The 243,793-nt window shown below is 38.7% G+C and overlaps 12 protein-coding genes and 1 long non-coding RNA gene across 25 annotated transcripts; 7 read left to right on the top strand and 6 right to left on the bottom strand.

The window, feature by feature from the left end:
- Positions 1–1,765: 1,765 nt before the first annotated feature.
- bcl9 (BCL9 transcription coactivator) lies at positions 1,766–84,131 on the bottom strand. 3 transcript variants are annotated; one of them, XM_056772334.1, is made up of 11 exons: positions 83,978–84,131; positions 36,961–37,122; positions 18,622–18,699; positions 13,511–13,911; positions 11,496–11,830; positions 8,558–8,668; positions 8,010–8,169; positions 7,248–7,347; positions 4,881–7,161; positions 4,369–4,650; positions 1,766–4,284 (listed from the first exon to the last, which is right to left on the bottom strand). In XM_056772334.1, the coding sequence occupies exons 4-11, from the start codon at positions 13,852–13,854 to the stop codon at positions 3,167–3,169; spliced, it is 4,731 nt and encodes a 1,576-aa protein (XP_056628312.1). In that variant the 5' UTR covers positions 13,855–13,911; positions 18,622–18,699; positions 36,961–37,122; positions 83,978–84,131; the 3' UTR covers positions 1,766–3,166. The 3 variants fall into 3 exon arrangements, with proteins under 3 accessions (XP_056628312.1, XP_056628305.1, XP_056628323.1); XM_056772327.1 differs by lacking the exon at positions 83,978–84,131 and adding an exon at positions 39,070–40,041; XM_056772345.1 differs by lacking the exon at positions 83,978–84,131 and adding an exon at positions 39,070–40,041 and having other exon boundaries at positions 11,496–11,827.
- Positions 40,223–90,073, top strand: LOC130439802 (uncharacterized). Of its 3 annotated transcripts, XR_008909496.1 has the most exons (5): positions 40,223–40,327; positions 41,527–41,709; positions 76,945–77,284; positions 77,372–77,806; positions 84,122–84,258. It is a non-coding gene; the product is annotated as an uncharacterized LOC130439802 (long non-coding RNA). The 3 variants fall into 3 exon arrangements; XR_008909495.1 differs by lacking the exon at positions 84,122–84,258 and adding an exon at positions 89,673–90,073 and having other exon boundaries at positions 76,945–77,806; XR_008909494.1 differs by having other exon boundaries at positions 76,945–77,806.
- Positions 90,074–91,576: 1,503 nt separating this feature from the next.
- LOC130435132 (cystatin-1-like) lies at positions 91,577–95,000 on the bottom strand. Its single transcript, XM_056765474.1, has 3 exons — positions 94,728–95,000; positions 93,505–93,618; positions 91,577–91,772 (listed from the first exon to the last, which is right to left on the bottom strand). Exons 1-3 carry the CDS (start codon positions 94,929–94,931, stop codon positions 91,695–91,697), a joined length of 396 nt encoding a protein of 131 aa, XP_056621452.1. The 5' UTR covers positions 94,932–95,000; the 3' UTR covers positions 91,577–91,694.
- Positions 95,001–96,091: 1,091 nt separating this feature from the next.
- Positions 96,092–99,023, bottom strand: morc3b (MORC family CW-type zinc finger 3b). The gene is given in 8 exon segments (XM_056767113.1): positions 96,092–96,304; positions 97,627–97,715; positions 97,718–97,749; positions 97,889–98,020; positions 98,148–98,410; positions 98,469–98,563; positions 98,656–98,723; positions 99,001–99,023. Coding segments are annotated over 8 exon segments (915 nt in total).
- Positions 99,024–99,540: 517 nt separating this feature from the next.
- Positions 99,541–101,562, bottom strand: cbr1 (carbonyl reductase 1). Of its 2 annotated transcripts, none has more exons than XM_056765455.1 (4): positions 101,410–101,562; positions 101,027–101,326; positions 100,828–100,935; positions 99,541–100,746 (listed from the first exon to the last, which is right to left on the bottom strand). In XM_056765455.1, exons 2-4 carry the CDS (start codon positions 101,310–101,312, stop codon positions 100,310–100,312), a joined length of 831 nt encoding a protein of 276 aa, XP_056621433.1. In that variant the 5' UTR covers positions 101,313–101,326; positions 101,410–101,562; the 3' UTR covers positions 99,541–100,309. The 2 variants fall into 2 exon arrangements, with proteins under 2 accessions (XP_056621433.1, XP_056621440.1); XM_056765462.1 differs by having other exon boundaries at positions 101,027–101,353; positions 101,410–101,526.
- A 43-nt stretch (positions 101,563–101,605) lies between these two features.
- On the top strand, positions 101,606–105,333 carry setd4 (SET domain containing 4). Its single transcript, XM_056765437.1, has 10 exons — positions 101,606–102,588; positions 102,678–102,773; positions 102,897–102,934; positions 103,049–103,137; positions 103,230–103,659; positions 103,753–103,927; positions 104,542–104,623; positions 104,732–104,812; positions 104,972–105,095; positions 105,182–105,333. The coding sequence occupies exons 1-10, from the start codon at positions 102,513–102,515 to the stop codon at positions 105,323–105,325; spliced, it is 1,335 nt and encodes a 444-aa protein (XP_056621415.1). The 5' UTR covers positions 101,606–102,512; the 3' UTR covers positions 105,326–105,333.
- A 109-nt stretch (positions 105,334–105,442) lies between these two features.
- On the bottom strand, positions 105,443–110,131 carry cryzl1 (crystallin, zeta (quinone reductase)-like 1). 2 transcript variants are annotated; one of them, XM_056765442.1, is made up of 14 exons: positions 109,972–110,131; positions 109,735–109,813; positions 109,514–109,591; positions 109,304–109,376; positions 109,190–109,234; positions 109,049–109,117; positions 108,107–108,240; positions 107,872–107,983; positions 107,145–107,165; positions 106,805–106,903; positions 106,600–106,712; positions 106,394–106,499; positions 105,912–105,957; positions 105,443–105,799 (listed from the first exon to the last, which is right to left on the bottom strand). In XM_056765442.1, exons 2-14 carry the CDS (start codon positions 109,795–109,797, stop codon positions 105,700–105,702), a joined length of 1,059 nt encoding a protein of 352 aa, XP_056621420.1. In that variant the 5' UTR covers positions 109,798–109,813; positions 109,972–110,131; the 3' UTR covers positions 105,443–105,699. The 2 variants fall into 2 exon arrangements, with proteins under 2 accessions (XP_056621420.1, XP_056621421.1); XM_056765443.1 differs by lacking the exon at positions 107,145–107,165.
- A 505-nt stretch (positions 110,132–110,636) lies between these two features.
- itsn1 (intersectin 1 (SH3 domain protein)) lies at positions 110,637–153,619 on the top strand. Of its 2 annotated transcripts, XM_056765434.1 has the most exons (40): positions 110,637–110,934; positions 122,088–122,151; positions 123,951–124,046; positions 126,302–126,365; positions 126,601–126,761; positions 126,957–127,145; positions 127,233–127,311; positions 127,395–127,498; positions 127,900–127,963; positions 128,146–128,283; positions 128,453–128,562; positions 128,720–128,982; positions 129,106–129,255; positions 129,531–129,671; positions 129,968–130,055; positions 131,102–131,241; positions 136,329–136,441; positions 136,520–136,734; positions 136,824–136,945; positions 137,144–137,158; positions 137,828–138,144; positions 138,225–138,387; positions 138,505–138,710; positions 138,869–138,951; positions 139,090–139,256; positions 139,562–139,607; positions 139,819–139,940; positions 141,414–141,534; positions 141,659–141,850; positions 145,481–145,602; positions 146,130–146,236; positions 146,526–146,709; positions 148,693–148,791; positions 148,880–149,047; positions 149,142–149,354; positions 149,434–149,555; positions 149,710–149,792; positions 149,890–149,973; positions 150,878–151,051; positions 151,251–153,619. In XM_056765434.1, the coding sequence occupies exons 2-40, from the start codon at positions 122,124–122,126 to the stop codon at positions 151,397–151,399; spliced, it is 5,202 nt and encodes a 1,733-aa protein (XP_056621412.1). In that variant the 5' UTR covers positions 110,637–110,934; positions 122,088–122,123; the 3' UTR covers positions 151,400–153,619. The 2 variants fall into 2 exon arrangements, with proteins under 2 accessions (XP_056621412.1, XP_056621413.1); XM_056765435.1 differs by lacking the exon at positions 137,144–137,158 and having other exon boundaries at positions 110,641–110,934.
- Positions 153,620–156,350: 2,731 nt separating this feature from the next.
- pknox1.2 (pbx/knotted 1 homeobox 1.2) lies at positions 156,351–165,273 on the top strand. Of its 3 annotated transcripts, none has more exons than XM_056765439.1 (11): positions 156,351–156,374; positions 158,386–158,498; positions 160,293–160,411; positions 160,588–160,759; positions 161,449–161,619; positions 161,707–161,818; positions 161,901–161,998; positions 162,816–162,944; positions 163,347–163,423; positions 163,510–163,673; positions 163,935–165,273. In XM_056765439.1, exons 2-11 carry the CDS (start codon positions 158,448–158,450, stop codon positions 164,138–164,140), a joined length of 1,299 nt encoding a protein of 432 aa, XP_056621417.1. In that variant the 5' UTR covers positions 156,351–156,374; positions 158,386–158,447; the 3' UTR covers positions 164,141–165,273. The 3 variants fall into 3 exon arrangements, with proteins under 3 accessions (XP_056621417.1, XP_056621418.1, XP_056621416.1); XM_056765440.1 differs by lacking the exon at positions 156,351–156,374 and adding an exon at positions 156,401–157,060 and having other exon boundaries at positions 158,391–158,498; XM_056765438.1 differs by lacking the exon at positions 156,351–156,374 and adding an exon at positions 156,401–157,060.
- A 709-nt stretch (positions 165,274–165,982) lies between these two features.
- On the bottom strand, positions 165,983–176,556 carry LOC130435017 (transmembrane protease serine 3). The gene is made up of 13 exons (XM_056765436.1): positions 174,938–176,556; positions 174,526–174,808; positions 172,549–172,671; positions 171,206–171,319; positions 170,998–171,121; positions 169,231–169,359; positions 169,087–169,133; positions 168,832–168,997; positions 168,112–168,275; positions 167,925–168,020; positions 167,490–167,617; positions 167,249–167,398; positions 165,983–166,544 (listed from the first exon to the last, which is right to left on the bottom strand). The coding sequence occupies exons 1-13, from the start codon at positions 174,995–174,997 to the stop codon at positions 166,527–166,529; spliced, it is 1,602 nt and encodes a 533-aa protein (XP_056621414.1). The 5' UTR covers positions 174,998–176,556; the 3' UTR covers positions 165,983–166,526.
- Positions 176,557–177,754: 1,198 nt separating this feature from the next.
- pdxkb (pyridoxal (pyridoxine, vitamin B6) kinase b) lies at positions 177,755–195,601 on the top strand. The gene is made up of 11 exons (XM_056765444.1): positions 177,755–178,033; positions 179,553–179,607; positions 184,941–185,045; positions 188,556–188,639; positions 189,236–189,270; positions 189,376–189,461; positions 189,659–189,704; positions 189,951–190,062; positions 190,301–190,437; positions 190,547–190,613; positions 190,856–195,601. The coding sequence occupies exons 1-11, from the start codon at positions 177,953–177,955 to the stop codon at positions 190,966–190,968; spliced, it is 921 nt and encodes a 306-aa protein (XP_056621422.1). The 5' UTR covers positions 177,755–177,952; the 3' UTR covers positions 190,969–195,601.
- A 1,070-nt stretch (positions 195,602–196,671) lies between these two features.
- Positions 196,672–212,029, top strand: agpat3 (1-acylglycerol-3-phosphate O-acyltransferase 3). Of its 4 annotated transcripts, none has more exons than XM_056771861.1 (10): positions 196,672–196,888; positions 204,583–204,641; positions 206,830–207,064; positions 207,287–207,456; positions 207,537–207,698; positions 207,882–208,035; positions 209,428–209,530; positions 209,801–209,876; positions 209,955–210,153; positions 211,167–212,029. In XM_056771861.1, the coding sequence occupies exons 3-10, from the start codon at positions 206,887–206,889 to the stop codon at positions 211,256–211,258; spliced, it is 1,134 nt and encodes a 377-aa protein (XP_056627839.1). In that variant the 5' UTR covers positions 196,672–196,888; positions 204,583–204,641; positions 206,830–206,886; the 3' UTR covers positions 211,259–212,029. The 4 variants fall into 4 exon arrangements, with proteins under 4 accessions (XP_056627839.1, XP_056627831.1, XP_056627844.1 ...); XM_056771853.1 differs by having other exon boundaries at positions 196,673–196,888; positions 206,833–207,064; XM_056771866.1 differs by lacking the exon at positions 196,672–196,888 and adding an exon at positions 203,225–203,501 and having other exon boundaries at positions 206,833–207,064.
- A 542-nt stretch (positions 212,030–212,571) lies between these two features.
- dleu7 (deleted in lymphocytic leukemia 7) lies at positions 212,572–217,546 on the top strand. Its single transcript, XM_056771886.1, has 2 exons — positions 212,572–216,343; positions 216,927–217,546. Exons 1-2 carry the CDS (start codon positions 216,065–216,067, stop codon positions 217,131–217,133), a joined length of 486 nt encoding a protein of 161 aa, XP_056627864.1. The 5' UTR covers positions 212,572–216,064; the 3' UTR covers positions 217,134–217,546.
- Positions 217,547–243,793: the final 26,247 nt, after the last annotated feature.

Here is a 243,793-nt window from a genome sequence, read left to right as displayed (position 1 = left end):
GCAAAACATTTCCGTTTACACTGAGGGTCGGTTTTAATGTTATAACTCAAATTTACACTTATACACAATGTATAAGTGAACTTGCCCCTTCAAGAATTCCAATCTATAGGGCCTATAGGGCTTTCTCAATCTTCAGCGGCCTTGTGTCCTCGTGTTCTCGCTCTACACCATCACAGTCAGGTTCCAATACTCAAGAATACAAGAACAGAGAATTCATGAAATTAACTGGATGTGTTCTCGATATCAAGGATGCATCGAATGCAGCCTTGAGCACCTACAGAATCCGCTTGAAGTCCCAGAAGTCCCTGCGGCGCGTTACTTAGGGTTCTTCGCAAGACCGGTCTCCACAAGAACACAAGTCCATTCTTTGTCGACGAGTCTGTACCCTCATAGCAAACTACATCTGGCTTATGTCTATTTGACATCTGCATTTACATCTGCATTACATACTTTCTAATGTGCAGTACATACTTTCTAATGTGCAATACGTGTAAAGATCTGGAAAAGATCTACTGTGTTAAAACATCTGCTAAACTCTTTAAAAGAGCAGTTTTACATCCATCTTTTTGATGTCTATATGACGTATGAGAGGAGATGTCTAGCAAAGTATGTATTGCAGATGTAAATGCAGACGTCAAATAGGGTGTCCCATTTGTCTTTTTTGCGCTCAGAGGTGCCCTCGATGGAGTCTTTGGCAAAGCCTGCATTGAAACAAACTCTGCTGAGTTTCCCAAGAATCCTTGCGATCGACCAATCAGAGAATGGGGGGCGTATTCTCTCTTAAGGTAATAAGCTGCTTGTGATCATTTGTTGTAGATGTATATATTAAGTCTCTGGGCTCTGTAATGCAGAACAACACAGCTTCTGTATTAAATACATAAATAACACCATATGTGTATATTAGGAACACACTATGCAGTAATTGTAAAGCACTGCTTCCTCTTTCTGGCATGACAACCGCAAGCCTGTCCCAAAAATGCTCGCCCAGTGCCCTATAGGTCTACACTTCTTGATGTCACAAGACCGAAGTGTGGTCTACAAGATCTGGTGCGTTTGGTTTTAATGTAGAAATCGATTTGATGTAATTTCATATTCATATACATCTGTATTAATATTCTATTGCAAATTAATTAAAATTAAATTTGAACTATATAACACCCAGATAGCACACGTACATCTGTAAGATATTGAGATCTCAAAATGATCTGCCGTGTAAAAACATCTTAGAAAGAACTGTTGTACATCGATTCTAAATCACACACATCTTACAGACATATTCTAGAGGTCTATATGACATCTTACGTCTCCTAGATGCAGGGCAGATGAGCAAACAGCATCTGCCAGATGGACGTGTGCTATCATGGACGGCTATTGATTCTTTGTGGAGGTATACTGGAAGACATGTTTGGGCCACATAATGTTTATGTTGTTGCTGCTGCTTAAATCGTCTATAAACCGCCTACAATCCGTGAAAAAGGAACTTCTGTCACTGAAAAACGTTATAGCAAGTCCCTTGCTTCTTACATTTATTTAATATTTTAATGCATGTACTTTCCTGCCCAATTTTAAAATTCAATGCATTATAGCACAAAACAATTAAATAAATGCATACAGGTAATTGTTATTGTGTTGACTTGTTGCTCTATGCAGCCGCCAGGAAAAAAATGTTACTTTACCTTAAGAGGTGACAAAGCATAAAGCTAAACTGCCAGCAGGGGGCATAACAACACCATAAAACCCACAGGACAAACACAAGGAGAGACCATTTATACCAAACAATATACTTTATTTGTTGTCCAACACCACAGCCCAGCCTTAGGAAGTGGTTCAGTACCAAATTCAATGGAGTTACACATGACGATCATAAACACAGGAGGGGCAGGGACAAGATGACATCCTATTAGCTTTTTTCTGTTTTAATAGTCATTTCTTTTCTACAAAAAAAAAGAAAAAAGACCACCCTCCAGTAGCTCAGATGTTGTCAGCGCTGCACTGTATATCTGTACACAGCCACACGCAACTAAAACAAAATATTTTCAACGTATTCCTCAGTGGTGGCAAAGAGCGAAAGCCTGACTGCAGTCCTCGTCAGATAGACACAGACGGTAGCCCGAGCACCACTGCAGAATTGAGTGCTGGTTACAGGGACCTAAAATGTCCCCACCCCTCACAGTCACCCAGACCAGTTTACAGAAGTTTTTCAAATGGGAACGGGAGACCACACTGCATACATCTGATTACTGCTCCTACTGACTGTCAAAGTGTTTTCCTCTACAATAAAAAAAGGAGAAAAGAAAAACACTTTATTCTTTACAGTTAATTCTTGTTTGTGCTTTTTTAATAATACTATGATCTGTATGAGGTCTTAGTTTGGTTTTATCATACACTGGAGTAGCAAAGAAAATTAAATTGAAAATATTCTGTACGCCCCACAGTACACAGTATTTCGCGGTGGTGTCATGTCACGCATTGGGCACGGACGACCACCTCAATCCCCCCTTTACAAATAAAGATGAAAAAACTATAGAAACCACTGGTAGAATCCCTTTAACAACACAAGTACAGTACACACATACAAAGAGCATTTCCTGTCTGGAGGGAAGTGATGCAATGAGATGTAAACATATAGCCAAGACGTTGCACCTTGTTACAAAATGTTCCTTGACTTCAGTTTTTACGTTTGTTCTTTTAGTTCATTTTTTCAACAGTCTTTCTCAGTTTCCGCCCATGTATAAAAGTACAGGAACACTTCTAGACTTTCATACTTGGTTTGCTGTGGGCTTTATATGTGGCGACGTATTCACAATATCAAGTGAATATCCTTGACATTACTTAGTCTTGTAAATTCCATATACATTCCCAAGCTTCCAAAAAGCCTATTCCAAGTCCAATGCTGAGGTAAGCAAACTTGGCCTCTCTCACACTTCCACCTGTTAAAGGACATTAACCACTGGAAAGATTCCCTGTGAACACATCCATGAGTATGTGACAGCTGTCTGTCAGTGTGTGAGCAATAAACCTTGTTGTACCCAGGTCTCAGGGTGTGTTTGTGCACTGAAAATGTCCAGGTTTCCACCCATCTCTCTATACGTTCCTTGGATTTCTTTATGAAGGTGTTTTTATTTCACAGGTAACAGTTTTGATTGTTCGTAACTATAGTGGAGGCTCAAAACATTATATTCCCAGGGTTTCCAGGGCCAGGATTAAATCCCATGCCCATATCAGCTGCCATTCCTCGAGGCCTCATCTGAGAAGGCATCATCATAGTCTGCTGAGGCCCACTCATCCCTTGTAGTGACATCATCATATTGGGAGAGCCCACAGGGCCAGGGTGGTTGTACATTGGCCTTTCCTTTCCCTGCATCATTCCAGGGCCTCCCATCATTCCTGGCTGCTGCCCAGGAGACAACATCCTGTGCTGCGGCCCCATCATACCCTGACTCATGAAACTGGGGGGCCTCATGAGGTTATGGCCTGGATTACCCATGGGCATGTCCTGTGGTCCCATGTGTCCCGGGCCTGGTGGACCCCCCATTCCCTGCATGGGGTGGCCCATCCTTGGGTTGCCCTCACCCATTATCCCCTGCATTTGAGGAAAGCCAGGTGGGCCGGACGGGTGGGGTGGCTTCCCAACGGGGCCATCCCCACCGCGAGGGAAGTAGGACAAAGTCTGGCTGGGCTTCTCAGAAGGAATAATTCGAGAAAGATCAAACTCTGGGATACCGGACGCACCTGGTCGCATCACCTCGTGTAGATCTGAATCATTATAGACACCAGTCATGTTATTAAACTCCTGCCCTCCTGGAGTGTTAGGTTTGCACATAACCGGCTCTCCACCAGGCCCGTGAGGCATACCGCCCATCCTGCCAAGTGGGCCTCCATCTCCCTGGAAACCCATCCCGTGAGGGAAGCCGCTCTGGGGCCCAGGACCGTTGTGAGGGAAGGGGATCTGCTGCGGCGGCGACTGCCCTGGGGGAAAGCCCTGCCCTCGATGAGGAAGACCCATGCGTCCCTGTGACATCATCTGGTTGTTGCCCATGCCAGGATCTTGGGAGATAGGGTTCATCATCATACCGTGAGGCATCATGCCTGGGCCCATAGGTCCACCATGAGGTGTCATATTTGGGCCCATGGGGTTAGGCGAGGGCATCTGGTTTGGCATACCATGTGAAAGTGGCTGGGAGCCCATAGTGTTCATTCCCATTGGGCTGAGGGAAGTCATGGGGCCAGAAGAGTTGGGCGTCATCATTCGAGGATGTCCTGGGTGATGGTTTGCAACCATTCCTGCAAATGGATCATAAAAAATATTGTGATTTGCACCAAATGATCTGGGAAATTACATTTTTTATTCCTATGCAGGTCTCTTACCAGACATGCTGTTGTTCATAGATGGCAGGTTGGGAGATCGAGCAGGCGGCGAGTCATCATCGGAGCTGGCCACAGTTTTGATTGCATCATGGTAGAGGGGTGTAGAGCTTGGCATGGCAAACTTGGACATGCGGGACATCATGATGGAAAGTGGATTTTGGGATAGCGTTGGCTCTGGGGGCATGTTGTAGGGACTACTGGATGGAAGACTTCCTGGAACGTTGATTGAACCTGGCTGATTGGACGAATTACTGGATGGAGGAGCTGAAGAAGGATTACCACCTGGGAGGGAAAGAACAAGAAAGAAGACATGGGAAAGGAGGAGAAGAGGGAAGACCAGCAATTACCAATGACCTTAGATGGACAAGGGCTGCACAAACACACTAATAATTGCAGAAATAATTGTAACCAAATAAAAAGCAACTGCCAATAGCTTATAGTTTTAGGTCACTAAAAGACTGCATCCACATCTATGTGAACTAAAAAATACAGAGATTGTTTTTTGGTTTTACCTTGATCTACACCGCCCATCATATTTGGTGATGTCATACTAAGGGGAGGCTTGTTCTGAGGAATTCCTGGGCTTTGCATGGGTGGTTTGGGTGATGACGTCCAGCCTGGGGAGGGAGCAGGAAGCGAAGGAGACTTCATATGGACGGGTGATGCCCCTGCTGACCCCATCATGGGAGGAGACTTAATGGCTGCAGCTGCTGCTGCAGCTGATGGTCCACTAAGCATGCCAGCTAGCTGGGATGGTGTCTGGGGAGACTTGAGGTTACCTGATGGTGAGCCCAGCATGGGTGACTGGACCTGCCGCAGTGTTGGCGACTTTAGCGGGTTGATATTCGGCGAGTTAGCGGGGCCAGACTGGACACTTAGGTCAGAGGGTTTACGACCTATATTTCTATGGCCAGGTGGAGGCCCTGAGCTGTTGGGACCCTGATTGGGTTGTAAAGGAGGCATGTGACTGAGACGACCATTTCCCCCAACATGACCTCTTTGGTCAGGGCCAAAGGGGGGCTCGCCTCTGGGGCCCCTTTGATTACCAGGGCCTTGAGGACCCATGCCATGAAACTGTCTATTGGGTCCCATGTTGAGGTCACCTGTGTGGGGATGGTCAGGGAAAGGTGGCCCTTGCATCATTCTTTGCGGAGGTACCACATTCTCAGGCATTGGTAAACCACCTTGCCTCATCTTCATAATTTCCTCTGGACTAAGATTCATTTGTGGATCTCTCATTTTAGGAGGCATCATCTGAGGATTAGGCCCCATGTTCACATTGAGATTAACAGGTCCCATGCCAAATTCACCCATGTCACGGCCGAGACCCTTTACAAACTCCATTCTTGAGGAGGGGCTCATAGGACCATCACTAGGCATTCTTGGAAACATCATGCCACCCCCGTTTCCAGGCTCCATGGGTCTTTGGTTGCCCATCATTCGGTTCATCTCCATCATCATACCAGGTGGAAGCCCCATGCCTTGTTTATCACCCATACCTTGATGAAACATAGCCTCCTGTACAGATTGAGGATTGGGAAATCTTTCCACCCGTCCACCTGGACCTCCAAACATTCCCTGGCCTGGTGGAAATCCCCTCCCATCCCCCATTTTGGGCATATCGTCAGGCCAGTTCATTCCTGGTCTTGGCACAGCATTAGGCCCTCCCTCCATTTCAGGGTTCATCATTCCTGGGAAGCCAGGCATCCTCTGCATGTGTGGATGCATGCCTCTGGGGCCCATGCTCATCTGGTCAGGGAATGGTTCAGGGCCACCAGGGCCCCACACCTCTCCAGGATTCATCTGGTAGGGTGGCGGTGGGCCTCGCATCATACCTCTAGGTCCACCCTGGTGAAGCATCATTTCTCCCATTGGTCTATGCTGCATGTGTTCCTGTTTGCGCTTTTTCTCCTCATAGAACTCCTGCTGGAGTTTAAGCCAGGCTATCTGCTCTGGTGTCATGTGGTCTCCATGCTCTCCACCGGGGCCTGGATGCGAGTTCATAGGTCCTGGACCCTGAGGAGCAGGTCCAAGGTCATCTGGGGAAAAGGGCATGTCTCTAGGACCTGGCGGACCAAAGGGGGGTCCATCAGAACGAGGCCCTCCTGGTCCACCAGGTTTTCCAAGACTTTGTGACTGGGCCATCATCGCTTGAAGAGGCCCTTGTTCTAGTTTCTTGGACATTCCTTCAATCATTGCAGCATTGGGTGGAGGTCCACCCATGTTTCCTTGACCCATGGAAGCCATGTCTTTGTCATCTGGGAAGAGCATGCGCTGTATATCACGCAGAGTCTGTAAGGAACGCTCCCGATGCTCTAGTTGCTCTTGAGAAAGACCCTCAGAGTTGTCCCCCATGCTAGACATGATCTCATGAGCCAGCTGCTGGTGGTGTTGAGCTGTAAGCTTAGCATCTGCTCCCTTGGGCAGATCTAGGGATGGGAAGCTCTGTTGAGGGCCTGCGTTGGGAGGCTGGTTAGAGGCCTGACTACCAGGTGTACCAGCAGAATTGCTACCATCCTGGGATCCGGCACCATCTTGCGGGCTACTGCTAGGGAGGCTCTTAGAGTCCATACCCCCTGAAGGCGCGCTGTCTGAAGGAAGGCTAGATGGTTTGGCCCCCTGATTTGGCTGCTGAGGTTGGGTGGGTTGCGCTTGAGGTTGTTGCTGCTGGCCTGACTGCGCTACTTTAGAGGCTGCTTGGTGGTTCTGGTCACTTGAGTGAGATGAGGGCTGTTGCTGGGAGGATACTCCCTGCTGTTTTGTGTCGTTTCTTAAGGAGCCAATCTGATTGTTCTGAAACAAAATAAAAATAGGTTACTTTTATGCAAATTGACATTCAGGTGCACTCACCAAATGTATTGTTTTCTTTATTTTCTTACCAGGGGTGGCTGGGGCTTTCCACCCTTGCCGTTAGAGATATTATTCATGTGATAATTAATGATGTTGTCTACATGCCCTGTTATGACTGCATCTGCTGCCCTGAAATAGAAAAAAAACAATGAGTAAAATTTTGCATAATTGCTATTGATGAAGAACATGGTCATATATTAAAACTGATTTATCCCCCCCAACACTTTGAATGTGTCATAGCAGATCATTGCTATGAAAAGATGAACAAATACTAGACTCAAGACTCTGTTCCATCTAGTGTGGCAGATGAGCAGCAATGGCACCACTGTGGGAGACTCTCCTTATGGCCACAGCGTGTCAAAAAACCCTGTCAGTCACTATTATTTGGCATCCCACAGTCTGCCATATGAAGGTCTCTCTAGTTTAGGCAAACATGTTGCTTTCAGTGCTCAAACACTTTGTCTTTAACCGCTTCTACATTTTTTCTTTGCAAAGACAAAAATATGGCACTATGGTTAAACAACCAAACATCTCCATTTCAGCAGTGCATCTTCATGTTGACATTAAACTTAACATAAATGTTTTGGTTTTATACTGAACAAGTGCATGTCGTATGCGATGGCCACTTATCATCATCCAATTATTTCTGGATGAATTAAACCCAGTCTTGCACTACATTGTTTTCATCCCTAAACTCATTCATTTTTTTATGTTTTATAACATTACAAATCATTTCCTAACAATTCTAATATAATAACAAGCACAGCTGATAAATAAAGTGAAATATGTACTTGTTGGCCATCTCTGTGGTGAAGACGTAAACAACCTTTGACCCAGGCTTCTGCCCACTCCCCAGTTCAGACGCTGCACTCTGTCCTCCAACTGTATTGTGGGTAGGCGTGGAGGCAGAAAGAGAGCCTGGATCTGGCTTGATATCTGTAGAGTTACAATCTGTGTAAGAGAACATAAAATATGACAGATTTAATCATAACAGACCAGTGGTTAAAACGCAATGCATATTACCATTCCTGTTGTTTCCTATTGTTTCGTGTAGTACATTTCAATCCTTTTTGACTGACCGTAGCATGAAGCAAACTGTTTTTTCTGCAAGAAGATTTCTTAATATTGTTTGCAAATGGCCTTATTCGTATTAAGGTGCTTTTGCCTTTTAAATACTCTAAAACACTGTACATTCTAGATACATAATTTGGATCATGCATATTGAATTTGTGCAGCTATGGTACTATATCATTAGGATTTTCATACATTACGATCACACAAAGAATCTTGCTCTTTAGATGCAATGCAGTTTGTTTTGTAAAAACGAAGCAAAACGTACTGAAGAATCCTGTGTCATCGTCATCACTCTCTCCTCCTGAACACCAATCTGCTCCACTGTAAGGCAACCGTCGCTCTCCGACACATAACCTTTTCGCTCTACTGCCTAGTTCTTCAGAAATACACAAGAGAGAGGAAAAGATTAATGACATTCATGAGATAGTCACAAGATGCATTAACAGGTGGCATTATAAATGAACATATCGTTTACAGTACAAAGTCGTTTCATCACACAATTTAAGTTGTACTGACTCAAGTATTTAAAGAGAAAGAATTCCCTGGCAGAATAGAACTATGTTTCATTTCAACATCACTTTGCCAGTGTGATTAGATTTTTTTAAAACCACAAACAACACTAGCTCACCTAAGAGCACACATACATCTGGGAGACGTCTATATGACGTCTTCATTAACATCTGAAAGACGTATTTGTTTAATTGTTTGCTCATCCGCAATACATCTCTGTGACGTTTCCTGTCGATGTCATACGGATATTTATAAGATGTCCCTATAAATGATAAACATCTTAATGCATGCAAAAATGCTTTTTCTAAGACGTTTATCAAATGGGACGTTTTCCAGATCTGTAGCAGACATCTTACAGACGTACCTGTGCTATCTGGGTCACTACAAACAAAACACCTGCTTTGTAAACTCTGCCGATAAAACTGCAGTCAGTTTAAGCAGGCCAATAGAAAGATGCACACCGCCGATGTTAATGTCTATAACTGTTGTTAGTTCCCAGACCACAAAGTGAAGGCACAGTTGGGTCAAAAGGGATAACAAGACTTCCTGTGTAAAGACAACACTCAAACAAACCGCAAACTCTAAACAGCTTGAACAAACACACACAAACAAACAAAAAGTTGTCTCTTTGTGAGCATAAAAGCATGTTGGTACCTAAGAGGAAACAAACGGGTTTGTGGTCCTCAGATACGCACATAGAAAATAAGGAAATAAACTGGATGAGCTTTGTATACAAACAACAAGCATTGCATTAACGTTGCCACTACAAACGGGTCAAGTTTTCTTAAAATGTAAATCATAAGTTTTTCAGAAGCGGTAAGAACTAACAACAAAAGTGTTGTTACATTTTCTCTGATAACATGTAAGCAAAGTGGTTTGGTGTGGTGTTTCCTATCAGATGTTTGGAATCAGACCTAGTGATGTGAATGAAGCATTCGAGCCGGTTTTCTAAGAATTAGGGAAAAAATGTGTCTGAATCAAGAGTGCTTTCTCAACCATAGGAAACTCAAGAGAACAAACAGTGTGCTGAATGAAGCAAAACATTTACCCTTCAAATCAATTCAAACCAAACATGCAAATGCATCATATCAATTGGTTTTTAAGTCTAACACCTGCTCATGAATGACTCTGTAGTTAACGTGAAGACATTTTCCAGGCAAAACACTAAGAGAACATATAAACACTTGAGGTTCCAAGCAAAATAATATCAAAACGGTACACAGAAGCACTTAAGGGATAGTTTATCCGGCATTAATTAAAAATGATGTTATTTTCAGAAATGTCTGGTTTTGAGTTCATAGAATGGAAGTCAATGGGTTGATGTTTAACAACATGCCAACAACCAAACCCGGGTCCCCGTGAGCCAACAGCTAATGCCCATGTGTCTGGGCTAACGCTCTGACAGAGAAAGACTTTTAAACGTTACAAATTACAATGGATTTGTCTCAAACAAATGCAAAGCCATAAAGAAACCAGCAGGGGTCAACCAGCCTGTCAAACACAAACAGAGGGTTCCCCCTTTCCGCAGGCCAGATGGTACGTTCCCAAACCAGGTTTTTAAAGTCCCACTAGGAGACGTGCAGTGGTGTGGATGTCTTTATGCGCCACTTCAGCCTTTAGTGCAACTCTGAAGTGGGGTGTGAACACGGATAAACACGCGCACATGACAGAAAGAGTGAAAATGTATGACCCTTGGGATATGTTGTGTTCTTGAATACTGGGTCATTAGAGGGCATTCCAAAAACCAGGCCTGATGTATAAACATTGTGCATGTGCGACACATGTGCACACGCAACTTTCCATTCACATTGCAGGTTAAAAAAATGTGTGCGCCTCCCACAGACACTTGTGGCTTTGACGCTTTACCTGCCAGAATCTTTTTAAAATATAACATTCTTGCATAATTTACTGTATACATTTCTTTGTTCTGTTGAACACAAAATTCAACTTTTTGAAGAATTTAGGAAAACAAACACCATTTACTACAGTAGTCTAAAATTGCTAACGTTCTTCCAAATATCTTTCTCTGTGTTCATCAGAATATAATTTTCACATAACAATGAGCGCTTTTCCACCATCGCGCCGAACCGTTCTAAGCACAGTCGGAAACGGTTACAGTTGCATTGGTATTCTTTCCATACATCAGAAGTGAATATGTTTGATTACCAACTTTCTTTAAAATATCTTTCATGTTCTACGGATGTAAGAAAGTCATACAGGTTTAAAATGCCGAGAGGGCGAGTACAATTCGGAATTTTTATTTTTGGGTGAACTATTACTTTAATCTGTGTTCTTGAGATGACTAAAAGGTCTTCGGGTTGTGGAATGACACAAGGGTAATTCATGACAGAATTCTTCCGTGATTGATCCCCTTCAAGATTATGGTGGTATGTTTCTTGAAGGCTCAACAGTAACCTATTCAAACGAAACATTTATTCACTGCTAGAGCAAATGGATAACAGACTTCTCTGCCACAAGATGAACACAATCTTCTATCGCAAATAGCTTCACATCAAGACACCGCTCAATATAATTACCTGACCGAGACACTGGAGATGATTAAAACCACCCTATCCAAGAGGTCATCTAATAGCACTTTATTAAGTCCTTTTTTCAATGAACAAGACATAGATAACCAGAGCCCAGATTCGACCTTACTAGATCAAACAGCATTTTCACGAATTGTTTTTTACCTTTCTGGTCCCCTTCATTGCTGGGTGTTCCAGTATCCCTCTGTTCGAATGACTCTACAGAAGTGCTTCTCTCTCTTTTAATCTTGCCTTTTGCTCCATTGCCTGAACTCAGGCCTTGTCCATTTTTGAGTCCCATACTTCCTATAGGGCCCTGGGGAACTTTGGGGGTGTGGCTTCCGCTCTGCGACTTTGGGTCACAAGGAGAGGGCTGAGATTGGCTGCCTGCACCCCCCTGCTTTCCCTGGTTGGGCAGTTTGGAGTCCATCTGTGCAGCGCTGGAGGGGGACATCACGGGTGGCGACCTCACCATGGCCTCCTGCTTGGATTTCGGACTGCTGTGAAACAGAAAGATACAGTCAACATCTGAATCCAGCTAGAAGCTACTATAAAAAGAGACTGAGGCTGTGTGTCTTGGAAGCACGCCAGGTTTTAATCGAGATATCTTGACAGATCTTGATGGGTCATTCATTCACTTTTTTATTCATTCAGAACTTGCATATGATTATTTTGTCTTTGAAACACATCCTTTAAGGTACCATTTGCTTTTGCACAGCCTTAAAACAAAACGCTTTGACTTTTTGGCGTTTCAACTGCTTTTCCACCGATCATCAACTCGCTGTAGAATAAGAACACGCCAAAACATGCAGACCAGACTGAAAAAATCTAGACAGCAGAGTCATATTTGCGCCGTTTGCAGCTGACGGAGCAATTGTGGCAACCACACCCTGAAACCATGCCATCGAATAATAGGAGGGAAATCTTGACGCGTATCGTTGACGTAATTACAGCACTTTCGGCGACCTAATGTCCTTGCCCTGCTCTCTGTTGACAAAGTGCCAAGTTAATATTTAATCAAAACTTGTCAAACCAGATCTCCTGCACGCTAGCCCTGATCCATAACCAAAGCCGTGAGTCTGCGGAGACCGGTTACCTAGAAACAATTCAGCGGCAATGGGATGAGGGCTGGAAGGTTGGAGGTCACATGTGAACGCTGCTTATATTCCGTACCCAATGACAACATACTGATCAAATCCAAATGAGGAATTGCATTCGCGTTCAAGCTCCTAACAACCCTGCTTAGAAAAACTGCTTCAAACATCCATGAGTCGTCATTAGGATATATGCCATTGTGATTCCTGAAGGACTCCTAGCAGAGCCCCAACACCGTTTCATTAACCAACTCTGGGAGTCAACGACGGCAGCCATTTTTGATCTGATGTCCAGCAGGGAGGGTGGGTTGCATTAGCTGCAGCTGAGCTGAAGTGGGTCAGTTTCTCATATGGTCAATGAGGTTCTGGAAGCTCTCCAGGTTCATTCTGCCTTCAGGGCACAGCTCCCCCGCTACTTTAGCATGCGCTGGCTTCCTGACCGCAAGAGACTGCAAGCGTAGGAATTGCGAGTAAATGGACAGCAAATGATTTGCTGATGTGGTGGATCTTTTTTAAAGAGATATTACAACAAGTCCTCATGCACTTTTAATGGTTTAATATAAGAGGTCTTAATGTTCATAATTAATCCGCAACCCCAGTGAGGGCTGCAACTAACAATTTGGTACTCAATTAATCTGTTGTTTATTTCTTAAATTTATTGTCTGACGAAGACTATCATTTCTTAATAACTGGTTATCATTACGACACGTAACGTTTTCCATTTAAAAACCGTGATTATCAACATTGTCTTAATTTTACACATGCCTTGTATGACATCATGACTCTTCGACATGTTTATAATGCAGCATTCAAGTTTCCCAATTGTAAATATGACTTGTACTTCGAAACCTGTAACTACAGTATAATATTCTGACTGGAAGGAAGCATTAATTCACATGCTGTCCTTGCAACAATGTGCAAACTGCAGTTACCAAAAGAGGTTTGCTGACTCTGAATCCGTAATTTGATCAATTAGCTGCAGCAACCCTAAAGTAAACGTTGTGTATTTCTAAGCAAATGACACTAAATATCATAAACATGGCTCTTATGGGACAGTTCATACAGAAACGCACACGTTTTCCTCACCTCTGAGTGTTAGCCGATGGAGAGTTCCTCACTTTGGGATTGCTGGAATGCATTGACGTCAGTCCCGTGGCGACAGAAGCAGGAGCAGTAGAGTGCTGGTGTGGACTGGGGGTATGTCTGTGGGAGTGCGTATGAGTGGTGGTGGGCGCAGTTTTGGCCCGGGCGCTCCGGGGCCCGGCGTTGGGGGTTGCGACAGGGCTGCTGCAGTCGCGGCCCTCCTCTTGTCGTTCTTTGGCCCTCTCCTTCCTGCCCGAAGCGTTCCCTGCGGTTCCAGTAGCTGCGGTGGTTGCTGAGGCCGTCACGGTGGCTGCTGCTGTTGGTCTCTCCTCCTGCACCTCCAGCATTCTCTGTGTGGGCTTGCCTGGAGTCTCCCCGAGGAGCCCTCACAGCCCCTGGCCACACTACGCACAAAAACAAAGATGGTTTCGTTTAGAACAACGAGAGACGGCGTAGTATACATTTGATTTTAATAAAAGTATAAGAGACAAGTTAAAGGGAGAGTACGCCCAAAAAGAAACTTTATTCACCATCATTTCATACAAAACCTCTGTGAGACTCTTTATAAGACATTCTGAAAATGGTTTTGTGCCCATACATTTGAGGTCAATGGGGACCAGTGATGTTTGGATACTGACATTCTTCGAAATACCTTTTTTTATTCTGCCAAAGAAAGTAATGCACGTTTAAAATGACACAAGAGTAAATATATGGAAGAATTTTCTTTCTGGGCTATCAGGAAAAACATTAAAAAGATAAACAACATCAAAAGGAAAGATCTGTTGTAACAGTCACAATATTAGAAATGTTCACACACACACAAAAAAGCTTAGAGATTCGAGTCACATATTTACTTTTTGTGTGTTTTATAAGAGCTATGAATAAACAAAGACCAACCAAAACAAAACCAAGACAAGGTTCCTAAAAATACCAGTCAGAAGGCGAACATTAAATCTGCACAACACTTCACAACATTGTGAAGTTCACCATAAGAACATGTGAAAATGTAAAACTGTGAATCTGCCAAGCAGTGGCCATCCTCCAAAACTGATTGGAAACTCATTCTTAAGACGGAAACTAAAAGGCCAATTTGTTAAAAAAATATATATCTTTCATGGAGGCGTGTGATAGACTTAACAGATTGCTGGATGATTCTGTAGTCATCACCAGAACATCATATGGAGAGGACCATTCACATGGATCTGTACGACACTCAAAATATATATGCAAAAACAGAACAAGGAATGGAGAATGATTCTTAGTGAAACACATCTTGAGGCTAGAAAAGACCGCTGGTGATCAATTAAGGTCCAAGCTTTGATGGGTTTTTAAAGCAATAAGCCCCGGGAAGCAGTGGGTCGGGTTGTGCCACAACGCCCTTAGCGGTTATAAAATGCACTGTAACCCACTGCTTTGCGGGGCTTATTGCTTTTATAAAACGGTTATTCCATATGCGTAGCAAGGTTTCATAAAATAAAGTAAATAGATATTTAGGCTACATAATGCTGTCAGGCGTTATAAATCGGGGTATTTTATAACGGCTTAGAACTCCGCTCAACCAATCAGAAATCAAGCACCAGACTGACATTGAAACCATTATGAACAAGACTGGCCAGATTGTATAACACTTTATTGTGTCAAATTGTTGACATGCTGTTTCACTCTAGTCTAGTCTACTAAAGGACAGGGTGTGTGGAAAAAGTAATGTGCAGTACAACAGGTCTTTCGAATACTTTCGAATAATAAATGTTTCTGATTGGTCAGTTCTATAAATCTGCAGTCAAAATAGTACAGTTAATCATTATTGTAATCTCTATTCGAGATGAACCATTAATTGTTAATATTCATGTGTTAGTAGCAACCAAGCACAACACGGCATCATAATAAGGTCAGATATTGCTCATTTTGGGGCGGGAGTTTAAAGATGATAGGATGCTTTGAAATACGGTGTCAAAGAAGCTCAAGAGCGCCAGAGTATACCTGGCTGTAAAGTGTAATATGCTTTATTTTAATAAAGTACAAAACTGACAGAATAATCGAAACTAATTGCGATTACAATTGAGCAAAATAACAATAAATAAATATATACTCCACCATGTAATGAGCACTAACCTGATGGATTTCTAGTCATATGCATCACACTCCTCTCACGAGTAAAACAAATCTACATTTTCAATGGTAACATACTAAAACCACAAAACCGAAGTAGGTCACTTAAAATAGTGCTATTTCGTTAACATATAAACGAGAGGGTTTCATTCCGCCATTCTTAAAAGTTCAGGCACTTCTCTCCTTACGCAAGTGTGAGCTTTAGCATATGCAAGCTCTTTCCCTCCAGTCAAGATGTGAGCACCCTCTCAAATAGCTGCCGCGTCAGACTACGTTGTCATCCCGAAAATATTTAGGACGGCTTCCAAAATACCCAAATGATGTAAGCATCTCCCGTATTCCCTTTAGGCTAACAGCAAGCACTTAACAGAAGAAACTCCAGCGCTTACTCGACCCCTAGACTCCATTTTGGGGCCCTAAATGTAATATTAGACTATCAAACAGACTAAACGTTTGTGTTTATTAAGTATTTCAGCATTTTCAGTTCTGGAATCGACAACCTTCAAATTTAAACATCTGTTCTTAAATCTGTAATAGTAACTGTTTCAAATGTATTGTATCAACATAATCCATTTACATGAAAATGTGCAAACACAAAGAAAATAGATTAGGAAATAAAAGAATAAAAACAGCAAAAAAGTTGCATTGATTAAAAAAAAAAGAAACGAAACAATGACTGAAAGTGTAGTTGCGGCAGCCATTTCCCTTCCAATTTTTGGTCACCTTAAGCATGGCTTCCTCACACAGCTCACTCTCCTCCTGAAGCCACAGTCGCATTCTGACATTCTCAGATTTCACTATGTGCGGCGTGAGGGGCCGGTGTGCTGCTACGGTACTGCGCTCTAATGGCGTTCAGTGGCAGCGGCATGGCCGCAAAGTCTCTTCCAGCCCGCCAGAGACATTTCTCTTCATGCACGCACACCCACCGACACCGTTGCCAAGGCAACCCCCGACCGACAGGCCCTGGATCTACAACAGTCTTAAAAAACACACCAGCATCCACCCGTCAACTAAGCGAGTGCCGTTAGCATGAATCTTCTCTACAGATATGTACACGCACATTTTACACGCACAATTTATATATTCCACATGACAAAACTGAGGCTTTGAAGAGCAAAGTAGGCTGGAATTGTTACAGTTACTCGACTTTATGAAACCTCTATGCAGAAATGTTAAACAAAATGTGCAATACTCTGAATGGAGTTTAAAGGAGTAGTTGTTCTTTACTTATCCTTCTAAACTTAACGCCATGCCAAACGGTGGTGGTGGAGGAAAAACGAACATCCAAACTTCCCACTACCTGCACAGATATCGACAAAACTTCCAGAACACACACTTCCTGTCTATCAAATCAAATGTGGAATGAAGAGAGAACACAAATGACCAAATTAAATATTTCAAGGATTAGAGCGGACAGGAAATATTCAAAAACCAACATGCAAATCACAGCTTCAACATAAATCCTATTGTCAAAAGGATAGGGAAAGATATCTGGACACAAAATTGTTGTACTGCACACATCAGCGCTAAAGCCCCAAGAAACACAATGCTGACGAAACGTTGCATTGGATAAAAGCGTCTGCCAAACGTATAAATGTAAACTTCCACAAACCATTAGCTCAAAACGAGCGCAGAAGCATAGTCGCTACTTGGCTCACGCTTTGTGCATCGACGGTCAACGATACAGCTACAGGGAACCATCAGGAAGGCAAACAGAGGAAAACAGGAGGCGCGCGAACGGTAGAACCGGGCCCACAGAGCCGTGAGTCTTAAACAACTATATGAACCGTGTTTACGACAGAGGTCTCGCCACCTTTATTCAGTTAAAAGTGAGGCTTCCTCAACTCGATTTCCATTTTGCATGGCTTAAGGGCTGAACGCTCCCACTTACAGAACACAACAACAGCGCACGCATGTGTAAGAGATGTGAGGCCACAAACGCACACATACAACATCACCGTGAAAAGCATTTTTCCTCCCATACAGAAGAAGAGCTGCTTAAACCTTGAAAGCCATTGCCTTTGGGTGAAAAAAATAAAATAAATACTAGCACGCACTTAAGTCGAAGCTTAATGCTAAGTGTGGTATCCTGTACACAAATGCTAGTCTTTTCCCTGATGGCACAAACATCTTAGAGACGTCTATTTGGTGTTTGCGTTTACATCTACAGACGTATTTTTATGACTGTTTGCACGTCATACTTTAAAACCAAACTTCTCAACAACAGTTCACAAATCCATCCCATTTGTCAGCTGTTGGTGGATTTAGTAGCTCAACCTGTATCCAAACTCTTCCAGTGGTTCTGATCTGGCGACCAACAGGGCCACCTCAAAGTTCTCAACTAAGAGTTGTCTACACCATGTTAGCATGCACCACCCTGCCCAAAATACTACCTAGGAGAACTATTGAATAGGGACTGGAGAGATATACCTTAAACAAGGCAAAAACAAATCAACAAAGTAGCAGCGATGAGTTGTTGGACTCCTGTAGATGCACACACTCCTGATGGGTCCAAACGACTGGAACCATGACTTCACTGATCACGCAGTCTTCCTCGAATCGTCTGATCTCTAAAGATGCTCCAGTGCCAGCACACGCAGGCATTGAGACTCAGTAGAACTTGGGTGTTGGCTTCCGAAACCAACATGCAAATTGGATATTGCACAATCTTAAAGCTGGCATCACAGTCTGTTCTGATGGCAGGTTGTTTAACTTTGGTGAATTGGAACAGCACCACCAGATCATAAGACTGTTCAATTTTCAGGGCCGAGAATAAATGTATTCATGGAATACTCCCAATACTGAGAACCCTACTTGACCCTACTATGTGAGATATGTAGACAAAATGCAACTCCGATGCTTCACCTCTAAAGCTATCTGCATTCAGCAGTCTGTATAAATGTATCGCTGTGAGACACAAACACATCAGCGCTGTTTATTTGTATGCAGATCCCTGCTAAAGGAATGTTGTTCGACATGTACGTGTGCAGGCAGTCAGGACTCACCATGTCCCTCTATGTCACGATATAGCTGTGGCCATGACTGCTCGTACTGCAACAGAACGCCACCAACTGCACAACAATCTGAAAGAGAGAGAGACAAACAGATAGACAGACATTTATTATACAGGCTTGAAGGGCGGAAGCTAGTGACAAAAATGGTTTAAAATATTTTGTAAATAGCTTGTATTTGAAAAGTGCAATATTGGTGATGTAACCATATCAAAATCTCACTGTATTTATTGCATTATTTAAAATGACGGATGATGAATTGGAAACGTGCCAGAAGCATCCTCTTTTCTTTATCCTCAAAACATTAAAACCGTTGCTGAGAGGTATGAGTTATAGTATGAGATGGGTTAAATGACCTTTTATAAAAGAAAATAATTGCACAAGATGTATATTGCCATAGGTAACTTTTTTGTTCAACATTCTCTATGCTAGGCCCAGAAGACCTTTCATTTCATACAGTCATGTGACCACGATAATATTGAGACAATTTCGCTATTGCGATAAAACGGTGTTGATTATATTGTTTCATCCCTATGCATTATTATTCCTTACTAGGGATGAGTCACGAATTTCGATTATTCGAATAGTGTGTGCGATCTTTAAAAAAATCGCCGTGTTTTCACACGTAACGTGCTCATGTAACCAAAGGGTGGTGCTGCCAATACCGACTCACCTCAAACCTAAATGCTGTCAATCAAGAGACAATAGAGGAAAACATTTTCTCACAACAATTGTTAACGAAGTTACGCACACTGTAGACCCGCATGGCATAACGGACACTATAAATTGAGACTTGTCAAAAATGAGTTCTGTGTGGGGTCCTTTAATAAAATGAATGAGAATAAAGTGCAGTGCAAACTCAGCAATGCAAAGCTGGCTTATCATGGATCAACAACTACGCACAGTCATTTGAGGGTGAAGCACCCAGCAGGTCCATCCACAGGTCAGCAATCATTTGCTAGTTTTATGGTCACATCAACCAATGTGGATGCCAGACGGGCGGAGCAAATAACTGCTTTAATTACTAAGATAATTACTAAGGATATGCTTCCGATCGGCTTTGTCGGAGAGAGGGCTTTAAAAATCTTATGGAGTTTGTACATCCCGAGTTTACCGTTAGTCTAGAAAAACGATCACTGCCAGACTGTAGAAACTTTTTCATGATAATAGAAATGGAAGCATTTTGAGCTATTTATTCATGAAATTGTTCCGGACTGTTAATAAATGCCGTCATTTGGTTAATATGTTTTAACATCTGGTCTAAAATCTTTATGGCTTTGTTATATTTTCCTTGATTAACCACACTGCTGTTTTTTAGTTGGTATAAATTAGGGATGCACCGAATATTCGGCCACCGAAAATTTTCGGCCGAAAATGGCCCAAAAGTGCATTTTCGGCCGAAAGACTTTTATCACCGAAACAATACGGCCGAAATGTTGTGATGACACAAACAGATACCGCTCCTTTGATGCATCTGTAGCGGACGTTATTCCTTTAATCGCAGCACTAAAGCATAAGTCTCCTAAATTGCATGCACCCTCAGGGCTCTAGAGTGCGACCAATATTCCTTTACGTGTGTGAACCAGAGGTCGCGTAATCCCAAAAATTCTTTGTTGTCATTGACAGGTTTTTTTTACCAGTGAGGCCCTCATTCTGGCAGATTACAATGAGGGCAATTTGTAAACACCCGTTTCCCTTCAGCGTGATATGGTCGCGAAGCGATTTGCGTGTCGTTGTCATCTGACTGACTAGACATGTGATGCGATTTGGGAAAACCCGTCGGATGTCGCGCTGGGACGCGGGAAAGACAGTTCACCTATCAAACCACATAACATGAAGAATGAAGAAGTATTAATGCACATTTTCCGCCAGTCCTGTGTAAACTATGGCATGCAAAGTCTTTTTATACAATGTTTTCGTGAGATGACAGAGCTCCGCGTCTACAGCACCAGGAGTTATGCCCGCTCCACTGCTCACGCGAGCCGGACCGCGATCGCAAAACATACAAGAGATGATCAAAAGTCCAGACACTATGCGCATGATAAACAACTTAAAACTTGCTTCACTGCTTATTAGTTGATGTCCATAATGTTTGTCACTTTCCTTGTGTAGTGATAATGGCAGAGCTCTCGTTCTTTAAATGTGCGCTGCACCATTTTCCTTACTTTAGTTTTATTCCAACGGTTTTTTACAGTATTTTTATAGACTTCAACACTAGGAAATGTTTTTTTTACTAAATTGTTATTAGAGTAAGTCTCTTACCACTGTAAAGTGATTTTTACTTGTGATATTGGACTGTTGGGCTTTTATTTTCATAACTTAACTTTAAACACGTTTTTCTCCAAATTCCGTTCCTGAACATCATAGCGCTTCAGACGACAGAATAAGTTGGTTATTCTATTCTTACGCTACTTATTATCAACTTTGCACATCTGCAATTCTTGGTGCATTTGTTGTTGTTAAAGTTCTACAGTTAACACATGGGCTATGAGAGTCTTTGTTTTGATACACTATTATGATTTTGAAGGCCTACAGAGAAAATATTGTTGTATCTTCAAGCAGTTGCACTTGTTCTGAATAGACTTTCTTGTAGTAGTCCTACAGAGAAAAATGTAAAATGCACTTGACCTAAATGCACTATGTTTTCATGAGAGAACATTAAATTGTACAACTTTTCAGCAGGCCAGTACCCTGTACATTATTATTTAATATACACAGGAGTGGGGTCAAGTTAAACATCTTAGTTGAATTTTATTTTATACTGAGCATTGTTGCAATGTGCTAAATAAATATTTGCATAATTTGTAATTGATTTATTCTTTGAAACATTAATTATGCAATTGCAATGCCTTGATTTTAGTAAAGTTAGTACACAGTCATAGCCATAAATGCAAGGGTACTAATAATTGGCCAAATTTCTTTCGGTGTTTCGGTTTTCGGCCAAGAATTTTCCTTTCGGTGCATCCCTAGTATAAATGTGCATGCTCATATTATACAAGGAAATGTCGTAGCATTATGAGCGGTGGATGTTAATCGACGTACTGTTAATAAGTGCCGTCATTCGGTTGTCAATATATTAATGTTTCAGCGCGTTATCTTAATTAATGGCTTTATTTAAGATTGCCTACTCCATTATAAATAAAGCAGCGTGTCGTCACGGATTTGAAGCTTAAATGGGGGGGAGGTGTGCGAATTTTGAATAATCTTCGAATAGTTCTCATCGATCTTCGAATATTATTTTGCTTTAAATGCCCATCCTATTCCTTACAAAACAAAATATGTTTGCTTCACCCATACATTAATTCTTAATGGATGAGCGTTCAAAGTAGTGGTGGGCATAGATTAATTTTTTTAATCTAGATTAATCTAGATTAATCCCTAGATTAATCTAGATTAATCTAGATTAAAATGGCTCATTTGAATTCTGCCGAAGGCATTCAGAATGTGTGCTACCCAAATAATGACTAAAAGTAAGTCTTTGAGAACGGGTGTCTAAAGCCAGGTGGCGCATTAGACCAGGGGCTCATCTCCTGTTTCCAAAATGCATCACAAACTGCTTGAGAAAGCTGTTCTACTATGATAATTGGTGATGAAAATTAAATTATGTTCAATAAGATGAACTTGTGACTCCTGAGATAGGCGCATGCTCCCCGTGACCCGAGGTAGTTCGGATAAGCGGTAGAAAATGGATGGATGGAAAATGAACTTGTGTTTACTTCCGCATTAGCTAAGGGATTCTTTGCGTTTAGGTGGTACTTGAGACTGGAAGAGCTCCTACAGTACATTTACATTAAGTCATTTAGCAGACGCTTTTATCCAAAGCGACTTACAAAGAGTGAGGGAGCAACAAGCGATATGTCATACAGGAGCCATAATACATTAGATCTCAATACAAAGTTACTGATTTTAACTAAAGCTAGACCACTACCTGTTGAGAGAAAGGTTTTTTTTTTAAACCAATTCCGCATTGCACAAGGTGCAAACAACCTTAGTCTTGTCGATGTTTCCATTGGGAAGCTTTTTTAAAATTAATATTCCCTGAAGCAAACCCGGCGGCTTCATAGCTGCATCCATGTTAGCACGTCACGTTTGATGCGGTAATTTCACAGTAACGTTATGTTGTGTTCAGACCAAACGCGAATGGCGTGTCAAGCGCGAGTGATTTATATGTTAATGCAAAGAGCCAATAGACCTACTTGCTGCGCGAATCGCGCGAATGAAGCCCTGATTAAGAGATGATGAGGCGGCTTCTGCTTCCGCGAATGACGCGAATCACGCGAGTTGAAAAATCTCGTTCTCGCCCCGTACAGTGCAGTTAAACTGGTATACATCCGCGCTAAAATATCAAGGTGAAAGTCATCATAGCTTGCGTAGTATAGACCCAACCCAACTTTGAGAATAGATTAACGGCGACAATTTTTTTAACGCGCGATAATAGTCTCACTGCGTTAACGCCGTTAACGGCCCACCACTAGTTCAAAGTCATTGTAAAATGATTACAAAATGCACACCTGTGACCATACAGTCTATATTGGTGCGTATAGTTTCTCAGCTGACAATAATAGGTTAAAAAAAAATGTAAATAATTTTTCACAAATTACTGATTTGACAAATTACATTTACTGATCATTAAAGTTCATATTCAAAATGCACGGCAATGCAGTAGTTTGAGAGCTACAGATTTAAAGTCAAAGGCAACTTTTTTCATTTGGTGAAAAGTTTCATTAAAACCCAACAAACCAAAACTCTCTAAAGAAAAAAGAGAAACAGACACAGAGGTGCAGTGACAAGATAAGTGATTCTTAAACTGGGTTTTATAGTAATTTATGTAATCTAGAAATGTATGATAAATTGTGCAATCAAACAATCGATGTTCCAGCATTGTATAAATAAATATGATCTTAAACATAGGATTTAAATTCAACCAAAAACATGAGTCTTTCTTTGGGGGCTCAAAGCGAAACACCCTACACAAGGGGGCCTTAAAACAAAAAGTTTGAGAACCAGACTCTTAAGCAAGTGTTTCAGTGAGTTTGTCATGCTTTTCATAAGAACTCCAAAATCACTACAAATAATATAAAAATCAAACGTCATACCCTATGACCAAACAACAGATTTTTTTTATACATGTAACAGCCTCCAACCTCTTCACAAATTTCATACATACAGTGGGATTTTCCTCATCCATGGTTTAAAAATATAAAAAGATGTCCTCAACTAGGGAACCCGAGTGAATCGCAGTCATTTTACAGCAGGTCATAAACCAACTGATGCCTTGGTTTGTTTTTAAGGTGACGCTCAGAAGATTCCTAATCCAATGAGGTCACTTCCTCTCAAAACAACCAGCTTCTTCTCACAAAGTTATAAATGAATCCGCTCAATTTCAAGTTCAAGTCCAGTGAAGCGACTTCAAAATGCACAACAGAATATATCCTATAGAAAAATACAACAATAAAATAGTGAACAGATTAAGACATGTCCACACAAAAATTATGTCAATAGATGTGCGCCAAGCCACATCCTGGATGTGAAGATTTTTTATAAATGTGTTCAAAAAGCAAAGGGCAAACAGTCGTCTCAGCTGAATATTACACCATATCAAACAGGAGTCGGTTATAAAATTGCCACATGAAAACCATTTCTTTGTTGTTTCCATTGCAACAGTGAAATTATTTCTCCCGATGTGACACCAATAGGGCATATCTCAGGAAGTCACATTCACTTCACATTCTAGTGAGAGAGCGCCACATTCCTACTTGCAAGCTAAGAAACCGTAATTATTACACAATGTCTATTCAAGTTATTCTGGTATGAACGAAAAGGACGAATCGGACAATTTCATTTATTTCACATAGCTAAAAAAGCAAGCTTTTTAAGTATTTATTGGAACCGTGCTTTCCATCATACTTCGAACTATGCCAGACAGTCATGTAACAAATTGTAATAAGGAAAGGGTGCAAATGAAGTGTAACTGGGCATTGGCCGGTATATAAATTTGACGGTATGATAACCTTTAGCAAAAGCGTCACGGTTTCACGGTATTGCTATTACAACACTAAAATGTGACTGAGTATACTAACAACAACTTTTCAACTGGACACAAATACATTTTATTTTTAAACAACATTAATAGAACATATAGGTGACTCGGAGAACAATGTTTATTGCGATTTTTACATAATCTGAAAACTGAACAAATAAAATTGTATTGATGTATGATTTTTTTTAAAATAGGACAATATCTGGCTGAGATACAACCATTTAAAACTCTGGATTATATCTGAGATAGGGGTGGGCAATATGGACAAAAAATAATATCTAGATATTTTCGGCGATTTAGGGTTAACGATAATTAGACGATATCCATTAAAAATGTGATTTTAAAAGTCTGAGTTACTCATTCACCGTTGATAAAAATGGGCAAAATGTTGAATGAAAACAGTGCTTATTTATTTTCTTTAACATGTAAGTATTCAAGCAAAAAACAAAAGACATACAAAATACTAATTGAACTAGTGTAAGAACATCGCACTCGGAGTAAACATTCAGTTGTACACCTCTGCTGTAATGTAAATTGTGCAGCATACAAGCAAGATGAAATAATAATAATAATGAACAAATAGCATCTGTAAATAAAGTACCCTGATCTGTAACATATTGCACACAACCATGTGTCTTTACGGCCTTATTGCCTTACAACCTATGGCCTTATTGAACAAATACCTAACTTCAAGTACACAGATTTCGGCACAGCAGGTGCTGTTGAACAGGCTAACCATGCCTGTGAGAGAGATGACGACGTGTATGTGCAGAACAGCAATCATGTGACGCCCTGCTGCAGCCTCTGAATGTGTGGCGTTTTAATGCGTGTTTTTTCGAGTAATTTAAATACTCGATAATGAGAATTTGCAAATCGTTAACACAACAATTACGATATTATCGCAGACGATATATATCGCCCACCCCTAATCTGAGAGTGCAAAAAAAATCTAAATATTGAGAAAATTGTCTTTGAAGTTGTTAATCAGAGGCACTGTGGCAGGTCATCCACTCACAAAAATAAAGTTCTGATATATTTAAGGTAGGAAATTTACAAAATTTCTTCATGGAACATTATCTTTACTTGACATCCTAATGTTTTTTGTTATAAAAGAAAAATCGATAATTTTGTCCCATGCAATGTATGTTTGTCTTTTACTAAAAAATGTTAATGTGCTACTTAAGACTGGTTTTGTGATCCAGGGTCACATATGTCAAGGAAAAAATATCATTATTATTATTATAATTATAATTCTCTTTCAAAATTTTATTTTTGTCATAGCCCATATATTAGGCCTAAACATCAAACATTGCATTACATGACTGCATTATGCATTTTTGTGTAAACACAGCTCATACCTTGGAAACTGTTTCGCAGAAAATTGTAGTGGTTTTCAAACCTTGACTCATTCAAACCTCTGCATACCTTGAAACCGGTATTTGGGCCCATGCCTAAGTGTTACTAGGGCTTTGTTTTTTATCATTCTGTAGCTCCCATGCAGAATGATGAGGAATACAGGTCGTCACGTCACATTATGCAAATGACAAAAAGATAAATAAGAACATTCACAATTAGGTCAAATACCACATTAAGCCCCATGATTCTTCAATTGTAATTCCCACACCTCTTCAAGTTGGTTATTACAACATTGAAGAGGCATTCATGTGAGCTCATCTCATAAACACAAGATTACAACAACAACCATAGACATTAAAGAAAAATAAATTCTGATGGTAAGACTAGTGGTTGAAAGATAAGTGTTGACTACCTCATTACATCAAGCCCCGCCCCTTCACAAACATGTGGTTTTATTTTAGCATAAAAATCATTCAGTATTTAACACAAAATCTCTTACTGAAATATTTCTCGTAAGCACAAGAACGTGAAACTATTTTAACTTTCCAGACCACAAAGACAATCACGCGTAGGTAAAAGACAAATTATTATAGATTTTTTTATTGTTTGCTTTCCTCGACCCCACCCATACATCCGCCCATGCTTGTTTTACAGCCATGATTACAATACAGTTTTATAGCTAACAGTGTACTAATTAAAGGCGTAAAAACATGTATATCTATTTAAAAGAGTGACTGCGGCAAGCACACACAAAAGAAAAAAATGCATGACATAAATGATACGTCGACAGGTGTCGTCAAGATTGCCGTTTCAAATTACAGGTTCTTTTGTTTACCTTTACACTTAGTCGCCTATCTGAAGACGGTGACGTCGACAGACATGTAAGAAGCATGCACCAAAAGGTTGAGTTCTGCCAATAGCATTCCGTACATGCTCAAACAAACCAGTTTATCTGTGAGGAGAGTGACTGGTGCTAAGAGTGGGAAAAGACCAATTGCGATCTGTACGATTCCATCCTTAGAAACAAAAAACGTAATCTGTGCATCAAATAAAAGTAAGGAGATGTGGATAGATTCAAAAGTTCACAAGTCAATCTTTCTGCTGTTGAAAACATAAGATATTTTGAGAAATGTCTCAGTGGGCTCGTTTACATACAGTGGAAGTTAATGGGGGCAATTTTGCTTAGTTACCAACGTTTTTTTTTTTACATATTTTCTTTCGTGTTCTGTAGAGGAAAATAAAGTCAAGCAGGTTTGTGATGACATAAAGGTGAATAAATAAAGACGTTACATCTTTTGGTAAACTGTCCCTTTAACTCAAGGCAACCCTGTTAAAGCTGGAATCTGTAAGAAAACATTTTTTTATGAACCTCCACAGTAATTGATGTATTGAACTAAAATGTTACAGATTGCAGCTTTTAACTAAAATTCACACTATGTGTAGCCAAGATTTTTGCATCTGCCATCTCATGAGCTTCACAGTAATGTTCATAAAGAAGAAATTGTATTCTTTTTTTAAGTACAATAATAATAATCTATACAACGAATGCAAAATTTCCCGTTAATCTGCAATGAATTTAAGATAGTATGTATTTTTCGTTTTGTAAATATCAAATTTGACAAATGAATCAAGCTGAAAAATGGTGATACCGTACCAACCATTTCTAGTATTGCTGCCTTTTCAGTTCTTCTACACTGCAATACTGTCCTTCTAAACCAAAGAATAAATTTTGTTCTTGCAGACAAGCAGCAATACCGTACCATACCATGGCCCTCACAAACACTCTTATCATCAGAGGAAATAGAACAACCATTCCAGGAACTCATTCAGTCCACAATCGACGGTCCAGAAAGTATAAATGTAACCGTTCTTACTGTAGAGAACCTAAAAGGTAACAAGCTCTGGCATTTAACTTGCTTTCCGCCATACTGGGGGACAACGGAACAGATTACAAGACGTATTTATATAACTGATATGGGATCAGTTTTGAGGATCAGAGTGAAAAACAGGAAATAACAGATTCAGGGTCAGACTGTTTCCAAACACAGAGGACATGAGATGCATGGCGTTGGCGTCACCTGTACACAAGAGGAAAAGTTGGCACTCAACTGTTACACACAAAAATTACACACAATATTCACAGTTTAATTAATTAAAAATGGTTTAAAAATACAAACAAAATGTGCACTTTAAATTTGGGAGAGAGAGAGTGAGTTTCTCCAATATTCTCATTTTTAACATTCTCCTAAAGCTTGCATTTCTACAGTCCGTTAATGTCCAAATGCCCATTTCTATCAAGCCTCAAGCCGTTTCGTCTACCAAAACACATAAGCTGGCAGGCCGTATCTGAACCCTACGAACTTAAACACAGACAAATGATCTGGGCCTAAATGCAGAGCTCCAGTCTTGGCCATGTATGTTTCTTTGTTCATTGGAGTGTCTGTGTAGTGGAGTGAGCTCTCCTGATCTGAGACCAGCGCTGGCATGCATCACACGCTTTCCTCTGTGCGTGTATGTGTGTGTGGCAGTCCTACGCTCTCTGCTTGGCTTCCAGATTTGGAGTGCCGTTCGCTCTCCCTAAATGCAAAACTAAACCCCTGCTTCTGTGTGTGTGTGTGCGCGCTGTTGGCATGGCGCTGCAGGCTTCTACAGGCCGCCAAAGGCCTGGCGCCATGGTGACATGATGTCAGACGACCAGCTGGTGAGAGGGGTGATATGCACTGGCATGTAAGTGTGTGCACGTGCGTGCATCCATTGACACACAAGAAGGAGAGAATGCTCACGCGCTACTTCTCTGTATGCACGCAGAATCATAGTTGCGTGTATTAAAGGAACGGTTTATTCAAGCATAAGGTATTGTTCTTTTATCATCCTCATGTCATTTCTTTAAATGCAAAGGAGACGAAACTTTTAAAATAACTTTATAATAGGGGTTGACCGATTATCGACGGCAATATTAAGCAATTTTGCTTGTTCGAGTAGTATCAGTTGACGGAATAGGCATTTGCACATTATTTTAAGTCATGTCAATTCTCAAATACAAACCATTTTAAAGCATCAAGTACTTGCATGGTCTCAAAGGACGATCTTCATTCAGCGTATTTAGGCAAAGCAAGTGCACGCGGGAGGCAGCCGCCACTCAAACTGCTCGCAACAAGTGTCCGATTTAGTTATTTTCGCAATTTACTACGCATAAATGTTCTGACACACATGTTATAATGCCCGTCTTGGCGAGTATATACGTCAGAACAGTCGGTTGTCTTCAGATCTATGTAATAATTGGTTTCCTTAATGTCTTAACGCGCCACCAGCCTCTTTAAAAAAAAAGTTGCCAGCCTACGCCAGCGTTTTTAAAATTTTCACCCAACTTTAACGGCTCACAGTAAATTTTCTGTAAAGAATATATGGACAAACAATATGTCACATGAAAGTAACCGTATTCTTCTATCTTCATTTGTTCGTTTTACATCACTCCCTAGATGTGGGTAGGTTTCTTAAAAAATGCATCACTCTGATCAAACAGCTGAGATAATTAACGTTTTTCGTCAAAGATTCCGCCCAGATTCCACTCAGAACAATCATTAAAAACCGCTAAAACATATACGTTCTACGTTCTGGGATTCTGTACTTTTCCCCCAAAGGTGTGTAATAGTGCCACCTGCTGTAAAACAGTACAAACACTGATTGCCGAAAAATCACGTCTTTGGCAGAAGCCGTTTTTTTTAAATGACGAGTTAACTCGCCATTGGCGGTGAAAGAGTTAAAACAGATTAAATTCTCAGTAATTTTTCATCACAGAAACGAAAAGCATATGTCTAAAGAAAGCTTGAAGTGTGTAAATTATCCAATTAATATTAATACTCTCGGATTATATACTATGTATGAAAGTAAAACAAAAGGTACAGTTTCTCCCGCATCAGCTTGTCAGAGTTCTTGTTATTCTTAATTTTGAACATATTTTTTTATTTTTACACCAGACGTATATCGGTTCAAAGTATAGGTTATCGGTCTACTTAACCTGTAATAATCGATATCAGCCCTGAAAAACACATATCGGTCAACCTCTACTTCATAAGCGCTCAATGAGAATGGAGCAGGAAAAGAAAAAAGCAATAACTTGTTAAAAAAACCCAACTTTGACATTACAAATATATAAAGATATGTTTGATTTCAAATGTTGTGTAAAACCTTTATACTAATGCAATTGTGACAACTAAAGAAAAAGAGATAAACAGTTTTCTTTACCTTTAGTTTCTTGCCGCTGGTTAATTGCTAGTTTCATAACTAACAAAGTTAGCTAGCATACCCTATGCAATGTTGCGTTCAAAAGTTAACGCAACGTGAAAAATAACCTTGTTCCCCAGTTTCTGATTAGGGCATACGTGAGATTAAGGATGCTCCGATTTCTATATTGAATTAAATTGAATGAGCCGATCAAATCTGACAAAATGTGCAAGTTAGACCGTAGGTGTGTTCATTGTTCAACTGCCGCGCTGTGCAGACTGAGCAAAGGAAAGAGATCTGGACCGTTCAGCTCAGTCACTCACTTAGCTGTCGGTTGCCTGTCACTACTTTTTGTTGCACTCTGAAGTAAACTGATACACATACACACTGCAGATAAATTTGGTTTACCAGAGTGATAACTGCATTATACTATAAAATTAACCCCCAAAAAAATGCAGATAGTGAAAACAGCATTTAGCAAAACTATACGCAGTGTACAGACCCAAACTCAATAACAATTGTTCATGAAGTATCTAAATAACCATCAGGTGTTTTCGTCCGTATGTGAGGTACTAGAAAACAGAAGTGAAAGAAGATTTTCTTTTCTAACGTTTCAAGAGCCCGTCGCTAAAGTGACAGTGTTGCCAGATCTTCATAGCAAAAAACAGCAAATCAAGACAAGCCCAAAATCAACCTTAAAAATACAAATAATTTAAAAATTTTGAGACGCAAAAAAAAATTCTATTCGCAATTGACTATTTTTAACAACTAAAGTGTCGAGCTTCGTAATCTAAGACCAAACAACAAACATAAAATTGGACAAGAATAAATGAACATGGCAACACTGCAAAAAGAGCGCTGCTATTATTTATGTTTACTTTCTAAAAAGAGAGAGGAATTTGTTGTTTGCAAGTTGTTAATTTATGATTTCTTTTCATCTGGGGTGATGGGGCCCTAAATATCCTGATCATTCTCAAATCATAATCCACAGTAGTTTTTTCATTTTAAATGTTATGAAGTGAAACACAGGCATTTTTGACGATTGTTCCTGTTCAGTCCGTTCGTTTTGTTGTGCTTAACTTAAGTTTTTGTTTGGCAATGGTAGCAGGTTTTTGTAAAAAAATCTATTTGGAGACTGTTTTCTGTCGATTGTGGCACTAAACAACACAACAAGATGATATTTGAAACTCCTTATGTAGCTGTATCTGTGCTGGTTTGTATTGAGCGTCTCCAGTTTTCCCTTTGTTTTGCCCTCAGCTAATGCCGTGACCTAAGCGTGACGTCTGCCCAAAGGGGTCTATAAGACGTATTAACATGGGACTGGCATGTCAGACACGACTAGACACATGGATGTTCTCATAGTTAATAAACCACTAACCAAACCAGAAAAGTGTGACAGAGCGAAAGAATATGCGTGCGCCTGGGAGAACGGGATCTTGGAAGCCACAGTGGTGTATTCATTTCTGTTTTGTATAAATTACAGATGCACTTTTCCACCTTCCAGGACACACAAACACACACAGAAGTCCAACAAAATGACACTGTTCAATTCGAGTCCATTTAGCAGGCTGGCGCACAGACCAAGCGCGCACACACACTTATGAACTGGCAGTGCAGATGCTCTGGCACACTGTTCCTGGCCTGGTGGGTGCAGGTTGGCACAGCTGTACCTCTACATATCCCACAGAAGCTGAAAATGTGAACACACACACTCCAAAGCCAGAGTAATGACACAGCTTTGGGGCAGCGATGCCCTGCACCAGCACCACATGCTGGATAAAATATAGAGAATGTGGGATTATTTCCCATTAAGACAATGAGGAACTCTTTCACGCTTCTTCTCCCTCACTAGACTTAAGTATGCCGAGTAATTTTATTGTAAACAAAAAGCCTTGTGATAGCACTGACACAGCCGTTAGGCAGTGTTTTTAACTTCTTAGCCGTGGTGCTCATGTGGGTGATACAGGTTTGAGTCCGGCTCACTGAAACAATAACAATGTCAAATTCCTTTGGATTACACAAAACCACCGTGACATTTCTCAAAATTGAAACGTCATAGACTGGTTTAGATCGACACAGGTGTAAGAGAGAATTTTTATTTGGGGTTCAGCATTATGAGGCTTTTTGGTTAAAGCTGTTCTGGCTGACAGATATAGGACATGGCAGATGGCTCACTGGCCCGTAGAGGAGAAGCCAGCGAAAAAGTGTCAGAAAAGGGTTACTTGGTCACCAGTGAGAATCTGCTAGACCAAAAGGCTTATTGCCGCACCATAGCACCCATAACGCTAGCATACTGAGAGCATCACTCTGTAAGATCAAATACAAACACCGTTATGACTACTGTTATCCAATGACAAAGAGAGAAAAATATAATCATTTTGTTGTTCAGAATAGCCGCTATAATAATGTCGGAGAACTAATAGGTGTAGCCATACTAATACAATTGCCGTTATTACTCCAGTTGGCAAACAAGAAACAAAACGAACGATTTGAGTCACTTTAATCCCCACTTTGTATTGATATAAATGGGCCACAGTTATACGTTCAAGATTAGACGCCGCGTGCACTGTACTACTCCGTATGTGGTTAATAGAAGTCGAGCCGTTGCGCTTTTCATTTGCTCCAGGCCATAATTTGGCTAACAGAGTTGGCGAGGGTCGATTTAACGCTGTCTGAGAAAAGACAATGATTACGCTAACACAATACTCAAACTTGTAATCTGGACATTTCAACTACAAATTGAATTCCCGGCCGTTTTCTGCACAGTTTTAGTACATCTACCCGCACTTCATGAGAGATTCGGGAAGAACATTAACGGTTTAAGAAATGGCTCACAAACCAGTACTGTGACCATGATCCAGCGATGGCATCATCAGATGATAACAACAAGGTACTAAAATGATGACTACAGTCACATACCAGTATTTTATTCGTATGTTTCTTCACTGGGCTTCAGGAGTCTTGCATTTTGTTTGCTTTCACTTAAAGTGCAGCCAAAATCCTGATTTATTAACGCAACACCATCGGACAAAATCACAATACAGTATATCTACATAATAGAGCGACAATTTGCTGTTTGCCCTTTCTCAACAATCTGTTGCTGTATAAGAAAGGCTTCTCTGATTTTAAATGCAAGTGACGGTTAAAAACACTACAAGGAGCTAACTACACGCGCGGACGAGAGGCCTGGGCCTGCACACACATGGAGATCATCTGAAAGAGAGTGCATGTGAATACAGAAGAGGAGGACGCACCTCTCACACCAAACAAGTCAGGAAAGAGAGTAGACACGACACAAGCACTGTTTATCCACTAGTTAAAAAGGGAAAGTTCATGTCACGAATTCTGTCAACTTTATTTCATACCAGTATAAATTGCTTTGTTCCGATGAACACAAAATAAGATATTTGGAAGAATGTTAGTCCTTTTCAGTTCCAGGACATCATTGACTACCATAGTAGGAAGAACTGAATGGTATGCAAAGTAGGGTTGTCACGGTTCCATAAACATGTATTACGATACTATACCAGCTGAAGTATCTCAATATTCAATAGTATCAAGATGCTGTGTCATGTTCATAATTCAAATCTATACAAAAAACACAGATTTAGATTAAAAATTTTGTATTTACTATAGTAAACTGTATTATACTTTGCACTCAAATATGTTGTTGTATTAACTGTAGTAATTGGATAAATTGTAGCAAATACTGTAGTATATTTAAATATTTACTATCGTAAGACTCAAAAACACTAGTGTCTATCAGTTTTAGTAGTTTAATGTAGTAAATACTAAAGTACACAAGACCATTTTTCACGTGGGAAATAATTCAAATATAGGAATAATTTCATTGATACAGCAGCCTTTATAGAGGGAAATTTAAGGCTTAATTTAAATGCAGAACTAAAACGGCCAGTAGGTGGCGTACATTTTTACAGAGTTAGTGAATCATTTAACCAACTTGTTCAAAACGCTTTTTAGAATCATTATCTCGTCCGAGTCATTCAAAACACACATTCATTTAGGAGATAAACACCGCAAAAAGCCAGATGTAAGTTTTCAAATGAATATTAATGTGCATTTGCAACATAATCGACGGTACTAGTTAAAAAAAACTAAAGGGCTTCGCGGGTATTTTGAAGCTTTATCATCGCGATGATACCGTAGTACCGGTACACCGTGCAACCCTAAGGCAAAGGTTCCGGAGAACTCTTTGTTTTCCTTAATTCTTCCAAATATCTCATTTTGTGTTCAACAGAACATAAAATACAATATTTTTTTCTACTACGGTAGTGGATGATGTCCCAGAACTGAAAATTGCTAATATTCTTCGGAATATCTTTGTCTGTTCATCAGAACAAATAATTTTTTCCGGTTTGAAACAACCTGAGGGTGAGTAAATGATGACAGATTTTTCATTTTTGGATGGACTATCCCTTTAATCGGTCACGGATGGATAAAAAATACAAATCGTGATGCCAAATATCCTGGGCATTAAAATACCTAGGCGGAACGCCCAAGTAAATGCATTGTATAGAAAGCTGTATATACATAGACACATGTACTAAACAATCTCCGAAATGCACAGATGTAAACAAATTTCCTCATTGTGTTCCCTGAAAGAGCTTTGCATTAGCAACACATAGATTGTAGTTCTTACAGAACACACAACCTGATTTTTTTTATAGATTAAATGCATTGTAAATTGCATGTTGTTCATTGAACGAAAACATTGCTTCAACTGTGCTATATGGGCGGAGAGACTGGATATTTCAAGACTGGATCATGCTTCACTATTAGAACAAACTACACACTCGCATGCTTCATAAATCACTTCAGAAGCAAACTAGGCTAAATGACTGAAGATCACCCACAAACCAACTGTCAATTTTTTCCCACCACAAACCCTGCCACTGCTGAACCGGGTTGTTCAACATTTCCATGTGCCTCAGAGAAACATTCAATAAGCATTACACCAAAAACCAGGCTGCCAAGGGGCGGCAAAGCAGGTGTTAAAAACATTTGCATGGGAAATAATTCTCTGTAATTGAATGTAAGAGGATCTATCGATGACCCCCTATAAACGCAACTACACCGTACCATAAACAAGCAATTTTTAATGACTTTAAATATTCTCAAAGGCAATAAAGTAAATCCCCCAGTTTAGCTCATTCGGAAAAGCCTTGAGAAAACTGAGGCAAGCAATCTGCTTGTTTACTTCCATGTTATGCAAACAAGAGTCTGGGTTTTAGGTCAAAACTTTTCATAAAGCTTTAAAAAAATAGGCTTTGAATTGTCACTGATGAATGAAACTCGCTGGTCAATGCATATCCTTGGCAAGAAGATATTCCATAAAGAAAACTGGGGCTACATATAGGCTAAACCTTTGATTATGAACTGCAAAGGATATGCAAACCACAAACCAATGCACAAACAACTGAATACATTTGGGAAATAATGATGTCTGCAATTAATCTAGACATCATAGGACACTGCCAAATCAAACTAAATAGTCACAGAAACAGATCTATAGAGAAATAAGCATTCACCATTTCCCATATGCGGGTCACAGGTGTAAAGTGTTGCAATTCTGATGATTCAGACACCTGTGATCTATATCAAATGATGTTCCATGCACTTCTACTCTGCAGCGACGACTCAAATGATGCATTGCGTGACATGTGTTGAGCAACTGTATGGGGTGGTTTTCCGGACAGGGGTAAGTTTAAGCCAGTATTAGGACTTAGTTAAGTTAGGATATTTATGCCATTTTTTAAAACATACTTAAAAAAACATTACTAGTGTGCATCTTGAGGCGAAAAAAAAACAATTGCAATCATATATTTTAAGATTCTATCTACCTATCTATCCATCCATACATCTTAAATGTAAATTAGCTTAAACCCTGTCCGGAAAACTGTCCCTAAATGTATATGCTTTTATATACAAATCCTTTAAGATGCGACTAGACTGTATGTATAATGATGCATAAATCTTAAAATTATACATCTATGACATCCCTTAAATGTATTTTTTACTAGCCACTTAAACACAACCAAACTAAAAGGTGTAACTGTAATTTAGTGAAACATTCCTGCTGGGGTTTAATTTTAAAACATTTAACATCGTACAAAGAAAAACAAAGCGATAAATGATACAGCAACTTGCACGTTTAACTGGCTACAAACTTGCAAACTTGATGGATGGATGTGCTTTTGCAGCCACGTTCAGTTGGCCCAGACGCAAGTACATTTTTCTTACACAAATATTAGAAAAGATAGCAATAAAACACTCAAGAGAAAGGCAAACATCACAACACAAGCTTAACTCAAATACACGTTCGCTTAATTTTAAATACAGCAAGTCAAGTTCAATTCAAAGCATTGGAACATCTAAACAAATAAAATTTAACAAAAATTAGTAGACAGTCAACTTCAATATACCCATATGTTGTTGCATGTCTGTGAAACATAGAAGTGCAAACCAATAAAAGCGTTATTAACTTAATGTTCAACCTATCTAGTAAACTCTGTCGATGTTGTCACATCATCAAACGGAAACATCTGACATTAAATATCACGTTAAAAAAATATATATGTAATGCCTTCACTCTAGTTTAAACTAATCATTAATCAAACACTTTCATGTGCATACCTGTTGTTTATATTAGTGCGAAACGTGACGGTGCATGTCCATTGTGCACGTTTTCTTACCTTGAACACCTCCCTCAGGTTTCACAATGTCCCGTTCTCCCTCATCTGAAGAGCGTGCAAATAATTTCCACCGTAAATCTGTATGTGCACGTTAATGTGCGCTCCTCTTCTTCCGTCAATTAAATTAGTGAGCTCCAGAGACCACAGCTTCTATCCAAACACCTGTGGGAACAGAAAAATAGTTTTAGACTGCAAGCCCACACATGGCCATGTATTATTTGAAGATAGTGGTGCACATTGTGAAACACATTACTGTGTACTTTCAAGGTAAATTGGGCTTCTAATTATTTTCCTAAAACACTGAGCTCTGACCACTGAACAGTATTTAGGAATGAAAAAACCTTCCGAATAAAATCTAGGTACCAACAAAGCCCTTACCCTTTCCAACCATTACAATGAAGTTTACCACATGCTAATTCATGACAAAATCGAATTTACAGCATCAATTACATAACTCAGTTTGTTGATGGGTACAACAAGGAATCCATTCTCTAAACACACACTTAATAGTTAGCAAAATACACTATTTTCTTGAATCTGTTATGAGGCATCTAGCAGAATCATTCATGATTCATAAAAGCATCTTCAGCAGTGGAGAAAAACATTGGAAGAGTGCAGTTGGTCAACACACACACATATATATATATATATTATATAAATATATCATATATTAAATAACCTTTATGTGCATTCAGCATAGTAGGGCATTTCAAATACAAATGGCTATGCATTAATAAACCAGTACTAAATCTTCTGCAATTATACCGTAAAATGAATTCAATAAAATGTATTTACATCTTAAAGGTCATTCCTGACTTTAGAAGAGTAATTTGTTAGTCTCAACAAAATATTGCAGGAGTGCAATGTAAACTTTTTGGAGCAAATCTGTGCCTGTTATTCCCGCCCTATGATTGGTCAAATGTGAATCTGTCCTTAACAACAAGAGTTTGGAACTCTTAACTATGCAGATTTTACAACTTTTTGTTAACCGAGGTTTACACAATATGCACGGTGAGTCCAAAGAGTTGATCTTTAATGTTCACAACTTCTTCCATAAGTAAAAAGGTTCAAAGCAGGGAGACCTGAGGTTGCAATGTCTAGAAAGTGTTTTGAGGTTATACCTCCATGCTTTGCAAACCACACCCAGCAAGCATGGGCTTTCTTTTGGAAAAATATCAATGTTCCATAGAAGCTGTTGAACTGTTTCAAGAACCTCATCTCAAGCCAAACTAAGACATGGGGTAGTCTATATTCTTTAAAGATACATTCTGGCAGCCTCCTGAATAAGATATAGTGTAAAAAAAACTATTGCATTTTGTTTTTGCACATTTGTGATACACCCTGCTGTGCAGGCCTGGGCAGCGTTAACTACCACCAACACGCACGCACAACTGGCCTTTCTCAAGTGAGCCAACCGAGATACCTGCCCACAGAGAACGATTAGAAACAAAACAACGTTTAATTTCGCAGTCGAGCGATTGAGCTGGTTTATACGACTCCAAAACTAGGCTTCCAGCAACAGTGTAACAGGAGCAAATGGTATTTGGTGTAACAATAGAGAAGAGTAACAACATGCAGCGGCGGCCTCACGAACTTCCTTGTAACCTGGTAGATTCTCCAACGAGACCAAATAAGCGAAGGAAAGTAAGGGAAGCGATGGGGCTTGTAAAGTGTTTTAGAAGTGTGTTGATGCCGAAATACTTGATTTTAATAAACTGTTTGATGTATTCGTGTTTGTACAAGCTCTACGTTAAAGGAAAAAAGAAGGGAAAACGGCGGTGTGGGAAACGACAAGTTTCCTTTAGCATCTCCAGCCATAATGGCATTTGCAAACAAACTTCTACGTGCCTTACCATGAATGCGTGTTTAACGTAAGAACGTAACGCGATCCTGCCAGCTTGCATACAATTTAATCGAGATGGGTTTATTGAAATGTGATCTTTAACTAACGATGTATCTAAATCCGGGTAAGAAGATATTATTGGGGGTTTCCTAAATATATGGCCGAGTTCAATGGGAGCGAGGCCAAACGTGTTTACTGCCGGCCATCGAGCATGCACGAAAAGTACAGATGGGAATCAAAAGGAGCGAAAGCAAAACAAATCTTACCCATCGCAAACGCGACAACGGCGAACATTCCCAACAAATCGCATCTCCAAACCGTAAGTAAATCAGGTCCTGGAAACCCGGACCTCCGCGGATTCCATTCTCGGTAGAAAAAAAGTGAAGTAATTCCACAAGCGAGCGACTTTCCCCGGTTATAATCCTAGAGGTATCCCATTTTCCAAAAGAGCCCGGACCGGCAACAAAGGGCTCCGACGTAACTTATGATCAAAAAAATCGGAGTGAAACAAATCTCAGCTCCGGACTAGAAATGGCCAAGCGAAGTACATGGCTGATCCAAGACGTCCCAAACTTATGCAGCCCTTTTTTCTCCCTCTCGATCGCTCTCTCTCAAAGAAGTTGTTCCTGTTTCGCCAAAGCTGGGGGGAGGGGAGCTTTTTTTATCAAGCTCCTGGCCAAAGCGAGGAAGGGAGCTTAAAATCCTGCAGGCTAGAGAACGGAGATCCGCCACAATAAACGCGTCTCGCAAAGGTTTTGAGCTCCGCTGTGTGTTCGTAGAGCTAGCAATAGGGTGTCCGAGACCGCTTAGATCATGATGTTAAAAATAGCGAAGGATGAAATAATAACCGCCTCTGGCTGCAACATTATTGCACCGTCCGGTGACGGACAAAAATGGTGTCTGATACGAACCAACGTCAGTTCTGAAAGACAATATAAGCTATTGAACCACTTGTAGGGCTTTGCTTTTGTTAATCGACATTATATGACCGACGTGTCTCGCTGTGCTTTGAGGAGCTATCGCGCGTTTCACATGCATTAAAAAAAGGATACTGCTTGAAATTCCTAGAGAATTTCCTTCATCCTTTGGATTGCCTCCCTTTACAGTGGTTTGGGAAAAGCCGCTATATTTTCATGGTGAAAGTGCGGTTCGATTGTTCAACGCCAAATAACACGCAGGGGTGTCCGATTCCGCGTGACTTGGCTTCGCAAACGACTCGCTCTCCCCCGAACGTAAAAATCACAGCTTTTACTCGCGAAACGTGTCCGACGTTGAGAAATGTAACAGGAGTGATTGAAATAGCTCACGGCACTAACATGGCTCCCTCTATCAGAAATGAACAAGAACCGCTGATGTGCGACCGCCTCCCCCGCTTTGATCCTACGGGATGGTTCAGTCCATATTTTAAGTAGCAATTCTAGGTCAGCTTGACGTGCCGTGTCCTCGTCGAGTATCGACTGTTGGGGATCAATGGATGGGGACGGTGGTCTGAAACAACCGCAATGATTTATTGTTCAGTTGCAGGTAATGACCAATAAAAGGTTTATTTAGCACGTTACTGTTGTAGGAAAGACATGCTGCTGTTGGATGCGCTTATATTTTGTTTTTAGTCAGACGTGAGAGGTATGAGAGATGGTGTGAAGTAACAGTTCAAGTAATCCCAAGGTGACATAAGTACAGATGTCACACATTTCCCCCCTTTCTTCACAACACACATTAAAGGCGTTCACCTAAATATGCCAGGGTTAAATTTAACCACGACTTAAATGTAAACATTTAATTGTATACCATAACTGTTGCAAGGGACGGGATTTTAATAGTCAATCACTCAATATTTTGAATAATACAACGTGGTGATTTACTTCGTAGTTTGCCGATTTCATTATTGTAAATATTGTTTTTGTGCAATTAAATCATCTTAAATAAGACAGCGACGTGATATCGTTCATTTTAACGGGAGCCTCGCGACTTCCGGTTGCAAGAGCAACTATTTACGTTGGCGACATGATGTGGCCGTGTCCTCGAGTTCTTGTCATATTCTGGTAAAGAGGCCCTCTTTACATTTCTAGAGTATCATGGTCATGTATTAAATTGGCCTAGAATAAATTAAAACTTTAGTGTGATTCTTTTGTTGTTGTTTTCAAATTTATTTATTGGATAAACCCCTTGAGATGCACCTACTCTTTTTCAAGGGGTTCGTGAAGATCTTCCGTGTCATAAAAGATCAAAAGTGTGCTGAAAAGACTTCGAGACTTGCCAAAGAAATTCTTACACATGACCAGATTTAACAAAATTGTTTATGCCATTCGCAGTATTCAATTTTGGGGGTTCAATCCAGGTGTTTATTTTAAGGCCACACTTGCTCATCTCACCACAATTTCACAAGTCTTTTATCCCGAAATTGTTTACAATGTCCTGTCCAAATCTGTCTTTTGGAATCACATAATGCTTATTTCTCTGTCGTCCTCCGGGATGATTTAACAACAAGAACTCTTAAAGAGGAAAAACTAGAGAGCGATAGAATGCAAAAGCATTTCATAAGTAAAAGCCCAACAGAGCAGAGCGCAACGGCAGTAATACATTTACTCATTTAAACAACCAGAAATTGCAATTTATTCCAGCCTAAAATAGTGTGGGACAAAAATGCACTTGTTCTTAATTTTCATAACAGCAAAACAATAACCAGCGTTTATTTGTGTGTCTGTTTGTGTGAGCGTGCTCAGAGGGGACAGTATCTTCTGTTCACACTGCAGCATATTAAATGCTGAAGAAAAGAAGAGGTGAGACACCAGGGACTAAAAGCATTTGCTGGCAATCTAATCCTGAGCCGTCACAACCACCAACAAACCCAAGTGATTCCACCACCTTGGTTTTGGGGATAGAATGGAACAGCTAAAAACAACAACGTAAGATTCTCTGTCCTTCCCGCGGTGTACTCAATTCCCCATGATGTAAGCAATTGCTTTTTACTCACTGCTGAGTTTCAAACGGGGTTCCCCCAGGTTACAAAGTAGAGAAAAACAGACAATCCTTTCCTTTTTTCCTTGGTGATATGTACAAACAGTGCCTCCCTGGTGATGAACTCAAAATATATGAACTCTTTTCCAGGTGAGAAAAGCATGACAGTGTTTTGGTAGAGTATGAAGTTTTTTTTCCACAATACTCTTTGGTCAGAAAATACTCTATACAAAGTAGATGCGCAGCCAACGCTTTGAAAGCACAACCCATTTCACTTCAAACAAATAATATTTTTGATTATTCACTCGTCTTCATGTCATTTTAAACCTTGACAATATTGGACCCCATTGAGTTCCACCATATGGTCACAAAATAGGGCTGTCAAAGGATTAATTGGGATTAATCACATCCCAAATAAAAGTTTGTGTTTACATAATATTTGTCTGTGTATTTGTGCCTAATAATTTTGTATTTATAAACTTATCCTCATGCATATATTTAAGAAAAATATAAAACAACAAAATTCTAAACGTTTATTCATCATTTAAATTATTGGTTAATACAAATAAATAAATGTAAATATTTCCTCACTTTATATTTGTGTATGTGTACGAGTATGTGTTTATAAATACAAAATAAGTGTGCACAGCATACAGACGAATAGTATGTAAACACAAAAACTTTTACTCTGGATTTGATTAATCGCGATGAATTACTGGACAGCCCTATCACGAAACCACTTCAACGTTTCTCAAAATATCTTCTATAATGTTTTACAGAAGGAGTCAGAGACAGCTTTTTAAAGACACAAGGGTGAAAAAAACAAAGAGTTACCTTTAAATGTCTGTGTTATTAAACCAGATGTGTTATTGTTCAGTGTATTGTTTTGCCTTCTCACTATTTTTCAGCAGTATTATTAGGCCAAATATCAACTACAACTGCTTCACTGAAATGACATCAATTAGCATGTCATCAATATGGCATTTAGTACCAAACAATTTAATCAAGTACCATAATGTATTTAGCAATAGAAGCACATCAAAGCTATTCATAGAAAAAGCGTTGTTTACAAAATGAATAGAAGATATGGATTTTTTGGCTTGAAATAGGGGCAAATGTGAATCGTATATATTTGTTCTCCCAGCGCAAGAGAGCCGTCGTTCATCTCTCGTCAACTTTTGGCTGGAGTTTGGTGGAAAGATTTTTTGGCCACATTCGAATTTTTCTTGTCAAGACAGACGTTGCTGCATGATCGTCCCTGCAAAACAAACTTATTCTCTCTTTCTCGCTCTCTCTCTCGCTCTCTCTCTGTTTATGTTTATGTCGTTCTTGCTGCTCCACCCTGCTTTTTTTCATCTTATTCTTCTCTGCATTGCACACTTTGTCAGTGTAATAGAAAACAGTTGCCTCTATCCACGGCAAACGCATTCAGTTTGCTCCAGGAGACCCAAGAGCAACACTAGAGCGCTAAGTAAACACCTCATTTTTCTGTATACTGTCTAGCAATGCCTATGATTAGAACTGTATAAATGTGGCTATGGCATCAAGTTCCCATACGAGGCTGGAGCCGTGGTGAAGCTGCTAGTGACATAAACCTTTGCTTATTTGAGTGACATAGGTTTGAGCCTGGCCTGCAACTTGATTTATTCTCCCCATCTCTAATGTTTTACAGTTTGTGGCTCATGGTACAACATTTTGTCCAATTTTTAAAAAAAAGCATTTAAGAACTTTTCATAGCCATAACGTTTCATAGCTATGTAAATACATGTCTTACTAAAAATCTTGTTTTTGGTAGCATAGCCGTAATTGTTGTAAATAAGCTTTGGCAGATATCCAAATAGGCGTAGCATTCCAACACCTACACAAGTCTCTCTTGGCCTTTGCCTAAGCCGTGAGATGTTATCTCACTATCAGAAATGGATGTGCACATCCGCACTAGGAGGTGAGGACTGGACCACCAAAGTTGTGTTGATGGGGGCTTAATAGATGTCATCTGTTCAGACAGGTATCCAGTCATTATGTGGTTATGCTGGTGGATTTTAGTGCACGTCAGCCCCTATGTCACAGTTAAGACGCAGGTGTCCCTGTGTTCTGATGTCGGCCTTTATACAACACCTCAGAAAGCTTCCAACAAGTTTCCATGAACGTTGGTAAACACCTGTTTTCTTTGCATCTTTTTGTTCCCTTCTCACGTGAACTATTGTGTTCGGTCGTGTTTAAGTATGTGAGTCTCTGTGGGTGTTTGATGAAATATTGCAGTGGTTTGTGGTTGTCATGGTGGCTGAGGAGGCCAATGTGGTGTTTGCTAAACAGACTTGAGGTTTTCTTCCTTCAGCAACGTATTTATATTTTTCTCATTCAGAAACATGTGACATGCTAAAAGACGTTCAGCATCTTTATTGTTGTCCTTTTAAGTGCCCAAGGATATATATATAAATATATACAAAAAACATACTGGAAGTAAACTTCGGGCCATGCCCATGCAACCGATGAAACTGTCTGTTTTCAATGTACTGTATACAGAAGATTTGATATGACTAGTAACGCTAAACGTCATTGGTTCTACGAGAACTGACCAAAAATATTGATAAATCATATATGAATGAAAAATGTATTCAATAACTTCAAAATATTTTGCTCAAGATATGTCACCGCAGGAGAGAAAAGTGCACTCGTCAGAGCATTTCACACAGGATCTTGAAAGCATGCTTAGAAAACGGTTGAATCAGTGAAACGCAAATGTACATCAATACACGTCAGAATAAGCGCCTCCCTGCAGATCTGGTACCAGCTCTCGAGAGCCTCTCCTCTTCAGACCGACTACAGGCTGCGTGACTCAGCACGTCCTGGCAAATGGGCCAGTCAGCACGGCTGCCAGTCAGTCACTAGGTCATCAGGCCAGCCAGCCAACCAGTAGGACGTCTAAAATGCTGCACAGACCGAAAGCGTCAAAGCTGATAAATAATTGAGGAGTGCAGTCATTAGCCTAGATTATTTTGCTTAAATGCTGGCTACCGTCCACTACAATCAGACGTTGTTACCTCACATAAAATCTAAGCCAACACCTGCCAGTCATACAGTGAGCAACAGATTGCGCATGATTCCATTGGATGCCAATAAAAAAACGTGCATTTCATTTATGTTGAAATCTGTTCGATTTAAGAAGGCTGGTAGGACACCAAGAAAGAAAGATTTTTCCCAGGCACTCCGCAACAGCCCGCGCTATGCTGGGCCCCTTTGAGTCGCTTGGAGCGTCGCCAGAACACATACACATTATCAAACCCACAGCCATAACCAAAGACACTCAAATGCTTATGTGCCCAAGCTTATTTCATCATAGAAATGCAAAGCATATCAGTATACACACATTTGCATACACAACGTATGCAAATAGCATATGTAGTGTAGTGTAGTTACCACAGCATTTTTCGAAGCTCCATATTTAGTTTGAGGCTAGTGGCAAAGGGAAAGTACAGTTTTTTATTATACAGGTTCCCTGTCAAGGGACAAACATGAAAGTAACTGTAAATAAGTTCATTTTTGTTGTAATGTTCACACTTTCTACTGTAATTCTGAGTGAATTGACATGAAGAGATGTTGTTTTGTAGGGAGGGAAAGTCGAGGTTGTTTTTCTTTGCAACGCTAGCCTGTAGCCGCTATAGCTGTTAGCCGTATCTTTATACCGTAGCTTAAATCTGTTCATCATAGCTATTGTAATTGTTGGTTCGAAGATATGTATTATTTCATATAAATAATATTGATTGTTTTTATTGTTTTATGTCTGTCACAGGTTGAATGACACAAGATTTTATTTAAAAATATGTTTCGTATTCTGTGTTAAAAGTATAAACATACAAATTCGGAAAGGCATGTGATAAGTAGGCTAAATAATTAGTGGCTATTAGTTCCTGTAAAGGGAAAGTATGTTAAACCAGCCTGATCTCACGAGAATGTGTTACTATTCTACGAGGTGGCTAATTTTGCATAAATTTGACAATGTGAATCTTACAAAAATGAACGATTATTAGAAAATAGCAGTATAAAGCATCTCACCTAACGCTACATCTAAGCGTAACAATCACTGGCACGAAACCAAATTGGAATGAAAGACACTAAAAAATTCATACGAATTAGCCATTAGTTACAAATTCCGTTGACATTGTGTGGGATAACACGCAGATAAAACTGTCAGAGAAGTTATTAAAAAAAAATACAATTTAGAGCAAGAAACCTTATAAAATAATAGTACAAATTTGTTTATAAAAAATCTAGACAAACCCAAGTTTTGAATAATGTCAAAGCTTTTTTGAATACTGCTGCTTTCTTCCTTGCGCTTGTGTCCATTTCTTTGTCTTTGGCAGGTCTCAGACCCCATGATAAACGGTGGTTGAATATCAATGAGGTTTCTTCTCTCTCTGGTCTGCAGCAGCTGTTATAGAGTAATAGCTGTTGCACTGCTATTTGAAGGGGATATATATAATTAGAAAATCAATACCATCCGTCGAAACCCTTTCACCTATACACAGCCATTTTGACCTTGTATATGTATGTCCCGGTTCGCTTATATACTTAAAGATAAATAACAACAGCTGGCATAACATTTAAATAGTTATGCCCATGCGTTCAAGCAGGGTGTCCGCCGGGTCTTAAAAAGTATCAAAAGTTGATCAAATTTTTTAGAGAAGGACCTATAAAGTATTAAAAGTCTTAAATGCCATGTTACGAGGTATTAAAATTTTTTTTATCATTTTTTTATATTTGTCCAAAGAGGTCATATGGAAAAGTTTGCCTGAATTGAAACATTCCGTAGGCAAATAGTGGGAGGTCCATTTACACCCGGTTGTTAATCAACATTGATTATTACAACATTCCATTAATAAGGAGATATCACTAACTAAGACCGTTTAGTTGTGCTATCTTACAATCAGTATATAGTACATATAAGTTAAAGTGTTGCCAATGTAACCGATTGAAACAAAAACAAGTGGCGATGAGGTTTTAAAATGTTTTGAAAAATTATTACATTTAGCTCCATGAGTCCTGTATATACCCTGTCAAGGCTATACCTCATTATTGCCGTAACTTTAACATTGTACGTCTTATATTTTCTAACCAATTAGTTTTTCTGGCACCCGATGCAGTTCTGTTGAACACAGCTAACAATGAGAAAACAGCTTTCAGCAAATATGTACGTCTTGTGTGTTTGAGATATACAGAGTGAACGGCACCCCTGCAGTTATCTCTGGCACTTGAAGCTCGGACGCAATCGTCTGTTGTGACAGTGGCGAGAGACTAAGAGATTTCTGTATGCAAATAAGACGTAAACAGACCATCAGGGAGCCATCTGTGGGGCTGGAACTCTCTGTGGGGGCGGGGCTTCTGTAACCAGGGAGACAAAAGTTACAGTTCGCAGCATCGGGTTGAGGTCAGTGGTCCATAGACCTCTGTGAATGTAAATAGAAGTGTTATTACCTTCGGCCGTCAGTGCATTAAAGGGATACGCTGATATAGCTATGGATTAATGTTCATTTGGTGCTTACAAATGAGTTGACTGTCTAACCATGCCCCTCGCAAAGACAATGGGGGTATATTGGCCAGGCTCTTGTAATTAACTATTCAAAACGTGGAAGGGGAAATGAGGTTGAAGGTTAATTCTTACAAGCTTTGAGCAGCCTTGTGTGGATACAACATGCTGTTTCATCAGTGGTGATAAAGGTTTATTCGGACCTATGTTAAGGGGCATGTCTACATGGTGGCCAGGGGTGGCACCGGCCCCCACTAAAAGTTTTTAGTGAAACTTCGGACATCTTTTGGATTTGTTAGTGTTTCAGACCAAGGTGGAGTCTGGCAAAATGAAGTGCAGTCTGAAACTAGATTTTTAACTGAAAGTAAAAGGTAAATGTTGTTGCTGTTCTTCTGAAACTAAAAATGTGCTGTTTTTCAGGAGATGGAAATAACGCTGTACTTTTTACATGATTAAATACAGTGTAACTTTTTAATACTCTTTATTGTTTTGATGTTTGCAAAACCAAGTAACAAACAGAAAGGGTGACTTATTTAAAAAAAGAATTTTAGAAGTAATATTTAAGTAACCTACAGTGTAATGTTTCAAACAGAAAAGGCGACGTAGAGGAAAAAGTTACGATGAAATTACCAGACTGATTTCACAACGCCGCCATGTTAAAATCGAAACTGAGGCAGCGGTGGGAAGAAAACCGGAAGGACAGATAGACTGCAATGGTTTCGGAAAACCAACCTTGAGTTTTTAAAAACGATTTATGATCTTAAATGTGAAGATATAAGCATAGGAATTGTCACACAAGCTGTTTTACTTTATCAAATAAGCTGTACCATCACATATTAGTGACATAAGCAGGTTTCATCCGTGCACACACAGCAAATCTAACGTTGTTTTTAAACGCATAATTAGTTTTTATGTCACACACACCCGATGGTAGTCCACCATTGCAGTCTATCTGTCCTTCCAGATTTCTTCCCACCCTTTCCTCATTTTCGATTTCAACATGGCAACGGAGTGAAATCAGTCTATATAATGTGTAATTTAACTTGTGGTTCATTTCTGGGTAAATCCACAAAGACTTTATGCAACAGGGTTTAATTAGATCATGAAAAGTAGAGCATGATATTACTGGTTTGTTATTTTTCCCTGTTGCGTGGCCCTGGTTTCATCAGCAAAAAACAAATCCAGAAAAATACACGCCAATTAATAACTTAAGAAAATTAAAAAGGCATTGTTGTTTTCATGCTGTTATTAAATGTAAGCTTGGGTAATATTTTGTTAGTCATTAACCGGAGTCACTGAAAATCGCCAGAACCCACAGCACAATATTTCTAGGTATATGCTTGTTGTACACTGAGAATCTCTTACCCAACCTTTATGTGCCATTTATATGTCATTGGTCTTTTCAGGAAATCTCTTTGCGTGCGTGCGCTCCATGGAAGTTGAATCACAGGAGTTTGTTTCCGAATCGCACAAGCATTGTGTTCCAGCATAGCCTCTCGGCGAGGGAACACACTATAAATATCACACACACTTACAAGAAAAGCAAAGCACTCCGCTCTCTCTCTTTCACACACACACATGCTTCTGGAGTTCCTTGGCCCATTTCACCTATTTAGTGTTACCACAAATAACATCAAAACCACAGATGCGTAGGCCTACCATTATTTATCAACAACACAGTTTTTCCCTCCCTGTTTGAGTTCAGCCCAGCACCTTCATTTAACCTTGCCCAAGGGTCTCTACCACACCAGACCAGCAGATGTACAGAGTTCTCCAGCAATACGTTTACAATATTTAGCTTACATGCTATCAGGCTAAACGACTTTGATCAATTGGCTTAATTTAACTTCATTCAAGAGAGGGTTTTGTTTGAAGAATTGGTGTCAAACTTGTTGCAACTCAACTATACTTCTTCGAAACTAAAAGATTTTAAATGGTTTATTTTCTGTTTTATTTTTATATACCTCTCTGAAACGGTCCATATGTTATACTCTTAAGTACATTTTTAAGTATCTGTACTTTTTACTTTGTAAAAAAAATACTTTATGAAGTACAACGTTATGAAGCATGTTACTCCACTACATTTCTTTAACGCATGTTGTTTTTTACTTTAATGTACTTAAAAAAAAATTACTTTCTAATTGGATCATTTTTACTCTAAAATTTTGGAAGAAATGTACATGTAATGTAGGGGGCTCTAGTATTAATTGTAAAAACTCAAAAAATGTAGTGCTTTGATAACAATGATAAAGAACAAACACTTTAATAACATACTTGAGTAAATATACTGAAGGACTGTCCACCTCTGCTCCAGAATACAGATTTGTAAACTAGTTGTCGACTAGGTTACACTAAAAAAGTACACTATACTTAGTTTTATAAACTGAAAGAGGGCCAATTTAGTCCCAAGTAGTATTGAATAGTCTAGTCCACTTAGAAGTAGACTCCCACTAGTACTTACTGCATACAGTAAAGTACCCGAAAAACAATACCCAAACTTCACTTAAGTGTACTTAATAAATGAATTTAAAGGATACTTGTTTTTGGAAAGGGCTTTTTGAATGACCACGGTTTGCGAGCTGTGGAAAAGGGATTGAAGATATTTTGTGAATGAGTTCCTAGTATTTGCACTGCATTGCTACTGATAAAATGTATACATAAACATGCACACAAAGATGTGAAGCCTTATGAAGTCGTATGAACTTCTTCTGTGGTACTTTCATGTGGCTTTGGCGTCTTTTTGGAGCCTGGCCCGTTTCCCATCATACGGAAAACAGCAGCTCTGCTAAACAACTCCCACAAAAGAAATGAAAACGTACATCAAGCGTACACCAAAATGAGGGTTAGTCAACAAAGACCAAGTGTTTTCATCTCAGGATAGATGAATATAGATGAAATATTTATGTTTTTGATTCTGTGATAGCTAAGGATCTGAGCTGTGGGCACAGAAGTTGTGTGTTTCAGCTAAAGAAGTGTTGACCAAGGAACTGAGAATCATTACCTGATTTTAGTCCTGTTCTGTCCTCATTGTTCCCTTGAGCGTGACACCTTCTCATGTTCTGCCTCGGGTTGTTCTGGAGGGTTTACTTTAAATGAGATAGTATCTGCTCCAACGGCAAGTATCTAAACACATCATCTGTATAAAATCCTGACAGACCTTACAGTCCGAATATCATATCATTGTAATTATGCTTCTCCTGTTTTCTGGTTTGTATCTATACAGAGTGCCATTGTGAGAATAATGTAAAAAGCCTAAATGTGCCTCTCTGTCGCCATCTCTGTTTGAAACATAACATTGCAGGTCATCAATAACCGTCAAAGTCGGTTCCAATACTCAAAAACACAAGAACATAACGCATTAAAGAACCCGAATGTGTTCTTTATATCAAGGATGCATTGAATGCGGCCTTGAGCACCAACGGAACCCAATTGTAATCCCAGAAGTCACTGCAAATTGCCATCCAAGTCTGTTTTTCCGAGGCTGCCTCGCAAGACCGGTTTCCAGAAGAACACAAGTCCGTTCTTTGCGTTTTTGGAATTGAGAAACATCAAACTCACTTTTTGTGTGAAATCTTACCCAACATCTGAAATTGTAAAGCGTCATTTAAATCATCTTAAACTCACCGTAAGGTAAACAGTTTTGAACTGCAGTGTTGGGTAAGTTACTATGAACAATAATTAATTACTAGTTACCTTATTTTCAATAGTGTAGTTCAATACTCAATACTGTACAAACTACTCTCTCAAAAAAGTATTTAATTACTTATTACGAATTATTTTCTATGTTTATACTATATCAACCTTGATTTGTTAAGTAAATCATGGATAGAAATGAAACGGCTCTTTCGAGTCTCCAAAATGTATAATAAACAACATAAAGTATTCTTTTTAACTTACCAAAGTATTACAAATGTAAGAAGGATACATTAAAGCATGCATTTAAATGTTAGATTTAGAATTTTAATGTCAGTTTCACTATTGTATATATTAAACCGTATTTAGTTTAATTACATCAGAAGTAACTGTAATTAAATTACAGGAAAAATCGGTCACACTTCAGCAAAGGTGGCAATTTTCACTAATAACAAACCATTAACTATGACTTTTCCCCCAATAAACTCTTAATTTGGGGCTTATTAATAGTTAGTATGGTAGTTATTAAGTTTAGGGATTGGGTAGGATCAGGGATGTAGAGTATGGTCATGCAGAATATGTGCTTTATAATTAATAATAAACAGCCAATATGCCAATAATAGGCATCTAATAACAACTATAGTTAATAGTGAGAAATGCCCCTACTGAAGTGTTACTGAAAAATCTGAATAGTCCCTTACTTAAATTACAGTAACTGATTACCTAGTAACCAGTTACACCTAACACTGCTTAAATGTAAACCATATGTTTACTCGGCGAGCAATATTTGTCAAACCCATGACTTTGGTATGTTCATGCGTTGACATGTAAGCTATATCTCTGATAATTCCTGGATGCGGGTTAAAAATCTGGTCTCGGATCAGTGCTATACAAATGTTGTTTAAGTGGGGCTGGTACTTTTCCATGCATGATAAAATCACCTCATTGGCCCAGTGCTGTCATCAGAGACGGGGAGCTGCTCCTTACAGCTGGCCTACCTAAAGAGACCCCTTTTCTCAAAATACACACACAGAGGACATAAAGCTAACTTACAACACACTGGAACCCATTACACTGTGCGTACACATTCAAATACACAGATACAGACACACACATAAACATTGTTTACATCCAGACTATACCCCCACCCCTTGAGACTCATTCCACATTCCTTAACCAGACTCCCTGCATTCTTGTTCTGTTGGAAAGGGGGGTCTGACCGACTTTACTCCTCCTCTCTCTTTCTCTCTAGCTCTCCTTTATTTCTCCTTTTTCTGTCCTGCTTGCCATTCCTTTGTCCTGTACTCTTCTGCCATCTCCTTTTTGTAGCTCTCCGTGAGTAATAATGAGCATGTGTATGACAAACTAAAGTAGGCCTATCTGATTTTGTTCAAATAAATGTGTGCGATAAACAATGCAATGACTGTAAACAGGACAACACAAACAGACTCTGAGGCAGAGCTCTGTCTTCTATAGCCACTGTATCATTTTTGACACGATTTTGCTATCTGCGACGTGTTTCGGGGATCGTAAAAAATATATTTAAATCGCTCTCGACTCTTGGATTGCTGGCAAGTAATTGGCAAGGTCAGACATTTGTGAACATGCGACAATTAATCAACTAGGTGTGTGTGTCTGAGAGAGAACGTGAGAGAGCAACAGAGAAATCATTTTAATGTGAATAATGTTGATGCTAGGTTCTTGTTAAAAATCTTGTTAATTAGCGCTCCCGGTTCTTACAAGTTTGCACTGAAGAATCTGTAGTCCATGACGTTTTTTGACAAGCTTAGAGACGATTTTTTCCCTTTTCCAGACACAACGTTTGTAACAGGGAGCTGACATGAAACAAGCATATAACTGCAAAGCACAAACACATATTTGATATAAAAATTCTCTATTTTATAATAAATGAAACTACTTTTGTCAGTATTTTAAGTACTGCTGCTCGACGCCATCTTGGATTTTGTTTGCCATTGAGCTCCCCCATTGCATTATGGGATTGTCTTTTCCACGAAGGACACACACAGGAGTGGCATACATTTCATCCAAATTTTTTTGTGCTTCTCCAGCTTCCAGCTTTCACAACTGAAGCCTGCCTACGATGTCTTAACAAATGCCGCCTATGTAGGCAGCTCATTTTGCTTTGGAACAGAGCGACAGAATCAAACACACATGCTCGGTAAGAAAGAGAACAAGTGCCCGTGGCATTATGATCACCGGTGTTTTTAGCCTGTTTTTCTCATGAAGCTGAAGTTAATTTCACTGAAGTGTCCCTCTCTGTGACGCAGCGGTATATTCTGTCCGCACAAACTCCCTGCTGTTCACCGAGTTGAGCAGCTTGATTGTGTGCTCAGCTCACTGAATCTTTTCTAGACACAGACCTGCTGTGTGTGTGTGTGTGTGTGTGTGTGTGCGTGCGCGTCCTTGTTTTTATATCCCGGTAGGGACCTAAATCTGAATGCTCTCCAACACATGGGGACTCGTGTCACCGTGGGGACCAAAATGTGTGTGTGAGTGTTTGTGAGTGAGTGGGTTTACAGCCATGAATCCGTCACTCAACATAAAACTGTCTTTAGGTGAAATGATAACTAAACACACGCACATACATCTTTGTTAACTGTATTGCACATTGCATTTACTTCTCTAGTGTACACTTTCTTTATGAATTTACTACTTATGTGAACTAGTCTCATTCTGTTATCTCATATAATGTACACTTCTATATTACATTTACTAGTGTGGAGTAGACTTCCGTGTTGTATTTACTTTAGTTACTAGATTTGGTCATTCTTTGCTAGTCTAGTCTTTCATTCCTTTTTTGTGTAAGGTACACTTCTGTATAATGTATTACATTATAGTCTGCACTTTTGTAGTCTATTTAATAGCGCACATTTCTATAACCTATTAAATTTACAAGTGTGGAGTACACTTTAATTTAGTACTTGCTAGATATTTGTGTATTGAACTTGTATTATTCTTTTCATATGTTAATGTTTATAAACCAAAAGACACTTTCAAGTTAACAGGACTTTTATTTTGACAGGTCACCGCAAAGGGTGTTTGACAGTAGCTTCAATGCAGTCAAAAGCATAAAAGCGCCACACGAGCATTACATGTGCAATACACACAACCAAACCACTTTTAAGTAACGCAAAACAAGCACCTGAATCATTCTAACTTTATTTATAGCTCAATTTGCATTGTGTTAGCTGTGCAGCGTTGTACTTTCTGGTTAAGAAATATATGTTTTGCAGATACCATGCCATTCCGTGTTATACCGCAAATTCCTTTTTATATGTCTGGACTGCACGATTCCGTCCGCTTTTTACACATCGCGGAAATCGTAGGGCCCTACTAGGGAAACCCATATCTGGATACCTATCGCATCATGGCCTTGTATCGGGTTGTTGGCGATACACAGTCCTAGGGCCTAGTATAGTTAAGTGAACTTGTCTCAATCTATTTATTAGTGTAGTGTAGTCTTGTATTGCATTTAATAGTGTAGTGTAATTTAATTTTCTAGTGATGTCAACATATTCTTATTTTATTTACTAGTGTAGTGTACATTCCTGTATTAATAATCAAGTTGATTTTGTATACTACTTTATTGCACACTATCAATTTCCTATTTTTAGGAAATTGTACTGTACTTTTCCATGTAAAGTTTTCTTTCTTTAATCTACACTTTACTTTCTAGTGTAGTTAATAGTTTACATGTAAACTGCATTATATTTACTAGAGTTTGCTGTGTTTTGTTACACATCGCCTCAGTCCGGCAGGGTCCTGTGTTGGTATGGTAACAGGAATATCAAAAGGGGAGGGAGGGGAGAAAAAGAGAGATGAAGACGGGTAAACATGGAGATTTGAGTTCTTGGGGTCTCAATCTGTAACATATCTCTTTATCACCCATGCCCACCTCACATCCAACCATACACAGCAGTCGCCTCCTTCTTTCTCATCTTGTTTTTTCTTATACATACAGTGTTTTCATTCTCCAGCGTTTCTCGTTGTCTTGATCACTGTTCGAATTCTATTTGTATTTATGTTTCGTCTACACCAGACAGTGTGTGTGTGGCTTACTGAAATGTCTCCACAGTGCACTATTTCTGTCATCACATCCCCTACTGCTGCAGTAATAAGGAGCCGAGCGGTGAACTGTGATTCTGAGCTCCCAGCGAACCTCTAATCCTATAACAATATTTATGCACACATGTAAATTGAATGCCACCTCTTAATAGGTTTAAATTTGATTTTATGTAAAACGGTGTTCCTCAACAGGGATAACAAACACTTTTTCATTTTTTCAAAAGACACTGGGCTCTTAATAAGACAATACCAGCCTTACACAAACGAACAAATTGGCCAAACAGCAATAAAGATCTTATATATGTATCCACTTACGACTGATCAAGCACTTTTCGTTCGTTTCTTCTTTTCGTTTTATATACAAACGTACCTGAACTCAGTCATGCTCACGAGCGGCGTTATAATTCATTCAGGGGTGTATCATTAGACTGTCCTTTGACTGGTTCAGTAACAGCAGCAGTTGCATTTTCCCCCCACAGCGCTGACTGATAAGTCGAGCCACCAGCACACAGCGCTGTCAATCAGAGCCATAATGGCTCAGGCGAAGGAAGCCATTTTGAAAATTTCACTAAACTCTGTGACTTTCACTGGCACCAGCATCCTACTGGGAGGTGTCTGTTTACGCATTGAGACATTTCATATAATTCCCTTCTTTTCAGCTCTCGACAAAGACAGAACAGACGCTAGTGAAGCAAAGCTAAAGCTAACAACGATAAAGAGTCAAAGACAATTGGAGATTTTGTTTGGATGTCAATGGTTTATCATTTATCAGCTGGAATGAAATCGCTCTAAAGGTGATCCTAGCAATTTTGTTCCTCTGTATTGTTATGTGGTGTGGACGCTGCTAATCTCTAGCATTTACTCTTCATTTTTCATTAGACTTGGTGTAAATGGGCCTTTACAGACAATCCAGATGTGACCTATAAATATATGTTCGTAAGTAAATATGTTAATCCAAGCTAAAACGTTACATTCCCACAAGGCATTTCAAGGTTAGGATAACGCTCTTACAATTGTATTCATGGGATGTTCTTATAACATTATTGTCTGATTTGCATCACATGTTAAGATACAAGTTATTTATTCTTGTTGAAGGTTCTTGTAATGTTAAAGGAAAACATTATTAGAACAACTTTCTCAAACATCATTTAACATGACTTGAAAGCAGCACTGTGTGCTACACTTGTGTGTATAGAACATATAGCGAAGGATGTAAACCATTCTGAAAAGGGTTAACCGTGTTCATTTTGCAATAATCAGGAAAGCAATCTACTCTCATTTAACTCCAAAATGGGCTCATGACCTTTGGTAGAGAGGCCAAATATATGCAAATATGAATCAAATCGTCTGCAATCGTCTTTTGTTTAATAGACACGTTGAGGACATGTAGGGGATGCACATGTTTGAAACTTGAAAAATATGTGCGAGACTCTCTTTTAACCAAATTTAGATTACACGAAACTGTATTAAACAGAGACTACGCAGCTACTTTCAATAACAACAACAGCAGCAGCTCATAAGCTTTAATAAGGGAACAGTTGACCTGCATGTAACCGCAATCCATCATTCTTTAGTTAGAGAATCAATGCGCTGTCACCGTTAGAACAAGTAGTGAAATATGACCGCAGGATTGTCAGCGTTGATGCCGGTATAGCAATCATAAGACAGTTAGAATATACAGCTGACAATTTCAACTGGTGCATTCCATAATACTGGCATTTTTGTACACTTTTATGTGACTTAATTTTGCTGTTTAGTGCGGTTCTGTTGGGGTGCCAATGCAAAATAAGAGTCCTCGACATTAGTGAAGGGCGAGAGATAAAGAGGCAATATAAATTGTACGTAAACTTGCATGTTTAAATTAAAAATATATATATTTTAAGGATCTTTTTTTATTGTTAAGAGTATTGATGACAAATAGCAACAGGAGATAGTTTTTTTAATCTTTCTGGCTACTGTAAAACATGCCAGAAACTTAACCAGGAAGAAACTGTCGTTTTTCTAAAACCGCTTATAAAATATTCCTTTAAATAGTTTTGGCACCAGATAAGATTCCTCAAATTCCAGAGCGTCTGGAGCTCGTTTATCTAACTGAGGAGATGGGTTCTAGAGGAAAAGAAAAAAAACGGAACACTCACTTTACTCCGCTCGTTCCTGCCCTTTCCTTCACTTAAGAGTCACATGTCCTGACAATACAGCCTCTGTTTTAATAGGAAGATCTCAGACCTGCACAAAAACGAAATCATCTACCAAAAACGCCAATGACTTCTTCACCTGAAAGCTTTGTGTGAAGGAATGTAACATCACATAAAAGCCACATTATCTGATTAAAATGATATTCTTATGTCATTCGACATGTCGGATACAGCGAGGTCTAAAAGTGTTAGTAAAAATAATTAATTTTGATCATCACCATTCAAAAGTGCCAAATATCTTTCAACAACATCCAAACCAAAAATGTTTGCTTTTATCTCACCTCACACATGAAATCAATTAGGTCGCCAACAAGATGAAACTCCCTCCAAATTCTCGCCGTGCCACATTGTCAAATGTATGTTTTTAGCCTTCGTAAAGTCCACCAAATATCCCAGCCAATAGTTGCTTCTCTCAACCAACTTTTAAAGTAGCGGCTCTAGGAAAAGATGCCATACTTTAATGAAACATATCCGCTACGCCAATCTGAAATCAATACTGTAGCTTGTCATAAAATAATGTTACGCTTTTGGATGAGGAAGGTGTTTTCGACCTGGTGTAGCTAATGTGAACAGTTAGTTAGTTGATTCTACGGTCTGTTCCTGACAGCAGATGGGGGATGGGAGAAGCCAGAGAACTGTGAATAAGACAAAAATAAGGGGAGACGAGGGTTGTTTCAGAGACTCTGGTGAGTAATGTATGTGAGAGAGAGAGGGCATGAAGGAGGCGTCAGGAGGAGGAGTGTTTATGTATGTTGCTCAGTTTACTCCAGCATGTTTTTTATATGGCTGGAACATGTGTGTGTGAGAGAGAGCGCGTGTATATGTGAGTGTGTGTTGAGGCCCATTGGTCTGTCTGAACCTGATACTGGCCCCCCATATGCAGCTGCCCCCTTAGTCTCTCTCTCTCAGCCCTATAGAATGACTGGGGTTCAAATCTCTAGTAGTTAGTTTAAGGCTCCAGTGTGAATCTCATGATATCACAGGTCTGGGTCATATTTCATCCGCACCCAATTTTTTATTTTAAAGGCTGTTCATTACATTTACATTCATGCATTTGGCAGATGCTTTTATCCAAAGCGACATACATTGCTTTAACCCATACACTTATACTTAGGTATATGCAATCCCCTTGGATCGAACCCACAACCTTGCGTTGTTAACGCAATGCTCTTACCACTGAGCTATAGGAAAGTATTCATACTTTTATAACAATTATTTTCTCCTCAAATTTTCATAACTCTTGTGCATCTGGACGTTTTACGTTTGAGTTTACCATAATTTATTTAAATGATCATTTCTGTATTATGGAAAAAAACTATAATGCCATGTTTTTTTAAATTTTGGGAAATGTGCTTTGTCTGTATCACAAGCATCACCAAGAATGATTAATTGCAAAAACAACTAATGTTTTCAAAACCGTTTCTCTAAACCCTTAATCCGTTTACCATTGGACAGACTAAAAATCACCTTAATCACACCTTAATCGCCTTAAAATCACACTATTGGTTGAGCGTGTGTTGTTTTGTAGGATTAGTTGGAATGCACTTTAATCTTACAGACATTTGTCTTCTTTCAGTTACAGTAATTCTTATCGTATCGCTTATATACATTAAACTTCATAGAACTTTGAATATAATTTGATAAACCTACAGTTAGTCAATGTACATCTTATTGAAAATTTTGCAATAAAATTTTTCTGTATATTTCCTTATTTGTTGTTTTTCTCTACTTGTGTTGCAATTCTATGTTTAAGTGTGTATTTACCCTAAAGGTGCTTTGCACTATACCACTATAGAAATGAATTCAACTTGAGGTTTAAATCAGAATGAATTAAAGGTCCAGTGTATGCACTGTAGTGGTTAGGTTGCGAATTGCAACCAACGGCTCACTACACCCCTCCCTTTTGAAGCTCTACGGTGGCACAGGACTAAGATGAGGTCATGTTTTTGCTTCTTTGCGGAAGGAGATAACATATCTACAAAACGCGCTTTGTAGAGCAGTTTGTCCGTTTATGGCTTTTGTTGAAACAACTTGGCAGGGGAGAAATAGCTCATTCTAAAGTAATAAAAACATAACGCTTCATAATGTAAGGTCTTGTTACACCACTGAAGACATAGTTATGTATATCATATTGCATTTCCGTCAGAATAGATCCTCCAAAAACATTGCACATTGGACCTTTAAAGACATGGCTGATGAGTAAATTCAGTTCAGATCATATATTGGGTTTGTTACTGCGTTACAGTAATGAGAATTTCAGATGGGAAAACTCCACATCATAAAATAATGTTGAGCTTCAAAACAGTTATGAATATAAATAGAGCCTGTTGTTCTTTTTATGCAAAATATAATTATATTTTTAATCAAGGTGAAGCGCGACGCGGCTATGCGTTATATCTGTCTTGTGCCATTCTCCCACCTACAGAGCGAGAATGTAAAATGCGCACTTAAGGCAGACAAACAGAAGGAGACGGAGATAAAGAGCGAGAAAAACAGAAGCCACTTGTTAACAACCATATTACAAACAATCTCTTCACTCATGTGCAAAGGAATAAACAGGCCGTATCAGCGGAAAGCTCGCCCTCTCTCAATAAGAGCTCATTCAGCGTATGACGTACAGATGTGCTCGGCGAGAGTAAGCGATCACAAAAGAGGAAGACTGTTGACAAGGTGTTGCACAAGGAAGGAGTGGCGGACAAGAGGAAAAGTGGGAGCAATGGGTGAGAGAGAGAGAGGCACATCCAAGTTGGCAGAATGAATGGAGAGTGCAGAAGGAGGGTGTGGGAGGTTGATAAACTGTGTGCGTTTTCAAGTGTGTGGGTGTTTGTTTTGTGTGTGTGCTTGTGTCTTGTGGGGGAGTGCACACATGATATTCTTTCTCTATATGTGTGTGTGTGTGTGTGTGTGTAGCCTCAGGCTAGAACACAGACACATCGCTTCAGCTAGTCTAGCAGTAGAGACTGAGAGGAAATGATTTCGCCTCTTCACACTGGAAGAAGCTTTTGGACACACTCCCAGTAAACTTGCTTGACTGGTTGCCAAAGTGTTCATGTGTGTGTGAGCGACAGAGTGCGTTTGCGTGGTATGTGATGTGACAGCATGAACCTTCCCTCACACACACAAACACATACAGACGTTTTACCTAGACTACAGCTGAGCTCCACCCAAATGCTGTAACTGTCCTAAAAGAACTTGAAATATCATTGGCACGACTGTACAGCCAAACCGTTTCATCATAAGTGAAGCGTACACACATCAGTCACACTGATTTACTTTAAATACCTTTATGAGAAGTGATGCAAAATGGGAAATTACCCTTCAATGCGAACATAAGTATTTTGATAGCTACAATGCAAAACGAATTCGTAAATATCTGACGTATTTAATTGCCGGTGCTCGCATTTCACATTAGAAACTTGAACAAGCACACAAAATAGTAACTTTAAAGTCACCATGAAATCAAAACTCACTTTTAGTTTTTTATTGATTATTGTGGTGTTTATAATATTTATAATAATAAGTCCCTACATTCTTCTCATTCCAGATGCCGTTTTACTTTAATATACAACACGGTACAAAAACAAAACAATCGCAACATCCATTTCATGCTGATTTTATTGTTGATCCAGTGAAGTCAGCATGCAACTGATGTTGAGACATGCAACATGTAAACGCTGGACCAGGACTTATTTTTAATTAAATTAAATTAATTTTTCAATCTTATGTAAATAAGTATTCAACATTTTGATTCACTTTAAACATTATTTAAACATTTGTGTAGTGTTAGAAACTGAAACAGTTCTTCGCTATTACTTATTAAAAGCAACAACCTAGCAACTAGCAACCACCCAACACACCCTAGCATACACAAACCCAACAAAATCTGATTCCCTAACAACTACTCTGACCACCATGGCACTCCATGACATATCTGCAAGATTTTAGAGATTTGGTGTCTCTACCCCACTCTAGCTACCCCTTGGAACGCTACTATAAACTCTCAAAACACTAGGCAACCGCACAAAATTGGCAATACCAATATAAAACAAATTATTTATTAATACACATCCAAGACTATTAGATTTATGATTTTTAAAAGGGTTTCATTATAATTCTTCATTGATAGTAAGGATGCAATCATTTGCATTCGTGCAAATTATTTTATTCATTCTTTTTGTGTTTGTTTCGTGGGATTCAAACCCACAACCTTTGCACATCTCAACCAAGATAGAGTAACACATTTCTATTTCGCAAACTATTTCTAAGCTTTGTGTTTGTTTTAAAAGCCCCCTGGGTGTTTGTCAGCTATAAAGTGAGACTGATGGAAAGGCGAAGGCTGTCCATCATCAGCATGACAACAAACAGACACACAGGTTGTTTGATTCAGTTTGCAGGATAAGCAGCTTTCTGTGACACGTCTTTTCAGAAGCCTTTCTAAATTCGCATGCGAACGGTTGAACATGTTTTTCACACTTGCACAGCTGCAGGGATGCTGCCTGTGTGTGTGTGTGTGGCTGTAATCCTTCATTATCCCCCTAACACACACTATACCTGCAGTGTGTACATGTTCCTGCGCCCTGACAGCATCAACACACCTCTGTGAAATCAGCCACAGCTGCGAGAGCCAATCACACAAATCTGTCATTAATTCAGATGGAGTCGCCGTGTGTGTGCGCAGCGTGTCAGCGACCACCACAGTGGGAGTCACACACAACCGCTGACCCCAATAAACTGGACAAATGAATGCGTGGTCTCTGAGACTTTAATCGCCATTTGGTTAAAAACAGTAGTGGCTAAAAGTGATGGAAAATCTGTATTATCTTTTTATTCAAATATATTATTAAAGATGCATTGAGAATGTTGTATGCATGTTTCGTAGTTGTGCTTTAAGTGTTAAACGAAGGTCTGTTTTGTAGAGAATTTCCAGAGGCTGCCAAAAAATTACATGAGAATGGCAAGTATCCTGTAACTATTAATTTAACAAATATTAATAAGAGATGAAATTGTTGTCAATGTATTGTTTTATTACACAATCTCTGGGGAATTTGTAACTTTTTTACTATGTGGCTAATTAGAATGAAGTTGTACGATCTTATTTGTATGTTTTGGTATGATTGGCTGTCATACCAGTGACGGTTTTAGGGGTGGGATATTAAGCTTACGTTTGTTTACAATTTCCACCGTACAAATTCATAAGAATTAGCCAGCTCGTAAAATAGTTACAAATTACAAAAAATAATACCTTAAAATTTGTTTTGTATCATACACCCCATATTTGGACGGTATAATTTTACCTAAAAGAAAATATTTTACGAATATGTAAATTTATAAATGTAAGTGATTGTTAGAAGTAAATTGGTTGATAATTGTCCTATTTCTAGACTGTAAACCCAAATATTCACAATAACCAAACAGATTAAGTAATGTAAACTTAATTTTATAAAAAACAAGTTCTACTTACTTATATATTTTAAGTTCCTGAAAAACTTTTTTACTTTTGAGGTGATTATTTTTGATTAAATAAACTCAAAAAATGGATTTACGCCTTGTTCAATTCACTTAATTTGAACAAGTTAATTCAACACAATTGTTCAAGAAGGATTTCCAATTCCCAGCATGCTTTGCGTCAGTAAATTTAACATTTGCAGTATACATGTGAATGCTGTGCAATGTATGCAAATTTTAGGTATGAATAGTCTGACCATATGTAACATTTGCCAAAAATGTGCAGTAAACCACAGAGCACACTGCTTGAAGTTCTGTATCCCACAATGCAATGTGCTCTTTGCATTTCCAGTGTCAAGAATTAACCTAATGCAGCTGCTATTACTTTTAACCAATGGTTTAATTGGAATAATTTTGATGAAAAAATATTATTCTAAAAACAAAAATGCCTTTTACTGAATTAAATATGCACTTTTTTGTTATGTTTATTATAATAGGGTATGTAAAACACCACATGACTAAACACGAAAACAGGTCTCATTACATCTGACGGGCGAAGAAATTTGAAAACGAGAAAGCATTATTAACTAACGCTTTTGAGGTTAACAGCTAACATACCTAGTTGTTTTCCTTTCGGCCGTTTTATTCGATTTTTAATATTCAAACGCTATAAAAAGAAGATTTGCTTGGCTATATAAAGACTTTTATATATCAATCTGTATATATGATTGACACTGATTATGTTCAACTTTGTTGTAGTTTTTGTTTCTATGACTATTATAAAAATAGTACACACACACACTGTCCAGTACTCGGTATAACAAGATAGAATTCGATTCTGAATATAGCTTTAATTATCTTATTTTCATTTTAAATATTTTAATGTAGCGTTATGACATCTCATGGCAGTCCTAAACCTTTTGATGCATCTATAAAGGCGTCTTCATACAAAATCAGTTTATGGTCAAGTCGGTTTCATACCTAGCAGTGATTCTGTATTGAAGTCTATACTCCAGTGTTGGCATGAAATCTTCCCAGCACTCTATTTTAAAGTGTATCCAAACCGGAGTCTCTTAGATTGAGATTAAACACTTCCCACCATTAATAAAAAATCATATAACAGTCTAAGTTAAGCAGATCCTGTGCAGGAAAAATCATTTTCTTTCTGTTAATCTCCTGTCTCCCTCTCTGGCTGTCTGTCTTTCTCGCCTGGCCGTGCTCTGGCTGGGTTGCTATGGGAACAGCAGCAGACAGCTTCTCACATCCCCTCCTTCGGATTCCTCCTAGCTCACTCACAATTTATATTCATGCACAGCAGCACAATAAACACACACACACATAAATACACACACAGTAAAACACACTTTAAGCAAACACGACATCGCTTATCATCCACACAGACACACACCCCAGAGACACGCACGGGTCCAAACACACATACCTATAAACACGCTCGTAAATACACAAACACAACACACACTCCAAGTATTGATTCTCTCCTGGGGAGATGTTTGTGTATGGAAGAAACATTAACCCACACCGGCATTGCCATTTTCTGACACACAATAAATAGCATCAGCTCGTTGCCAATGTGCTTGTCATTTGCGTTTTCAGGCGTAATCGCAACTAATGACCTCAGAAACCCGCCGTTCTGTTTTTCTCGATTCGGCGTTGAGGCGCGTGATTATTAGCAATAATGAAACACACCTGACTGCAAAAGAGGCACCAGCGACGGCGGTCTCAGGATATTCAAAATGAATTCCCGCCAATACATTTAACACATTAACCAGCTAGCTCATGACATCGGCGAGATGGATGTATACCGCCTTTTGTTTGTCTGTTTTTAAAATTAGGAGTTTTAGAATGGAGTGGGAATGCATGTGTGTGAGAGAGATAAGAGTTTTTCTTGAACTCATTTAGAAGGATAAGCATCGATGAAGAGAGAGAGAGAGAGAGAGAGAGAGAGAGAGAGAGAAAGAAAGAAAAAGGGATCTTTTTTCCTCTGAATGGAGGGAGGGGGATTGATATGCTCAATAATATTGCCATCTCTGTCTAACGCGTGTCTAAAATGCCAATGCGCAATGCAACAAAACTAAAACGCTCTATCGGAAACAACAATGCTGCACACTTGTGACATTGTTTTGGTGCAGATGGAGCCACATTGAGATCCACATATCTATGTGATTGTACAACACAGGTGCTTAACATTTTTCAATTAGAGTTAGACGTCTACAAATAACCAACTTTTAAAAGGATATGAAGATGTCTTTAATAGTTCTTGAGTAACAGGCATCCAAACTTTGGAAAAAGTAAACAAAAAGGGCCTTTTCCACAAGTTAGCATTTAATGCAACAAGGATTGCTCGAGTCAACAGATTCTACAAGTAGACGGACCAATCTTTGAAAAAGTCTCCATCTTTGTAAAGTCATGTTTATCTTTCTGTAATTTGGCTTCGAATTTTAAATGAAACTTACATTTTGACTCGCCTCTACAATTGAATTACTAAATTATTCATTATATTGAATATTCATCCGTAACATATATTATTTTGGGTTTGTGCATTATTTTAGCCTTTCTTAGTCTCGAAAAATAATTATTTAGCCAAGGATGTCTGACTGAGATCACATGGAGTATGGTTGGGCACAGCTCTAACTAGTTCACTTTAGAAACTTTAAAGTAATTCCATTGATTGAAAAATCTTTTGAAATGTATTTATATTTTTTTGTTAGCTTACAATTTACAAGCTTCTGCGTTCTGTAAGCTACCTCAGCACACTGCTAGCTTATGAGCCTGCTAGCTTACCGTATACAGTACTGTTCCCCATGCAAGTTATGTTTACATTTACAGAATTTTTTTAACTGCGTGATATAACCTCCCGCATTTTAACCCATGCTAATGCGACCGCTAATGTCTGTTGGTCCGTTGATTTTTTTTATTGTTGATAAATGTTTATATGCTCTCCTACTTGTAAGTCGCTTTGGATAAAAGTGTCTGCAAAATGATTAAATGTAAATGTACATAAATGTAATGTGTATTCCAGTTTGTCGCATAGCTCGATCTTAGCATGGATGGGGGTTATTCCTTCTCACACTGTCCTTCCTACTTTCTTCGTCACGTTCTTTCCCTTCCTCCATTAGTATGTTGATATTGTTCTAAGAATACTTAGCCATTGAACGGCTGTAATGGACAGCCAATCCTTGACTCTGTGATTGAGAGAGAGAGAGAGAGAGAGAGAGACGGATTTGAGGTAAATGAGGCTGATTCGTTGCTGAAGGTTGAGCAGTATATTATTCCGTCTGTGTGTTTCAGCCTGTTACATCATGCAGGTTTTCTACCTGCACAAAAGCACCAGCATATGCCATATTGTGCACACACCATTAAGTAACTAACAACAGGATTTGTAAATACAAAAATCAGCAGTTGGATTTGATGGACAGCCAAGTATGCGTTACTTTCTCAAAATGTCTCAGTCTTATTTGCATTCCTTTTCAGTGTTTGTAAAGATCTTATTGTTTTCCTGTATTTCCTTTTTTAGAATTAGATTCCGGCCCATTGCAGAAAATGGACTTCTAGTCTACACGCTATATGAAGATACAATATAATCTTCATTATAAAGGGATAGTTTTAGTTCATGTTGTTTAAAACGTTATACGACGTCACTTGAAACACACAAGCAGATATTATTAAAAATGACTCAGAGGTTTTGTGTCCATACAATGGAATTGATTGAGGGCCAATGTTGTTTGGTTGCCAACATTCTTAAAAATATCTTCTTTTGTGTCACACATGCTTGGAATGACATGAGGATGTGTATGTGTAAATGATGAAAGACTTTCCCTTAAAACTCAAAGCATGCAAACATGTGTGTTTGTACTATATACATACGCACAGACTCTCATTCTATCACAAATTCTTTCCCTTGTTTTCACGCAGTTTGTTTGAATAAACAAACTACCAAACAAACACAGAAGTCAACCCCCTCCCCTTTTCGTTTATCTTCTCCTCTCCTCGTTTTTGTGTCTGCAACATGGAGCCCATCTGGGATGGGCAGCCATGGTTGTCATGGTGATGCTTTCCGCCAGGGCATCCGATTGGCCGATGGGCACGAAGCAGTCTGGTTTGGACACAGCCGTTGGAATCCTCGGGGAGCACGGTGGGGACGGCATCTCATGCAATGCAAATATGATACCTTTGAACTGACTGGGTGTTATTATATCGACTCGTTTAAAATATGAAAATGGCGAGTTTTGTGGGCAGCGTAAACATCGCAGCAACACACAAACACACAGAACTCAAGTCATATTGGGTGTAAATGAGGTATACTTTAGCCTATTTGAGAGACTTTCAAGATTCATGCAAGCTTTTAGAAAATACGTGTTTAATTTTAAGCCTAAACAAAACGTGTTTTCCATGTAATGTAAAAAATACTTTAAGCCTTGTGCCTCACAAGGTTAATAGAAAAATGTTGCAAAAACCACATAATACATTTACATGCATTACAGAACAAAGACAAAAGGGATTTACTTAAAGTGATAGTATACCCAAAAATTAAAATTCTGTAATTTATCTGCTCTCTTGTTATTTCAAACCTGTATGACTTTCTTTCTTCTGCAGGCCATAAAAGAAGATATTTTGAAGAATGTTAATAACCTAAAGACGGCAGTACCCATTGACTTGCATTGGTTTTGTGTCCACTCAATAGAAGTGAATGGGTACCGCTGTTTTTGGGTTACTAACATTCTTCAAAATATCTATTTTGTGTTCTGCAGAAGAAAGAAAGTCTTACAGGTTTAAAATGAAAAGAGCGGCTACATTTACGACTTTACGATTTACGAATAGCGACTCTTACATTTACATTTATGCATTTGGCAGACACTTTTTTTCCAAAGCGACTTGCATTATCCTATACATTTTACATAGGTATGTGCAATCCACTGGGATCAAACCCACAACTTGCAACGCTCTTACCACTGAGCTTCAGGAAAGCATTTGACCATATTTGGAACATCAGATTCCAAAGCAATTGTACTGACACGAACGACCACCTTGCTTGCGTTTATATTTGGGAAGTCTTAGTCAAATCATCATACAAAGAAATGATGTAGATTTGTGGGGGTGTGGTTACACGAGGCGTTTCAGGGCGGACTGGGTGAACATTCGCTTTTAGAAAGAATGCATCTTTTGTTCCGGCAATTATACATGTCTAATGCATGCATTGGCAATTTATAACACACCAAAGACACAGAAAAACACATATGACCACATATTCAAGCCATATGACCACTTAAACCCTTGTGAGACACAAGGCGTCAAACATTTTGATCAGACTCCGAAACTAATGTCATGAAGAGCTGTTTCACATAAAAATGTCATTTTACCTCATGATTTACATTTTGTATGAGAAACATGGGTGGACGAGTAAATAATAGCACAATTTGTAAGTGCACCTTTGAGTATTTCACACAGCTCAGTGAAGACCTTTGTACACCGACTCAAGCAGATTGGCTGGCTTTTAATCTGGTGGGGCCGATTATGGGCCGTGGTTTATTGGCCAGATTAGCACGATCAGCACACGCCTGCTGTTTTTCATTATCCAGACAGCACAAATCAATACTTAACAAGAAGATCCGTCTCTATTAATGATGTTTGCATGATTAATCGCTGAGTGTGATTCTACTCATTACTGTATAACAGGGAAGAAATACCCGTCACACAGCTTGATTGGGCATCGCTCAGGTTTAAGGGATAGTTCACCTAAATATTAATATTCTGTCAACATTGATTCATGTAATTTCAAACCGGTTTGAATTTCTTTCTTTTTCAAAAACACAAAAGAAGTTACCAAACAACTGGGCACCATTTAACATTGTATGGACACATTTTTCTAAATATCCTCTTGTTTTAAACAACACGTGGGTGAATGAATTATAATGTAGTTAATTTCAGATGCTAGCCTTAAATCACTTGGGCACACACAGCCATACGTCTGTCATTGAACTTGTCCGACTTGAAGATATTGAAGAATAATGATGAAGAATGTTGAAATGAACAACTCCAATATTTCTAAGAGGAGACGTCGCTCTGGGAGAGCTATTGTCTCTGTTAGCATAGAGGGAGACGGCAAGCAAAACTACAGCCTGCGGAGTTTAACAACTTCTGACGAAAAATTATTTACTTTTCCATCTTCGTGTGAGAGCGAGAAAGCCGGAAAGAGAGGGAGAAGGGAATAAACCGGCATCGTCCTTTGATGTCGAGTGCTGATTCTCCAATACAGAAGGAGACAACTGAGAGCTTTTTAGCTACTGTGGAAGCAGTATTGATTGTTCTGCCATATTGCACTGAGCTGCTCTCAAAAATGCTTTGTCTTCCTTTATTTATCCAAGCCAAGGTGTGTGTGTGTTTTTTCGTGCATGCGTGCGCGCGTGCGTGGGTGTGAGGTGCAGGTGGGAGGAGGACAAAAAAAGAGTGTGTGTGGTGGGTGAAGACAGACAGTGTGCGTATGTGCATGTGTACTAGCATGGATGCGTGCAAACATGCATGTTAGGACAGAGACTTTTCAGAGAAGTACGTGTGTGGCGAGGAATACGAGACAAGTGTCAGGCAGGAACAAACCAGGCGTGATAGCTTGTTTAAACCCTAAATATGATTATCAACGGCACGGAGAGATTGGTCCCTTCAGATGGTCTATGACATGCATTTGGAATGTCTGTAAATATCTTTAAAACAATGTCTTGTTTATTAAAGCTACAACCCATAACGTTTGCTTCGTATCACCCTCTCTGTTGAAAACATAAGATTGCAGGTTACTTTATGTAATTTTCTTTGTCGGTTGAAGTCAGTCAGACGGTTTGTTTCATTCTTTGACATTTACATTTACATTTAGGCATTTTGGCAGACGCTTTTATCCAAAGCGACTTACATTGCTTTATCCTATACATTTTACATAGATATTTGCAATCCCCTGAGATCGAACCCACAACCTTGCGTTGTTAACGCAATGCTCTTACCACTGAGCTACAGGAAAGCTACCAAAGCTTCCTCTCAACTGTTTCTCAGTTGAGAAACTGAGAAACATATTTCTCCCAAATTTCAAATAAATGCATGTTTCTGCATTTATTTTCAGAAAATGAAAAAGTGGAGAAACAGGTCAAAATAACAGAAAGGATGCTCTGTATTTTTTGAGACCTCAAAAACTGCAAAGAAAATACGTTTTTAGTCACCTTTAAGCAATATAACAGGTATATTTCTACATATATTCAGGAAGCTTGAAAAAAAGTTTTTTATGTGATGACCTCAAATTTGTCTTGGTACACTTCCAGTCTTTCACATTGCTGACTTTATTTCACTCAAGAGGTTTAAGTTTGTTGAAATTCAACATACACTGGACTGGAATGACCACAATACATCTAGAAAAGCTGATTAAATTAATATTTTCAATGGTGTTATGGCTATATAATTAGCCTCTTAAACACAAACACACAGACATATATAAACATATAATAAAACGACATTAACACTAGTTCAATCTGCAGGACCAATGTTCTTCTTTCTGCCAAAATCAACACACACTTCACTAAGGTATAATGTACTGTCAGCCATTCATAATGTACAGTCAGCTTTACCTCACGGCTCTGATCCCCCTGCCAGAGTTTATTTTGCAATAATGACCGGCTGACTGTTCATTATCTTGCCTTTTACACAGCTACTTAGAGAATAAGTAAATAAATGCACACATCGATTCAAGTTGAAATATGTAGTATGTGAGAGGAAAATAGAAGTTGTGTACTTATATGACATAAAACAAGTATTAAAGGTTACCATGGACATTTTCGTTATAAATAAACTTTGTTATTCAGAAACATATTACTGAAAGAATGCAGAATAATTGACCAATCAAAATGGAGTATTTATCTGCCACTGCGAGTCTCCTAAGTCTTTCACATTCACACAAAATTGCACAATTTCTTCTCAACATTTGCACAAATTGTGTTGTGTACTGTTCAAACTGTATATTTTATCCTCAACCCCTAAACCTAAAGATCATAGAACTTTTTTACATTTTTAAATTTTCATAAATTATCGTTCCATACAATTTATAAGCTTTTGTGCCCGTGGGGACCGCAATTTTGGGCCCCATAGTGACACCAGTACCCATGAGTTGGTGTGCATTTAGGTCCCCACTAACATATCAAAACCAAGTCCACACACACAGGCATATTAGTGAAATAATCTCCATCTGATAAAACTAAGATAGCCTTATGGTGCTAGCTGAGTCCTGTAGTGAAATGCCATTCAATGACCTTTAGTGTGTCTCTATCTGTCTCTCTCTTTTTCTGTCGCTAAAGCCCCATAGCTGTTTGTCTTTAGAGGACCGTCAGGGTTATGATTCTTTATATCCAATTATACGTGTGCACATCCTATGAGTTCTCTGCTGCCCTGTTGTTCTGTTCCAACATCTAGTGAGATGCCTACAGAGCCGTTATTTTAAGACACCATAGACACACTCCTGACATGAAAGCTGTATCAAAAGTAAGCCAAGTTTATCATTTTGCCTCATATGACCTCTAATGCTAGCCCAATTTAAGGCAGGACCAGATGTATCTTTTTCACAGAGAAGGCAATCCCATAATGCTTTGCAACATGATAAGCAATCAAATAATTGCAAAATGGCAGATAAATGTCAATTATCAATGTAAGTTTACATTTATGATATGTGGGATTACAACCTACATCAGTGGGAGGCAGCGAGGTGGAGGACTAGGTTGTAGAACAGAGCCGGTCTGTGATTGTGTGTCACAGTTGTATGTTTTCGGTGTTGTCTCTGAGGTGCGGTCACCAGTACAGCCGCACAGATGCCGGTGTGACGTTCTAGACTGAGCATAAGCACTTCTGCCATGCATCACGGCACACATGCACACACCATAGTGCTCTTTTAGTGTAAACCTGCGAGTATTCACGCTTAACAGCTGCTAATGAATTGGCAAGGTGCATTTGTAAATCACAAACAGAATGACGTTTTTATCAGTGGTTGATGTAAACTGTTCATATACACACGTGTATCGAAAAATAGTGATTGGTGTAATATAGAAACACACAACTGGCCAAAAGGGTACAGCTGATCGGTTTTCTGAAAAAGACCCTGTGAATGGCATTTCTAAAGACCTGGTCTTCACACTGCCCGAGTATAAAAGCCAAGCCGGTCTGCCTCGCACAAACACACAAATACACACACACATGCACAGCAGATAATACCACTGTTGCCATGGGAGACAAGTCTTATAGGTATTTGTCTGCAAACGCTATATTGAGAAGTGTTGCAGAAATCCATTCTCTTTGACTGTCCGTCTGAATATCCGTCAAGATGAAGGCCAGACGTGGATGGGGTTTTGCTCTGGATGTACAGGCTTGTATTAGGGCAAATCAGATCCTTGATCAGAATGTCTTCCTTATGATGTCACAATGCATGCCGTTTCTGATAAATGTAAATACTTTCATCATTTAATCGGCCTCATGTTATTCTAAACTTGTATGACTTTCTTTCTTCTGCAGAACACAAAAGAAGATATTTTGAAGAACACCGGTAGCCAAAGAACATTGGCCCCCATTGACTTCTATTAAATGTACAGAAAACCACCGAGGGGTTTCTCAATATATCTTCTTTTGAGTTCCAGACTAAAAAGTCATATTTCGACATTTCGTGACAGAATTTCTATTTTTGGGTGAACTGTCCCTGTGGATCTGATCATTAATGAAAAGTGCCAGTTGAACACAGGTGTGAAAAAGCTTTCAAAATTGTCCACTTTCAACCCCATCCAAATGTGGTCTTATCATATTCTCCTAAAAAGGTCACCTGAGGTTGTTATCACGTGAAGGTTGGAATATGATGACGTCAATTTTGGGTGTACTGTCCCTTTAAATATCCATCCAGAAGATTTGCTGCTGCTTATTTACAGTATTTGGTTGCATAGCTCCCTGATCAGAAGTGTGTTTACAGCACCGGAGTGTTAAAATCAAGGGGGTTGGGTTGCAATCATGACAGACACGCACACGCGGTGCCTCTCATTCACAGTAGAAGTGCCATTAGCATCTTTCCTGAAGCTTCCCTGGGCCAATAAACGGCAGCAGTCAAGCAAGACCGCTCAGAATACATCACTCTCTCGCATTCTCTCTCTCCTCCCCATCCTCCTTTTTTTCTTCCCCTCTGTCTGTAAATGTGAGCAGCGTCGTGCCCCCCGATGAGTCACCTCTGTCATAAGAGGACCGCAAAGAGAGAGAGAGAGACAAACATAGAGAGACAGACAGCATCTCTTTCTCTTCACCCCATACTCAACCTTCACCACACACGCAAATGTAACAGAAATCACCAGACTTAAAGAGACAGTTCACCAAAAAAAAAATCTTGTTTCATTGGAGATGTGTGAGACTTTTCCCGTGCATCACATAGGGTTACAAAAGATCTTTCTTAAGAATATTGTAGCCACTCTTTTTGCGATGAAGGGGAAGCATGTTTACCGATAATCTTTTCCTATCCAATGGGTTTTGACCGGATCATTTTTTTCAGTCCCTTTTTGTAAATACATATGGTAAGAATTAATTGGGATATTCATAAAAATTCACTTTGAATAAAAAGCCTGAATATTGTGAGGTTGGTTAAATAATGACAGAATGTTTACTTTTAGTTTAGGGTGGACTATTCCTTCAAATATAAGATTTTTTTTTAATATTTTATTTACTTTTTTATATTTATGTTCTTTCATTTCACCCTTATCCGGTCTCTCTCACTTTCTCTCAGAATCAAATTTCTAAGATGCAAAGCGTATCGAATGTGCAGCATTTCTTTGTGCGCTGTGGAGTAGTGATGCTGTCTGAAATACCACAGGAAGTGCTATCCTCCCCCAGCAGAGCGGCAAAATTATGGAAATAGATAAATAAATAATAATACAGCAGGCAGTATCGCTTCCATGCTGCTGTGACTAATCAGAGACTGTGTGTGTGTTTGTGTGTATTTGTGTTGCTTCTGCAAAACACACACACAGTGCTGCGGCAACATCGTCGAAATAACTTTCTGTGCAATTAATAACATATTAGGCTAAACAATTCAGTGGCTTTAAAATCCCCAAAATCTTATCCAGAAATATAAAATAGTGTATACAAATCTAGAAATATTAGGTAGTGATGGAATCAAACGACATATCAAAGCGTCTTTTCGACCCAGCATTTGGGTCGAAAGGGACCCGGTTTATTAAATGCTGCCTTTTCGAGATCTCAGAAATTCGTTAATTCCCACTTTAACCCGGAAGTAACGTATGGATTTAGTAAATTTTGAAAGTATTTAGTAACATTGTGTTCGTCAGTTTTTGATCCAACATTTTTAGAGTCTAAATTTGACAATTGTTTCCTATCCAGCCACTAAAATCTACAGGACAGAACAGTTTTTTGACATTTTTCTTTTGTTGTTTTGATTGGTAAAATCAATAGCAGATCAATGAAACATGTTGGGATGTTGGGACTCAAATTGGGAGTTGGGACTCAACCTCATTCAGTTCTGAATCTGAATTTAATGTGAAACAAACTATATACAAACAGATCCAATTTTAATGCAAGACTATGCATACGTAGTACATCTTTTATGGCAGTTATCTAGAAAAATCTTAACCCTAGAAACAGTTAGAGGAGGAAGGCGTGTGGAAATGGAGACCACCTCTCGTGGTTTTCTGATCGCTCTCTTCAGCCGGAGGGATTCTTTCCTAGGGACATGCTGAAATTGGATTTCTGTCACCACTGGAGAACCACGGTGGCTGAACACAGCAAGTAAAAATGGTGTTTTGGGTAAGGCGACCGAGAGCAAATCAAATTCATAAGAACTTTTTTCCTCTCTTTTCCTCTTTGACAGAAACTAGTTGCAATGTTAGATGTTCATTTATTTGATTACTTTACTCTGATTGGTCAATTGCAGCGTTCTGTGGTCAAACACATTTAAAGTTGTCCCTGCAAACCAGCTAGTTTAAAGGAGTAGTTCACCTTCAAAATGACAATTCTGTCATTGTTTATTCACCCTCTTGTCATTTCAAACCTGTACGACTTTCTTTCTTCCTAAGAATGCAAAAGCAGATATTTTAAAGAACGTTGTTAACAGCCCCCCATTCACGTGTATTTGTTACAATAGAAGTGATGGGGGGCTGTGCTGTTGTGTTACCAACATTTTTCGAAATATCTTCTTTTGTTTTCTGCATAAGAAAGAAAGCCATACAGTTTTGAAATGAAAGAGAATGATGACATAATTTAACTGTTTAATAAGTTCGATTTTGAACATTTAGCTGATCTGAATATTAAGCGATAAAACTCAGATTCAACTAATTTGAATATAATGAAAGACAAGAACACAAATCCATGGGAAGAGGGGAGAAAGCAGATCTAAAACAAGATCGCACAAATTCATACAAATTCAAATAGATATGAAACGGCTTCTACCAAAAAAGCTTTGATTGTTCTACTGGTAGTTTTTCACTCATAGCTTCTGTTCAGGGAAACTCAATAAATCCCTGAATCATAAAAAACAGGAACAGAACTTCAGTGAACTGAAAACACTCTTTTTGAGCAGATCGTTCCTCTGTATGCTGTTTCGCTAATACAGTGCAATACTGTTTCATTTGGTCTATTGAAAGAATTATTACAACGCTTACAGATGCTGCTATTTGAGTAGTAAGGCAATATTGAGACACCTTACAGCTCCTTTTTCTCACAGACCTAATAGATGTTTAGTTATCGGTATAATGCCTTTTCTACTTACCAACTTATTATGCCCAGACTCTGCCGAACTAACAAAGACAAGACCGTCTGACTAATGTGTAATGTGACCAACCATGTTGTTGTTAAATTCTTAAAGGGTAGTGAAATCTATAATACTGCTGTACTACAATAGCAAAAAACAATGGTAAATAACTGCCCAGAAAGACAATACTTCCTTTAAAAAAGGCTCAAATATTGGGCTAAAGATACAAGGCTTCATCAGTCACGTCAACTCTCAAAGTTTTCAAACTTAAAACTGGAGTGTTTCAACACAAGTCCAAACCTTAACTGCAGACGGACTCTTGTTCTGTTACAAAAACACAAATGTTCTGTTTGTGGGGACCCTTTTATCTTTCAAGTCTCTCTCTCCTTCCATCTCTAATGCATTATGCTGGCGAGTGTTTGATACTGCTAAAGCAATCTGTTGATTGTAATCAAGTATCTGTTGAGAAGATGAGTCACTCTCAGATGGTAAGGAGTATGTTAGAGGATAGAAGAAGAAAAAAGAAGAAAATAAGGAAACATAATAGGAGGATGGAGGAGAACACTAAGCTGCAAAACATGTGAACGGTGTGTGTGAATGGAAGCATAGCTTGATGAGGAAACCTGAAGCATAATTTTACATCTGAGTTAGATGGGTGCCAGACTGACCTGTCATAGCATCTATACTAAAGGTGATTTATGTTTTTAGCAAAAACTGAAAAAAATCTGAAGTGAAAAAAACATTTTTATATATATTTAAAAAAAACGTACTTTTCACACATTTCATTTTATTCTTCCACCCAGATATCAGAAAATATTATTTCATGGGTTTTTATATTAAAATTGTAAGCTATACTTGAAACTTGTCATTTTTACATTGAAGTTGTAATTATATTATTATCACTCAAAATCTTAGTTTATGTTTAAACAAACCAAGTGCCTAAACTTACGAAAAAGTAGAAACCAAGGATGATTATGTGCATGATAAGTTATAAACAAGCATTAAAAAAGCGACCTAGAACTAGAACACGTTCGTCTGTAAGACGTTTGCTAAAGATCTGGGTGTAAAAACATCTGCTAAACATCTTAGAAAGAGTCTTGCATCCGTTCTAACGCATAAACATCTTGCAGACGTCTTCTTGATGTCTCGATGATATCTGAAAGCAGACGTCTCCGAGTCGCATTGCAGATGACGAAACTATGTTTTGCAGATGTCTTGCAGATGTAAATGCAGACGTCAAACAGAGGTCTGCCAGATGGAGTGTGCTATCAGGGAAATATCTCTTTGGAGCATTATACTACCAACTAGCAACGCTAAAAAATACACCTTAGCCCTGGCAACCACACACATCAATAACAATAAAAGAATTGTTTTATTTTATTTTACAGAAATTTGGTTTTGGCAGGGGGTTCTCAAATATTAATTTCTATTTAATTCAAGAGATTTTTTCTTGATTAAACAAGATGATTAAACATGGTAATTTATTGATAATGTAAAAAAATCTGTTTTGTTTCTATCTTTTTTTAAGGAAAATAGAGTGTGATTTGGAGGGGAGATGCAGCAGGTTGGGAAGCTGGAGGTGTCGCCACATCACTGTTGATTACACACCGAACACCCAAACGTGCAACCAACGACACCATGGCAACAACACTCTTCTCAGTCCAGGCCGGTGATCAGCTTAGTAGATAAGTGATCTCTCTTTTTTCACGTTTCTCTCTCTCTCTTACACACACACAATCCCAAAACTATTTTCTCTTCCTTCTAGGAAACATTGGGTCCTTGTTTCTCGTTCCGTTTGAAATGAGTCTGTTCAGCTGAATTGGCAGAAGACAGTCGTCTACACACACATACACTAGGGGTCTAAAAGGGTAAACCATCCAAACCGCACTGTTGGTTTTGTTCAACACAGAAATCCGAATGAGCGCCGCAGTCTTTCGCCCGTCTCTCCAAAACAGGTTCCAAAATGGTTGCATGTTTATGCACCAAGACGGGTGCCAAGATGGCTCTCCACCTCCAATTACCTGATGTCATCGGCTCTTGAGGGAGCCCTCAGCCAATCGGTGTAAAGTACTGAGGAGTTTTATCCAAAACCTTTGTATTTGATTGCTTGTGTTTGGATATTCTAGTCTAAATAGAGTGACCGGAGCCAGAATGGCTCCAGGTGGATTGGCAGTGACCTGAGCCAAAATGGCAGCCGGTGCAGCATGTCTGGCATGTAGCGGAGGGCCTCTGGTTTCAATGGGCGAGCGGCAAACAGTCAGGACAAGGCTTGTTTCTCCTGAAACTGGACCTGAATGACTTCTACAGTCTCTGAGACAGATGGCGGAGTTATTAAGGATACGCATGGAGAAAGGGAATTACAGAGATGAGAGGAAAGAAAGAGGGAAGAGGTATGAACAGCTATGAATACACAAAGCATTTTTACTCTGTTTGGATGAAGTGACACTGCAACATACCAGTACAGTATGCAGGATCATTGCATTCTCCACAAACTAGGACATGCAATATTGGAAAGGCGTTCAAAATAAATAGTGAAAAAATTCATTGTGCGTGTTTTCCATGATGACATTACTTGATTTGCATAATTTTAGTCAAAAAGATGCAAAAAATGCGGGCAAGGTGTACAAATAAACAAAGCTATCAGTGGTTACGGTTATTGAATTCCTTTTCACAATGCCTCTCTAACAAGGGTCTAAGTGTGTAGGGGGAGGGGCATTATAAACCTTATTGCCTTATGAATATTAATGAGGTGACATAACTACAACCCAGTAATATGTATGTCCCATACTAGTATAGTAAGTGGGAAGGGAAAAACCTACACATTTGAGAGCTGGCATCTCTTCCATATCACAAAGACACACGTCATATTGGAATCAGCCACAATTTCACACGCAAACAGTGTCTACACATCCTCTTCCGACCATTTCATCTGCCTCCCATCAAGCCACAAGCCGCACGGTTGACTGAGTCGTCAGTGAAAAGCAGTACAGTCCAGAGCTAGAAAATTGATCTCCATATCAATTATAGAACTGCTGGGGTCTTTTTCCTTCCTGGCTGGAGAAGCCTGGAGAAATTGCTTGGCTATAGCCACGGCATATTTTTCACCACTTTAGGCAAAAATCCATGTCGATTACGCAGCCAATCGATGGCCTGCGTCTCTTGCTGTGCGGTGCTGCTAAACGCATCAATGATGAGCCCAGTGTGGGCGGCAGAGACAGTGAGACATGGATGGAAAAAAAGACAGAGAGGGAAAACGGTGAGGGAAAAAGAAATTGAGCGGAAGGGTGAGACAGGAAGGAAAACAAAGGGTGAATGAGAGTGAGACAGGGAGGAAAATAAAAGGTGAGACATACTGGGAGGGGAAATAAGAGTAAAACTATGAGTAAAATAGAGAGAGCGAATGAGAGTGAGACGGAAGGAAAGACAATATGAGTGAGACACAGAGTATTGATACGTAAAGAGAGTGAGACAGGGAATGATGGACAATTCGAGTAAGAAGAGATAAAAGGGGAGCAAGGAAATTAAGTAAGAAAGGCAGGGATGGGATATAAGAATGAGACAGAGAGTGTGATAAAGAGACATAATGAGAGTGAGACAGGAAATAAAGAACAATGAGAGTGAGACAGGAAATATAGGACAATGAGAGTGAGACAGGAAATATAAGACAATGTGAGTGAGACAGGAAATAAAGGACCATGAGAGTGAGACAGGAAATAAAGGACCATGAGAGTAAGACAGGAAATGAAGGACCATGAGAGTGAGACAGGAAATATAGGACAATGAGAGTGAGACAGGAAATAAAGGACAATGGGAGTGAGACAGGAAATAAAAGAGAACGAGAGTGAGACAGGAAATAAAGGACAATGAGAGTGAGACAGGAAATAAAGGACAATGAGAGTGAGACAGGGAAAAAAAGACAATGAGAGTGAGACAGGAAATAAAAGACGATGAGAGTGAGACAGGAAATATATGACAATGGGAGTGAGACAGGAAATAAAAGACAACAAGAGTGAGACAGGAAATAAAGGACAATGAGAGTGAGACATGAAATAAAGGACAATGAGAGTGAGACAGGGGAAAAAAAAGAAAAAGAGAGTGAGACAGGAAATAAAGAACAATGAGAGTGAGACAGGAAATAAAAGACGATGAGAGTGAGAAAGGAAATAAAGGACAATGAGACTGAGACAGGGAGGAGATCAAACAGGACGGAGGAGAGTAAGACAGGCTTTGAGGATCAACAATGGAATAAACTAGAGATACATAATGAAAGTGAGACAGGGAATGAGGGACAATAGGAGTGAAACTGAGGAAATAAAAGATGAAGAATGAAAGTGAGACGGGCAGGGAGGTACAAGGAATGTGAGGAATGAGAAAGACAGAGAGACATACAGAGAGATGCTCTCTTCTCTACATGTCAGTAGTCTAGTCTGAGTGTGTGTGTTTCCTGATGTAATCGGCTGCTGGAGTGTGTGAGCATGTCTTGTGTCAGTATGGAGCGTAGCAGAAGCTGTGATTTACAGGACGCTGGGGGTGGGGGGGGGTTGTGTGTGGCGAGAGAGGCAGAATACTGGTTTGAAGTATGAGGCTTCCAAACCACAGTAAAAGACATCTTCATTGCCATTTCTCATACTGAGCTCAGAAACAAATACCAGAACACTCTTTAATCCCCCATAATGCATTTCTACGACATCTTTAGCCAATGCATCATACCTCCAGTTTAGGTTAAGTTATCAAGAGTATTGTAGAGTGCATTATTATGGTACTGCACAAGCAAACTGTTTATGTTTTATGTAACACCAAGTGTCTTTGTCAGTCACAAAATGTAAAAGCAAATCATGAACGGCGCAGCTAGCCATCCCTCTGCTCTTGAATTATTGACGCCAGAATTCCCATACGATGTTCCGACCAGGTTTGCCACACTTTACATCAGCGAGCCGTCCGTCAGCGCTCGAGCCGAAGCAGACGTTTGGCATTCACCTAGCGCCTGTCATGCTTATCTGGCTAGCCTCCTCCTAATGTCTGTCACGCCAAGGTAGCCGCCTTCTCTTTTTCTGTGCGCTCTTCTCCTCCATGACATGAATACAAATGTGCTTTAAAAAAACCCAAGGCATCATTTCTCCCCCACCCCCACCGTCCCCGCATCTTTGTGTGATAGGCACCTCTAAATGAATTTGCAATCATCTCGCCGGCTAGGCGCACGGGGCTGGCGCACACATTTCCACCTATTCAAAAAGATATTAGTGCGGAGAAGACGTCGCATGGCGAGAGCATTCAAAAGAGGGATGCTTTGAAGAAGGATTTCTGAATCCGTCTTTTGCTCTCTTTCTCCTCTATGGCTCAAAAAATCACCAAAACGCCTCTCGTCTCTGATGAAATAATGAAACAATTATGACCGCAGTCTCGTATCTCAGAATAAACTAAACTGTCATCTAACTAAATGTGTTTTATGTTTGCTGTGAGTTTTAGCCGTACCCTTAACACAGCCGTAATTTATGCATTGGATATTTGACAACTGTGAAAAATAAATCCATTTATTTCCTTTGCTGCCTCTCTCTGGAGGCACATCCCTCCAACCCACCGATCAAATCCACACCCCTCCTCCATTTCTTCTTCTCCTCCTTCAACAGCCCATCTCCAAGCCCTCTCGTTCTCTCCATTTTTCAGTCCAAGCCCTTCCAATCTGCATCCCCTTGTCTCTTTTTCATCGGCACTCTCTTGGTATTTATTGGTAATGTGTGTATATGGATGTTGGCACTTTGAAGGACTCAGCAGTGGAGTCCAGGGGACACACATGAGAGATATCAATGGATTTGTACTGTGTGTGTGTGAGTAGGTGGGTGGGCAACTGGCAATAACCATGGAAATCAATATCTTGTTAATACAACTCATATGAAAACATTGTAAATTATTCAGCACCCATTTAAGATTTTCCTTTAAAGGGACAGTTCATTTAAAAATAAAATGTTGTCATCTTTAACTAACCCTCGAGTTATAACAAATCTTTCTTTATTCTGTTGAACGCAGGGAAAGATATTTGGAAGAATGCTTGTAACCAAACAGTTCTTGGTCACCGTTGACCACCATAGTAGGAAAAATTACAATGATAGTAAAAAGTGCTCCAGAACGGTTAGCTGTCATGCATTCTTCAAAATATCTTCTTTTGTGTTCAACAGAACATAGAAATTATGAAGTAAATTTTCCTACTATGGTAGTCAATGGTGGCCGAGAACTGTTTGGTAACAAGCATTCTTAAAAATATCTTTCTCTGTCTAAAAATATCTCGACCTGTTTATGTGAACTAGTTTATTGATATCCTTAATGCTAACATATTCATACTCAAGCCAAAAAAACTATTTTAGAGATATTCAATGGTTAGGAGGCTGTGTTCATCTGGTAAACTCATGGTCACAAACCCGCATAGTTGACCTTATATTTACCTCCTTTACTTGTCATCATAGGCTGAGGTGTGAAGGAGATTTGGCCCTGTGGTCCTCCTGACCTTTCTCAAGAACTTGATCACCAGCCTTTGCCTTACAACCAGGCTTACATAAAGCACAAAACAAACAAACACACAAAAATAAACAACGGTTGCCTTGTGAAATCATGCAAGGGGATGAATTTACTCTCTCTCTTAAACACGGTGGAAATCTTAAATCCACTTGACGTTGGTTTTTTGTTATTAAGCTCATGTGCCACATAACCGCTGTGTTTTTCTATGAAAATGTATTGAACTGTTTTTAATGGGATTTAGTTTATTCAGTGTTTCTTCATTAACGAAACTTTGGTTATTTATGCCATGCATTATGAAGTCCATTGAGGCAGAAAAAAGGATATTGTGCAGTCCTCAACTAAAGCAATAGGCCAGAAGAGGCTTTTCACCACAGTGATTTTAGCATGAGTAAACGATAGGTGGTGTAATTACTTAAAACCCCATTAAGCATGGTAAAATCACTGTAACACACTCTGTAGTTTATTACTTCACTTATGCAGCGCATTAAATATGAAAGACTTCGATAAGTTCGATAAATAGTTTAAAGTATTAACCTTAACACATTAATATGCAATGTGCAGAGAGAGATCCATCTTACAGCGGCTTTGACTTGTCATCCAATCAGAATGCAGAGTCAGAAACGTATGTTTTATTTAATGATATTTAAATAATATAAAAATAATATAAAAAAACAGTATTTCCTAGAAAGCATGTTTTGTACTAGATTTGCTTTTAATGCCCCCTCAGTTTAGATTAAACCACCAAAATATTAGGTTCTAGTTATTATATTATTCTTGTTGTTAATAATAATAATAATGATAATAATAATATATGTATTATTAGTATTATTTATTTGTTGATCCTCTCTTGTAGTAATATTTTGTTGTCATTTTCCTGACCTATGTCACTGTAAACTTTGAAAATGTATTGTGAGTCATTTTTTGGCCAAGTCTCCTTCAATTCCTCTCAAAGCTTCAAACACACCAATGCAACATGCATACACAATAAGTAATGTATCTTTAAAACTATTTTTTTTAATAAAGAGCAAAGATCACAATTGTCTAAAGTTTGACATCACTTTTGGCCAATTCTGTATGCGTATGAAACATCCTTTCTGTCATCCACTACAGACACCAGATCCTTGAAAAAATACCTTACATTTTTCTTAGAATAATCTATGTACTGTATATATATATACAGCCTATAGAACACAAGCAGCATCACTGAAAAGTAATACTCATAACTCTCTTTCAGCTTGTCATGATCCATTAGGACTCAAAGCTCACCGAACAATAGCTCTCCTTGTTTAAAATTGCTTCTGCCCATCTTCCCAAATTTTGTCTCGATGTCAGCTAGTGACCGGTTTGTATACACTGAAAAGAGACAGAGAGATTGCCTGTGTGTCACGGCGGAGATGATTGGATAACCTTTGGTGTGAGAAAGGCGGACAGAAAGAGAAAATCACTGCAGGTTTTTGGAACAGCTGGTAGTGTAAAAGCGCTCTGCTACCGCCGTGGTGGGCACAGACTGAGAAACCCCCCAGGCTGAATAGAACCGCCCCCCAAAAACACACACACGCAGCGCTCAAATCATCGCACAGTCGCTGCCGAGAGTGACATTTTTGACAAATGGCGAGGAGAAAAGCTCTTGTTGCTTCGCTTTGTGCATGCACGAGAATCAGGAGAGGAAAGGACGTGGGAGAAGATATGAGATCAATTGTACTATCATTGAGAGCGAGTCATTTCCACGCTATCCAATGACACATTCCACACCATCGACTCCCCTCTCACCCCCTGCCCGCACCATCTCTCTCACAAATACGGTTTCAAGGACTAAGTATAACGGACACACAGCTGGTCCTCGGCAGCACCGCTTTTATCCAACCCTCACGTCCACACCGGCCAGAAATAACCCCAAGAATAATTCACATCACAACTTCATCCTCAACTCTCCGTTACCCTGGTTTTCACCGCCCCCCCCCCCCTCAAACAAAAGAGAAGGTGATAGTAACACAGTTAGGTAAAGAAAACAGAGAAACGTGGTGCTGAAGAGAAAGACGGCGTATACTCACCCCCCCCTCCCTTTTCTTCTCACTCACTCTAGAAGCTCTCGCGTCCGAGCGTCTCCTTTTCCTCACGCTTCTCTCACGTGCACAAAAACACGTTGAAGATCATCTGGGTTTTCATCATTTGTTTCCTCTCTTATTTCTCTCCAGGCTTTTGTACCCTCCCTTTTGTCCGCGCCGGGGCCGAAAAGTGCACACACATCCACACAAAGGGCTGCTCGTCCCCGCAGTAACCGGTCCCCTTCAGCATCTAGACACCAGGACAACATCAAAGCAACTTGGGGGGAACACTTCAGGGGCCCATTGTCTCCGGTCTGAACGCTTTTTCTCGCCACCGTCCCCCCCTCCGGTTTGGGGGCACTTGGTACGGTCCGGGCATTCAAGCCGAGCAGCTTTCACACATGCAGGGGAAGCTTGTCTCAAGCAATTGCTGACAAGCTACAAACAAGGCAGCCATCCCCCTTCCTCGTGTGTTAACATCTCTTTTTTTCCCTCCCGGTGCGTGTTTTAAACCCTCTCAGGCCAGTTGATGAACTTTATTTAAGAGCTCAAGCCCCTGAAGTGTTGGGCTTGCCGAGCTACTTGTTATTCAAAGTAATGCCTCGCATCAAATATCAAGGCAGGAAAAATGTTGTGTTAATAAATGTAGTGAGCTTGGTGCCTAAAACATGATCTACAGTAACGGCTACTGTTGGCACGCGGTCGGGGGGCTCCTTCTCGCTTTTGCTCTCTCTGTCCAACTCTGTTACTCGCGTAGCTCTCAGGGAGAAAAAACACACGCGAGAGGGGGACGAGAAAAGTGAGAAGGGAACCGGTGGGGGGGATGCTAGCGTTCTTCGTCTCATCTGGGTTCTATAGCGGCAGGGCGAGAAACTGTGGAAAAGGGTGGGGGGGGGTCAGGGGCCGTGAAAGTAAGGAGAGAGCGAGGAAGGGGTGATACGAGGTGGGGGGAGGTGGAGGATTAAGAAACAATAAATCTAAGACCTCAGACTGAGGTTTGAAGAGTTATGGGCCGTTCAAATCACGTTTGGAAGTTCCCGTCTTGTTCCGACGACGTTTCCAAAATCGCTGAACGAGGCTAAAATCCAGAAACTGAGAAAGACTTGCTGGAGGACGCGAAATACTGAGGGAAGGAAAATAAGACAGGGAAAGGAGGGGTAATGGCTGGGAAATAGACAGATGTGTCAATCAGATGCAATTGTAAGCAGATGGGCACCAAGAGGCCAGCAGCCGCCTTCCCACTTTAACCAGAAACTGCAACAAAGCTACCAAAAGAAAAGGTCAACCACAACAAAAACACAGATGCTTCAAAACGAATTGTTTCTTTTAAAGAATTACATGTGTAAAATGTGAATTTGGCGGTTTTTACTCTGTTTAAAAGTCATATGCATAAAGACATATACATTCCAGCATTTCTGGTTAAAATGTTGTACACTTTTTTTGTAGACGGTCATGTGCTCTAGCAAACAAATCTTGGAAAGTTTTGATTTCTACATGGTGGCCGCCATAATAAAGGTTCGGTTGAATGTACAATCTCATTTTAATTTTGAGTTACTATAGCGAAGTATTGCATACTTCGTATCTTCGAAGAGTGTTTGGTTTGATCACAATTCTAAAAGATAGATACAGCTTTACGATTATTTCCCAAATCGGACGACCTCCTGGGGTTGTGCAGGGGGGGGAACTAAATCACGAGTGCTCCATCTATCAGTTTCAAACGATCTGCAAATCTAACGTTATATCCACCGTTTATATAACATCCATCACTGAAATGCTGTGAACAAACAAGCACACATCAACTTCTCTCACTATCGCAAGAAAGAGTAACGAGCTGCAGCCAATCTTGAAGGTAAGTGGGTCTTCCTATCGCTCCTCGGTTTTTTTCGCCTTGCCATGGGTGTGCTCTTCCGGGAGAATTGCCTAATAATTGACAAGAAAAGTTGTTAAGTAACGGTTTTTCGTGTTCGAACCTATACAAACTTTGGGGAACTGTATCGAGCACAGAAATACTACGTTATACGTCCAACTTGTTTTTTGAGAAGAAGAGAATGGAAGATAGCACGTTTAACATTGTAAAGAAGTCAGAATGCATGAAACAGCGTTAAATCCCCCCTTTATAGAGTACATAACATGAGGTCATGAAATTGACATTTCATGCAGTGTGTAATGTTGCCGTGTTTGAAAGTAAGCTGTCTGCCAAGTTTTAAGTTACTGGCTTAGAAAAAAGTGAGTAGACTCCGAATCACTCAAACGAGTCGTCCCTAGTCTGATTCACGAACCGCCGTGGATGTACGTCACTACATTTAGTCCCCGCCTACGTTTTGCTAGGACTGCACGCGAACTTCACTCTTCTCCCCCAGCTCGTGAGGCTCATTCGCGGTAGACCAATCACAGCAGACTAGACCATCTGCCCAATCACATCAGACTAGGCTAGCGGAAAGGAGGGGATTAGACAGATGAATTGCGGAACGAATAATTTGAGAGTCAGTCAAGAAGTAAGGTATAACTGCCTATTATAACGAAATAATTGTGTTTTTACACCTTGTATGTACATAAACTTGTTGTTGGACACAACATAGACCAAAGTAGGACCTTCAAAATCCCTAGGTATGTACTCTTTAAGATCAGAAAAATAGACTTACAATGTGACATCACACATTAGTGTATCTGCACAAAATAAAAACCTTAAATTAAACATAAGACACCTTAATATGAAAGATTTGTGAAATGGAACCACAAATCCCAGAAATGACCACTTTACAAAAGTGTGTGAAACAAAGAGAAACATCAAAGCAAAAGATAAAAAGCTCCTGTTAGGGGTGCAGTGTGTACTTTTTTGGAGGATCTATTGATTTCAATCTACATACACCTCGGGTCCCCTAGCATGGAATTCACCATTTTGTTTCTACAGTAGTCCTAAACGAACAATCTGCTGTACAGAGCGCGTTTTGTGAATACGTTTTCTCCTTCGGGAAAGAATCAAAAACATGACGGCATCTTTGTTCTGTGTCAACTGCCGTGGTGTTTCAAAAGGGCGGGGTGAGGGGTGGAATTAGCTGTTGGTTGGAATTCGAAACCTTATTGCTAGATGCCGCTAAATTTCAATCTCTGGACCTACGAGTTTACGTCATGCCTACACAGCATTAAGTGTCCTTATAACGTCCAATAAAACTGGGATGAATAAGAGACAGCGGCTCCTGATTCATCTTTATGGATGTGGCTAGATTGGATACATCCAAAATCTTGTGATATCTTGCCAGATGCACACCGTTTTCAGTCTTATCCTACTCCCGTACCTTTAAACCTAAAGATGTGTTTTTAGTTCTGTGTTCAACCTACACTGTAGGCAATGTTTTTGTTTATATTTGTGCATTATTATCCCCGCGACAGGCAATGGCCACTAGGCGTCAGTGTCCACAGGCACGTATCTGAAGAAGCGGTTCGTTGTGTAAGCTGTCTGAAGCGTTTAGCAGTGATAGCGGAAAGAAAAGTCACTTGCAGCTTGAGTTGTTACATACAGAAGAACAAGTAATTTATTTATATAACTCATTCATTCATGCGTTTGAGAAAACCCAACGCTGTCACAGAGTTTTTTATCTGAAGGGAGGGGGTTAAAGCAGACCAATCACAGTGCTTGCAGTCCACATTGCATTGACACGCTGTTTTTGGAGAGGTGGGCTTCAGGCTACGGCGTAGGGTACGCTTTTCTGCGTAGCCTATGCCGTAAGTCCAAGGCAGACGTAAAAATCTGCATTAAACCTACGATTTTGCAAGATTTTTGGCCATTGCTGTATCCCATCTAGCCTTGAACATCTTTTACTGCTTATGAATTCCAGTAAACCAGTGTGCTCGGATGACGGGTCGATGGAAAAAAAAATAAACGGTGGCCTATGCCATTACAAAAAGCAAGTTCAAAAGCAAATTACTTTTCTTTTATGCATATTTTTGCATAGATTTTTTCAGCTTTTGATTTCATTCTTTTGCTAATTGAAAATGAATTGAATGTGCAAATCCACATTGGGGCATTCAAATACTTTAAATGTTTCTTGTTAAGCTAGATCATTATAAATAATGCCACGATAACTTAAAACTTGATGTCGAGGTTGCGATGGTGTTTTAATCCCTATTGTGATGTTTGCTTGGCTTCTGAGAAAAAAATCAGTGCAGGACTTTTATAGAATCCATATGTTTTTGTGTAGTTGAGGGCACAATAATTCAAAAAATGACCTGCACGAATAAATAATTCATTAAAAAACACTGCAATATTTTGGGAAATATGACTGGTTAGTTTTGATTTCATGATGACTTATACATGGACATTCTAATGGGTTTAATGGTCATTATGGGAATTGGTTTAAATATAAACGTCAATGCTTTCTGTGGGTGTCTACTGGTGATGTGCTGGGTTCTGTTGGTGGGATGTTATTCGGTGACTGGGAAACAGCGGAGCACCATAAAAAATGCATCATACTGGAATTAGACCCAAAACACGCGTTTTGTACTGGTTTTAATGTTGAACAGCTGATGATTCATAAATGTGTTTCTCACAAAACCATATAATTTGTATTGTTTTCTAGCACGTCTGTTTGTTGGTTGACTGGTCAATAAGGCAATCTCAGCCTGTTGGTTGTGTGTAAAGAGTTAATATTTGGATGGCTTCTTGCTGGTGTGGAGGGGGTGGAGTCACAGGAACTGGCTTCCATTGAGAATTGAGCTGCCTGTGATTGAGCCGAACTATTCGTAGCCCGGGGGGAGGGTCTCTATCTTGCATTTTCTTTCCTTTGGATGTAGTGTTAAAATTTTCACAATGTAAGTGTTTTCGTACATTATACGTAATTGTAAATGTGAGGAATCATTCTCCCATGTGGGTGTATTATAGCACCCCTAAAATAATAATCATAGTCTCAATAAACGGTGTTAGATTTATAGCCTGTTGTTAGGGGAAAAATACACTGTAGACTATCATAAAAGACGGGGCTATTAAAAGAAATCTTGGCTGCGAGGTTTGTAACGGCCGTGTTTACGAGTCAACAATCTCAGCTGCCGCAAAGATAAACCAATCAATGTTGTTTATGAAATGCAAATACGTTTGTGACTTTGACTGACAATTTTGTCAGCTCACAGTTATTCTGTATGGATACAGATCACATTGATTCTTTCCTACAAAGCCAGTTAACACTGATCCCTTCTCTTGTTGTTTCTCCATTAAAATGGCATTGAAAACCATTGGTGGATCGCTCAGAGGTTCATCCACTTCCTAAAGGGCAATAAAACAACAGAGACTTGTTTCTTTGAGATTTATTGGCCTTTTGTAACAAGTAAATTGGAATTCTCCTTCACACAGGTCGCTTATAAACCGAAACGAGAGAGAATATGATAGAAAAGACATCCCCCCCAAAACATACATGGTTACAACAGTATGGGGAATATGACTGTAATGAGAAATGTTATTTAGATCTCATTACATTAGAGAAATCCCTTTTTAACAGATAATTGAACTAATTAAAAAAATAAAGATAACAGCCAAATTTTCTCCCCAGTGAATCTTTATCTCCGCGTTTTACTTCTCCAGTTTTAGTGTAACAGGATAAATCAGATTCAAAGTACTGTATCTACAAAATTAAAGCAAAATGAGGCGGTCTTTTGCTTTCATTCACACAATCAGGACAATTGTATTCAATCACATTCCACTGAATTACAGGCCACAGCACATTTGGACCGTGTCCAAGGGAAAGAAACCTACAGCAGCCGGGACGATCGCTCACGCGCCATGAGCCGAACTCCGCAGGCTGAAGGAGAAACGGACACGAGATAGCTCTGGGATTTAACACACATGGGAGGACAGACGTATCAGCCAGCGTTCCTCTGCTCAGCATGATGACATGATGTTTCGTGCTAGGACACCGTGTCCACAACGTCACCACAGAGCCATGACGGGCATTCCTGAGAGCAATCCTATCACTGGAACCTTGAAGTGGGTGACATGTGCCGCTTCAGTGAGATGCAAGGCAAAACAAATATTTATCTACCCTCATGTCTTCAAAACTTGTATATGACTATTTCTTTAGTAAGAGAGAAAAGTCTACTTTTGTGTCCATAGAAGTCAATGGGGTCCGGTTTTGTCTGGTTATAAACATTCTTCAAAATATCTTCTTTAGTATTCTGATAAAGAAACACAAGATAATTATAATACAATTAATAATAATAATAATAATAATTGATTATTATTATCATTAATGTTGCCATTATTTTTTATTATATTATTGTTTTATGTTATTATTAATAAAAATAGTAATAATACAATCACATCTGTTATTGTTTCAATTGTAAAAAAAAATATTTGATTCAACACAATTGTCTGCACCTATTCTCTTTCCATCCTTAAAACTTTTTTTAAAAAAGGTAACGTGACCTCAAGATATTTCAAAGCTCACGATCTGCTATTATCTTTCCATCTCATTGTATCCTTCAGAAGAGATGATGTAATGAGTCATTATTGCTTATAAAAGACCAGCTTGACCTTCATTTAATAGAAACGGCAAATCTTGCTTCAAAGAGCAACTTGTACCATCAACATTTTTTCATCCATTATGGTGGATTCCTGCAGAATGAGATCTCAGACTTCACTGGCACAGCTTTTCTGTATAACAGAGGTTTTGGGTTTCGGTTATTTGGATTAATGGTATCAGATATGAGAGACTGGGACTTTTTTTTGTAACTGTAAGCTACTAACAGTCACAATTGGGGCATGTTGTCACACACAAAAAATATATATGTATTAAATAAACTGTGTATTTTGGGGGTGTGAATGATGGAAGTAGTGGGCAAAAATTGAAGCAGAAGTTGTCTCAAAAGTGAACCTCAGAAATATTCACCGGAGTGTGACAACTAGCCCCAGGGCTTCTCCTTTTTCAGTCCTTCTCTCTTTCTTGCTCATCTTTTCTCTCTGTGTCAATGTATCTCCTATCTTCTCACATTTCTATCTCTCTCCCTATGCTATATTTTAATGCAGAAGAAGACTGCTGCCCATTGTTGCATTATTCTGGACATGCAACTAGACATTCAATCATTATTTTGCTCTCAAACGAGGCACTTGTGTGTTATTTAAACTTTATGTATCAAGAACTGATGCCCTGCAAAGGAATTTATCCTTATACCGTTCAGTACAAAGCAGGTAAATTATTTAACAATTGCACAATGGCGCCATGTAGTCCTGTTGCTTTTCGTTGTGGTTCTGTTGCTAATAAAAAAAAAAGAGTCACCGTGTAAATTTCTTTGTATTTAATTGTATGCCTAATTAGTTCCCAAACTGTGTATTGGAGAAGGTTGTGATGGATTTCTCCTAAAGTATGAGTGACCCCTGGTGGACGTTATGCGCAGTTGCATTATAGTTGTTCAAATAGCGTTCATTAATCCATGCACTGCATCACTCAGATGTTTTCAGTTCATAGGCTCACAAATGTTTTTTAGGATTATATTAAGTACAAATGTATTTATTTTAGGGCCCGTTTATTCCCCTTTTTTAAATTCTTTCAACAAGATGTAAATATCGAACAACATTTTAACTTGATAACATTTTAAACCAAGTCATTGAAAGACCACAAATTAATTCGTATTAGTTATTTTATTAGTTTTACACTTTCACACTATTACAACTGTTCAAATTGTTTTTCAGCATTAAAAATAAATGCCTGAAGTATTGATGTGAAGTAATGAAGATTCATTAATGGCAGCTGCTTCTCAGTAATGTCCTCTGGTTTCTCCATTTACTTGACAGAACACTGAAGTAACACTGGATCACCTGTTTAAAAAACCCACAAAAATCATAGTCAGAAACGGGTCAGTAATGAAAAATCTGGTAAAAAAATCCTCGGAAGTTACAGAAACAGCTATAATATAATATAAGGTTTGCCCAACTAATCTGAGCGGCTACTTATTGTAGTGAGCAAAAAAATTGTATATATATATAAATATATATATAGCATTTTTCCAAACAAATAAATGCAGTTCAAAGAGCTTTATAGTGTTTATTATAAAAACAAAATGTTTACACTGAAACTTTATAAATGATTCACTTAAAGCATTGAAAATAAATGGATGATATACTCTGTGTGTTTGTATGGTTAGAAATAAATGATGCTCTAAATAAAAGACCAAAAAGAAAAACCCTAAGCAAAAATGGCCTATAACTCTCAGACATCTGCTGGTCGCAGTGGACTGCAACTGTTGTTGATATGTGAATATTTTAGTCACTATTTTAACTAACAAAATCAAAACTGGCTAGTGGCACGGATTCAATGCAATCGTTCATCCTCAGGGACCAATTTACCTTCTATCTGTTTGAAGGCTGTTTTTGATTGAACCTTATTGAACTGTGGCCTGAATGCCCAAAATTTCATTAAACGTAATTACATTCGATTTCAACCTCATGAATATGTTTTCTGGAAAGAGATGAAACATGGTTGAAGCAGTTGGATTAGTCATTCTGATGGCACTGGCGTGCTCACTGGCTTACTTTCGGGGGATCCATTGTACAAATATTTTTGAGAAATGCACTTTGAATGGAAGCCAAAATTACAGTGTTTGAAATGAAGACTGAGACTGTTTCTTATTGTAAAATGTAAGTGGAACATGTCCAAAAATATCTGGTTAATGTGATAAATTACACCTTTATAAACCTGAGGGAAACTAATCTTATCCACTAACAATCCCCGTGGGACCAGTGGGCTAGAAATGTTCACATCAAGGGCCAAAAAGAGAGTTTGATATTCAATTCAATGACATTCATACATTTTTAAAAGTGCCTTGAGATATTCATAATGTCATGTTCTAAACTATAGTAGCTCACAAGCTTGATGTACTTAAGCCTTCCTGAGCCTGAGGTCCTTCTTTCCAAATAAACAAGTTCCCCATTTTAGCGGCATCTAGCGGTGAGGTTGCGAATTGCAACCACCCTTCCCTTTTGAAGCACTATGGTGGCTGACACAGAACTAAAATGCCATCAGGTTTTCACTTATTTGAAGTATCTATGAAATGCGCTCTGTAGAGCAGTTTGTCCATTTAGGGCTACTGTAGAAAAAACATGGTGAATTCCATGTAACGGGACCCCCGATGTAGGTAGATAGAAATAACTGATTCTGAGGTATAAAAAACATAACGCTTCATTATGTAAGGTCACTTTATACACCTCTGTAGACATAATTATGCATATTATATTTAATTTCTGTCCATAGATCCTCCAAAAACTACACACTGGACCTTTAATGCTACTCTAATTTACATTGTTTGCAAACTCTTACAAGCCTGTTACAACTACAGATGAAATTAGAAGGTAATCGAAAATAAGACACAATCTTTAAATAAATATATGTGTTTGCTTCAAAATCTATTCAGAGACCTGGAATTGGCTCAGCGTGTGCAATAAATCAACATTTCATTTTCATAGTTGTGTAAAGATGAAAAGAATGTATGAAATAAAAAACATGTAAATTAACACATTACATGACTCAATGTATAATAGATAAAGGACCCACCTCTGGACCCTCTCTGTTAGTTGGCTCTTTAGGTTTGGGGTTGGATCGGTTTTCCTTTAGGTCCTCTGTCTTTCTCACCTCCAGGTTTATTTCATATTGACCTCCACCAACATTCTGCATGAGAGAGAAGTAGAGCGAGAACTTTCCAGAATTTCTTAAAGGAATAGTTCACCTTCAGAATGAACATTCTGTGGTTATTTACACGCCCTCTTGTCATTTCAAACCCGTGTGACTTTCTTTCTTCTGCGGAACACAAAAGAAGATATTTTGAAGAATGTTGGTAACAAACACTGTTGGTTCCCATTGACTTCCATTGGTTTTGTGTACATACAACAGAAGTCAATGGGGTGCAACGGTTTTCAAAATATCTTTTTTTGTGTTTTGCAGAAGAAAGAAAGTCACACAGGTTGACAATGACAACAGGGCGAGTAAATGTGACCCCGGACCACAAAACCACTCTTAAGTAGCAGGGGAGCATTTTTAGTAAAAGACAAAAATACTACAAAATTATCGATTTTTATTTTTATGTCAAAAATCATTAGGATATAGAGTAAAGATAATGTTCCATGAATATATTTAGCAAATTTCCTACCTTAAATACATAAAAACTTGCGAGCCAATGGCCTGCCACAGTACCCCTGTTTAACAACTTTAAAGGCAATTTTCTCAATATTTGGATCTCTCAGATTCCTGAGGTTTAAAATGTTGTATCTGAGCCAGATATTGTCCTATTCAAACAACTCATACATCAATAGAAATCCTATTTATTCAGCTTTAAAATTATGTACATGTGTCTATTTAAAAGAAAATTGACCCATAAGACTGGTTTTGTTGTCCAGGGTCACAAATGATGACAGAACAACTGTAAGATGAAAACTAGCTTTTCCTCAAAAGAATGTGAGAATTGTCTATAGTGTCATAGGGTCTTATGTCATAGAAGAACCATTTTTAGTTCTCCAAAGAACCTTTCAAGTCAAAGGTTCTTGAAAGAACAATTTATCTCTTAGCCTTGTAATCGGTAGAGCTTTGTGGCTATTTCTGGTTCCACAAACTTATTCACGTAACAGGGCTTTGAAGAACCCAGAACCCAAGACACTGATCTAGAGAACGTAATAATGTTAAGAATAACATTTGAATACCTTTTTAAGCTCAAAAATGGTTCTTGACTAAAAAATCGAATTCCGTATTTTATGAACTTGTAATAGAATGATTACACGCCTTACCAGTCTCCTGACACTCTTGATTTCGGTGATCTGGTACACATGTGGATCGTGGTAGAAGCGATTAAAAGACTCGACAGCAAACGCAGCACAGGCATGTACCTCTGGATCTCCAGGGTCAACATCTACTCCTTGACCAGCGGGATCCGCCATGGCCGCCACAGCCAGAAGAAACACGATTTTGAGGAACTCCAAGAAACGACCCATTGTTATGAGATCTATAAAACACTTAATGGGAGCTTGCGGGAACTGAATAATACACACGGGCGCAGCAAACATCTTGGCATATCTCTTTGTCAGGCTAGATAAATATTTGCTTGCCCTTTGGATTTTCAAAGCTGTCTTTCTGATGAGGGCAGCAACAAATATATCAGCTCGATATCAAAGAACTGCTTTCAAGTTAAAGGTTCACAATGTGCCCTTGACGTACAGTTCCATCTTAGACCAGAACTATTAAATAAAAACAATGCCCGGCTAAGACATAGCCGTTCTAAAACTACCATCTGAAGCTTCTTGGCAAGGTCAGTGTGATATTTTCGAGCTCTTATTTAATGAGCCCGGTTGGAATAAGATGGCCAAAGAGTTCCAAAGAGTCATCCATTTATAACATGTTGAGGTCCGAAATAAGAGAATGGGAAAGATGGAGTGTGTGCGTTTGCCACAATAAGTGTGAAGTTATAGGGATAGTTCACCCCCCAAAAAAACATTCTGTCATCATTTACTCACCCTCGAGATGTTGCAAATCTGTGTAAATCTTGTTCTGATATACACAAAGAAAGATATTTGGAAGAATGCTTGTAACCAAACAGTTCTTGGCCACCATTGACTACCATTGTAGGACATTTTGTTCTGTAAATTTCTTTGTTACGTTAAACACAAAATAAGATATTTTGAAGAATGAAGGAAAGCAAACAGTTCTGGTCTGGTTACAAGTCTTGATAAATATGTTTCTCTCTGTTCATCGGAGCAAAGAAATTGATACAGACTTAGAACAACTTGGGTGAGCAAATGATGACAGAATTGACATTTTGGGTGAACTGTCCCTTTAAAAAGGAAAAAGCCCCCAAAATATTTACTTTAAAAAATATAGTTTGTAAGTTGTTTTTTGATAAAAGTGTCTGCTGCATGTATTATGCAAATAACACAATAAGATCTTATCATTTCACTAATTTGAAAACGACACAATAATACAATTGATGCTTTAGATAAGCTGGCTCCAAAAGGCAGTAAAATACAATATAGATAAAAATGCATAAATTTAATTGCATTTATTGCATATAGTTTCAAGGAATACTGTAAAATCACACTTTAAAAAAGAATAAACATAGTTAGGAATCAATTATAAAGATACACAAAAACAATGCTCTTCAAATCAGCTGGGTGATGTTTTCTTGAACCTTATCTGATCGATGACATCGCTGGAGTGTAGGAATAAAAGACACCAGAAGGCGGCCCAGGTTAAGACGCAGCTTCTGAAATTTGGAGCGCTCGACTTTCTCCTCCCTGACCTTTGATAACTCACTCTTCAGTTGATCACACAAAGCAGAAAGACTCATCATCTCTGCCTCCACCCTTTCCAGCTAGACAACATGAAAACAGGTTATATACAATAAACCGTTCATACGGTATTCTGAAAAACACATGTCCCGTTGTAAATCCTATCAAGTGGTTTATTTTATTGGCACGCAAGCATGAAAACAAATTCATTCTTAAAGGTAACAATCACCCTTATGTATTTCAAACCTACGTGAGTCTTTGAGAAAGGTCTCAGTGGTTTTGTGTCCATACTATGGAAGCCAATGGGGGCCGATATAGTTTGGCTTCAACATTCTTCAAAATATCTTCCTTGGTATTTTGCAGAAGAAGGTCAAATAGATTTGGTGTATCAACATGTTTAGCATCTTTCTGGGGCCATTATATTATATTTAAATTATTTTCTTGGTTAACATTTAATCATAATTGGGGTGTTCGTTTTTTTTCTCTGTGTTGTTGTCAGGTCTAAGATCTGTGTGACACTTAACCTTGAGGAAAGCAGATACTGCATGTTTGTTTTCTCTTATCATCGTTTTCTTTTGGAATTTTTATAGCTACAGAGACATGGATCTATGTTTTGGTTAACTGAAAGTCACAAAGTTCATACACTCTCTCTGTTTGTGTCTCACATTCTTTCATATTTTACTCTCCCTCATGTCGTTCCAAACCTGTATGACTTTCTTTCTTCTGCAGAACACAAAAGAAGAATTTCGAAGAATGTTGGTAACCAAACAACATTGCCCTCATTGACTTCCAATGTATGGACACAAAACCATTTAAAAAAATACTCTTTTGTGTTCTACACAACACTCTTCCTACAGAAAGAGTCCTACAGACAGTTTCAAAGTGACAACATAAACAAACATTACTAATAATTTACGCGTTCATGGACTGCACTTAACTTCCGATACACATTCACAAACAGTAGAGTGCTTGTCGAATATTTCTGATAACAAGCAAAAGAAACGAGAAGAACCGTGACTTGGCAAAACTTGTCTCTCCAATGACCCCGTCACCCTTTATTCACACTCTCCACCGGCCTGATACAGCAACTTTGACTCCAAAGGCATTAGTATGAGGCGGGACCTCGATGGCAGATCATAATTACCAATGAAAAGTCACACTTTCGGCTGTTATCCTAATATAAGAGTGTAGTTTCCATTACAAGAAACATATTTTTTTGGTTTTTATATTTTTATTCACTTTTAACATTCAGATTAATAAACAGATTTTTGGTGGGCGGAGTTTCGGTAAGAGGGCGTATCCTTAGGGTTCATAAAAATGGCTAAAAAAGTGCTAGCAATGAGTATGACAGCCTGCTACTTATGAGGTCACACCTAAAGACCCCCAATTACATTGCTTCGCCCACCCGTAATGAGTATTCACTCTCCGGGATTGTGGCGAAACCGATGTTGCTCCTCCCACTGATGGTGTTTGCTCTGATCTGTATGTCGTATTGTCAAAGTCAAATTCCCTATCATCATTTGAGGACCTGAAAAAGATTATTAAGTTTATTCATCCACACATTTAAAACATTTACCAGTCGGACATTCTCCCCGCCCATCAGTCATTTCATCTATTTATCAATGCATTAATCTATTTGTGTACATCTGCTTTAAAGATGTAGATGCTTCATCTGCTAGATGAAGATGCGTGTTCCTTTGGGGCCAGCGGCACTGATGGCACGGATCTCGGCGAACAGCTCTTTTCTCAGAGTTGAAGAGAGCGAGAGGATCGCTCTCAGAATGGCTCCATCCTTTGCCCTATAGTGAGGTCAAGGGTCAGAGGTCCAGAGTATATATTTTTATTATAAAAGCAGAAAAGCTCATCATCAAAATCAACAGTTCTGTTTCTGTAACAACATATATATTTCTCATAAAGGTAAAGTACTGTGTATGTCCGTCACATCTAAATGTGATGATGGGCACCATGACTCGCTATGCTCCGATGGCTTCGATGTAAGACTGAGAGAGGAGACCCACTCTCATCCTGTCTCTGGTCTTGGTAAAAACAATCGCTTCTTTAACCTGACACATGGAACCTGATTTGAACCTGTTGTCTTACACACCAACTGCAACATGACATCTAACCGCTCTCTTCTTGCTTAATCCAAAGCTTGAAAATATCAAAATAACAACGTGTGCAGTTAACAACTGCAGAACTCAAAATGCAAAGAAACTGTTTGAAGGTGAATGCTATGGTGCTTAGTACCTAAGCATCTAAAGTGAGGTAGTCCAGGCCTTTGATGCAAGTCCAGTCTATCCAGATCTGTCTGGCACGAACGTCTGGGTCGTAAGCATTATTTGCTATGCAAGTCACATGCAAAACTTCAACTAGAACTTGGAACCCAACATTTTGTGATGTTGGAGGTTAACAATGAGAGTATGAGAGAACTCACCAACCAACTCAGCTATTACACTGAACGGCCAGGTGTGACTTGTGGAATTAGTATGAAGAAATTTATGACTGATTTGGATGAAGAGAAAAATTCCAGAGATTCGAAGCTTTAAACCTGAAAGACTTTTAAATAAATGTTTGACTGATCTGGTTTTCTGCTTAATGCCAAATTAATGGATATATTGTTCAAGAATATTGTTCAATAATTAAATATAGTCATACATAATGAATAAAAAGGAATTCCATAAATAATCATTACAGTATATAAAAGATCAAATCCGTGTCAGATTCAAGTCACTAATGCTTGCTTAGATATCACTGGATCTGCACCGGCATACTTTCACACCCTCCTTCACTCCTACAACCCATCAAGAAGCCTGCGTTCAGCAAACCATCGACGTCTTGTATTGCCTTCTCAAAAGGGCAGCAAATCACTTTCTATCCACGAGACCATTTCAAACCCCTTTTTTTTTCAATAAAAGTTTAGTTTTCTGATGAAATAGATTAATATCTTAGTTATGCTTTCCTCCGAAACTAATTTCTTACATTCAGATTTACATTTTTGCGTCCAAAGATAAAAGATCATAAATACATTTTAGTCAAGTGACCATAAACAGAACTATCCCAACTTCCGAAATTGCATATCACTTTCGTTTCAATTACCACACTTGAATGAAAGAAGGTGCATGTGTAAAAACACACGCACACGAAACACACACGATGCATGTCACTTACTGTGCTCAAAGGAATGACACTTTTTCTATCTCAGGCCATCAACAAAAACACTGCTTTGTTGACTTGCACGCAGGAGTTTCTTCTGCATGTGTCCAGAAATAGCGTTGTCTATGAGCCGATGGTGTCACAATGCCACTGTCCTTCGTTGTGATTGTCAATCATATTAGATTTTCTTTATTGTTTCTGAGTAAACTATTGAACATTAGCAACATCACACTGTCTCGAGAGGAAACAATAAAACTGGGTAATAATGAAGATTACATTTTATTTTACTTTTATTTGGAGATCTGTATTATTTTGAGATCATCAAAAATTAAGTCGAATTTGAAAACTCGTGTCATCCTTTCTGTAATTTAAACCTGCATACGACTCTTCTGTGCTACACAACAGAAGATATTTTGAGAAATGTCTCAGTGGTTTTGTTCCATACAATTAAAGACAGGGTCCGTTGTTGTTTGGATACCAACGTTCTTTAAAAGATGTGTTTTAGAGAGAAGAAAGTGCCTAAGGTTTAATGAAATGAGATATTTTAAATGATGACTTTTTCCATTTTGTGGTGAACTGTCCCTTTAATATTGCACACTTACAATTTCAACCAATCAACATTTCAAGTATCTGATTATGTTACAAGTCATTGAGTACTTAAAGAATAAGTATATTAAGTCCTGCAACTTATTTTGTAGTACAGAAGCACACTGTATGTGTAACAAACATGTCCCCTAAATATTATTCTTTCATATAGTTTTTGGTTTGTTCAATGTATGTCTAATAAAACTAACATCAAAGTGTAAAGCTTTCAGACATTATAGTCACAAGAATATGAAAATCCACACTTCTTTAAATATTTTTTAGAGTACCTGAGGTCTCTGTCTCACAACTAGGCTTTCACACACAAACACAAACCCCCTCTTCTAGACTTTTCACCAGGGCTGCACTTTCAGCTCCGACACAAACTGCCCATGGGGCTCCTTTGCCCCCGCAGGCAGCAGTGCCAAGTACACTGGAGTGACAGCGCCCTCATCTGGTGACTTGGGTGCATTTGGTCCAGCCATGTCAGTTTTGACCCATCCTGGACAGCAGGCATTGCACAGGATCTCATCTCCAGGCCTCTCTTTGCTCAGATGTCGGGCCATGATTCTAGTCAGTGTGGTGAGGCCGGTTTTGGAGATGCCATACGCAGTGCCGGGCCAGCCTCGTTCTTCGTGGGTCCCTGCTTGAGCGTCACTGACGAATCGCTCCATCAACCCGACCAGTTCTTCCTCTGTGATGTCGTTGCTACGAAATCGGGCCTGGAGTTCTGCACTACAGCGGGCCAAAGCCATTGAGCCCATCATGCTGGAGACATTCACAACCCGACCTGTGAAGATGCACAGAATGTATTTGAAAGGTATGAACCGGAACAACAGGTTCTGCAACAAAACTGTTGCATATGACTCACCTCCAGGTTTGATAATGGGCAAGAAGACATTGCACATATCTCTTGTGGCAAAGAAATTGGTCTTTAATGTCACATCTGCCTGGGTCTTAAAGGGTGTTGGGTCTGCCACTGTCATGAAGAAATGAATTATTTTAATATTTTTTTGTGTAATGGTGCTATGACAACATGTTTAAAATTATATATTTATAAAATCGACTACTTTTGAAGGCAATTCCGGCGTTGTTGATGAGCACGTCCACGCCCCCGTACTTCTCCTTAAAGAAGTCGCGTGCGGTGCCGACGCTTTTTGGGTCATTGATGTCCATCTGATGGAAGATGGGTGACAGACCCTCTTTCTTCAGACTCTCCACCGCGGCGGTTCCTCGTCCCACATCCCGGGCTGTCAAGTATACGTCCCCGGCATATTGTTTACACAGTGCCCGCACGATAGCGAAGCCGATGCCTTTGTTTGCACCGGTTACCAGGGCTACTTTGCTGTTACTCATTGCCTAAAATGCGTCTGCAATGAAAATAAAAGAAACCAATCCTATATGACTATATAATATAATAAGTATTTTCATTAAAGCGTTAAAGTAAACTCACCTATCGTACACTCAACAGAACTCCGAAGCGTGTGGAGCAAGTATTTCTACGTCGCTTGTAATGCGCAGGCGCAGAAGCCGCGTTTACATAAAACATTCGCTTCTCGATATACATAAGAACCAACTTGAACACACAGCGAACGTTGAAGGGTGGGTGCATAAACATACTCCGCATTGACCACTGAATCGTATGTCAACGACGACGCCATATTGGGAAAGGCAAGACTACAGTACAAACACATACAAATGAACGGGGGAGATGCGGTTTTTCTATATAAAAAGCGCACAACGTTTACACTTCTCAAAACATTTATGACTTTATTTTCTTTAATGGTCAGAATTGATGTCCTTGAATATTACTTCATTATCTTGGAAAAAACCCAACTGCCTCGTTCAGCTCTTTAAAGAGCCAATTTGCCCGCTCCAATATGGCGGCGCTGTTGACGAGGTGTACATCCACGGCCGCCGTAGTGATGCAAGATCTCTGCTAAAATTACAATTAATTACATTAGCTAACGCCTGCGCATACCCCAACCCTAAACCTAACCTTACAATAATAAAAAATAGAAATTAACTGTTGTCAGCGTGACAAATTATGCGGTATTGGAGTGCGCATGCCCAGTGGAGGTTGCTGTATCCCTTCTAGCCATGACCGGACCAAAGCGCTCATGTTTGGAAAAACATGGTTGTTGCTAGAAGGGATACAGCTGCCGCCGGAAGTTGTGCAAAATCTCGCCAAATAATCACAATAAATTACATTAGCTAAAGCCTTGACCTACTCCAACCCTTAAACTAACTCTACAAAAATAAAAAACATTAATCAACTGTTTTCAGCGTCACAAACATTATGCGGTATTGAAGTGCGCATGCCCAGTGGAAGTAGCTGTATCCCTTCTAGTCAAAACCGAAAAACATGAGTGTTTTCAAACCTATCCCGATTGGTTTAGAAACAATGACGTCACTAAGAGGGACGCAAGTGGTTTGTATTGAGGCGTTGCTTGGTGGATCTGACCATGTGGATGTTTATTTTGTGTTTATCTAACTTCAATGTAATGACATCACGTTAGATATGAGTTTCGAGTGCTGCTGTGTACACTATATAGGATGAATAAAACCGGGTCTCGTGCTGGCAGGCGAGCAAGAATAAGACGTCGGAAAAAGCACGAGGATGTTTCCAAAGGTACTTTTCTGTACTGCGGTGTGTGCTGTTAAAGAGTGCATCATATTTAGGAGGCTTATAAACATTTTGTTCGCGTTTTGCTCTTGTAGTTACTCTGTCTCACGAAGTCCAGTTTGTTCGTTTGAGGAAATTGCTGAAGGAAAGAGGATTCCCTTCTCAGCACCTCATCCCTGTCAATTTCAATGGTAAGAGTCTAATGAAGGTATTTAAGTGTACATTTCAATGGTAGGAGTCTAATGTAAATATTTAATTGTACATTTTATTCCCAGTGCATGTAGATATAACCATATAAGTTACTTTATGTGCAGATACTGGAAGGGGGCTTATGGCTACTCACCCTATCAAGGTAAATACATGTAGGTACACAAACGAATGTGTTTAAGTTATCAAGATACCTGTAATGTACATGTACACCAAAATATTCCTGTAATGTATAATAAATCTGTTTTCTGCTTTGAAGGCTAATGGCACGGTAATTTCGTTGCCTGAAAACTGCTTGTTGACTACCGTCACAGTTCTCAGCAGTTACATGGGAGAATTTATAAAAAGGTTTCAGTGAATTTATTAAGTTGTCTTATGATGTCACCAGTAAAACATGGCTTTTGTGCATCATATTAACTGTAATTTCTCTCTGTCTTTAGATATCAGCCTCCGATATCGCCTCTCGTGGCTCTTTGTAGCTTTCTCGTTGCTGAGAGGCATCGTGGAGACACATCAGAGTGGAGTCCATACATCCATGTCCTTCCAAAGTTTTACACATGCCCTGTGTGCTTCCCCGATGACATCATTCGCCTCTTGCCTGGGAGTCTCTGGAAAAAAGCCACGGAGCAGAAAGAACAGTTTGAGGACCTCTATTCGTCTTCCCTTACGTTCTTTCGTTCCCTTCAGCCACTTTTTAGCCAGCCACTAGAGAAGCTGTTTACCCAGGATGCACTGCGGTGGGCCTGGTGCAGCGTTAACACGCGGACAGTGTATATGGAACATGATCAGAGTAACTATTTGTCCCGGGAGAAGGATGTCTATGCTCTCGCTCCGTACCTTGACCTGCTGAACCACTGTCCGAATGTTCAGGTAAGAACACGTAGAATTTGCCGTTGTATATTTCTTCGTGAGTATAATGTAAACAAGGCAATCGTGATGAAATACAATATACTTTGTTTACAGGTTAAAGCCGGCTTTAACAAAGAAACTCACTGCTATGAGATTAAAAGTGTTCACGGATGTAAAAAGTTCCAGCAAGCATTTATCAACTACGGCCCTCATGACAACCATAAACTACTTTTGGAATATGGTTTTGTTGCTTCTGGCAATCCTCACAGCGTAGTATATGTTGATTTAGGTAAGGAGAATGCAATTTGAAAAATAAGACGGTTGACAAATAATGTGGACATTAAACTTTTTAATCTAAAATTAAGATTTCAGCTTGAAATGTATATGGACAGCAATGTTTAAAAGTGTAGGCTTATTCATTCTTTATCCCCCAAATGTCTAGAATAATATGGAATAACATAAACATTTAATAGAAAATTAATAAATAATTCAAATAGTCAGGCTTTGGCTAGAATTCAATTTTTTTTAACTTTTGGCATTTTATTGACATTCTTTCGCGCTGATTTAAGCAGTTTTATAGGAGTTCACATCTTTTCTGGCTTCTTTTTGTTTCTTATTTGGTCCAAGTCATTCCAATAACTTTTCATATACTTTCTGTATTAAGAATTTGTTCGTTTCATAATAAAAGGATTTAATTTAATGTCACAATTATATTTTTTCTCCGCATAACTAATTTCAAACATTTAGGCATATACCTATAATTCAAAAAGTTTTAAATATGATGAGAAAACATTTGTCAAATGATCCCAAACTTTTGAACAATAGTGTGTATATTTGATATTATAATATGCTGTTACTGCTCAAAATCTTGCATCAACAATCCGTGCTGTTTTTTTTTTTCAGAAGTTCTACAATTGTGCCTAGATAAAAAGGATACACAGCTATCACAGAAACTATTGTACCTAAAGGACAATGATTTTTTACAGTAAGTTAGTTACATAGATATTTCACTTTTTTAGTTGTTGTTATATATTGCAACACTCTACAAAAAGTTCCAAAAAAAGAAACCCTGTCTGCTGTTTCTCTTTCACAGCAACCTGACCTTCAGTATGGATGGTCCTTCTTGGAGACTGATGACTGCATTTAGACTTCTGTCTCTGAAACCTGAGCAATAGTGAGAAATGACCATTTTCACTTTGAATAAAGTCTGATAATGCAAAGTACATGAAGTCTTGGTGGTGTTGTGATACTTCTGCTTGCATATGTGTGGAGTGTCTTTTTCTCAAAAATGAAGTGCCTAATCGACAGCATTTTCATGTTGACATCTTTGCAGTGCTTGTTGGAAAAATGTCCTTTTGGGGGCATCAGTGAGCCGGCCTCAAGAACAGTGGTGCATTGACTCTGCCCTAAAGCTTTGCAATAACCTCACTGAAGACAATGTCAAAGCTCTAGAGAGGGTAGGTCTAGCATAAATCTATTGAATCATATTTCTTTAATTAAAGATATGAAACTCATTATAACACAAGTATTTTCATTTGGACAGCTATCTCATCTCCAACAGTGTACAGACCATTCTCGGCTTGAGCAACTGCGTGTGGTGGAGAGTCTGAGACAAGAGGAGCAAAGGATTTTGGAACACACACAAGTGCTTCTAGAAAACCTCGAGAGACAACAGTCGCTGTGGTAACAGTATAGGGCAGTGTGAACACTAAAAAGGGATTGTGCCATTCCAAAAATCCATTGGGAATGACATCTTTGCCAGAAACAAGTTCCTCTACCAGATTTTATTAATAACACAAGCTGATTTTAATAACTAAATTTAATATTTATGAAAGCCTTTTTTTTAATAAATCACATTTTAGCTCTGTAATTTATTTTGTATGCTTGGAGATGAACATGAATTCCATTTCTGCGATTGATTGTGTTTTATATATCAACAATACATTGTTAAATTGTTAGTGCAACAGAAGTGACAGCTTGTTTAAAAACACATTTATATGAGATTAACAACATCAATAATGACTAATGCTCATAAATATTGAAATGTTTTTGGAGAGTTCTTCAAAGCTTGACAACTATTCTTTTCCGGGCTTGCTTTTTCTGAACCATTTCCATGGAGACCGTTGCTTCATATAAAGGCACCGGGTCCTCCAACTGCGGCCTGCACAGAGACAGCAGTCAAAATCCACACCATTCATACGACCGAGCTGATTTCAAATTCATTTTAAAACAAACAAAAACAGTCTTTCTGGGTTTTTTTTCTGCTTTCATACCTAAAGGTCCCAACGGAGAGCTTCTCCACCACATCTTTCAAGATATCTGAGAGCGAGCAGACTCAAGGCAGATAACCCAGTTATAGACAGGAAGGAACGCATCTTGTACATTGTTAATAAGGTCCTTCCAATAGCCGGAAGACACTGGGTAAAAATCCCTCAGCTCCCAAACACAGCAAGCTTTCTTTAAGCAGCCATATACACACCCGTTGAGAAACCCATTGACCTCATTGCAATAAATAGTGAAGCCAGAGAAAAGCTTGGGAGTAAAATGTCTCCTTAACGCATGTATTAACAAATGTAGGGCTATAATACATGCAAGTTGATTTGAGTAAAATCAGCCAATTGTTTTAATGTGAATCAAACTACGTGGAGTAAATAAAGGATTAATCATTTAGTAATGGAGAACAACACATCAAGACTGGTACACAGAGGAAAAACACAATGAATTCTGTCAATTTCATGTTTAATGTGAAAGATACGAAGATATCTGCCCTGCTTGGCACGAGAAGCAGTCCACACCTCATCATTAAGGAACGAGAGAGACACTGCCTTCATAAATAGAATGTGGCTGTCCGGAGGGTCCAGCTTCAAAAAAAATATGACTGTTGTTTTTAAATAACTATCATCTAGAGATGTAAATAATATACTCTGCTAATCCTACACAGACTTTGATGGAGCCACTAACCTGTAAATTTTGTTCTGTGGTGACCCAGTGACCTCCGACTGCGAGAAGGGTAATGAGATCATGCTTGTGCGGTAGATGCAACTGTGTTTCTGGTTCCTCCTCAAAAAGTCTCACTGTTTAGAAAAGATCTTCAGAATAACAGACAGCAAAGAATAGTTCCGCCCATCCCAAAACTCGCACAAAAGCTTCTAAAGCGATGACAAACCTCCCGAGTCAACGATGATGTCCACTCCAAGACCTCCTGTCTCCTCAAGACACGAGTCTACCAAGCCCTCCTTGGAGTCCCACACTTTGATGACTCGAGCTGAAGAAACAATGCGAAATATTTAAACACATATTCAGACCTTTATACAACATACTTGTACATGCATGAATAGGCCTTGGCATTGCTTGCATGATACTTATTAGAGATGCAGTTTAATACCGTCAGTTAAATTTTACTTAACTAATCACAAACGCTCTAAAAATATAAACTTTTGTATGATGTGTTGACAGCACAAATTTTCTGTATATACCCCAACAGAACGATTTCTGATAAAGCTCACCTAAAAGTGGCTCCTGCACATCTTGAGTGATAACAGAAAGCATGCGATAAAAGAAAGAAAGAGAGAAGATGAAGAAAGACACAAAGCAAAGTTACTCAGGATAGAATTAAAAGACGAGATTAAAGACACTCAGGGACAGTATATCAGAAAGACTGGTTAAAAAAGACCCATTCACAACAGGATATATAACACTAACTTTATTTATGTGCAATCCATCGGCAATGGAGAATAACATAGTCCTTTAAATCTGAATGGGTTTTGATAAGATTTCATTGTTTTGTGCTCTGCATAAGAACGTTTGAAACGATGTACGGGTAGATAAGTGATAAAATGTAAATTTTTGGATGAAAATGGGATCACTTGGGTGAACTATCCCTTAAAGACAATGCAATGTCTTAGAGAAAAAAGGTGAAAATTAAAAGTGTAGAATCTCTGCAGCAAACATTCATTTCCTCTACACTGAGTCTCTTAAGTCGAGTCAACCGCCATGCTAAATAGTCATGAAATAGTCATATACATATTGCAATGCTTACGCCAAATCAAGCAGCAAAATGCCAGAGAATCCTTGAGGATTACAAGAGAAATGTGTTGCTTAACTCTCCAGCCTGACAATTCTCTATTACCAGGGACTTTTAGACCACGGTTCCTCAGTTTACAAATCCAGACTTGAACCTTATCCAGAACAGACTCTGCATTCCTCTCAACAATAAATCAGATGAATGCTCACCCACACTCGGCCTGAGCTCCTCCAACATCTTCTGGTCTTCGGCAGACAAAGCTGTAGCCAGGACTTTCACACCATGAAAGTGAGCGAGCTGAATGGCCAGAACCCCAAACGGCTGCATGCACCCAATGTAGGAGGTCCATGAAAAAATTGAAACGGAACACAAAGAACTTTCTAAACATGAGTTAACAACTGAGTTATTAATGAATACGAGTAGACAGTTTGAAGAAATACTCACACTTGCCCCATCTAGCACTAGCAGAGATTGTCCGGCAGCCATCCGAGCCAGCGTGTGAAGAGCTGTGTAGGCCCTGAGACCGTCTTTCATTACTGCCGCAGCTTCAAACCAGCTCACTTTCTCCGGCTTCTGAACTTAAATAGTATACATCCATATGCAAAAGATAAAGCAAAGGCACTTTACAGAAATATGCTACACTGAGTGATATTTTAAAAGGATAATTCACCCAAAAACGTAAATTCTGTATTCATTTAACAACATCTGACTGATCTGTTCTGACTCTTTTCTTCTCTACTCTTAAAAAAAAAAAAAATGTATGAATGAATGGTTCCGTATACTGTGTTAGGCTATATGAGACTAGTCTTCTTTTTGATTGCACTTATGCTTTTGTTGTACTTATGCTGTCCTTATTGCTTCCATTATCTACCCCACTTGTAAGTCGCTTTGGATAAAAAGGTCTGCTAAATGACTAAATGTAAATGTAAATTTACTCACCCTCAGTTTGTTCCAAACCTTTTAAATTTCCTAATTCTGACGAACACAAAGGAAGATATTTGGGAAAATGTCAGTAACCAAGCAGATCTCGTCCCCCTTTACTCCCATAGTATTTATTTTCCCTTCTATAGCAGTAAATGGGGGATCTGTTTGGATACTGACATTCTTCAAAATATCTTCCTTTGTGTTCATCAGATTTAATAAATGTATACAGGTCTGGAACAACCTATGGGTAGTAAATGACGACAGAATTTTCGTTTTTGGGTGAATTATCCCTTTAATTTGAGATTAAACTACAACTGTTGTATGAACTGCAACAAATGTTAAAAATAAAATACAATGACAATATGTTTTTTATAAATGTATGCTATATTTTGTATCCTATTTGTGAAAAGTCCAAAATAGAAGAATTATAAATAGGCACATATGTTAGAAATTGAATTATACCCAAATTAAATTCATCAATAATCACGACAGAACACAGGCCAGATAGCTCAGCATCCAAGGGGAGTATTCCTAAAAAACAACACGCCAATGTTTATTTGATCATACACAAAAATTAGCAGAAAAGGGAAATTAAGCACTTACCCACAACCTCATCTTCTGGCTGGAAAAATGTTACCTTTGGGCCAACTGAAAAATCACAGATGTCAAGTCATTTGTCTAGAAAATTATTTTAAATGTATAAGAGATCATGCGAACCTTGAAGAACAACACCAGCAATCTCCCTTCCTACTGAGATATGTTCCTTCCCGAGCTTCAGCTCCTCAAATAGCTGGTTTAATAGATGATAGTTTTTAATAGTCTTTATTCATATTAATGTGAACATGTTCAAACGCGAAGTATTCAAGAATATCAGACATTAAAATATCAGATATATTACACAATATAAATAATGAAAATTCGCATAACCTTAAAATCAACTGGACTTAGTGCACAGCTCTTCACTTGAACTTTGACCTCATGGTTGCCAATGTTATTGGGTACATCCTGTAACATAAATTGAAGAGATCACATAGATTGAAACGGGGAAATGCGCTATGGATAAATGCTCGCTTCAGATCACTTGGGGCATAGATGAATGTGCTCAAGCATGCAAGAAAAATTCAACATCATTTTCTTTTCACTCTTACCGTCTCTTGTAAAATAAACTTCACATCACCCTGATCTCCTGTTTTGCAGTAAAGTCCCTTCATGGCAATTCTGACTGTTCTGAAATCAGATGAAACAAAAGTCATAATAAAAGGTTATAACAAGCAATGTAAACAAAATGCTGTGCTCAAAAAAAGAAAGAAAAGTTTGCCACGATTTATATAAACGAAAAAATAATATACATTATGCAGCAGTGTATGTAACTCAAACCGACTCACTTCTTCAAAAATATTTTACTGCATCACGTGTTTGCGTTTTAAACACAACGGGATTCAATGTTATGCTATATTATTTTCATTCAGAATTATTGTTTAAGGCACTGACATCATGTAGCCGACTGCGCTAGTGTTTTGTTCATTTCCTCCACGTGACTCGTTCATCGTGACGTGCACAGAAAGAAACAACCTAGAAAGGAAACGAAGGAATTTTGTGCATGTGCTCGACTTTAAACAGACCGATCGACGTATTACTTCAAAGTAACGCGAGACAATTGTATCTACATATTGCTGTGTGATAGTGTTTATAACCACTGCATTTTTGCTTATAGTAATACAACTGCGTAGAATTTAACAGAGCGTTTTATGTACTACAAATTAATATTTTGGTATTTGACTTCTAAGATTCCAAAACAAAGTATTTATTTTTATAAATACAAACTTTTAGTAATAATTAAATGGACTGGTATATTTTGTTATATTTCACGGAAACACCGAAACACAACAACTTCAAGCTTTCTGAGCCACTTAGCGCCCCTAGCGGAATTAACGCTTTTCGCCACCAAACCTTAATTTTTCTTCTCGAAACATTCACATTGTGTTACAGCATTTAAACATCGGACCGTTCGACAATTAATTTAACACGAATTTTGAATAACTCGTTATTTTGTCACGTTATCAAGTAAATTAAACTATTTGCGGAAAAGTGCTTAACTTGGGCCGCTTTCTGCCCCCTGTCCTTGGTACCAACGTAAATGCGCACGCCTGCGTGACGTTTGCACGTTTCCTCTTTCTCCCTCGTATCTCACTACGGAGGAAGCGAGGAGCCCGAAGGGGCGAAGAAATAACCCTGGAATTTATCTCGTGCATTACAAAGACAAGAGACCGCCGCCTCTCACTCCATGTTGCTGTAGTTTCTTTTTCCACCGCAGAGGGAATTAAATATGATGGAAAGTGAACGATGAGGTAAGAATGTTTGTGTGTCTCGGGGCGAGTGTCCTTTTTTGACAGGGACTGCGGCCGCTGCGCGAGCGAGTAATCTGTGGAATTTCAGCGCGCGCCTGGCGCGGATTCTGTGGTTAATTCGCTCGCTCCGTTTCACGGGTTTCCAACGGTCACTTCAGCGTCTGGACGGTAAAAATACTCTCACATTGCTCGTGAAGGGAGGCCTCTGTAAGCTTATTCTCCACCCAAAGATTGCAGCTAAAGCCCCGCTCTGATTTAACGTTAGTGATTTAGTTAGCACACCGGCTAACGGCTGCTGGCGCTTTACCGTGACAGCGCCTTTAATACTGTGGTAAGGTGGATTTCTGAGGTAAAACTCACGGATACGGTGTGTTATTTTGACGTTGAGTGTGCTGTGGTAATACTTGCTATCGGGTATAGTAACGGTGAGTTAGCCACGTTAGTGTTGCTGTGAGACAGAGGGGGTGGATGAAGATACCCTGATGGGGCAGCGCACCCCATCATTCATCATCACTACACATATGAGCACATGCACACGTGTGTCTCATCTTCACATAAGAACGAATGTGTGCATTAGCAAAACAGAGGTTATCTAACCTGGATTTTGGTAAGAGATCGTGCAGAGATTGATCAATTTACATTGAGAGTGTCGTGTTTTAGCATAAACACTTGGAGATTGTGTGTCTGTATATGATATGAGTAATGCATCAGGAGCCTTTGCTTGGGTTAGTATGCTCATGAACCTTGCCAGGCTCTGGTTTATGGAGGCACTCCTTGATAACAGAACTAAAGTGGATGGGAAAACCTGTTTTGACAACTGCATAAGTAACACCCTAAACCCGTGACATCAAACTGGAATTATATGTTACATTTGTGCATTTGGCAAACACAATCTAAAACTACATACAGTGCATGATACACTTTTTTTCTACTAGTATGTGTGTTCCCTGTCTTACCCACAATTGTTTTGCTTTGCTTACCATATAAGTTTCCAATACGATTGAGGGACCATATGTTGACGTTTAAGAATTAATGAATGATAAAAAAGTCATAAATGTATAGATAACCCCGCATATCTAAATACTGCAGTGTTTTTTTCGATGATTCAGGGAAGCTTATTGTTACGCCTTTTAGTTCACGATTCATTAGAGGCCGTTTTCTGCAATCTCAAATTTATCTGACTTCTCTGTCTCTCTGTCTCCATCCATGGATTCTCTCTTTATCCCCCATCCCCCATAGGTGTACAGCTGAGATTTAGTCTGGGATGCGAGATAAAAGAGTTCCGCAGACCGCTGTGCGCAGCTCAGTCTGGTCTTTTTTTTGCCCACCGCTGATATCTGCGCTGCCCTTTTGCTGCTCTCTTTGAAATGTGTTTCTCTTTGTATGATCATTGGCTCAGAAGGGTCTTTCTGTCTTCCTAATTAGGTTAACAGGAAGTGAGGGGGACCATGAATCTATCACCACCCAGTTCTCTACTTCAGTGGGCCTGAATAATTTCTGTTACTTTTGTGGTTATTTTGCCAGAATGTTCTGAATTTTCTGTTTGACTTTAGCATGTCTGTGTGTATAGATGCTTTTAGTTTTTCTTTGTGGATGTTGGTCTGATCTGCAGGGCTTTGAGTGTGTTGTTGTTTTATCTTGTGTATGTAGACCGGTGGTGGGTTTGTGTTTTGTCGCAATGAAATAAATTATGTATAAATAAAGTGTAAAATCGTTAAACTAAGTTCTGTAGAATGCATAAGCGGTGCTAGTTTTTGCCAGTTCGTTCTTAACAAAAACACTTACACCGTGTCTACACTGTTTCGTTATCAGCACACTGGGGCGCTAACAGGAGTTGCAGAACAAGAGCTAGCTGTGTTTCATGTTTGTTTTGCATCAAAGTACGTTTAATTTCTTAAATTAACATGATGTACTTCATTGTAATGTCTTTAACTGTGCAGATGGATCATTGAATCCGCCTATACTGGACACAGCAAGTTCACCAGTATGAACGCACATTGGGTTCAAAACGACTCGCTCAGAATGACTCATTTGACCGATTCATTTAAACTATTAAACTTTTCAGTCACTAGGGAATAAAGAGATCATTTAAAATGAACTGCAGAGAATACAAGATGTGAATGAGATTCGCTCATTTAGTAAGACTGGTTAATTCAGTTGGATATTGTGGGCTGAAAAGCTTTATTTGATTAAAAATAACATTTCTGTTTGGTTGAATAAAAGTAATATTTTATATAACTTAGTTATAGTATATATAATACAGCAAAAAGGAAGAAATGCCAGAATAATTTCCTTGATTTTTTTTCACAATTTAATTTATTAAAACTAACATCACAAGTTATGATTTCTTTGAACAATGAGCCATACTTGACCCATCTTCAGTGGTGTTTACTCAGCAGCATGTAACAAGAAATGAAATGTAATTTTGTTATAGACACAATACTGACACAAATACAAAGTAAAGAACGATTTTTATATCTGTTTTTACTAAATTATTAGGTTTTTCCAGGAAGATGAACTGAACAAAAGAATTGTATAATTATAAAACTTTAAACTTTAAAGTCTATCCCACATTTGTGTTTTTTACTTGGCCAGTGATGTAACTACACAGGCAACAACTACATAACTTAACAAAATGTCAATCTCTTATGACCAAACATTTGAAAGTAAATGGAGACAGATATAGAACACGTATGTGTTTTTACTACATTTTTACTTTTTTTTCTCCATGTTTTCTGTAGACAGCACAGATCTGCTTGATGTGACAATGTCACCGGCAGTTGTCAGAGCAACTGCTTGTGCCTCGGCCAATTGGTTCTCTATTTTGTTTTTTGTACAAAGCAGGAATTACGTTGTTGCTGAAATGGTCTTGTGAAGGAATATTGTAGCGTGGCTCAATTACATGAACCATGTTTTTAAAACCTGTATTTTCTACTACCCGCGGATATAAATGTACCAATCGCCTCTTTGATTTGTTTTGTTTGTTTGAATCAGTTGGAAATGCCTGCCTAAATGCTGTGGGGATAGTTTGTAGTGTGCGTGTTTCTCCTTGTTTTCGTCGAGTGCCATTTATTGACACACTGGGGTCATGTCGGCGTAATTGAGTTGACATGTTTGAAGTTTTCCTGCTAATGTAGTTTCTTCTTGTGTAGCATATGCAACATACCGTAGTGTTTTTATCCACCATTCTCTTTCCATCCCCCTCATAATTAACAGGTTAACTAAAGTGATCCAAACACAAGACCTGTTGGTTTTTGGAGGATCTTCTATTTCTGGTCTGGTAGTCGCATTCACGTTACTAGCAAAATTCCTACTGGCTAATCCAACATATGCCTGACTGGAGTAACGGCTAAGTGTAATTGTGTTTTTCTTTGGGGTTGGGTGGGAGTGGAAGACAGCACGTTCCCTTTTACATCGTTTGGTTTGCCTTGTTGAGCGAAGTCACAGAGAGAACATCATATTTCACACTCTTTAATTTTTTTATTTTGTTTTAGGCTTAGTCAAACGAACCGTACGGTTCGTCCGGAAACCCGTACCCAACGATTAAATACGAATACGCATTACGTTACACCCCTATAACTTATTTTATTAGAACTTTTATTATGTCAAAGTAGGGCTGGGCGGTATGACCAAAAATGTATATAATAGGGTTTTCCAGATTTATACCAGTTTCCAGGTACATGGCAGTATTTTTACCACATTTTCTTCTGATTGAGAGAGGAAATTGTGCTGTTGATTGACTTAAAATGCCTTGAGAATCTTGAGAAGATATTTATTCACCCACTGGAGTCATGAGGATTTCTTACATGGATGGGTATGCTTTTTGGAGTTTCAACATTTTTGACATTGTGTTGTTAATACACTGTAAGTGTGGTAATATGTTTATTATTGTCACAAACCTGATTGGTGTACGCACTGCAAATGGGTACATGTTCCTGTATTATGCTTAAATAAGCTTGTTCTTTTCATAATATGGATCATCAGGGTTTTATTCATCTGATCTGTTAAATCAGTTGAAATACGTGCATGCTCTATTCTATTCATTCATACATATTCATAATTATGCAACAGCATAATGACGCTTAATTATTATAATATAGTTTAGTTGTGTTGCATCTTGCACAGTCAGATAATCGTGAACCTTGTCTTAACGTTAGACCGAAGCACAAATAATCAAGATCTCTCCCGGAAACTGTCATATTCAGTCTCACGGGAGATTCTCTGTATCAGGCTCATATTCACCTCTGATGAAACCCACAGAAGCGTTTGAAGCTCAGCTATCCATTCTGACTATTAAAGCTGAGCTGTCGTTCTGCCTACCTCAGCTGCACAGAAAGCACTTCTGTTTATGACCTTTCGTAAATGCTTTTGGGTGGAACTGAACAAATGATCCAAGGACAGATTTTGTACTTGGTTTTAACTCGAACAATAAAGTGGACCGGTTGGGGTGCTTGATGATCTAACAGAACGCTTTACTAGCTTAACATTGAAGATCTGTTTGCAAAAAAATTGTGAAGGTCCTTCGGCTTAAAATATTTCTTATCAAAAAGGATAAGCTTGTGTTTCGTTTTAAGATGAACTCCTCTGCATGTGTCTGGACTCTGGACTGCGTTAAAGTATGGTTGGGAAAGCTGTGTGTGATTTGTAAAGTGGTAACTGTAGCTGTCGGGGATCTGTGGAACCTAAAGCATCTGAACACTGCATCTGTTTAGAAATCCTGCAAGGATGACTCCCGGTTTTCTGGTTGTCTCACTCTTGAAGGAAGTCCCTGGCTCTGCGGTGGTGCCAGTGTTAATGTGTCTGTGCACTCAGTTCCTCTGCTTTCTAGTAGTAACCCATCAGAGTATTGTTGTTAATGGGGTAGAGCACAGCATTATTGAGTCTTAAATGTCTGCTTCTGCAGAAAAAGCAAGCCTGTAGTGAACAGATTATGTTGGAATAATCTCTTGTTAGACTTTTCGATTAACGTTGTCTGTTGCGGTCAAATCATGAACGCAGTCCGTGACAGACTGTTTTGCTTTACAGAGGAATGCAAACTTGTGGGGGTGCGTCTGGCTGTGTTGTGTTCATGGAGAATCTCAAGTGGTCTTCCAAAGAATGCAGACGGGAGTGTGTGTCTGATGTTGACTCTATCAATACTCGCATTGCCTTTGGCTCTGGAGTCTCGCATCACCTAACTAATGAATCCACAGCTGGATGGTGGATGTTAGTCTTCAGTCACTGTTTTTGATGACATTTCTCAGATGATCAGAAAAGTTCTTCTGAATGTTATTATCATGCTGCTTTTGTGAGTCTGGAGAGGTTATTGATTGATTTATTGAAAATGAATAAAATTTATGAAATTTATAAACCAATTGATAAACAATTTGTTATGAGTAATTTAGCAGGTAATGAAATTAAGTGGCCGATTGACATGCCTGACTGCTGTTGGTGTAAATTACTCCATTTTTCATTGGATGGCAGAAAAACCTGCAGGGCTGAGTGATACGCTACCATACCATACCATAGGGCTGGGCAATATGGAAAAAATGTAAACTCAGTAATTTTTTTCTACATTGATCAATTACGATATTTATTTTGATATATAATTCATTCAAAAAATATATTTTAATTTATAACAATCTATGTAAAATAATCTATTTTAAACACCGTTTATTAACAAAACAGTCTAACAAAAGTTTACTTAAAACTATCTAAAATTAATTTAAACCAAGTCATTGATATAACCTAATTAGACATCTACTTTTGCATCAAAGAGGATATTAGGCCATAAACGACATGTACCAGTTCATTCAGTCTCAATTGACTCGTTAAAAGTAAAGGAATTGTTCTTTCAATACATTCAACCAATGAAAGGACTCCGTTACTGTGCACATTCGAACGCTATTGTCTCAGCACCTGCACACATACATAACGCTGCAATAATCTCTTGCTCGAGTAGTGGGATTCTTTCAATCATCTTACATAAACTTAACTTAAACATAAAACAAGTGTCTTACATACAAGTTTGATCTTTTAATGTACAAACAAACTCACTTCATTACATCTCTAATCTGTACAGGGCAGCGATGGTTTGTTTCGTATGCACCAGCTCATGTTAGCAGATAAGTTAACGTTGGATATAAAAACGTTTTTGCTTGTGTTTCAAAGTAACTTGCTTGCAATTGCGCCTCAAGTTTGTTTTGTTTAACCGGCGATTGCGAAGGAAAATAAGACACTTGATAAACCGCGTGATGAAAACTTGAGGTTAGTTTCACTATCGTTTCCGCTTCCAGTCATGTTTTCCTCCTCATGTCGAGTTATCTTGGCAAAGTGCTGTATGAAATGGACTTTGTATTTTGACCCGCATGTTAAAAGCTGCACGATGACTGACTGTTGTTCCGTTTATTTCTGCTGTCTGTTAGACTGTAAAATTAATCCAAGTCATCGAGTCAAAATGCCATTAGCTTATCATCATTATTATCATAAATTCTATCGCGATTCGATATGATATCGTTTATCGGCCCAGCCCTACCTTACCGGCAGAAATGTCTCAACTGAAAGAGATTATACAGTACTGAATTTGAGCAAATTTTATCATATTTGTGAAATTGTAAACATGTTCCGGTTTAAAAAAATCTAGCATCCCTCCCTTACAAGCAGCATGATTGTATCTATCGTTCATGTCCAAACCCAAAGGGTACTATACCAAAGATTAAAAGTGGATTTTTATAATAATAAGTGAGGTTTTTTTCAGTTTCCTAAGTATGAGAAACAGTAATAATGATGCTTGTCCTAGTTAGCACTACTAATGAATATGTAAATCAGGCCTAGATAAAATGAATCCAGACAAGCCTTGAACTCTTGACCCAGATTTGTCTCACCTAGTGACAGCATTCCAGTCATATGACATCACCACAGTCGGGTGTGTTCTCATTTAGTGGAGTGAGTGTAAATCCTGATCAGTGAGACTGGTCATGATCAAGTGTATAAGACAAACTTGAACGAGACGTGCGAGTCCTTCTAAAACATTGGTTTATTTGTGTTTCTATTGCGCTTTGTAGACCGTTTCCACTTCCTAGGCTTTCATTCAGGACGCCTGTGTTTGAGAGCATTGTCCTGAGGAAAAGCTTCATTAGGATCAGAAAACGGGTGACAGGGAAAAGTAGGTCAGAGGCTCAAAGATGCGCACACACACACGGTCATTAGTACGGACATGACAAGAGCCAGTTTTACTGTGTGACAGTGTTACTAGAAGTCTTTGACACTGACAGTGAGAAAGAGAGAGAGTGAGTCACCAGTTTAATCTGGGAAGCTAGATGTAGGCATTGTGGTTCCCCTGCAAGACGTAATTTTCATCATCAGGAGGTTCTGCTGTCGTCCACACATCCCGTATGTGTATGACTTTCTGCGCATGTGTCGAGCTCGTCCATTCGTGCTTTTCTGCGGTTGAGTATGATTTAGAAGCTGCAAAGCGGGTGTGCGCGCTAGGCTTGACATTAGTGAGGCATGACCCGTGCAGTAGACGAATCACACACACAGCCTACACCGGTGGGCTCAAGATCTAATCGATCTACTCGTCTTTCCACGTAAAATAACAACTAGAAGAAATTCAAAATGTGCAGGTCGTAAATTTGCAAATACTTGTTGAAAAGTACGCCGTCTTGAAAACTGGTCGCAAAATTTGGTGGCAGTCTGGAGCCCTGATATCATTGTTTTTAATGTTCGCCCCGCCCCTCATTGTCATTGTCGATCATGATGATTCACTGTAGGCATCGTCCGATGCCAATTTGGTAGACATCACCCAACCCTACTGTGTTCTATTATTTCCTTTTCTTTGGAGTAGTGTTGCAGGATAGACCGGTACTGCAAAATTGCCGCCACATCCTTTTGTTAAAATGATACCTTTTCTTGTTTATTTGGTGCCGGTTCTTTAATGGTTTATTTTGTGACAGACAAACATGCAGCTTACCAGCTTTGATAACTTCTTACAACAAATTTCCATTTCTTAACATCAGTTAGTTACCATGAACTAATAAAGGAAAATAGCTTTCCTGTGGCTCATTGGTTAGAGTATGACATTAGCAACGCTGATGTCATGGGTTCGATCCCAGGGGATTGCACATAGTCAGAAACAAATGTATAGTACAATGCAATGTAAGTCGCTTTGGATAAAAGCGTCTGCCAAATGTGTAAATGTAATGTAAATGTAAATACTTCTACAGCATTGATTCTTATATTAATGGTTCATTTCAACAGGCTATTTAATAAATATTTCACTCCATTTAAAATATTGATTTGTATTAAGTAACATTAACAAATATTATTTAACACTGTAAAAATAGATTTATTGTAAGTTCATGTCAGAATGCATTATGTATGTTTTAATGAATTGTCATGTATTGAAATGAATGAATTTAGCACTGTTTTAAGGTCTATTTTAAGTTTAAACCGTTTCTTTTTTTAGATTTTCAACCTCTGGTGGTAACATGTTATTTTAAAACAAGCTAATAATAATAATGCTAATTTTAAGTTATTTATGTTTCATCACTTATTATTGAATTACTTCCTGTATGCATTTTTGCATGGTATCGAGTCAGTATTAATATTTAAATACTTTCGTATCAAAGTACAAAATTTGGTATCCTGACAACACTACTTTGGCTAATAACAGCATGCTTAAACACTTCAGTATGTACTATGATATGTGTTCAAATAAATACCTTAGATTGTAACTGCGTTTGCAGTTGTTCTTAGGGTGTGAAGTGAAATTTTTGACACACCTACCTATATAACGGCATTGATGGGAACAATAAGGGCCATCAATATATGACATGTGTTAACAGTGTGTTTTGCATACATTTTCTATAACATATATGCTATTGCCTTGGCCGGTGTTCAACTTCAGACTTTGCATATTCATAAATCTGTTTCAAATGTTAATGCACAAAATGAAACCTGTTTCTGCATCAGTCTACATGAAGCGATTTGACTGGCTTGGGCAGAGTGATGCAATAGAAGTGTGAAACATCAGGATTTCCACATCAGTTTAAGATGCTATCAGAGGTTCAGTAAGGGTGTTAGTGTTCAAGTTTAACTTCTTCTCCGTGGATCACCATAACACACGTTTCAAAGTGCAGGGACATGTTTGTGTATGTCAGCGTTTTTTAGTAGAAGTCTTGCAGTTTGGGTCGTGATTGGACCCCGCTGAGAGAGCAGTGGATTACATTATGCAGCAAGGGAAGAAAGGGGGAGGAGGTCAAGAGAGAGAGAGAACAGTCTGGCAGTGATTAAAATACTTTGGGCAAGGTGCCCCTGAGTGTCTTTGCTGGAGACTGTGTGTGTGTGTATGTGTGTATTCTCTGGCAGACCGTTTACACAGCTGGGACATAACTGGTCCCAGACTGAGGCCTTCTGATATCTCTCATTTTCTGCCTTTTACTTTTTCTGTCTTTGGTTTGATCCAATAATTAGAGTTGGGTGAGCTGTTTTGTTTCCATATTTATATTATGGATGATGCTGTGCTACCTGACATTGCCTAAACAGTGGTCCTGATCCATCATTGAAAGAAATTTTTTATACAAGTGACAAAAAAATCTGAAGGCAGTCTGTCAATTTGACGGATTACAATGAGAGCATCCAATCATTTCCTTTCATTAGAACGTGATATTAGGGACGTGAAGGGACAGTTACGTTTCCCATTCATTAATGGAAAACCCACGTGGGATCAGCGGAGACTCGTGGTGCGCACCCAAGGGCGTGTATTAACAAGACGACTATGAAGCCCACCACCGTCTTATTTATCTCACCAAAGTTTCAAAATGAACTGAAAAACTTTTTGCATCTTTATAACAACACAGCTTGTAAGATTACAAATACATTGTGAAAATCATATGGCCCTAGATATCACACATAAGTCAGGCAAACTTCGGCCGTTCGGACATCATTCAGGGATGGAAAACGACAGGCAGCATCCTCTAATTCGCCATTTAACACCGTAATACACAGAGATAAAAAAGCGCAACAGTATAGTCTGTCATGAGGCTAATCGATACTCTGGTATCGACCCAACTATGTACCGGTCCAAAAGAGTACCGGTTCTCGGTACCCAACCCTACTGACAACAGAAACCTTAAATATGTAAACGACTTCGGCTTTATTAGGTATGAAAATACAGTAAGTTCAAACAATGCAAACTTAAGTATAAAACAATCGCATTTGCCTGTCGTTCGTTCTTGCTGTGAACAGATTGGAAATGATCAAGCGTCATCTCAAGTATTCAACAGAAAAATTATGTTTCCTGTACTCCTCCGAGGTTATGTAGTTTCATTTTAAACGTCTCGTGTATATCAAATCGTTTGTCCTCGAATCCGTAACGACAAACAGCTACTCGTAATAATGCGCTCAAGTTGTGTGTGTAAACTTGTCAATGACGACCTAGATTGTGCTTGTCTGCGGGTAACATCTGTCACACATGAGTGACCAGTTGACTATCACTCAATGCCTGGACTGGTGGCGGGCGGAGTTATACTAATCTTTCCGCATGAAATAACAACTAGAAGAAATTCCAAATTTGCAGGTCGCACTTGTGCAAGTACTTGCAAAAATTGCTCACTCTGTTTCTAAAACTGGTCCGAAAATGCAACCATTTAGTCGCAGTTTGGAACACTGCAACCGGCTTTTTGACAGGTTAATAAACTTATTGGCACACTAAAATCCTCCTTGAAAGGATTTGTTCCTTAAAACGTTCCTTGTAAATCACCATAGCATAAATAGTTATAGCTAAACCAAAAGTTAGTTAAAAGGAATAGTTCATCCAAAAGGGAAAATTCGTTTATCATTTACTCAACCTGTTCCAAACCTGGATAAATCTCTTTGTTCTGCTAAACTTAAAGGAATAAATTTGGAAAAACGATCCCTTTTTTGGGTGAACTGTCCCTTTAACCTTGCTAATGGAGTAGCTAACCATGTTGACCTTGTCACTTATTCAATTCCGGTTTGTCTGGGTAAAAGACAGATGGAATTTGTCGCGTGATTTTGTGTTTCAAGAGAGGTCTTGCACATAAACGAATCATCCTTGTTTTTCTATGTTGCTTCTGTGAGGTTGTGGAGAGAGTAAGTCAGTGAATTAGTTCAGGAATGAAAGCTCATGGTTTCTTTGTGCTGTTTTGCAGGTGTTTGTTGCTGGACGGCAGCTGACGGACTGAACCATGGCTCAGTTTCCCACGCCCTTCGGAGGTGAGAGCTGCTACATGTCCTGACTGACACGTGTGTGTTTGTGTGGTGGAAGGTGGGTGGATGTGTATGGAGCGTTGTGTGTTTGTGCGAGACGGAGAATGAGTTGGAGAGAGTCAGTGAATATCTGAAAGAATCAGTGAATAAAAGAGAGAACTATTGATTTGGTTTTCAAGCTTTTTTGTGGGCTTTTTTAGTGTATTTTCTATGCCGCATATTTACACAACAATCAATAATGTTCCAAATGTGATAGATAGTTATTTTTAGCAACATGTGAAAATAACTCATAAAGCTTCAAAGAAGCGTCTTTACAATCTAGTCTAGCCAGCTACTATATAGGTATGAGCCCATGCACACATGATTTATATTTCACAAACACACAAAAAGTTTGTTATTTCACAGCTGTATTGTTAGTTTGTCAGCTATAGGCGTGTCCATCCCCGTTCACTCTATCAGTGAGCCATAATCAGTCAGCACAGAGTCTGCAGGTATTTATTAATGTATATAATGAGGACAAAAGCTCATTGTTTGTGGCATAATGTTGTGGGAAGGCTTTCCGTGTCGCCCATCACTGTAAATATAGCAGTCATTTACGCTGATGCTAAGCTACAGCTAAAGCTATCGGTTATTAAAACAAGTCATTTCTTTGATCAACAATTCTCAATGAGTCTGTATGGAAAACACTTGGCATCTACTTGTTAAATAGTTTTTGTGTTTTTTCTTAAAAGGTTTTATTAGACATTATTATTAATATGTGCCATTTTATTGCTGTCAAACAGTAAAACTCACTTCATGTAATTATGTAAAATTTAAAATTTAACATAATAGTTAAATTTTAACAGGTTTTGCAGATATTTACATAAGGTCAAATATAACCGAGACATGTTAGTAAATAAAGATCTTTATAAATAAAGCTTTCCTGTAGCTCAGTGGTATGAGCATTATGTAACAACGTAAGGTTGTGGGTTCGATCCCAGGGGATTGCAAATACCTATGTAAAATGTATAGGATAAAGCAATGTAAGTCGCTTTGGATAAAAGCGTCTGCCAAATGCCTAAAATGTGAAATGTAAACATTGATTGCTTTTTTTTAGTACAGACCTAGGGATAGGGCTGCTTGATTATGACAAACATCTTATAATCAAGATAAACTTAAATTAACTTTTCAAACAACATAGAACATTTAAAAAACATGGCTTTTAAACTGTTAATTCAACTGATAAATAAATGTAAAGAAATTGCACAGCTGAACCACTATAAAGGGAGGGGGTGCGCTGTGGATTTATACCACAAGAATAGAGAGGATCCTTGCAAAATGGAATGTGCCACAATAATCCTTTTGCCTCGATTATTTTGTTTTAGTAATTGTTGAAGGCCAAAATTGACGATTTTGATTAATTTCACAGCCCCACCTAGGTGCCACATTTGGAAATGCAACGATAGAAAAATAAGTAAAAGAGACGCACCTTTTGTTATATCACAATCAAAAAAGACTTATAGACTTGTATATCGGTATCGACTATTGGCTAAAATGTCTTGAAAAATGTCTGCATATCGGATAGTATCGGTAAAAATTCAATATCGTGCATCACTAGTACTATAGATAATATTACATTGGTGCCTTATTTAAATGAGCTCAATTTGCAGCGAATGTTGTTCATTTTTTTAAACGGATGTTTGGCTTTGTGCCACAAAGCTTTGTAGATGTGACTGTCCTGACAAACAAAAACAATGTTGACAATTAAACTAATGTAGAAATACATTAGATGCCTATCTCTGTCACATATTTTTTTCTCTCTTAAGGGGGGTCAGATACATGGGTAATATCTGTGGACGAAAGAGCCAAACATGATCAACAGTTCCTCAGTTTGACCCCCACGCCTGCTGGCTTCATCACAGGTAAACACACATGGTTTGTTTTCTTGATTTCAGAAGGTACCATATTAAGTGTTGAATGCTTGAGGCTGAATTGTGCTATGCAAATGAAATTCGTTTAAATTCTGTGCAACCGTCCACGTCAGACAATAGGAGTTGACAAACCAGTGTTTTGACAGACTTGTGGCGCTGGTGATGTCACAAACTAATTGGCATATTTGTCCGCAACATCATCGGACAAAAACAAAATACAGTGCATCTACATTATAGAGCGGATATATGCTGTTTTCCCTTTGTCAACAATGAATTGCTTTATTATGAACTCATCTTTGATTTTAAATGCAAGTGACACTACACGTAGCAAACTACACGTGCAGATGAGAGGCCGAGGGCTCGCACACACATGGAGCTCATAGCACACGGTCACGCACCACTCACACCAAACAAGTCAGGATATAGAGAAGACGCGGAAGCGCTGTTTATCCACTAGTTAATGGATCACAGATACAGATGGATCGATAGAAAATTTAAATCTACTTGGACCGCCCAAGTAAATGCATTATATGGGAAACGCTTTATTTCTAGAACAGAAACATTGGGTAACATCAAAACTCAAACAGGAGCTTTTCCTTCCCGTCATCCTTTTTTTCGAATACCCCCATGCTATTAAGGGTTCTAGTGATAGTCTAAAAAGCATACCACTTCCTGTTTTTTGTTCGTGATGAGTGGACATCCAAGCACACTGACCTATGATCAAGCACTAAGAGCTAATTAAAACCACATGACTGTTCTCAGAAACGTCAGCTGATTTCAGGTCAGTGTCAGTCTCTCATCTGCCGCAAAACAAATACATTTCGGCCTTGCCTCTGACCCACACTAAAGCAGCTTTGCGTTTACATTCCATCAGAAAAGCAAACATCAAAAGTTTATGTAAATGTTTGCACAATGCAGATGTATCGGAGTTCAAATTCTGATTCTCTTTCAGCAGGTAGTACTAAGTAGGTTTTTGTACATAAAAAATAGGAAAGGCAGTGTGTTATCTTCTGAATCACTTGCAGTGACTTGCAATGATATATCAGGGTGTGGTACGCTGATTTCCACACACAGTAGCATTTTTAGAAGGAGGAAATAATGTCAGTACTTTGACATATGTATTTCTCTAGTTAAGAACTTTGACTAGTTTGTTACTGTCATCAAAATCTAGCTTTCTTTTTCCTCTGAAATATTTCAAACCTCTTAAAAGAACTCCTGATGGGTGTCATTGCTCTGAAGTGACAGTCATTACTCAGCTTTTACAAGCGAAAAGCACTGACACCGAAGTATATAAATACAGAAAAAAAGATTATAAGTGAATAATGCAAAATAATTAAACTAAAAGCTGAAACTTATTTTCGAAAAGTGCTGCTCGTAAGAGCATGTAAATTTAACCGGTAACTAGCCAATCAAACGATTTGAGCACTAATTCCAGCATGTTCCAGCTGTACTGTGTGTCTACTGAAGAGATGGTACTTGAGGATTTCCTGTTGACCAGTGCATCTCAAAGAACTTCTTTGTGTTGACTGAAGGACGGCTCGAGCAGCAAACAGGCGCGGATAGGCAGGCGTGGAGAGGGAGATCTGTTTTTGGCTCTGTGGAGTGCCAAAGAAGACGCCTGTTTTTTTTTTACAGAAAATAAGGGGTCAAAAGGTCATCGAGAGTCTTATAAAGTCTGTTTTAACACAGCAGAACACAAACGCAGACATCTCTTATTATCTGTGTGTTGAGCTGTGTCCAGTCTGGGTAGTCTGGACCAAACCTGCCTCCTTGTGCTGTATGTAATGTATTTTATAAGCAATATTTTCATTATCCTTGTTAGATCCTTATCTTTTTGTCTTAATGCGTCAGCGGTTTGAGGCGGATATGTCAGAAACAACTGTCGTTGGAGCAGGAAGCCTGTTTATTGGGTTATATAACATACAGCGTGAGCAGACTGACTCAGCTTTTCTTTCTTATACAAGCTGTAACTGGCAGATCAACTGAGCACGTCTGTCTCACTCAAGTGCTTTCAATAAACCCTGCATGTTTGTTGACAGATCAGTTAAAATTGGCAATACAACTGTTAAGAGTTACATAACTTGGGGCCCTTACAGGAATATAAAGTGAAACCGTATTAACACAATTTTATTTTTGAGATATGGTTTGGACATCTTATGTTGTTTTATAAGATGTTCTGTTCTGTTCTGTTCTGTGAGATTTTATGGACATGCATGCATTTATTTTCTCCTACTCTCTCTCCTTAGGTGACCAGGCTAGGAATTTCTTTCTGCAGTCGGGTTTACCTGCTCCCATCTTGGCCCAGATATGGTACACAATTGCTTTATAATCTACTCCACTATATAATCCAGATTGCTTTCATAATCCTGTGTGTGCCACTGCTCAGTCATTTATTCCCCAGCGTACTGCTCTTGGCTATTTACTGGAATTAATTGTGAATGCTTGTGTAGCCAGTTGGAGAATAACTACTGAAAAACAAGATGTTCAGTCTATCATTGGATGCGTTAAATGAAATATCACTCAAATCGTGAACTTTGTTCCACAGGGCTCTAGCCGACATGAACAACGATGGGAAGATGGACATGCATGAATTTTCCATCGCCATGAAGCTGATTAAACTAAAGCTACAGGGTCACCCCCTTCCTCCTTCCCTGCCTCCCTCCATGAAGCCGCAGGCCCTCTCCATACCTCCACAGCCCCCATTTGGTGTGCACCCTCACATACTGATGTCTTCACTGAATGTCTCCAAGCACTTTGATTAGATTTTTAGAACCAAACATTTGTTAGCATTCCTTTTGCCATTTTCAGCTTTTTTAAATTACAACTCTAAAATGAGGATATGAGGTATTCATTTTAAGACTTGGTTGTTATCATATTTATTTCTCTCATTGCTCACTGAAGGGATGCCTTGTATGGGTGCCATGCCCGGGCTACCAGCAGTGCCACCAATGCCCCTACCACCCCTACCCCCAGGAGTGCCGGGGGTGGGCATGTCCCCCCCTCTGGTACACTCAGTCACCCAACAGGTGCCATCTCTGCCCAACGGTGCACCTGCTATGATACAACCCATAAGTGGATTTTCTCATTCAGGTAGACCAAACACATGCTTGTACTTTAGACCATTTGACTGCTTATATTTCACAAAACAGATTACGAGTGTTTTTCTGCGTCTCTCAGCTGCCACACTCAACAAAACCTCTTCGTTCAACCGTTCCAGCATCAAGCTACAGAAGGTCCAGTCTGTGGAGGCACCCAGGTAAACAAACGCTCGATTCTTTCAACATTCACCGATACTTGAGAGAAATGAATGTACATACATCTTTATTTCTCTCTCATTAGTGCTCCGGCGGAGCCCACTGACTGGGCCGTGTCTCATTCTTCTCGGCTCAAGTACCGCCAGCTGTTCAACAGCCACGACAAAATGATGAGCGGTTATCTCACGGGTATTGCGTCCATCACACGAACTGTCTATAGTCCTGAAGCAGCACATCTTCAAAAGACACAATACACGTGTCCTTGCAGAACAAGTTAGCCTGTCAGAGACCGCTAACCATGTCTAGGGAACAGAATATCAGCATAGCAACGTAAAAACCTCTTTGAGTAACCTGCTAAACTGTCACCCAACTGCAGTCACTTTCATTGTGTGGTGTAGCATTACAACGTTCACTAGAATACACAACCTGTTAGTTTAAAGGAGGTATGCAGTATGTAGATGTATAAAACTCAGAGTACTCGTGATGTCTGACAGTGGTTATTCAATAGTGCTTATAGTAAACAAATGTTGCTGACTCCGCTTCCTCAAACCATGTTCACTTCTGGTTTCTATCTGTCTTTTTCTCCACAGGTCCACAGGCCAGAACTATTCTTATGCAATCCAGTCTACCGCAGACCCAGCTGGCCTCCATCTGGTGCTGATCCATTTTACTGCTTTCACATTTAAAACTCCAACAAAACCTTGAGATCAGTACATTAGTGTAAACATGAGAATTGCTATCTTGTTTTTCCTATGAGAGTTATTTTGATTTTAAACATGCAGTTCTTCTATTATCTTTGACTTCCTAACATGCCCTGCCTTTCTCTCTCTCCGTAGGAACCTGTCAGATATTGACCAAGATGGAAAGTTGACAGCCGAGGAGTTTATTCTGGCCATGCACTTGATTGACATGGCTATGTCCGGTCTGCCCCTCCCTCCTTTACTGCCCCCTGACCTCATACCACCAACTTTCAGGTGAGCCAAACCAACAATGGCACATAACCATGCGTCCGCAAGCATATTTTTGTGCATTCCTTAATATTGAGGGTCACAGGGATTGACTAGTTTATCAAGAATTTTGAAAAGTGTTTTAAAAGTGTAATCCCTTTGCTGTAAGCTTTTTCCTTTTTTATTTATGGTGCAGGCGAATGCGTTCTGGTAGTGGAGTGTCTGTGACCAGCATGCACATGATGGACCCACGGTCCCAAGAAGAGCCGGAGGAGGAGGAGAAAGAGCCAGAGAAAAAACTACCAGGTCAATCCTTAGTATTTGCTTGAAAGAAATTCACTTACTAAAATATTTGCGGTCTCATGACCAGTACAGAGATCATAAGGGTTGACATTTTGACGATGGTTGCTAGGCAACAGCAACATGTAAGTGTTGTGTGTCATAAACCCATCTCCCCCCGCAGTTACTTTCGAGGATAAGAAACGCGAAAACTTTGAGCGTGGAAACCTGGAGCTGGAGAAGCGTCGGCAGGCTCTGCTTGAGCAGCAAAGGAAAGAGAGGGAGAGGCTAGCGACGCTGGAGAAAGAGGAGCAGGAGAGGAAAGAGCGGGAACGACTGGAACAAGAGCGACGCAGACAGCATGAACTGGACAAACAGCTGGAGAGACAGAGGGAGCTTGAGAGGCAGAGAGAGGAAGAGAGACGCAAGGAGATCGAGAGAAGGGAGGTAAGGAGAAAAACGTATATACACTTTATACCTGCACATTTTTGAACATGAAAAAGACTGTAAACACTTTCATAAAAATACAAAGTGCACATTTCTACTTGTAAACACTTCCTGTGTTTAAAGGCTGCTAAGCGGGAGTTGGAGCGTCAGCGACAGTTGGAGTGGGAGAGAACACGCAGACAAGAGCTGCTCACACAGAGAAACCGAGAGCAGGAGAACATCGTCCTGCTCAAAGCCCGCAAGAAAACACTTGAGTTTGAGCTGGAGGCTCTGGTACATGCACTTCGCAACTTGTCTTTCTCATTAGCTTGACGTTTATAGAATTTTTACTAAGTTTATATTGAAGTTTGGTCACACTGTATATCCTGCACTTGCTAATTGCACTTCTGGTTAGACCTAAACTACATTTCGTTACACTGTACTTGTATATGTGTAATGACAATAAAGTTGAATCTAATCTAATCTAAAACTTTGGGAGTTTTTAAAAGAAAATAAATAGTGCTACTAACATAAACTGACATAATTTTGACATCTTTCCTATTTTGTAGAATGATAAAAAGTCACAGCTGGAGGGTAAACTGCAAGACATCCGTTTCCGCCTTTCGTCTCAGAGACATGAAATCGAGAGCACCAATAAGACGCGAGAGCTGCGCATCGCTGAGATCACCAGCCTGCAACAACAGCTGCAGGTTTGTGTCTCTCGGTGACAGCTATCCATTTATTTATCAATTTAATGCATTTATGTCCTCACTCAGTCTTATTGTGTGTGTGTGTGTGTGTGTGTGTGTGCGTGTGCGTGTGTGTTTTTGTTGATGTTGGGAAATGTAACACAAGATTTAAACTTTTCAACACCCATTATACCAAGAGATTTCTTTCTGTTTTTGGAAGAGATACTGTAGTTGTCCACTGTAGTGTTCCTTGTGTGAAAGGGATGTGCTGTGTAAATCATTTCTATATAAAGGGTTTCTCTCTCTCTGTCTCCCAGGAGTCTCAGCAGTGGTTGAGCAGGTTGATTCCTGATAAACAGTGTCTGAATGACCAGCTAAAGCAGGTTCAGCAGAACAGTCTCCACAGTAAGAACACTTTCCTCATCATTGCTCTAAAGATCAGCACTGCTTTCTTTTTATGCAGCAGTGTATAGACAGACCCCAGGGCAGCACCGTCTGGGCTTCTGTGTTGTATCAGTGTGCGCGTTTACATGCAAAAAATAAATGGATATCTATCAAATATCAGCTTAAAAAGTTTTCATGTGTTTACTTGCATAGTAATAAACCGGCTACGCAGAAAACGGCCTTTACAAGTTTGAGACTTGCCTGTTTTCTCGCGTGCAGTGACATCATCTTCAATAGTCTGGATAGTAATTAAAAATGCAGCTGGAAAACGGTCAAAAGCTGTATTTTATAAGCAACAATGGTTCTTCATTTTGATGTTTCTACGTCAACTGCATGATTCGAAAGCTTACTTTTATGAGATGTCTTACTATTACTTCCATTTCCGACTTTCACTATTACGCTGACTGACATGCGCACATAAACAAAACTGAGAGGAAACCGGTAAAGGCGTTTACATGCAGTGCTAAATCGGAGTTATGGGCAAAAAGCTACCTTTTGCTTACACAGTTCATGAAATTTCCCTTCAACGTTTTACGCGTTTACATGACCTACATGTTATCAGCTTATTAAGCATAATCAGAGTAAGACTGTGCATGTAAATAGCTCATTGTTATAGCCTCACTGGCTTACTGGCATAAATCACTGACATTAAAGTTGATGATCAGCTCAATAAACCTCTGTTTTGCAAACGGATGGAAATTAAGGCCACACTCAACGCTCACACGTTCAGAATTTATTATACTTAAAAACATGCTTACAGGCTTCATAATCACCAATGCTTTGTGTTTACATGAGTGTAAAAGAGTCAAAAGTGAAACTGTTCTTCATTCTAGTGCAGAATTTTGGGGCATTAATTGGTTGAACATTGCATCAGCAATGCAAAGGTTAATGGGTTCGATTCCCAGGAAACGGATATTTTTAAAATGTATAGCTTGACTGTTCCTTAAATGTATGATTTGAGCTTAGGAATGATGTATTATCCTGTATATATCTTTATTGCTGTGTAGGAGACTCTCTGTCCGGTCTTCAGAGAGCCATTGAAATAAAAGAGTCTGCCAAACAGGAGCTAAAAGAACAACTGGATGCTGTGGAGAAGGAGACTCGCTCCAAACTTCTTGAAATAGACGCCTTCAACACACAGCTAAAGGTACCGAGCTACCAAGGGTTTAGAATTTTACCTAGATCATTTTATTTTTTAACCTTTATTCGGTTGATATTTTTGTTCTTTATTGATTAGCATTTTGTTCTGTGTCAATGAAAGAGAAAGTATTACATTCATTGAAAGTGTGCGTGCAGCTTTTTTGTGAGAGAATATTGGTCTTCCACACAAACACAGAGTCCAAAATTAATATTTGCCGAAGTCGAGTAAATAAAAAAAAACACTACGTAAATAAATCTAGACTGAAACTAATCCCATTGCGCAATATAAACAAAAATATGAGGAACAAAATTTGTTATGTGTTTTTTAAGAGATGTATAATGTCAAAAAGCGTCCAAGTGAACCTAAATTTACCCTATTACCTATTCTCAGTTCACTCACCATTAGCTGGCAAAATGTCAAGTTTGGACCCTGCGCACAGTAAACACCAGTAGCTACACACCTCTCACTGTTGCTCACTCTGTACCTCGTCTTCCTCATCCTGACGATCCTTTCCTGCCCCATCCACCGTGTTTATACGGCTTGACTGACCCTTTTGTTCATCGCTTATCCGTGCACCCCCGCTTCAACATTTGTGGTGGCACAGTCCTTAGGACTGTTCTATCAGACCCACGCTGCCAGGATGGAAAACCTGCAGTCGGAGCTACTATTAGAAGAGCAGAGGGGGCTACAGGTAGATGACCAGAAATGCTGTTACCTCTTCAGAAAACTACCATCAAACAAACTAAAACCCCCTACTTACAGCATTGTGCTCTCTGCTGCCCTTTATGAGGAAAGGTGGAGTAGCACGCCTACAGTTGTGTCTGATCTTGACTGTGACCCTTTACTAAACCGTAAACTTTCAGTACTAACAGGGATTGTTTTGAGCCTGATGGCTGCACTGATCTGCTTGTGTTCAAATGCTGTCTGCATCACTCTGTACTTGAAATGATGATTAATAACTTTTAAAAGCTCGAATATGCATCAGGACAGAGTGCAAACAATGATGCTGAAGTTGGGCGGTGGTGTGACCTTTAACCCACAACGTTTGGGTCGATTTGTGTTTCTTGCAGTCAGGGAGCTCTGTGGACGAGGTGCTGTTGGACTGTCTGGCAGCACTGCTGGCCTGTTTGAAGCATATACACTTCTACTTTCAGGTCATCCCTCCCTCTCCCCCGTGACATTTGAACTTACAATATACCACGCCCTGTCTTATCACACCTAATTTGGCTTCCTTTGAGAAGCCTGTCAAAGGCTGCACTGTACTTATTCTAAAACTTCTAGCTGGCCGAGCACAGCAACTCTTTGTTTTTACACTTATCTGAGTCTGGTTTCTAAGAGCGCTTTTCCACCATAGCGCCAAATCGTTCTCATTCCTTTATCATTCCACTCTGTGCCAATCCATGCCAGCTGGTACGTAAATGGTTTCATTTTCCACCGCAGGGACGATAACGGAAATTTTTACAATGTAAACACAAACGTGTCACACACGTGTCACGTGCTGCCTTGGTAACACAGGAGACTGAGCTATAACGTCTCTGCACGCATTCATTAGCACGATTGGGCACGGTTGTCCGAGGTGAGAACAGTTTGTAATCGTACCGTGTCCAACCAGGCTAACCAGGCCTAAACATACAGTTCCTTGCAAAAGTATTCATCCCCCTTCATTTTATTAACATTTTCTTTTGTTGCTGCCTTATCTTAAAGCGGCCCTGCAACGATGTGTCATGCATTCTGACTTCTTTACAATGTTAAACATGCTGTCTTCTCATGCTTAACATGGTCAACTTGTCAAAAAACGAATTGGGCGTATTACGTAGTATTTCAGTGCTCGATACACTCCCCTAGCGATCGTACTGGTTTCAGAAACATAATTTACTTTACATATAAAACTGTTTTGTGACAACTTTTCTTAGTCCCTTATTGGACAATTCTCCTGGAAAAGCACGCGGCACGGCCACAGGAGAGCTGGAGAAGGAGCATACGCAGACGTCACTTTCACTTGTAAGCAAGAGAGAGAGAGAGAGAGAGAGAGAGAGAGAGAGAGAGCGAGAGAGCATATGTTCGCAAAGTTCAGTCATTTGGTGTTTGTTTGTTCACTGCATTTTAGTGCTGAATGTTATATAAACTGAAGATATATGGAGCCGTCCCAGCGCAAAAAGATGCCAGACATGAACCGCATGCGGTGAGAGAAACTGATGTCTGTGTTTTTTTGGTAATGGGTGCGCACATGCTTTAGTTCAGCCTACCCCTCCCCCCAACACGCGCCGTATGTTTTCGGAATCAATTGTAAAGCAGTATCTATCTTTTATAAATGTGATCAAACTAAATAATCTTCGAAGATACCACATATGCAATACTACTCTATAGGTACTCAAGATTAATATGAGATCGGCAGAAACCCTGTGTGTAATGGCTGTCTTAAACTACTTTAATCTAAAAAATATATATTAATCTAAGCTTAATGGACAATAATTACAAAACCCAAAAACTGATTTGTGACAATTTAGCAAAAAGTACATTGCGTAAGTATTCATACCCTTTTCTGGGACACTTGAAATTTAGCAATAGTTTTGCTTGTTGATGTTTGTAAACTTCGAGTGGAGTTGACCTGTGGTAAATTCAATTGAGTAAGTAGGATTTGGAGCGGCACATACACCTCAATAAAAGGTGCATCAGAAAATGCATATCAAAGTAAAAACCAAGACATGAGGTCAAAAGAACTGCCAGTAGAGCTCTTAGACAGGATGTATCAGACAAAGATCTGAGGAAGACTTCTGAAACAAATCTGCTGCATTGAAGGTTCACAGAAGCATGTAGCCACAATTTATCCTTAATGAATGCGGTTTGGGATCACCAGATCTCTTACTTGAGCTGACCTCCTATCCAAACTGAGCCATCGATGGAGAAGGGTCTTGGTTAGAGCGACGACCAAGTAGCTGATGATCACTCTGGTTGAGCTCCATGATCATATAGGGAGATGGGAGAAACTTACAGAAGGACAAACATCACAGCAACACTCCACCAATCTGAGCTTTATGCCTTTGCTCAGTGAACACACATGAAATCTTGAAATATTAGAACCGTGCCTTTGGCATGGCCATCCAGTGCTTGGGCTTGAACCCAACTGAACATCTCTGAATGAACCTAAAATAATCTGTCAACTGATGATCTCTGTCCAACCTGACAGAGTTTGAGAGAACTTGAGGAGTAGAATGGCAACCCAAATGCAGATTTGTAAAGCATATCACATCATGCCCTAAAAGATTTGAGTCTGTAAATGTGCTTTAACCAACTACTGAGTTAAGGGTAAGAATACTTATTCAATGTATTTATTTTAGTTTTTTAGTTTGAATAAATTTGCCAAGTTCTTAGTCACAAATCTGCGTTTGGTGTGTAGATTAATGTTAAAAAAATCATTTAAAGTAGTTTAAGATTAAAATAACAAAATATGAATGAAATGGAGGGGGACGAATACTTTTGCATGGCACTGTAACTGTAACCGTTTCAGACTGTGCTTAGAATGATTCGGCGGGATGGTGGAAAAGCGCCTTTAGTGACCGTGTCTACACTGGAAACATCAAAACAGCATGTCACCTCTAAATGTTAAATATCCATTGACCAATCAGCGAGAAGCATCATTTAATGGTAAATTGTGATAGTGAGTTACGTTTTGTGAGCTCTGGCTCTACAGTCCAAAGCGGTTAAAATGTATAGTTAATACAACTCATACTGCTTAGTTTGTGATTTTTCTTTTTTGTGAATAACATACAGCATGTGATAATTATCACAGGTTCATAATTACAAAACAGCAGCAAACTGGTTTTGTCTTTTACAGTGTCTGATGTACAGGGTTATGGTTAAGTTTGGCATCTGAGCATGAAAAGCCAGTCTTAGATCAGTGTCGTGCTGTTTTTCTTCCCGAGGCATGTGACGCAATTGAACCCAACGAAGCGTGACTTTCCCAAGCATGAACCAGGACATCATCTTTTAAAAAAACATACATATGAACATTCTTAATCCCTTTCTTTTCAGGGTAAAGCTTAGTTATTTTTGCCCGTTTATGGTGCCCATTGTAGAGACAGTGTCAGAATCAGTGTTAAATAAGTAAAATTCAAAGAAGATCATACCTAAAATGCACGTCTGGTTCATGAAATCTAAACACTGACACTGCTTTAGTGTTTGTTTGTGTGTGTGCGTGTGTGTTCTAAATGGCTAACTCTTTCTTTCTAGAATCTGCATCTGTTACCAAACAGCTTGGAGTGATTTCTTGAATATTTTACTTCTCTGACATACGTTCAGCTTTGAACGAATCAGTTTTCAATCTGTTCCCGCACTGGCAAAACTGAGTTCTGAACACGCATGAGAAGAGAAGCTTACTTACAAATATTGAGAATTATGCTTGCAGTACATCTGTTGTTTTTGAATACCGAAGCGAACACCTGACGTCTCAACCACATCCTGTTGGTTTCTCAAACATCTTGCTTATTGGTAGATTTATATGACATCACATTAGCAGCAGTCGTTCCATTGGTCATCTGAAACGGCTTGTTTTGATATTTCCGCAGTCCCCTTCAGACGTGTTATGTGACATCAGAGTTAACTGCAGATATTTGAACAAGATGTTCACATATAAGCAACACTAAAGCGCTTGAGGCCGGTTCACACCAAGAATAGTAGTGAAAACTATATTAGCGTCCACACCAAGAAATGATAATCTGCTTTTACATTTGAAATTCGTTCAAACTTTTTGATTTGCTGTCAACGTTTTATCACTTATCAGCCCAAAAAGGAATCAATCTGAAAGTGATCCCAACAGTTTTGTTCCACTATATGGCTATGTTGTGGATTCTCTTACACTTAAAATGATGACTTTATAGTTATTGTCATTGGTGTGGACGGGCCTTTAATCTCTCTTTCCAGAAATGTCAGAACCCTGTTCACCTCTGTCAGTCATGCAAACAGTTTTCCAGACTGCTTGCAGGAAACGACTGTGAACGTTTCGAGTCTGTGTGAGAGAGAAATGCTATCACAACAAGCCCCATTGCCCCCATACTCCCCTTACCTGTCCTCCTATATCCCATCATGCATTGCAGGAACTGAGAGAAATCCACAACAAACAGCAGAGGCAGAAACAGAAGAATCTGGAGGTGGACATCCATCCCCAGCCATCACAAGACAGGAACTCCACAGAATTACAGGAGTCTAGGTACTTTGTGTATCTTTATGATACTAATAAACCGTAGTAATAAACTTCAGCTCTTCTCACGTTCTCTCTTTCCTCCAGGTTGTCGGCGCCGGATGATGGCATGTCCCCGGCATGGCGGGATGATGGTTTGGGAAGAGCTCCCACTCCTCCTGCGCCCCAGTCCTGGATGAGCCGAGTCAGCGTAGAGGAGAACCACAGCAGCGCCGACATCCAAGAGAATCTCTCAAAGCTTTTGACACATCAGCCGCATCCGGGAAAACTACAGCAAGGCCCGTCGACCTGGTCCATGACTGGTAAGATGAGATCAAGAATTATATGCAGATGTTGAACCAGAACTGATTTAACTGAGTCTTCCATAAATCCACATGTTTGTACGTTGTAGAAAAGCTCCCGGTGGCTGGTTTTAACCAGGACAAGGTAAAGGTGGTCTACTACAGAGCGCTGTACCCATTTGAAGCTCGCAGTCACGATGAGATCACCATTCATCCAGGAGATATAGTGATGGTAAGACTGCTGTTTGTTATTGAAGAGTAACTGAGAATTACATTTTTTATCAGTAATATTTTGTAGAGTAACACAAGGATTGCTCTCAGTTCTCAAGTGTGTGGGGGGGGTGTGTGCATGTCATGGTGTGCACCTGAGCACACAGTTACTGACCTTTGACCCTGCCTCTGTCCCTCCCTGTGCTCACTCTGCCTGAAGGTGAAGGGGGAGTGGGTAAGTTTTCTGCCCCTCATCCGTCCTCTCAGCATTCGATCTGATTTCTGTTATAAACACACATCCCTAGTTAGACGCTTCAAGTATTTATATGAGGAAATGCAGCTACTAGATGCCTTGGAGTTCAACATTAAGAGGCTTTGGTTAAGTGGCAGTGTTTGTTTCTAGATTGTCTCAGAGGGTCTCTGTGTTGTTTGTCTGGGCGGTTCGTTGGTAGAAACTGGGTAATAAAATGCGGAAGGAGAGGTTTTGCTTCAGTATCGCATCAAACTTAATAAATTCAACAGAGAAGGTTTCTTTCTTCTCATTTTATGAATACCGTTATCGACAACTACAGTTTTTAGAAATAAGGTTAAAAAATGTTCGCTTTTATGCCTATGTGGCTGCATGTTTGTGTCTGTGTTCGATTCTTTTCTGGCATTGGCCTGCTCGAAGCTCATTGATGTCTCGGGTTCTCTGCCATCTCCATTTATTCCACTTCCTGTATTTGGTCAACAAAACAAGTCTTTCATTCTGGCATTACATACAATGACACATGCGTTTTAATTCATGTGTTTGTATGTTTGTACCTCACGTGAACATGTTGTGGTTGGCTGGGTTCGTTCATCATTCGCATCCGAGATCTTTCTTTTTGTATGTCTCTCATCCGCTCTTACTTTTGGCTCTCAGGTGGACGAGTCTCAGATGGGTGAACCTGGATGGTTAGGAGGAGAGGTTAAAGGGAAGACTGGCTGGTTTCCTGCCAACTATGCTGAGAAGATCCCAGAATCTGAAGTTCCTCTCAGTCTGAGGGCCAGCGCTGCATCTAGCACCACCCCTAAATTAGGCACCCGTATGTCATCGGCTTCTTCATCGACCACAGCCGCGCCCGTACAGCAAATTCCCAACGAGTCTGCTTCCATGGCCCCGCCCACTTCAGCCCCTCCAGGAGCCCCGGCCTCTTCCTCTTCCTCAACATCCAGCAATTGGGCAGATTTCAGCACTACGTAAGTGGACTTGTTTCCCATAAATCTGCATTCTTATTCTTATGTAATGTCATTTAAATGAGTAATTTAATTTTGTTCAGGTGGCCGTCTGTAGAGAAGCAGGATAGTGACGGGTGGGACGCATGGCCGACACAGCCCACTCAGCCGTCTCTATCTGTGCCCAGTGGTGGTCAGATGAGACAGCGCTCGGCTTTCACTCCTGCCACGCTGTCGGGCTCCTCACCTTCACCTGTGCTTGGACAGGTATGTGTGTGAAATGCTCTCCGATCTTAATAGATTTTTAACAACAAAATTATTTTTAAACCAGCAGTTTTATTTGGTTGGCTTGTGAATAATTGATTCCCTCTCATGACCTCTCAGGGTGAGAAGGTGGAGGGTCTGCAGGCTCAGGCTCTGTACCCATGGAGAGCCAAGAAAGACAATCACCTGAACTTCAACAAGAACGACGTGATCACCGTGCTGGAGCAGCAGGATATGTGGTGGTTCGGGGAAGTACAGGGGCAGAGAGGATGGTTCCCCAAATCCTACGTCAAACTCATCTCCGGGCCTGTGCGGAAATCTATGAGGTGTGTCTGTGATGGGATAGAGTAGTTGGTGTGGAACTGGGTGCTGTTGTATGCAGAGACACGATCAAAATACTGATTGTTAAAATTGTAAATGCAATTTTGTTCAGGCTCGTAAGGAATGTCTATTATATGTATGTAATTGCTGTTTTTTTTTTCAGTATTGAGTCTGGCTCCTCTGACAGCCCCCCTAGTGTTAAGAGACCCAGTCCCTCTCTGAACAAACCCACAGATCTCGGAGAAGGTGGGTATGCCCGCCACATCATAAACGGGCAATGACACATGCAGATGTGCTCGTAGTCGGTTTCAATTAGATTTTAAAATCACATTAAGTATTTAAATCAGATTATAAGTATTTCTGTCATTTTGTGTGTTTACACAGAGTATGTGGCCATGTATACATATGAAAGCAGTGAGCAGGGTGACCTGACCTTCCAGCAGGGTGATGTCATCACAGTCACAAAGAAAGAAGGGGATTGGTGGACCGGCACTGTGGGCGGGAGGACCGGAGTCTTTCCCTCCAATTACGTCAAACCTAAAGAGTCTGATGTAATGGCTTAGTGAACAAGATTAAAGCTTACCTATAAAATCAGCTGCGGTTCGATGTTAAACAAATCTGAATTTATGGAAATGAGAACTGCATTGCATATTAGTGATTTTAACATTTTTTGGATTTACAGTTTTCACTAAAATATGTTAAAGAAGTTAGTTAACTAAGCAGTTCAAAACGTTTTAAATGTTTAATTAGTTGAATTCATCTTTTTTTGCACGGCATGAATGGGACATTAGTATTGCATTCAAATTAACTGTTGAATTTAGTATCAGCAGCGCTCTTTTCTCTTTTTTCTGCCTAGGGTTTGGGATCTGCTGGGAAAACAGGAAGTTTAGGCAGGAAACCGGGTGAGAATAAAAAATAAATAATAATAATAAATCCATGAAATCTCTAACAACAGATCTCATTTTTTACTTTATGGTTGTATAAAAAACATCAAAAATTTGACTTGCCATCCTCAAACAAAAATGAGAGGATTTTTTTTTATGTTTGAATGAAAAATCAATCCTTCGCTCACACCTTGGTATTTTCTCATAACTGTTTCACTTGTGTCTTCAGAGATCGCTCAGGTCATCGCACCTTACACGGCCACAGGGACGGAGCAGCTGACTCTGGCACCCGGACAGCTCATTCTCATTCGAAAGAAAAACCAGGGAGGATGGTGGGAAGGAGAACTTCAGGTCGGCTTTGTGTAATGTTACCACAGCGACAAAACAGGGTGTCCGTGGTGTCTTAAAAAGTATTAAAAGTTGATCGCTTTAGCGTGAATTGAATCATTGTGTAGGCGAATAGTGGGAGGTCCATTTTCAACCTGATGTTAAATAACATTGTTGATTAATGGGGAAATGCACGTTTTTGTCCAAATGGTTGGAGGATAAAGATTTGGAATGATGGCGGTGGACAGTCTCTGGGAATAACCCTGAGGTGTACTGCTCTGTGTGTAGGAAGGCGATTAGCATAGCCTAGATGAGGATCAACACTGTCCGTTCCCACATGCTAAGTGATAGCCACAAAGCTGGTTTCCGTTTCTAATAAACCTTGATTTGGGTTAGTCACTCAATGTACTACTTGCACGTAGTCTTCTTGATCCGGCTCAGTCGTTTCCGTTCAGTTTATGTACATGCAGAGATCAAAGTGGATTATTTCTAGGGCGTTCACTTAATTAAAAACAATAAAACCTGATGTCAACATGCTTTAATGTCGGTTTCTATGACAGATCTTAAATTAGCGGATGTTCACCTCCTAATATATTTCATAAACGTACACTCATCTCCTGAATAATAAACCCTGAAGCAGTCCATTGCTTTCCTAAATGGTGTTAGTGTCATTCATATATTATATTTCATACATTTTAACGACAACAAAATGACACAATGCAATTATTGTTAAATGTTTATGTGGATTTTAAATAAATGATGAGTATTTTAAAATAGCAATTTGCAGATGGAGCAGATTTGATGCCAAATAAGTATATTAACTGCTCAAAAATGTGGCGCTATGATTCGCTGTATGTCTCCGCCAGCTTTCTGTGATTTGCGTTTGGTGATTAAATGTCTGCAACGGAGCTGCATGTGTGAGGAGAAAAAGTAAAACGCCTTTGGTTCACCATCAATGCTTTCTCAGATCTTTTGAAGATGATGTATCTAGTGATGTTTAGAATATTTCTTCTTATGTCGCTGGTAAAGTTTTTACGTAAAAATCTTATTTTTAACCGTTAAGGTTTTGCAGGGAGCAACGGCCCATTGTAAATACATATAACCGGAACCTAGTTAGCCGTACGATTTCAAGGCGGAAGTACTTGGAGTAAGGAGTTGTGCTATCTTACAATCAATATATAGTAAATGTAACCGGTTAAAACTTCAAGTGGTGAAGATGTCTAGAGTCTTAAAAATGGTCTTCATAAGTATTAAATTTAACTCCATGATTCCTGTATATACCCTGAAAAATATATAATTATATAATGTGGTATAGAAACAGCATTTGTTTGGTTCTTTTTGGTATTCTACTTTATTGAATTCTGAGGGAATAATATGATATTAGTGGCTGTTTTTAGTGCTTGTGAAGACATAATCTTTATATAGATTTCTTATTTAGACAAAGTTGAAATTTTCTGTGTAAATGTCGTTCAAATCTACTGCTCTTGTTTTCTGTAGGCAAGAGGAAAAAAGCGTCAGATTGGCTGGTTTCCAGCTAATTATGTTAAATTACTGAGCCCCAGCACCGGTAAGACCCCCACAGAGACCATCCCACCCAAGCTTCCACCACCCAACGCAGGTACATGTCCAAGAACTTTTAGTGCACTCTGTGTGTCTTTTAAAGTGAAATGATGATTAGAAAAAGTTTGCATTGCAGCTTGCTGTCGCCATAATAATTTTTCATTCGTGTTTTCATACCACAGTGTGCCAAGTGATCGGCATGTATGACTACATAGCTCAGAACGATGACGAGCTGCCTTTCAACAAGGGCCAAATCATCAACGTTTTGAGCAGAGAGGATCCCGATTGGTGGAAAGGGGAGCTGAACGGTTCTGTCGGCCTTTTCCCGTCAAACTACGTCAAGATGACCACCGACACAGACCCCAGCCAACAATGTGAGTCCAAATTATATATTTTCTCTGTTAAACATGCGCTCTATCTAGCCCAGTGGTAAAGTTTCCCCGATGAGAGCATCTTCCAAATAAAGCATTTGGCTTTAAGCATCACAAATATCCTCCAGTTAAATGGACATGTAATATTTCCGTAATGATCTTTGAGGACCTTCTCAAAGTAAGCTTTAGTAAACGTTTTGTTAGACGTACCTCATGGTGTGGTGAAGTTACGGACCAGACCTTATCCTCCGCCACACTGAAGCCCCTCCCCTTCCTGTCTCCAAGCAACCGGTCACCTCCATGTAGCATACGTAGAACGACTTCATCTCTTTCTCTTTGCCTGCATGCTAGTGTCCTTGTCATTGTGGCGTCCTGTGAAAAGTGTCTTGCAGAGTCCATTTAGTTCTCCTAGCTCTTAAAGATTTTTGCACATTGTGTTTCCTTTTTCTTTTTTTCCTTTTATTTGCTTATGTGCTGTGTTTTCCTCTTTCTAGGACTGTTATGTTGCCCATATCCCACTCAGCCTTGAAAGTCCTCAAAGCGACCCACTATCCCTTAAACTGTGCCCAGCGGGATGATGGGAGATGGAACATTGATCATGTGACTGCCCCCAGCTGGCTTTGTGGCCAGAAGAGACGAATGCTACAGAGAGCAGTCGTTAACCTCAATATTCCGAACTGTAGACGCTCGCCAAAAATTGCCAGCCGGCCTCCTTCGCATTAAAGCAATTAAATAAACAAGAATGCCTAACATTTGAAGGATTGCTTTCCTTTTTTGTTTACAAATTCATGAAATTAATCATTCACACTGAATTTGTATGATGAATTCAATGCACTAATCAACTGAAAGTGCTGGATAGTGGGTCCTTTTGTGGCTTCCCGTGATCTAGTCCCAAAGCCCCGCCTCCGTAGGTACAAATCCAACTAATCGGAACGCTTGCATTCAGTGTTAAGTTCCACCGCTCCATCTGACCAATGCTTACCGCTTCTTCAGGCCCCACCCCCAAGATTCCTCATTGGACCATAGCACTACAGAATGACCCACTATTCATGAGTCATGACGCAACCGGGGTGCAGAAACAAAGGTGTCATAACCTGCTAGTGTCATGGCAAACTCATTAATGTGTGGAATTGAGACGGCGATGTGTAGTGCATATCCGACCAATTCCAATATCAAAATGTCTGTTGTATGTCATAGTTTTTCATTTTGAATGCCAGATTATGTCTAAAATGTATTTCTTTAAAACTGACGGTTCATCCACAAATGAAAATTCGGTCGTGTTTTTTCATTTTTGGGTAAACTACTCCTTTAAAGAAATCAAATCCATGTTTGTGGACCTAATGTAGAATACTATCGCGTGTCATCCAGAACACCCCTACCCCTCCCTTCCAGAACATAAAGGTGCTGTCAGTCAATTTGACGGACGGGATGGACACTTCCGTTCATCCTGTCCAATCACATGCCTCTGTGTCATTGTTTGTTACATGTTCATACCAAAACAGTGAATGAATAGTTTGGTAGTCTCTTGTTTTGTGTTTTTGTTATTTTTAGTTTTCAACGTTTGCTTCATAATGTCTGTGTGACTGGGTTGAGAATTGGTGTTGAAACCAAAAAAAAACTGCGCAACTGCCACTTGAGGATAATGGTACATAGACAGATGTGCGTACACACAGGAGTGTAAAGGGTCAACGAGACGACTGGGGTTTTTTGAGCATTAAACGTTCATTTCTGTAATTGTATTTCCCATGTAGGTGAATGAATGCTTTTGTATTCTTTGATCTCGTTTCCTGTCCTGTTGATTGAATTCGCAGTTATTTCTGAAATGTTGACGTTTATTTGAAGAACACTATATTTCAAGTTGTTCCTTATATAACAACTCACTATTTTTATATTGATCAAAAAGTTGTTCTGCATAATAATGTAAAAAAATAGCCTGCCGCTAGTATGTATGCCCACCTTTACTGGAAAGAGTAGAGGTCATTAAGGAAGTCCAAATTCCATGAAATTGAATCTTTATGTTGGGTTTTGTCACGCTTCGACCGAAACTAATGAACTGAGCAGCATTAAGGAGAAGAGTAATGTACTGAATAGAAGCTTAATATCATCCTAATCACAAATGCTTATAAATAAATAGACGTTTACAAGTGCAACAAGAAAGACTGGACATTTTATTAACTTGAAACTTTGTTTCAGAGTATGAAAGCCATGAAAATAGCCTTACGGCCATTAGATCATCCAATGGTTTGTTTAGAAAAGGCGTGGATTTAATTTATGCACCTACAATATTTTACTGACAAGTTAACACGTGAGCTCTGATTTTATCTGTTTTATCTGCCTCCAAACAGTATTGTTTCATTTCTATTATGATTTGTTCATTTCATATCTATGTGGTTCTTTATTGGTTCCACCGCATGAAAGTATTGCTGCTTTATAAGCGGGACTGACTGTCAATCATATTTCTGATCAGTCTTTTGGACGGGTTTATTTTTGTTTTAACGGAACAACCATCCACAGACTACAGAAGCACATATTCTTCATTACCATCCGACATCTGCAGTACTGTATAATGTATCTGTTTTGATTCTCTGGCAACCATGTCCAAAATATTTACCATTGTATGTGGTTATCAAAACATTTTAGCAAACATTAATTGAATGTACAGTTACAAACTCGGCTATATATAATAATTCCTAGCTTTAAAGAAAGTGTCATACCATCTTTATAAGAAAAAAATGATGTGTAACCATTAAAGAACTCCTTGGCAACTGCAGACTTGTTGGGTTATTTTCAGTCACGTGTTGATCAAACTGCTCAGCGTTTTTGAATGTACAGCAAGTGTAAAGAAATTTCTGGAACAATGTGCATGCGTTTTCATGATGAGAAATGAGCACTAATAAAGAAAGGAAATAATTTGCTTTATTACACGGATGTCTAGATTACTTGCTTCTGATTGGGCAGTTGTGGCACTGTTTTTGATATTTATTTTTATAATAACGTTCGAAGCAACTATATTCGTGCTAGTTTGTCTTACTCTATCGCTCTTGTATCACATTGTGGTTCAAAACGTATCAACAATTTTATGCACAACTAGATCAGATTTTTTACAATATGATTATTATGGGCACTGACGGTTATGATATTATTGCAATATCTATACGAATATACAGTATTTGATTTTAAAAATGTGAATGCTCTCAAATTCATCTTGAATTTTTTTCTTATTTTTTGGAGAATGAATCGCAGTCTAAAGGCCAAATGTTAAACCCGAGCAAAACCAACATCGACTACGTTGGCGTTATTTCGCGATAATTTGACAATAGTATAATGTGTAGTATTAACACAAAATCGATAATCATGGTTATTAATCTCATTATCATTGTCAATAACTATATGTTGTGAAACCTATTTGTGCGATAAACTCCCGATTACTCTGTCAGGTTTTATTTTATTTATCTTTTCAATTGCGTACTTAAAATGCACAGGGAAATTAAATATTCATTGATCCTATTTATCTTGCAAATGTCATTTGTGCTTGTTTTCATCTACTTCATTTACACCTGCATTAACACACTAATGTAGTCATTCAATTATTACCGTAAGCGTGTGAATTTGGATTGTCTATCCATTCCGCAGGGTGTGCGGACCTGCACCTCCTCGACATGCTGACCCCGACGGAAAGGAAGAGGCAGGGCTACATACATGAACTTATTGTTACAGAGGAGAACTATGTCAATGACCTGCAACTGGTCACTGAGGTAAAAAGAAACAATAGATTGTAGTTAAAAATTCATTTAACTTGGCGATCATTATTGATGGGAGTCTAGAGAATGTTTAGTAAAGTCATGCCAGACAAATGAGTAGAAACTGGTGAGGTGATGTCACTGAAGATTTAATTATGTACAACATTTAATGTATTATATCTACAGTTTATGAGTGTAGGATGACTATTATTTTAATGACATAAACACAGTCAAGGACGACAACGGGAATGCCGATAAGATTAATTGTCATCAAAATAATGTCATAAAACAAAAAAACACTGCTCTTTAAAAGGGCTTTCATCAAACTGTAAAGTTTTTTTTGTTTACACGGTCATGGACAATATGCATATAATACAATAAGAAATGTACAATATTTTATTCAAGCAGATTATTTGATCATTTGTGCTAATAATTCAATTAATTAAATTAATTAAATTGCAAATTCGGTAATAAAGGACTTTTTGACATTGAATGTGTAATTTTGGACAACGACTAAGTATTTAAGTGAGTGTTTTTTTCAGACCTTTCAGAAGCCTTTGCTGGAGTCTGAAGTGTTGACGGAGAAGGAGGTGGCCATGATCTTCGTCAACTGGAAAGAACTTATCATGTGCAACATTAAACTGCTCAAGTACGCCACCTTATGGTCAATAATGTAACCCTGTCCTCCGAAAAAGATCATCATTATTCACAATGCAGTGAACTAACCCCTGCCTCTAATCCTCCTTTATCCCGTAATGGAAATGACTCCATAGCCATTAATGAGAATGCATTACGTCAGAGTATTTTTTAAAGTAATGAAGCGTATCAGGTCATTAACATTCACACTTCACAGCTCGATCACAGAGATGACTACAGAATTTAATGGGATGTTACACCCTGTCATTACATTTCCTGTAATATCGCTCTGCTGTCTCCAGGGCATTGCGTGTGAGGAAGAAGATGTCAGGCGAGCGCATGCCGGTGAAGATGATTGGTGACATCCTGACAGCTCAGCTTCCACACATGCAGCCGTACATCCGCTTCTGCAGCTGCCAGCTCAACGGCGCCACCCTCATCCAGCAGAAAACCGACGAGGTGCCCGAATTCAAAGAGTTTGTCAAGGTGAGACTTTGTCTGTGATGAAATGTTGTACTATACTTTACTTGCTCATCCTTTTCAATGCAAACCGACGTGAAAATGCCATGACCATGATCAATTATGTAGTATCTGAGCGTTTGAGATAGAGACACAATTGCAATGTCTTCTGAAGAAAGATGCTTAGGAACATTTGCAAGATAACCAAAAAGAAAAAGTTACATAAACCGGGGAAAATAAGTATTTGACACGTCAGCATTTTTATTAGTAAGGGGATTTCTAAGTGGGCTATTGACACAAAATTTCAATCAGATGAGCCATCAAGCCAAATATTGAATTCATACAAAGAAATCAGAACATTTAAGTATACAAGTTCAGTCATAATAAATCAAATGAAATGACACAGGGAATAAGTATTGAACACATGAAGGTAACAAGGTGCAAAATGGTATAGAAAGCCAGGAGATCACCTGAAATCTGTCAGTATTGAGAGAGAAACCCTGCCCCCTATCAGTACTAATTGATATCAGCTGCTTTAGTTCTTATTGATGGCCTATAAAGGCTTCTCATTACCTAGGAGGCACACAGGAAAGACTTCATTATGGGTAAAAGCAAAGAACTCTCTGTAGATCTTCGTTATCTTATCGTTGAAAAGCATTTTGATGGGAATGGTTATAGGCGCATTTCCAGAATGCTGAATGTTCCTGTGAGCACTGTGGGGGCCATTATCCGGAAATGGAAAGAGCATCAGTCCACCATAAACCGGCCACGATCAGGTGCTCCACGTAAAATCCCTGTCCGAGGAGTCCAAAGAATAATCAGGAGAGTTTTCCAAGAGCCAAGAACCACTCGAGCAGAACTTCAGGAAGACCTTGCATCAGCAGGTACTGTTGTTTCAAAGAAAACTATAAACAATGCACTGAACCGCCATTGCATCCATCCACGCTCACCACGCAAGACTCCATTGCTGAGCAAAAAGCATGTTGAGGCTCGGTTAAAGTTAGCAAAAGAGCATTTGGAAAAGCCTGTGGATTATTGGGAGACTATAGTATGGTCAGATGAAAGCAAAATTGAACTTTTTGGCAGTCGTTCTTCACACCATGTTTGGAGAAGAAATGGCGCTGCCAACCCCCCAAGAACATACCAATAGTTTAGTTTGGGGGTGGAAGCATCATGGTTTGGGGCTGCTTTTCAGCAAGGGGTACTGGCAGACTTCATATTATTGAAGGCAGGATGAATGGAGAAATGTACCGGGACATTCTGGATAAAAATCTGCTGCCATCTACCAGAAAGCTGGTAAATGAACAGAGGGTGGACATTTCAGCAAGACAATGATCCCAAACACAAGGCCAAGGACACAAAGAAGTGGTTTCAAAGAAAGAAAATCAAGCTGCTTGAATGGCCCAGTCAATCACCTGACCTAAATCCCATAGAAAATCTATGGAGAGAACTGAAGATCAAAGTTCATAAAAGAGGACCAAGAAACCTTCAAGATTTAAAGACCATTTGTGTGGAAGAATGGGCCAAAATCACTCCTGAGCAATGCAGACGACTGGTCTCTCCATACAAAAGGCGTCTAGAAGCTGTAATCACCAACAAAGGTACAAAGTATTAAATAAAGCGTGATCAATACTTATTCCCTGTGTCATTTCACTTTATTTATTATGACTGAACTTGTATACTTAAATGTTCTGATTTCTTTGTATGAATTCAATATTTGGCTTGTGGCTACATCTGGTGGAAATTTTGTGTCAATAGCCCACTTAGAAATCCCCTTACTGATAAAAATGCTGATGTGTCAAATACTTACTTTCCCCGCTGTATGTTGGAGTATAGTGGAACTGAAATCACAGATCATTTTTTCTCCTAAAAAAATATATTCAAGTTGTCCGCGAGCATCCCAGAAGAACTGTGGTCATGTCATCACTAAACGTGTTTATATAAAAATATTTTTGAGTCGTTTCTTTTAATAGACACACAACAGACATAAATTAATTGTATATTCCACAGAGGTTGGCGATGGACCCTCGCTGTAAGGGAATGCCCCTGTCCAGTTTCCTCCTCAAGCCCATGCAGAGAGTCACCCGCTACCCTCTCATCATCAAAAACGTACGTACATGTTCTTCATTGATTACACTCTGATCATTAGATCATACGCATAACCTTGATCAAACATCGCCTCCCTGCCCTCACGCAGATTATAGAGAATACTCCAGAGAGCCATCCGGACCACAGTCACCTGCGTCTAGCGCTGGAGAAGGCAGAGGAGCTGTGCTCGCAGGTCAACGAAGGCGTGCGCGAGAAAGAAAACTCGGACCGGCTGGAGTGGATCCAGGCGCATGTGCAGTGTGAGGGACTGTCGGAGGTACGACGACAACAAGCTTAGCACGTACACACGGTCTGAAGGACTCACTTTTAAACAGTTTTACAACAAATTCTGTTTTTCTCTATCTGCACAGCAACTTGTGTTCAACTCTGTTACCAACTGCCTGGGACCTCGAAAGTTCCTGCACAGCGGCAAACTGTACAAAGCCAAGAGCAACAAGGAGCTTTACGGCTTCCTGTTTAACGACTTCCTGCTCCTCACACAGATTATCAAACCTCTGGGCTCGTCCGGAAACGACAAGGTCTTCAGTTCCAAGTCCCACCTGCAGTATCGCATGTACAAAACGGTGAGGCGTCCTTACGAATCGACCTTCATTTGAGCTCTTTTGACCATCTGTCATTGATGTGTAATGTTGATGTATGCAGCCCATCTTTCTGAACGAGGTGTTGGTGAAGCTCCCTACCGATCCTTCGGGAGATGAACCCATATTCCACATATCTCACATCGACCGTGTCTACACTATACGTGCAGAGAGCATAAATGAACGGTATTATACTGTACACACATCCACACCATAAATCTCAATATACACTACAGTCCAAAGTTTTTAATTAAAAAGAAGAAACTATGAAATGAGACAAATTTACAAAATATGTCAAAAGTGTACACAAGGTGATTTTTCATCACACTTTTTTCTGCAGGACCGCATGGGTACAGAAGATCAAAGCTGCCTCTGAGCTCTTCATCGAAACGGAGAAGAAGAAAAGAGAGAAAGCCTACCTGGGTCTGTCTCACAAATCTTCCACACACCTCACTGTGTTAATAAAGGTATGAATGCGCATTCGCTTAACACTGTGTCTCTGTTAATATGATGTTTGCAGTGAGGTCACAGAGGGCCACAGGGATTGGACGGCTGATGGTGAACATTGTTGAAGGCATTGAGTTAAAGCCCTGTCGCTCAAATGGTATGTGGAAATAACATTGTAGAATATCACTGGTAAATAAAACTGCAGGGATGTTAAAAAAGGCAGGATTTACTCCAGTAAGGCAAAACATGACACGCTTATATAGTTTACTAAATCTATTGAAACATTTCTGTTAATTGAAATAAAATAAAATATCTGCTTGAATATTATTTGAAAAAAATAGAAAATTAGAAATGTTGCCTTGGTAATAAGCCAAAAAAAGTCACTTAATTTATTAACTGAAAATAAAAACTTAAATTAATTAATTAAACCTAAATAGCAGTATATAAATACTGTAAGTAGTGTACGTTTCAGGATTGTTGGAAGTTTCTAGTCTTATCAAATTTGAGGACCAGAACAAACATTATGTTAAGACAATTAGCATCATTTTACTGGGCTGTGAGAAAACTATTGTCTGTCAAAATTATTTTCAGTTTTTCTGAATTTACCATTTATAGGTGTGTGTTTAATAAAATTATCATTCTGTGAACAACTAACAATATTTCTCCCAAATTTCAAATAAAATATTTTCTATTTGCTTTTACAAAGTGTGCAAAATTTGACAAAAATGAAAACGGGAGAAACCGGTCAAACTACAAAACAGAAAATTCCCTTTTTTTGAGACCTCAAAAAAGTTTATATTCACTTGAGCAATACAACAGTAATATTATACAACTATTTTGGGATGTTTTTTTATGTGATAATCTGTTTTATCACAGTTTTCATGTGTCTTGTCATGCTGTCGGTCTTTCACATTGCTGTTGGATGTCTTTGTCACTCCTGATGTTAGATTTGTTGAAAACGACACTGGACTGAAATGACGACAAAACATCTTTATATGCTGATTGAATGAAAATGGTCTCCACTGCTGTATTTCGACGTGTATGTGTGTTTGTGTGTGCAGGTAAGAGTAACCCGTACTGTGAGGTGACCATGGGCTCTCAATGCCACGTCACGAAGACGCTGCAGGACACTCTGAACCCCAAATGGAACTCGAACTGCCAGTTCTTCATCAAAGACCTGGAGCAGGACGTGCTGTGTGTCACTGTGTTTGAAAGGGATCAGTTCTCCCCGGACGGTTAGTATACTACTACCAGTGCATACTTTCAAACGGCATGTGTACTTTCACGTAACTATAACTACATACTCTTACGTACGAACGTTTACATACAGTATGGTGCATACGTTTACATAACCCCTGCAGAAAAGTTGCATTCGTTTTACTTTCTATTTAAGTTTACAAGATAAAATCCCAACTCAGTTCTTTCTCCTGATAGATTTCTTGGGCAGAACGGAGATTCGGCTGGCCGACATCAAAAAGGACCAAGGCTCCAAAGGCCCCATCACCAAGCGTCTGCTTTTACACGAAGTCCCCACGGGCGAGATCGTGGTCCGACTGGACCTTCAGCTCTTCGACGAACCCTGACCCTCATCGTACTACTTGACCTTCTGACCTCCAAATCCCGTAATCGCTGCTCCTCTGTGGTGAAAGTCCACCAGCCTAACGTGACAATCCCATTCCGCCCAGCATCGTGAACCCCAAAGCGTGTATGTGTGTTTTTCACGTGAACGTCTGCGGAAGTCTGCAACAGTCTGTGATCCGGATCAGATTTTTATCGTCTTTGGTACAGGTCTAGTGTGTGAGTGTAAATGAAGGATGTGCGGTGGAGGAAATATTTCAGTCTATAATGATGTGAAAGATGTCTGTCTCAGGATGCTGTAAGTCTTAATGGAGTCGAACGTGGTCATAACCGAGTCGGAAATAGGAGTTCGATTTGCCACTTTTTTTAAGTGGGCAGAATCATTCTATTGATTCCAAGTGCCATTCCAGTGACAGTCTTATTATGGGTGAATCTCACAAAAGTTTTTCTACAAAAAGTAAAAAAATTAAATGTGAGACAAATTATATAAAGATTGTAAAGAAAGTAATAGTGGTATTTTAAGTACTTGCTTAAAATAACAGTTTGGTTCACAGTGATACTGTAAATATAATGTGTTGTATTACAGTAGTGAGAATTTATTACCATCTAAACTGTCTAGATATATTACAGTTAGGGCAGAAAACAAGCATACATTTGAATTTAATAAGTCATGTTTTATTATGATACTTGTATTGTTTTTTGTGAGATTCATCCATAAGTCTTACTAGCAGTCATCAACACTAAAAACTAAAACCACGAAATTCTAATTTCATGATCAATTCATTTCCTTTTTTTCATCTGTTTTTACTGAAACATATCGGCGACATTTGACACGTTTTATTAAGTTGCATATAAAGTTTTTAGAATTGTGCCAGTCTTAGAAGGGATACGGTTAGATCCGGCTACAAACTGCAATGTTATTTTAATATATGCGAGATGAATATACAGGAGGAAAAGGATTGCGTTTGTTTTTCACTATTTAATGTTTCTTTTTTTATGTAACTTTATTTTTATTCTGTTGAGAATGGAGCGCATCTAAGGCTATTAGAATTATAAAAAAGGGTTTTCTCTTGAGGGACCAGTACAGGTTTTTTCTCCTATATAACACTCCTAAAAATGACCATAAGATGCCTGAGAATGAACCTACATCAGTTGAATTTTAGCAATAATTCATCAAATCTATCATTTTCTTAAGAAATTCTTCAATTCGCCCAATTTGTTTTATTTTGTTAAATACCTATGTAAACTGTAGTGCTTTATTTAAGTTTCATATTGCGTTACTAATGAGTTCACGGTTTGCTTTTCATTGATGTTTCTTTTTTATTCTTTGCTGTTGTTATGCATTAGTGATAAACACTGTCATCATGTTTGTAAACATGAGAAATCTCAGTTAATAGTTTGGCTGTTGTTTGCTTATTTGATTTGCTTGTTTGTAACATACAACAGCAAGAGTTACATGTTTGCAAAGCTGTTTTAACATCTTTTCAACAATCTTAAATGAAGTGGAAAGGGGATGCTAAACCCATATTCAGCCATTACTTTCTCCAAATACGCTGAAGACTCCTTTGTTTTACATATTATGATCAAAAGTGTATTTGTTTGTTTGCACCCCAATTATCGCACTACTGAGCCTGAGAAAGATGCTGTTTGGATTTTGACATTAGCCGGGGGTCTGTATGGTTGAATTTGTGTGTTTTTTTTATTCAGGAATCCAATACACACATTAATATTCCACTGCTGTGCTAGTGAGATACCGGGGTGATTCCAGCTTTGGTGGATCCAGCAAGTTACTTCACTACTTGTTTTTTTCTGTGTGTGTGTGTGTATATTTGGGTGTTTTTCTGAGTGCTTTGAATGCTGTTTGCTGGGTCACTTTTCCAAACCTCCTGAAGAATATTTCGGACAATACAAGAGGTCATGGTCACGTGTCTGTTAACTTCTGTTACCTCTTTTTTCCTCCCATCCGCCCCCAAACCCCCCCCCCCCATCTCTTATCATGCACACTGTATATTTAAAACCAGGAGATTTGCCCCACCTTCATTATTTTTTAATGCGCAGACTCCCATCAATTCAACAGTAATATATGTGTCTATGTTTAAATCTTTGAATGGAGTATAATATATTACAACTTGAGAAGTATATATGTTGATGACAGCTTATTGTCATCAAAGTAGAAGCAGTGTGTTGTCTTACTGTTGCAAATAAAACTCAATTGGACCAAGGTATGTATGGTGTAAATATTATTTGCTGTTGAAGGAGAATTGCATTGTTTTTGCTGGGACTATTCCTCATTAAAGCTTGACTATGAATAATAATATACCACAGTTCATGCTTATTAAAAATGACTGATGTATTTAATTTTAAAATAATTTAAATATAAGATTAAAAAAACTATTATTTTATTTAATCATATTATTAATTAATAATGTTATATTTGTAAAACAACTATTTAATTTATATATTTAAATAATAATACTAGGCCTATTAATATAAAAATAGACTCGTATTTTTAATAATTGTAAATAAAATAATGTATTATTATTTTGATCAGTATATCACACTTCAGCAATTAAAATAAGTTAATTATTGATATATTACCATGTATATTAAATATATAATACATGTGTATTTATATAAATATACATCAAATAGCCTATATAAAAATACAATTATGGAATGCGATATTTTATATAGGACTAGGCCTATACCATCAATGTAATCGTGTTACTCTATTTAAGAGATTTTCTATACAACAAGCTAAACTTTAAATTGTGAAAGATCACGCGAACGCGCACGTCTGTGCGCTCCTTTACCGCATGTAACAAGTGGGCGTGTCAGAACAAGGAGGTCGATTACGCAACACCTCCGTGCTTCACGAAATATGAACGGTTTGAATATTTTCGTGATATTTTTCATCGTTGTTCTGTAATCCTGTTATGTTCCCCTGTGCACACTCTTTTGCTGTTTAATAAAAGCTACTTTAATCCACGTTGACATTCAGGATAACGTCGGCGAGCGACCTGACGTCATTCAATGCGAGTAAGTAAACAAACGGAGTCGAAAATCGGTAAACATTTAAACTCATGCTGCGTTAAGTGCTGAAATGCGTTTAGTGAGATTATAAGAGAGTTTCTCGTTATGAAATCTAGAATTTTATAATAAAAGGAGAAGTTCGATCGAGCAGGAGAGTCTTTCCAGAGGATTTTAAATGTATGTACACAACTCATCTCTCAATAGTGGTGCGCGCACTTATTTAATATAAAAAATGTCACAGCGACCCCTTGTGGTTTAGACCATGTCCATATGTTCAACGTGCTAAACAGTTTTGCCCAAATCACAGCATATCTGTCAAATCTCTGTTCGTTATAATGTTAAAATAATATATAAATAATAGAAATAAAACACTTTAATTGAACACTGTATAAATGTGTATTGCAAAATGTGTCTTGAAATCAGTTTCTTCACTTTGTGGGGTTCTTGGAATCAGAAGAAAATGCTTCCAGGGGTGCAACTCCGTACAAAAGCTAATAATGTCAGGAAGCGTGTGAGATATACAAACATAAGTAAGTTCATGACTGTTTACATTGCACATCCACTTGAATTCTGCACGAGTTGCACACATTATCCACACTTAGCAAGTTTTGTATTTAATATTTCTAATTTACAATATGTTTTCAGCTTCTTAGGAGAAAAACGCCTATACATACGAAATATTTAGACACCTAGAAAAACTAGACGTTTGAGAAATATTGCAGTTTTGTGTGTTGTGTTGTGTTATCTTTACCCTATAGAAGGCAAAACCCAAAACAATGCTGATATCGGCCAAATACTTCAGCAAATAACCACAGAGAACAAAGAGAGAAAACAAAAACTCAAGCTGCATCTTCAACTGAACCTGCTACACCAAACCAATATAATGCTGGGATTGATCCCACGAATAAAACATTTTTCCACTTCGAAAGTTCATACTTCCTTCAGTAACTTTCCAGCAAGCTTCTACTCTTGTGGAAAATGAACCTGCTCGGGACGTTTCAGATCGAGAAGCAAAGGCTGGAGGTTGTGAATCTGTGGCTGCTCATGATCTTCCTCAAGAGACAGATGTCATTTCATCTTATGACACAGTTTCTTCTAAATTTAAACAGGAATTTTATGTGACTACATCTTTAACAGAATTAGATGCTAGAAACAGTGCAGACCTATAATTCAGCTAACACAAAAGTCATGGCAACTCATGCTGTTCAAAAGCAAATTGAAGTTTTAGAGGACGTCTTGGACAGCACAGTTTACTGTCATTCCAACACCGGCGGCTTCAGAAGTCTCTTCATCTGAGGCGGCAGACGAATCTTACGTCATTGACTACATCACATCACCTTTTGGAAATTAAGCTGAAAAGAGAGTTGGGGTTGAAGATGGAGAGCTGCATAATGGGCCAGGCTCCAATAATATGAAGGATCCGGCAATACTGCACACTGAGGTTTTAGAAGAAAAGTTGCGGACAGATACAGTTGAAGAGTCGCCCGTTGGTATGTCAGACTTTTTGTGTTACCATTTTTTATGCTTTTTAGTCCTTTGATATTGATAAAAATTGTTTATACACACACGCACATTGATTTTTGTAACTATACAAAATATTTATATAATTCATTGAAATTGATAAAATCCTCTCTTGCTCTTACTCGCCTGTAGCACGACTAGATCCAATACAAAGACTCTTTCCCTACAAGATCTGGGAATATTCTGCTAAGAGCAAGTAGGCCTAAGAAAATCGATACTTAATGATATTAAAACATTGCATTTTGTCAGATATATGAAGATATTTTTAAATATGCCCAAACCCTGTCGATGTTGCCTACAGATCATCTGGTGGTCTTGTAGATGCTGGACCCGAGTATGAAAAAGCGTTCAATGAGGAGCTGGCCAAACTTCACAGACTCTATGTGGGCGGAGACTTAACCAATTTCCCCAAATTTAACTTCTCTGGTGGGTGTATATCTATAAACGAACTCTATTTAAAATAAATTAAAAACATGTTTTTTATTGCGCATTCCAATTAATATCAATCTGCAGTTGGTTTATTTTGATTTAAGCCATAATAACTAAATAAATACTGCTACTAACACAATGAAAACATGATCAAATAATGCAAAACATGAACATTTTTAAAAACTTCTCTCATCGAGTTCTCTCATTTTGTAACCAAACTCTTCATATATTAACCAACATGTATCAATAGTTTGGTGATTAGTTTTGAGTTTAAAAGATCCTTAAATAATATCTCTTTTTTTAGAGACCAACCTGGATCTCAAACGGGAAACAAACGTAGCGTTTATAGAAAAATTCGGAAACAATCTAATATATAAAAAAACTTATTTGTGCATTAACCAAAAGACGAAAAATAAAGTCGCTTGCACTTTAACGCTATTATCACTTATATCACTTGATTTATATAACGTAATAGAATCGTACATCTGTAAACGTGTTTTACTGCCCCCGTAAAAAGTCTCCAGGGGGCGAGCACTTTTTCCCCTATACCGCAATGTCTCCTCCCACCTCATGAATATTCATGCTGAAAGTTGCCTGCGTGCCGTTACGCTGTGACGACATGGAAGAACTGCGGGTCCCGATTGCTGCAGCCGCTTGTCATTGTGACGAAGATTGGCACTGAGGTAAGCTGTCACTCAAAATCTTCTTTTCCGACTCGCTATCAATCAGGCGATCCGGGCCACGCGCTTAACCGCACTCGGCGCGAGAGATCGACGTTCGGCGGGAGGCGCGCGGTCTGGACGCTTTTAGGCTGAAACGGGATGTTTGGACGGCGGTTTCGGGGCAGATTTTCTGGCTCGACGCACGGCAGAGGCCCAGCTCTGTTTTTAATGATCTTTTGTAGGAGCGCGAATGGCGGCCGCGCGCGCTGGTGGGGAGGGATAGCCTGATGTCCCTTAGATTGATTGATGGGCGATTATGGGCAGGCTTTTTATTATATTTAAAGGGACAGGGTCGATATTTTTGTAAGTCGGCGAGACCGTCTTAGCTTCGGGGTAGCGGCAGATGTTTTCCGTTAAGCTGTAATGTTTGCAGTGTTATTGTAATATTAATGCATTGCATAATGTATATAACGCTACGAATGAAAACAATGTATTGATACGAACATATTTGGGCAGTGCTGGTTTATGTTACAGGCTCAGTACAAACATGGCGCCTACAGTAATAGAGTAACGTTATACCGTCTGATACATTTGTGACCGTATTCGAAAAAAAGCAACAAAACTGGCTTCAAAAAAGCGGAACATTGCCAAGCGAATCGATTTTGGCTCTTAACTTGTAACAAATTGTTTCGCAATTCACAGTGATGCACTCGTTTAAACGTGTTGCAATGCAGACTTTACGGTATTATTAAGCGATGTTACTATTTATAATGCAAACTGACTGCAGAGATAAGAGGAGAGTTGTTTATGCGATTTTACACACGAGTTCGACCCGAACCAATCCGATGTCATACGAAAATACGAAATCACTTTGTGCATCTTTATAAACAATAAAGAATGATTCAAGTTTGTGCATTTGGAAAATGTAATAAATTCAATAACTAAAACAGGATGGATAGCATTGATGTTAGGAAGATGTTGTTGGATCATTTGTATATTACATATTTTACTACAAGCATCCTAATAAGACTATTTACATTTTTAAGGAGAAAGTGTGTACATAGTCCTGTTTAATAATAATCAAATTTAATGTTAATTTTGACGCATGGAAAATCTCTTTTGTGTAAATGCCAAGTGTTTATGATTATCTGTCAATTTTGATAATGTGAAAATGGCTCCTATAAATGTTCATATTACTGTAAAAGTCAAATAAAAGTGTAACTTTGGCTTTCTTATTGGACCATTTATGCAGTCGTGTATTCAGTTCAAAGATGTTCATTGTCTGATTTGACGTTTTCATGTTGTTTCGCATTTCTTGAATGCCACTTTTGTTCTGTCCGTGTCAGTTTAGAGGTGCTGAAGTTCAGCTTTATAGAATGCCCAAACGTTGTCCACGGCAACAGTAACTATGATGACATCTCCATCAGTGTCCATGGAGGATTACCAGGAGGCTGAACAGGTTTGTGTTGTCATAGTGCCCATGCCTCTTTATACTCCCTGTGTAGCACTGTTGCATTATGTGTTTTCTAGGGATGTAACAATATTAAAATCTCACTGTTTGATAATACCTCGGTAGAAAGTCCACGGTACGGTATTTAAAGTGTCAAACGTGACTTGGAAACGTGCCATATGCCTCTTCTCTTTATCCTCTAAATTTAACTATTGCTTAGAGGTATGAGATGAGTCAAATGACCTATTATAAAATAATTGCACCAGATGGACCTTGCCATAGGTAACATCAATATTTTTTTCTAACATTAGGCCTGGAATACCTATCGTTTCATACAGATATGTGACCATGGTGATAATATTGAGACAATGTTATACTAATACTAACTTTTGTTTATATTTTTATTTCTTCCTGTAAAGCTGCTTTGCAACAATGAAACATTGTGAAAAGCGCTATATTTCTTATTTTAGTTTTTAGATTCAACTTTATTGTCATTACACATATACAAGTACAGTGTAAGGAAATGTAGTTTAGGTCTAACCAGAAGTGCAATTAGCAAGTGCAGGATATACTGTGTTAATAAATACAGAATACAATATTAGGAAAATACTATACAGTGGGCATGTACTATGAAAAAAAAACTTTACAGAAGGAATGTTCTATGAAAATATGACAGTCGGTATGTACTATGAACAATATATAAAGAAGGCTATATACTGTGAACATTAATGTACAGGTGGTTATGAACAGATAGCAAATAGACTATACAATAGTGCAAGTGACTTAAGTGTGCATTAATTATAGACATTAATATTTACATAGCTATATAAAACCCCATATAAAAATATAAATCATCCTCATGACCTCTCAGATGTATATGATTTATACGATTGTATTGCAGTATACATGTATTCATTCTGTAGTCATATTATAATTCATTACTTTTAATAAGCTTGAAAATGAATAGTTTTCTTTAACACACCTATAGCTTTAGAATACATTCGAATTACTTTAATGATGAATGTGTATGCTGTTTTGGGGCTTGGATAGTTTAACACAGATGTGACGGATAAAAAATAAAGATCCACATTCATCTAATAAAAGAAATGTGATGCGACATCAGGGTGAGTAAATGATGAGTCAATTTTCATTGTTAGGTCATCTGTCCCTTTAACTGCAAATCAAGTGATAAACATCACAGTGAAATCGATAATCTTGTTGTACAAATCCGTGTCATAAGTCTGAAATCCTCTGTTGGATATCTTATGAATTCCTGGAACTCTGACCTCTGCGGTATTGGATGGAGAGATAGCGAGAGACTCAAGACTAACTCGAGATTTTCCAGCAGTCGTAAAATATTTTTATCATTTCCCCCATTTCAATCAACGCTATTGTTGCAGTCGTCACATGCATTCAATCATGTGAGCCTGTCTAGCTATCAAGTAAAAAGAAAAAAACATCGCAGGATCCCAACAGTTGTGTGGGTAATAGGGCTTATTATTTTGATTTATTGTAATATCCCCCATTTCCTAAAACTAATGTGAAAAATCATCCACTTATTAAATCTGTGAAGCATTTTTAAATATGACAGATGAAGTCGTCTGAGGTTTGAAAGAGAAGCTTTGTGAAAGTGGTCTTGAAACCTCATGTCCGGGGTCTCCTTCACCCTGAGGTCTCCGCTGTGAAAAGACAGCTGTGTCTGAGTGCGGCCCGCACGCGGGCGTTAAAGCCCCGAGACAACTTTCACATACCTCACCCAGCTCAGACAAACTGACCTCAGCTTCTTCACTCCTTTGATTGCAGATGCAAGCAGGAGAGCAGGCAGAAGAGAAGCTGGAGGAAGAGGAGGGACAGGAGGAGAGCAGTTCGGCTCTGTCTGAGCCACAAACTCCTATGGAGGTCTACAAGACAGCCATATATAGGTAACACCCGGTCTTCCTGTGCAAATATTCTGTATTTCTCCTTTTCTTTCTTTGTCTCTCACTCACGTGTTTTGACACGGCTCGCAATGTTTTTTAAAGCAATAATGAACATGTATGAAAGCATCTGTGTTTTAAATAGCCGATGTGTGAAGGTATCGTGTGTTGGTTGCCTGCAGACACCCACTGTTTCCTCTGTTGGCGCTGCTTTTTGAAAAATGCGAGCAGTCCACTCAGAGCTCAGACTGCGTGACCTCGGCCAGTTTCGACGTGGACATCGAGAACTTCGTACGAAACCAGGAGAAAGAAGGCAAGGCTTTCTTCAGCGAGGATCCCGATTTGGACAATCTGGTAAGAACCGTTGTATTTCGTAAGGACAGTTACAAATATTATAACGTAGACTTGACGTTATCAGTCCCTCAAACACTTAAGAGACACTTATGACTGTACATCAGCTTAGGGTTTGTCATTAGAATTATTACTGTTATGCCTCACAAGTATTTAAAAAATACTTTTAGTATTTTAGTACCTAAATAATTGCAGTACAGTTTTACACTTATCTTAAAACAGTATTACTACAAAATATTTTATTAAAATATTATTAAATGAAAGAATACATTTTCAAATTTTTTCAAAAGCTTTGATGAAACTTAACGTTTAATTGAACCTTCTGTAGGTAAAATTATAACAAATCATAATTCAGTTAAATAATAATGGCAATAAATAAATAATAAATGAATGAATAAATGAATTCATTTTAATAATAAATTAAACGCACGCAAAAATAGATAACCTCTTATAGTTGTAAAGTCATAAAAAAATGCAGGTCACATGTTGGAAGCTAAACCATAGATTAAATAGCTTTTGTATCGTATATTTTTTGTTGATTTTTAATAGTTTTTATACCAAAATATATCTTTAGACCCCAAAATGTATCTATATTATTATATCATTTAGATTCTTACATAATAATTCATACAAATGGATCAATTTGTTCAGTTTCTGAGCATTGTTACTTTGTCCCCTCTGTACGGCGTCAGATGGTGAAGGCCATCCAGGTGTTACGGATTCACCTGCTGGAGCTGGAGAAGGTGAACGACCTGTGTAAAGATTTCTGCAGCCGCTACATCGCCTGTCTTAAAACCAAGATGAACAGCGAGACTCTGCTCAGCGGAGATCCCGGAAGCCCTTACTCCCCAACACAGACACAGGTACACGCATAGAACTCTCCTTTATCTTCACACAGTGTCTTTATCGAGTAAATAACTGTCGTTTGTTTATACCAAATCTCCTCTCAGCCCCCAAGCTTCTCTGGAGCCATGAGTTCTCATGGTATCGTTGTACCGGCGTCTGCTCTACAGCAGGGCAACGTTACGGTTACTACTGTTAACCCCACACAGGTGGTAACAGGTGGGTGTTTTTTACATGATGACATTTTTTCCTGTATCACACATTTGGACAGATATTGACTGTGTGTGTCCTTCTTCTCCAGGTGGCACGGTATATCAGCCTGTGACGGTTGTTACACCACAGGGGCACTTGGTCACGCAGACTATGTCACCTGGAACAATACACATACAAAACTCACAGGTGAGAGACGTCTCTTAGTGGACACGCTCGCTTTCAGGTCTATAATGGGATGATGGCTCCACTTTTAGGATTAAGAGGTTAATTAAAATGAAAGGCAAATCTTAGGGATGTGGAGAGCTGGACATGATCAAGTACACATTGTAGAGTCATCTGCAACGGTACATGATGTACTTTCACTATTTCAAAGTTTAGGGTCATTTTAATTAAATGTTTTTTTAACATTAATTGATTAATTGATAACATCCCTTGCCCCTATATTCTGAAAATGTTTATTTTTTTGCTTTTGGGTAGTTGACAAAACCTTACCGAGTGGCCTATGATGCGACAGCAAAAATTGGATTAACAAACTGTTAATAATAATTTTTTATGTTTAATAATTATGTTTATGATATAAATTAGCATAAATGAGATTTATCTTCATTTGTTCGTTTTTTTTGCATTTTTGCTGTCACGCCTTATGTGCGGTGTATTTGTCTACTAATAATTTGTTGTTGCACTTCTCAACCACCGTCCTTTTTAGATGTAAGTGCATGTATTAAATGAAATAAAATCATAATCCAGGTTTTACAGTCTGACTGGCTTAAGCAAAGTTAAACTATGGCACTATATTAAATGATTACTATTTTGTTTTATATTAAAGGACATCTAATAGACTTCCATTGTATTCATACCAGGACAAGGGTGTTTTAATCCCCCGCCCAGATTCTTCATTTCACTATATGTGTATACATTTTCAGTTTATTTAAAAGGACAAAAAATGTAGCACTTTGACAGATGTACACACTCATTGTTGACAAGTGTATTTCTTTGGCTTTAGCTTCAGCTGCAGTTAAACCAGGATCTGAGTTTTTTCAGTCAGGACGACAGCTCGTCTAAGGCCAAGAGAGGCATTCTGCCCAAACACGCCACCAACGTCATGAGATCTTGGCTCTTCCAGCACATTGGTGTAAGTCAGATTCACAACAGCACGTCACTACTCTAACGTCAGGTCCGTCCTTATGTCTGACCGCATCAAGAGCGACGCAACAGTAATCCCACACGTATATTACACACCAAAACTATTCCAACCAAGTCTTTTGATAAATTCAGGATATTTCTTTATCTAAGCCATGACAAAATGGAGTTATTCACATGGGAAAAAGCAAAATGTCCTTTTTTATGACCGCCCCTCTATGGAAAGCTGAAAGATCACCTCGGAAGAATCTATTAAGATGGTCTACCCACTCTGTCTTTTTCCAATGACACAGAGAAACTAAACCCGAGGACCTTTAGAAAAGAAAAGACTGTTTTTGAGAGAAAGTTACATCTTTAAAGAGTATTTTTAAGTTCTTATGTAATTTCCTTTCAGCATCCTTATCCTACCGAAGATGAGAAGAAACAGATCGCCTTGCAGACCAACCTGACCCTGCTGCAAGTTAACAACTGGTGAGTTTTCACAATTATGTAGAAAAGACTCATCCTGGTACTTCGATTGTTCAGCGTACACCCAAACAACTTGTGATTTTTTTTAGGTTTATTAATGCACGGAGACGGATCCTGCAGCCCATGTTGGACGCCAGCTCCTCAGACACACCCAAGAGCAAAAAGAAGGCGCCCCAAACACGCCCACTTCAGCGTTTCTGGCCCAACTCCCTCGCTTCCTCTGTCTCCCAGCATCAAGTTACCATGGAAGATGGTACGGCTGATAAAGCACCATAAACTACTTTGAGGATTTTTTAGTCAGTGAGATTTCTTTTAATTGTTTGGACACCTGGACACACCTCACGAAACCGACTGTCTGGGGTAGACGGAGGTGTCTGATCTCCTTACCCAACCCTAATTATAAATCAAATTATGTGATAATCCTGTGTGAGGTTATAGATGAATTATGTGTAATTATGAAAAAGATCATTTTTATAGGCATTTAAAAAAAATAAGATTTGATTTTCATTCTCAGGTACCACAGTAACAGTAGGCGTGGGAGAGGACGGGCTGCAGACGCTCTCGTCCGATGGCGCCACGTTGGCCATGCAGCAGGTCATGATGGGAGGACACAGCGAGGACGATGATGAGGAAGAGGAAGATGACGATGAAGACGAAGACGATGATCCGTCTCACTCCGACATGACCAGGCTGGGCCTGGAGACCAGCGACTCGCTGTAGTAGGACTGAAGAATTAACACACACAAACACACATGCACGAACACGCTGATAAAGAAGAAGAGAGAGACATTTTAAAGAATATCAAAGCACTAATGTGAACGTAAGAGAGAGATTTACTTAAACACAGCTCGAAAGACGTGTTGAAGGTTCCGCCACGCATCCTCAAGTTGTCAAACAGCTTGTTTGGAGTACGAGCAAAGGCTAAAAGCCGCACACAGAAATACAAAGAGCACAAGCACAGTACGCACGCGCATCGATTTCACCGCAGTGACTGCGACGCAGTTAGCCGAGTGCACTTTTTGTACGATATTGTAAAGTTAAAAAGAAAAAATCTTCTTGGATTCTATGAGGATGAGATGTTGTCTCTTGCATGCCTGTGTTTGCTTTCATTACCAGGCACCAAGGAAAGAAGGAACTATTTTTGTAGCACAGTGTCAAAAATGATCGGTGCCAATTTTTCGTTTCGTTTGCTCTGCTTTGTTTTGTAAGGAGTATTTATGTATGAAAATGACACTTTTAATGCGTCACCCTGTTTTCCAGGGTTTCAGAGTGTGGGAACTAGTTAGTACAACGAAGGAGATTTCTTAAAGTTATCCACTGAAGGGAAAGACTCGGAAGCCTTACGTTTTTACATTTCTAATGCCACGCGTGTGTTCAAAACATCTTATCGAACTGACTAGAGAATGGAAGCGTGTCTCAAATATGAAAGAGTTGCCAGGTTGTAATCATATTCATGACGATGCCTGTAATTGTTGTGTGAGAAACAAGCGCTTTGTTAAGGATGTGTTTTTGAATTATGAAGAAAGCAACAGTGAAGAAAGTCGCAGAGATTTTGTATTTACGCACATTGACGTATTTACATACAAAGGGACTTGCTGATGTCATCATGAATGATTTTTCTGAGTTATCATGGAGATTCAAAAGTTTTGTCATTGTAAGAAAACTAGCCATGGACTGATTTTCTCAATATCTTAGGATTGGTTGCATGAGTGTTGTTTTATTATTGTAAAGAAGGTTTTTGTTTTTTGGAAAATGCCATATGCTCCATAGTAAACAAAACTGTCACACAAAATGTAAACCATATGACATTTGTACTGTTTGTAGCAGTTTGAATTAAAATCTTTGTGGACATATTTTATAGCATATCGCGTTTTCAACACCAATACAGAGTTTGGGCATGTTTTGCCTTAAAGTGATAGTTCATCCAAAAACAAAAATGTGTTCACCCTCATGTGGTTCAAAACCTGTATGTGATTCTTTCTCCTTTGAAAACACACAAGAAGATATTTTAAGAAATGGTTTTGTTTTCATACAAGGAAAGTCCGTAAGACCTGGTATTGCTTGTTTACCAGCGTTCTTCAAAATATCTTCTTTTGTGTTCTGGTGAGAAAGTTTGAAATTACATGAGGATGAATTAAAAATGAAAGAATTTTCATGTATATTCTGATTTATAGTTCTTTGTTATATTCAGTATGTGCTTTTGGCTGTCTGTTCTGTGCGGCATTTCATTGCCAGCAATAGTCTTGTGATGGCATCAGTCATATGACTAACACAAAACATAACGTCAAGTCCCATAGCTTAGCATGGGGGGGTTAAAACGCTGCACAGTGGGCCTTGAGCATTTTTCTATTTGCTTCTATAAATGCTTCTTTCACATGTATAGACAAAAACACTGACTTGCCTTTCAGACACTTTGTTTTATAATAAAGAACACTGTACCTGAGGAACGTGTTGTGTTTTGCTTTTATTGAAATGTGTGTCAGTTTCATGACATCAGAGGTTATTTTTATTGTAACCTTCATTGATTCAGATCCGTGCACGAACAAATCATTTGTATAATAATAACAATAACAAATGTTTATTAGGATTATCTTTCACATTGCATTACTCTTTTGTGATACTATGTAACGTCCGTTAATAATTTACTTTCTTTGAACTGAATACAAATCAAAGCAGAAGCATGAATATAGACTGGATGTCAATGTAGTATAACAAGGATCATGTTATAACATGTGATGTCAACTTTATCTAATCGTTGTGTTAATGTTTGGCCTTAAATACAAACTTACACAGAACTACTGATGGATGTAATAAAATAAAATTTCAAAATGAGTAATGTGCAATAAATATTAAAGTGTTAAAATCATAACATCATAAATATAACATTCTGGTTTAGAACATTTTCTCATTCAGTATGATACTCAAAGGTGGTTTCCACCTAAATAACAAGCTTACATTATAAAATACATTCATATAACTATGCATTTCAGTTCTTAACTGTAGTGTGCCTCTGTCTCTGCCCATTGACATTATTTGACATAATCTTAAATCCACGTTTGTGTGCTAATTCGTGCCACATCTTCAGAAGTCCCAGAAGAGCCGAACCTCATCGATCCTCTTCTTTCTAACAAAACCAAAACAAAGAAGAAAGTAGAATTGCATTGGGAGACCAGTGACATCAGATCAATAGCTGTCAATCACTTTGCATGTTCTGGTTTGCTGAGGTCATAATATCCTACAACACAAAACTGAGGGAAAAGGAGCGATGCAGTATATCATAACCACCACCAGAGGCCTCCACAGTTACACAAACCGTTTTAACCCTCATTAAGCTCCCATGATTATCTGTGCAGATTTTTCCTCTTTGCTGTAAAATGACACAGAAGTATGTTTCATCCCCCTACGCCATCTCTTCAAAGCTCTCATTATAGAAGCTAAACCCTTCACAGGGATTATGGCAAAGGTGTGCGCCCTTCAGAACCGAATACATTCAAACGCATTAACGGTCCGAAAAACAACAACATTTTGCTGAAATCCTATCGAAAGCCGCTCCCAGATCTCTGGCGACTGAGGTGAATGTGTTCATTAATTCATAAGCACAGCGTGTGCTGTTACTCATTTGCCTCAGTCCTGTGTTAGCTTCGGGCCGGAAAAGTCTGGAACAAAGCATTCACGTGTGCACCAAAACATTGCACAGAATATATAAACACTTCCTCTCACTTCCATCAAGATTGGTTTGTTAACATTATCTTGTATTTGAAACTCACTGAATTCCTTTGTTTAGATTTATGTAAATGCTCTTAAAGACAAAAATGCACAAAATTTTACCTCCATTTGTTGATGTATCCACGTGAGACTTTGAGTTATGCTTGTGTAAACGCCCGGTTCGTTTTTCTGTCCGCAGCTCTGAGCCAAGCTGGCTGTCCCCACCAGCGTCCACGCTGACCCGCGGCAAGCCAGCGGCCCTCCGTTGTCCCCCTTCAAACACATTCCAACCGTGTATAAACCAAAGCACAAAAACATTTAAGTTTACATGTTTTAATAGAGTCTACTGTAGCAATTGTGGCACCTGACATCCACCAGCGGCACCTTGCAGGAATCCTGCGCAGATGTTCCATGAGGTGCGACCTGGCCTTCGGCACTGTCTGCTGGAGAGTAAGGGCACCTGAGCGCTCTGAAGGGAGGTACTGCTCTCTCCTACAACATATACACGGATTCAGAACAGTCAACTACATACATACCTTAGATTTAAAGTTGCCGTTTAAATAGTTTCCATTCAACCTCATGTCATTCCAAATAATGATGACATCATCGGTTAGAAACAAAAGATACGGGTAATTTACTTTCATTCCATTGAAGATAAAAATAACACATTCTTCAAAATATCTTCATTCGAAAGAAAGTAGCATGGGGTTTGGAACAACGTGAGGGTAAGTTAATGATGACGGAATATATTTTTTTGTGCACTAGCCCTTTATTTGACGGTAGCACACTGCAGACTTACCACCATCTGTTGTGGCTCCCCAGCCTGAGATCAGACACATCTGTCCCGTCTCAAAGGTCTCGCCGTGCGTGGGCAAACAGATGGGAGACAGCTGATCTGAGGATAGAAAATTTGAGATTTTATGTCCGTTTTTCTGGATTTTTCGTTATTTAGGAATCTCTTTTCAGAAATATTTTAGTTCCTCTACCGTTAAAAGTCAGAAGCTGCTTTAGCTTTATCAACGCAATATCATAACCGAGTCCATTTCGCTTGTAGTTGGCATGGAAGATAATTTTCTCCACAGCGACGGCTCCACTCATTGGATGATCTGATATCCCAGCATGCACTCCCCATAACACCGGCTGAGCAAAACTACAGACGAAGAATAATTGTTTGTGAAGATATACAACCACAGATTTTTTTCACAGATTTTTAGATGTATTGTGGCCGTTCCAGTCCAGTGTCTGCTGAATTTCATTAAAATCAAACCTCAAGAGTGACAAAGTCATCTGACAGCAATGTGAAAGACTGACAGTATAACAAGACACATGAAAACTGTGATAAAATTGAGGTCATCACATCAATACTTGAATACAAATATTACGGATGTATTGCTTAAAAGTTAATATGAACTGGTTTTCTTTGCGGTATTTGAGGTCTGAAAAAATACAGAATTTTCTGTAAGTAAATGCAAACTGTTTTTTTGTTGTAGAAATTGTGTTAAAATGAATAATTTTACCTAAATACACATCTATAAAGAGTAAATTCAGAAAATAATTTTGAAATATTCTCTCAATTTATTCTGGTTAAATCACACAACCAAAGCCACAATGCAAAGCAACACAAAATCAAAAAATGCAACAATAACCGAAATATCATAACCTATTGTCAGCATCACATGATCATAAAACATAACTGTCATACTCACCCGTAGACGCAGTGAGCAGCGGTGACTATCCACCGGTCACTAATGACTGACCCTCCACAGAAATGCTGGTTCTGGTAATATAAGCTGACCTGCCATGGTACCTGACCAGGGCCCGAAACATTGCCCCCTACAATACGACTCCTGACTGCTGGCCTGGTTCCGCAGTCTCCACAACAACAAAGAAAAAGACATTCGTACATTTTCTGAATCGATGGTTTCAATAGTTTTATTAACCAACTCGTCATAACTGCTCACCTATACATTTAAGAACAGCTGCTTTGCCAGAACTGCATCGAGTCTTTCTGTAAAGACAGAGATAAATGTTTAAAGCCGTCGGTTTGTGTCAAAAATATTATTCGGTGCAATACCAGGTATTAATATCTCTGTCTTTAAATTTACCTGAGGTAGGAAGAGTTGTGGATCTTAAAGGTTTCTGGAAGGGCTGGATGGCTAATATTAAGAGCCACTAGGTTTTTCTGGAAGATATCTTCAATGGAGGTGATGGGAATGGAGTTAGAGCTTACGTAACTACAAATTAAGAGAGAGAGAGAGGATCCATAGGGTATTAAACGTCAGGCCTACAACCTACACGTTAAACCAGTTCTCAACCTTTTTTACTCCAAGGCCCCCACTGTACTCATTCATATTCATAGGTCCCACTCACAAAAACTCAAAATTTCTACTTGACATTAACTGGATACAAGTTTGATCATAATAAAAATGATTTTCTACCCCCCTGTAGAGAACAACTGCGTTTAGCGTTAACCTGTATGTGATTATTTCCTCTGTGAAACACAGAAGAAGATCTTTTGAGAAATGTTTCGGTGGTTTTGTGTCCATACAACGGGTGTCAAGGTTGTTTGGTTACCAACATTCTTCAAAATATCTTCTTTTGTGTCCAGCATAAGAAAGTCATACAGGTTTGAAATGACACGAGGGTACATCAATGATTCAAACATTTTTGGGTGGACTGTCCCTTTAAAAGTGAAAAAGCTTCCAGACATATGAAATAGTGAAGGCAAACAGTGATGTCAAACAAATGGCGATCCTCAGAAACAAACACCGCCCTAAAATGAATTTATAGGAAAAATGCTGCTGATGGTTAAATGCAACGTGTCGACCTACTTGTGAGGAAACAATTTGAGTATTTTTCTTCCTTTCATTTAATGGCAGACTGATTTTAATTGGATTAACTATGCAGGTAATGAGGCCAGTGGGAACAAAGAAATTATCATTCATAGACTCCCACACTGTGCAGAACACACATACACACAAGGAGGGTTTCAACATATTTCTTAAACAGGGAAATCCTCGCTTTGGTCTGGAGAGCCACAATTCTTTAAATAGCAGAGATAGGAGGTGATGATAGACATTAGGAAGTGGAGCTGACGGGATGAGGGGAGCCTTAGTGATTTCATGCATTCTGACTTCTTTACATAGTTAAACCGTCTTCTAATGCTCAGCAAGGTTTGTATAGGATTCGGAAATTATTTAAGAACATCAGTTACATAACAATTTTTCTCTTTTCTAGTCCCTTTTTGGACAATACTCCTGGAAAAGCGCGCCCATGGCAAGGCGAAAGAAATAGTGTGCTATCAACCGACGAGCGATAGGAAGACCTGCCTACCAATAAGATTGGCTGCGCTGCATCAAGATTGGCTGCGCTGTGGGCCTCTAGCTGCAACTCGTTACTCTTGCAATAGTGAGAGAAGTTGAGGTGTGTTGGTTTGTTGTTATATAAACGGTGGATAAAACAATGGATTTGCAGACCGTTTGAAACTGATAGATGGAGCGGTCCCAGCGCTAAAAGATGCTGGACCTAAACCGCACGCGGTTAGTATAACTAAGTCATATATCTGTGTTTTGTTGGCAATCGGCACACACGTGCATGATGTAAACATCATGAACTTTTAGTGAATCAATGCGATTATTGTGTGCTCGTGATTTAGTTCCTCCCCCGCACACCCCCAGGAGGTCATATTTTTCCGGAAATAATCGTACAGCTGTGTCTATCTTTTAAAATTGTGATCAAAGTCAATACTCTTCGAAGATACGAATTTATGCAATCCTACATATATATATATATATATGTACTCAAGATTAATATGAGATTGGCAGAAACTGCTCGTTCAACCTTTAAAACAGATTTTTTTGTGGTTGTGGTACCTGTTGTATCCCAGTTGTCTGCAGGCTGAAGAACCCAGATTTGAATCCCAGCCCTCAAAACAAACAGTCCTCCATAAGCCCCTACTGTTCACCTGCAGCACAGAGCTCCTGCCACTTACACGCACTAACAGAGAAAGAGAAAATCAATTAAACATTGTTTTATATGCCGATTTTTTCATATAGACCCGAACAAACAGATTTAACCCACCACAGTTGAGCTCATCTTCCCCATCCACACAGTCGTCGACCCCATCACACACAGCCGTCCTGCTGATACACCGCAGCACACAGCGAAACTTTCCAGAACAATTCCGCAGACCCACTGCAACAAGTAACACACAGTGATAAATGGATCCTCCACCCAAAAATGAAAATTCTGTCATGAATTACTCAACCTTAAGTAGTTCCAAATCTGTATACATTTCTTCAAAGAAACATACATTTAGAAGAATGATAGAAACTGAGATTCCTGGAGTAGTCAAATGGCTGTCAATAGTACCCCAGAACTGTTTCTCACGAAACCAGTAAAGATTTGAATTATAAAACATACAATTCGCTTACACAAAAAAAAATTATAAAGATGATAAGGTTCTCTACCTTGGACAAAACATTATTTTTTCTTAGAAATGAATTATATATGTATTTCATTGCTTTCCTGCTGAAGTTCTCATAACCGTAACCGACCTGATTTTGAGTGCATTATATGTTGCAATTCAAACACTGTTAAAATAAAATATTCTGGATTTTTTATCTTCTGCCTAGATGTTCTCAAATTACAAAAAAATGTCAAAAATATATTGAAAGAATATTCAAGGAATAGTGGAGAAAAGAAGTGTCCAGGAAGTTTTTGAAAGACTGTTTAAACACACAGAAATATATTTACATTAAGTAAACAGATCTCCTAGTACCCTTTAAGAAGAAAGTAAAGATACAGGTAGTTTTCCACATTTAAAGAAATGTTACATGTATAATATACAATAAAAATATAATTTAATATTGTATTATTATGTATGATTGATAAAAAACTTTGAAAACTTTTGAATGATTGATTGATAAAAGCAAAACATGCCAGAGATCGAAAGTTTTATATGGTTACAGTAATGATAATTTTGCCTTTTTGTGTCAAAGTTTTTATTGTGTTAAACTGTCAGTAAAAGTTTTGAAATGAATGCATTTAAACACGCATACGTTGTTTTAAATCAATGTAAATGTAACGTAACAGAACAAAAGCTATATACAATATTTTTTCTACAATGGTAGTCGATGGTGTCCCAGAATTCTTAGTTGCTAACATTTTTCCAAATATCTTTCTTTGTGTACAAGTAAACAAAGAAATGTATACAGGTTTGGAACAACTTGAGGATGAGTAATTCATGACAGAATTTGGGGGTTGAACCATCAAAACAGACATCAGGGTAACCCGTCCTGCTAATGCCACAGGGTTGAGGGCATTAAACATTGACAGTGATCACTGCTCTAGAATAGTTTCATTAGCTAAGAAGGATGGTAGCACCACTTCACACACACACAGACACACACACACACACTGACCTCCCAAACCGATCCCTAGAACCAGAGTCAGCACTATCAACAAAGCCAAAGTAATGAGCAGCGCCAGCAACCTGCGAGACACGTACGGCCAACACAGAGATTTAAAGCCTGACAGTTCCCCTCCTGAGAGAGAGAGAGAGAGAATGAAATGAGACTGCTGAAAGGTCAGTGGTGTAGAGTGATTAGATCACGGTTAACACTTCAGGCTGTTGTCCTCATCGCTCTGTGTAATCTAGTGTGTAAGCACAGGCTATGGGTGTGCTGAGACTCGTACAATCTGATCACGAGTACACAACAGCACGCTGTCTGTACAACACACAAAACAATTCCAGTGTGTTTGTTGTGACTTTAATGACAAATCAATGCGAGAAAGTAGGCCTATTATAGTACCACCACGTTGTTTTGACATATCGCTGCTCTCCTTCCGAAACCTCGTATCTCCATATGTCTTGTTTTTTTTTTGCCATATATTATTATGATCAGTGACCCTTCATGTTTTTCACTGGGTTTTGCATATAACTAAGCAATAAAACGTATGAAAAAGTGCTTGTCAACTTTGACCACACCTTGTTCAATTGTTTAAGAAGTACAGTGTTCTTTTCCATTTCCAGAAAAGCAGCGAATTTGGACATAGGAGGCTTTATAAGGACAGGGACGATATGAAACTAGGGTTTTATTCTTTGAAGGAGTGCGTGTATGATAATAATTTTTTATCATAGCGTATACGAATTGTTTGTATGATTTTAATTTTTTATTTGTTATTATGCCCCTGGTAAACTGTAAAACAGAAGTACTATTTGTTTATAATTCGAAGATCAAATAGTCTCAAAACAACGTTAAAAACATAAAAAAATGTTCTTTTTTTAAAGAATTTCCTATATAGACGGTTCATCAGACAAACACGTATGGCCCGAAGTTTACTTCCAGTCTGTGTTTGGTATAAGGTAAAAATTTATTTAATGTTTAACTGATATTAATATTAATTTATATGAATATTTTATCGTATTTTTAATTGTATTGACTTGAATTAAAACTACTCAACAGTTAAAAATTCTTTACAGATGTCTACCAGAAGTTAAGTCTGGGCCACATAATGTTTGTTTATGTTGTTGCTGCTGAAACCGGTTCTTCAAGGTTTAATTTGAACATTTAATATAGGCTGTTATTGAAAAGACTGTCATCATTTACTCACCTTCAAGTTCTTCCAAATTTGTATAAATTCTGATGAACAGAGAGAAAGATATTTGGAATAATGCTTTTAATCGAACAGATCTCAACACCCATTGACTACCAAAATATTAAAAAACAATGGTAGTCAAAAGTGTCCCAGAACTGTTTGCAAATTCTTCAAAATGTCTTCTTTTGTGTTCAACAGAACAAAAAGTTATAAAGTAATTTTTCCTACTATGGGAATCAATTGATGTTGAGGTCTGTTTGGTTACAAGCATTCTTCCAAATATCTTTCTTTGTTCATCAAAACAAAGAAATGTTTACACATTTGGAACAACTTGAAGGTGAGTAAATGATGACAGAATTAATTTTTTTGGGCGAAGTATCACTTTAAGAAAGGAATTAAGTAAAGTAAACTGTAAAAGTACATTCAAACATGTATGCTGACATTATAGGTGACACACTATACCAGTATCGGTAATAACCGGTAATTATAATCGGTGATATTTAATTTCACGGTTAACAATATTGTGTTAATACAACATGACATAAAACAAAATAAACAAAAAAAAAAACGGATACAGTGACAGGCCTAAAATTGGACACAGGTTATATGTTGGGAGCTCAACACATAATGTGCATCGTGATATATCAACCATTAATATGTTGTTTCAACACTATGTGTTAAGTGTAATTACAAGTGCTGCACTTGTCAGATGGTATGTTTGTCAAACTGGTGTATTAAGACAATTTTAACCATGTGTTGAATTGATTGTTAAATGAGTAACAACAGGGAAGTCCTCTTACCAGCAAGGAAGGGTTGGACCTTGATGATGGGCACACCTGGGCTCGGTGGGATCTGTATGTTATATGTTTTATACACAGGCAGTGGGGCAGACGTCTCGGCGGGCAATTCGACAGGCACGTGGGGATCCCGCGTCTCCGGGTCGTAGAAGTGAATGGAACGGCTACGTTGACTGCTGAAAGAACTCACGTTGAACGTGGTGGGGGTCTCGACGACAGGAAGGTCCTCGTCTGTAACAGAGACCACCTCAAGGACACCGGACTCAGCTCTGTCCAGCGGTGGGTCCTATGTGATGGATAGAGTGACATAAAGCCAGATCAGCCTTGTCAAAGTATTATCTGATGGAATTTAAGAGCACCGCAAACTCATCCGTACAAACACTCTCTCATGATGTATGGTTTCGTGCATCCTTACCGTTTCACCTCCATCTGAAGCTGTCGGCTCTGTCTCTCCTGCTGTCTGAGAAGAAGCCATAACTCTGCTCTCATCTTCTCTCCATCCTGGATAAATTAGACCAAACGCTTTGACGTTTATGAATCCAGTATCTTCCAACAGTTGATTCTTGGCTAAAGAGGGCAAGTGAACTGTTCTTCTGAGTGATCTTGTTTCTGTTCTCCTGCCACACCTGCTCTCCAGCACAAACTGACACCTGAGCAGGTGTGCGGCAGCATTTTGTCGTGTGGATCAGGTAATGCTGGACTGTTTCATCTTCTGAGGTCTTGTTACACTGCAGGGGTCACCGAGGAACACGAAGCGTGAAAAGGTCACCAGTATTCGGGCTGTTCGTCAATGGCACACCACAATTGAGATCTACATTTACCCTAATGTATACCATTTTATTGTGTTCACCGTAGGAGCTTCACAAGACCACAAAAAAAAAGAATTCACAAAAAAATTTATTTCAATATTTTTCTTAAACCAACAAACAAAACCACTGTTGGAGAAAATGCATTTCTGCAATCTTTTGACTTGAGCCCTTATACAATTGCAGGTGGTTTTGTTCAAACGTTGTTATACGGTGGACACAGTAGACAAAATGTGTTAAACAGAGTGTCATTACATCGGACGGTTACCGAGAAGCCGCGTGTTTTGACCTTCTTTTAGTTTCCATCATGTTGTATCTGGTGTCGTCTCTTGTGCTCGCACTCATTCTGTGTGTGGTTGTTCTTGGTTAACCCATCATTCTGGGGACCCAATGTTTTTTAAATAAAATTACAGAAAGTTTTCTTTAAGTCCTTTAGTAGCAAAAATATCTCAATGTAATGGAAAATAAAATGTGATATATTAGATAATAAGTTTCTCAAATAAATTGATTTGAATTAAATGCTTAATTTTTTACACGAAAAGTATCTATTTCTTATTTATCATGCAACATAATTTAAATTATTTAATATATTTAATAGTTCATTCATATAGGAAAATATATTTTCTTTGCGTAAAGGAGATTTAGAAGGACGGATAAGGGACAAATTATAGATAATCTACAGCATAAATCATTATGGGTAAGGAAAATTCCCATAAATCATGAATCTCCAATATGTCCACACAATATTTATATATTAGTACTAATATTATTAATATTACTAAATGGTGCTTATTTAAAGCAAAAAGGTTTCTGCAAGTGTGATTACTGTGATAAAGAAAGCGATTACGTCAGTATAAAACAATAAATCTATGTCCCTAAGAAAATACCAAAACAAACCGGTGCGTGCAATTTGTGGCAGCATGCAATGACACATTCGAACCAGCAGGTGTCACTTTAGTGCCAGGAGGCTGCGCAACATTTGTTCGGGCTTTCAGGGAGCTCTTCATGAGTCAGCGCCTTCTCAATTGTCACGGTTGAAGTGGGTTTCGTGATAGCGATGATTCAGACTTGTGTGTCAAGGGTACCGACTTTTGATCGGTTATAATCCGGTCCTCCCCCTCTTGCGCGCGGTCACGACTACTGAATAATCTCAGAATGGGTTTGACGCAGCAGCAGTATAGAAAATGACTAAACAAAACATACGTAGACTAGAAAGAAAGAAGAGCCTAAAATTATATTATATAAATATTACAAAATATTTTTGTTATGGCAAATTCAGAAAATGTTCTTTCTTTTTTAGTTATTGCTTTAGTAAAATTGTTAGTACTTATTGTTAAAAATAGATCAGGTGAAAATCATCACACAAAAAAACAGACAACGGTGTATTAAAATCTGAGAATAGAAAATGTCATTAGTTCAGTATAAAAACAAAGGAAGTTATACAAATAATTTTTCAAAAACAAAAGGTGTGTGTGTCTTACAGTATCATTTCGCCTATATATCATCTGAAATGATAAAGAATAATAAAGAGCTTTTTAGTGCACATACAGAGCCAGACAAACTACTCTGACCTCAATGCCAGGTAGGCAACGCGGCATTGAAAATGAAATGTCCCTGAAGCCTTGTCTTCTTATCCAAAAATAGTTGAATAATAACCAGAGGCTGTTGTGTGAGTCAGAATATTTTAGCTGGACGAAAAGAAGCCATTTGGCACAGCAATTTTGAATGAAATAAACGTTACCAATTATAGAACAAGATGGTTTATAGAATGTAAATTAGGCTATATAATTAGTATTGCAGTTTACTTGTTACGGACATATTCTAGCCTAACCAGAATAAAGTCTAATTTTACCCAAATGGAACACGGAAACGAAATAAAGTTTGTCCATAAACAGAGTTAAAGTTTTTCAACAGCGATTATTGCCTCTAATGAGAGAGGCGGCATAGACACGACAGGTTACCGACACCGATGACGTCAAACATCACCCATTCATGGCCTGACGTCACCGCTGACCGCGGTTCTGATTGGAGGTTTTTAGAGCGCGTCTGTCTGTTGAAGGACCCCGCTTCCAACAGACCTATCTGTTAGTTTATTATTTGTCGTTTTATTTAATTTCCTGGGGATATACGAACTAAATATATGTTATACAAAATAACATAAAATAAAAACATTGTCGGAAATTATCTGTGAACATTTAATACCTACATATGCCCACACATCCAATAGTCTACATGCAGAAAATCTAGATCTTTTTTGTTGTTCGTCACCGATTTCTTTGATTATCGTCTCTTTTGAAATCCACCCTTTCTATCTGAAACGTTTAATAGATACAGCCTACGGTTCCCAAAAACGAAGACAAGCTCTGCGATCGTAGTCGTGATGTCAGTAAATTGAGGTGCCCCCTCAGGATGCCTGAATAGCTGCGCTCACCAATGAACGTCTCAGTGTGGATGTCCTTCATTTCTCTGTCTGGCTGCTTAACTTGCCATCTCGGATCCAAATTCGCTATCTAAAAAACGGGAAAAGAGCACCCCCGGATTGCCGCTGCACATCGCGCAGCCTCTCGAGCTCCTAAATCGCGTGACATTCTGGAGCGTTTAAAACAACTTTGACTGCGCGCGACATGGAGTGCAGAGTGCTGTCGATTCAGAGTCATGTCGTGAGAGGATATGTGGGAAATAAATCTGCATCCTTTCCCTTACAGGTGAGAACGGCATATTGTACGTAAGTGGCAAATGCACGAGCGTGCTCTCTTGAAAAATGTTGTTAAAGAAACATGACAGCATGCTGATGTGCAAAGGTCACATGGCCAGATTCTGTCGTTTGCAACATGCATGCAGTTTGTGCATAACTATGTCTACTTGTGTATTTGAATGAAGTCTCTTATTTTGAATTTTGACGTTTGTATCATGCTACGTTTACGTTACCCCAGAACTGTCCGCTGCATGCTTGTTGCATTGTGCTGACAGGTTCTCCAGGGGGTTGTACAAATAACTTGGGTCAAACAAGTAATGCGATTGCAACACATAAACTTACATCGTAAGGAAATAACGCGTGTATATCTAGACAGCTCGTGTAATCACAACACGGGGGCTGCCAGCAGGTTAAATCGGCACAACCCTCTTGCGACACGGCGACTGTCATCCTTTACAGAAATGACACCGCCGTTCATCATCTCCTGAAACGATTCGGAAATCACTGAATGTCGATTTCCGAAAGTTCGTTTGGCACGAGGGATCGCGATGCTTCCAAACTATTAAATCAGGCTCATTAGTTTTTGAATGGCTCCAGCTGTCATGCTATCAGAAAGCGACTGTCTTCCTTCTTCTGCATGCTCGAGCTGTCTACGTTTCACAGGCTGACGTCACGGCCGGGGGGATTCAATACTTGCCAAATCGTGTCTTTTTTACGGTTCTCACATCCCTCAATCGCGAGAGGTCGTGCATGACCTTCTCATCGTGCCTTTATGACGCGACAAATGACGTTTTATTCATATGGACGTCGCTTAAACTTTGAGTCGGCGAGTCCTGTCTTCAAAAAGCTGCACGTGTAATAAAATAATAGTTATTTCAAAATTATTTTTGTTTACTGCTAATTTAATACGTTATTTTTGATTATATCACATATTATTTAAACTAGAACTTTCTGTTGTTTCTCAGACTAGATATGACTGTTATGTTATTTTAGTATATAGGTAGTTTTTCCTCTATGATCAATATGACGTCATGTGAAACATTTGCCAACATTTATAAATCTATCTATTTAATTAAAATGTTACTGTTGTATTATAGTATTATTTTAATAGGTGACCTAATCAAAACTCAGTAGGCACATATTGTTGTATTCCAAACAGACAGGTGACTTTTAGTATGTGATTTAAAAATACATTGCTTATGGACAGTATTGATTGTTATTCTTATTTTTCCTGATCAATATGGCTCTATGTGAAAATTGATAAGTTATGAATAACCACATGGATTGATTTAATTTGTTATGCACATTGTATATGTAGGGTTTTCGTAAATTGTAACGCAAGTCATTTTTCACACATGGAGAATTTTGTTCATAATAAAAATCCCTGAATAGTAGAAAAGATTCCTAGTAATCGAACATCAGGGTTAAATGAGGTCAACCAGCTAAAGCCATTTGTAGTTAAAAAACATTGTGTTTGCATTACTTCCTAACTGAAAAGCTTTCATAAATGTGTTTTTTCGTCTCTGCAGGTCTTGGGCTTTGAGGTGGACTCTATCAACTCTGTTCAATTTTCTAACCACACAGGTACGCTCTACTGATTTTGCTAACAGATCTGGTGTGAAAGTATTTTTTAGGTTCAAGTATAACTTCAATATGTGTAATTCTGATCATCCTGACGAAACGAGAGGTTTGTAGCATTCAGGGCTCTCTGTTTCATCGACCAATAGCAGACAGGGGAGTGTGACGCTAATGAAGAAATCTGTATAAACACAGTGCGTGTGTCCGTCGCTGCTAAACACTGATTCTGGACCAGCCTCTATAGACACATAACATTTTCTACCACATGGAAGTAGAATAACCTAAACTGGTCTTGGATCGGTGGTCTAAACAACACGTGGCACAACCTTCTGTAGGATGTTGCCCTGTGAGTGGCCTCCCGCTTCGCTCCGTTGCTCTCTTCTCCTCAGGGCCATAACGTCTTTAGTCACTAGAGTTTGTTTTTATAGAAACATTTAAGCCTATAGCAGGACTCATACGTAGCCGGCTCACTTTATATTCCTGAAAGAGCCAATGTCAGCATAGCTAATGGAATTTGAGTGCCTCTCTATTGAGAAGGGTAGAGAGATTTTGATCAGGTTTTGTGGATTTTATGTAGGAGTTTAAAGGGCAAGTTCGCCCAATTCTTTTTATACTTCAATCATTTACTCAACCCCATGTCACTTTAAAGGAGTCATATGACATGGCTAAAAGGAACATTACTCTTTGTTTTACATGTAATGCAATGTCACTATTTAAGGTTAAAAAACGCTGTATGTTCCAAATACCGTGCATGTTTGTATCTCCTCTTTGCTCCGCCTCTCTGCAACGCGCAGATTTTTTAAAAAGCTCATCGCTCTGAAAAGCGAGGTGTGCTATGATTGGCCAGTTAAACAGTGCGTAGTGATTGGTCGAAGACTTCAAGCGTGTGACGGAAATGTAACGTCTCTTACCATATTTGGAACATCATGTTCCTTGTTCACAAGCAATTGTACTGACTGGCGATAAATGTCATTTGTACTTTCCTTATCAATTCGAGCCTGAATCTGATACGGAAAATGAAGATGATCAAGCCGATACATCAACTTTGCCAGCACGACTTGAGCAGGATGTAAAGGATTGGTAAGGTTTAAAAAAAAAGATATGTTAAAAAGTTAAAAACGATAGCTAACGTTCTAAAGATTTGGCGTTAGTGTTCAACCAGTGTTATGCCACGTTGCGAATCAACAAAGACAACAAACCCCATTATGAACACAACATTTGTTGCCTCTCGTTTGAAAATAATTACTGATTATTAGGACTTATGTTGTCTTTTTCACGTTGCGCGCGTGTCTTTGCAGATCACACAATTGCGCTACAAACACACAACAAACTCAACTCGCGTTTGTCCGTAACAGTGAAATAATACTTACAGGCTGTGAATCTGAACCGCCAGACTGTCCTTGCGAAGTTGTAATGGTTGGAATTGCCCTACTTATTAACAAAAGCTTTCGTGCACAGCCGGTCTTTATCTTTTTCTCTCCCAGGTTCATGTCATCTCTGAAATGCTCTGCACACACTTGAATATTCGTATTGTACTGTTCTGACACGGTATTGTAAATAAAATGTAACCATTCGTTTTTAGTTGTCTCATCTTGTGGAAGGGAAAACATAGAGTCTTTCTTTTCGCAACGAAACGCACAGCGTCTGCACGACATGGCTGCGGCAGCGACGATACAACGAGATGTACAAGTACGCCCACCTTACTTGCGTATAAATTTGGGCGGTCTTAGTCAAATCATACCATGAACTGACGTAGATTTGTGGGGGTGTGGTAAGCATTCGCTTTTAGACAGAATGCATCATGTTTAATTTTTGCAATTTTACGTGTCTGATATATGCATGGGAGAAACACGTATTCGCGCCATATGAGCCATTTAAACCTGTATGATTTTCTTTTGAAAACAAAAGATATTTTACAGAATGTTGGTAATGAAACAACATTGACACCTATTGACTTCCATTTATGGACACAAAATCACGGAGACATTTCTCCTAAAATATTCTTTGTGTTTCACAGACAAGAGATATATACTGTACAGGCTTGAACGACAAAAGGGTGAATAAATAATGAAAAATGGTAAAGAATGGCAGGACCAATGGCGAAATTGTTTGACCAAAATGTCTTATGCTTTGGTGTGTTGTTGACCACCAGATGTTACATCGAAAAGTAAAAATAATATCCCTTTGTTTCATTTTTCTCTTCTGATTCAGAACCATAATCTCTCTATGTTCATAATGTTACTTGTTTTTTTAGTATGGTTTTACATCACCATGTGGGTTTTAATGGGCCCAGCAGTAAGCAAACTTTACTTCAGAGTAAATGCAAATCGTTTTCTGGTTAATTTCAATGGATGTTACAGGATAATGAAGACCATTTACAATATGGCAACACGCTGAACTATCTTGAGGTTTTTTGAGCGTCTAAAACATAACAGCTTTTTTGCGATCCGTAATTGCATAAATACAGACAACCTTAAAGGGTAAGTTCCTCCCAAAATCAATTTTGCAACAACAACATTCCCAAATGATGTTGAATGACATTGTTAAATTGGTCCATCAGCTCATAGTGGCTCTGGTTCAATTGATTTTTTTGAAGCGACGACAATACTTTATGTGCGAAAACGACTTTAATCGGTATATTCTCCTCTGTCTTGTCAGTCTATGGTGCGCATTCATGAGAGCACTTCAACGCATGAGCATTCGATGGGGGCAGACGCCGGCGTTCTGACTGACAACCCGGTTAGCAAGCAGACGCACAATGTATATAAGCTGATTTTAGCAAAATGTTAGGGTTGCATGCGTTGAAGTGCTCTCCTGAACAAGCACCATACACCATACACCATACACTAAAAAGCCAAACGTATCTTAAAAAATGTCAACTGAGCAACTATGAGCGGATGGACCAATTTGCTACTTTTCTGCACCTTGCCAGCAACTACAACTGAGGAGCCCTGGAAATATCACCTTAAATATCTTTATTTGTGCTCCTAATACGCCGGGAGGTCTCAAAACATGTTTAATGTCACACAAATTAGATTTTGGGATGAACTTACCCTTTAAAGAAAGGTTTACCCTAAAATGAAAATTCTGTCATCATTTACACACCCTCAGGTTGTTCCAAACCTGTATAAATGTCTTTGTTCTGCTAAACACAAAGGAAGGTATAATGAGGAATGTCAGTAACCAAACCGATCTCATCCCCCATTAACTCCCTTAGTATTTATTTTTCCTACTATGGCAGTGAATGGGGATGAGATCTGTTTGGTAACTCACATTCTTTCAAATATCTTCCTTTGTATTCATCAGAACTAAGAAATATTCATTTTAGTCCATTTAAAGAAATAGTTCACCCAAAAATAAATATTCTGTCAATATTTACTCTTCCAAAATAGTTGTATTTACATTATACATCTATATACATACATATACACTGTCTTATTGTGGTGAACACTAAGAAAGATATTTTGAAGAATGTCAAACAGTTCTGGGGCACTTTTGACTACCATATTAGAAAGACGAACTACAATGGTGCCCCCGCACTTGTTGGTTTGCCATATTCTTAAAAATATCTTCTTTTGTCTTCAACAAAACAAATAAATGTATTTGGCTTTGGAATACCTATAGGGGGAGTAAATGATGACAGAATTTTTTTGGGGGGTGAACTATCCCTTTTACCAACTACAGAGGTGTGCTAAACTGACACCACTGACTGTGGTGTTTTTCGTCTGTGCTCCTAATATCTTGTCTAAATGCCTGGCGTATAAGGCTGTGTTGGTTGACAGCAGTGGTCTAGTAGACAGTGCGGCCGAGTTGACCCAAGTTCGAATCCTGGCTTGTGGTCCTTTCCCTGCTCCTGCACCCCTCTCTCATATCTCATTATTTCCTTTCTATCTACACTGTACTGTCTGGCAAAAACTATAGAAAAAGACCAAATGGTCTGTTTTGGGTATATTAATGTAGTTAATAAATGTTAAGTTTGTAATGTTTATTCATCGGATTAGCAGATAAATGCATCCTAATGTTCAAGGAAGAGTTCACCCAAAAGAGAAATTTCTTCATCAGTTCCCAAGGCCGTGTCATCCTATTTATAACGTACTAACCTTTTTCAATTTAACTTTTTTTTCACTTCATGCACAAATACTGTACATCTCAAAATGTTGAAACTCATAAATCCACAAAGAGGGTTAATGAATGTCTTCTAAAGTAAATCATTCGTTTTTGAGAAAAAAAACTGTTAATGTTTAACATATCCGAGTGCTAAATTAAAATATGTTGTTACCTCAAATGCTTCTTGTGTTTCTTGTGATTGTTTGTCACATGATATTTTGTTACAAGATGCAAAATGATCAATATGTCCTTGTTTTTGGTTTTATTTCACTTTATAATGAATGTATGTGCTTGCAGTTTTAACACATTTAACATTTATTTTCATAAAACTTTGTTCAACTGAAGGGATGACATGAGGTTGTGAAATTCTGGGTGAATTTTCATTTTTGTGTCAACTATTCCGTCAAAGCCCATGAGACATTCTGGTTCTTTCGTTTCATTGCTATATTTAGAATGAAGTTCTTGTTAAAAACACGGCAGATGTTATCAGTGTTACACAGTTTTTTTGTCTGTATTCATTCAGCAATTTTTGGTTGTTCAGCATCTCTTTAACAAACTCAAGTACGTTCTAGCAATCCATTTGACGACAAGCTGATGTTGTAACAGTGATGTCCAAACTGGAGCTTGTCTCTTTGTCTTAAGTGTTTGCATTGGACGTTGACTCACAGGTTGTGGCGCTTTGTCCATTGATGCTAACAAAGCCTTGTGGGAAGGAACGGCGCTTGCATTTGCAGCCGTTTCTGAAATGTGATTGTGATTCTGTGTGAAATATCTGCAATATGCGTGTGGGCGAAACGATATGGATTAGAGGTTTGCATATTCGTGCGTGTGTTTACAGCAGAGAGGCAATCTCAGAATTGCGACAGCAGAAATTGATGACGACAGACACCGGTCTTATCACAAAATGCACACACGATGCGTCTTTTCATCCATCGCCTCAGGCTTTCCTCTGTCCTGTTTCTTAGCAACAAAAAACAAACCATGTGACCAGCTGGGTGACTCACCTGAATTGTGACATCACAGCCTCAGCAGCCACATCAGTGCCCCCTGACGAACAGCGGAGGTTTTGGACCCATCGTTTATATTTAAGCCAGCATAGACAGAGGCAGACGTGTGTGTATGAGATTCAGAATGGTACAGCCTCATTGCCATCGGTGTTGTTCACTTTGCGCATCTGATTTGTATTGCAGATGTAATTGGGTGCATTTGACCTTTGACCTGTCTTTATATAGGTTACGCTCACTGGAAGGGGCAGGTGTTGACAGCGGATGAGCTTCACGTCTTGTATGAGGGGATCAAACTCAACAATGTCAACCACTATGACTACGTACTCACAGGTGAGCAGCAAACACCTGTCAGAATTAAAATGATCATTTTAAAATAATATTATATAATAATAATTATAACAATTATTGTGGATAATCGCAATTATAGACACTAAAGGTTGATCTGTAGTGTCTGAAAGACATCATCACCTTGCTCTTAACTAACTGTTATGTTACGATTAACATTTTTCCATTATTTGAGTTGTATCAGCTTTTGTGTGTGAGTGTGTTTTGATCATATTGATCTATAGACAGGCAACAGCATCCTCATATCTTTAGTGCCCATTATATTTTTTATTATTCCTTTTTGAATGTTTAGTTTTTACAGTTTATTCCTTAGATTAGCAGCTAAATATGTCCAAAGGTTAAAGGAATAGTTCACCCAAAAGTGAAATGTCTTTTATCAGTTTCCACCGTCATGTCATCCCATCCCATTTATAGCCTACTACTGGCCTTTTTCAACTCATCTTAAAAATTACTGTAACTGTACATCTCAAAATATTGAAATTCATAAATGCACAAAGTGGATTAATGAATGTCTTTTAAAAATCAAGCATTTCAGAGTGCTAAATTGAAATATGCTGACATGTCGGCTACTTCAAATGCTTCTTGCGTGTCTTGTTACTATTTGTCATATGATCTAAAAGCAGGCAACAGCAGTCTCAGATCTTTAGTTTGAGTGCTCAGGACTTTACAGTCACTTTATAGTAATTGTTTTGGTTATTTACAGAATTTTCACTTTTCTTCATTAAAAAAAAGTATTGTTTAAAAATGTTAAGTGTAGTAATCTTATACCAGGTGACAATTTACGAGGGATTAAATACAATAAAAAATAAATAAAACAAGTAATCAATGACAATTGATACAGAATGTCAATTGAACTTTATAATCAAAATGGGGTAAATGCATACGGGGCAAGGAATCTCAGCCAGCTTCCCACTCTGCTCTCATAAAGCTGAGGTCATTTTTGACCAAGTGACAACGATGTGTTTAGTAAGACAGCTCAGCACTGCTATCTGCCTCCGTGATCAAGTCATGAGTAAGTATAAAAGTTTATTTGTGGATGTAACTTGAAACGGATAGGCCGAAGTGCTCTTTTTTTGGTTGTCGATGTGTGACGTAGTGTTTGGGTAATTTGATTCACGTTGTTGTCCGTTATCCTACACGCATGTTGGAGTTACCGAGTGAAAAATGCCATTATTCCCTATTGATGTAATAGAGCTGGCTGAGATTTTAGTGGAAATATGTCATTGCTCCGTGTGCATATACCTCATTATTAGATCATTTATCGGTAATTCTGACCGTCCTATGTTAACATCACATTGCTGTTGAAAGTCTTTTGTGTACTTGTACCACAAAAAAAGGATTTCTGACTTAATGTAACATTACATTTGGCTTGCAATGCAGCGCAATACGATAAACAACATAGTATTAACAATGTCATGATATCTTGATATTTTTAATAAAATTTTATTTCCAAAACATGAATGATTTTTAATAACAGTTTTATTTTACCATTTCCTCACCGTCTTTGTGTATTTTTTTCTGTTCGGTTGAGTGACTGGAAAAACAAAATGCTGCCAGATGTCAAACTTATATGATCATTTTTTGGTCAAAAAATCAAGTTTATGTTTTTTTTTTATTATTGCCGGGGCTTAATAAAAGATCATTAATGCCAAATATTACCTTGGCTTAGAAAATGTCTTGCTGGCATGTTGTAAATCTCAATCAAACCAATGATGCTACATATAAAAATGAAACGAAAAACTCTTTCTGTAATGGACATGAGAGATTTCTGCAAACCGTGTGGCTTGTTATGACAAATCTTCTGTCAAACAGTTTCTCATAAAACTCAGAATCGCACTGACATTGATGGAATGTGTTGATTCTGTTAACTCGGGCCATGGGACATGGGACTAGTACCCGGACAGTGTATTCATCATTGTGGCAGTGATTTTTGCACACACAGTTCTGGAAATGTTCAGTAGTTTTGTGTTGAATGACGATGAGTCAGAGACGGAGGAGAAAATTCTCTCTTTCACTCCCGACGCTCTTAATCAGCACCGGGGGAACGAAGAGAACACGTGGCCATAGAGTCGCAGGTCTGGCCTGCCGACGGAGACGTTGTGCTCCATTGAGTGTGCTAGCAGGCGGGAAGTCTCTAGTGCACAAGCTCTCCTTCTTCATCACCTTGAGAGCTGAAGAGAACAGAACGGATGAAGGAAAAGGAGAAAATGGGAGGACAAGAGAGCCATGCCATCCAGATATCACATTGCTCTCCAGACATAACCTCTTCCCGGCAACTGAATTCTGCCCTCATGTCCTGATTCAGCTTTCACTCAAAAATCAAGACGCTTGTTTATCCTATACAGAGGTCCTGAAAAGTGTTTGGCCATTTAGAAATTAAAACTTAATCGAAATGATCATTCTTCGCTCCTTTTGTTCAAATGGTCAGATCCTTCATTTGATCAATGTTCACCTTCCTTGTGTTTGTCGCAGTGCGATTTTGTGACACGTTGTGACTTTGTAAAGGCGGTGAAGGTCAGATGTGTCACAAATGTAAAGACAATGTGTAGGATTTATCTACCAGAGGGACAAACCATCATCCTTAACACTTCTGCAAAAAAACGAAGTTCTGCATCTTTTGGTTATATTTTCATGGTGTTTTTTTGTCTGTTGAGCTATGCATCGCTGTGATTTTACCTGAATTCTAACTCGTGATGGAAAGTGTTTTCATTCATACAGTAGGGAGCAGTTTTAAATGTCACTGCTGTGGACGGATCTCACTGACATTTAATTTAGCCCAACATGCAACAAGGGATATTTGTTTTCGTGTAAATGTCTTGATGTGATTCCATTCTGAGCTTTCATGCCGTAGCTTCACTGTACAATGGGATAAATATATATTCGATGATTATAGGGATGCTGAATTGAAATGAAAGGAATGATTAATCTGACCTTTGTAGATTAGGAAATGGTGTAATTTTAATTAATTTAAAAGGATATGGAACTTAAAGATTTTAAATACAAAAAAAGTGTCATTCTCATATTAGACAATTTGATTGAGTTCATCTATTGTCATTGAGTTTTTATGCGTTGTACCATATGACTATGGTTTTATATATATATATATATATATATATATATATATATATATATATACAAAAATAATGGCTTGATGTGTTCATGTAATCAAAATCTTTAGGTCAAATAAAGACTCCTATGATCTTTGTCAATTATCTTTTACAGTACTGTTATGAAATCAATATTTGAGTGGTTGAGGGAAAAAATCTTGGTAATCTCAAGGTTATTATAAAAAATACAGTAACAACGAGTTATTTTGAATTATACTGTACTTGGATCAGTAAACCTAAAACCTGGATACAACACGGAATCTGTATGACCCTTATTTGTAATTCTTCCTACACAAGCCATATAGAGAGATCTTGTTAAATATCAAGAAATAAGTTATGGCTAAAAAAACTAAATGTATAATGTGAGCTGTTCTCTCTGTTGCTGTAGGTTACACTAGAGATACATCATTTCTGGAGATGGTGGTTGATATTATACAGGAGCTGAAAAGAGCAAATCCTAACCTTGTATATGGTGAGTTTCTCTTTGGCAAGAGGTAACATACTTGCAGTATACACTGTATTCTAGGTAAATATATAACAAAGTGTGTATTATATATATATATATATACATATACATACACATACACATACACATACACATACACATACACATACACATACACATACACATACATATACATATACATATACATATTTATATATATGTAGTGTGTGTATACATGTACAGCACATACTGCCTTATATATAGTAAATATAGTTATAGTTATATAGTTATATATAGTATAGTATATAGTAATTCAAAAGTGATCTTATTACATAAAAAAGGTGTTTTTATTCTTACTGAGTCTTACGTTCATCTTGAAAAATGTTTTTATAACACCATGTACATTTTTTCTACCTTTATTTTGACATTTTTTATTTCTGTGGATTTTGTTCTCTTGACTTAGTTTTGAAATGTATTTTATATCAATCTTTTTTACAAAAATGCTAAATTTCTTAAATAAATAATAGTTCAATTTTATTGAATTGTGTTGTATTTATATACAGTATCTGTTAAAAAAATGAAAAACATCAGTTAACATGTTGAACTTTTGTTCGGTTTCTCAGTTTGTGACCCTGTGCTGGGTGACCACGGTTCAATGGTAAGCTTTTCTTTTTCTAATTTACTTTTCTTGAGCATTTTATAAAGAAATTACATTCGAAATAGGATTTGCTTCATTTGAACTTTTCGGTGTTCCTCTTTGCAGTATGTCCCACAGAATCTGCATCCAGTGTACAGGAATAAAGTGGTGCCGGTGGCTGATATCATTACACCGAACCAGTTTGAGGCCGAGTGAGTATAATCCTTTGATTGAAATGATTTTATCCTTTCTGAAAAAGACTAAACCTTCACATGTCTGATTGCTGAGAGAAAAGTGGTTGTTTAGTGGCATCTGGTGGCCAGCGATTGCATTAAACTTGCATCCTTACTGCTGTGTACGTCATACAGATGGTCAACTCATCTAACTTTGTTCAAATTCCTCATTTCAGGCTGTTGACAGGGAAGAATATTAGCACAGAGAAAGATGCTGTTGAGGTGAGTTTAAGCACACACACAGTAAATGACCGTAATAGACGGTAGGAAAAATTGCTAGCATCACTTTTGCCATCATTCTTACTTTGGTTTCTAGCTTTGTATGAATAATTTAAAAGAAGAGAAAACACTTATATAGTAAAATGTAACAATGCAAAAATGAAGGCAATAAAACACAACCATAGTCACAAAGTTAATTTAATTAAGCAGTCCTATGACAAACATCTCGGTATGTGTTTGTGTGTTCAGGTGATGGATCTGCTGCATAAGATGGGTCCAGACACCGTGGTCATAACCAGCTCGGATCTTCCCCCTCGTCTCGGAGACAGATTTCTGGTGTCTTTCGGCAGTAAGAGGATTTGTAAGTGTGTCACAGGATTGCTGTGTCATGAATCTATAACAACTAGAGAAACGGGAAACCGTCAAATCGCGGAAGATACCACTGACGGAGGATATTATACTGAATTATTAGCGCTTACTTGAAAGCAAATGCATTCAAATATAATTTGTTTACATCTGGTACTGCTAACCAAGTCACAGAAAGGCATCCAGTGTTGCGCAGAAAGCAAATCATAGCCTTCCTATATATGTTCCTGCAGTGATGCCAGACGGCACGAGGACGACCCAGCGGATCCGAATAGAGGTGCCAAAGGTGGACGCCGTGTTTGTGGGCACCGGCGATCTGTTTGCCGCCATGCTGCTGGCCTGGACCCACCATTACCCAACAGACCTGAAGGTGCGGCATGTTGCATCATTATGATATCACAGCGTTATATGCATTTTAATGAGCACATGCTGAACGACGTTATATAACGTGTGCACTTATTGTTTTTTCTTGTTTTCAGACGGCATGCGAGAAGACTTTCTCAGTTATGCACCATGTCATTCAGAGGACTATCTCCTTTGCTCACGGTAACACATTATCTGTTGGTTGTGATTTGTACATGATGCCAAAATATCTGTTATTACGTGATGCTAAATCTCACATCAAATCATCTATGTGATTACACATCTATTTGTGTGGAACACAAAAGAAGATATTTTGAGAACTGTCTCTGTGGTTTTGTGTCCATAGAATGGGGGTCAATGATCATGCAAAATAACACTTGTTTTATTGACACGCTTTTCTTTTTCTCTCTTTCCTGCACTCTTAGAGATGGCAGGCCCCGGTAGAAGACCCAGCCCGGCCCAGCTGGAGTTACGCATGGTCCAGAGCAAAGCCGACATAGAAGATCCAGCCATAGTGATGGAGGCTACGATTCTATAGAGCTGCCGAACAGCACATCTCATCCAAACATCATCCTCCGCTCACAACTGCACAATGTATAGATGTTGTACATTTTGATATGTAATGTGACATTGCCTTAGAATCTCAGCCAGAGTACAACAGATCCATTTCAAGAGATTCAGCAGGGTACAGCCAACCGAACGCGAGGGAGAGAGCAGTGACTCGCAGAGAGAGATTTATCGTGTTTCTTCACCTTTCTCTCTCTCTCTCCCTCTCTTTCTCTCAAAGCTCCTGAAGAACTCTGGTTCGTCCTGCACATTAAGCCCAGACTCGTGACATTTCCTGACCAGGTCAGTTATGTACCTAAACTGCCATTGACTTAGTGAGGACCAATTCAACAAAATGACAATGTTTGACACAGTATGCGTGGGAGAGACAAGAGTTGTAAAGAAATGTCTGGGTCATATTTCACTTCAAAATGTAAAGGAAAAAAAACAACACATTTTATTAGATTAGAATAGTGTCTGTTAACTGAAATGGACACATTTAAAGAATTGTTGATAATTATTGTGTAAAAAATATGTAAAGCAAAACAACAATAATGATATTTAAATTGTAAAGTGTATTTTTAGAGTACAGTTGAAAGTATGTATTATGGTGTAGTATTTGTTGTTCTGAATTTAATGTACAGCGATTTAAAAAAAAAAAGAGTGTTTTAATACACTGTCACAATAATGAGAATAAGATGCGAATAGATGAAATTAATTTACTCTGTATAAAAACAATTCCATTGTTTTGTGGTTAAATATGACCTGGACATTTCTTAGCCATAATTATTGCACCAAACTTGAAAAGATTTTTGTGGCCAAACTCAAAAATAAGTCATTAAGTATGATACAGACCCAAAGTCTAACTAATGTGAAAGAGTCCAGTTAGTGTTAAAATCTGCGTTTTATTTGTTCTTGTTGTTTTTTTTCACTGAAAGGAGTTTTGTTTTTAAAATGTGCTGCTGTATCGTGTGACTTTGTTTTTAGTGATAAGATGATGTACTGTAATATTTTTGGCCTTGCTCACGTTTATGATTTCCTTCTCCTTCCTTTGTTTTGATTTTACATTGAGCATTTATTAATGCGCTACTTCATTTCTCATGTCATTTGCATACATCAGTGTTACTAATAATGTCATCTCATTTCCTTTCAACTGATTGTATTTGCATCGATAATCTACTTGTTTGTACAGGCAGAAGAAACTTTAAGTAGTTCAAAATAGTTTTTAACTTTTTATTTGACAGTATTTTCATATCGCAAAGGAAACGATTTGTATGAAGTTGGCTTCGGGTGAACGTTTTAAAATGCCTTGGAAGAAGTAGCTCTGTGTAACCTGTGCCGGGTGCTTCACGGTTACAATGCTGTAAAACAAAATAAAAGGCAAATGAGTTATACATCTTATCAGACTTGTTCTCCTTTATTCAGTCCGTAAGGATATTCAGGCACCGGCTTGTGTTCTGTTGTGTGATCTAGTTTACATTACAAACAGCACTTTTGTAGATTTATTAACGCCCGTTAATTACTTGTTTAGTGGATTTCTGTTTTACACACCACTGATCCTCCAACACAGTCATGTTACTTTATTCCATCTGTTCATTCTCTGATCATTTGACATTTTCATTTTTCTCAATGGTGATTTATATTACAGTAAAAACACTATAATGCAATTTGTTCAACAACAACTCAAATCACATTCAGATTCAATAATTTTGATTTACGTTCACTTGTTCTTATTCACATTAAGATTCACTTATTCTGAACCGAATTCAGTTTTTACTCACTCTGATCAAGATTCACTCATTCTGCTTCACATTCAGGTTAATTCACTACGATTACGATTCACTTATTTTGATTCGTATTCAGGTTCACTTGTTCTGATTCACATTTAGATTCACTAATTCTAAACCACAAACAGTTTTTACTCATTTTGATTCAGATTCACTCATATGGTTCACATTCTAAGTCACATACAGGTTTACCAGTTCAGATTTACATTCAGGTCCATTCTTTTAGTTAAAACGCACTTATTTTGATTCCAATTAAGGTTCACTTGTTCTGATTCACATTTAGATTCACTTATTCTGAACCACGTTCAGTTTTACTCCTGCGTCACATTCAAGTTTATTCATCATGATCAAGATTCACTTGTTTTGATTTACATTCGGATATACTCATTCTGAACCACATTCAGATTCACTCATGTGATTCACATTCGAATTCACATTAAGGTTCACTCCTTCAGATTTAGATTCAGGTTCACTTGTTCTGGTTCACATTAAGATTCACTCATTCTGAACCACCTCTAGTTTTACTCATTCTGCTTCACATTCAGGTTTATTCATTGTGATCAAGATTCACTTATTTTGATTCACATTCAGGTTCATTGATTATGATTAAGATTCACTTATTTTGATTCAAATTCGGGTTCATCGATTTTGATTAAGATTCACTTATTTTGATTCACATTCGGATTTACTCATTCTGAACCACGTTCAGATTCAGTTATTTGATTCACATTCGAATTCACATTAAGGTTCACTCGTTCAGATTTACATTCAGGTTCATTCTTTTCATAAAAATTCACTTATTTTGATTGTAATTTAGGTTCACTTGTTCTGGTTCACATTAGGATTCACTCATTCTGAACCATGTTCAGTTTTACTCATTCTGCTTCACATTCAGGGTTATTCATTGTGATCAAGATTCACTTATTTTGATTCACATTCAGGTTCATTGATTATGATTAAGATTCACTTATTTTGATTCAAATTCGGGTTTATCGATTTTGATTAAGATTCACTTATTTTGATTCACATTCGGATTTACTCATTCTGAACCACGTTCAGATTCAGTTATTTGATTCACATTCGAATTCACATTAAGGTTCACTCGTTCAGATTTACATTCAGGTTCATTCTTTTCATAAAAATTCACTTATTTTGATTGTAATTTAGGTTCACTTGTTCTGGTTCACATTAGGATTCACTCATTCTGAACCATGTTCAGTTTTACTCATTCTGCTTCACATTCAGGTTTTCTCATTCTTCTGACCCACATTCAGTTTCGCTCACTGTGATTCACTTTCAGATTCATTCGTTTTGGATTTGGAAGTAATCTAACCGCAAGCTCTTCCTTTTCTTCCTTAGCAAAAAATGATGGCCATGTGCAGGACTAATCAGGGGTCGGCATTGCTCCGAGGGGCACATGCTTCAGCATTTCATTAGTTATAGAGCTTTTATCTAACTTCTTACGTGTACTTGTACATTTTTAGTGAGTGTATGTGTGTGCGAAGTGTACGTGTGAACGACAAAGGACGGTTCTATTGTGAGTGAGAGTATTTGTGTTACTTAAAGGAATATGAGGGTGTAAGGGGGAGGGGGTAGATAAAATAAGGAAAGCCAAGAGCTAGTCTTTGTGAACGTGGACAATGAGCTGATACACAGTTGATTATGACATCACTGTCTTGGTAAGATAAGGGGGGCTTAAAAGCAGAATTCAAAGATGCATCTCGCTCTCGTAGTGGGCAGCCAAATATTTTGACTGTTATCACAGTGATGTCTAGTGCATTCCCTGAGGGAAGTTAGAAATTTTGGGTGACCTACAACATTTTGTTTGTTTCTGTATACATAAAGTATGTAAAATGTATATTGGTCTGTGAAAATTGTGTGTTGTCTATTGTAAGACTGTGGATCAACGATGACCAAATGATGATGAGCTCCATCTAGTGGATGGGAGCTTATATCGCCCGGGCCCACCTACCACAACTCACTCCATGAACAAACTGCCATATAGACGTTTCGTGTTTTAGATCCTCTATAAATGAATTCCTGGTAGTTCCTTGAGTTAATATTTAAAGTTTTAGCTGCCTTCCATTGCAAGGCTTGGAAGTAGTCCTGCCTTACGATATGTACAAAGCACATTTAGATGGAATATCAGTCTTACTAGTGCTCAGAAACAAATATTCATGTTAGTTGTGACTTGGCTCCGATTCTTAAACCGTTTCAGTTTGTTTTTGTGTTGTTTAACAGATCGAGATACAAGACAGAACAGCATCGAGGCGTTTTAATAAGAGTAAAGCAAGAAAAAAACTATGGACTAGAAATGTCTTGAATCTCCTGTGAAATCATCATCTTGAGTAAAATGAGTGTTCAGATCACTGTGCTTGCTGTAATGTACTCTATTCTCTTCCTAGAATATTATAGCAAGAGTACACAAAGTCACAGTAGTCCTCCTTACAGAAGGGCAGATAGCCCCAAATGTGAATTTCAATGACATCATAATGGGCAGGGTGACATGTTGCCATGGCAACGATTACAGGCAACATTCTATTCCTCTGTAAATACGTGTGTTCTAGTGACACATTAACGTTCCACACTTCATTTGGGTTCCCTACTTGTTCACATGGTTGGTGTCAAAAAACGCTTTTATTTGCTAACGGTTTCCTTTGTGAATGGGGTCAGAAAAGATGATAAAAAATAAATGTTTGGTAAAGTTTTTAGTGCTTTGGTTTCATATTCGGAACATTTTATAATATGTAACAAACAATAAAGATTGTAGTGTACAAATCAACATTTATAATGTATGTATGTTATAATGCAATAAAGAAAACAATCTATTATATTAAACACGTTGTGTGTTTGTGTGTCGATGGTGCTCACGCTAACCGCTAATCACTCACAATGATTATTGTGAAATATTACAATGTGAAGTCAAAAACAGGTACTAATGTAACAACAGTTTTAAAATCACATTTTCATTGGATAGAATAAATTGTTAATCTTCAATAGCAAAAAATAATTCTGAATTTAACATTTTTGACAAGCCTGACATGTCAGTATTTTAGTATCATGTCATTTCTTTATGCCACACAAAAGCATTAAGAACATTATAAAGTTTGATCAAATGTTTAATTTCCTAATAAAAATACATATTTTGAATCATATTTTAAATATGAAAGTATTCAAAGGCACATGCATCTTTTTCATGTATAGGACCATGGCAAGTATTAGTTTCAGCAGAAGTTATTTTCAGCGTTGTTATATAATAGGTCCCATATCATGTTTTTGTAGAAGAACATATTTTGTTTTCCAGCTTAAGGAAAAAACATCCAAATTATTGCAATAGTTATTCTTATCATGCATTTTCATAAAGGTGTCCAATGGTTGTTAAAGATCTCTGTAGTTTTCACTGAATGATGCATCTCACCCATCACCTGAGTGAACTTTAACTTGGTTTTATAATAGCAGCCTAAGCATGTTGCCATTTTACAACAGATTAAAATATTGTTATTATGGTATAGCCCATAGTATATTATTATATATGAGATAAACATACATAAAACAATCGCCACTGTAGTATTTACTGGTAAACTGTAATAAAAAATCCCAAATCCAATAGCTTTGTACACAATTTGTAATATACATATTTTATTCACTACACCAATTTACAGAGAACTATGGTTGCCTACCCTATTAGAAAGTAGCCTATATTATAGACTATTGCATATTTATTACAGTATACTACACTGTACTACAGTATTTGATCGTGTGGGTCCTATCTTAATTCACCACGTATTAAATGAATGAATTAAACCCATAACGAGCAAATTCAAGTCCAGAACGCTTCAATATGTTTCCTTCAGCTCAAGACTGACTTTATTGATCAGCTCAGGAGGGGTGGAACCACAAATCGCCATTGTTTCCAGTCGAAGGCAGGAGTCGATCGGACAGGAAGTCCATGGCTGCATGCGATGTCTGCGTGTTGTGCATGTGTGGATGGCGACCTGCGGACACAAAGAGTAGCGAACATCTGAGCGATACGACGTCCGTCTCCGGTCACATTATCTGAGACATTTCGAGTGTCATCGCGTTAAACTGAAGCGCACGGATCCTCCACCAATGACATTAAAACAGGTAATGACCACGCGTGACTTCACTTGTTAATAAGCGTGCTGACACCGCCGTTGTTGACATTGACAGTCAGGTGTGTGCACGTCGCTGTATTTTCTTGCTTTTGCATTCGTTTCTCGATGCGTTTTGGCGTCAGACAGGTGCGCGCGCGTGCTCGCGTGGAAGCGCATGTACTGCAGTGGCCGCTTTTATGGGAACGACATGTTAAGTACAGTTTACTTCCTTTAGTTTAGCTCACTACTAGTAATAACCAGTGTCTGTCAACTGGGGGAGCACTCGTTTAAGATACGCATTTTCGCGTAATGCATTTTTCTTTTATTTGGATTAGATTGCGCAATGAATGGAAACGTCGACGTGATTTGCATTTGCATGGGGTAGATTTATAGGGGAGATACGGGCTGTTTACGAATCGGTTACCGTGTGTCATGCACGAACCGCGTACACGTCATTATCGTGCGATTACTGGGGTTACTAAAGTTCAGCCTGATCGTCGCTGCGCCTTTGCTACGCTGAACGGCTCTTTTGACGCACTAGAATTGAGATTAATTTATTATTAATATCTATTAATTTACTATATATTATTATTAACGTATTTGTGATTTCAATAAGTAATGGTTTCAGTTAATGAATTACAGCCTGTTAATATGAAGCATTTCTTAGCTCGTGTAATTTATATGCGTTTATATTAATCTCTTGGGTGGTTTCCCATGTCTATTAGTAAACTTTCCTACATTATAAATTGTCCACAGCTGTTTGTCATCCCGTCAATACCATACTTGCTTTACAGTTTTTTAATCTCATTTAAGGCAAAAACATTGTATTTGTTTGGCAGCACTAATGCATTCGTCTGGGTTTTGTGGCTGGATCACTGGATCACTCCCTTCAATGCTTTGCAGGAGTGGTTGAAACGCAATCAAAAATATACAATTTTGAATACATTTTTATTTTTATTTTGACCAGCTTTGAGAACAGTTCAATTACAGTGCTTACAAGATAGCCCTTGAACCCTCCTGTGGTGTTTTAGTGCTGTATGGCTCCTATATCAGTGTTTACAAAAATAATGCATTTAAATGTTTTTTTAATCTGACATTTATATTTATTGAAGGTAAACATGTTTTTTGATCATATCAAATATGTTTTCTAAACCAAAAAATGAATAGAACTTGTTTTCATAATGTGATATGCAAGAGGTATATTGCCTAATGCTATTTGTGTCTTTCCAGCTTTACCTTTAATCTGATCCAGCTAGTTAATTCAACCTGTACCTCAGGTAGATAACAGCAAGCATATCTGTGTGGTCATGATGTTGTTGAGCAACTTTATTTTGCAATATTACAATGTGAGTCAGATGTTGACGCCTGATCCTCTTAACATTTTCGTTTCCTTCCGGACACCAAATGGTCGTCCTCTTTTGTTTCTCTCTCTTTGTGAAAAGAGCTTCAGTGACATGCATCATAATGGCTTTGATTCGGTTTTGTTTGACTGTTTTCTTTTTTATTTGATTGGGCATCTGGGGCTGCGTTTAGAGGATTTGAGATGTGTAGGAAATTATATTTTGGGGCAGACAATAGCCGATGGAAAAGTTATAAAGTGATAAATATCGAAAAGATTACTTTTTCCCCAAATGATATTTGCAATTTTTTCTGAAACACACAAAACATTTGTGATGGTTTAAAAATATTGCAGCTCTAATAGCAACTCACTGACATCTTTTATTTTTTCATTTTTGTGTGATCATTGTTTGCATGATATATAATTTTGATGTGTATTGGATTTGTATTGTAATTCAAAGAAATCATTTGATATGTAACAGACGGATAAGTCATGTTGACCTACAGTACAGTACAGTACAGTAAACTACTTTTATTAAATATGGCTCATAAAATGAGCGCTTATGCTGTAAATCTTATCTGTTTTCGAGACCTTGTTCATATGCCCTTTTATCAGGATGCACCCTTCTGCAGAGGACGTTGGGCTTTAAAGATAACGTGGACCCTAGTACATAGTTCCTCTCTGACCGTTCAGGAAGCGAAAGATCAGTCTAACGTGCAACACACAAAAATCATGCTTTTTACAAACATGAATCCAGTGGATAAGCGAGGCCTTTATATATTATTCAAGGGTTCATTGCTAGTTTGCACAACCGTTTTTACCTTTCTGGGCTTTTTATCTGAGGTTATCATCGCAACATAAATGTCCCTTTTGCACGGGCAGAAGAGCGCTGATCTATTATAACCAGGACCGTTCCCGCATCCCTATTCTTTTGGGAAATGTCACGTCATTGTTCATAACATGTGTAGACTTTTCTGAAATGTAAAAACTGCAGAATTCATGTTTAATCCATATATACAAGGTTCGTCTGTGCAGTCGGTCAAAGACGTTAAATCCTTTCGAATGTCCCCATCAAAGAAATTTACAAAAGTGATTTATATGTCCATAGAAAGCACATTACTTTATGGTTTCAACTAATTTTTGGAGAGTAAAATGTCAAAATTAGGTTGAAATAATGTTACATTGTCCTTCAGTGTAACACAATATTTATGTACAAATTTAAACAACATGCTTATTCTGTCTTGTACATATTAAAATATATAAAAGAATAAGGGAGCATTACATTTTATTGTGCTTTAAATGAGTCAAAAATTCTTATTGACAAATGTGCATAAACCTGGGATAGTGGCAAAAACAGGAAATAACAAAAAATAAGCATTTGGGGTGAAAGTAATTAATCTTTTAATATGTCATATTTTTTTGTAAATATGGCTGACAGGATTGTTACCCTGAATAACATTTTAGTGGGCGTCTTCGGTAAATCATTTTTTTTTGCTCAAAAAAACATTTTTTTTTTAACAACAACTATTAAATCTAGTATTAGACTTATTCTTTTTATGCTTGAACCCTTTTTTGTCTTTGACCCACCTTATAATCAAATACGGACAGATGAAATGAAATGAAAGCAGAAAGAGGAAATAAGTGAACACGAGCACAAAAGCGCAATAAATAAAGCCTTCTAAAGCCATTATGTGGCGTGAACGCCTGTGGCAAATTGTGTTTTTCAGCCACTAATACAATTGTGCAGTCATGGCTCCTCGCCCACAACGTGCCTGATTATCTTCATCACCTCATCCAAACCGGACCCAGGGTCTAGTCCATCTTGGAAACCCAGAGATGTCGCTTGCCGTTTCGAAACACCCACAAAGACTACTCGCACATGCCAAACTGCAGACTTGACCAACAAGACTCCCCCTAGTGGCTAGAGGAGGTCACCGTTGTTCTTCGTTAATAAGCTCAGTTCGGTCTGTACCCGGTCTTGCTTGAGGTTGATGTAAATGCGTTGTGACTTATTCAGGGTGATGCTTATCAGTAATCTAATTCAGTAGAGATTACTGGAGACATGGGGAACACGGGATGCTGAGAACGGCTCTCACTGGCTTATCTGAGGACTAGTAGTATGTCAACTTTATGGTGGACGACTGTAGCGTCTACCTGAAGAGTTGCCAACTGGAACTGTCTGTGCAGCCGATACAGTGTTTTGAAGTTTTAGCATTTTGTTTCAGCTCCCGGGGTCAACGTTATCCGACAACGGGATTAGCATTAGCGTGCAGCTGTAGCAACCTAGATCTTCATCTTGAAAATATTCCAGAACCTTATTCATCGCTTCAGAAGGATTTCTGGACCGAGCTCAAGAGCATTTATCACAGTGCACTTGTTTGTCTCCAAGCTCGTTGAAACCGAAGTTGCTCAACTGTCTTTAAAAGGAAGTTTTGAGGGAAAGTTTTATAATAGCTTTCAAGGACGACTGCCAAGAGCAAAGATGCTGAACCAGGGGGCTGTGATGATCTTCACAGGGCTCTGCGGGGCGTTAGTGGTCATGGCGGTGGCCTACTACGCCTACTGGTGAGTCCAGCTATTGGTTCTAATGGGCCTGTGGACTGATCAGACCACTTGTTGCACTTGTCGCTGCTTATTTAAGGGGTTATAGGATTGGACGCATTGGATTTAAGTCTCTCTCGCTTAAAATATTTTCCAAAGTCTGTTAACTTGTAGGTTCTCGCTTCCCTGTGTAGTTTTAGGGGATGACATTGGTCACCTGTTATGGGGTCACGTGATGTCACTTTGTCTTGTTTTACCAGATATGCTTTGTCAAGGTCTTAAAAGCTTTTCAGAGTCATTGTGTCTGAAACGTAAGCCTTTTGACTCAAGGTGTTGCTTATTAACCATATGGAGCCGAAGCGTCTGTGTTACTTTAGGGTCCATTTTTTTGTTTTCTTTTGAGCGCTGTAAGGTTTTAAGTCTTCAAAGAGGTACATATCTATCTTATCCTGTATTTGAGGAAAGCTCCAGACTGGCTCGGGATGCCGGCCACACATCTTTTTCCACATAAGCTGGTTTATCCCTTCTTCTCTAATCCTGTCTATCTATTCTGACCCTATGTATTGTCATGTTACTAACGCAGAATGAGAAATAAGTTCTAATTAATAAAATGGTCCACTTTACTGTATTCTATATTCGGACCGAGGCTAAGCACGATAACTATAAAGATACATTTTTTTTAATGATTTCAGATTTATAAGGATAAGGAAGTCCACAACTATAACTTTATCAATGGAGAAAATGGAAGAACTTTTATGAATACTATTTTTTTTTAATGGATAAATTTTTGGTTTGTTTTAAGTGAAGTTATTTTATATACAAATCTTTGCTTGTAAAGTTTAATTTATAATGAATAAGTTTGCCATAAATCGATTTTAGTGCTGACATGGCGTTAGAAAAAATAATAATAATAAATAAATACATTTACGATACATAAGAACGATTTTTTTTGTGATCCCAGCGATTTAGTTTTTCAGCTGATGAATAAAACATTGACAGCCGTTCAAAATGTTTTTAATTTAATGAGGTCAGGCTATTAAAATATGGAATTGTAATGTGTCGCTTTGAATAAATGACATTGTTGTCTGTTGTGTTGGTTAGCCTATAGTTTTCTTTATACAGTTTTCTTTATAGTTATCGATCTTAACATTATCGGGCATACAGTTTATTTTTGTGATGAAAACGTAGGGAGGTGGATGTTTGTTTTTATCCTGTGCGCATTCACATAGTCACAAACTCATGACTACACTTGACTTGAAATAAATTGCATGATCCCCACTTTTATAAGTCTTTTGTCAAACTTTTTTGTCTGTTTTGGAATAAGGGGTGCCGCGATATCAGGTTTTTGCCACATAGTTATCATGACCAAAGTCTTAATGGCAATGATATTATTGTGCTATCTTTAAAAAATATAAAGAAATGATGCTATTACTAAAATTAATCTTTAAACGTAGTCGTTTATTATTTTTTTATTTCATTTACTTAATGAATCACGCTTAAAAATACATAAGCAAAAAAATTATGAATAGTGCTTAATAGTTTACGGTATGTGTTAGGGAATGTTATCACAATAGCAAAATTGTCTCCATATTATCGTGCTCACATGGATGTATGAAACGTTAGGTCTTCGGGGCCTAACATAGAGAATGTTCGAAAAAATAATAGACGTTACCTTTGTCAAAGTCCATCTGGTGCAAATATTTTATTTTATAAAAAGGATCTTCAGGTCGACCCATCTCATGGTATAACTCAAACCTCTCAGCAACACTTATGATTAGAAAAGAGGATGCTTATGTCAAGTTTCCAAGTCATAATTTGTCGCCCAAAATACCGCAATAAATACCGTACCGTGACCGGCACACAGAGGTATTACCATACAGTGAGATTTGGAAATGGCTACCGACCTAGTATGTGTGAATTAACATAATATCGATAGTCACACCCCCATTCATGCTATTCAATTTAAAGGTCCAGTGTATAATTTTTGGGAGGATCTATTGATAGAAATGCAATATAATATACATAGCTATGCGTTCAGATGTGTATAAAGAACTGACACAATGAAACCTTATGTTTTAGTACCTTAGCTGCTTCTATCTTCATACACTGCGGGTCCCCTTGCATGTAATTCGCCATGTTCTGTCAGCCGCCGACCTTTAATGGTTAGTTTTATTGTTAATACATTACTTTCATGGAAGAAGTTAACCTAGTTAAGAATCAGAGAGAAATGAATTAAGGGGGTTTCACTGAGATGAGCACGTAATGCTCGTCCTACCCAGTGTTCAGAGCTGATCAAGAGCACTATGAGTCTGGATAATGTCTGGAGAGATAATGGCCTCTGTTGGCAGTCGTTGAGAAGACTTTGTTTGTGTGTCAGTGTATTAGTCCACGCCTGTGTCTGTTTCTTTTGTCGTACCTTGATCAGGTGATATTAAGTATACACCCTCCAAATACACACACACACCGTAATGTCCCGTTTCTGCATGTTGTGCTTTCTATCTCTAGTATGTTCTTGAATATAGCTCTTCTTTCAACCCATTTCTGTCTGTGAGCGTCTCTATCCAACCACACATGCTTTAGTTTGGTACGATTCCAAAGTTTATTTTTGTTCTTGCATTGGTCGGGACAGAGTTCATCTCGTTCCTTTCCCACCCTTTCTTTCTCTCTATCTCTTTGTATCTCTCTTTCTTTCCCAATCTTTTACATGCGACTGTGTCCTAACCAGAGTGGAAACAAATCCGAGGTTAGTGTTATCTGTTTTGTTTGTCGTGGGTGATATGAGGTTTTGTTTGATCGAAAACTGGAGTTATGCGGGATTACACTTTGGTCTGTAGTCGTAAATGTGGTTGGCGATGGGTTTTGAAATGACGACACATATGCAGCTTTACAGTTATGCTACAATAATATGTTGATTGTTTTAGTATTTGCAAATAAGTTGAAAGCATATACGTATGGTAGTAACTGGATTTGATCATTTATCATGATGATTTGAGGTGGTTTTAGACCCTTAAACCATGTCTACACCGGAAGTGAACGGACGACACACGGCTTGTACAAATGGGATTGTCGCACCGCATCCAGTGTTGACAAAATGTACAATTATAACGGGTTCTTTTGTCGCATCGTGCCGCGTCCGGTGAAGACACAGTGTTATGGTCCATAGGCTGAAGATATTGACGAGTCAAACAAACGTATGTGACACAACTGTTTCAAGCTTTTTGAAGTGATAGTAGTAACCATATTTGATATACCACTGTTGGTCTGAAGCCGAGATGTAATATCACAGCAGCAGACACGGACTAACAGAGACGGGTCACCTGCAGGTTATGAGACGGGCAGCTGGAAGTAGTTTGGCATCTTCATCTTGAGTATCAAATAAAGGGTCAGAGAAATGGCTTTCCTGTACAGGGCTGCATTTCACTTTTGGATGCGTTTTAGTTTTATCTTGTTAAGCGCCGAAGGATTATTTGTGCACACATTTGTAGATAAGAAGAATGTTTTTGTTCCAAGCTGCAGGGGGAAGAAGTTGCACAAACGCATGTTAAGAGTGAAATTGGAGGAGGTGACTGGACTTTCTCCAACTGGGTGAAAGGGTGTGTGCGACTGTGTAATGCACTACTGTATGGTGCATGCGAGGGGAATTTGTTTCGCCTGAAGGATCTGTGGTCACGAACTATAACCTACTTTACAGTTGTCGTTTTTTTTTTAATCTCGGGATGTTGTGCGGGAGGTCTAAACTTGTGTGGATAAGGTTCAGAATTGGGCTGTAGCAGGAGTTGCTCTTGTGTCCCTTTAATGATTTAAATTGTTCTTTTTTGTTTCAGGTCGGTGGTGCTAAGTGAGGGGCCGTGTAAAAGAGGGTTGTAGAGAAGAACCCATTGTGGTGAGTGATGCATGAATGATATCGATGATATTCAACAGTCAAATTAGTTTAACAATATTCAATAGCATTTGTAAGAGACTTCTGAGGTCATTGTACTCATGCAAATACTTGTACAACTCAAGCAATATGAAACAAGCTGCAGTATAATTCCTCTACGATATTCAAACCTGCGGTTTAATGGCAGCTAAACTGATATTTTTCTGTTTTGGGTTATGCTGTGTTTACACCAAAAAAGAGAGTTATGCTGTGTTTAAACCAAACGCGCTTTATTTTACAACTTGCCCGATTCACGTCATTCACGTCGCCCGGTGCGAATTCTCTTCTATTCGCGTCTTTGTATTTACTCATGCAAATTGCTTATTTCGTGTTTGGTGTGAACACGGCATTAGTGAATTGATGTATCTAAGTATAAAGAAAGTCTAAGGCTGTTAAATGACTAATCACGATTAATCGCATCCAGAGTTAAAGTTTGTGATGACATGATATATGTGTGTGTACTGTGCATTTTTTTTTTTTTTTTTATAAAAACATGCACATAGATTGCATGGATATATTTAGATGTATATATGTAATTGAAATTATATACAAGTATTTATTGATGTTTCTATTTTTCTAGTCTATATATATATACAAACGTATATATACATGTATGAGTTTATAAATAACAAAATTAATATGCACAGTGCACAGACATACATATTATGTCAACGTTTATTTTGGGTGCTATTAATCACAATTAATCGTTAAACAGCCCTACTTATAAAAAAACTTTTTTGCTATGCACTTTTTTGCTATATTCAAATATTCCTTTGTTTAGAAATGTCAAAAAAAAAGTTTTAATAAATTATAAACTGTTTGAGAGGTGGAGATCATATCTTACTGTCAATCCTCCTTCCTCCACTGACTGAACCCTCATAGCTTTCAGAGCTAAACTACATAAACACATCTTGTTTTATGCTTAAATTGCACTTATGTAAGAGACCAATGATGTCATGTTTAGATCTGAATGTTTTTAATAAAGTAATTTGAACTTGCAGTTGCTATACTATACTTGTGGTACAGTCCGTTGGTGTTAGGCAGCGCACTGCGCCCTACCAAAGCGTTGCTGGCTGCTTGAATCGCCGTGAATACTAATGCTTTTATGCACAAGGCACTGTAGACGCGGGAGAAGCGCCCGGAGGTTACAACCTGTCCGTATAGCGCGTTTACATAGAAAAATGGTGGGAAAGTAGCACCACGGGATGGAAAATCACGTTGTCTTAAAATGGCCGGGCCGGTCGCTGTAGCTTACAGCACCGCACATACTTTTTGCAGTTATTAGCGTGTTCTGTAGATTAATGAAAACAGGTCACACAACAAAAAATGTGCACTCACACAAGCGACTAAAATGGTAGCATTTTCAAACCCAGCACTCTATCATGCCAATTGCGTAAGGATATTGTGATCTCACGAGATCACGTCACACCCCTACTCTATATTTATATATTTGTTATAAAGTGCTTTTATGCACGAGGTGTTGCAGAAAGGGGGAGTAACAGGAACGGTTGAAACCCGTCCCTCTAGTGAATGCGAACATAGAAAAATGGTGGGAAAGTAGCAACGCGGAATACAAAATCACGTTGTCTATGAGTGGGGGGATCGGTCACTGTAGCTCACAGCACGGCACATACTATTTGCAGTTATTAGAGTGTTCTGTACAGTAATGAAAACCGGTCACATCACAACAAAGTGTGCACTCACAAAAGCCCCGAATATATTTTGTGGTAACACAGGTTAATTTTAGGGGGAAAATGCGTCTAAAATGGTAGCAATTTCGAGCCCAGCACTCCAGCATTCCAATTGCGTAAGGATCTCACGAGATCCTGTCAGACCCCTACTTTATATATTAGATTTAAACAAATTTTATTTTATTTAAAAACGAACAATTATACAACCAACACACGTTTTAAATTCTTTCTGCTCGTTGATCATTTCCCACATGCACTAACATTCGCTTCCCAGTCACTCTATTTGCATTGATCTAAAACTTATGTTTAAGTTTCGAAGTCATTCAGTCGCTGCCCTACACTACATCAGTCCTATTTGATCGGTCAAAAGTGATTTTGTGATTTGTCATTTACTCAACGTCCCTTTTAAGCATTTGAATTTAATGTGGGCACCACCATGTGTCTCTTGTCTTCCGTTTCAGCAGTGAGTGAGTGTGTGAGGTTTTGTGTGAGTGAGCGTGTGGTAGGGGTTCTCCGTCATGGGTCTGTTAGCATGGGTAAAGAGCCTGTTCATCCTGCATCTCTTGATCGGCTTTGTGTTCGTGGTGAGCGGACTCATCATTAACTTCACACAGCTATGCACCTGCGTGTTGTGGCCCTTCAACAAACAACTTTACCGCAAGATCAACACCAGACTCTCCTACTCACTATGGAGCCGTAAGTTTTAACAAGTGGAACATTCGCATATTATCATATTTTAATGTGCATTGTTTCGAAAGTAATATGTATATATATTATTCATACTAATGCAGTTTGGCCGACACTGTTACCCTAAGCTACTTCATTTCATTCACGTTAAACAGTTTATCAGAATGTGTGTTTTGTGGGATTTGAACCCATGACCTCGATGCCAATTTTTCTTTCTTTCCGAATACGCAGAGTTGGTGATGTTGCTGGAGTGGTGGTCTGACACAGAGTGTACGCTGTACACCGATCAGGCCACAGTTGATAAGTTCGGTAAGGAGCATGTGATCATCATCCTCAACCACAACTTTGAGATCGACTTCTTGTGTGGATGGACCATATGTGAGAGATACGGCGTGCTGGGGGTGAGTTATGAGTGACTAATCTGTCGGTTTGGATTTGTCATTTTGTCCTCGATTGCATTTTTTCCTCGTTCTCTGTGCAGAGCTCAAAGGTTCTGGCTAAACATGAACTGCTGAAAGTGCCTCTGATTGGCTGGACGTGGTACTTCCTGGAAATCGTCTTCTGCAAAAGGAGCTGGGATGAGGACAGGGAAACCGTCTTCAGTGGGCTTAACCGTCTCAAAGATTACCCAGAATACATGTGGGTGAGTTTTTTGGGATATCGGTTAGTATCGTGAGGCGGAAACCCAACACCAGCAGTGAGGTCACGTGTGACGTAATCCGATTCGAGCTTTCCGTTGGCAACAAGTGGCTGAGATTACAGAGTGTTGTGATGACTTTCTTTAACACTGATCAGGTTGACAAGCGTTTGTTTGTGTGCTCTGTAGTTCCTGTTGTACTGCGAAGGAACCCGGTTTACGGAAAAGAAACATCAGATAAGCATGCAGGTGGCTGAGTCGAAAGGCCTCCCCAAACTGAAATATCACCTGCTGCCCCGCACCAAAGGATTCACAACGACTCTGCATTGCCTGAAGGGAACAGGTTAGAAAAAGTACAGACACTGTTTATGGTCACATGCTGAAAGAAACAATGATCCCTATCTGTAAGTTTACAGAAAGCAATGTTTCCCAGGGATGTGAATGAATGTGGTTCACGCTGCTTTAATAAACAAATAAGGTAGATGAAAGGCAAAACGTTCAAGGTAAAATTCTTAGGATCACATCCGCGAAAAATAGAGTAGCGGTAGATTATTTCTAAAAAACAACAAAAAACATAAAGTAAATAGCATTAGCTAGCTAGGAAGGTCAAAGTATGTCTAGCTAGTATTATTTTGGGTTAGCAGTAGAAGAACCGTTACTCAAATTTATACGACCCATTCAACAGTTTATTTAAAAAAATGAAAATAAAATAAAATGCAACAAATTGTTTATTATACAGTACAATATTAATATAAAATCATATTTATATAAATCAAATCAAATATTTAAATGAATAGCCATTAGCCAGACCGATAAACAAACAGTGCTGCGTTTCCCGAAACCTTCTTAACACTACATCATCCTTAAGTTATACCTTAAGAGTTTACACCCTTTTAGCAAAAAAGTCCTAACACATCCTGCACCTCTGAGATGTTTCTGTTCGACACTTGCTGTATAAATAGAGCCGGGTGGAGAGACTCTTTGCATGTTTAAATTAACCATTTGAGGATTTTGCTATACAATAATTTGGCAAATTCTACATAAACTTGCATTGTACGGTTTTGATTTTTTTTAACTACACAAACATATTTAAAAGTGTCTGCTAGTATCCTAAATGAGAAGAAATGGTATAGCATCAGTTGGCATGCTAATAAACAAAAAATTTTATTGAATTTTTAAATGTGATATGTTCGTGATGGTATCTATGATCTGAAAGATTTCGGATGACTAACTGGTTTGCATGAGGTGCATTTTTCAGATTGTGGTGTGAAAAATGCACATAATGCAAACCCATAGTCATCTGAAATCTTTTCTCTAGTCTCTTTCAGTTGCAGGCAGGTGTTTATAAAGAGCCTTTTCTAAAAAGATGTAAGGTCACATGACAAAGAAAGTGCACTTTCCAAATGGCCCATCTTACCACAAATATGTCCGCCGGTAAATTTGTGTTACGATCAGAAATTTCGCTTTTATGGGGCGTCACTGTCCTTCGCCATCCTGCTTTTTTAAACCAGTTCATAAGTTGTATAAACGTTTTCCACTTTTAGTGCCTTATAAGAACGTGCACAGGTTTTAATAATCATTTAATAAACATAATTTACTACAGTAAAGAGTTTTAATAGCTCAAACTTTTTGATGGTGGATATTGTACATAAATATGTGCTGTAGTATTGCCATCTAATGCAAATTCTGTGTGCCACGGTATTTTTTGTACCCAATGCCTTGTATGTTTTAACAGTGAAAGCTGTGTATGATGTTACACTGAACTTCAAAGACAAACAGAACCCAACCCTGCTGGGCATTCTCAATGGAAAGAAATACAAAGCCGACATGAGCGTCAGGTGAGTCACTTTTTGGGGAGTTGACCTCAGTAAAAGTTCACTGTAATTGTTTTATACATGGTGGTTATACACGATGGTGGTGAGTGGTAACACCAAACATTAACTTCTGCAGCTTAATTTCTGCTGATTTGAGATTTGTTTGGATTCTGGATCTGAATTTAGTTGAGCCCTAGTTAGGTTGTCTACAGTATATAGTTAGACTATACAGCCCTCTAGTGGTGTGTATGTGTAGTGTTCTGCATTGACACCCTTCGACCTATCCATCCGCAGACGCTTTCCTGTGGAGGAGATTCCAGATGATGAAAAGGAGTGTGCTGATTGGTTACACAAGCTCTACCAAGAGAAGGTTTGAAACTGTTTAAAACTCAAAATTGATCCGGGAGATTGACATGAGCTATAATTAATTCCACATCTGTCTTTTAAGGATAAGTTACAAGAAAATTATGAGAAGGAGGGATGTTACCCGGGACCCACCATTAAACCCAAACGGCGACTTTGGACGCTGCTGAACTTCCTATTCTGGGCGACTGTTCTGCTTTCTCCGCTTATTAACTTCGCCTGGGACGTCTTTGTCAGCGGCTCACCCCTCCTCATCATCGGCTTCATGATTTTCCTCATTGTCTGTAAGTTTTGTTATAACATGATTCGTGATTTTAGCAGTGTGAAGGTTGTGGGTTTGAATCCGAGGCAATGCAAGCTGTGTGTTAAAGAGTCTCGTAGATGCAGATCCTGGATGGTTTCATGTTTTGTAGTCTTTCTTTTACATGTAAAAACCTTCATTTATACATACTTACATGTGTATAAATCAGTCAGAAATGTTGATGACTCATCATGCACTATAGAGATTGTTGTCCAATCAAATGCTTGCTGTAATATGAATGGCCCCTCCCCCTGCCACATCAGTTTGTCGCCGTCAAATCACTTGAAATTGTATTTGAAATTTATTACATCTTAAACTATAAAAACAAGAGTTGAGTCAACTTAAAATAATAAGGCAATGTATCACAAGCACGAAATTGAGTTAACTCAACAAACAGAGATTGAAGTTAGTTTTGGCATTGTGCATATTCTTAAACCTCAAGATTGAACACACAAACCTCAACCATTGTAACAATCAAAAACCATTCATTAAATCGCTCTAGACAGAGTCACCACGATATTTAAGCATAAATGAATCCAGCAAGAACTAAAACACAAACTCTTGCAATATTGTTTGTTCAGAAAACACTTTTTTGTAAGTTGGACAAACTTTATGAGGCATTTTGGCCAGAAGCTGAAAAGGTTCTTTCAACAAAATAATAGAAAATTTTAGGCTCATTTTGTTTAGTATATACAAAATAATAATTTGACTCCTTTAACAAAAAAGTATATGTTTATCTTTGTAAGGAGAACATTTTGCAAGTTGGATTTTTTTACAGTGTACAAAAAGAACCAAACTTTCTTTAATTCCCTATAAAGAACAGTGCTCTTGCAAAAACATTTTTTTAGTTGTTGCTCAATTTGCAAAGTAAAATTGTCAGATAAGTGATAAAATCTTTTGCAGATATCCGCCGTAGTCACATTCAATCGGGAACCGGGAGTTCACTACATTGAGTTAATGCATTATTTCTTGTAATCTTCGTCTTTCTCTCCACAGCTTCTGTAGCAGTCCGTCGGCTCATCGGAGTAACCGAAGTCAAGAAAACCGGCTCCAGCTACGGCAACATCGAGGCCAAGAAAGAAAACTGAACGCGTCGACACCGAGTGGCCACCGTGTACCGTTTACCCTGCAGTCCATCCTCAGGCTTCGAGCTGCCCTGTGTGCAGTTATCCCTCTTTTTACAACGAATTAAAAAAGTTAAATCATTCAGAATTGGGGTGATATAGATATATAACTATAGAGCTAACTTAATATGCTAACGTGCAAACATATTGATCGCTTTTATGAACTAATTGGAAAATGAATGAGGGGAAAACGAAACGTTCGCCCGGTGGTGATGGCGACATGCTCGTCTCCAAGGACGTCGAAAGAAAAGATTGATGAGTGACACAGATCATCTTCTCTTTAGCTCCGCCCCTTTCACTGTGGAACACGCAGTTACGTAGTCTCGCTTCTTTCTGTCAACTTCTGTTTTTTTTTATTATTAACTTTTGTGTTCTTAAGTAGGGGCCACACCACATGTGTGCACATAAAACTCCCTCCATTTCACGTATGGATTTTCACCCATAGCCACACCATTCAGAGACTGATTTGTTTTCTTATTATTACAATCCGTGTTTCATTTCACAGGGAAACTGAGAATTGTGAATGAGGAGATCCGTCAGGGGTCTCTTGCTGCTAAGGTCATTGGTACACCAACATTATGTTAAAATGGATTGAGCAGGCTTTGTGTCGCATACCATCTCCTTTAAATCTGTCATCTACAGCTTTTTCCCCTTTTGAAACCTTTTTCACAATGGTGTCTTAACCTCCTTGCCATCATTGTGTTAGTAGGTATATTGAATAAAGTGGAAAATGTTTTTAGGTGTATGTACTCTCTTCATGTGGGACATCTCTCGTGTTTAATGTAGGCCACAGCTTTGTCTGCCGACAGTTCACTGACTATGATATCCATCCACTGTAAAATCTAGGGCTAAAGAGTCGAGCTGTTGTGAACGTAGCCGAAAGACCCGATAAGGAAATAAACGCAAAGATTGTTAAAGGATGTTTAGTGTGTAACTTATGACACTACTGACTTGAGTTGTAAATAAACACTAGAAATCTCTTCTGGACTTTACAAGGTTTGTGGTAACTTGTTTCCAAATAGCATTGAACAATCTTCAAATGTTGCTTTGGATGTATGCGAGTATCATAGCTGGCACGGTAAATCCTGTTGTGGGCACATAATGAATGATCTGTCGAATACAAACCCATCAACACTTTAATGGCTTCCTAATGTCATTCTTTCTCGAAATGTGGCTGCTGTTGTACATTTTATTGAAAGATTCCTTATTGTTTTATAACAGTGGAATAGTCCATCCAAGTCATACCAAACCTGTATGACTTTCTATCTTCTGCGGAACATAAAAGGTTTTTTTGAAGGCCGATGATAATCAAACTTTGGACCCCATTGACTTCCATTGTATAGACACAAAACCACGAAGACATTTCTTAAAATATCTCCTTCCATGTTCCACAGAAGGAGTCAAATAAAGGTTTTGTATGACATGAGAGGAAATAAATGATGAATGAGATTTTATTTTTGGGTGCGCTGTCCCTTTAAGATACTAGAAAGATGCAGCTTCTATTGCCAGAGCCCTTCACCTCGATACTGTTCCATGTGTGGATTTTACTCCGCTCAGACCAGTTATTTTCATTCTCAATTCAATCTCTCATATGTGTAGATCACAGATATTGCTGCTCTGAAGTCGTCAAGCGTTTTTGTGACCTTTAGCATTCACATACGTACTTTGGATAATTCACAGAGATCTGATGGATTAGGGATAGGGGATAAAATATTAAGTTTAAAATCATTAGGCCTATGGACTGTCCCCACCGAGATGATAAACCAGGCATGTACATGTGTAAGTTATGGAATAAAAGATGTGTTGTTGACATTTAGGCTGACCAAAGTTTATAAAACTACAACATGGCTCCGCCAGGTTTAGTTTTTTCCTTGACCCACTTAAAGGAAAAGTGGGGATATTTCAATGTATGTGTCGTTTTTGTTTGTACCTTTTTTGAAAGTTATGCATCAATTTAGAAAGCTAGGGAATTGCTTTTGTGTGTTTTGTCCATAAGGGATGATGTTTTCTGATCTGGGATGGGTTTCCCACCATTGCTACTGCATATTAAAAAACTGGACTGACCCCAGAACAGTTTTAGTGTGAAATGTGTTGATACCAACCCTGGTCCAAACTTGGGACTGATGTTTTATAATGAGGGTTCCCATACTGGGTTTGAGTTACAAGTGGTCGTCTCTGTTAAACATATTTTAGGGATATGTGAATGAAGGCCACGTGGATCTTGAAATTTAGTCTGTTAAAATCTCACGATTTATTTATAGTTATAATTTATTATAATCCTTTAGATCAATTAAAGCGTTCTCTATTGGAACGGCAGTTGCTTCGCTTCATTCTGTGAAACTCAGGGAGCGTAGAAATCTGTGTTTTGAAATTGAGAATATACTTAGAAAGGCATTAAATAATTCTTAATAACACTCCTTATATGCTTTTTGAAAGAACAAGTTTTTTTTGATAATGTAAACATCTACAGTTGGTTTTAAAGCAAAAGTTAATTTCAAAAGCAAATTTGTGTTATTTTTTACTCGCCCACATGACGTTCAACTTGTTTTTAAGGAGTCATATGACACAGCTTAAACAAATATTAACCATTGTTTAAGATGTAATGAAATGTGTATACAGGATTTAAGGTTCAAAAACGCTGTATTTTCCACATACCGTGCATGTTTGCCCCCTCCTCTCTGAAACTTTAACATATTTTTAACAAAGCTCATCGCTCTGAAAAGCGAGGTGTGCTATGATTGGCCAGTTAACCAGTGCGCAGTGATTGGTCGAATACTGCAAGCGTGTGACGGAAATGTAACACTTCTTACCATATTTGGATCATCAGGTTCAAAAGCAATTGTACTGACAGGTACGCCCACCTTGCTTATACATCTGGGCCGTCTTAGTCAACTCATACAACGAACTGACATAGATTTGTAGGGGTGTGGTTACACCAGGCGTTTCAGGCAGGTCTGGGTGAGCATTCGCTTTTAGATCGAATGCATCTTTTTTACTTCACTTTCATTGTTGCAATTTTACGTGTCTAATGCATGCATGAGCAACTTATAACACACCAACGACACAAAAAACATGTGTTTGCGTTTAAAGTCATGTGGGTGAGTAAAAAATAGCCCAATTTTGACTTTGGGATTAACTTTTTCTTTGAGGTGTAACAGACCTTGCACAAAAAGTAAAGGTCAACAGTGAAAACTGGTTTCTTGTGCTCTTTACTTTTTGGTGTAAAGATGATTTTAGTTTTGAAAAAAAAGCTTTTTAAAGTGCAAAATGTGAGAAAAAAAATGAAATTCACCTTTAAAGCAACTTGAGGCTGAGTAAATGATGATAGAATTTTATTGGGTGAACTATCCCTCTAAATCCTACTGGAAAAGCTACACCCAAACACACAACAAAGCACCTTTGTGCTACATTTACACATTTGGCAGAGTTTCGTTCTACTTTCACAGCTGATTGTTTACCTTAGTAATGTAATTAAAACCATTTTTATCAGGGATCCCTTAAGAAAACTAATTATGGTTTTATTATAGTAAAAGTGAAGTAGCCGTATTGTTAGGCTCATTATCATGCATGCATGTATTGCCACAGTTTCACTACAAATATCACAAGTAAACTATGGTAATAGTGAGACAATAAAATATCTTTTGGTAGTGTGGATCTACTTCCACCAAAACAAAAACTATTTACGATAGTTAAACCCTGATAAGTTTTTGGCAGTAAATAGTAAATAAACTCAATCACAATTGTATTTCTGCTCCATTGAAGTAGCAAAAACTACTCAACTTATTTGATGCCTTCTAGGATACTTTCTAACAGCATCCCACCTGTATACATTTTATTGCGACGCCGTAAAGGAGATATTTGCAAACTAACAGTTCTACTAAGACACAAAACTAGTCAATAGTGCTCGTTTGGTTTTCCAAATGCTTCAAAATATTTTCATATTTTACATATTCACATTTTTGTTCAACAGAACAAAGCATTTTGAACAGATTTGAAACAACTTGAGGGAGAGTAAATGATGACAGCATTTAAATATTTGGATGGACTATCCTTAGTGGTGCTCTCTTGCTTATCATTAACCAGATGACATCCACAAATAGAACCCAACAGTATAAACACCCACACAAACCTTTCTCCTTTCCATTAATCCTTCAGTATTTCTGTGATGGCTTCTATTGTTTTGTTCAGCAGGGTGAAGACCCTATTTGTTTCGGTTGAAACCTTTAAGGCTTTAAGTTGCGAAACGCGTGTTTTAGATGATAAGAGTGCGGTTTTAACACGCATCCGGTCTTGCGCATCTTTAAAATTCAGCTGCTTACCGAGCAAACCAAACAAAATGAGTCAGATGAATGACCCTAAATGTAACCACGGATTACTAAACTAACCAGTTCAACTAGTTTTTACTACTGTCTCACTACAAGGTTGTGCATGATTTTAGTTAAACATTGTGTTAATCAAACCACAATAGTTACACTTTTTCCATCGTTTACTTTCCTAAGGCTTTAAACACCTTCGCTCCCCACCCCCCAGTCATTTGTTTCCCGGACACCCCTCAGTGAACGAGATCAGGTCACATTTGCATGTGTAAGCAAGCGCGCTCATCCATTGCGGACATAAATAAGGGGGAAGTCTCTGAAGAAACTGTCTGTGGCAGCAAAAATAGAACGAGTCGTGACCGTCTCTTAAAACACCAGAGCGCGTGAATGCGCGCAGGGTTGCGAGCCGGCCGCCTGACTTGCGTTAGGGCTATTTGGCACCGTTGTGTCCAACATGGGACGCTGCTTCTTAACGCATCAGATCGATGCCTTGAATATTCTCCATGAGCTGCAAACACACAAGAAAACGCGGAGCTGCGATGGAGACGGCGCGCGTCAGTCTGGGGTAGCACCTGTCCGCAGGTGCGAGTCGCGCAGGTTGAAGACCATCGCGGAGAGAGCGCGAGAGAGCTGCGTCACCCGACTCATCGATATATTGACGCGGCTGATTTCTATAGAAGAAGACTTGATCAAATGCGCTTCTCAGCACGAAAGAAGTTCGCTCAGGAGCAAGGTAACACTTTCACTGTTCGTATTTATGCGATTTGCAATTTAACCACAGCTATCACAGATAAGAGCATCCGTGTCTTTACTATGGTAGGCCACTCTGTAGTAAATTGTAGTTTATATTTGAGAAATTAGACAGATTGACATATGTTTGTTGGTATTAACTATAATTAAGGTAGTCAATTGCGCAGAATGCTTTAAAACCATATTAAAGTTAATAAACACTATAGTATCTTGGCGACAGTTTACCATAGTAAATGGTAAAATGTGCTACTGTATTTTTATGTACAAATATGTATGTTTCAATTGTTTCTCTGTTGTGTTAACGCCACACGTTAAAAGTATGGACACATCTACTTATTTTTTGCTTTACTCCTGAATCTCTTTGGGGAATTTAGCATGCTTTTACTATAGTACAACTATATCTTGTCTAGCATTTTATCTAGTCATTTATTATAGTAATGACAAGTGTTATTGACAGAACAATGGTTCATTGAGGGTATCAGTCAATGTTTAATGTATTCAAATGGGTTTGTCATGAAATGCACATTGTTAATGGGTGTCTTTAAATGCGTTTCCGTCTCTTGAAGGACAGCGTTGACCTAAAGAACATCTGCTTAAGGATGGCTCTCGGTGAAGATGCTTCGTGCTCGGATAGAGACGTGAAGGAACTTCGAGATTGTCTTCGGCTCATCGTCAGCAATTTGCTCGCAAGTGTGCAAGATGAGAACAGTCTGCCCTCCACCATGACCAGACACAAGCTGAGAGAAATATCCAACTCCTTCCCTGATATCTGAAGATCTCTAGATCTGATATTTCATGGCATTGAACTCTAAGGAACCTCTAAGCTACTTCAAAGATCACGGAGGACTGACTTTTCTAAGGAAAGAACTATACTGACAAAAGTGAAGATGTTAGGATTTTCGTTAGATTATGAGGTGTACTTCATAGTTATTGTTAGAAATCAGACTGAAACTCTCCAGAATCATGCCAGAGTGGCCCACAACATGACGGTACAGGTAAAACGAGTCTGAATGTCCTGAATCTGCTGAACTCGCCGGGTGGGATGCCTGAGCAATGTCACACCTCAGGGATGTGTTTGGTGTGGCAGGCATTGTCATCAGATCGTAAACAGAGGATCAGCTGGATGGGAAGTCAAGTGAACTGGTTGGAGGATGAGTGTGTTTAAAATACAGTGTTTTGCTAAAGTATTATGTTACCTTATTACTAATAAAGTCACTTTTGGTGTTACATCATTTTTTTCTTTGTTTAATAATTATCAAATCCGTATACCATTTTGGTTGTAAAGTGGATGCTTTACATTTAAGCATTTGGCAGACACTTTTATTGCATTATACTATACGTTTGTTTTTAAGTATGAGCAATCCCTGGGATCAAACCCATTACCTTGACATTGCAACACCGTGCTCTAACCACTGAGCCACAGGAAAGCTAAAAATGTATAAAGGGTTAAACCTTACACGGCCTTACATTTTTATCATATTTGTATTTGTTAACTGCGGTTATACAAATGTTAAATACTAAAAAACACGCTTACCATATAAACATATATGATAAATACTACACTTATCATGGTTCCTGTAGTTAGAGCAAATGCTCAATTTAACTTAACTGTGGTTTTACTAATAATACCATAGTTAAACTGGTAACTGTAGAAGACCATGGTCTTTTCCATAAAAGTTGTCAGCAGTAGGATGTATAACATTACCATCTCCTGTCGCTAGATGGTGCACAAAACCAGCATTTTACTTAAATTCTTAGTTGCGCTTTCAATATATATTTATTTATTAAATTAATAGCAATAATGTTTCTCATAGAATTTTAGCATAACCATCAACTACTTCCCCCATGTGAGGATATTTTTAATGAAGCTAAGAACTGTTGGACTTTACTCTCTTATCATGAAGTTGAGTCTATTGCACGACTCTCTCTATGAGTGTTATGTAATTTAAGCAGAAATGATGAATGTCAAGAAACCCATTTCTTGAAAGTCGTGTTGTGCAACATTTTCATGATATATTTATGAACAATTTCTTAAAAATTGTAAACGCTTAATCAGGCAAACGATCATTAAACGACATTACGACGTATAAATTGAGTTTACTACACTACAAATTATTCAAATAAAATATTATAAGCCAACTAGAGTCAATTAAAATCAAACCATTCAGTTTCGTTTGCATAAAATCGGTAGGCACATATGATGTAAATAATTGTTTTAGTTTTACTTTCCAAGCCCCAAAGATGAAGTGGATCAAATTTATTAACAGACGTTGACAGACAAAATTATTTTAACTGTAACTATGTAAAAAATACTTTACATTACATGTATTAAAAAATACTTCGGCATTTAATATTGTTCAGTCTCTTTGTTTACAAATGATGAACTCGCAAACTTTTGAAGTCTGCTTACGCAGTATCATGTCAGATCACTAGAGGGCGCCCTGCACACATGTTTACATAAAACGTCACGGGTACAAAACCCATTCAGTACGGTGTTTATTAGATGGCATCACATGCCATCTGTTTCACATCTTTAAATTGGCTTATTGAGTGTGAAAGATTCCCCCACTTGTACGTAATGACGGTATGTTGTTTTATATTTATTTTAGGTTTACCATCCAAGAGGAAGTGTTCTGGTGACCAATTGAAATATCTTACTATCGAAAGCAAGACAGTCATTTAAAAATGTCCCAGTCATATTTGCCAAGTTTTGTCATCTAACAAAACTATAGATGCATGTAACACTTTACAGTAAGGTCATATTTGATAACATTTGTTAATTCGTTAGCTAACATAAATTTACAATGAACAATACCTCTACAGAATAAATTAATCTCATTTTATGGTAATGCTCACATTTACTAATATTTTTTATTATTAAAAGATGTAACTGTTCACATTAATGAACATTCGCACAGTGAACTAACATCAACCATTGCATAGACATTTACTATAGCTCAAAGTTAGTTTATGTAAGCTTACACATGTTTTGCCACCCAATATAATTATGAATCTCTAAATTGTGGTTAATGTCTTCAGGGTTAATGTGAAGTCAAGGCTGACCTGAAGTCTTATTTCAGACTCACGGAGGTCTGGGTTGAGCCATTGTGAGCTCACTGACAGACCCGTGAGAAGACGTTGTGGCGACTGCTGACAGTATGCAGTGGGATGGATGTCTGGGGTATTATGTCACTTCCTGGGACACGGTGAGACCAGACCGAGACAGATGAGTAAATGGATGAGTGTTGTGTGAGCAGAAGATCAGACGAGAAAGCTGAGCTCTGTTGGGGGTCTATAACTATCTGTCTGTCTCTCTGTCTTTCTTCCACCCACGCTGTCCGTCTCCAAATGAGTCTTCTGTGTTTGCTGTATCCATCCTGTTCTGAACTTGACTGTGTTTGTGTTGTTTGTGCTTCTTTTGTTACATGTGTTTACATAGAAAAACAAGCTAACAAGTTAGTTGTCTTGCTTTATTTATTTATTTATCATAAGATTCTACGGTTACTGCTAGTTTTATTGCGTTCACTCATCAAAATGATGTTGATTGTTGATTTGTTTTTAGATTTGAGGATAAAATTCACAAATTATAATCCACGACAGTTTTAAAGAAGTAACATCTTGTAAAGCTGGCGCTACCAAAAATGGCTTTTGACCCAAAACTGTTTTGTTACTGGGATAAACCTCATGTGACAACTTGCCCCGTTCTCTTTTATAATATCACCTTCCTCTCATCTACTTCCTGCCGTCATTAACTCGCTCTTCTCACGCAGATGTGTACATGGTGAGCATCTGGTTTCGGGCAGGTTTTTCTCGCGGGGTCACATTATTTTCTTAACTTTCCTATTAATTCCACTCTTTCTTTTTTCTCTATTTCGCTCTCCTCTGATGCAAAGCCAGTGAGGGACTCATGGGAGGTTGTGACCGGAAGCCCTGAGTGTGTGCACATGTGTGTAGAACCTCACCCTGTGAGTGGGTGGTGGGTGATGACCCCTCACTCTCCAGCACTCTTGAATCCGCGTGTGCGTACGTGAGGGCCCCTGCCCCCAGACGGCTATCTCCCGGGTTCAGTCTCACACTGGCTGAATAGAACCTCCACTGTGTTCAACTGCGGGGCTTTCCCGCACGCTTCAAAGTATGATTCATTATCCAATCAGAGGGAAGGTGACGCATCCCTGAGTGATCTTATCGAACCCGGTGCCCACGCTCAGCCTTCCAGATGCTCCCATTTGCTTAAGAAACAGAATGAATGGGGTTATTTTTAGTTTGGAGAGTCTTAAAAATAGACTTCACGGGGTGTGGTGGGACCTCTCGCCATCACGGCCCGCATCTGAGAAGAAATGTGGTCAGATGAAGTCACGAGAAATTTCGTGACTCGTGTTTGGTCATTTTGAGGGGTTTGGCGCAGTTTACTCTATTGTGTTTTAGAAACGGATGTAAATGCATTTATTTTGATGTCTGTTTTAGTAACACCAAAGTTTTCAGTGTTTAAACTTCAGGATATTTATTGCTTTTAAATATCAAAAAGATGCCTGAATATGTGTTAACCTAAGTACATTATTGTCTGTTGCCATGAGAAGTTGTCAAAGAGTGCCAATGTTCATTTACATGTTTTTTTAACAGAGAGGTGCAGTTCATACTGTCATCGCAAAGTAAATCACAGATGAGATCTCCTTAATAATTACAATTACAATTAATTTTCAATTACAATTAAAAGTCAATAGGATCAAATGGAGAGATAATGTTTATGTATAAGTCAGATATTTCTGCTAAGAAAAAGAGGCAGCAATCTCATAAACGTCTCTTAGTTTTAGAAGAGATTTCACCAAATGTCACAAACTGAGCTCAGGTTTGTCAAGTCTGCCAACAAAAGTCAATATTATTAAAGATTTCTCTAGAAACTCAAACATCTCTCATCAAATTTACCTAAATCCAGAGTGTTCTGAGACAAATCTCTGAGCTATACGAAAGAGCAACAGCTGATCAATGAAATATTCCTCTGGGATTTTGCTGTTTCACCTTCAAAATGAAAATTCTGTCATAATTCGCTCACCCGGTTGTCTTTTTAAGTACAAAAGAAGTTGTTTTGAAAAATGTTGGCAACCAAAAACCGTTGCCCCTTGACTTCGATTATATGGACAGAAAACCAATGCAGGTCAATGGGGACCAAACGGTTTTTGGATACCAACGTTTTTCAAAATATCTTTTTTTGTGTGTTATGCAGAAAAAAGAAAGTCGTACAGGTTTAAAATGACAAGAGTTTAAATAAAAGCAGAATTGTAATTTTGAAGGTGTACTATTAGTTTGATCTACTTAAGCAATACTGTGGCACACATTTAGTAAGTCTCAAGTTTTCTATTTGTGTATTTTTTACAAAATAAAAAGTTCTCACAAATGTATAAAGTTTCTTTTTGACATCAGGCAGTTTTCTTTAAAAGCATTCGGTTTTAACAGAAACAATGCGTTTTAAGTTTGTGTTATATTTGTGTGAAGAACTGCCATAGTAATTTGTTTTTGTTCATTTCTCATCAGATTGATCTCTGATTCTTTGGTGATGAGTAAGTCTGTCTTTACGAGAAAACAGGAAGCTCATGGTCTCTATTGTGCTCGGACTCGAGGAAGGTCACGAAAACAGTTCTTTGAGCATTTAATGAGAGGTTTGTGGTTACAGTATGTTTGTATAAACAACAATTAAACGTGAAGATATGCATTCTCAAGGCCTGTTTCAAAAACTTCAGACTGTATTCAATATTGGGTTTAATGGCCTATGGATATTCCATTTTGAATCCAGTTAGTATTAGGACGAAACCAGTTCTAAACTGCAGGTGTAAACTGAGTTTTGACCCATTTTGTATGTGGGTGTGCACGAATGCCTTCATATTTCCATTACAAAAGGACGCTGCACCAAAACATGTGAATGACAGAAATTGCAAATACTTATAGTCTCACTGTTTGAGTTTCATTGTCTGCGTGAGTCACGGGGAAGAATCCCTTTCTCCGGATGAGAATATGATGTAATGGAAGGTTGAGGTCATCTTGTGGTTGCCACAAGTCGAGCCTTCAATCAGATTCTCATAAGACAATTAACCTTCACAGAGTCTCTTTATTTCTCTGTTTTTGCATTCGATTGAGTCTGGAACAGCGGTTTTGAAGTCAAGAAAGCTTATTTTGGTAATAAGATGCATCACTGTCTGACTAACCTGACCACAGTCGAGAGGCGAAGACTGCAAATTCTTGTTTTAAACCACAGACTAAATTTGAGCTCACACCTGCGATGGGTTTGAAATGTTTCCTGGGATGTAATGAAAGAACGTACGGCCTCGGTTTTGACTCAATTTTAGACTTGTGTAAACTCTCACACCATGGAGTTCTCAATTAGGTTTAGACACAAATGAGAAAAATGTTGAGATATTTTAGAAATATATAGAATATAAAGATGATGAGGATAGCATATCTTTGATCGTTTTGATTCAAAGATTTTGATAAGAGTTAAAATCTTGGATTTTGGTGTCTTGGCCAATTTAAGACTTCTATAATGTCCAGATCGCTTCAAACTTCAAACGTTTCCTTTGATATTTTCTCTGGCGATTGTTCTAACTTTGAACAACACTTCTCACATTGTTCACATTTCCTGATAGCACACATACATCTGGGAGACGTCTATTTGATATCTGCATTTACATTTGCAATGTAAAGAAGATGTCTATAAGATGTTTATGATTTAGAATGTATGTAAAATTATAAATTATAAAAATGTTTTTTAAGACGTGTATCAGATGTTTACAAAGTGGATGTTTTCCAGATCTTTAGCAGACATCTTAAAGACGTACCTGTGCACTCTTTGTTGTATCCCTTATTTTTGGAAACCGTTTTGGATGAAAGCATCTGCTGAATGCCTGAATGTAAATGGCAACATTTTTCATATTTTTTCAGTCAGGAGAAAATAAGAGAAACTGGACAAAAAGCCGTTCAAAGTTTTACAACCTAAACTAATTTTTCCACCTCTTACCAACTCAAGCAAATCAGGTTACAGAAATCCTCTTTTTGGATTATTTTCCTCGGGTTCAGTCGTTGTAGCTTAACTCGCTCTCCGCCTCTTTCACACACCAACAAATGTAAGAATATAATTTATCTCACGGTTAACATTCGCACCAGAGTTCAGGTAACTAAGCCTTCACTTCAGAAACCTTGGATAGGTTTCTACGTCTCTCTCCATGTGTCTGCAGGGCCGTGTTCAGTTAAAGTCATGTGTGAGCGTTTAATTGAAGACGTATGCACGCTCACCGTTGCACCCTGTCCCTCTTTTTGACACAATTGGACCGGTTGATAATGTCTCATGGGAGACATTAGTCAGTGAAAAAGCAAATACTCCATTTCGAATCCGTGTTTTCAATTTGCAGGCACATGGTTTGAATTAGGGTCATGCTTACTGAGGTGGGTGAGTGGGAGGCTTACCCTCAGGACAGAGGTGAGCGAGGGCTTTCCATACACCCGCAGGAAAAACACACCCACATTTACACGTTAGGAATCAGCTTTGTTTTCTTTTCAGTCGCATTAAGGATGGATGTTTGAGAATGTAATGTTTATATTGATTACAGTGGTATAAAGGTGTGTAAAAAATCTTATTTAATGCTTTTTTGCAAGCAAAATTTGCTTTATGAGTTACATCTTTTGTGAAAAATTATATTGTAGAATCATCTAGACTTAAAAAAATGTAAGTATTTGATGTGTCCCAGATTTATGTCAAACCTGCACTAGTTTGAACTAGTTAAAGATTGTTGCAAAACGACATTTTGAGTTTAAATTGTGCTTATTTGTGTGTTATTTGTGTTAAATATCAGACATCCATGTTAATTTTTTTATTTAACAATTTTTCTTTTGCCACTTTACATAAATGCATTTCGGCAGATGCCGAAACTTTTTATTTTCTATTCCTTAACATTAAATATTTATTTTTTCATATTTATTTTACATTCTTGCACTTTGGCAGAGGCTTTTATCCAGATCCTTTTATTTTTGAATATTAATAATTTTTTATATTTATTTAAATGTTTTACTTTTGCCACTTTACATGTGTGCATTTTGGCAGATGCTTTTTCCAAATCTTTTTATTTTGCATTCATTAACCATTAAATATTTATTTTACACTGATTCAGTTTGGCAGAGGCTTTTATCCAGACACTTTTATTTTTATTCTTGAATATTAATATTTTTTTATATTTATTTAAAAAAAACTTTGGTCAATTCACATTTATGCATTTTGGCAGCGCCTTTTATCCAGACGCTTTTTATTTCTCTTCTTTAATAAATATGTAATAGCACGTAAGTCATATTTCCATAAACAGCTTCAAGCAAAAAAAAATCAAAGATGTGTAATTTTGTTGCCGAGCTAAATCTAAATCAAATTTTGAGATTTATCTGAGCTTTTTCCCCTAACCTTTAAAAAAGCATTTTTTCATTGAATTTTTTTATTCTGTAAACAGGCACGAGGGCAAGTCTAGAATTCTAGGATTACATCATCCCCTATGATGTCATCATCATTGGGTGACTTTGGCACGCGTTATGAACGGGTGAAGTCAGGCAGACATTTCGCTCTCGCTGCCCGGCGCAAATCATTTATTACGAACCCTCGGGCCACTGTATCCGTACATCTGTTAGCCCCACAATACTGTCGCCTCTCCTTTCATCACACCTGTCTCGTCAAGGGGAACGTCGACCGAGGGTGACGTCTTCTACATCTTGAAAAAAATTCAGTTGTGTTTCTCTCTTAGGGGACATCATAATGATTTGATTTACTGGCCGTCATATGCTTAACCTCGCTCCCAAACACAAATGCACGCCTCTCCTGGCAAAACCAGCGGTGGCAGGGATGGGGCTGCCGGACATCTCAGGACTGAAATCACATTCGTTCTCATTAGATTCTGATAGTGGCAGCTGCACGAGCCAGAGTCGTAAAAACTCACTACCTCTCTTGCCATTACCTCATTCAGATCACATCACACCATGTCAGCCCTTCTCCAGCACGGCTGTGTTCTTATTGCCGATTGCTTACTTTTTTTGGCTTGTCAGCCTTTCTGGCTACTTGTCATATTAATCTAGTGAATAGTAAAGACGTGGCCCGTCCTCAACCTGGAAAAATTAAGCAGGTGTGTGGTCGCTGAGCAATGTGCATAAGAAGGTGATATCAAGATGTCAGAAAAAGAGATATATAACCTGCATATGTGTAACACAAAAGAAGATATATTTTGAGAAATGTCTTTATGGTTCGTGCCCATACACTGGAAGTCAATGGGGGTCACTGTTTGGTTTCCAAGGAATCTCTATTTCAGATTCATCAAGGGCAGTTAATGGCGGTTAACTGTGTTCAGTTGTCCTCGGCCTAGCGAAAAGCGCATTCTGCCCCCCACCCTTTTCGCTCATTTGTCATTCGCAGTAAATATTTTGTCAGGATGGTTTTTACAGATGGCTGTTTGTTTTACAGCAATGGCGGAGGTCAATAGAGATTGGCTCCGTGAGATGGACTAGCTCGTTCCCCAGAGACATCTGTCCGTAGTGAGGCCCGGTGATAGATGAAGAGAGCGAGGGATCGGGTCCATGTTCAGTTGAAGTACTCCATAGCTTCCATTACTGTGGGTGACGCTGTATGATGAACTGTTTTATGTTCTGTAGTCTGGCATTTGTTTATTGGACAGCATTGACCCGCTGTTATGTTGCGAATGATTTGTCATTGGGGATGTAGTTAATTGTGTTTAAAGATTGACAGCCAGATTTGTTGATGTTCCAATAGACATCTTAAATTTATTGTGTTTTTGATATTTTACATAAAGTAAAACACTGTATATCGTCGCTGTGCATCCTGCTTTTCAGGAAATGGAAAAAAAACTAAGTTTTTGAATATTTTTATATATTGTGTTTTCAAAGTTGACATGCACTTTTATTTGGTTAGATATTTGCAAAACCCACATTGACAAGCAAAAAGTGGAACTAAAACAAATGATTTATGACAAGAAATAAAAATCACGGCAGCAGCGATATGCAAAATATTTTTTTTACCATTGCATCCGTTTTGGTCTGTAACGGCCAGTCAATTCCCAATGGATAAAATCCAGCCAACCCTTCTGTATATTTCCCCATTGATTTTTATTTGTATGTTTGTTTTTTGAATATGTGTATATTTTCTGTGCTAAATTAAAAAATGTAAAGTTTTTTTGCATATGCCTACCTAGATTTATATTTATAAAGATTTAATGGTCGTGGATATTAAAAGGAAATAAAATGACACAAGGAAGGGGATAACAAAAGGTTTACAATTACTAAAATAACATTTTGTCCTTATAAAAGAAATGTTGTTAGTTGTAAAATGTATCAAAGCTTTTAAATGGAAAGCCTTATTTGAGTATTTAAAAAACTCATGAAAAACAATTCCTCAGGGGTGAGGAACAGGTTGCGAACAGTTGACTGTCACTGTCACTACGATCTTTCACCCAGAATAATTTTCCGAGAACTTTGGGGTTTCTGAAGCATATATCAGCTTTAGTGATGAGACTCACGGTATGAAAGACGTAAATCAAACAAAGCAGTAAGGGCAATAAATTTTAAAATGTATCTTTTCATCAGCACTAGGTTTTGCTTACTGGTTTGATTTATTGGCAGGTTATCTGTCTTGCATTCCCGTCTCATGCACGCACACACACATACACACACACACAGGTGAAGTTTGTCTCGCATGCAGAAACCGTTGTGAAAGCCAAACACACAAGACCATTGAGATGTTTCTTGGGACCAAGCCACATACAGTGATGTCACTGTGCTTATTCTGAGTCTTTTCCTCTAATGTATGCTGACTTAAGCAGTCGAGCACACACACATACACATATTACCTCCAAGGTAATATATTTAAAACCCCAGTGTGTGTGAGAGTGTGTTGCGTTTTGCATAGGCAAGATATGTTGCAAAGGTTTTTTCCTGACTATTGTTTATCACAATATGAACAAAGCCAAAGTCCACTGGATGTGTTTTAAGTTGTTTTTCTCTTTATCATTTTACATGTGGTTTTATGTGTATTTGTGCGATAACTGTTTACCTGAAACTTTTATTGAAACCATATGTCCACTCTCATTTTCACATCTTTCAAAATCTGTATGACTTTTTTGGTTTGTTTTCGTATAACAAAAACTGCCCTGTTGTTTTTAATAAAGTGGAAGTGAACGGTGACCACAGTCGACAAGATTTTCAAGGTTAGCATTTTAACACATATCTTATTTTTAGAAAGTTGCTCACACAAGGTTCTCGTGGTTTCAGAAAACTGTGAATCTGTCATACCGACTCTTTTTAAGCATCTTTTTTGTTCAGTGTAAAGCTTGGTAGGCTGTGGTCACCATCCACTGTCATTGTTTAAAAAAAGAGGTGTAAATTGTTTTGGTTTTTAATTTATGATCTTCATGACTTCTTTTGTGTTCCATAGAAGAAAGAAGTGATGCGGGTTTGAAATGACATGAGGGTGAATAAGTGATGAATCTTAATTTTTGGGTGTACCGCCCCTTTAATGCCTGTTTATCAATAGCTGAGTTTTATAGCAAACTTTTACATGATGATGAAAGGAAGATTATCTTTACTTTGAAAACAGTGGATATGAGAAATGCATTTTGTAAAATATTATTCTATTTCTTCAAGTGAATTTATAAAAGCAAAAAGATTCCTTTATCCTTAATAACAAAAAAGCGTGTCTTCCTAATAAAAGCTAACAAATGTTCTTTGTTTAAAAATGTGTCTCTAAAATAACAGTTGCGTGTATTTTAACATCTCTCCCAACTCTTATCATTTTTCTCTTTTCTTGTTTTCCCAGCAACACTTGAGAGTCTCACGGATCTAAACCATCTCTTGGTCCCACAACGATCCCTTTGGGAGCGAGACGCATTGTGTGTTTAGTCTGGTGTATGAAAAACCGAGAGACAAAAAGGCGAGGAGGAAACACAAGCCAACACACAAACACTGGTCACAGAATTTGTACGCTTGCGTTTGACAAACACCTCACACTGTGTGCATGTGTGTTCAATACATGTGGTGTTGCATTCATAGGTGTGTGTGATGATGACATCATCCTCCCCCAGCCGGCACCACGGGGGGCATTTTAACAGTCTCCTGTGTTGCTGTTGTGTCTCGCAACTGCCCACGGATGAGGACAGGAATGTTGGGTACAAATGATCATGATGACACATTTTAACATCTGTTGTTACCACAATGTTGTTAACACAACTGGTGTGTAATATAGACATGCATCAACATACGTGGACATGCATCAAATGATCAAGTACATGTTTAATATGGGTTGTATTCTTCATATGTAACTATTACCGTATATAGAGCAGAAATTTCACCCATTAACCCAAATTGAGTGGAGGTCCTTTGTGAGATGATGTTTGGCAGGACTGGGCAGAGGTTTCCTGTGTTACACTTCTTGTGTGGTGTGGGGAGGCCACAGATGTGTCAGTACCTCGTATGAATCATAGTGATTTAGACGTGTCTTTTCAATCCCCCTGAGTGGCTCATTCAATGGATTAAGAGCAAGGCGTCGAGACAATCAATTTTATCACAATGGAGCCCGTTTCAAGGGTGACGTCATGGCCGGCTCATGTAGGAGAGGGAACGGGAGCGTGTGTGAGGATCTGGGTGAGCGCTGACGGATATAATTGACACTTTTTGTGGAATGGGACTTGGTTTGTGTAATTGTGTTTTTCCTTTTTACGTATACCGGTATCTGATGGATAGTAATATTTGAATGGGCCACTTAAAGGAATTATTCGAAATTCTGTCATTATTTACACGCCCTCTTGTTATTTTAAACCTGTATGACTTTGTTTCTTCTGCAGAACACAAAAGAAGATATTTTGAAAAATGTTGGTTTCTGAAAACCGTTGGTCCCCATTGACTTGCATTGGTTTTGTGTCCATACAGTAGAAGTCAATAGAGGTGAATGTAGCTTGGTTACCAACATTCTTCTAATGATCTTTATTTGTGATCTGAGGAAGAAAGAAAGTCCGACAGGTTTGCTATGACACGAGGCTGAATAATCGATGACAGTATTTTCGTTTTTGAGTGAACATTCACTTTAATTTCTGATCCTAGTATTAGTTAACACCAAGTTTTTCATAATACTCATTATGATAAATGTACTCTATCATTTTTAATTCAACATATAGTTACAATGATAACTCTTTGTAAGGAAAAGTATGTGAGAGAGAGAGAGAGATCGACATGCTGCATCTTATTGTGGATATCTCTTTGAATCTATTCCTAGACTAACACACGCATCTTTATTTAACCCAGGTCTGGAAACCATAATGTCAGTGAAACATCCCTCGCACGACTTCTCGATGACATCACGCCGCCCCTGCGAAGGTGAGGTGGGAACCTTTGTGTAGGACTGACGGGAAAGAATGTCTCAAGCATCGGTCTGGAAATTCTCTGGATAGTTTTGCAAAAGGCCGGTGCCCATTGGGTCACATTGTCTGTGATGACCTCAGCGGAATGTTATTGAGGAAATAGTTTTTAACGTCGTGGTAGTGGGAGAGAGATATAGGAGGCAGTAAGGTGCTTGTGTTTCTGAGCTGAGAATTTAGACGGTTAGTCACACGCGCTGGCCGAGACCTCACAGGACGAGACATAACAGAAGCATAACTGAGTCGTCTGCGTATTTAAGTGATAAATTGTTTTCAGCATTTCCATTGATCGCTCCCAGAAAGGGAGAGAAATGTGAGAGTCTGTAATGTGATGGTTCCAATATAACAGCTGGCGGGGGTCTTGTCCCGTCCCACTGCCCATAGGGAAAGCTCTTTGAAAAGAAAAGGGCTTTTCCCAACTTTTGGGAAACCAAGACTACAGTCCCTTTATCCTCTAAAGATGCCTGCCAAGCAATGTGAGATCCAGATGCAGATTTTCTATTCTTATCTAACGACAGAACGCATTGATACAGTTGTGTTTGGTTATGATGGGAGATAGATTTCGTTCCTTCTTCAGTTCTACAGTGGTTATAACGAATGTAGAAATGACATATCTCTTAACTTTTGTAAAACCCCCAAAAACTTTGTTCCTCATGTGGTAGAGTGTCGTGCTAACAAGAGCAAAGTCATGGGTTCGATTCTCAAGAACTGCACAAACTAAAAAGTTATGAATGATAATCATGTGGCTTGTTATAAGAAGGATGCTTTTACTGAAGAAGAGATGAAGAAAATCGCCTGGGCCTACAAGGAAGGAGCCATATTAAGGGAGAGTCTTGGGTGGGCTCATTGAACTCGCGCCGGTAAGCGACCACACAATATTGTGTAAAGAAATGACTCAGCTTACCTTAGCAACCGCATTGCAACATCCTGGCAACCACCCAGAACACCTTGTCATCAGAAAGTTTTGCATGACATTTTTCTGGGGATTCTACAGATCTTAAGTTAATGTACATTTAAATTGAAATCTAGATTTTTTATTATGCAATGTTTGTTGTTTACGTAATTATTTCATTCAAGCTTGGTTTAATTGTTTTGACTGCTTTCTGGTTAAACTTTTCATACAAACCCTTTTTTTACAATTAAGAACAAGATTTTATCCACATTTAGCTTGTGTTCACAAAGTTCAAGATTGTTAAAGATCGGGTAACATGCTATTTAATGCATTCCGACTTCTTTACACTGTTAATTCTGCTGGCCTCTCATGCTTAACATTTTTACGTCTCAATTTAGCCAGCAATTTAGTTACAAGGATTTAATTATAGATCATAGGATAAAGTCATAGAATGATAAAGTGGATGTATACAATATATACAAGAAGAAGATAATGATAATAATAGTTTTTAATCAATAAACAATCTGGTGGAGAGGAGGGAGTAAAAGAGTGGTGCTTAAATCAAAGAACAAAATATACCCAAAAGTAAGCTAACTAATGTTAAGGACCTAACTGACTAACAACAGAAAATGTGGAAAGAAACATCTTCAGCGTACAAGACCCTATAACTAAATTTAGCTCACTAACAAAACTAAACAGACATTTTAGCACAACTCCTACTTCTAGTGTGTCTAATACATGGATACTTAATCTACGTGCATAAATGTAGGTCGCGACCTGCTTACCCGACTCACAACCTCTTCTGCCAAGTTAGTTGATTTAGAGCCGGTACAACGGCTGAAGCTTCCACCCATATATCCATGGCGTAGTTGTCAAACACACGAGCACACAAACAAACACCAATGCGAATAACAAAACAAGAGAGCATTGATCCGACTACAGTCAGTAAAAAAAAATCATGCCAAAGGAACAGCCCACCCACGTGTCAACAGATGAGCGATAGGAAGACCCGCTTACCAAGTTTGGCTGCGCTGTGTCAAGATTGGCTGCACTGTGGGCCTGCAGCTGCAGCTTGTTAATCTTGCAATAGTGACAGAAGTTGAGGTGTGTTTGTTTGTTCATTCCATTTCAGTGATGGATGTTATATAAACGGTGGATATAACCCTGGATTTGTAGATTGTTTGAATCTGATAGATTGCTAAATGCACAATGCTAAAGGATGCTGGACATGAGCTACACGCGGTAAGTCAAACTAAGTCATATATCTTTGTTTTGTTGGCAATCGCTGTGTATTTGAATAATGTAAAAATCACGAAGGGATTAATGCGATGATGTGTTGTGTGCTCGTGCTTCCCTCTGCCTGCCTCCAGCAGCTTGTATTATTCCGGATGAAATTGTACAGTTGTATCTCTCTTTTATAAATTTGATCATACTAAATAATCTTTGAAGATACGACAGATGCTTTTTTTTTAAGAAGCATTCAACACTGTTGAAATGATTCGCGTTGATATCGCTATCTAATGACAACAGTTTAAATACTCTCAAATTTTTCTCTCTGCGTCTCCTGTGGGGCATTTGGGTCTGTTTGCTAGCACTTATAATTGCAGTGGGAAGAGAGAGAGAGAGAGAGAGAGAGCGAGTAGCGACAGTAGACAAGAGAGATGTAGAAAAACAGCAATTAGAGTTAGTGGTGGTGGAAAGCCAGTGTATACGTGAAATATATATACTCGTGTGTGTGCACAGGTTTAAACCAGTCTCAAGTGACGATAGACACAAAGAAAAATCAACACTTGAAGTTTTTGGAATGCTCTGGATTTCTTTATGAATGGCTCAAAGTTTCATCATGCAAAGATCCACATCATTCAAAAACGTTTGTCCACTTTTCTCACAGGCATCTCTCTAAGTAGACGTCTCGACCTCATCATTCATACTATTTCCCAGTGAATGCAATGAAGTCATTTGAGCAAGTCAAATTCACATAATCTCTCAGCTTGATCTCTAATGCTGGTTTAAGAAAATATTTTCAAATAATTATTTTGAAGTGTACAGTGAATAATTCATTGCATATATTTTAATATGATTTTATCAGGTGGTAAATATCCATCTATCCATTCTCTGAACCCGCTTGTCCTCTTTCAGGTTATCAGGGGCTGGAGCCTAACAGCCAAAAAATTTAAATAAATAAATAAAACTTTTTATAATGATATATTTGACCTCTGACGCCTTTTACAAAAACTACAGCAATAAATGTTTTTTATTACCGTCTAATATTTGATATAAAGGAGCTGCCAACACACATTTTGTCAGTGATGTTGAGGTCTGGCCGGTTATAGGTTCTAACTTAATGAGCTCTTAACCCCAAATTGTACCTATAATTTGAGTACTGTAAATCACTTCAGATGAACGCGTCTGCTAAATGACTTCTGACGTGTTTCGCTGAGCTGTTTATGTCTTTATATAAATACGTTCTATATTTAAGCGCAGACGCTGTAATTATCCACTCCAGCTAAACATTAATTGATTGCTCTGGCTCTAAAAATGCTGAAATCCAGCAAGCTTTACCGGAATGCGGCGTGATATTTTAAGAGCAGGCCCGCATTACAGTTTGACCATGTGGTTCTGATTGGCCGAAATACCTCACAGTTGATTGGTCTAAAATACTAGACATTCTTTCTCAAATCGTCCTGAAGGTTTCCTGGCCACGCAGTGTGAAGCGTGTAGCAGACCCTTGGGCCGCGGCGTTACATGTACATTAGCGCCCCTCCTCGCCGAGGGCCCCGATCAGCATTCCTTCCTTAAAACACTCTATTCTTCCTGCCCATATTTGGCAGAGAGGGGAAGGGAATCCCTTGCAGTGACTCATCAAGTTTTTCCGAGCTTAGGGGGAGCTCGCTGGATGGAACGAACATGACTCGCTCATCTCTGGATTTAAGGATGTGCAGAAGGCCCTATTTAATTATCCGGCAGGAGCACTTTTAAAACAGTGCAACTTTCACATGTTGCTGTTGCCTTTTCGGGAGAATAGGTCTCTGTCCCTGAAATGAATTATGATATTTTAAAACACAATTAATAGGGGTGAATCAAGGGCAACTGAGACATATCCAAACTTCTTGCAATCACTCTTAAATATAATATACACATATAATGACCTATCTTTCGTACTTATGTAGTTGGCTATGTATACACTATATGTATACACAAATGTTTAAAACATTTGGTTACAATTTATTGTAAGTGTCTTGTGTTACAGTGTAATTATATATTTAAGTATGAAGTAATAATAGCTATGTACTTACTTTAGGGGTACTGGGTAGGATTAGGATACATTACACGTATTTATGCCAAATTTATAGTAAATACTATAGTAAATACATGTAACATTAACGTTTTTTTACTTCTGCAGAACACAAAAGGAGATATTTTGAAGAATTTTGATAACCATACAACATTGGTCCCATTGACTTTCATGGGACACAAGACATTTCTCAAAATATCGTCTAATTTGTTCCACAAAGATAGAGTCATATCAAAGACAGTTTCCAAAAGTCGTGCCACTCGGCGGCCATGTTTGAATCGACTCTGGGCAGTTATTTACATCATAGCAAGTCCATAGTCATATCTACTTGAATGGGGGAAGCTGGATGTTTCTAAAATCGAAATCGCACAATTGAACAGTATATTTCCAACCAATAATTAAACCTGACATCATACTTTTGGGTCTGCTGAGGTTAAATTGCACTAAAAATCTACTTTTCAAAGTCAACTAATCTACTGCGCCTGGGCACAGGCGGGCAAGGGCCTCACGAAAGCTCCGCCCCAGAGAATCGTTAGACTTTAATTATTGACGATTGGCTCGTTTTATTGGAGACGGGGCTTTCTTTATTGGAGCTGCCAAATTCAGCGTTGCATTCCTCGCCATTCATTTTAATGGCAGTGGCATATCTTGTTAATATTACAGGAGCCATTCTTTTGTAGTTTTTTGAGTCTTTCATTATGTTTTTTGGGTGTTTAACGATGGATGTTCATGTTTCTATTTTCCAAAAACGGTTATATTACACATATTTCAAGTCTACTTTTCACTGCTGTCTCTCTTCTAACAAAACGACTGGATTTCTTCCAGTTTATATAAAGTCCCTCCTTCCGAAACGCTCTGATTGTTAAAGCTGACCAGGTCTGTCGTGATTGGTTACCTGTTTAGAGTTGATGAAGATGTCCCACCCATAACATATCAGCGAGCATCCGCTTCTCAGGCTGATGTTATTGGCCGGTGCTCCCTCAGTGCACGTGTATTTATTAACTTTTAGCAATAAACAGTAACAATGGCGTCAACATCATCTTTGTTAGAGATGGCAATTTTTGTTCATACTAAGGCGAGTGAAATGGCACCGGACCGAACGGCGTCAGACCGGTTATATTAATTAACACTAATAACAGAAGCGTTAGTTTTGCCTTTTTAAATTGGACAAGTATTACTCAGAAGAGCTTTCACAGCTGATGTTAAAGTCATGGAAGCTGTTATTTGACCGTTGGTTATCTTAGAATGTGTGTAGCTAAATTCTTATTACCAGCTGTACTGTCAAATGTCAAATGTTTACGATCTCTCATAACCAAACACTACTCCAGCGGCTCTTTCTCTTCTCTAATGGCAGCCTCTGCCCTTATTTGGTGTATACCTTTGGGCGGAGGTTATTAAAAGCACTCGTAATAGTGACATCATGTACCCGGGAAGTAGAGAGCTGTAGTCCAATTCCAGCCGTTCTTTGTAGTCCTTGAAAAGCGAATTGTGTCAAAGACAACATCTCGCTTGGCACTGAACGGTGAGTTTAACTGTTTATGCCCTAACAGAAACATTACACACTAACTAAAGGTCGAAAAATGGGATCGCGGGGAATGTGATTTTTTATATATCTTTGGTCATATACATGTTTTGAATGACATCAGAGTTAATAAATAATTTCACAATTTTTAAGTTTGGGTGAAGTATCCCTTTAAGATCCTACAACACATCTGAGTCAAACGCCCTTAAACTTTTGAATGGTGGTGTGAATATAAACAATTTGAACAATAGTGTAATTTGTCTCTTTTCTGTTATAGAAACATAGAAAAATGACAGCAAAATAAGTCAAAAGAATCCTAAAAACTCTCACTCACTGGATACATCGCTCTGTTTTGCTCTTTTACTTTTTTCTCTGTGTCTGCCTCGCTCTATCACTTAGCACACTTCACTTCTTCCTCTGTTAACCATAGTGGATTTGAACACAAACAAACAAGCAAAGCTAGCGATTGCAATCACCACTAATTTGGAGGCCCAATTTTCCACCCCCAGTCTCTCCTCCTGGACGCCTTCCATCCCAGAAACCCTTGGGGCTCCAGATGGGTGTGCTGGCTGTCTTGAAGGGGAGAAAATGACAGAAGGAGATGGCTGATGTTACTGGAGAGAATGCAGCTCGTTTCTCTCTTTTTTTTAAGTGAATGTTCATAATAAATATGGGGTTTTTTTTAAATAAAGATTAGATAACAGTGGGTAGGTTTGAATTATATATTATGTTTGTTGAATCTGTATTCATAAAAAAAATCAAAAAAAGGAGGAAAAAACTGTTTACCTAGATCTCCGTGTCAAAAAAGTCTCACAACAATCCGAAGCCGAAAACGTGACCTCAGAAGGCGGAAAGTAAACAGTGGGCAAGGGAGAGCAATGGAGGGTGGGGCAGAAGTTGTCGTAATTGGTGTAAGTTCGGGGGGGTTAAAGCCACGGCGCTGGGTTTTAAAAGTGTGTGCAAACGGAGCCCTGTCATTTAGCAGACGCCCGTTGGGCTGGCCTGTGTGAACGCAACTCACAACTGTTCTCTAATTAACTCCTGCTCAGAAAGAGAGAGAGAGAGAGAGAGAGAGAGAGAGAGAGTGCTGCCAAAGCTGACTAAATGCAGAAGGAGAGAAAAACACTCAGTTTGGCTGGAGTCGGTTTGATTCACCAAAGTTCACGTTGAAGGTCAATGCGCACGTCGTTGGCACGGAGTGTTTTTTAATGGTTCCCAACTCTGAATCTAATTGTTATTACAGCCCAGCTGTTACTGCAAGGTAAACAAACAGAGATCACTAAATTATCTGGAAAGCCCTGGGAGCTCAAATCGTATCAAGAATCAAACAATAGTTTTGGAAAAGTATTACTGTGCAAATATTATGTTTTGGGGACCATGTGCACACAAACATTTCCTTTATGACCCTAGTAGTTATGAACTAAATCACACATCATCGAAATACATTGTCCCTCCATAACTATTGATTCACTATAACTTTGTGTTGTTTACATAATGCATGTACGCGACGATGGCCAACGAAACACTGACATATGACTTAGTTTCAATTACCGCATGCGGTTCATGTCTGGCTTCTAATAGCACTGAGGCTATTCATTTAAAACCATCTCAAAATCCATCGTTATAGCCATCGTTTGTATAACATCCATCACTGAACTGCCGTGAACAAACAAGCACATCTTGATTTCTCTCACTATCACAAGAGCAATGAGCTGCAGCTGCAGGCCCACCGTGCAGCGAATCTTGATGCGGCTCGGCTGATCTGGATGGTAAGCGGGTCATCCTCGCTCGTCAGTTGACGTGTGGGGAGGCTTTTCCTGGGAGAATTGCCCAATAAGGGACTATGAAAAGTTGTTACGAAACAGATTTTCATGTAAAAAAAAAACTTTCTGAAACCTATACGAACGCTAGGGAAATGTATTGAGCACAGAAATACCACGTAATACATCCAACTTATTTTTTGACAAGTCGACCATGTCAAGCATGAGAAGATAGCATGTTTAACATTGTAAATAAGTCAGAATGCATGAAACAGCGTTACCTGGCCCCTTTAACAAGTCAGTGAAAAATTAAGAATAAGTCTTAGCTTTGTTTGTCCAGCAAAGTTACAAACAAACTATGTGCTGTAAGTTTTTAACTCTACCAGAACGTGTACATGTGAATGACATTAAAGAAGTTGTGAATATGTATATAACTGTTACCAAAATCTAATGTTTTTTAGACATCTTGTGGGACCCGTCTTTAGAACCATCAGCAAGAGGAAACCTCCTATACAAGCTGGAGGCAAGAGGCCCAATCTAACCAAGAGAGAGAATGAATCATATCGAGCGGGGGGTTTCACACCCCTCCGGGATCTGGTAGGAATCACTTTAAGTCTTCCCTTTCACGCAGGCACGCTCTCTTCAGTGAGGTCATGCCTGCTGGGCTTTTCAGCAACTCCCTTGACCCAAGTTAGAGTCTGGTTCAAGCTGGCCAGTGTCAGGCTTTCGTCGACCGTACACGATATGCATTAACTGCATCAATTAGGCTGAAAGCTGTTGAAGTTGAGCTCTGTTCGGCGGACAAACGAATCAATCCAGTTCATCTGACGGACACGGGCCTCCCTTTAAGCGCTATTGTGCCGCTAAGTGACAAGAAAATGCTTTGTGTTTGGTTGACACAAGGTTCTCTGGCCTGACAGTGAATGGAGAGGTCAAAGGTCAAACTTGGGCGTCCGTCTATAGGCACTCGCAAACTAGATGAGCTCTGTTGGAGAACGCCGTCACCGAGATTTTAGCATAGCGAAGAATGAGCGTCTTTGTTCCGTCACGGAGAGAGAAAGCGCGCAGCATCGTTTTTTTTCAAACCCTCAATCCAAACACTAGCGCTTTTTATCACGCGTTTTGCTCTTCGCTTATCTTATCTTCGCTTATCACAACCTGTTAACAAGAAGAAACACTTACACCAGGGCACTTGGTTAGCTTCATGTGTGAACCACTTTAGGGGATGTTTTCGGGATTTTCAGACGGTCCCTAGTTTTTCAGAATTTGAAATGTCAAAACACTTAAAGGGATAGTTCAATCAAAAATGACAAATCTGTTTTATCATGACGTTTTAAACATTTATGACTTTCTCTTTTCAGCAGAACACAAAAAAGATATTTTGAATTGTTGGTAACCAAACAACACTAGCCTTCATCGACTTCCATTGTATGGGCACAAAACCACTGAGACATTTCTCAAAATATCTTCTTTTGCGTTCCTCAAGTAAATTTATAGTCCATCTATTATTGTAGGTTATTTCCGCAAAAGTCTCACACCGGAATTTCCCCGGCACTCTTCAAAGCCTCGACCGTATTCGTGGTCAACCATTTCTACCCTAAAGAGTCTAAATGTTTTTGGAGCAGCACATATTAATGATAGACGATTGAGTTTACTGGCTGCATGTGTTGCTAAACTTCAAAGCCGCCCGGATTGCGTTCTCCTCCTCTCTGGCTTTTCCTCCTCTTGACTTCTCTTCCTCTGTCTCTCCTCTTCTCCCTGCAGGAATTCAGTGTAATTAGCATGTTGTTAATGGTCCATGCGATTGGAGCCTTTTAGATAGTGAGGTTTTACACATTGGCCCGGTCTAGTCACTAACAGGCCTGCGGAGTGCTTCATTAGAACCATGTGCAGAAGAGAGAGTGTGGCGAGAGAGAAAAAGAGAGATTCTTATATTACTTTTTATATTATTCTTATAGGCTTTGTGTTTTTAAAGTGTTTTTTTAAAGTTTCTATGCTTTTGCGATGTTAAAACTAATTTTATGCCAATAAAGTTATATAAATCTTGAACCTCTTGAGAGTGAGAGAGAGAGAGGGAAAGAGAGAGAGAGAGAGAGAGAGAGAGAGAGAGAGATTGATTTAGTTTTAAATAACAGTGTGTAAAAAATACAGAAGTTATAGAGCCCAGAAATAATTCTGACTGAGTTAAAGTGGTCTGATGAAGGTATTCAAGGTATAAATTTAAACCTTTTTCTTTGACGTTTCAGGATTTTTAAATTTCTGAATAAAAGTGTTTTCAACAAATTGAACATATATTGTAAAATGGAAAGATTTTGGCTTCATGGTTTTTTTTGTTTATTGTGAAGTTTTTGTGTCGAGAGGGATTTATTCAAATTTAGAAACTGGCAAACTGTACGGAGCGAAATAAAATGTAACGTGTGAATTTATTCATTACATTTACACATTTGGCAGACACTTTTATCACTTTTAAAGCGTCTTACCATGCATTTTAAGTGTACATTGTGTCAGTTTGTGTGTTGTCTTGGAGTCAAACTCACAATCTGTTAACCTAACACCAAAAACACTCATTTATTAACATAAAATTAACATAATTTGACACATAAATCACATTAGCGTTCTAATGTTAGTTTAGTTTTTTGTCAAATTTAAAACAACATGGACTGAATCTCATAAAGTCTACATCGTTTTTTTTCTTTGGCAATGCTTATGTATGTTGGCTTCAGACACCTCCTTAAATTATGATATTTTTGTAAATCCTGTTGTAATATTATGTTTTTGTAATAGCTTCTTGGTACAGGTGAACATAATAAAATCATAATTGTGTGTAAGCGAGATTCTACTTTAACAAAATCTTTTCAGGTAAACATGTATTTCACAAACAACAGGACATATTTCTTGAGGAATGTTGTAACGTGCCGATTTTATAAATGTATGCAATGTAGTAACTTATTGTAGATTTTGTAAATGCAGATTTTGTAGATTTAAATACTTTTGGATTTACTGTTTGTATTTTAATTTCATGAATTGATGTTTAAAATAGCTTAAAAGACCTAATTTTGTCTGTTTAATGGTACTTTCCATTGTGACAACTTACCCCTTAGTATGACCACAAAAGCAAACCGGTGTTCAATAAAGTATTTTTATGCTGTGCAATAACCGAAACCCCAAATGTTATGATGTAAACACACATACAGCCGTGGAAAAAAATAACGTTTCAAAACTATAGTCAGTTTTTCTGGATGTTCTATTTATAGGTATGTGTTAAGGTAAATTATAATTTTTGTTTCATTCTGTGAACTACAAATTTCTCACAAATTTTAAATATAATACTAATAATGGTAATTAGACAATTATTCTTTGCTTTCATCTACATTCGTGTTTGATAACAGATTTTCTATGGGTTCTTGTGAGTCAGGGTGACAGATGCTGTAGAATCAGGAGTCCTGGCAGCGATACATCTCGCTATCTTCCGCTCACTGTACCTCTCTCTCTCTTTATTCCCTTTCCCCCCGTCAGTCCAAAACCTCAAGCTCCCCTGCTCGGGCCAATCTGGAGAGGGTTAGTGCCATCTCAATGGACTGGGTCAAGCGGGCCTTTTGCGCTGATCTGGGATCAGCTCTGTTTATTCGAATCCTCACCTTATGCATGTGAAAAGAGAACACAAGACTGATCGCAGAATGATTTTAAGCCATCCCTGTGGTTTCTGTCACGGGATCAGTCATCGTCCACAGTGTCTCTGTGTCACACAGAGGAGGACCGAGAAGACACTAGAAATGTGTTGTTTTACATAGTTCTTAAAGGGATAGTTTACCCATTTAAACATTTTATAAGATTTATCTGGCTGTTGTTTTCTTTTTCATGAAAGTAAATGAGGACTGGAGATGTCAAGCTAAAGAAAGTGACAAAATATGTGCTGTTTAAAAAACACAGGCTTTAACACAAAGTCGGTTTGCATTTTGTAATATAGCAAACGAGTAAAACAAGTTTTCTTTTTTACTTTTAGCATTTAAAATAGATACTACATTTTAAATCCAAAATTATTATTTTTAGAAAAAAATATATATTGCATAAAATGACTTTATTAAAATATATTCTTATATTATCTCCTATTATTTTAGAGAAACGTTTTAGAAGGTGCAAATGATTCAGAAGGTACTTGTTGTCTTTGTTTAGGTATGAGTCAATAAACTCACCTTAAATTATTTTAGCAAATAGTCTGCACTAATAAAAAAAATGATTTAAAATATTGAACGTTTTATTTGAGAATCTTTATATCTATTTCACTTAAGTTTGTATCCCATGACATGTATCTGTCTGTATGTGTGTGTTGATTGTTATCTGTTCATACAAAACTGAGGAAATGGTTTGTCCTACCCCTCCCAGTATCTTGCTGTGTATTTTGTGTGTGTTAGTGTGTGTGTTGATTCTTGTTCCGTATGGCAGAAGAGTGGCACTGAGAAATGTAATTAAAGTAACCCACCCACCCCCACTCCATCACTATCTCTCCATCTATTTATCTCTCTGTCTCGTCCTCTTTTCTCCAGTAGTTCTCAATATCTCACTTTAGCTCAGTGTCTGCTCCTTCTTTCTTTACCTTATTGTTGTCTTCTATTGTTTTCTTTTCACTTTCTCTCTCTCTCTCTCTCTCTCTCTCTCTCTCGTACTCTCATTCTAGCATGGATGAGTAAAGCAGCATCTTCTCTCTTAGGGTGTGTGTAGAGAGAGAGATGCAGTGAAGGAGGGAGTGGGGGGCAGTGATGACACTGCATGGTGAAGTCATACTCCATGACATCATCCTCTGGAGCAGAGCCAGGAAAGCCGGCAGTCTCTCTCTTTCGCTTGCTCAGCCTCTCTCTCTCTCTTTACACCCTCTTTCAGGAGCAGGAGTAAAAACTCTACGAGTCTTTTGTTCCCACAATCCCCCACCACAAACAGCCCCCCCACAGAACACTGTTTTTGTCTTCCTGTCTGTCTCTCTGTATGTCTCTCTGTCTGTCTGTCTGTATCATGTAGAGCCCCAGGGCTTGTGCTTGTAGATGAGTTCTGGCTGCAGCACGATCGATACACACATGGTGAATAGTGCGTCCCTGATTCCCCTCCGTCAGTCCGCACACACATATACACACACTGCATTTACTACTCCCTTTTACGCAACATGTGGTTTAGCACTCAGCGGTTTGCGAAGCACAGAAGTTCTTGTACAAAGCCTTTCTTTGTCAATGAAAAGAATGTTTTTCGTGGTGATGATCATCAATTACAATTTCACGCTGGCTTTAAATACAATATCAACGCGTAGATTTTACTTTCTGAGGAATCTGTTACCAGGGTGTTGCTGTTTGGCTGAGAGGGTGCTCTGAGTGGTTGCTAGGGTGCTCTGAATGGTTGCTAAGGGTATTCTGAGCGGTTAAACTCCATATTTAGCATTTAATGTAAAAGTCTTGTAAAATTGCTTTCCAATCATTCCAATCATCACATTTTTTGTTCAAAAGTTTAAAACAGTAGAGAAGCACCTAATAGCAGAAAAATAAACACATCTGATATAGTTCTCTTTCAAACCACCTCTACACATAGCATATAGATTTGTGTTGGTTCTCATGAGGTCACTGAGTCTCATTCAGCACAGAGTTTTATCAACATGCAATGTTTGTTCAGCCAACAATATGAGTCAACGTGTATGGTCTGTGCGAAAACCGGCCCGACCCCCTGGTAAACCTCAACCCTTCATCTTGCTTAGATCTCTCTGGACAAAGAGAAGAGCTGCCCTTCTGCCACCGGACCTGAGGTCTGAACAACCATCAGTCGTTCAATCTCAGTCTCATTACCGGATGGGATAGTCTAAATATTTCAAAGGCCATCATCAAACTGTTTTGCAAAAATAAATATTCTCCTCCTGCGTCTCACATAAATAGTACAGACGAATAGTCCCGCCCTAAACTCACCCCATTGGTCAGGGTGCTAAAAAACTGCCATCGAGAAATCGTCTTTGTCATCTTCAATGACATCATCCTACAAATGGCTTATTTTGTATTAAGCTATTATAGTAGACAGTGTTTCAACATCGAATAAAAACGACACGCTCCAGCTTAAAAAACAGATTATTTATGTCTCTTTCTCTATAATTCCCCACTCGTGAATAGTGACATGTGTTTACCATTTGAGCAAAGGGATCATGTTGCCAAACCTGTTCGTCAAACATACACCTGCAGAACCAGATTGTCAAGGGCACGTCAACAGCAACCTGCCATGGCAATGGTCTCTATAGCAAGAACCAAGAACTCTTTCTTTCTATATTTTATGGGGTTGTGCCACTTAACTTCAATAGCACAAAGACAACCAGCCCACTTTGTGAAGGCATCTAATAGAATTGACCAAATAAATATTATAAGCTTATATAATGAAAAAAAAGGCATTGAGGTGGTATGCATTCTGTGCTCCATAATAATTGTAAAGATGTGCACTTGGACGAGGAACGATCTGGCATTATATTTTGGGCTTTTCGCCTTGAAATGTTCTATGTTCCTCGTAAAG

Source organism: Triplophysa dalaica, chromosome 2, assembly GCF_015846415.1.
Source record: "Triplophysa dalaica isolate WHDGS20190420 chromosome 2, ASM1584641v1, whole genome shotgun sequence".
NCBI lineage: Eukaryota > Metazoa > Chordata > Actinopteri > Cypriniformes > Nemacheilidae > Triplophysa > Triplophysa dalaica.
This window is presented reverse-complemented; position numbering and strand designations above follow the sequence as displayed.

Bases quoted from the DNA above. Each gene is read 5' to 3' on its own strand.
- bcl9 (XM_056772334.1), bottom strand. From the start codon at position 13,854: ATGCTGGAGGTGCAGGAGGAGAGACCAACAGCAGCAGCCACCGTGACG. The intron at 7,348-8,009 runs GTACATATTTCA...TTTCTATTTCAG, and splicing joins ACCACAGAGATGGCCAACAA to GGCAGCAGATGCAGTCATAA. The intron at 4,651-4,880 runs GTAAAACCAAAA...TTTCCCTCCCAG, and splicing joins GATGGGCGGTGTAGATCAAG to GTGGTAATCCTTCTTCAGCT.
- LOC130435132 (XM_056765474.1), bottom strand. From the start codon at position 94,931: ATGGGTCGTTTCTTGGAGTTCCTCAAAATCGTGTTTCTTCTGGCTGTG. The intron at 93,619-94,727 runs GTAAGGCGTGTA...TCTCTCATGCAG, and splicing joins TCAAGAGTGTCAGGAGACTG to AATGTTGGTGGAGGTCAATA. The intron at 91,773-93,504 runs GTGGGTCCTTTA...TTTTTTAAACAG, and splicing joins CTAACAGAGAGGGTCCAGAG to GTGATCCAGTGTTACTTCAG.
- cbr1 (XM_056765455.1), bottom strand. From the start codon at position 101,312: ATGAGTAACAGCAAAGTAGCCCTGGTAACCGGTGCAAACAAAGGCATC. The intron at 100,936-101,026 runs GTAGTCGATTTT...TCTTCATGACAG, and splicing joins CGCCGGAATTGCCTTCAAAA to TGGCAGACCCAACACCCTTT. The intron at 100,747-100,827 runs GTGAGTCATATG...GCATCTTCACAG, and splicing joins GCCCATTATCAAACCTGGAG to GTCGGGTTGTGAATGTCTCC.
- setd4 (XM_056765437.1), top strand. From the start codon at position 102,513: ATGAATAAAACCGGGTCTCGTGCTGGCAGGCGAGCAAGAATAAGACGT. The intron at 102,589-102,677 runs GTACTTTTCTGT...TTGCTCTTGTAG, and splicing joins GCACGAGGATGTTTCCAAAG to TTACTCTGTCTCACGAAGTC. The intron at 104,813-104,971 runs GTGAGAAATGAC...ACATCTTTGCAG, and splicing joins TCTCTGAAACCTGAGCAATA to TGCTTGTTGGAAAAATGTCC.
- cryzl1 (XM_056765442.1), bottom strand. From the start codon at position 109,797: ATGAAGGGACTTTACTGCAAAACAGGAGATCAGGGTGATGTGAAGTTT. The intron at 107,984-108,106 runs GTGAGTATTTCT...GGGTGCATGCAG, and splicing joins TAGTGCTAGATGGGGCAAGT to CCGTTTGGGGTTCTGGCCAT. The intron at 106,904-107,144 runs GTGAGCTTTATC...TTGTTTCTTCAG, and splicing joins TGTGCAGGAGCCACTTTTAG to CTCGAGTCATCAAAGTGTGG.
- itsn1 (XM_056765434.1), top strand. From the start codon at position 122,124: ATGGCTCAGTTTCCCACGCCCTTCGGAG. The intron at 138,145-138,224 runs GTAAGTGGACTT...AATTTTGTTCAG, and splicing joins TGGGCAGATTTCAGCACTAC to GTGGCCGTCTGTAGAGAAGC. The intron at 139,941-141,413 runs GTCGGCTTTGTG...TGTTTTCTGTAG, and splicing joins GGTGGGAAGGAGAACTTCAG to GCAAGAGGAAAAAAGCGTCA.
- pknox1.2 (XM_056765439.1), top strand. From the start codon at position 158,448: ATGATGACATCTCCATCAGTGTCCATGGAGGATTACCAGGAGGCTGAA. The intron at 158,499-160,292 runs GTTTGTGTTGTC...CTTTGATTGCAG, and splicing joins ATTACCAGGAGGCTGAACAG to ATGCAAGCAGGAGAGCAGGC. The intron at 161,819-161,900 runs GTGGGTGTTTTT...CTTCTTCTCCAG, and splicing joins CCCCACACAGGTGGTAACAG to GTGGCACGGTATATCAGCCT.
- LOC130435017 (XM_056765436.1), bottom strand. From the start codon at position 174,997: ATGGCTTCTTCTCAGACAGCAGGAGAGACAGAGCCGACAGCTTCAGAT. The intron at 172,672-174,525 runs GTAAGAGGACTT...TCTCTCTCTCAG, and splicing joins GGTCCAACCCTTCCTTGCTG to GAGGGGAACTGTCAGGCTTT. The intron at 168,276-168,831 runs GTGAGTATGACA...CTTCGTCTGTAG, and splicing joins GCTGCTCACTGCGTCTACGG to TTTTGCTCAGCCGGTGTTAT.
- pdxkb (XM_056765444.1), top strand. From the start codon at position 177,953: ATGGAGTGCAGAGTGCTGTCGATTCAGAGTCATGTCGTGAGAGGATAT. The intron at 185,046-188,555 runs GTGAGCAGCAAA...CTGTTGCTGTAG, and splicing joins CTATGACTACGTACTCACAG to GTTACACTAGAGATACATCA. The intron at 190,614-190,855 runs GTAACACATTAT...CTGCACTCTTAG, and splicing joins GACTATCTCCTTTGCTCACG to AGATGGCAGGCCCCGGTAGA.
- agpat3 (XM_056771861.1), top strand. From the start codon at position 206,887: ATGGGTCTGTTAGCATGGGTAAAGAGCCTGTTCATCCTGCATCTCTTG. The intron at 207,457-207,536 runs GTGAGTTATGAG...TTCTCTGTGCAG, and splicing joins AGAGATACGGCGTGCTGGGG to AGCTCAAAGGTTCTGGCTAA. The intron at 207,699-207,881 runs GTGAGTTTTTTG...TGTGCTCTGTAG, and splicing joins ATTACCCAGAATACATGTGG to TTCCTGTTGTACTGCGAAGG.
- dleu7 (XM_056771886.1), top strand. From the start codon at position 216,065: ATGGGACGCTGCTTCTTAACGCATCAGATCGATGCCTTGAATATTCTC. The intron at 216,344-216,926 runs GTAACACTTTCA...CGTCTCTTGAAG, and splicing joins GAAGTTCGCTCAGGAGCAAG to GACAGCGTTGACCTAAAGAA.